The sequence below is a fragment of the Vulpes vulpes genome, chromosome 14, assembly GCF_048418805.1.
Source record: "Vulpes vulpes isolate BD-2025 chromosome 14, VulVul3, whole genome shotgun sequence".
NCBI lineage: Eukaryota > Metazoa > Chordata > Mammalia > Carnivora > Canidae > Vulpes > Vulpes vulpes.
Window position 1 is genome coordinate 139,500,221 of NC_132793.1, and position 258,589 is coordinate 139,758,809.

A 258,589-nucleotide genomic window follows, 5' to 3' on the forward strand; every position below is an offset into this window, starting at 1 on the left:
CTGAGCTCGGGGCCCTCGTGTCGCGTTGCCTGCGAGGGCGCTGGGCAGGGCGCGGCCGGAGGAGGGGGCACCCCCCGGAGCCCAGCGGCCCCCCCCCCGCAGCTCGTGGGCGCCCCGTGTCCTGCGCAGGCCGCGGCCCCTCCGACCGGCCCGACGGCTCCCGGGTCAGCCCCCTGGGCCCTCGTTTGAGCTCAGGGTCGGGCCTTGCGCAGCAGAACGGATCCCACGGGGGGCCCCAGCCCCGGGCCGCGCTGGTCCCTCAGGGGACGACCAGAAGACGGGAAAGCCTGTTCCTGGGGACCCTTCCAGAACATTCTTCCCCTGCTTGGACACCTGCGGCATCAGATCCAGCAACTATCCATCCCCCCCCCCCATCCAACACCGCCCTCTGCCCCTCCCCCCTCGGTCCTGCCCAGTGTCCCCTCGATGCTCCCGCTGATTCTGAGCCACTGCGCTTCCACGCGGAGACCCCTCTCGCCTCTGCGTCTCTTTCTCAAGATCACACCTCCCCAACCCCCTCCCACCCACTCTGTGAGGGGCCCTCGTGGACCCCACACGCTCAGACCTGGGCGGCTAGACCGTCCCCCCCGCGGGAGCAGCCTGGGCAGGACACCGCTCCCAGCCTTGCACACACTCGGCGCCATCCCTCTGAATTTTCTCCCATCTTGTGCCCGCCTCGGTCATTCTCAGCAGCCAACGTCTGCCTGTCCTACCTCGGGAAGCTCTCCTGCTTCCCCCTTCCCCATCAAGTCCTCCTGCCCAGAAAGGATGCGCCCCACTTCCTGTTCCCAGCATCTCCCTCCATTGAGAGCCCCTCTGCTGCCCTCGGGGGCTGCACGTCCCCTGCTCCGTGGCACCTGGGGACCACGCTCCTTGCTCTTTGTCCTCACTGTCTGGGCAACGCCAGGCTTGACCCCCACCCCACCCCACCCCACCCCACCCCTACCGCCTGCCCTCCCCCACCCAACAGGCAGTGCTCCTTCCCCACCTCTGGATGGCGCCCCTCTGCCCCCACCCCCGCCATTCCTCTCTCCAGAACAGATATATCCCCCGGTGGTCACCTTGACTCTAGACCTAGGGGAGGAATCAGTGTAAACAGCTGCGTGTAACCCCTTCCTCCCCCAACAGGGAGTGGATTCACAGCCAATACGTTGGGCATGTCCTGCCGAATAGATGGGGGGGGGGTGAGGAGGGGCTCCCCTGTGAGGTGTTCTCAGACGTTCCCTGTAGATCTCTGCACCCCTCACTGGGCACAACTGAGATGCTCCATGATACAGCGCTTTCCAGTGGTGGGGTACCAGCCTGCGCCCCCCCCACCCCAGCCGAGCACCCCCCACCCCGCCGAGCACCCCCGGGGGAAATGGGGGCATGCAGCGTGTAAGGAGGTCCGACCCCCTCCCCTCGGCCAAGGCCCCCCACGGATGAGCCTCCCTGCACTTCAGTGGAGCGCCACGCCAGGTAGACTTCGTGAGGGTCTTGCAAGCACGAAGTTCGGTCTGTGCTCCTGGACACAGTCTGCCCGTGGGGCAGCAGGCTCCCCACACACAGCCTGGGGTGCAGGGTGGGCACATGGGGACGGCGTGCGCGGCCCGGCCCGGCCAGGAGACACAGATGGCAAATACCTGCTGAATGAACGAGGCACTCAGCCCACTGTGTTTGTCTTGCAAGAGTCCTCGTGCTGAGCCCCCGCACACAGGAGACCAGATGAGACCCCTCCCAGGAACTGTCACATGCGTGTATAGGAATGACCAAGAGGTAGGAGGCAGGGAGTCCCCTGGGGGCTGAGGCAAGAAGCCGCAGGAGCCAGGCTCCACCTGGGATGGCTCTGCTGGCCTTGGCACCCTTAGCCTGGGGCATCTGAGGCCCAAGGGGCACTGGCCCGGGGTGGGGGGGCAGCAGACAGAGGGCGCTACCAGGGCACAGCCTCCCTGCATTTGGATCCTGTCCAGAGAAGAAAACAATGATCCCCGGCAATTCCTGAATAGAAGCCCAGACCCCAGGGGCGTGAGGTCTGATTACAGCAGCGATCTGAAAAACCCTTAGTTAAAACTTTTGCTGGAGTCCTGAGCTGGACTCAGGATTCAAAGAATCCCCACAGGAACAAGAACTCCCAATGAAAGTCACAATCACGTGAGAAAACCAGCATGACCGCTAAATTGGAGGAAACAGCAAACTGCGAAATCAGAACCAGAAAGCCCTTCTGGGATGATCTCGAAGAGGACGCGATCAGCCATGCGGGCTGTTACCCAAACCTGCGCTCAGAACTCAGGCGGAGGGGCGCCTGCGGGGCTGCGGCGGAGAAGCATCTGCCTCCGACTCAGGCCAGCATCTCAGGGTCCTGGCATCGAGCCCCACGAGCCTGCTTCTCCATGTCCCTCTGCCCCTCCTCCTGGATTCTGCTCTCTTTCTCTCAAATAAATTTAAAAAATCTTTTTAAAAAATCTCAAAAGTATACACAGAACCGAGCACGTGACTACAGAGCAACTGAAACGCTGGACTCCACACCCCAGTTAGTGACGAGGCTGTGGGCCGCTGCAGGGGCTGGAGGGTGCTGCGGGGACACCGGATGGCCAGGCGGGGGGGGGGAGGGCCTTGCAGCACCCAGCCCCCCTCCCTCGTTCTGGAGCACGGTGCTGGGGGGACCCCGGGGGTGACGAATGCCACTCTTTGGGGCCAGAACATGTACTGGCCCGAGACGCTCCAGACTCTAGAGCACAAGCCAACACGGAGGCGCCTGTGCGGAAGCCACCCCGGGTCTGACCGCGGAGGACAGCTGCCCTAGTGAGCGCGCGGCCTGTGGCCCACTTAGAAACAGCCGCAGTGTGGGAAGGCCCTGCGATCTGGGGGGGCGGGGGGCAGGGTTGACAGTAGACCGGTTCACGTGGCCTGCACGGAGGACGCTGCTGGGGGGCTGCTCCGTCAGGAAGGGGGTCACCCTCGTTGACCAGCCTGCTCTGAGCAGAGGATCCAAGGGCCCTGCTGTGTTGGGGAGGCGGCCCCGCCCCCGGCACTGAGCGAGCGGGCTCCCTGCAGGTGAAGAGCCGAGCAGAGCATGGAGCAGGAGTGCTTCCGAGGGGAAGATAACTCCCCAGTGGCCATGGGGAGGTTTTAGGAGCAGCAGGGAGGAGCAGAGGCAGATGAGGAAGATTGAGTGAGAGGCCCAGGCACTCACCAGAAGGAGGGGCTGGGCCAGCAGACACGGTGGAGACGCCAGAAGAGGATGAGGCCGATGGGAAGGCAAGAGGGAGGCTCGTGGAGCAGCGCCTAAGGGTCCCCAGGTGGCTGGGTCAGCCCCTTCCTGGTCCCAGCATTAAGTCCTGCATCACTGTCCCGCCGGGGCGGCCCCCCTCCTGAGGCCTGGGGCTCCGCGGTCTCCTACCGAGCGGGCTGGCCGGGGCACCCGCGCCACAACCGCAGGCCTCTCACTGGGCTAGAAAGGTGCCTGCTGGGCTCCCGGGGCCAGGGCCACAGGACCCAGACGAAGGGCGGAGGACCGCGGGAGCCGGGCCACTGAGCTCAGCTACCGGCAGGCCATGGGGCCTGGGCTGCGCAGTCAGAGGGCAGGGCCTGGACGGGTGACGGGCCGCCTGCCCGGCGGAGGGAGGACGGACGACACAGACCTAAGGCCACTGAAACGGCGGAGAAAGGACGGGGATCCGGCCTGCGGGCTCCCCTTGGGCGCTGCGTCTGCCCAGGCATCTGGGGCACTTCCCAGCTCGCCCACCTGTGCCCTGACTCCGGGTGGATGCGCCAGGCCCCTGCTCCCTTCATCACCGGTGGGGAGAGCCCACTCCCTCCTCCTGCCTCCCAAACCCAGCAGAGCAAAGCACTGCTGGGTCCAGGAGCAGAGGAGAGCGGGTGCCCACATGAGCGAGTGGGTGAGCTGCCGGGGGAGGCAGAATCGGGAGGGCAGCCCCGGCGCCCGTGCTCAGTGGCCTCCAGCTCAGCAGTCTCCAGCCTCCAGCCTCCATCCCGCAGCCTCCACAGGCGCACAACTGGCCGCTCTGCAGGGGCTTCACTCCGCGTGGGGCCCTGGCGTCCCACCAAGCCATGAGCCAGCGATGAGACCAGCACAAACCCATTAAATAAGAAAACAATTTGCGGGATCCCTGGGTGGCGCAGTGGTTTGGCGCCTGCCTTTGGCCCAGGGCACGATCCTGGAGACCCGGGATCGAATCCCACGTCAGGCTCCCGGTGCATGGAGCCTGCTTCTCCCTCTGCCTGTATCTCTGCCTCTCTCTCTCTCTCTCTCTCTGTGTGACTATCATAAATAAATAAAAAATTAAAAAAAAAAAAAATAAAGTGTATAACTTGACAATTTAAAAAAAAGAAAACAATTTGCTACAGAGGAAAGTCAGCAGGAAAAAAGGCCCCCAGAGGCCCGTTCATCCAAGATCATAGACACCAGAAGGGTCAAGAACGGCCTATGAAACGGGTGCGAGAGAAGCGGCCAACTGACCGGACGGCGGGAAACAAGCAGAGCAATCTGGAAGGGACGGGCTGCAGGAGGCTAAGGTGACAGCCCCTAGAGCCCCCAGAGCCCCCTAGAGCCCTCAGAGCCCCCTAGAGCCCCCTGAAGCCCCCCAGAGCCCCCCTAGAACTCCCAGAGCTCCCTAGAGCCCCCAGAACCACCTGTAGCCACCAGGAGCCCCCTAAAGCCCCCCAAAGCCCCCTGGAGCCACCCAGAACACCCTAGAGCCCCCTAGAGCTCCTCAGAGCCCTCTAGAGGCCCTTGGAGCCCCCTAGAGCCCCCCAGAGCCCCCAGAACCACCTGGAGCCACCCAGAGCCTCCTAAAGCCCCCCAGAGCCCCCTAGAGCCCCGTGGAGCCTCCTGAGGGCGCAGTGGAGATGCTGGCCAGTGAGCAGCACACGGACGGAGAGAGAATCAGCAAAAGATACGGAAGGTGAAATGAGGGGTTCTAGGACGTTTTACATAAGACGCTCCAGAGGACGCGATGGGGCCTGGGAGCAGCGCTCATCCCCAAAGTGAGCTCGGAGCAAAGTGTCAGAAGCTGCCAGGACGAAGGGGAGCTCCAGGACCAGGACGCACAGCATGTCCCGCAGCACAGCGGAGGAATGCGCGTCCACACGGCCCAGGGAACCGCTGAGTCGCCACCGGGGAAGCCCTTGGAGAACCCGGCAGGGAGGCCACTGAGCCCCGAAAGGAGCCTGTGGGGACAAGAGCAAGATCCCGGCAGTGCCAGGCACCACCGACCGTGCTGCGACAGACGCGAACCCCGAGTCGGAGTTGGAGTCAGAGTCGGGGTGGAGGAGTGTGAGCGCACCGCCACCCACACAAGGAAGGCTTTCGGGCTGCAGGAAGGGCCCTGAGCGCTGTCTGCGGCCTCCTCCTCCTCGCCCCACCAGGAGACAGCTTCGGGGGATGCCTTCCGGGCCAAACAATACCCTTTCCATCGCGCTGCGCTCGGGCTCCTGCTCAAGGACCAAGGCCCAGGGGGTGATGGGGGGCACCTGTGAGGTGAGAACGGCCCCCAATACGACACGGGCTGCAGGGCCAGACTGATGCAATCGTGGGGGACCCCGAGGCTATGGAAGGCTTGCAACCTCCAGGGGAAAGCTCGAGGGCAAGTTGTGGTGGATTCAGGTCCTGTTCAGCTCTAAGCAGAGAGGTGGCTCCCCCCACCCCCCACCCCCCCACCCCCGACGGCCTGCAGCCCAGCACCCAGCTCGCAGGAACCAGGGCGGCAGAGGACACTGCCCTCAAGATGTCAGGGATTTCTCCTCTGCCAGCCGCCTGCTGCTTCTAATAACAGAGGTGCAGTCACAGAGGCGGGCACCCCTGGGGCTGCCCTGCCCCCACTGCAAAACCGGCCCCTCCAGCTGGAGTCACTTCCAGGGAAGTTAAACGGTGAGCAAGCACACTTTTCTCCCCACTCCCGCTTTATTTTTCACTTTCTTCCTCTTTGGAAAGCTAAATACTAAAGACCAGGACATTCAAAAGCAACCACACATATAAGGGAAATTAGAAAGTGACCACGCATGCCCAGGGAGTCTCAAAAAGACCTAGGAAGACCTGAAGTCACCCTCAGGCTGATGCTCAGCGCAGAGACAGCTTCGGCAATCAAAGGGAAAAACAGCAGCGCCTGGGGAGTCAGTCAGTTAAGCATCAGACTCGATCTCAGCTCAGGGCTGGTCTCAGGGTCGAGAGTTCAGGCCCCTACTGGGCTCCACGCTGGTGTGGAACCTACTTAATAAAAAAGAAAGAAGAGGAGAGGAGGGGAGGGGAGGGGAGGGGAGGAAGAGAGAGAAACAAAGAAAGAAAGGGAAAAAAAAGAAAGAAAGGAAATACATAAACCTTGGGGGAGGGCGAGAATGATGTTCAGAGTTCCCAGATTACATTCAAATGTCCAGTGTTCAACAAAAAAATCACAAGACACAGGAAGGTGTGGCCACTCAAAGGGAAAAGTAAGTCAATCGGAAGTGCCTCTTGAAAAAAGTCTCATGGTGAATGACCAAGACTTTTTTTTTTAAGATTTTATTTATTTATTCATGAGAGACACAGAGAGAAAGAGAGAGAGGCAGAGACACAGGCAGAGGGAGAAGCAGGCTCCATGCAGGGAGCCCGACGTGGGACTCCAGGATCAGGCCCTGGGCCCAAGGCAGGTGCTCAACCGCTGAGCCGCCCAGGGATCCCTAGACCAAGACTTTTAATAACTGCTTGAAGGGTGCGCAGAGACCTAGGAGAGGCTCCCTCCCTATCAGCCATCACTTACAGGTAAATGGGTGAACTCTCCAATCACAGGGCAGAATTGGCAGAATGGACAAAGACCCAAGGTCCAGCCACAGGTCGTCTACAGGAGACTCACTTGAGATCCGAACACCAATAGACTGAAAGTGAGAGGATGGAAAACCATTCTCCGTGCACATAGTGACCCGCAGAGAGCCCGCGTGGCCCCACTAACATCAGACAACACAGACTTAAATTTGACAATGGTCACAAGAGACGAAGGACAGTATATATTAGTAACATTTCACGACAAGAAAATAGAGCGATTGTGAACATTTACACACCCAGTGACAGCCGTCAAACTCTACGAAGCCAAAGCTGATGGAATTGAAAGAACTAGCCAGCAGTACAGTCACAGTTGGGGACGTCCTCACTCTCCGCAGTGGATGAGCAACCAGACTGACGACAAGGAAGGGAGCAGGGGACCCCACCCAGGCGGCCAGCCCGATGCAGCAGCCACACAGCACGCGCCCTCCTCACGCGCACGCGGGACGGTCTCCAGTGAGTCTCGGTGGCTTCTAAGGGGTAGATGTCCTAAAAAAGTGTCTTCTCTGCCCCAACAGGATGAAGTTGGAAATGGGGAGCAGAATGAAAACTGGGGGATTCACAAATAGGTGGAAATGAAGTCACATACTCTTAAATCAACTGATCAAAGGAGAAATCACAAGAAAATGAGGAAATACTTAGAAACAAATGAAGATGAAAACATGACAACAAAGCTTATGGAATGCAGTGAGGGTGACGCGGGGGTCGGGGGGATGCACAGCTGCACACACATTTAAAAACAGAAAAAAGGAGCCGCCTGGGTGGCTCAGCAGTTTGGCGCCGCCTTCAGCAGGGCGTGGTCCTGGGGTCCCAGATCGAGTCGTACGTCGGGCTTCCTGCACAGACCCTGCTTCTCCCTCTGCCTGGGTCTCTGCCTCTCTCTCTCTGTCTGTCATGAATAATAAATAAATAAAATCTTTTAAAAAATAAAAACGGAAAAGAGTTAAATCAGCAATCTGAGTTCACTACCGAAGGCCCCAGGAAGAGAAGAACGGACAACACCCAAAGCGAGCAGAAGGCAGGCAGGCAGGCAGCAAAACAGAGAATGGAGGGAACCCGGAAACCAAGAGCTGCTTCCTGGAAAAGATCATCCAAGTTGACAAACCTGTAGGGAGACGGCTAAGGACGGGAAGGGAGAGTCCGATTCCTGAAATCAGACGTGATGTGGGGACGTTGTTAGAGATTGTGCAGAAGTAGAAAGGGTCGTCAGAGCGTCCCGTGAACAGCTGAACGCCAGCACGCGGGATAACTGGGATGAGGGGACGCAGGGCTGCAAACACAGAACCTCCGAGACCGAGTCACAGGGACGCCGGGTGTGAACAGGCCTACGACTGGTACGGAGCCCGGATCAGGATCCGACACCGCCCCGCGGAGGAGAGCCCAGGACCTGCCGGCTTCGCAGGTGGTTCTCCCAACGTCCTTGCCAACTCTTCCCAAAGCCTGAGGGGGAGAGGAGCTTCCCGACTCATTCTGGGAGGCCAGCGTCAGCCGGGTACCAAAGCCACACAGAGACACCGTCCAAAAGGAAAACCGGAGCCCGACATCCGTGACCGCCTCCCAGCACCTGGGGTAGCGGCAGGTCCAGAGGGCTGTACCCCACGACCAAGGGGGACTCTTCCTGAAACGCCGGCACGGGCGGGCGGGACACGGATCATGTGACACGCGCATCGGAGAGTGGAGGGGGGACCCCGGATCGTCACCGCTGAGGCCGGTCTCCAGGCCTGTGACCACTCAGCACGCGTCCACATAAAAACACCCCACGAAGCAGGGACGCAAGGGAAGCACCTGCGCAGACTAAAGCACGTAGAAGACCCCGGGAGACGTCCCGACGCGACGTGGGACTGAACGCGTCTCCTCTGAGATGAGGAGCAAGGTGGGGATGCTGCTGCCACCACCTCCGTTCCACGCGGTCCTGGGAGTCCTGCTGGGAGCGGGCAGGGGAGGGTTCCACGCGGAAGATGCAGGAGTGAGCGTCCTGCACGTGACCTACGTGTGTTCATCCTGAAGGCCACGCGCACACACGCACCCGCCTAGGACGGCGCGGGCTGGCGGCCGAGCACCGGGACGCACGGGCAGCCCATGGCGCTCAGCTGCTTTCCCGCGCCGCCGACGAACAGTCCGGAAAGGAAACCACGCACTATTCCACGGACAATCGCACCGCAGAGCAGAAAAAGCCCAGGAATTGCCCTAAGCGAGGAAGGACACAGCTGGGCAGTGCCGGCCACACACCCCGCCGGGCCAGAGACACGCGCAAGGAGGCCCGCAGCCCGGCCCGGGGCTGGAGGCGCCACACGCGAGACTGGGGGCCCCCAGCGCTCGTCGGAACCCTCAGGACACGATTCTCAGAAACCAGAAAACCCGGTCTGAAGCTCAGCCGGAGGCCCACGGGACCCCGGAGACGGATGGCAATCTGGGAAAGAGCACGTGTCACTGTCACGGAGCAGCCTGCAGGGGTGAAGGAAGCCGCACACAGCCGGCTCCGGGAGGGCCGCAGCCTCGGTCCACACGGCGGGCGGGCGGCGGGGCCCAGAGCCCAGAACCAGGTGCGGCCGCCACGGGCCCCCGGGGATGTGTGTGCTCGGGGAGTGTGTGCTGTGCTGAGTCCCACGACGCCCGAGGGCCCCCGAGCTACCGGGTGCGGCCCGGTCCCTGTGAATTCTTGGGAGAGGAAACACTGGTGGCAGGGAGCGCGGGCCCAGCAGAGCAAAAGATTTAAGAGACACAGTCAAGCGCCGTGTGCGGATCCTGTGTAGACACTGAGTCAAACACAGCGAGGGCAAAAGGACCCTCCAGTTGCAGAAAACGGACCTGGAGCTGGTACTGGTGGCAGGCACGATTATTGCCAATTTTGTGCAGTGGTCACAAGGACATGGCAGCTAAGTTGGGGTATTCTTTTTTTTTTTTTAATTTTTATTTATTTACAATAGTCACACACACAGAGAGAGAGAGAGAGGCAGAGACACAGGCAGAGGGAGAAGCAGGCTCCATGCACCGGGAGCCCGACGTGGGATTCGATCCCGGGTCTCCAGGATCGCGCCCTGGGCCAAAGGCAGGCGCTAAACCGCGGCGCCACCCAGGGATCCCTAAGTTGGGGTATTCAGTTTTTTTTTTCTAAAGATTTATGTATTTATTCATGAGGGACCCAGAGAGAGAGGCAGAGACACAGGCAGAGGGAGGAGCAGGCTCCCTGCAGGGAGCCCGACGCGGGACTCGATCCCAGGACCCTGGGGTCACACCCTGGACCGAAGGCAGCGCCAAACCACTGAGCCACCCGGGCTGCCTGGGTTTTTTAAGTCCATACGAGTCAGGTGTATATTGAAATACCGTCGGGTAAAAATGGCCTCTGATCAGGAACGTGCTTTAACGTACTCCAGGGGCAGCATGTGTTGGTCACACGAAACGAGATTAGGGTGCATCACGCAATCCTCTAGTTTCGCGTCCTTAACATTTGCTGTAATATAAAGTCTCCTGGGGAAAGTGGCGACGGCTCACGTGGATGAGGCGCCGGGCCGTCGGGCGGTCAGCACTTTGCACACGCACCCCTGATCTCCGCAGGCCCTCGAGGAAGTGGGTGCTATGATCATTCCACCCTCCTAGGCGAGGAAACTGAGGCAAAGAGCGATTATGGAGCTGGCCCAGGACCGTGGAGAAGGTGTATGGTGGGGAGGTGAGCGCCCACAGGGTCCTGGCGTCCAGGCCTGGGAGCAGCACCCGACAGTGCTTCCCAGAGGGAGAGCGTGGGTGGTCACTGGGTGTCCCCTCTCCCGGCCCCCGCGTGAGGTGCCCGGGGGTGGGGCCTCGGGAGGCGGGAGGCGGTTAGCTCATGACGGTGGGGCCCATGACGGGAAAGACCTCAGCCACCTGCATGCTGGCGCCCCGATCTCCGACCTCTGACCTCCTGAACTGTGGGAAATAAGTGTCGGTTGTTTATGAGCGACGCAGTCCGATACTTGTTCAAGCAGCCCCTGCACCCTAAGGTGACGGCCAGGAGGGAGGCCGGGGTGGGTGGCGCCAGCCCGCAGCAAGGGAGAAGCTGGAGCGGGGGCCCTGCCCTGCACAAGGGACGCCTCCGGGGTGGCTCCACCCCGCGCCAGAAAAGCCGGCAGCTCACCCCCAGCTGCCGGCAGGTACAGAGCTGAGGGCCCCTGTCGCTGGTCCCATCTACACGGTCACACTCCCAGGACGGAGGCAGTCCCACGGCTTCCTGCGTGGTGGGCGAGCACAGGCCTCTGCAACCCGCCCAGGCTTACACGGCTACAACGCGGTTCGGTGCCTCGCAGCTGTTTTCTAGATACATCGCCCGAGAAGAGGGAAACAAAGGCAAAAATAAACTATTGGGACCACAAGCAAAGTAAAATGTGTGCAGCAAAGGAACAAATCAAAACTAAAAGGCGACCTACAGGGGTGGGGGTGTATTTGCAAAGACATAGCAGATACAGGGCTGGGATCCAAAATATAGAAAGAACTTATACACCTCAACAGCCAAAACCAAATAACCCAGTTTTTAAAAGGGGAGAAGACACAGACGGACGCTTTCCGAAGAAGACGTCCAGATGCCAACAGACACGTGAAAAGATGCTCAGCATCACCCATCAGCAGGGAAATGCAGATCAAAACCACGATGAGCTATCACCTGACCTTGTCCCGGTGGCCAAGATCAACCGACGAAACAAGTGAGGATGCGGACAGCGGGGCGCCCTCGTGCACTGCGGTGGGAACGCAGGGGCGCAGCCTCCGCGGGAAACAGCGTGCAGGGTCCTCAAGAAGTTAAGGTGCAGCTGCCCTACGACCCAGCAATCGCACTGCAGGTGTTTATGCAAGGAATAGAAGAGCCCTGACCCCACGGGCGCCCGCACCCCGATGTTCCCTGCAGCATTACCTACGTCGGCCAAACCACGGGAGCAGCCCAAGGGCCCATCGACCGGCGAACAAATACATTAGATGTTGGACGGACGTATGTTAGTGGACTATCCTTCAGCCAAAGAAAGAATGAAACCTGCCCCATTTGCTATAACATGGATGGAGCTGGAGGGTATTCTGCTGAGTGAAGTACGTCAGGGAGAGAAAACAAGTACCGCGTGATCCACTCACGTGGGGAATTGAAGAAACAAAACAGACGAGCAAAAGGAAAGCAGAAACCAAGAAACAGACTGTTCACTCTAGAGAACGCACTGCTGGTTCTGGGGAGGGTGGGGGGAGGGGAGGGGAGCAGGTGATGATGAAGCAGTGCACTTGTCACGATGGAGAAATGGTAATTTTAAAAAACGAGGATGTTACAGGAAGAATCAATGGAAAGATATCTCTGAGGCTGAACACAGACTTTTAATGAAAATTCTATTTTTTTCCATAGATTCTAAAAACTGCTAAACACATCCAGAATCAGGATGCTGACACGTAAGAACTCGAGGGTGACTAAAAATAAGAAGGGAAGTATTTCGAGAAATGACCCACCCACGTGCCAAGGTCACGCCTACCCCGTAACAGAACAAGAACGCCTCCACTCTTCCAAAATACCTTCCCTGCCCACTGGGCCACTCACTGCCTTCTGTTTTCACATCACATTTCTTTAATTTTTTTAAAAAAAGACTTTATTTACTTATTCATGAGAAACAGAGACATGGGCAGAGCCACAGGCAGAGGGAGAAGCAGGCTCCAAGCAGGGAGCCCGATGTGGGACTCGATCCCAGGACTCCAGGATCACACCCTGGGTCAAAGGCAGGCGCTAAACCGCTGAGCCACCCGGGGATCCCTCTTTTTTTTTTTTAAGTAGGCTCCCTGCCCAGCATGCTGTACCTTCCTGCTGCCAACCCAATGGGGCCGGTGCCTTTGGGCCCCACTATATGACACTCTCTCCCAGGACCTGGCCCAGTAGTTCAGCTACAAAACACTCTCAGCCACATCCCCCTCCTCTGGCGGATGGGCTTCTCCCTTTGCTCCTGACAGATGTCTTCAGGGTGTTTCATCTCCTCCTGCGGCTGATGCTCTCCAGCTCCTCCAGTTCCTCCTCCATCAAGCGGGACTCAGGCGCGGTCTCAGACAGCATGTCCAGCAGGACGTCCACCTTCAGCCTCAAGAGACTGTTTGCTTCCTCCAACTGCTGGTTCCGCCCGCGGAGCCGCTGAGCCTCCCTCCGGTCCACACCTCCGCTAATCCCCGTCTCTGCTCTCCGCTGGCCATTTCCAAACTTCAGGCTTTGTCCCAGCAGGTTCGTGGTGGGGGTTGCATAGTCCAGGCCCAGCGCGACCTCCCTGGTTGATCGATCCAGATTATGCGGGTTGGAGAGAGAAGCAGACTTCGAGGGGGCGTTTTCTTAGGACTGAGCGTATTCCCAAAGAGACGCATCTTTGGCCCGAGGAAGGAAAGGTCGACGCTCCCTTCTCCAGATCGGACAACTGAAGCTTAGAGAAGTTAAGTAGCTTATCCCCAGTCACGCGGTGGAGAAATGGTGGAAGAGGGCTTCGAAGGTCTACTCCTCTGCGCCGCTGAGAATCATGTCATCGCGGTGCAATGCTTTACAGTCTGCGGGGAACTGCCGGCAGGGGTCCGCGTCACCCGCGGCGACCACGGCTCCGGCGCTGCTCCCTCTTTATTTTTTTAAATTTATTTTTTAATTTTTTGCCTTTTTTAAAAAAAAGTAGGCGGCACCCCTAGCGTGGAGCCTAACATGGGCTTGAACTCACGACCCTGAGATCAAGACCTGAGCCGAGATCGAGCCAGATGTTCAGCCAAATGAGCCACCAGGCGCCCCACACATTTATTCATTTTAATACATTTAGGGCTCCAGTGACAAAAATAAAAGTAAATAAAGCACAATTCGGTGAAACATCCCAGGCCACGGAACGCCAGTCTTTCACCCCAAACCATGCTGCGTGTCTCCATCTCTGCAGTGTCCTGAGTGTTCACAACTACCTGCCGAAGGCTTCTCTTGACGCGCACGTGTTGTTTAGAAGAGTGAGGTCCACGGAGCTCTGTGGCCCCGGTCACGGCCCCGCGACACGGTCCAGGTCCCACTGCCCACGACGCTGTGACCAGCTCCCCGAGCCCCGCCAGGCGTCGGCACCCAGGGCAGCGGGGTGATGGCACACGGCCCCTCTCTGTACTAGGTTAGCGACTTTCTATGACTCTATAAATGTTGCAAAATAAAAGGTTTAATAAGAACTCATCGTCTGCCAGGGCTGGGGCCCTGCGGCACCACACGGGGTCCGTCAACCCGCTCCTGTTTGCAGGACGGCACACTGAGGCCCGTCCACGCGAGGCCTCCACTGCCTGGGGCCTCTCGCCTCCTCCCGGCCGCACCCCGCGCCACGCCCCGCCTCGTTCCCCGCCCTGGCACTGCAGAACCGCCGTCTTGCTCTGGCCCAGTGGCCCTGCGGGCGGGGGCCGGCACCTGCCGGGCTCGGCTGGCGAGGGCTGGTCTGGTGCCTGCCCCTGGCCCTGCATCGACTTTTGTCCCCATCGAACACTGCAAGAACCTTACAAAATAAGAGATCACAGGGAGCTCTAATGTCACCGTGCTCGGAAAGGCCCCGAGGTTCAGACATCTTTCACCTATTTACTGCCGTCACCTGCCCAAGTGTGGCCACCAGATGTCCCTTCCCACAAAAATCAATTTGCAGGATTGTCCAATGAGACCCAAGCCCTGGGTGGGCAGTATCGCTGGCAGTTGATCCGCCCCAGGGAAAGCGCTGCCAGGAGCGCCTAACGCAGCAGAAATGCCAATGCTGCCATTTGCTTTAAGTTTTTATTTTTCTCTTTCAACTGCTTTTTACTTCCACGTAGGGGAACGAGAGGAGAAATGCATCATAGAAGACATTCCAAGTGACACGCTGGTAACAGGTAGGTGCGTGCGTCCCCGAGCGTCGGGCCCAGGTGTCATCTTATGCGCGGTGCTGATTTCTCGGTGCGGATACTCCCCGGCGGGAGGGTCCCCGGACTCCCCTGGAGAGAGCTCGGGTGATGCCAACCTGCCATGAAAGCCCCTGGGCTGAACTGCATTCACGCACACGGCGGGAGACAAAGACACAACAGAGTCCGAGCCTGATCTGGTTTCCTGGTTGCCAGGTTTCCGTAAGTAAAGGAATTTCTGAAACCATTAATCACGCTAATTATGGTCGATTCTCAAAAGAGCGGTGGGGTCTCGTGCCTGGTCCCACACGGCAGCCCCGGCGCCCGCGTGTGTGCAGAGCACAGCGCCCACGACCCCAGCTCCGGGCGCAGCGGAGCCGGCACGTCCCCACGCGGCCACCACCGCGTCCCACGGCTGAGCTTAACCGGCCTTCTGAGACAGAAACGAGCGCCCGTGCTCCCGGGATTACTCAGGTCACACTGATATCCAACTCTCTGATTTTAATGCAAAAAAGAAAATGCAAACGGGATCTAAATCTAGCAGGATTCCCCCTCAGAGCCCATCGTGTGTTCCTGTGCCCAATTCTGTCGCCTGGACTAGTGTCAAATGCTCCTCTCTGTGTGTCCTGGCTGTTTTATGGCAAAAAATACTAAGCCCCCCTGCAGAACCTCGGGCACACGACAGCCGGCCGCGGAGCCCGGGCTGCGGAGAGGCTGGGGGGACCTGGGCCGGGAGGAGCCGCCTTGGGGGCTGCGCGGTGCGAGCAGAGCCCCTGAGAACTGTGTGCCCTTGGGCGAGCTCCTAAGCCTCTCTGGTCGTTTGTCCGATGGGATGAAAATAATAAGGGCACCTGTTTCTTCTTGTGGTGACTGTGACAGCTTCAGTATTTGCCAACTGTTAGAAGGAGCCAGACACACAGGACGCACATTAAGTGTTTGCCCACGGCCCTGGCCCTGCTCTCATCCCTGGGGACATGGGACTCCTGGGCAAATAGCCCCGTGGCCGCCGGCCATTGTCCTCGAGCCTGCATGTGAAGGGGCAGAGGAGCACCAGGGGGACGGGAGTGGCCTGTCCACCCTTTCTGCTGCCTTGTGGGCCGCCAGCTGGAACATGCATGGCAGCAGGCCCGAGAATCACCTGGCCTTCCCGCAGGGTCTGGGACAGGAAGACAGCCGCGTGGAGGACAGGTGTCACGCTGGCCACCCCTCGGCCGGAGTGCAGAGCCTCCTCTGCTCCCCGTCCAAAGGGTCCTGCGCTGGCCCTTCCCACCTCCCACTGCCCTGGCCCTGCCGCCCCAAGCCTCCAGCTGTGTCCGGCTCACGCTGTGGTCTCCACAGCCACCGCCCCCACTGCTCCCATGCAGTTATGCAGGGCTCGGGTTCCACGCCTGATGTGTGCTGTAACCACAGGAACGTGGGGACCTGTAACCACAGGTCACTTGTCTCAACATTTTAAAAAAGAGAATATGATCCTAGGGCGCCCAGGCAGCTCAGTCAGCAGAGTATGGCACTCCTGATCTCGGGGTCATGAGTTTAAGCCCCACTTTGGGTGTAGAGATTACTTAAAATAAATGAAATTTTGAAATTAAAAAAAAATAAATTATAAAACATCATCATTAAAAAAGAGAGAGAACATGGCCATAAGCCTCATATATGCTAATGGAGGGAAAAAAAATACTTGATTACTCTCCCACCTGAAAAAAGGCAAGAAAGAAAGGATAAGGAACAAATAGGATAAACAGAAAGCAAATAGCAAAATATAGTCTAAACCCAACTACGCTTCACATCACATTAAGTGCAAATGGGCGAAACTCTCCAATTAAAAGGCAAAGATCATCAGACTGGAATTAAAAAAAAATGAGTACAAACTGTTCCCAAATGAAACACTATTTTATTGTTTTGAGTGGGGCGGGGCAGAGGGAGAGGGAGACTTGAGCAGACGCCATGCCCAGTGTGGAGCAACATGGGGCTCAGTCTCCCAATCCCAAGATCATGACCTGAGCCAAAATCAAGAGTCGGACTCAAACAACGGAGTCCCCTCACCCCCCAAATGAGACACTTTGAGTATAAGGAAAGGTCGAAAGTGAAAGTGGAAAAAGACCAATGTGTAAACCTGAACCGGAAGTGTGGTTCCAGCAGACTTGGACGCTAGGAATTCGAGTAAAGAGGCGCACGAGTCACCAGCGTCGGGTTGAAAACAGAAAGGTGTTTGCAGGTGTTTCCTACCGGACCGTTATAAGTTTCTTGTAAAAGAATGTTGAGCATTTGAGCCTGACAACCACCAAGCAAATCTCTCTTATTATTTTCCCTTTTTTTTTTTTTAATTTTTATTTATTTATGATAGTCACAGAGAGAGAGAGAGGCAGAGACACAGGCGGAGGGAGAAGCAGGCTCCATGCACCGGGAGCCTGATGTGGGATTTGATCCCGGGTCTCCAGGATCGCGCCCTGGGCCAAAGGCAGGCGCCAAACCGCTGCGCCACCCAGGGATCCCCTATTATTTTCCCTTTAACCATGATTGTATCTTTAGCCTTCAGCCCTCTGTTTTGATGTGTGACATAACACAACCGCCTACCCCAGAATACACGTCTTAAAGGTTTTTTTTAAAGATTATATTTACTTATTCCTGAGAGACACCGAGAGAGGCAGGCTCCCTGAGGGGAGCCCGACGTGGGACTCGATCCCAGGACCCTGGGGTCACACCCTGGGCTGAAGGCAGATGCTTAACCTCTGAGCCACCCGGGGGCCCCTTAAACTTTTCTTTCAAAAATCCCTTTTATGAAGAAAGACCGCTGCGTATTTACTCTGTGCCTTCCCGCCTGCTCTGCTGCAAGTGCCTGCGTGTGCGGCCAGGACCTCGGCTCAGCTCACCCGCGCGCAGCGTGGACACGGCGCTGACCGCCGTGGGCCTGGGCTCTTCGAGGCTCTGAGCACCCGAGCTGCCTGAGCCACAGAGGGACTCTGTTTCCACTCGGCGTCTCGCTGACCTGTGGCAAAGCTGCCTCTGCCATGGAACCCCGTAGTGCGTCCGCCACGCGAATACGTGTGCCATGCACTAGGTGGCTGAGAAGAGCCGATCCAGATCGTGCTTACACTGCATGAGCAGAAGATGAAAACCCAGATGTGAAGCGCTTCTGGGGACCCGCCGGGATCTGAGACCCCGTCGGACATCCCCGTCCAGGGGAGCGCACAACAGCTTCGCCGCCGGGGTACCCGGAATCCCGTGAGCCACACCCACCTGGAACGCTGGGCAGGGATGACCTCAGAGCCAGTCAGCCACCTCCACCCAGACGTGGGCTTTCGCTGGTCGGGACTACAAATAAACAGACCGCGAGGATCGAGCAGTCGGCCGCGCGCCTTCCCCAGGGCGCCAGAACGGCCTAGGCTCTGCTCCAGGAGGCCCGCTCTGCAGCACCTTCGTCGCCCAATAGCTTGGTGACTTGGAGCTGTGCCCTTACCTGTGACCTGGGCTCACCCCTCCCCGGAGCGGCCCGGCCCCTGGTGCGGCCATGGCCAGATGCAAGTGTTCACCAGGCTCCTTCCCATCTGCTCGCTCTGACTCCCCCCTTATGGACCTGGCCTCCCAGGCTCCGTCCTGAACCGTCAAACAGGTGTGGCCCTGACCGTGGCCCAGCCCCCCCCCCCCAACGGAAGGACGCTGCCTGAGAAGCAGAGAAGAGGCCTGCGTTCCCCTAGGGAGCTGGGAGGGAGACAGCCCAGGGCCTGGCGTGGGTGCGGCCACACACGAGCCCCACGGACAAACATGGGGTGAAACCACCCTGGTTCCCCAAAAGTGCCTGGAAACGTCCAGGTAAAACACGGTCCAGTTTTCACATTGTTTTTCTCCTCCTTCTTCATAATGTTCTGTGATCCAACTGGATCGTCATGAATGGAACAGGCAGTGAGTGCATTTCTGGGGGAGACACAGGAACGGGGAGCGGCCTGCGGGGTGGCTGTTGTGACGGGGTGAGGCTGTGCTGGTCGGGGAGGCAGCGTCCTTGGGAACGGCAGGCTCCAGAGGAGGAGACACCGTTTACACGAATGTAACCGCACTTGGGGACCTACTGTCCCGTTCGCAAGGTCCCTGGGGATGAGCCACTTTCCAAAGCAGCCAGGACGTTTGTTTTCCCTTCAGGGCACAGACCCGTACTGGAAACAGGAGACAGGAGAGGAGGAGGGCACGAAGTGGGAGGTACACCCCGGCCGCCACGCGGCTGGGGCAGCTCCAGCCATGTGTCCACGGGAGACCGCACGTCAGGGGATGTGGGGCCCCTGCCCTGGAGGCCTAGCCGGAGCCCAGCATTCTGGTGCAAGGAGCCCGGGGGGGGGTGCTCTTGGGAGGCAGACGGAAAGAAGCCAGGCCAGGTGACAGCAGGTGGCACGCGGGAGGGGTGTTTTTCAAGATTTTATTTATTCATCTAACACAGCAAGAGTGAGAGCGAGAGCGAGCCCACACAAGCAGGGGGAGGGGGCAGAGGGAGAAGCAGGCTCCCCCCTGACCAGGAGCCACACGCCGGACTTGATCCCAGGACCTGAGCCCAAGGCACACGCGTCAACCCCGGAGCCCACAGGTGCCCCTCAACAGACACGTCTTAGGAGGAGAGGCCCAAAGCGCCAGGAATAGAGGGAAAGGACTGGCCTCCACTCGTCCGTGGGAGAACAGCAGAGCCCAGCGAGGCGCCAGCCCCGCCGCCGGATGCCGCTGCGCCCAGGTGAGGGAGCAGGTGCGGAGCCCTCGCGCCCAGGCCTCAGATCCGCTCCGAACCGCTGACCTGCGGTCCCGTGGGCACAGAACTCCCGGCACAGACGCGGCCGCGCTCGCCCCTCAGTCCTCACGGCGGCACCTTCTGTGACAGCCACACGCCAGCACGCAGACGTCCGGGGCCACCTGTGCCAGTGCGGCCCTGCTGTGTCCCCGCGACGACGCCTGGCCTGTACCTGGCGCTCCCTGCGCAGACGCCCGCGTGCCGACGGGAGAAGCTGGCCCAGGGCACACACACGTGTGTCCTCACAGGTCAGGGGCCAGTCACCTTGGGGGCTGGGTGGCATCGGGACGCCGACGTTTTGGCCGCGCTGGCTCGGCCGTGATGACTGGCTGAGCCACGCTGTGCTCACGGCGCTCCCGGAGACCAGCAATCACGCAGGGCCGGCCACGGCTGGGCTTGGAGCACACGCACACGCACACGCGCGGGCCAAGGCCGCGGGGTGGGGGTGTCGCTGCGGCGAGGCGCTGAGGCTGGAAGTCAGGCTGGCTCGGCCTTGACCCGCAGAGCCGCCTAGCGCGTCAGCCCAGCTCGGGGAGGGAGGGCGGGGGCGGCCCCGGGTGCCTGGGGCGTGGGCTCGTGGGGCCCCGGGGACTCTGCTCGGGGAGGGCCCGGGCCGAGGTCACAGGTAACCGGCCAGGCGTTTGCACGGCGCTGACCACCGGCCACGTCCCACATTAGACAACGTACGGGCGTGAAGCCCCCTGCCCTCCATTCGCCGGGCTGCACCCACGGGGACAGCCCCGGCCCAGCTCCCTGCTCCGGGCGACACCTGTGCTGCGGGCCAGGGTGGCCTCGGGGCTGGCGCCGAGCAGCGCTTCTGCACTGCCATCTGGTGGCAGCGTCCGGGCACGACAGCGCGTCCCCTCCCCTCCGCCGGGGCTGGGTGCTGGCGGGGGGACGAGCTGGGGCGGCGGAACCCACTGGCCCATCCTGCGACCCCGGCGCCAGGAGCACTGGCGTTTTACCAGCGGGCCCGAGCGGCACCCACTCCTTCACCTGGTGGTTGAGCGTGTGCCGCGGGACGCCCGCTCATTCCCGACACCAGGGGGCCCAGGGCAGAGGACACTGTGTCCCCCCACCCGGGCACCCTACAGAATGCAGACGCGGCCGGGAGCCTGGCTGCCAGGAATAGCCCAGCGAGCGCACGGCGGGAAGAGCCACCCACCACCGAGTCCCGCAGAGCTGGGGGCGCCCCAGGCAGCCGGACAAGAGGCAGGGCAGCAGGGGCCAGCTGCACAGGGGTGGGGGCACCGGGCGGGGACGCGGAGCGGGGGGACGCGTGGCTCGGGGCTGGCAGGGGCCAGACCAAGACCTGGCATGTTTCACAGGTGGGGGACACCAGGTGGCCGGAGGGAGGGCCGCAGAGTGAGGCTCGCGCTCCTGCCCGAGGTGCCGCACCAGGTCAGGGGCGTTCCTGTCCGGCTCCTGCGGGGGGCGGCAGCTCAGCGCTCAGCACCAGGCCCCGCGGCGTGCATCTGCCTGCCTCTCCTTCCCGTCGCTCTACTCGCCACGTTTTTTCTTTCTTTTCTTTTCTTTTTTCTTTTCTTTTCTTTTCTTTTCTTTTCTTTTCTTTTCTTTTCTTTTCTTTTCTTTTCTTTTCTTTCTTTCTTTCTTTCTTCCTTACTTTTTCTTTCCTTCCTTCCTTCCTTTCTTTCTTTCTTCTTTTTCTTTCTTTCTTTCTTTCTTCTTTCTTTTTCTTTCTTTCTCTTTCTTTTCTTTCTTAAAAGAGGTTCATGAGACAGAGCGACAGAGCGAGACAGGGAGAGACAGAGCGACAGAGACACAGGTAAAGGGAGAAGCAGGCCCCATGCAGGGAGCCTGACGTGGGACTCGATCCCGGATCAGGCCCTGGACTGAAGTTGGGCTAAACCGCCGAGCCACCGGGGCTGCCCATTTCCCGTGTTTTCAAGCTCCGTTTATGCCTGTAGGGTGGTTGTCTTCTGAGTGATGGCACCAATGTCCCTCTTTGTCCTCCGTAATTCTCATCGCGCTGAAGTCTGCTTATCTGATTCTTACACTCAAGCTTTCTTTCATGAACGTCACAATGGCGCACCAGTTTATAACCTACCTACAGCATCACATCGGCGGTGACCTTCTTGTACACTCATCAAAAAATCCATCCTGACATTGTCTAGTCTGTGTTTAGACCACTTACATGTAATATAACTGTTGCATGGAATGTATATTGTCAGGATTAGGTCTGCTATATCTTACTGTTTTCTTTTTGCTCCCTCTCTCTGCTTTTTGTTCCCATTTTCCATTTCCTACCTTCCTGTGGGTCGCGTGAATGTTTTATAATACCTTATTTTTGCTTATCTATAGGATTTTTCACTATACGTCTTTGTATAGTTAGTAGTGGTTGCCGTAGGGATTACAATACACATACTCATCACAGTCTATACGGGTCCACAGCTTGGCATTTCAAGAGGAACGTAGAAACCTCATGACCACGTGTCTTTGCCCTGCTCACCCCTTTTAGTTGTCATAAGTACAACCTCTAAAAACTTCGAGAACCACACCAGACAATATTATATACATTGTTTTCAACTGTCAACTTCAGGAATAGAAAACGGTCTATTGTCGTTTCCCTAGTTACTCTTTCCACTATTTCCTCTTCATTCCTGGTGCTGCAGATTTATCATTTTCTTGGAAGTTCTTTGAAGAACTTCCTTTAAGCAATTGTTTTAAAGCAGCTGTTCTGGTGAAAAATTCTTAGTTTTCCTTGACCTAAGAACATTCTGCCTTCATTTTGAAGGATATGTTTCATGGATATAGTGTTGCTTCACAATTCTTTTGTCAAAATTTTTTCTGGTCTCCGCATTTTTTTTTTTTAAGATTTTACTTATTCGGGCAGCCGGGGTGGCTCAGCGGTTTAGCACCGCCTTCAGCCCAGGGCCTGATCCTGGAGACCTGGGATCGAGTCCCATGTCGGGCTCCCTGCATAGAGCCTGCTTCTCCCTCTGCCTGTGTTTCTGCCTCTCTCATGAATAAGTAAAATCTTTTTCTTTTTTAAAGATTTTATTTATTTATTCATGAGAGACACACAGAGAGAGAGAGAGGCAGAGACACAGGCAGAGGGAGAAGCAGGCTCCCTGCAGGGAGCCCGATGCGGGACACGATCCCAGAACCCAGGATCACGACCTGAGCTGGAGGCAGATGCTCAACCACTGAGCCCCGCAGGCACCCTGGTCTCTACGTGTCTGATGGGAAATGTGCTGCCATTCAAACTGTTGTTCCCGTTAGTGATGTGTGGTTTCTCTCCACTTTCCATATATATTTTTTGTTTTGTAAAAATTAGTAAAAGGAAACTTCATTTACAATGGGGTCTGCAGGCAGGGAGCTCCGGGCCGGCCACTTGCAGACCCAACAGGAGCTGCACCTGCACCTGGATGTCACCTTAGCGACCACTTTACTATCCCAGCAGGAGAAGGACGGTTTCCTCCTCCCCCAGCAACAGTCCAGCCAATAGGAGATGGCCCCATCCCCGCCAATGGGAGATGGTCCTGGCTCAGCCAATGAGAAGCCACCGCAATTCCTGCTCAGTTTAACCCTCGCACCCTCCACCGCCACCCCCTAGCCCCCTCCCCTCCTTTGTTCTGCAGACTCATCTGTGGTTTTGTTCTCTGTGGCTCCCGAATAAGCCCCATTTTGTGGGGAAATAGCTGTGGTTCCGTGTTTAGGTGTTCAGTTCCGAGATCCCGGCCCACCTAGGGCCTGGGTGTTCTTCCCATGGGACAGATCCAGGGCTGTCCCGGGTGGGGATGCTGCTGGCCCCACAGGCTGCCTGGGGCTGTGCACGGACTTGGGGGGGGGCTGCTGCCTCCTCCTCCTCCCTCCCATGTCCTGTGGGACCCCTGGTGCAGACCCTGTGACTGGAGGAGTCCCCCCTCCGTCCCTCCATCCCCCCCCAGTCCGGGTCTGGGGTCTGCAGAGTGCCCAGCACCCAGGCTCTAGGAGGGAGGGGGACAGACGCAACCCCAGCCCGGCACCTGTTCCCCGCCTTTCAGAGCCTCCTGGTGGTTGCTCTCACATTTTGCCCAAGGTCCTTAGTCATGATTAGCAAGAGCGAGAGGGTGGATGGACTCACACCGTCTTTTCCAGAATCATCAACCAGACTTTTTTAAAAGGAGGGAGAAGTGGCAGGCTGGCCGTGGAACAGGAAGCCAGGATGATGATGTGGGGCTAAGGCTGCGGGGCTCGACCCCATGACCCCAGAACTCCAGGAACCCAGGGCCATGACCTCAGGACCAGGACTGCGACCAAGGCAGACCCAAGGCAGACACTTGGCCTGCTGAGCCCCCCGCCCCTGCCCCTAACAGCACAGAACATACACTATCCTGTTTCATCATCTGCAGGGACGAAGGCCCAGGACTGCCCAAGAGATCCTTGGACTGGGTACAGGCAGGGCTAGAGGGCCCAGGAAATGGCCTCTTTAGGTGCCCCCCACCCCGACCGCCTCACTGCGTAGGACCCACCTTGCCCCTAGCGCCCACAGTGACCGGAAGCCCTGGGCCTGGCCTGTGGCTCTGGGCTCCGGAACCAGCCTGCGTAGACTCTGACCCGCATCTGTAGCCACTAGCTGCATGACTTTACCTGGGATTCCGCCTCCCACCTGGGCCGAGGCACCCGGTTTCCCTGCTTCTGCTCCTGGTCCTTCATTTTCCCCACACGGCACGTTTCGCAGTGACCGCGCCTCCAGAAGCCTTACGGGGAGCGTGCAGGTGCCCCGCGACCTGGCCCCGCTGCCCCCCAGCAGCCCACCCCACAGGCCCCCGCCCCAGGACCTACGCGCGCTGCCATGGGCCGTGGTGCCCCGCAGAGACAGCATTAAGTGGAAGAGGGGAAGGTCCTGACCCTGCCACTTGCTGTGTGTGTGACTTTGGGCAAATCACCTTTCCTGTGTCTGGGTTGCCCCACAGGTAGAGTTGTCATAAGGATGTGTCTGGGGGACACCTGTTGGTTGGACGTGGGACTCTTGGTTTCGGGTCAGGTCGTGATCTTGGGGTCATGGGATTGAGCCCTGGGTGAGCAGCCTCCCTCTGCTCCGCTCACTGCCTCTAGAATATCCGTGGGGGAACGTAGAGTAGGGCCCACGAAGCGGGGTCCTTCCCTCTGTGGCAAGCCTTAGGGACCTTGGCCCACCAGCAGCACCGGACGGCGTGGGTGGTCCCACGCACACGTATGGGCAGGGTGCCCCTAGCACGGGCGCCTCCACGCGCCTGCCCCCCGTACTCCCACGGCCTGCGCCGAAGTCCGAGCAGCATCCCAAGCGCCCCAGAGCCCGGGCCCTGACTTCCGTCACCGAGGCAACACCTCCCGCTGCCCGCGTGTGGGTGCAAAGGCTCCGTGGAAGCAGCCACGGGCTGAGTCCTCGGCTCCTCCCACGCCCCGCGGCCGCGCAAGGAGCTCGTCACGTGTGGTCAGTTGACTCGGGGACGGCACAAAGCTGCCTCCTCGGAGCACGTTTTCAGGACCTCCCGGGCCACCCCGGGCCTCAGGCGGACACGGAGGACCCCACCATGCGGAGCCCGGCCGAGCCCGACTCGCGGCAGCCCACCGACACCCCTCACCGTCCCCCACACTCGCTGTGTAACTGTCCTGTTTCTGACACAGGGACTTTCAAGACACAGCAGTGGGACTTCCGCAGGCAGGATTTCCTTGAATCTGCTCCGGGCCTGGGGATGTTTGTGACTGTCACAACCTACAACGATGAGGTAAAAGCTCCTCCAAGGTTCTGTTACTAAAATTCTGCATTTGCTACCAATTCGTGTCATGTATCCCCACAAACTTGGCGAAGAACCTCCGGGTAAGCACTCGGTAACCAGAACGTGCCATTTTTACCGCGTGCAGTCCTGAGGACAGGGGCTCACCGCCCGCCCGCAGAGAGCCTGTGGCCCAGCCGAGCGGCGCGCTGGACGTGGGTGTTTTTAGATATTTATGTGGGAGAGCGCGAGTGCATGCACAAGAGGGGGAGCAGCAGAGGGAGGGGGAGAGGGAGCTCCCCACTAAACAAGGAGCCCGACATGGGACTCGATCCCAAGACCCTGAGATCATGACCTGAGCCGAAGGCAGATGCTTCACGGCCGGAGCCCCCCAGACGCCCCAAAGCCTGGTAATATTCAGACTATCGTGCAGGTCCTCGAGATTTGGGGGACAGGGTTCTTCTCGCCCACCCTGGCTCCCCCTTCATGGCTGCCCGCCACGTGGCTGGGGTGCGGATGGGGAGCTGCTACTGTGCTAAGAGCTGATGCGACCAAAATTAACCACAATTCACCACCCGAGGCTTCCCCACAAGCCGCGAGCCTCCCGGAGCCTCCCCAGCTCCACAACAGTCCCACCAGATGGATTCTGACGGCGTGACCGTGGCCTAGGTGGGCCGACGGACCCCGGGTGCTGCCTCCTGCACCAGCTCCCCAGGATTCTCTAGTTCACAATATTTTCAAATTGCTCCTAGGATTTCTTCCTCCACCCACGTCTCTACACGTGTGTAATCTCGCAGTATCCTGGGATCTTTGTTACTGATTTCTACTTTAATTCCACTGTGTTCTGAGAACAGACGTTGTGTGGTTTCTGTTACGATTGCTTATTGAAGGACAGGCGAGGCTTCCTAGTTATTTCACCGTGTTGAAGTGTGCCTGTGGCCCGGAACGTGGCCCGTCCTGGCGCGAGCTCCCAGTGACCTTAGAATGTGCATAATCTGCGGCTGTTGGATGAGGTAGGCTGTCCACGTCCATCAGGTGCCCTTGGCCGACGGGGTGGTCGAGGTCAGCGATGTCCTTCCTGACCTGCGGCTGGATCTGCCCGCACCTGACAGGGGCATCAGAGTCTCCAAACCACACAGCGGAGTCTCCTCCTCCCCCTGTGGTCCTGTCAGTTTGTCTTGTGTCACTTGATTACCCATTAAGGACTCTTTCGTCTTCTGGGATAATTGACCTGTCACCCATGTGATGCTCTACTATCTACTATCTATTAATTATCCCTAAGAACCTTCTCTGGCCTAAAGTGTACTGTGTCCGGTTACTATGAGCACACCAGCTTTTTTTGTAAGCTTAAAGCCCGCGTACGTACCTTCTCCCTTATCTTTAATCTATGTGTCTTTGTATTTAAAGTCGGTTTCTTGTGGACAACCCAGATTCGTGTTGCCGACATGCAAAGTGATTACTGATATCACTGGGTGAGCATCCACTGCGTTAATCACTGCCCTCGTTCCTTGTTCCTATCATTGTCTTCCCCTTTTCCTATCTTTTGTACATCTAATTATTTCCTGTGATTCCATTTTATCTCCTTTCTTAGGTGTCAATTATACTTCTTAAACTCTTTTTAAGTGGCTGCCCTAGAGTTGGCAATATACACTTGCAACTATGTCCCTTGTCATGCTGTCATCCATGTCAGGTGCACATAATCAAATATGCCATTGCTCGTACCTGAACAAACCATTATCAATTAGATCAATTAAGAAAGGTAAGATTTTACTTTACCCTCAACTATTCCTGCTCTGATTCTCTTCCCTTCTTTACGTAGACCTGACTTTCTGACCTGGATCATTTCCCTTCTCTCAGAAGAATGAACAGCTCTTTCTAGGTAGGTCTACCAGTGATGCATTCCCTCCATTTTTCTTTGAGAAAAATCTTTATTTTTCCTTCGCTTTTGATGGACAGTTTTGCAGGCTACAGGATTCTAGGCCAGTTGGTCTCTTCTCTCCACTCTTCTTGCCTGCATGGTTTCTTTTTTTTTTTCTTTAAGATTCTATTTATTTATTCATGGGAGACACACAGAGAGAGGCAGAGACACAGGCAGAGGGAGAAGCAGGCTCCATGCGGGGAGTCCAATGTGGGACTCGACCCCGGAACCCCAGGGTCACGCCCTGAGCCGAGGGCAGATGCTCAACCGCTGAGTCCCCCAGGCATCCCCCACCTGCATGGCTTCTGAAGGGAAGCCAGGTGTAATTCTTACATCTGCTCCTCTGTAGCTATGTTTTCCCTGCTGGCTTCTTTCAAGACGTTTTATTACTGATATCTATAGTTTCAATGGTCCATGCCTCGGTGTCGGGTCTTTTTTTAGTTTGGTTTGGCATCTATCCTGTTTGGTGTCCTCTGAGCTTTCTGGAGCTGTGGCACTAACTCTGTCATCACTGTTCTATGCGTTTATTCTTCTTCGAGAATTGCCATTATGTGGATGTGACACTTTTCACAGTTGTCCACAGGTCTAGGATCTTCTGTTCTTTTTTTTTTTTTTTTCAGTCTTTCCTCTCTTTGCTTTTCAGTTTTAGAAATGTCCACTGCCGTATCTTCACTCTAGGAGATTCGTTCCTCAGCCATGTCCAGTCTAGTCGGCCCATCAAAAGTATTCTTTGTTACGGGGTTTCTCATCAACAGCATCTTAAATTTCTCTTAGAATTTCCATCTCTCTGCTTGTATTACCCATGTGTCCTTGCATGCCACCTACTCCTTCTGTTAGAGCCCTTAGCACAGTAATCTGTTCCCTGCCATGTCTGAATCCGGTTCAGGTGCTTGCTCTGGCTCCTCAAACTATGTTTTTTTTCCATCTCTTATTCCTTGAAATTGTTTTGTTGTTGAAAGCTGGACATTGTCTATGAGGTAAAAGGAACCCAGTACTGGTACCCACAGTTTCTGCTGTAGTACGTTGTGATTCTTTGTATTTTCTTGTTTGCCTTTCCAATTTAGGGGGCAGTGACTTACCCTGTGACCTCAATTCTCTGATGGATCTAAAAAGAATTGGCTTTCATTGTGTTCATCTTTTTACTTGTTAGGACAGAGTAGAAACTTCCAAACTCTTTGATGACAAACTAGAAGTCCTACACCTATTTTTAAAATGACAAACAATATAGAAATTAGCTAAACAGAAAGTCAAAGTTGCCCAATAAATATAACCAACTAAAAGCTTGGTGTTCTTCAGAATCTTCTTCTAAGCTTATATAAACACACACACACACACACGCGCGCGCACGTATACTTTTACAAATGATTTTATAATAAAAAATAGGATCCTATATACACTGCTCTAGCACAAGATATCGCGGATACCTTTAGTACAGGATCTCTTTTTTCGCCACACAACATTTCTTTATTTGGCTTTGCCTAAATTTAGCCAATCCTCTATTGAAAGGTACTAACGTAATTTCAAGAATATAACTTTACCATTACAAAAGCAACCCACTGAATATAATTTTACATGCAGTTTTGTCTACTTGTGCATTTCCATAGAATAAATTCCTGTAGGTAGAACCACTGAGTCAATGGTTACATGCATTTTAATTTTTAATTCATACTGAACTGTTCTCCAAAATGGTTGTCCAACTTACCTTCCCAAATCAGTGTTTAGAGATCGCATTTGTCAATATATCCCTGGACACTCTTGTTTAAATCTTTGCCAATCTGATAGTAAATAAGGGATATCTTACTCTGGGCTAAAGTATTTTTCATGTTTATCTACCATTTCATTCCTTCTTTAGGAACTGCACAGTTTTTACTAATAGGGAAGATCTATTTTTAAGAAGGGAAAGCAGAGAACACTACACATAAATTATGGAAATCCTCAATCCTAGGTATTATTGTCCAAGTTACACGGCCCACAAGGAAGATTCTATTTTACTTCACATTCACCTGGCGAACACATCATTTGCTTGGAATCTAATTCTACGAGGCTTGTGTCCTTCGGTGGGAGTAAGCTGGTGAGTACACGCCTCCCACGTCCCTGCTGATGAACAGAGCACCAGCACTATTCAGGCATGACATTGGTATGCAGAACCATTACACTCACACTGGCTAGAAACTTATTAAAGTCCTGTGCCCAGATCTGGGTGCAGCAACCAAAGAGGGAGCTGGAGAGCTTGGAAGGGGTTCAAAGGAGAGCCACAGCCTTGATTAAAGGGCTTGAAAAACAAGAACCGTGAGGGAAGGTTAAAAGAACTGTGATTACTCAGGCCTGAAAACAAGCAAAGGCTGGAGGGTAAATTAACAATGGAATTCCAATAAATAAAACTCTTATACGGCAGATGGTGATTGGTTATTTTCTAAACGGGCTGAAAGCAGACAAAGAAAATCTATACTTTAGTATCAGAAATGTAGTCTTATGACTTTAGTATCAGAAATGTAGTCTTATGTAAAGAAAAAAATTTTTCCTGAAAATAATCAAGTTCTTTGAGTGGCAAAAGCCTTTATGGAGTAGCAATCTGATGTTCAGGAGGGTATGGGTACTCTCTCAGGGCCGTGGGTCATCATTTAATACACTATTCTTACAAAGAAAGGCTACTGAGTACAGCAGGGGGGAGGTGGGCCGTGAGAGGTCTCGAGGAGGGGGTGAGAGACACAGGACCAGGGATGGGGGACAGGACAAGGGAAACGCAGAGTGCAGCGGTTTGAAGAACGTTTCTTCCCTTTCACTGTTTGTACAGCGGATCCACTTAGAGATTCGAGTTGGACAACATGACCTTGATGCGGCCATTGCTCAAGCAAAGGACAAAGTTAATGAAGTTAGCTTTAAGCTGGAACATCTAATTGAGCAAATTGAGCAAATAGTCAAAGAACAGAACTATCAAAGGGTCAGTTTGCCTATTCAGCTTGTTTTATCTCTTCCTGCCAGGAACGAAATTCTGGAGACAAAGCCCCCCCCCAAAGCATGGAAAGAATAAAGTGCCTGTTCCTCGGCCGTTGGTCTGAGCTAGCACTGTGGGGACACGCAGGGTGAAGGAAAGCACAATCTTTCTTCCCTCTCTGCCAGGCTGTGAGCTGCTCTAGGAAAGGGGACTGCGGCTCATTGACAGAGCGAATGGATAAATGCCCCCAAACGCATCCCACACATAGGAAGGGGCTCAGCCCACTCTCTAGATCACAGTTTTGTTCTCGTGACACTGTGTTTTCCAGGTCACTGTGCTCACTGGACTCTGGTCAGACATGGGGTCAAATCTGCTCCCATGCTCACCTTGTGTTGTCTCCAGACTCTGGTTTCCTTACGTGAGAAATAAGAGGACAGGTGTGCTTGGTACAGTGTCCAGCTTAAGGTTCAGTAAGGACACCAATTCTGAGAATCGATCACTATTGGCCGGAGAATCGTTTGCTCAGTGGTAAGACATAAAATGTACGAGATAATAGAGCAAATACTGGTATTTTACATCAAAATACAAAAAAAAAAAAAAAAAACAACATATGTTTTGTAAGGTTGATTCTTAATCCTTGTCTTAAGCTGACAACACACCTGGCTTAGAAAATCAGATACTGCACTTTGGTGTATGAACCGGGAAACAGTAAATATCTTCAACGTGTACAGCACCTTGTCCTCAAATCCATACAAATACTTGAAGAAACTAAACCTGCCTATTTCTCTCCCACACAGGACCGTGAAGAAAATTTTCGGATGATCAGTGAAGATACAAATAGCAATGTTTTATGGTGGGCATTTGCACAAACATTAATCTTTATTGCAATCGGAATTTTCCAAATGAAATCCCTTAAAAACTTCTTTATAGCTAAGAAACTCGTTTAAAATGTTAATACAAACAGGTACCTGCTAATTTGTAGAATGTCTGAGTCAATAAATCAAAATACGTTTGCAACCATGTGCTGCTTTTACGACTTCAAAGACGACCAGAGACTGAAATCAATGTTACACTGATAAAATAGGACTTTAAAAAGTGGTCTCTGAGCTTGGTGGAATAAGCACATCATCCAGTTCTTATTTTAACCTGGAGCAGATGGGATCCAATAGACAAAAAGTAAGCTGTGTATGTAAATTCCAGGTTTTCCAGTTGCCACGTTAAAAAGGGTCTTTTTTTTCACAAGGGCAAAATTAACCCCAGTGACATATACTTACCCCAGAACACCAGGAACACTTGCCCGTCTGTAAGCAGCACGAGACCGCCGAGACCGCGGAGACGGCTACACTGCGTCCCGACCTGCAGCCCTGGAAGCCAAGGGCCTGGCACGGCAGGCACAGATCCCTCAGCTCCGCGGTCGGGCTCCTCCAACACTGCACGCGACCAAGGGCTCCAATCCCAAGCACGGGCCGAGTCTCTGCTTTTCCATTTCCCCGCATGGCCGCCACCTGTGCAGACCCCGCCGCTGCCCTGCCCCCGTCTGCCCCTGCCCCGTCCCAGCCCGTCTCCCACCCACACTCCGGGTCTGTCCACCGCCCTGGTCCAGGCCCATCCACCGCCGCCGCCTGCCCGGGTCCAGGCCCGTTCCCCTCCAGGCCCATCCCCTGCCCGCCCTCTTGGTCTGTCCCCCGCCCCCGTCCAGGCCCGTCCCCCATCTGTCCCCCTCCCAGCCTTCCCGGTCCAGGCCCATCCACCGCCTGCGCCATCCAGGCCCGTCCCCCCATCTGTCCCCCCCCGCCCCGTCTAGGCCCGTCCGCCGCCTGGTCTGTCCCCCGCCCCGTCCAGGCCTGTCCCCCTCCCGCCCGCCCCGTCCCCCGCCCCGCCGGGCCTGCGGCGTCCTCCGGGCTCCCCCACCCCGTGTGCCCAGGACCCGCGGCGTCTGGGGTCAGCCCCGCGTCCCCCTCCCCAGGCCGCCCGGCGCCCGCCCGCGTCCCGCCGCCACCACCGTCCTGCCCGCGCCGAGCCTTCCGGAGCCGCCAGGGCCGCACCCGCCCTGCGCCTGCGCCTTCCCGGTGCGCGCACGTGGGCACCCGCGGGGGCGCCGACCCGGTGGCCGCGGCCTGACCCGCCACACCGCGGCCCCGACGGAACAGCGAGGCCTGCGATGACGGGCGAGGGCCCCGGGCCGCCGTGCGCGCTCCCCACTCCCCGCGCCCCGAGCCACGCTCCTCCGCCGCTCGGCGTCTCCCAGCGGGGATTTTGGCGGGAGCGGCGCCGGCTCCTGCGCAGGCGCGGGCGCCCCGCGGGGTCTGCGCAGGTGCGGAGGTCCCGGCGGCCGCTTCCGGGCGGCGGGCTGAGGCGGCGGGGCTGAGGCGGCGGGGCGAGGCGGCGGGCCGAGGCGGCGGGCCGAGGCGGCGGGGCTGAGGCGGCGGGGCGAGGCGGCGGGCCGAGGCGGCGGGCCGAGGCGGCGGGCCGAGGCGGCGGGCCGAGGCGGCGGGGCTGAGGCGGCGGGCCGAGGCGGCGGGCCGAGGCGGCGGGCCGAGGCGCCATGGCCGGCTGGGTGTTCTGCAACCGCTGCTTCCAGCCGCCGCACCGCGCGTCGCGCTTCAGCCTGACCAACTGCGGCCACGTGTACTGCGACGTCTGCCTCCGCAAAGGTGAGGGCGGCCGCGCGGGGCGGGGGGCGGGGCGCGCCGGCGGGAGCGTGAGGGGCCGGTCCCCGCGGGGCTGCCGCTCCCCCCCCCAGTGTCTCTCGCGGACGAAGCGGTAGAATCCGAGAGAAGCAAAGGGGCGTGGAGGGGCTTCCCGAGCGACGGCGCGTCCGGGGAACCAGCGGCCCGACGCCCCGGGCGGCTCCCGTGCGCCTGCGAGGCGCGGCCCTTCTCGCGGCGGATCGTCGGCCCCGCTGCGGCCCGCGGCGACCCGAGGAGCGCGTGTGGGGCGGCCCGGGCCCTCGTGCCGCGGGATGAGGGGGGCGCGGGCCGGGGCGCGGGGCGGCGAGGCTGGGGCAGGCCGGACGCGGTTCGGCGCAGGGGCAGGGAGGGACGCGGGCGGGCGCTGCGGGCGGGGCCCCGGGGCACGGGCAGGGGCAGGGGCAGAGCCCGAGCTCGGCGCAGGCAGCGGACACAGGGCTCAGGCCCGCGCGGATCCCGCCTCCGCCTGGCCGCGGGGCTGTCGGGCCCGGTGCTGCGCCCGAGAGGCGGCTCCCGGGGGTGCGCAGGCTGCAGGCGCTGCCCGGGGCGGCAGGGGCAGCGCGGGGGCAGCGCGGGCGGAGCCTCTGCTTTCCTCCGCGGCCCGCCCCTTCCCGCCTTCTCCGGCGCTCGTGCTCCGGGGCCCGCGGGCGCCGCCCCTCTCCGTCGCGTCGCTCGCCCCCGGCCCTCGACGCACCTGCTGGGTTTTAGGGCCCCTGTGACCCCAGGCCGCCCGCCTCGGGCTCCGGAACCGAGCAGAGCCTGGAGGCGGCCCCTGCTCCCGCGGCGGGAGCTTGAGAGGCCCACGGGCTGTGTTCGCAGGCAAGATGCGAAGGGGCCGTGGGGCGGGGGTGGGGGTGGGGGCGGGGGTGGGGGCGGGGCCCCTCCCCCACAAGGGCCTCACCCCACGGGCTGTGGGACGGCGATGAGACAGGAAGAAAGCCGAGGGGTCCTTCTGCGGGCAGCGGCGGAGAGGCGGGAACGGGGAAGGTCCGGCCTGTGCGCTGGGGTGAGGGTGAGGCCGAGGCCAGGCTTGTTTGCACGCCCCACGGGGCTGGTGGGGACCACCCAGGAAAGGGGGCGTTGCCCAGCGGCGGGCAGGTTGGGTGCTGGAATCCTGGAATCCACGTCTGCGAAGGCACGTCTCAGGAGGAGGCTGTTCTTCCTGGTTCTTGGTTCTTAGCCACCCTGGACCAGAGGACGGGCCGGGGGCCTGGGCTGGGCTGGGCCAGGTGTGCTGCTGGGAAGGGCAAGGAACGCAGCGCCAGTGAGTGTCTCGCCAGTGAGACAGCAGAGCTCAGACGTGTGCGGCTGCGGAGGAGCCGGGGTCGGGAGCCCTGCAGCCCCCACTGGAGTCTGAGCTCTCCAGGGACGCGGCGCGGGCTGCTCTGGTGCCAGGTGCGGGCAGGCGAGGAGATGCAGGGAGCGGGTTTCCCAGGGGGTGACGGGCGTGGCCTGGGGAGCAGGATGTGCAGAGCCGCCCAGAAGAGCAGGCGGGCGGTGTTGGCGCCGGGCCTCGGGCAGCAGGAGCTCCGCGCACACGCCCAAGGCTCTTTCCCAGTGAGCTGTCTCCTGCTGCAGAGGTGAGTCCCCGGGGGCAGAACAAAACTTGTGCTTCATCTCGGGACAGGGTGAAAGGACCTGTTTTCATTTTGAATAGCTAAAAATTTTAAATTAGGATATCATCACAAAGCCTAATTGTACGAAATTCTGCAGTACATTTGAGTTTGAGGATTGCTGATCTTCTTACTCACCATTTCGGAGCATCTTGGGAAAACAGGAGGAAATGGATTATTAGTTGAGGGAATCTCTTCAACTCTGTGCACGTGCACAGCCTTACTGTCTGAACGTGGAAAATGTTAAGTGCTATGAGCCTGTATGTTTTTGAAGAAATACCGTGATTTGAAGCTGCACTGGTACACATTCAGAAGCACTACTCACGGGGCCCCCAGGCGGCTCAGCGGTTGGGCGTCTGCCTTCAGCCCAGGGCGTGACCCGGGGGTCCCGGATCGAGTTCCACATCAGGGTCCCTGCAGGGAGCTGCTTCTCCCTCTGCCTGGGTCTCTGCATCTCTCTCTTTCTGTCTCTCTGTTTCTCATGAATAAATAAATAAAATCTTAAAAAAAAAATCACTACTCACTATAATACAGTAAAGTTTGCTTTTCTTTTGTAGGTGGAAAAGAAGAGTGCTTGATTTGTAAAGTCCCTTGTCGCACGCTTTTACTTTCAAAACATGTAAGTTGAAATATGTATTATCTGAATGTTAGTGTTTTTTTTTTTAATTCGACATTCAATTTGTAGTCATTTGGGGTGTCTGAGATTTTCTTTCATTTTGTGAGATCAACTAGAGGATCTTACAAGATTTCTGAGTAAAGTACAAGTAGGATTCGGTTTTGAACCCTCGTACAGGTAACTCCTGACCATAGGTTAGCCCTTGCGTCGTTTGCTGTATGGGTCCAGGAAATGAAGATGAGTTGTATAGGTTTCTTCAGCACAAGACTAGCTCCTCACGAAGGTGAGGGGAAGTTTAACGGTGGTCACTGTTGCAGGAGGCTGAATACAGGTCTTTTGTCATCTCTGTGAAATACGCCAGTTTAACCCGCTTGGTTTGAACTTAGTCACAAATGATTATTCTCTTTATACTTAGGTTCTAAGATACTTACTTGATCGGTTGTTTTAATCTTTAACGGTTGTTTTTACTGATTAGAACGTAACACAAAGTCACACAAGATCTAAATGAGACAAAATCATAATGGAGAATGTGAAAGTTGCCCAAATCCTGTTTCCCACAGATGTCAGCAAGCGAGTATAGTTCCTGCTCTGTGTGTTACTGTGACTTATCTTTTTACAAAATGCTGTTTTCTCAGTTGACTTGGTATTTTTGGCACACTCGCACTCCCTGAAAAGACTGCATAGTATTTCAGTGTTTTCCGGGGGGTTGGAGGGGGTAGGTTTTCACTGTTTCCATCTCACAGCAAACCTTTTATTTTTTTTTTACCACGTTTCTGCATACGTGTAAGAATATTTCTGTAGCATAAATTGCTAGGAGTGGAAAAATAAGGGCACGGATTTAAGTGTTTAAACTTAATAAGAAGCTCTTTATTTCCCTTAAACGTACCAGCTCAACCCCTTGGCCACAGAGCCGGGTTCTGCTGGCTGGCGCAGCTGGTCAGGCTTGCCCTTGAGGGGGGCGCCCCTGGCTTTTCCCTGCCCTCCTGGGCCCTACGCTCAGGTCATTCGTTTCCTCTTCTAATAAGTGTATTTAGGATGGTCTGTTTCCTTCTGTTTGCTGCTCTTTTACATCACTTCAAGCATCTTTTTTTATCATTTCTAAATAGCCTTTAATCTTTCTTGTGACTTAATTTTTCTTTTTTTTTTTTTTTTAATTTTTATTTATTTATGATAGCCAGAGAGAGGCGCAGAGACACAGGCAGAGGGAGAGGGAGAAGCAGGCTCCATGCACTGGGAGCCCGATGTGGGATTCGATCCCGGGTCTCCAGGATCGCGCCCTGGGCCAAAGGCAGGCGCCAAACCGCTGTGCCACCCAGGGATCCCTTAATTTTTCAACTCAAGAATTATTCAGGAGAAATGTTCCTTAATGTCTGAGAGGTTAGATTTTATCTCTTCTATTGTCTCTGTGGAAAATTTTTAGTCTTAATGTCTTTGTGACCAGAGAATATGGCCATATGGTTTCTTTTTTTAATTGTCAGGACTTTCATTGTGGCTTGATACGTGGTAATTGTTAATGTTCCACGGATGCTTGAGAAAAGTATTCTTTTGTTCTCTGTGCATGTGAGTGAAGTTGCTCAGGGCACCGACGCTGTTCCTAACTGTTCCTTCCTGTAGTCTCCCTAGGGCTCGGCTCCTCCGTGCCCCACGGGCCTGCGTGAGTGCCCACCGCCAGGACGCCTGAGAGCCATTCTCCCTGCTTTCCCCCCTGCTTCCTCGAAATTCTTCTCACCTGCAGCCACAGGGATCTGCAGACGTGGGCATGTGTCGCAGCTTTCCAGGAGGAAAACCTGTGTCCCCTCATGCCGTGGCTCTGTGTCCTGGCCTCTGGGGGACACGTGGTCCCCTGGCCAGCGACTCTGACCTGCCACTGCTCCCTCCCCCACTGCCTTTAGGTCTCTGCCTACGGCTGTGTGTGATCATGGCTTCTCTGGCCTGTAGCAGGAAGGACACTTGAGATCATGGCACTGTGTGTGTGGATTTGCACGCAAATGCATCCGTGTGTGCACATGTGGGAAATCACTTTCACAAAACAACACATATCCTTGCTAAATGCAGCACCCCTGATGGTTTCTATTCTGAATGGGATTTTTGTTGTTAAAACCAAACACACTGTAATAGGCTAAGCTGATTTCCTGGGACCTGCAGTACAAGAGCTGCCCACACCTGCCCCTTTGCTCCGCAGACAGGGCACCACTTGTATTTGTTCATTTGTTTGTCATTGAAAAGGGCCGTTACTGTTTCACACTCAGTACGGTCCACCGCCTTATCTATCAGGTGGTACGAGGAGCCTGCGGGGCCTGGGAAGCATCCCCGTCTGCGGACAGAGCCTCTGGCAAAAGCAAAGAGCAGAGCAGAAGGATGTGTGGACAACAAGGGGGTTGCATGTAGGCTGGAGATGGGGAAGAATGGCTACAGTGGGGAGGCCCTGAGCCCTGGAGGGGCCAGTGGGTCCAGGTCCCATGTGTGAGGAGGTGGGCCTGGGGGCCATGGGTGGTTTGGGGTACTCTTCCTCGTGCCCGCTTCACTTAGGGCCCTGGGGAGATGTGGGGGAGGAACAACCCACAGCGGTAGAACCAATGCTCTCTGGCCTCCCCCGGACCCCAGTGAGTCCTCTGAGTGGTGGACTCACTTGTCCTGCCCCAGGTCAGAGGTTGCTCACGGTGGGACCAGGACCAGGAGAATAAGACCACATGCCATCGAGGACCTGGGTTTGGCGTAAACTCAGAGAGGGGGCATTTGGGAGGGTGACCTTTCTGTGTAGGGGGGAGAAAAACAGACACCAGCCACTAGAACAGCAGACTGGTCTGGCTGGGAGCTTTCCTTGGCCTGCTGGCCTCCAGCTAGACTCAGCCTCCCCTCTGCTTCCAGGAACAACGCCACTGCAGGCCTGGCCCCAAAACATTCTCCTGGAAAGCCCCCCACTCTGCCAAGTGGATACTGGTGACCCAGCAAGGCAGAGCTGCTGTGCCCGGAGTGGAGGCCATCCATGTGCAGACGGGAAACGGGTGTCCTCCATGAGCCACTGAGATCGGGCGCTGTTTGCTGCACGTGCCATGTAACTTAGGTCCTGTTGGGTCGGTGCTTAATCAGTAACGTAGATAAAGCTGACGTCTCTGCAGCGTGAACTCTCTAGTCAACAAGCATGGCGCCCCTCCGTGTACTTAGCTGTGCTCTGGTTCCAGTGGTGATTTTCTGCACTGAGGCTGTGCACTGTTAGCTTCATCCTTGGGCCCCGATGATTTGGGGTGATGCCTTGCTCACCTCTTAAGATGTCATCTCTGTTGTGCTTATTGCTGGTATATAAAAATCAGTAGATTTTGTTCATTAGCTTTTATCTAGTCTCCTTGTTTTCATTTGATAATGCTGTTGGCTGATCTGGAGCTTTTCCTAGAGTCTCTCTCTGCACAACCATGTCCTCTCCAAATGTTCAATCTCTGTGTCATTCCTCCCTTTCTTTCTCTCTGCCACCTTTTCCTCCTTGCACAGGCTACGAGGAGACACAGTGGTGATGGCGGTGTCCTTTGTCACTTTGTGACTTCAGGGTCAAACTTCCAGTGGTTCACCGTGACGTATTCGTGGTACCCTGGCTTTCTTGCTAAGGGTTTTTATCAGGAGCCATGTTGGATTCTATCAGATGGTTTTTCTGTAAATAATCAGGGTTGTCATTTGTTTTTGTTTTTGTTTTTTTTTTTTAACTGTATTTTGTTGAGGTAGCGAATTGTATTTATTTTTAGAATTTTAAACCCAGAGCAGGGGATCCTCGAGTGGCTCAGTGGTTTAGTGCTGCCTTCCGCCCAGGGCCTGATCCTGGAGACCCGGGATCAAGTCCCACGTCGGGCTCCCTGCATGGAGCCTGCTTCTCCCTCTGCCTGGGTCTCTGCCTCTCTCTTGCTCTTTCATGAATGAATAAATAAATAAAATCTTAAAAAAAAAGAAAAACAAGGTAGAATTCTCTTTTTTTGAAGATTTTGTTTATTTACCTTTTAGAGAGACTGAAAGAGAGCATGTATGTGCATGTAAGCCAGGAGGAGGGGAAGGAGGGGGGAGGGAGAGAGAATCTCAAGCAGGCTCCACTTAAGATAATGACCTGAGCTGAATCCAGAGTCAGATGCTCAACCAACTGAGCCATCCTGGTGTCCCTATACCCACAGTCAAATTTTAAACACTACAACTTAGTTATGATGCAGTATAGCCTACATGTGCAGAGGGATTGGGGGGTTTTGTGCCTGTGTTCATGTGAGAACCAATCTGTAACTCTTCTTATAGATACTCTCTTCAGGTTTTGGTGAGTCGGGTTTTCACTGGCTTAAAAGGAGTTGGAAATTCTTTCATTTTTCTTTTCTCTAGTTTTTTTTTGGGGGGGGGGGTTATTCAGAGAATGTATGCTAGAATTCATGGGTGGCACTACTTGATCCTAGAAGACTTTTTGTGGGGAAGTTTTAAACTAGGGTTTTAATTTGTTTTAAAAAAGATCTTATGTATTTATCCCTGAGAGACACAGAGAGAGAGAGGCAGAGACACAGGCAGAGGGAGAAGCAGGCTCCACGCAGGGAGCCCGATGTGGGACTCAATCCCAGGACCCCGGGGTCACGCCCTGGTCTGAAGGCAGACACTTAACCACTGAACCACCCAGGCCTCTCAGGTTTTAAATTTTTAATTAGATATGGAATCTTCAGAGTTCCTAATTCTTGGGTCAGCGTGAGTGGTCTTTCTTTAGGAGTTTGTGTACTTTATCCAGATTTTCAAATGTCTCATCAGCGTGCCTGCGTTATTCTGTATTTTCAGAGTCTTAGATCCGTAGCGATGTCCCTTTCTCATCAAAGTAATAGTTGCTGCAGTTTCTCTTTATTCTTCAACAATCTTCCTCGTTTTATTTTTTTTTATCAGCATTCTCAGAGAACTAGTGTTTATCTGCAATTTACATTTGTTCTCAGCTATGTTCTCTGATGTTTCCTTTTTTTTCCTTTGGACTTAGTCTGTTTTGTAAGATGGGTGGGATTTGTGCTATGGGATTGGGACACCCCTCTGTTCATCCTTGCCTGGATTGTATGTGTTTGGCTTCTTTACATTTTTTTGACTTTCACTTTGAAATAATTTGAAATTTCTACTCAATTACTCCTGTGACCTGTGCATTTTCTGAAAGTATGTTGACTGAGAAATAGGGAATTTTACTTGTTATTTTTACTGACCTTTGTTGAAGCCTAATAGGGGAAAGTGCACAGATACAGGTGCGTGGCTCTGGGAATTGTTTGTGACCTGAACATATCCACCACTCAGACCAAGACAGAGTTCATTTCCGTGATCCCAGAGACCCTGACATGGCCTAGACCTTCCTGCCAATGTGAGGCCCTCAGAGACCTCTGCCGTTTTACCTTTGTCTCACCTGCCCCTACCCTGCTGGCGTGTGGTTTCTTCTGCCTGCACAGAGACCCACAGGGCAGCTAGTGTGCGGTCGCCATTCTGGTCTGGGTAACCCACTTCCCCTTCCCTCGTGTTCCTCACTGGCCCCGGAACCCCCTGCTCCCACCGAGGAACCATTTCCTACCTGAAGACAGTGTCTCCTGTTGGTGACAAGTTCTCTGGTTTGTCTGAAAAGGACCTCTCTTCTTGCCTCCGTTTGTGTGTGTGTGTGTGTGTGTGTGTGTGTGTGTGTTTTATTCATGAGAGGCACAGAGACAGAGGCAGAGACACAGGCAGAGGGAGAAGCAGGTTCCGTGCAGGGAGCCCGACATAGTACTCGATCCCGGGTCTCCAGAATCACACCCTGGGCTGAAGGCAGTGCTAAACTGCTGAGCCACCCGGGCTGCCCTCTTGCCTCCATTTTGAAGCATAATTTCACTGGGCTCAGAATTCTTTAATGGAAATTAATGTTTTCTGGTGCTTTGATCATATTCCTCTGTTGTTTACCTCTTTCCACGGCGTGGCTACCCCGTATGTGATGGCAGTTGTCTGCACAGGTGTCCTGTCTGCCCGGTGCAGGAGGCGTTTGTTAGGCTGGAGAACCCTTGGTTGCCCTGTCTCCACACACCCCCCCGTGCCATCCTGGCCTTCACGGACCTGTGATGTGTCCCCTAACACATCAGTGATAGCATTTCCAGGTGCTTGCATTTCTGACCCTGGAGCTCTTTGTCCAGTTTTGGGTGGTCTGTGTGTGACGTACTTTACATGCAGGCATGGTTCCCCCTTGCTGAGCACCAGGCTTGGCCATGCTCTCTCAGGTGCACTCCTCTACTCATTTGCCTGCTCACTGCACGGCCCTCAAGGAAGGCTCCGCGTGTGCTTGCCTTGCTCGGGAGATGGAGGCTCGGTGGCATCAAGCCATGTGCCAGCATGGCAGGTCTTGCTGGCACAGAGCAGAGCTCACAGGTACCTGGAGGCCATGCCACCACCGCATGATGCCCTGGTCTGCCCAGGCAGCCTTGTGCAGGGTCCCCACCATCCTGACACCCGGGCGTGGATTCCAGGGCCATGTCCCCACACTGGCCCGTCCTCTCCCAAAGCCAGATCCGCGCCGGCCCCTCTGCTGTCTGCTCCAGAAGGCCTTGCCCTTCATGGCATGTGGCCCAGTTTCTCACATTAACCTGATGTAGTTTCACTGTTGTTTTAGTGGAATTGGGGGGCATAGATGGCCCCCTAGCCACCATCCTGACGTTCATGACTTGGTTACAGTCCAGACTAAAGACCAGACGGGGAGGACACACGAGGCTCTCCCTGCAGCTTTTCAGTCTGGTGTGATTGGGTTACAGCCACGCTCCTTGGCCTTTTCCCTCCTGAGTTCTGTGTGTGTGCTCTGTCTTGCCCCTTCAGCCTTTGGGGGTGTCTTTCCAGGTAGGGTTGTGTCTCACCTCACCCCTGTCCTGCAGCAGGTGCCCGGAGCCCCTTGGCCTGCCACAGCCACTGGCAGCTGGGACATGGGCGACCCTCCCAGGGCTCCTGGACATCTGGACATGATGGTTGGTGTCGTCTGTGGCTAGTTCTAGATCTCGGGGTGCAGTTTTCTTCCCGGGGTCTGTATGCCCGCGTTAGAAGCGGTGACACAGACCTCCGCTTCCCCTCCCTTTCAGACCGACGTGGATATCCAGGCGCTGTTCATGGGCATAGACGGCCTGTGCAAGAAGTACTCGAGAGAGACCTCCCAGGTGAGCGCTGCACGTGGAGCTTCTCGCTCAGCATGACGCCCGTCCACCCAGCACGCATTGGAGACGCAAGTTTGTGATGATGTCAGCGGAGACCCTGTGTGACGTGCTCTGAGACCAGTCCCTCTGGGATTTGGGATCAGCACGTTTGCTGCCTTCGCTATGCCTGAGCCCTAGGCTGCGTTCTGCTGTGGCTGCTTATGCCTTTGCTATGTGTGGGGACATGGCTGTCATCTGATCCTCTCAGTCTGGGGCAGGCCTCACCTTTGGGGTGTGAAGGGCCCCAGTCGAGGCTACAGGCTGCTTCGTGAGGCTGTCCTTCCTGAGGGTCACGGTCCACTCGGGCACACTCTCCCATCCCGGGCACCTGTGTTCCTCCCGGCCCTGCTCCCCTCACCATGTGTGCCTTGTCCCCCACATCTCACCTGCTGCTCCTCCCTCCAGTGTCGTGAATCCCTCCTCATGCCTCACCCTGCCCCAGACGCCTGTATGCCCAGATGTCACTGAACCATGTGCAGGCCGCTGTTCTCTCCAAGAAGCTGCCTGGGAGAGAAGGGAGCCCTCCAGCCCCCAGCCCTCCTGCTTCTCCCCCTTCTGTTAATGGGAGCTCGCCCCGCTGCAGGCCACCTCCCACCTACCCTCCACGGGAGGGGGCCAAGGGAGAGCTGTGCTCACGCTGACCACCCTGGGCCCGTTGCACATCTGGAGGCCATGGTCCAGCAGCCCTGCCGAGGCCACCCCTCCTCTGCACGGCCTCTCGTCTCCCACTGTCTGCAGCTGAAAGCACCACGGTGTCATGGCTGTGCACCTGCACTCAGCCCAGTGTCCTGGGAGGGGCCCGGGCCACACACAGATGCCCCAGAACACAGCAGTGGCACCGGGCCAGTGCTAGGTGAGGGCCTGGAGGTCTCCTTGCCTTGGCCACAGGGGATCCAGGCCCCTGAAGCCCAGAAGCTGCCCACGTTCTGGGAGGTCCTCACAGCCCTGGCATTGGCGACCACGGGAGCAGAGGACATAGCATTTCCTGATGGCCCCATGGAGCCCTGTGCCGTGTCGGAGCCCTGTGCCATGTCAGAGCCTGTGCCCACACAGGGGTGGGGGCCCACTGCCAAGGGACCTGCCTCACGCCTCTGGGCTGCATGTCCTGTGGCTGCGTGCCCGGGTCAGGGCGCGAAGCCATTTCCAGAAGCCACGTGATGGGATTTCACATGTGTGTCTGTCAACATACTGGGCCTGTTGTTATTCTTGAATGAATGAATTGGTGTGTATCTTAGGTTCCTCTTGGTATGAATTTCTCGTGGGGCAGAGAACCCACGTAAAGAGCATGAAGCCCCCCTGAGGCCCTGGCCCAGGCCCCAGAACCACGGCAGGTGGCTTCGCACAAGCCCTCAGGAAGTCACCCCTCCTGTTCTGGTCAGAAGAAGCAGAACCTTTTCTCTCCTCCTTCCCCTGATGACCTCTGCATCAGGGCTGGCCCATGTCAGTGGGTCAGAGTGTGCACACGAGGCTGCTCCAGGCACCCTGCACCTGCCGCACAGAGGTCGTGGCTCTGCCCAAGGAGACAGTCCCCTGGGCCGTCCCACAGCTTCCCTGCCTGTCGCCTCCTGGCCTGGCCTTCCTCAGCCTCTGCTCTCTGTAAAAAATCTCAGAAGATGGGTGCCCACTCCATCCAGGGGGGCACACTCTACTGGATGAGGTTCGTGGCCCTTTCAGATTTTATTTTGGTGGTGTCCGCACCCCCCGCCCACCTGGTATAGCCACAGCAGCTCCTCCTGAAGGGCCTGACATCCCGGAGGCCCCTGCCTGGTACAGGTGTGCGGTGCACAGACACGGGGCTGATGCTGCCCCTGCCTCAACGTCCTGTGCGCAGGCCTCCCAGGCTCAGCTCTCCGTGACCCCGTCCTGGCTGTGGCCTCACTGCCTGGTCACGACTGTGTCATCCACGGAGGCCTGCACGCTTGTTCTCTGCCTGTATTGGTTTAAGGACAGCTGCCGCCCACCTGCAGGCCCTGCTGGGCCCCGGTGCCAGTGCAGGCACAGCCCTGCTCCTTGGCGCTCTGGGTGGGCTGTCCTGCGGTCGCTTCCAGCGCATGTGCCTCCTGTGTCTCAGGGTGGGCCCTGTTCTGGGACATGAGGCTTACGGGCAGCTGTGTGATACCTTCTTCCTGCTGCAGGCACAGAGCCCGTTGAGGAACGAGACCATGTTGTTGAGGCTACGGACTGTCAGCCCCATCTTGGCTGAGGGCGACTGTAGGGCAGGGTGGGGGGCTCTAGGTCTGCCCAAAGCCCTCCTGGCCGTGCGCGCCCCTGCCTCAGGTCTAGGCCTGGCCACCCTTCCTTGCTGCCTCCCCCCACCTTGCCCGGAAGCTGGGCCATCACTGAGCATCGGGGGCACTTCTGGACATGGCCTTGCGAAGATGAGGGTGCCCATGGGGGCAACATGATGGGCCCTCATGGCGCCCCCACCAGACAGATGCTCCAGACAGAGCCCACATCTGTCAGCCCTTGTCCTGGGGAACAGGGGACCTGTGTATCGTGTCCTCCAGGCCCCAAGGGCGTGGGATCCCCTGGAAGATGCAGGAGTCTAGGAAGGGGGTGTTGGTCACTCCTGACCGTGGCCCCTTCTTCAGGAGGTGGCCTGGCCGTGGGGGAGGCACCAAAGCTGTGGGCTGGCTGTCCTGTCCACAGCGGCTCCTGCCCGGGTCTGTGCTAGCCCAGGGAGCCTGGTCCAGGGCCCGCCCTTGTGTCCATCCACTAAACAAAGTCCTGGGCTGCGTGGACAGTGTGGGACCTAGAGGAGGCTGCTGAGTACGTGGGGCCGTGCCTGTGCCCGGGGGCAGCAGAGCCCCGTATTGGCAATTACAGTGCAGCGTTCCAGGAGGGGAGGCGTCACCATCTGGAAATCTCCCTTGATGTGGGATGCCCGTCTCCTCCCCTGGGTGGATCCCAGGTGGCATTTTCTGGGTGACGCTGGCGCTCTCAGATCCTGCTGCTGTGTGCAAGTTGGGGCTCGTGTAAATGGAGGCACGAGGTGGCACGAGGCCCGGGTCAGCGGGCCCGGGGGTCCAGACCAGGGCCTGGGCTCTCAGAAGCACTCCCCTCCACTTGGTGTGGCATGTGGCCTGCACAGGTCTCCCCTCCTGGGCCAGCCCGTCCATGTAGCACTTCCAGGGTGTTTCCTGTTGGTGCTGCTTGGTCAGGAGGCCATCCCGTGATCCAGTTGCTGCTGCCAAAAGGATGATCCGCTGATTGGCCTGCTGGGCCATGTCCCGTCCCGTGGCTGGGCCCCGAGAACCACTGAAGCCCCAGGCACGGGGGCCGGTGCCACCCTCGCTGTCTGCGACCTCACATGGAACCTCACATGGAGCACGCTGCCTCAGCTAGCATTGCATTCGGGCACACGCACCACTGCGCACACGGCCAGCACAGCGTCTCCGAGCTCTGCTCCAGACCAGGGTGGCAGCCAGCAGAGCCCATGCCTGGGCCGGCAGACGGGCAGGGGGACAGGGCGCGGGGAAGCAGAGCATGCTTGTGCCTGCGCTGGAGGCCCCTCCCGGCCGCTGCGCCTGGGACTCGCTGCGCGGTAGCGGCCCACTGCCAGCGGCTGACACGTATTCTCTTCTCAGGTTTCAGAATTTCAAGAAAAGCACAGAAGGAGACTGTTGGCCTTCTATAGAGAAAAGGTAAATCCGGGGGGCTGGCAGCCTCACTAACCAAGGCCGTGTCTCCAGGTGGCGGGCCACTGCGCGGACACCTGTCCTGACCCACAGCCCGTGGGGTTCTTGTCTGCTGTTGCACGTGGCCACCTGGGGACCCAGCCAGGGTCACGGGAGCAGTCTCACTTTGGAACGCTGACATGGACCCACTAGCATCCCCAGGACTCGGGCCCTTTTCCACAAATGGCAGCTGTGAGGTTGCCCTGGGGAATCCTTATGGAAGGACGGTCAGGATGCCTGTTTGCCCAATAAATACTCTCCTCTGGAGTCTCAGAGCGGACTCGAGATGCCTTGTGGAGCGTAGATGGAGGAGCGTAGGGGAGCACCCAGGGGGGCCCTGGCTGAGGCTGAGCTTCCCCACAGCATTGCGCTGTCTGGGCTGCGGGTTCCAAGGCCCTGGTGGCCTGCACTCCATGCAGGCTTGCAGCAAGAGGGCAGCAGTCGTGTCACCCACATTCTTAAATTTTTAAGATTTTATTTATTTATTCCTGAGAGACACAGAGACACAGGCAGAGGGAGAAGCAGGCTCCCTGCGGGGACCTGACCCCGGGGCCATGCCCTGAGCTGAAGGCAGACCCTCAGCCGCGGAGCCCCTGGGGGCCCTGTCCCCCACATTCTGACTCGTGGCTGAAGACGTGTAGACGGTCCATGCAGCTGGCCCGATGACCGGGGTCTGGTTGTGTTTAGATCGCGAAGCTGGAGGAATCCCTTCAGAAGTCCGTGCTGCGGATGGAACAGCTGCAGAGGTGGGTGCTGTCCACGAGCTCCCGCGGGGCGCCCGACCGTGCCGCCTGCTTGGCCATCTGTCTGAGACCTTGTGACCAGGGCAGCAGAAGAAAGAGCATGTTCATTTGCCAGAAGCTTCCGTCGAAGCAAAAATGCAGCAGGAGGTGATGGGAAGCAAAGGGGGCCATGAAAGCACAGGAACAGTTGTCCTGGGGGCACTCCCAGAGGGCCGTGCACTGAGGGGCTCTGCGGCCAGGCCCTGTCGGACCCCCGCCCGCAGCCTGCTGCCGGGGCCGTGGCGTCCGTGACAGGTGGACGCGTGTGGCCTGTGGCTGGGGCAGGGCAGCCTCGGCACGGCCTCTCGTCTGGCTCAGGCATGTTAGGCCGGGGGTGCCGCAGAAGCCCCGCTGGGGGCCACACATCAGGTTGGAGGCCGCAGGGTTGATGTCCTGGGGAGCTGCTGTGCACCGACGGCTCGTGTGTGCAGGGTGACCCCGGCTGCGGGTGGACGCTGTGGATTGGGCGCCGACGTGCCAAGGCCACCACAGGCAGGGTGAGAGGGCGCCCAGCAGCCTGCCCCAGTGTGAGGTTGTGCTCTGGGGGACCCGGCTCCCAGCCGCTCCGTGGAGCGGGGGCAGCAGAGGGCAGTGTGCCCATGTGGGTCACCCTGACTCGGCCTCTGCGGCATCAAGGAATACTGTCTTTTGTGAGCTGTGGAAAATCCACAGCCGCGGTCTTTCCGCGGCCCCTCCTGCTGTGCCGCTTGGTGCCCCATGCGGGTCTGCGGCCTTGGCCCTGCCTCTCTGCCCAGCTCTGCGCCGCATACCTCTCCCACCTCGGCTTCATTTTGGCTGCTCGATTTTGCACGTGCGGAAGGTTCTGGGTCATCTTTTTTTTTTTTCCTGGGTCTTTACCTTCGTGGTGTCAGCGTGTTTTGGTTCCCATTACTGTTAGGCACATCACCTGATGCCTCGGGCTCTTGCTCCGGGTGGAGCTTTCTGGCCTGGCTGGGCCGGTCGTCCTGCTGGCGTGCTCGTGCATACCCAATGCGGCCTGCGTTCCCAGGGAGGATGGCCTCATCCTTGGGGGCACGGGTGGGCTCTCTGTTACCGTGCTGTGTCCCCGGGGAGAGCAGCTTGGTGTCAAGTCAGCAAGCGGGAGCCCGTGCCCGCCCCCGCCCCGTGTTCCCAGGACGAACTGTGGGCACGTCAGCCAGCCGCGGGCCCCTTGCCCGTCCTCGGGCTTCTCTGCGTGGGAAGGGGGTCTGAGGCTGGCCGGGCCCGGGGCACTGGGCGGACAGGGGGCATCTGGCTGTTTGTCTTCTTGTGCTCCAAACTGCAATGAGTGATGCGGGAGTAAATGTTTGCGGTTTAATTAACGCCTTATCTCTGTCTGTTTAGTATGAGATTGTCACAAGAACCAGTTCTCGGCGCAATGAAAACTTCAATTTCAAGTAAGTAACATGGGGCTGAAACAGGAGGGCTATGAAGAGGCGTCTGCCTGGCTGGATGCGGCCTAACGCTCACACCTCCACCACAGCTCCTTCCGCAAAGCCAGCTGGACACCTGCTCTTGCACCTGGAGTCATCAGCCTCTGACAGGTGTGTGCCCTGGGAGCATCGGGGGCCCCTGGGTGTCACACGGCCCTCCCCAGCCCCTGATGCTGGACGGCTCCATGGGCGAGCAGGAACACGTGGCTCGGGGGTCAGGGGCTGGGCCCTCCCGTATACCCCCCCCGGCACAGCCCCAGAGGCAGGTGTGTGGTCCAGGCTGGCCCATGACGGCTCCGTCCCCTCTGTCGTAGCGATCAGTTGCAGGCCATCCCACACCCACGCCGGGCTGATGGGTGTCATCCCTGGGACTCTGGTCTGGGACCAGGACGGCCAGGCTGGGGGTGGCGGCTTGGAAGGGAACCTGCACAGAGATGATGGGAGATGTGCTGGCAGCAATCCTGGCCCCCACTCTTCCCTGACGCAGTGTGGGTGTGTCTGGGGCAGCGCCCGAGCTTCCTCCAGCAGCTCGCCCTCTGCCAGCGTTCCCCCCTCGTTCTTTGTCTTGTCTTCTGCCGTTGTCTCCTGCGGGGCGCCCAGATGGCGTGTCGCTGTCAAACGTGGGGGCTCATGGTGTAACACGTGCAGGTCAGGCAGTAAGTGCTAAATGGAGGAGACGCCCCTGCCTGTGGGGCAGGGGGTCTGGGTCTCAGAGGGGCGAGGACAAGCTGGCTGTGGAAGGAGGGGGCGAAGGAGTGCGCCCCTGTGCGTCTGCCCCGACTGTGGGTGGTCCTTGAGGGCTGGGGTGGGGGGCACAGGTCTGGGCTGGTGCTCCTTCCTCCCCGGAGCCCCGGGCCCAGGAAATATATCCCCCGTTCACTTCACAGAGTGGAGTCCATGCAAGTCGACCGTACTCCGTCCCCGACGAGGAAAGTAAGTACACCTGCTCCCCGTGCTGCTTCCCCCACACACAGCTTCTGTGGTTTCTCTGTGCGCCAGGAGACAGGCGGCCACCGGCCAATGCGGGGCCTCTTGGATGAGTGCTGGCCAAGCAGTGAGCGGGTGGGACGGCTCGCCGGGCGGGTCCTGAAGACCGTTGCAGGTGCACCCCCCTCTGGAAGCAGAGCCCGACGGGCAGGCGGGAGGGAGGGAGTGGTGCTGGGTAGTCAGGACAAACCCCCCCCCCAGCCAGCTGAGGAACCCAGGAGAGGAGCCAACAGGGGACAGTGGCAGGGAGCTCGGCTCCTTCCCTGTTCAGGTGCCGCGCCTCTGGACACAGCTGGGGAAGTGGGTCCCCAGAGGGAGTGGCCAGCCCGGGAAGGGGGCCCAGCAGTGCACCTTAGTGTTGGCGAGCACCCCGCACACGAAGACCATGGGCACACACTGGGTTCAGGCTGCTCCGTGAGAAGTAGTGCTGTTTCCAGGGACCACCCTGGAGCACATTGAAGAGGAGTGTGGATTCCAGCAGCAGGCAAGAATGCAGAGCCGCTGTGAGCTGGTGCAGGGCACACCCCAGCCGTTGGCGGCGGTGCCAGTGTGTCCTCCCCGCGCCCATCTCTCGCCTGTCACGTCGGGGGGACACTGGGTGCACCTCCTCCTGCCCCGGGCCCCCACCTGCCGCTGCTGGCCTTTGCTGCCCAGAGGCTGGACCCTGAGCCTCACACACATGTGGCCTTGTTTGGAGGTCAGAGGCTGAGGCCTGATAAGTTCACGTGTCGCCGGGTGTTAGAGCCGAGGGACTGGAAGATGGTGGGGTGTCATAATTGCAGAGTGAGACGTAGGCCCCGTGGTAGCACGTGCTGCTCCCAGGGCACACGGGGATCATGGAGCTGCTCGGACATCTCCAGGAGAAGGGCTTCTGGGAAGGAAACAAGCAGGCACGCCTGCATTCCAGGAAAACTATCAGCAGGCTGGGGTGCGCCCCCCCTGCTCCAGAGGAGACGAGTCCTCCGTGGGGCTCAGCTCCCGGATGCTCCGTGAGCCCTGGGGGTGGGTGCGTGTGCAGGCACCTCGAGGGGAGCTCAGTGAGCACCCAGTGGGGGCGGGGGGAGCGCAGTCTCCTGGGAGATGTTGGGGGATTGGGGGGACCAGGGGGAGGGGCAGCACACACCCTCCAGGGGCGTGAGAACAGGGCTCTGCTGGCGAGGGGCTGCCGTGGGGGCCGTGGTCTGCTGTTCTGGGAGGTCCCTGCCCCAGGGGGCAAGTGGGGGCAAGTGGCCGGGGCTGCAGGGGAGGCACGGTGGGGGCACCGCAGCCTACCTCACCACACCTGTGCAAAGCAGCCCTGCTGGTCCTGCAGGGCCTTGTCCTTTGTGCCTCTCCCCGCTGCCCTGCACTGAGCCCAGGGTCCTGGACGGGGGGTGAGAGGGCACCGCCCGTGGGGGCACATGGTGCTGATGGCTCCCCACAGAGCCCCAGGCTCTCCAGCCTGCGGCTTCCTACCAGGGACAGTGAGAGCATGACTCCCAGTGTCCTGTGCACACAGCCCACCCCATGGGTTCATAAGGGAAGCCAGCAAAATGTGAAAACCCGCTTGAAGGAGAATCCAGAGAGCAAACACGTCAGCCGTGGAGGATGCAGAGACGAGGGCACCAGTGTGCTGAGCACTGCGGTGTCCACAGCACCCGGACGGGATGTGGGACCGTTGTCCCTGGTGCCTGCACTCCGCACTAGGCAGCTCCAGGGCAGGGAGAGCCAGACCCCACAGCCCCAGGCCCCTGATCGTGCAGGGAAGTCCTGGGTCTTTCTGGAGTGTTTATTCTCCCGCAGGAAGAGCTCTAGTGAGCAGGTTGTCAGTAGAGGCAGAGCCGTAAAACTGCTGTGATTACCCCCCGGGCCCGGCCTGGTCTGCGTGGGGCCAGGTCAGGTGGGGCCTGTGCCTGCCATGCTCAGAGTGGGCCCTTGGCGGGCCCCGTGAGACCATCGGGGTCTGCAGGCAGCTCAGCAGCGCGCGGCATCCCGACCTGGCAGGAACTCCCAGGGCCCTGTCCTGCTACCTCTAACTCCAGAACCCGTGCCTGCCACCCCTGTGCCCTGTGTCCAGGGTGCTTTGGGTCTTTATATGCTTTTTTCTTCACCTGTTACTGACTTCTCCCCAAAACAGGATACTCGAGGGCTGACCCAACAAAGAAAAGCCCTTTCTTAGTAGAAGTTACAGTGAGAAAAGACAGCCTAGTGATTTTTGTCCTCCTTCTGTGACAATGATCTTTTCTGTTGAAGTTGCAAATACTGCTGGTTGTTCAGAGCTGGCTGGAGATGGGCTCAGGGGCACAGGCCTATGGGAGGCTGCGAGAGGAGCAGGTGTGAAGGGCTGCTGGGGCACATGGAGTGTGCGTCCGGGCACCCTGACTCAGTGGGCGGCCACGGGGCGGGGAGCCCCAGAGAGGGTGGGCGGCTGGGCACTCTGACTTACTCTGAGTGCAGCAGCGTGAGGCAGTTGCCGGGACTGGCCGGTGGGAAGGACGGGGTCCTGGGGGGACAGCCACGGCCAGCCCTCCATTCCCACGGACGCTGGGGAGATGCTTCACCTCGGGAAGCTCTGTCGTGGGTGTGAGTGTGTGGTCAGCAGACGTCTCACTGGAGAGCCGCCCCCCAGGCAGGACAGTGCTGCTTGCAGTCCCTCCAGGGTGGAGTCCGGCTGTGGGTGTGAGCGGGGCCTGCAGTCACAGAGGGTGCCGCAGAGCAGGGCCACCAGGGGAGTCTGCGGGGCGATGCGATAAAGAACCACGGAGGTGGGTCGCCTCGGGTAGGAGCTGGGAAGGCAGGCCACCATGTGGGCCTGCGGGCGGTGGCCAGTCTAGAGACCGGCAGGGGCCGGGCGTTGGAGGGGCCCCGGGGGGAAGCCTGGGCAGCCGCAAACAGCATTTGGCCTGGGTGCGGGCAGCACCTCTGATAGGAGGAGGGTGCCCCCATCACTAGGTCCACACCCGGGAGGCGGGGAGAGGGACCGTCCCTGGGGGCGTGACAGGTGCATGGCCGGGGGCAGGGCCCTGTGAGGCTGAGAACGCCTCGCCCCCTCAGTGTCTGCATTTCAGGTGACAACGTTACATGCGCAAAATGAGGATTTAGTCAGAATCTTAAAATTTATGATGTCAAGAGTGCCTGGATGGCTCGGTTGGTTAAGTGTCTGACTCTTGGTGGTCTCAGGGGCATGAGATCAAGCCCCACACTGGGCGGAGCGAGTCTGCTTGAGATTCTCTCTCCCCCTCTGTCCCTTCTCCTGCGTGTGCATGCTCGCTCTTGAATAAAACCCTTAAAAAGTAAAATGTAGGGCAGCCCCGGTGGCTCAACAGTTTAGCGCCGCCTACAGCCCAGGGCGTGATCCTGGAGACCTGGGATCAAGTCCCACATTGGGCTCCCTGCATGGAGCCTGCTTCTCCCTCTGCCTGTGTCTCTATGTCTCTCATGAATAAATAAATAAAATCTTAAAAAAAAAAAAAGGTAAAATGTATGACGTCAGTAAGGACATGACGTTTTCTGCCTTCTGACATTCTTGAGGGTACTGGGCAGAGGCCTCTGAGCGTGGGGAGGAGCCGCGAGTGCCCTGCCCTTGGGGTCTGCGGTCCGGGCGCCCAGGAATTTGGCCACCGACGGGACTAAGCGCATTGCGAGGAGAGTCTTGCTCAGAGGTGGCAGCATCAGAAACTGGCTTGGTGTTTTTTTGAGATTGTATTTATTTGAGAGCAAGCGGGGCGGGGGCAGAGGGAGAGGACCCCAGGCTGACTCTGCGTGGCTCCATCCCGCTACCCTGAGGTCGCCACCTAAGCTGAAACCAAGAGTGGCGCACTGGACTCACGGCAGCACCCAGGCGCCCTGACCTGTCTCCGTTTACGCACTTAGCCCGAGGTAGCAGCTGGGCCGGCCAGAATTTCCCTGATCAGCCCACCCCAACACGGACGCATGGGTAAGTGGAGGTCCTCGTGTCGGTGCCCCTCGGCGAGGGTGTGGCCCATGGGGCACAGATGGGAGGTGCTCCTGTGGGGGCGGTTGTCCGCAGCAGGGATGCTCCCGGGAGCCATCGGGGGGCTGCTTGGTTTCGGAAGCCAGGCCTCTTCCCCCGGCCTTGGCCCTCCTCACCGCACCCATGAACTCAGGCCTGGGGGGGCACTGCTGGTTAGCGGCCAGGCATGGGGCCCAGCATCTCTGCCCTTTGCACCGCCTCTGCTTCTGGCGCAGGGTCTTTAGCAGCTGCATCAGAGTCGGACGTCTGACTAAAGTCGCATCTCAGGGGCCGGGGGCTCCATAGCACCTGCCCTGGGGGAGACTCTGGTGGCCCTTCCCACGGGGCTCAGCCGTTGCCACCGTGGTGGTGGTCCTGCTGGCCAGGAGGACCCCCGCGTGGGCGTTCACCTCCTGACCACCATGGGCCTGTTGTGCCAGCCTGGAGGCAGTTCCACCCTGTGTACGGAGTTTCTTGCTCTAGCCAGTTTCTTGCCCTGCATGGACCTCCCTGCCACACCCTGGTGAGGACGCATGACACCCCCTCCAGTCCCTCCCAGAGTCCTGTCAATGCCATTTCCATGGTGCTGGGGTGCTGTTCCTTGCAGACGCTGGCTCTGGCTCCCCGCTCACCTTTGTTGGGAGCGTCCTGTGGGCCCAGCACCCCTGCACCCATGCAGGTGGGAGGCCGGCAAGCTGTCCACACATGCCCTGGTCCCACTGCACACTGGCTGTCACCTTCCCTGCAGCCGTGGGGCCTGCACTGTGGAGACCAGCAGCGTGTGCATGGAGCTTCCCACACCCCTGGTCTTCCCCTCCAGGTGGACACCTATCCCACTCCTGTGGCCTGGCTGCGCAGCTTGGCTGTGCCCTCGGCCCTTCCCACCCCTGCGCTTGCCCCTTGCCATCTGCACTGTGTGCAGGGTGCCTGCAGGGGAGACGCTGGTCTTCCCTGGATCCTCTCCTGGAACACATTTCCATAACGGAATATGGGGACCCCCTTGGTGCTTTCCAGATGTATCCAGCAGAATTGAGAGGTGATGGGACGGCTGCCCTGTGTGCGTCCTGTCCCCTTTGCCACTCTGGAAAGGGCTGGTCCTTGTACTGTGACTGAGCCTGAGTGCCCTCATTTTAGCACTTTTTTTTTTCCCATGACTTATCTATTTTTTTCCCTTTTTCCTTCACATACATAAGATCCTCAGGATGAAGGATCTTGATTTGCTGTTTAATTTTGTGTTTGATTTTTTTTTAAACATTAGATGCTTAACATTTTTATGTGTCAAATCTGTGGTTATGCCCTTGTTTGCTTCATAGATTTCTGTGTTTGGACAGGTTTTTTCCATACCCATGCCATTTCTTCTAGTTTTCAATATTTATCTTTTTCCAAGGTCTTTGGAGTATTTTTTGAGATATATTGTAAGATGAGTATCTCAACTTTGTATTTTTATAATCTCTTCTGAAAATACTTCAGAATGACACACTGAAAAATAGTAAGAACATAAAAAAACTCCCGTTTTCCCCTCACCTGGATTCTCCAGCTGTGATCATTTTGCCAGCTTTGCACCCTACCCTTTATGGTCAGCGTATCCCCGAGCCACTGAGAGCATGTCGCCGACAGGCGCCCCAGCCTCCCTCAAAGGACTGGGGTGCTTGCAACACCGGCACCTCCTGGGGGCAGCTTGGCATCAGCATTGCTCTGCCCCTCAGCCACTGAGCAACCTCATCTGCTCTCAGGCCCAGAGTCCCCTGCAAGGACACCCTGCATCTTGCCGTGCAGCCACTTGTGTCTCGTTCACCTTCCCTGTCTTTTCTCTCTTCAAGAGTGTTAAGGATTATGGACCTTAAATTCTAAAGGAGCCTAAATGATACCCTCCCCCCCCCCCCCCCCCCACCAAGCCTGGGCCAACCAGCTGTATCTAGTAGAATTCTCCTTCAAAGGTTAAGACAAACACATCACAAAGTAGCAAGAACATAATTGTTGCTAGCAGATCGGCCCTACAAGAAATCTAACAAGGCATTGAGCTGAAGACACACACTGAAAGTACCTGATGCATCAGAGGGGATGGGGTCTCTTTCTCTTACTTTACAAAACACGAAATTGTGGAAGCAGCAAGCATAACCCTCGCTGGAGTCATAAACAGATGTAACCCATAGGGCGGTGTGCACAGAGGCGGGGGGAATGGGGCCATACTGGAGCAGGGGGGACATACCCCTGCAGAACTAAGTCCATGTTAGCTAGAAGTAGACTTGTTTACAGTAAGCACGACCGTGACTCCGAAAGTAGTTCTAAAATAAAGAGGAATTAAAATATTAAAAGCAGTTGCTTACCACAGAAGGCAGTGAAGGCAGACCAGAAGGAAAAAGGGCACATGAGGCCTATAGATAAAGAGCAAAATAGGTGTAAATCCAATTATGTCAGGGCTTCTCTTCAGTGTGAAAGGGACCAGACCCCCGTCTTGAAGGCAGGGTTGTCAGACTGGATGAGAAAGATGCAGCCACACACCATCTGTAGCACAAGTGAACTCACGGTGCAGGGTGGAAACCACAGCACGCAGACGTGACCAGACCAGCTAGAGCGGTGGTGTGAATATTGGACAAGACCGTTTTGGACGAAGGATGTTTCTGGAGAAGAGGAGGACCATCTCAGTGACACAGGGTCGCTGTATCAGGAAGACACTATTATAATGTGTATACAACCACAGAGTGCGTTAGTGAAGCAAAAGCTGACAAGATGGAAAGAAGAAATGGACGGTTCAGTTTTAGAGATCTCCATACTCTTCTCAGGTTGATAGAAAGCTACACAATGGAAGACGTGAGAGGAAATAAGCAGAGATGTAGCCCACACAGATCTAACCAGTTGGAGATAAGATCACATGTAAACACACTAAACACCTCCCAGCAGAAGAGCAGGGATTGGCAGACTGGGGCAGGAGCTCGCCCCAGCTGGATGCTGTCTGCAAGAAGCACACGTTAGACTCGAAGATACACATAGGAAAATTACAGGAAAACCTCTACCAAGTAAACAACTGTACAGAGCTAGAGAGACAATTTTCACAGGCAAAATCAGTTTTAAGATAAATATTGGAGATGGGCGTTTTCATGGTAAAAGGACCAATATACCAGGAAAACATAATGATTACTATTGACACACCAAGAATGAAAGACCCAAAATACATGAGGTCAAAACTGACAAAATTAAGAGGGGAAATGGTTAATTCAACAATTGTGATTTGGATATTTCCTATCCCACTCCAATAACCTGAGTAACCTGCTAACCCCACTGACTTACCTGAAAGATGTGGACCCCACCCGGCAATAGCACCATACACATTCCTTTCCATTGCAAGTGGAACTCTGTGGAACAGACCACATACAGGGACATACGGCAAATCCTGACACATTTAAAGAGATTATAATCACACAAAGTGTATTTTCAGGTGACCATAGAATTACATTAGGAATAAACAAGTTAGAAAAAAACAATATTTAGAAATTAAACAATACAATTATAACAGACTTTGAATGGATCAAGGAAAAAAGTCACCAGCAACATCAGAAAACGAAATTAATGGAAGTACAACATACCAGAATTTATAAGATGCAGGTAATGCAATGCTTAGAGGGAAATGTATAGCTTTAGGTACTTAGGTTAGAAAGATCTAAAGCCAGTGAGTTAATACTTTTTTTTAAAGATTTTATTTACTTATTCATGATAGACATAGAGAGAGAGAGGCAAAGACAGAGGCAGAGAGAAGCAGGCTCCGTGCCAGGAGCCTGACGCAGGACTCAATCCCAGACCCCAGGACCACACTCTGGACCAAAGGCAGGCGCTAAACTGCTGAGCCACCCAGGGATTCACCTTAAAGCCAGTGAGTTAATCTTAAGAAGCTACAACTAAATAAATTAGAAGTGTATGCAATAGAAAACTCAGTGGAACCTAAAATTTGTCCTTTGAAAAGATTAGCAAAATTGATAAACTTTTACCTAGAGTGACCAAGAAAGCACAAATTACCAGTATCAGGAATGAAAGCAGGGACATCACTACATACCCTACAGATATCAAAAGAATTACAGGAAAATGTTATGAACAATTTCATGCCAACAAAGTAGATTACTTACATGAAATGGATACAATCTTAAAAAGACATCATCAAAACCACCTTGAGAAGAAACAGTAAATCTGGATAGAGCTCTATCAAGCAGAGAAGTTGAATTAGTAATTTTGATAACTTTCCACAAAAGCCCATTTCCCAATAGCTTCATGGGTGAATTTTATGAAACATATAATGAAGTAATAGTAATCCTGTATGAACTCTTCCAGAAAATAGGAGAGGATTGAATGCTTTCCAGTTAATTTTATGAGAACAGCAATGTCTTAAAGCCAAAGACAAAAGAAAATGGAGCAACATTCCTTATGAATTTGAATGCAAAATTCTTTTAAAATATATGAGGCAATCAGATCTAGCAACATAGAAGAATACATAATGAATACATAAAGAAGAATACATAAAGAATACATAAACCATCACCAAGTGGGGTTTATCCTGGTAACTCAAAGTTCTTTGACATCTAAAGACCAATTAAGGGATCCCTGGCTGGCGCAGCGGTTTGGCGCCTGCCTTTGGTCCAGGGCGCGATTCTGGAGACCCGGGATCGAATCCCACGTCAGGCTCCCGGTGCATGGAACCTGCTTCTCCCTCTGCCTGTGTCTCTGCCTCTCTCTCTCTCTCTGTGTGTGACTATCATAGATAAATTTAAAAAAATTAAAAAAAAAATAAAGACCAATTAACTATGTTAGTAGAAATAAAAGATGTAAAAAACATTAGATCTTTTCAGCAGACAATTTGACAAAATTCTGTAATCATCCATGGTAGAAACTCTCAAGAAACATGTAATAAAGATGGCATCTTGCTTGCCGGGTAAAGAGCATCTGCAGGAAACCCACAGCCAGCAGGGTACTGTCGAGAGGGAGCATGCTGTCCCCTGAGACCAGGCGCAGGGGTGCGGTGCCCACAGTCCACGGCTCCTCTCCTGTCCAGCATCCCCTGGGGACCCCGGCCAGGGCAGGGTGGCCAGAGAAGGAAGTGAAAGTCCCGTCGGGCGGGAGAGAATGCATGTAGTGTCCTTATCATAGACAGTGCCCTTGGAGCAGAAAATCCTAAGGGGTCTTTAAGACTACTAGTAGGAATCAAGGTTGCTGAGGTTACAGGATGCAAGATTCTTGTACAAGAGTCTGCTGTAATCATGCATATGATACAGCCCGAAACTGAGGCTAATCAAGTGGCCATAACTGCCACATGTTTCTTCTGGACTTTGTATTCTTTTCCACTCATCAAAATACCATCTTCCTAGGGGCGGTGGTGGCCCAGCAGGTGGAGCAGGCAACTCTTGATCTCGGGGTTGTTTGAGCCCCACGTTGGGCGTAGAGATTAAAAAAATTTTTTTTAATTTATTTATTTATGATAGTCACAGAGAAAGAGAGGCAGGCTCCATGCACCGGGAGCCCGATATGGGATTCGATCCTGGGTCTCCAGGATCACGCCCGGGTCCAAAGGCAGGCGCCAACCCACTGCGCTACCCAGGGATCCCGAGATTAAAATTTTTTTAAAAAACCATCTTCCTGATTATTTTTGGCTTTACTGCAAATTTTTGAAATCAGTGTAGGTCCTCTGGCTTTACCAAAATGATTTTGGCCATTCTAGGTCCTTTACATTTTTACATAAATCTTAAGATCCATTTGTCAAATTCTACCAAATAAGCTTGCTGAGATTTTGATAGGAATCATGTTGCTTCTGCACATCACTTTGGGGGAGAACTGCTGTCTTAACAGCTTTGAGTCTGAATCCATTGGCATGGCGTGCCTGTCTCTCCACTTGCTAGATTTCTGATTTATCTGGGGGATCTTCTGTGGTTCTCCATGTATAGGTCTGTCTTTTATTGATCAACTTATGCCTCAGTAATTGTCTTTGATGGTGGAATTCTCTTCATTTAGCTTTCAGGTTAGTTACAGTCCTCAGGGTATAGCTTTTCCCATTCTTTTTAATTTTCTTTTTTTTTTTTTTAATTTTTATTTATTTATGATAGTCACACAGAGAGAGAGAGAGAGCAGCAGAGATATAGGCAGAGGGAGAGGGAGAAGCAGGCTCCATGCACTGGGAGCCCGACGTGGGATTCGATCCTGGGTCTCCAGGATCGCGCCCTGGGCCAAAGGCAGGCGCCAAACCACTGCGCCACCCAGGGATCCCTCCCATTCTTTTTAATTTTCAACCGTGTTTGAATCCAAAGCATGCCCCTTGCAGACAGTATTAGATGTTGCTTTTCTTCTTGCCTGGTCCATTCTTCTACTGTCTGCCTTTTCACTGGCGTGTTTGGTCCGTTGATGGCAAATACGGTTATCAGCATCTGGGGATATATATCTGCCATTTTGCTATTTGTTATTTGCTATTTGTTTTTCATCTGTATCTCCTTTGCTGTCTTTTTTTTTTTTTGCATTAAATATATTCAATGTATCATTTTACACAAATTGCTTCTTATCCCCTCAAAATTGATATATCAAAGCCCTAACCCCACCCCCACCCCCAGGACTGTATTTGGAGACAGATCCTCTAGGAGGTAAATGAGCCGTGGGTGCTGGCATCTCTCCACCGGGCCCAGGCTCCTCTCCTGCCACAGCCACACTACATCACCTGCTTTTGGGGCACCTTGCCCCATCCAGAAGTGCTCTTGTCCGTCTGGCATCACAGGGGGATGAGTTTTTCCATATTCTGGATAATGAAACTTCCACCCACCCACCCCAAACAACAAAGGTTTTTCGTTTCTCAGCAGAAATCTTTGTAAAGTGCATTTAATAGTATTGCTTTCCTAAACAGGAATTACAGGCCTTGACTTGCTGGCGTCTTGCGATCGTGGAACATCAGCCTGACCACATGTTTTCAGTGGGGGCGGAAGGAGGGGGACAGCTGAGTACCCGCGTGCTGGGTCCTGCTGTGCTCTTGAGTTCCTGCGTGGCTGGGAACGGTCTTCTGCTCCGCAGACCCTGCCGTGTCACCGGGTTCTCATGTGCTGGGGGGAGGGGCACCATGCTGGGTTCAGGGGGCTCCACCTGAGCGGCCCCTGTGAGTTGACCTCTGGGGGCCTCTGCTTCCTCATCTCTGTTGGTGACCGTTCTCTCCACAAATTGCTGTAAAGAGTAAATAAGACCCGGCCTCTGTCGGCTGTAAGGGGTTGAGCACGAAAGCCAGCATTACTGTTTGTGGTCCTGCCCCATGTTGGGACGTACTGGGCTTGGCGTCGTCGGCTGTGTGGCCGGCGGAGCAGGAGGGGCCGCCGTGCAGATGACACTGTGCTCACAGTCTCCTGGAAGCGGCAGGCAGGCGCACCGTGCCCATGGTGGGGTGGGAGCAGGGTGGCCAGATTTGGGGTTGGCTAGTTGGGGTCGTAAGAGCAGTTTGCAGGGCAGGGGTAGGGGCTGTCTTGTGTGACGCTGGCCGCGTGTAGATGCCGCAGGGTAGGGAGGTGATCCGGAGCACAGGCTCAGGGCTCAGGTTTCACGTCACAGGTGGGCTGACAGACACACCTGTGCTGTCTGGGAGTCAGCTCGCCTTGGGAGGGGGGGTCCTCCAGGGCAGGCAAGGCCCCATGGTGTCAAACGGTCACAAAATGCCGAGAATAAAACACAGGAGACGCTTTGTCTCCCGGATTCTCAGTATGTCTGCAGAGCTTCGGAGGGTCACCTGCGGACTCGGGCTGCCGCAGTGCTGCCGGCAGCGGAGTCCTCCCGCGGCGCGCGCTGCCCACGGCTGGACAGACGATCCCCGTTGGCCTGTGGGCGCCATGCAGCCCTGGGAGGGGCCCTGCCCTCTCTGACCCAAGTCCTTCAACTGCGGAAGGAACATGGACACCCGAAATGCTGTCCTTTCTTTCCCTGCCATTCTCCTGTTAAAATTCTCCAAATCTGGATGCAGAGTTCGGGTGTTAAACAAGAGCAGCCTTGAGATTTGCTCTCTGCTATGACTAACGCACGCCGGGGGCTATTTACGTCTCTAGAGGAAGCTTCTCATTAGCGTGAAGGATGTCAGCAGAAATTCAGGAGTGTGGATACCTTGCAGTGTGGGTGGAGACGAGCTAGTGCTGGCCGCAAGGGCTCACCAGAGCTGGAAGCTTCTAGCAGCTCTTTCCCTCCAGTGGTTTCTAGTAACAGGAGCCAAGACCGACAGTGAGGGGCCGGGCGCACGTCTCCAAGCGTCTGTGGAGCCCGGAGCGCGGTGTCAGGCCGAGGCTCTGCGGGGCCCCCGGTGCACATCCCCGGAGCAGCTGCAGCGCGGGGACAAAGCACTGGGCACCCCCTGTTCTCCCCCCACCTGGGAGGCATGGAGGGCGGTCTCTGGGGTTGTGGGGGACACACCGCCCTGTCTCACCTCTAACCCTGTGCACGCAGGCAGCGTCTCCCACGGCGGCCCTCAGCTCCCCGGCCTGACGCCCAGTCTCAGCAGCGGGTCCCAGGCTCTCAGGTAACATCCCGCCAGCACCGCGGATGCCCCAGCAGAGATGTGGGCGTGCTCACCGCCCGACTCCCTGCAGATGCTGTGCTCAGCCCTCCATGGGCTCCTCTTAAACCCGTTTGCGCGTGTCCTGAGTAGGAGTATATTGTTAGACCACTGTACGCTGTGCTTTTTTGAAGCTAAAATGTAACTTAGGCAGTTACCTTGTCACCAAGGAGTTACCTTGTCACTCCAAAGGAGCCATTTCATGGCCGCACGGTATCTCGTCCCAGGAACAGACCCAGGTCGGCAAACATGTCTGTAGAAGGGCGGGTGGTAATGTTCTCAGTTCTGCCTGGTGTAGACATGGCCCTGGAAGGTAAGTAGGCACGTGGCCACAGCTGTCCCGCTGCAGCTCTGTCTGCAGACGCACGTGGGGCTGGCCTGGCCGCCAAGCACCAGCCCTGAACACACCACAGCCCCCGACTCCGTCTTCACCCTGGGGCTTCGTCTTCTCTGCTGCGTGTTGGAACCCCGCCCTGTGTGCCCCCAGCCTGCCCAGGGCCATGCCTGGGACCTGCTGCCCGGGGGACCGGCCCTCCCCGCCGGGGCACATCAGCCCAGAGGAGGGCCAGTGCTGGGCGCAGACCCGCTTGCAGGGGCGAGGACCATGTGTGTCTGTTGGATTGGCTCCTAGGATCCCAGCACTGCAGGTCCCCTGCAGGACGCCCCAGGCCCCGGGCCCAGCGGGAGTAGAGGACTCGCCCAGCCTGGCGGGCTCCCGGGTGCTGGCCCCCAGGCCGCCCATCAGCATCTCAGCGCTGCTGCAGAGGCAGCATGTAGGCAAGTGTGCTCTGCTTTGACACGTAAATGCTTCTTTTGGGAAAGCGTGTGTGGAGTGTGCGTGGGAGTCCGTGTGGGGGGAGTAGAGAGCTGTGCTGCTGAGCTTAGGTGCGTGGCGCTCATGGGCGTTCGCTTCGGATCACGCTGTCCCTGTCCCACAGGGTCTGCTGGCCTCAGGGGAGCCGCGCACGGAAGGTAAACGAGGTCCTGCCCTCCGTCCCGTCCGTCCACCCGGGGCTCCCTCGCCGCCAGCCATACTTTACGCGGCATAAGTCGTCATCTGTTCTTTCTCGTGGAATAAAGTAATACCATTGAATAAAGTATTTTTCCAACTATCTGGGGCAGCACATACGTGATGTTTGCAACTTTGCTTTTTTGATTACCTTCAAACTTCCTTAAGACGCTGGTGTTGAAGCAAACTGAAGGCCCATGCTGGCTGGCCACGGGAGACCCGGCTGGAGGGGCCTGCCGGGTGGGGCCCCACGGCCTGCACCTGCACCTGCACGCAGGCACCCGCGCAGGAACAAGTCCTCCGGCTCCGCGGGGGAGGGCAGCTGGTCAGGACCACACGGGTTCCTACGATGCTTCCAGGGCTAATCGTGGCCCTTTAGGTGGCAGCTACATATGCTGGTGGGGAGCCCTGGTCTGTGTTCTCTCAGGGTGAAGCTTGCGGTTTGGGTGGGTGTGCAGCGGGGCAGGGAGCCAACGGGCCCTTCTCCCCGCAGGGACTGAGGCTCCCACTGTCCCTGTTCCGGCCCGGCCGTGGGGCGCACTGGTGCATCCATGTCTGCCCCGCAGGTGCATCTTGCCCCTGGCGTCGGAAATCTCACAGGGCGCCACGGGGCGCTGCTGCTGAGTTGGTTCCGTTTCCAGAAGTTTCCATGTTACAGAATCCCCGGTCCCGGCACGCGCCAGGAAGCGCAGGCCGCCCTCCAGCCCCAGGCGCTGGTCCGGCTCTGCCCTCGGGCGGCTGGCCTGAGAGCATGGGCTTGACCTGCACCCAGAACCTGCACCCCAGGGCGCCCGCCTGCCCGCTCGGCAGACCGCCTGCCCCTCCACAGCTCCCTCGCTGCTCACACGCAAACTTTGGTTCCGGTTTGAGCAGTTTGTGTCTCTACTTCTGTTGCTTCTCACACTTGAGCTTCCGTTGGGCCAGCGGGGCTCAGGGGCGTGTGCTGGGGCCGGTCTGCTCCAGCTTGGGCCGTCCTAAGAGTTTATTTGTTCATGAGAGAGAGCCAGAGACTAGGGAGAGCCCGACACGGGACTCGATCCCCGGCCCCGGGTCACGCCCTGAGCCGGAGGCCGATGCTCCAGCCCTGGGCCCCCAGGCGTTCCCGCAATCGGCTGCTCTTAAAGTAGGTTTTGTCGGAAGGGCAAGGCTACGCCTGAGCGGGAGCACCGTGGACGAGGCTGGGGCCTGCTGACCAGCCTCGCATCCGCGCAGAACGTCCCTCAGCTCGGCCTCGCCTGGCAGCCTGGGGACGGCCGGGGCGGCTGTGGAAAGCTCCGGGCACTTGGAGGAAACCACAGAGATAAGGGGATGAGGGGTTAGACCGCGAGGCCAGGGTGGCCCTGCCGTGGGCGGGGGCGCAGGTCCTCCAGGACTGCGGGTGCCCTGGAAGGTGCCACGGGGCGGGTGATCCCCAGAGACTCGCAGTTGGGGAGTCCAGAGCGGCCGCAGGTGCATCCGCAGCTAGAGCTCTGACGCCTGCAGGAGCGGGAGGCTCCTCGGGTCCCTCGGACCCTCGGTCCCTCGGGGCTCCACGCCAGGCCCTGCAGGTGGGCTGGTCAGTATGATGCTGAGCCCCCGCCCCCCCCATGTGACACTCTCCGGTGGTGCTCCGGGCGCCTAGCCGTGTGGACTCCTGACAGCGAGAAACTCCACAGTTTCTACTCTTTCTCGTCTTGTTTTAATTACATTTGTTTTAATTTACATTTAATTACAATTGTTCAAGCCCCCAACATTGAGCGTGGGGGGGCGGGGGGGTCCTCACGGCAGCCAGCACGTGCCGGGAAATGGCTCAGGGGGGTTGTCCCCACCCCCACCCCACTCTCACCTGCCCTCCCCTGTCTCCCTCCCCTGTCCCTCTCCCCCACCTCCAGTCCCCCCAGTGCCCCCCACACCCTCCAGATCTGTCTATGCTGTGCCAGCCCAGCACCCAGCAGACTGTCTCATCCAGAGCTGTGCCTGTTGGTTTGGGTAGAACGGGGCTCCCAGGAGCGGCTCCCAACTGGCTGCACTCATGGGAGACGTGCTCGCGGCTGGATGAGCAGAGCCTCCGGGAGCGCGGTGGGCCTCTGCCCGCCCCCCCCCCCCCCCCCCCGGGTGCTCCGGTTGAGGGAGGGACACCTCGGGCCCGGGGCTGGGAAAGGACACGCAGAGGCCCAGTGCAGAGGGGCCTTGGCCTGGGACCCCGGCGAGCCTGGGCGCTCAGAGGGCAGGGGTGTGCGGAGCCCCCAGGAGACCCTCCAGGGGATGTCCCCCCACGGTGGGCGCCCCTCCAGCAGGCACAGGTGCTTTCAACCTAATTCTCTTTATAATGGCTGAACGTATTTCCTTATTTCCGTGGGTCTAAAGTCAAATCTCCAGAGAGGACAGGCGGCTGACGGGACGCACCTGCTCCCCACTGCCCTGGACGGAACTAGTCTTGTGCTTCCATTTCTAGGATAAGCATTGCAGCCGCTCTTCTCCGTGGGTAAAAGCGAGTCCCTGCCCTGGGCTTCCGAGTCCCCACAGGCCCTCGACCCTTGTCCCCACTGCCCTCCGAGGTGCTTCAGGCACTTCTCAGCAGGAGGAGCCCGCGGCCTGCAGGAGCCCCGGGCTTGGAAGGGCGCAGCCGGTCCTCCTCCCGGGCTTCAGCTGTCTCTAAGGCAAAGCAGAGGCCGCCTGTCAGAACCTTTGTTTTTAGCCATAAAATTTCCATGGATGAAGTCTCAAATTGGATATTAACTTACAATTGCTGGATGTGTTTTTCCAGAGCGAAGGAGGGTGTCCAGCCAGCACTATTTCCCCACTGGGAAGCGGGGGCCGCCCTGCGTGGCCTCCTACCCGCTGGCCGAGCTTTATCTGAAGAATATGTGGAAAGCCCCCGGCCCGGCAGGAAGCGGGAGGACAGCAGGGAAGGGGCCGGCCAGGGGGCCAGCACCGAGGAAGCCCGTGCCCCGCGGGGGGCGTGGGAGGCAGGCTGTGCGGGCAGGAGGGCAGAGCCTACCCCCAGGGCACGGAGGTCCTTCACGCCCCCACGGTTGTGACAGGGAGGGAGGTTTGGAACGAGTTTTCTTTGCAGACGGGAGGAAATTCCTAAAATTCTTAGGTGGTAAGTCCAAGTCTGCCCCAAGTTTGTGTTGCACCGCTGAGCGCTGCGGAGACGCGTGCTGGGAGGGGGCGGGCGTCCCTGATGCCCGCGTGCACCCCCTCTCAGACCCCCGGACCCTGGAGGTCCTCTAGCTGGAACGTGGCTGACCCGGCGCAGGCGGGTGCCCTCCCGCATGGGGGAGAGGGACAGCCCCGAGCGGGACAGCCACCCTGCAGACGCCTGCACGGCCACAAACTCTGCGTCCCAGGAAGCACGCGCTACCCCACGGCCGAGGGGGGCCATCCCGCAAGACAGGTACTCGGATGCCGGGGGCCAGGCTGTGCACCCGGAGGCGTCCTCAGGCTCCCCAGGCGGAGCCCAGCCCTCACTTCACCTTCCACATCAGCACGCGGGCCGCGTGTGCTCCGCGTGTGCTCCGCGTGTGCTCCCGCGCCGCGTTCTTCCCTGAGCACCGCCGTCGGCATGTTCTGGGCACACGTGTCGGTGTTCAGGCCGAGTGATCCTCATCCGGCCTCCGATGCTTCCTGGTGGCCAAAGCAGGTGCTCCAGGCGGTGACCCACCCGCGTCCTTCCAGGGCACGCACACGAGCCGTGAGCCCAGCTCCCTGGTGACATGTCTTTGTTTAGCACAGTGTTTACAAATGTGTGCAGGGGCGTGTGAGGACGGCCTGCACGTTGTCCCCTCTCCCTTCAGTGGGCTTCCAGGTGCGTAGCTGACACACAGGGACGTTCTCGCTGGGGGACATCGTGGCACTTCCGTGTAGACGCTCTAGGAGAGTCAGAATCAGCTCGTGTCCATACAAATCCATCCATGTCAGGCCCCCCAAAGGGGTGCACAACCTGCCTCATTGACGTACCCTGGGCCTGTCGTCCTGCCAGTTCCCAGCCCTCTGCGGCCCCCGTGGGCCCCGATCCAGGATGCCCTGAGCTCCTCAAGGCACAGGACTTCTGCCTTTATTTGTTTTATTAAAATTTATTTGAGAGAGAGCGAGAGAGAGAGCAAGAGCGAGCAGGGTGAGGGAGAACTTCTAGCAGATGCCCCGCTGAGCACGAAGCCCGACGCTTGATCCCACCACCCAGGTGATCATGGCCCAAGCCAAAACCAAGAGTTGGAAGCCTAACTGATCCCTGCAGGTGCCTCAGGACTTTTGCTTTTAAATTTCCAACTGTCACAGAGTGCTCAGGAGTCTGCGTGCGACTGCTTCTGTCCTTCGAAGAGAGACCTGGGGAGAGGGCGGCTGCAGGTCCAGCATGCTCAGGGTGGGCGCGGAGTGGCTGGCGGCTGCCGATGCGACCGCAGCTCCCGGGTGCAATGGCGGGCTCTTGGGCTGGGAGCAGGGCTGCAGGGGCGTTCCTCACTTTCCCCGCGAGGAAATAATCGTATTTTACAATCCGCACAAACACCACTGGAAAGTTGCCTTCAACAGAGGCTGCATGATGTGAGGACCACAGCGCGCTCCGATGCTGTCCCCTGCTTAGCAGACATGCCGGGCGGCCTGGAAGCAGGGTGGTGCCAGCCCTGGGGGGTTGGGGATGCTTGTACATACATGCATGTGCGTGTGCACATGTGTGCAGGGGAGGAGGGACGAGGGGCAAGGGGGGCGCAGCACTGGGGCTGGATGCACCCCCGACCCTGGGTGACCATCCTGGTTGAGGGCCTGGGGCCTGGGTGACCATCCTGGTTCAGGGGCTGGGCCCCAGGTGACCATCCTGGTTGAGGGGCTGGGGCCTGGGTGGCCATCCTGGTTGAGGGGCTGGGGCCTAGGTGACCGTCCTGGTTCAGGGGCTCGTGCCTGACGGGTGAGCAGGACAGCCTGGGCGAGGACCCTCCGGAGCCTGCGTCCGTGGGCAGACAGCCAGCTCCCAGGCTCCTTCCAGACCTTTCTCCTCCCAGGAAAGTCTCCTTTCTTTCTGTTTTCACTTTTACAGCTTCTGGTTTCTGCCTTTCTACATCTTAGACTGAAATTTGGCAGAAAAACGATTTGCCTCAGGACTTTTCAGAGCCAAACCCGGGGCGGGTAGTTGGTGAACGCAGACAGAGCACAGGGGGCCTCCCGGCCACTGGGGCTTATTTCCTTCAGTGGCGCTTATGGGGCATAAACCCAGAAGGGTCATGTCTCCCGCAAGGGTGGACCTTGGGCCGGGGTTGCTGTGTGGCTGTGCTGGGGACCCCCACCCCCAGGGTGGAACCGTGGTCACCAGGGCTTCTGGATGCCTTTGAGGGATTGCCACCCTCATGGGAGACATTTGACAGGACCAGGTTTAAAAGGAGGAAGCATCAGCTCCCCCAGGGCCTCTGGCTCCGTCTGTGAAATGGGCTAGCACCTTCTAGGCCATCTCAGCCCCTGCCCCAGAAGGGCCTCCCCAGGAGCCGGGATGTCCTGTGTCCTCCCGCAGGCGGCGCGGGCAGCCGGGTCAGCCCTGGGCTCCAGGCTGCCTGCATCCCCGTCCTGCTCTGGGCTGCCCGGCTTCCAAGTGCAAAGAGCTTGAATCCGGTCCTTGCAAGAGTTTCCAGATATTTTTGGCATCAGAGCCTTCTGTGGAGCTGGGAACGTGGCCGGATTCGGGGTCCTGGTGTAGCCAGTGGGCACTTGGGTGCTCTGGTGTGTCGGCCGCTCTGCACCAAGAATGCTCCTTGCTTTCCAAGGAAAACAGACCGGCCGGAGGGAGGCCTGCAGGGCCTTCTCCCCCAGGCTGGGGGTGCCTGGCGGGGGACACAGGGGCCAGGGCCCAGCACGACCCACCCCAGCCCGGGACCAACAGGCAGGGGGAGCCTGGCACCCCTGGTCCTCCCTGGGGCCCTGTCTCCTGCTGTTCTAAGGGAAGTGGGGTGGGAGGGTCTGTCACTCACATACACGTGGGCACACCGCACGCTTAGTGGGCGCACCCCCAGCCCCTCCCCACACACACCTGCAGCTGCGGCTGACGGCCCCTCAGAGCCCCAGAGCAAGCTTGTGACCCCGAAGCCCCAGAAGCCTGGGTCGGCACCTGGTCCCCGCCTTCCAGCAGGCAAGGCCTCATCCGGACTGGACGTCTGGCTACAGGTCAGGGGCCCCCAAGCGCAGGATTTAGGAGGCACGTGGGAGGGGGCACCGGGGCGCAGCCTGCCCGGCCCTGCACATCGTGGAGACGCCGCACCAGCTGCAGGGCCTCGGTCTCCGGCTCCAGCGTCTGGGCCTGGGCCTGTGCCCATCAGGCGCCCAGGCCCCGTGCCCCTCGGCCCAGCCAGCAGGGGCACCCCCAGAGCCGCAGGCCGCCCGCCCTCCTGGCCGTCCGCCGGCCCGCGCGGCCCCACCGTCGCTGCAGCTGGGCCAGCTGCCCACCCTCGGCCCGCCCGGCAGAAACAACCAAGTTCACTCACTGAGCGCTCGTCTGGAAACTGGATATATTTGCAATTTTTAAAAGCTTGGAGCCAATGTTCAGAATGGGGCTGTTTTTCCAGTGGAAACTGTAACGTGAGCCCAGAGCCGCTCCTGCCTGCTCGCCGCACGGAGACACCCCGACGCCCCTGCGCGTGAGGCCGGCGCCCTGGCCCAGGGACTGTCCCAGCCAGCCCCCCAGCCCGCCGGGTGGTCCCCGCCACACGGCTGCCCGGAGGCCCCAGCGAGGTGTGCCCGGGGCCCGGATGCAGCCCCTCACGCCCGCCCAGCCGGAAGCTGTGGCTCGGACCCGGAGAGGCACCCGGACCCCGTCCTGGCGCCCCAGCTGCCCACGGGCACTTGGCTTCTGGCAGACGCCCCTTCCTCCAAGGGCTCCCTCAAGGCTGTGACCCTGGACCACTGGGGCTGTGTGCATCTGAGCCTGGGACTGGGCCACCAGCTGCTTCTTGCTGCCCCCTTCCCTGGGCCACGGCCGCCAGGTGGGGCACACCTGCAGCCGCCTGTCCTTGGAACAACTGCGCTGCCACCGCTGTGACCTTCGCACCACCACCGTCACTGCTCGGCCGCCCGGGGGCTTCCAGGAGGCAGGGCCCCCGCGTCCTTCCCACACGTTTGTGGACCGAGCAGCCTGGTGGGGGCCCTCTCCGTGGCTGGCGCTGCCCACACTCAGGTCTGCCCCGACCCCAGCCGTTCCTGCCCCCTCAGGTGTGCACCCCAACGCTCGCTTCCAGAACCCTGGCCCCACAGAAGGAGGGCCCCAGCCTGCTTCCCCAACACTCTGCTGTGGTGGGGCGTCCGCTCCCACGCACCCCAGCTGCAGACTGAGCACCCCTGAGCAGGGCATGCTGGTCCATGGGTCCCTGAGGCAGAGAAGGCCAGGCTGCAGAGGCAGGGCCCAGGCGACGTCCACCCCCAGGACATGAACGACCAGTCTGCCCTCAAAGCAGGAAGGGCCGCCTGCAGGTGGGCGCTGGGGCAGGTGGATGACCATCAGGCTCCCCACCTGAGCTGAGGACGTCCTGCCAGAGGGACGGGGTGGGGCCCCTGTCTCACCACTGACGCAAGGGGCCTGGGGCTCACTCCAGCACCGTGACTGCAGGCGACCCCTGGTGACAGCCTGTCCTGCTGCCTGGTGGCTGTTGCCCCCTCACCCTCCCGGCCGCCGTGGCACACATCTTCTAGGCAATGTGTTTTTATAAAGATTTTTTTTTTTAAGTAGTCTACACCCACTATGGGGCTCGAACGCACAACCCCGGATCCAGCGTCCCAGGCTCCAACGGAGCCAGCCGGGCCCCTTGGTTATTTATCCTGATGCATGAAAGTGCCGGCCCTCCCCAGCAGCGGGACCCCGGCTGCCCTGCCTGGCTGGGCCCTGGGGAGACAGCAGAGCCAGACATTAGGAGGCTCCATGGGCGGCAGCTCCTCCCAGCGCAGGACGGGCTCCCTGGTCCCGGTCCCGAGCGCGCAGCGCCCGCCTTCCTGGCCCCGCAGGACAAGCCCTGGGCTCAGGGACCGCGGTCAGTGGGGGCATGGGGCCGGCAGCTCAGCCCTGTCCCGGGGACACTCGGGGCCGCAGCTCCACAGTCTCCCCATGCAGAGACTGGAGGAGGTGCGGTGGCCAGGACCCACGCCCCGGGTCCCCCACCATCCGGGCGAGCTCCCTGCGCCAGCAGGACGCTGGTGGGAAGTCGAGGGGACCAGGGGTTGGGGAGCCAGGGCGAGGCCAGGCTGGCCCGGGCACCTTCTGGGGCCGCGTTTGGCCCTCGGCCCCCCGCCGCGGCCACCACCTCCGCCTGGGCCAAGGGGCTGCTTGGGGGGAGCTGCAGGGCCCTCCAGGCACATGTGGGCGGGGCCAGGCCCCGGGGCTCAGGCTCCCTGCCCTTGCCCTGAGACGCTCCCTGGTGCAGGGATCCAGGCTGGCCCTGCCGGGTGACCGCCCCCACCCCGCCCTGGACAGGCCCCCACCCCTAAGGCCTGACGGGGCGTCGTGGCTCTGGGTCTGCCCAGGTGCTCCCGCCTGGTGCCCTGCAGGCTGCTGTGCCCGGGGAGGGGGGCTCGGGTCCCCAGGGTACGGCCCTGGCTGCTGGGCTGTGCAGCCTCGGTGGGGACTCTGGCCTGTCAGGGGGCCACGCTGGGCAGGGGCGGCTCCCCAGGGCACATGGGAAGGATCCCCGCGCCACAGAGGGGCTTCGGGGCCACCTCCACGCCTCAGCCCCGGCTCCCGCAAAGGCTGAAACATCGTGTCGGCATCAGGCGCCCTCCCGCTTGGCCGAGATCCCCGGGGACAGCCCGCCTCTGAGTGAGGCCCCAGCAGGGTCATGGGGTGGGGGGTCAGGGGAGGCGGTGCAGGGGTCTCGAGCCCCCACCCCCCACGGAGACAGGTGCACACACTGCCCCGGGAGGACCTGCCAGGTGCTTGGCCCCTTGGGGCCCCATCACCCCACTCTGCGGGCCGGGGAGGAAGCCACAGGACAGACGCAGGCCCCTCTGCTCACATCTGAGGGGACTGTGCTTCCCCGCCCTCGGCCAGACAGGCCACCAGCGCCTAGGGACAGGAGGGCGGAGGAAGAGGAGCCTGCGGGTTGCCCAGGTGGGGGAGGGGGTGCGCCGTGACCTGGGGCTGTGACGGGGGCCCGCTGTGACCTAGGGCTGTGACCTAGGGGCCATGCTTGGGGTCATGACCTGGGGCCATGACCTGGGGGGGTGATGGGGGGGGCTTTGACCTGGGAGCTGTGACCTAGGGCTGTGACCTAGGGACCATGCTTGGGGTTGTGACCTGGGGGCTGTGACCTGGGGCCATGACCAGGGGCCGTGCCTGGCAGGGGTCGTGACCTGGGGGCTGTACCTAGGGCTGTGACCTAGGGGCCATACTTGGGGCCATGTCTGGGGCTGTGACCTGGAGCTGTGACCAGGGGTTGTGACCTGGGGGGGGCCAAGACCTGGGGGCCATGACCTGGGCCGTGCCATGACCATGACCGAGGGCTGTGACCATAGGCTGTGACCTGGGAGGGGCTGTGACGGGGGGGGTGGGGGGGGGTGGGGGGGGCGCCTGGGGCTGTGACCTGGGGGAGGCTGTGACCGGGGACCATGACCTAAGGGGGGCTGTGACCGGGACCGTGACCTGGGGAGGATTGTGACCGGGGCCATGACCTGGGGCTGTGACCTGGGCAGGGCTGTGACTGGGCCGTGACCAGGGTCTGTGACCTGGGGGGGGCTGTGACTGGGCCGTGACCTGGGGCTGTGCCCTGGGGGCCGTGAGCGGGGGCCCTGACCTGAGGTGGAGGGCCCAGGCTCCCCCGTGCTCCCCCCCCCCAGTGGCCCCAGCAGCTCTGCGGGCGCAGCCTGGCGTCCCCGGGCCCTGGAGCGGGGCCTGCCGGCGGTGAGGGCTGCTGGCCGCTCCCCCGTTTCCTCTTGGCCGCGGGCTCCCGGCAGCCGCGGAACAAAGGGAGGATTGTGCCTCCCGGGCCGCTCCTGGCGGGGCCCCCGGTGCTGTGTGCGTGGCTGAGGCTCCACGCCCGCCTGCAGGGGCTCCGTGAGCAGAGGCCCACGGTCGGCACGACAGGCCCGGGCGCCCGGGAGCCTGTCCCAGCCCAGCTGGCCGCCGTCCTGCTCAGTGGCCACCGTCCCATCAGGGCCACGGGCCAGGATGTCTCGGCTGCGCCCTCCCCACGCCTTCCCCTTGCGGACGCTTCCTGTCGCCCGGCCGCGGCCCACGGCCCCACCCCCAGCCCGGGTCCCCCGTGGCCTGGGACGCCTGCCGCCACCCCTACCCTGCCAGGCCCTGCCGTCTGTCTGTGGCTGGGCCTCCTGGGTCACAGGGGTAGGAGGAGGCACACGCGCCCCAACCCTTGGCGCCTGAGAGCTGCCTCACCCCCAAGCGTGGACGAGTGGGGCTGTGTGCGGCTGCGGGCCCACAGCTGGGGACACGGGCAGGGGACGGCGTCAGGCAGGCGCTGTGCCGCGTCCCAGGCTCCTGCGGCTGCAGGCTGCCGACCAACTTGGGCTCCGAGGCCCCCCGAGGCCAGCAGGGCCAGCAGGATGCTCCGAAGACGCCCCGGCCACGTCCGTGCCTCTCCCAGAAGAGCCAGAGGCCCTGGGCTCCGGGCGGGGGAGCGGGCACGGCCTCCTGGCGACGGCCAGCAGCGGGGGCAGGGTTCCCGCACCCCCACGGGCCCCGCCCCACTGTGGCTGTAGCTCCCCCCACCGCCGTCAAAGGAGCCTTGTGGCCGCCCCAGGTAGCGGGTGCCGGTGGTCCTGGAGGGGCTCCAGGAAGGAGCAGTGCGGAAGGGCCCTGAGAAGAAACTGGAAAAGGCAGAGGGAAAGGCCTGAAGGAACAGGCATTGGCCCCCGCGAGCCCGGCCCACCCCGCCCCCCCGCCGAGCCGGGCCCTCCGTGCCCAGGGCTGAGTCAGGGCTGGGGAGCGGCCAGCGCGGCGGGAGGTGCTGCCCAGGGTGCGCGGGGCCCAGGCGGGGTCAGCTCCCTTCACCGCGGCCCGGAGTGGGCGGGCCGGGCCCCCAGGATGCCGCCTTCCTGCCCACGCGCCAGAGGGTGGGAGCCCGGCCGGGCCGTGGGGGCTCACAGACGAGGCTCCGCGAGGGCGGAGGGTCGTGGCCGCCGAGCTCGTTGCCCTTCGTCCACCCCGTCCCCACTAAAGCTAGGCGGCCACCAAGTTCTCGGTGATAAAGGCCCCAACCAGGTCCCCAGGGATGGCCGAGAGGGGGGCCCTAGCCAGGAGTGGGCAGCTGTGGCCCGTCCCCCGTGTGGCGGCGGCCCTTGGGGGGCCGCAGGGACAGCACAGATCCAGGGGCAATCGCAGCGATCTGCAGGCACGAGGGAGGCTCGTGGTTTCCCAGGAAGGTCCAGCCTGCGAAGGCCCCGCTGCCCCCACCCCTTATCCCGACGCCCACCCCCGAGGTGAGCCAGCGCCGGAACCGGGCCTCCCCGCCAGGCCCCCTGCTCCTCTTCCCTTCGGGGTGGACGCCTGCAAGGGCGCCTGCCCTCCGCCCAGCCTCCGTCCACGCCTCTGCTGCTCCACGGCCCCTGCCCCTCCCCTAGGGGAGCCCCCAGACCGTGGGCCCCCCAGCAGGCAGATGGCGTGTCCTCGGCCGGGCCGGGGCTGACGCGCCCCTGCCTCGCTGCCGTGCTCCCAGCGAGGGCCCTCGGGAGCACCGTCGCTGGGCCTTCCCGGGGCCTCAGTGCGCAGCTCACGGGCGCCCAGCACCCGCCCCCAGGATAAGGCCGGCGCCCGCCCCTCCGGCCAGCTGTTGGCAGCTGTCACCACCTGCCGGCCCAGGGCCAGATGCCCCACGGCTGTCGGCACGGGCAGCGGGGGGAGGGGTGTGCAGCTGCCGGGGGCGGGCAGCCGGGCCCAGCACCCCTTACCTGTGGCCACTGCGGAGCCTCGGGCTCCCGCCCTGCCCTGGACCGGCTGCGTGTTCCCGCCCCGCCACGGCGGGGTACAGACATGGGCCCCAGCGTGGTCCCCCCCTTGAGTCATCAGAGCCCCCGGCCCCCCGGGGGCCTTCCTTCCCCATGAGACGCTCGCCAGGCCAGCTCACTCCCCCGCAGGGCTGCGGGCGGCTGGTAGGGTCCTCAGACCGCCTCACGGGCTTCTCCCTTCCGTCCCCCAGGGACCATGAGGGCGCTGAGGGCGCGGGGGTCAGCGGGCTCCGGGCTGCGCCCCTGGCCCAGGAGAGCGGCCTCGGCCGGGCCACAGGAGCCCGCCCCAGGTGGGTAGAGGCCGTGTGTCCGCCAGGCAAGCCCCAAGCCCCGGCTGGGCGGCGGGGACGCAGCTCCCAGGGATCCGCGGGCCGCGGCCAGACCCGGGACCCCCAGGGGACACGTGTGCAGGGGCCCCAGAGCCCGCGCCTCGCCCGCCCAGAGCTGATGCTGGCTTCCTACCCGAGTCCGCACCCGCCCACCCACGCCCGGCTGACCGAGATTCCCGGGGTGGGGGCGCGGAGGCAGGGCGGGCGGGGGCTAGGCCAGTCCCGGGCGGGCTCCCACCCACAGGCGGGCAGCTGCCGCCCGCAGAAGCAGACTCGGCGGGTCTGTGCGGCCAGAGCCATCGGCAGCGGCTGACCGCGGCCCAGGGGGGCTGCCCTGGGTCGTCCCCGCAGGACAAGCCCAGCTGGGATGGGCTCCGCACCCCTAGATCCCTCATGCCCAGGGACACCAAGGCACGGGGCCCTGGGGGCCAGGCATGGGGGGCTGGGGCACGGCCTGGACCCTCTGACCAGCTCTGCTCCTCCGCTCCTGCCACCACTGGCCCTGCCGGCGGTGCCACCGGCCAAGGCCTCCAGAGCCCGGCGGGCTGCTGCCGGCCACCCTGCTCGTGCTGGGTCGCCCAGGGCTCAGGCTCCGTCGGCGCCCAGCCGCCACCCTGGGTGGGAGCAACAGCCCCCGGGCCAACACTTCCTCAGAGACGCCGTCACGATGCCCAAAAATAAACACCAAGCCCAGGCCCCCCGAGAGCCGTGGGACCCCAGCTCCCCGGGCCTGGGTGGCCGTGTGGGGCGAGGCACCCGGTGAGGTCAGCAGGGTCCACCCAGCCGGCCCTTCCATGGGGTGCGCAGCCTCGGCCCCCTGCCCACCGGACATGCCCAGAGGGTTCTCACACCTTACACTGGTGCCAGCTGTGGGCTGGGTCTGTTGCCCTGTGCGCAGCCCGGCCGGGGGACCCAGCTCCCCGACAGGCCGCCCCCTGTGCCGGGACCTGGGCAGCGTCCCCCGGGGGCGCTTGCCGCACAGCCCCTGCAGCGGCTCCGGGCCCTACACGCCCCACGGACGGGGTGCCAGAGGCGGGGCAGCCTGGCCGGCAGCTGAGTCCAGCCCGAGGCTGAGCTGGCCCACCCCGTGTCCTGTGTCCTGGGTCCAGGACTCCTGTCCTGTGTCCCACATCCTGCATTCCTGCCCCAGGTCCCCTGGCCTGACCCCAGGACAGGGCTCTGATCTGCTGCCAGGCCCTCCCGACCCAGGCACCCCCATCCTCGTTGGCCTGAGCCCCGCCCCCCGGACAGCTGCGGGATGAGACTCCCCTTTGAAGCCAGGGTGGCTGGGAGGCGTGCGGGCCTCTGGGGGCGTGGGGGTGTCACCCCGAGTGTCGAGCGCCAGCGGCCCTTTCAAGTTCTCCGGCTTCGCGGCCGGCTTATCACCACGAGGAACACATCACAGGGAGGTGCCGCCCGGCGCAGACGCGGGGCCCGCCCACTGCACCCCCACCAAGGTCGCCAGGAGCGTCCTCCCCATGTGGCCGCTCAGATGTCCCCGTCCAACCCGGCGCGGCCAGGGTCGCTCCGAGGACGCAGCTGTGTCTGTGTCCTGGGCCTCCGAGCTGGGGGCTCCCGGGCCCCTGACGGGGAGCCCGCAGGGTGGGGCACGGGGCACCGCGTCCCTGGTCATGTCCTCACACAGGGGCCACCGTGCGGGGGCAGGGGAAGCCCACCTCCCCACCCTCCGCTCCCCTCTGCCCCTCGGGCCCCATCCTGGGTGGGGGCCCTGCCCTTAGCGCCAGCGGCCTGTGAGCCACGGCTCTGCCCCCGGGACCAGCACCCACTGACCTGGCTCCGCCCTCACGGCCGACCCTGAGATTCTGTCCTGGGGCGTGGAGCGCGCGAGCCGGTCAGGAGCTGTCGGTGCACTCTCCCAGGGGTCACGCGGCATCGAGCTGGGCCAGCCCGGACAGAGCAGACGTGTGGGGCAAGGAGTGACCCACTGGAGGTGGGCCAAGGGAGAAGGTTCTGGAAGCTGCAGGCGACCCCCGAGAAGGGCGTGGAGAGCTGCAGGAAGCGGACTTGTGGGTCCACTCAGGCCGAGGATGCTGAGCACCAGGGTCTAGGCCGCAGGAAATGAAAGCGTGGGCTTTGGGGTGACCAGGCAGGGTCCCCTGCTCAGCGCAGTGGCCCTACATGTTCCCAGACTGGTCTGTGCATTGGTGCCCGGCTGGGGCCTCAGGGCTGCAGAGCTGGGACCCAGGCCCTGTGGGGGGGCTGCGACGGGCAGGCCACCAGCCCCCACAGTCCCCGGGGCAGAAGGCAGTTCCCACAGCCCCACCCCCAGGCAGACCCGGAACCGGCTGGGAAGGGGGTGCAGACGCCTTGCAGGTTGGGGGGCCGCCCCCGCCTCGGATGGAAGCCCTGTCCCGGCTGGGGAGTGTCCGGGGTCAGCCACAGGATTGCCTGAAGCCCCCACACCCCCCGTGGCCACCCCGGGGCTAGGGCCACCCAAGGTGGTCTCCATCACCCAGAGGCCACCAGCCCCGGCCATGGAATCAGGGTCACCCGTGGGCGCTGCCCCGGGCCAGAGCATGGGATCCCTCCTGGGGTGGGGGCGGCCTGCTGCAGAGGACCCCGGCAGGGGCCTAGCCGGGCGCCAGGCCTGCCTCAGCTGGGGATGGGGGACGCTTGGCCCTGCCCTCGGGGGCTCGGCTGCAGAGCACGAACAGCACCCGGGGGACGGGGGTCCTGCCCCCACGGCTGGGCAGACCCCACTCTTGTCCCCGCCGGCCCCCCGGTCACCCACAAGGCCCTGCTCCTGCCAGACTTTCCGAGGCCTGGGGACCCGAGCACCTCACACAGGCGGCCTCGTGAAAACCGCAGCATTGTCATAGAGCCTCCATGTCCCCACCTGGAGGGCGAGACCGTTGTGCACAATCTGCTAGTGGCTGGGACTTGGGACTGTGCCCTCTGGGCAGGCGGCACCAGGACACAGGTGACCACGGGGCCCAGCACCCCAAGGCCCAGGCCGAAGCCACAGGCCTGGTCCCGAGGGCCATGGGGGCCATACTGGGGAAGCGGGGGCACTCCGTGGGCCGGTGTGCAGGACTCCAGCTAGGCAGGTACCTGCAGGTCGGGGAGCCGGTCAGTGTTCCCAACACGGCCGCCGGGGCTCAGTTCAGGGGCCCCAAGGGGTCAGCCCCGGAGCCTCAGGCCACTGCAGGACTCCTGGAGCCCAAGCCTGGCACACAGGCACATGTGCATGTACGTGCACACACCTGGATGTACAGGCCCACACGTGCACACACACCTGTACAGATGGGTGCACTCACCTGGACACAGACGTGAGCACACACACCTGGACACAGGCCCACACAGGTGCACACACACCTGGACACACAGGCCCAACAGGTGCACACACACCTGGACACACAAGCCCAACAGGTGCACACACACCTGGACACACAGGCCCAAATACAAGTGCACACACACAGATGCCAAAGGCAGAGACACCAGCGTAGAGGAAGAAAATGCACATTTTCTTGTTTAACAAAATAAATTAAATATACGAAGCTTCAGCTCAAACTCTATATAAAATTACAGAGGTCTGGGGCTGCCACGGGCAGTGGACTGTTGGGTGCCTGGCCCCACGGCGCCCACCCAGTTGGCCATCAGGCCAGGGGCGTCCCAGGCCCGAGCACAGGCCTGCTCGGGGTGCCACCTTCCTTCCAGCATTATTAATATTATTATCTTAATTTCTTAAATATAAATATCAGGGGCCCTCTGTGCGGCAGTAGGGGGCAGGGTCAGCCCCGCGCTCCCGCCTCGGCCCAGGGCCCGCGCGGCTCCGCCTGACCTCCCGGCCCGCGGTGCTGGGGGCTCCTGGACACCCGGACAGGTGGTGGCTAAAATAGCCGCGCGCCCGCGGAGGGCTGGCCGGGCCCGGCGGCAGGCGCAGGCACGGCGCGGGGGGTGGGAGCTTTGGGTTTGCGAGCGGGGGGCCTCTCAGATCCCCTGCCAGGCGGGGCGGGCGGCCCGACCGCGGCCCCGGGAGATCCTCCCCAGGGCAGCCGGGGGTTCCTTCATCTACGGGCCCCTTGCTGCACGCGAGCCGCAGCGTCACCAACGCGGGCCTTCCGCGGGGGGGGCCGGGCGGGCTGCGCGGGTGCGCGTGTGTCTGTGCCCTGGGGGCCGCCTCTGCCTGCGTCCCGGGGCCGGCCCTCTGCGCCCCCTGGCGCCTGGGGCTGGGGTGCGGGGCCCCCGGGGTGGCACCTCTAGCACTGGTAGTGGATGTGCTGGTGCTGGTGGACCTTGCCCTCCACGTGCGAGTGCGTGTGTGAGTGCGTGTGCGTGTGCGTGTGCGTGTGCACGTCTGTGTAGAGTTTGGGGTAGAGCCTGGGCCCGGCGGGGGGACCCGGGCCCAGCAGGTGCTGGGCGGCTGCGGGGGGCCCCAGCTCGTCACACAGCGCCGCGCCGGGGCCCGGGCCGAGGGAGGGCGGCGCCGCGGGGTCCTTGTCCCCGGCCCGGTCGCGGGCGGGCACGGGCGGGCGGTGCGCGGGCAGAGGCGGGGCGGCCGCGGGCGCGCACGGCTTCTTCTTGGCCTGGCACAGCCACAGGAGCACGGTGCCCAGGAGGAAGACGGCGCCCGCGGGGATGCCGATGACCACGGGCCACGGCAAGCTCGTGCTGGACGACGCGGGGGCCACGGGCGGCCCCGGCGGCTTGGGGTCTGCAAGAGAGACGGGGCGGTCGCCGTGGGTCCCGGAGCCTGCGCAGGTGGGCCCCGCGGCCGGCCTCCCGCCCCACGCACCTGGCAGCACGGTGAGGAAGGCGCTGCGGAAGCTGTAGCCCATGGTGTTGGCGCCCAGGCAGATGTACATGCCCGCGTCGTCCTGGCGCGCGCGCGTGATGAGCAGCTTGTTGAGGTAGGAGCCGTCGGGCCTCGACCACACGTCGCCCGTGGGCAGCACCACGAACTTCTGGCCGCCCACGTCGATGGTGGAGTTGTAGCGGCCCTCGGCGCCGTACTCCACGCGCTTCAGCCACTGGATCACCGGCTTCACGTCACTGCGCACCTTGCACTGGAACGACGTGGTGCCCCCAAAGTCCACTGTGGTGTTCACGGGGTGCGTGCCCGTGAGCACGGGCTTGGAGCGGGTCCGCTCTGCACGAGGAGGGGCACGTCAGCGCGGCCCCGGGCACCGCCCGCCCGCCCCCCGGCCCGGCACTCACGGATCACGTCCACCTTGTAGGTCGCGTTGATGGCGCCGGCGCGGTTGGACACGCGGCACGTGTACTTGCCACTGTCCTCGGGGCGCAGGTTCTTCAGGCTCAGCGTCCACTTCTTCTTCCGGTGCTCGCCGGCCTCCAAGCCTGTCAAGGCCTGGTCATCCTTCATCCACGTGATGTCGGGCCGCGGGTGCCCGCTGGCCACGCACTTGAGCCGCACGGAGCTGCCCACCGGCCGCGCGATCACCCGGCGCCTCATCTTGGAGGGCTGCGTGAAGCGGGGCCGCGCTGCGGGACGGGCAGCAGGGGTCAGCCAGGCCCCCGGGGGCCGCCCCACCCGCCCCGAGGAGGAGGGCAACGTCCGCCCCGTCTCACCCCACTGCTTGCCGGCCGGGTCCTCCTGGCCCCCCGAGGCGCCGTCGTGCCCCAGACGCTCCCTTCCCGGGCCAATGTCATCTGCGGAGCGGAGGGCACGTGAGCGGGGCCCCCATGGCCCCTGCCCAGACCCCAGGCTGGTTCCCAGGCTCCCACCCTGGGCCCAGCTGGGAAAGCTCCAGAAACAGGAGCGGGAGTCCCGGGAGCACACCCACGTCCCCGCGTCCCAGGGACAGCTGGCCCGAACGGCCGCCCAGCCCGCCCCTGGGTGCAGGTGACCCCAACGGAGCCGCCCCCCCCACCCCGGCTCCGGGGGGTCTGCAGGGCCCGCGGAGGAGGGGGCCGGGCCGCGCCGGCAGCTGCAGTAACCCTAGCCCACATCAAGGCGCCGAGGCCTCGGTGAGCTGACATGGCTCGCATACCGCCTGGTCATCCTCCCCTTTCAGAGGACAGTGGGGGGACGCAGCAGCACTCCCGTCCCACAGTCCCGAGCAGGGCTCCGGGGGCGGGGCAGGCCAGGAATGCCCTCCTGCCACCACCCGCCACCTCCGCCCAGCTGGGGACCCAGCGAGGGGCTGGCCGGGGCTGGCGTCCCCGGGCGTGAGACGGGCCGCCGTGGCTGCCAGGGAGCCCGTCCCCGGGGACGTAGCCCCGAGGAGCCGTGGGGGAGGGCCCGGCGTGCGCCCGGCACCAGGGAGCACAGGGTGTGTCGCTGGGGACCCCGCCAGGCCCCAAGCCCGGCCCCAGAGGCAGCAGAGAACAGAAGGCCCTTGGCGGCCCCTCTGAACTCTGAAACCTGAGCCTCAAAGTTGGAGCCGACGCCCAGGCCGGCCGCCTGGCCGTCCCCTGGTGGGACCACCGCGCCGGGGCGCCCGGGCCCGCTCCTGCTGCGCCCTGGGCACCCTGGGCTCCCTGTCGGCACAGCCTCTGCAGGGAGGGGATCCCGGGCACAGGCCTGCGGGGGCCCGGCCACAGCACCGCTCAGGCCGGTCGTCCTGGCAGCCCTGGGTGGGGTGGGGGCCACTCGGGGAAGGTCCCCCCGGGTCTGTGCTGGCTCGCGGCTCCCATGCACGGCCCGCCCCCGGCCCTGGCACGTCACTGACCCATCACGATGAGCGTGTAGTTGACGCTGAGGCTGCCGAAGCCGTTGGTGGCCTTGCACACGTAGGCGCCAGCGTCCTCGCGCTCCACCTCCTTCACCTTCAGGCCCTGGGGCAGCACGCGGAAGCGGCTCCAGCCACCGTGGATCGTGCGGCCGTCCTTGGTCCACATGGTCAGCGGCGGCGGATCCCCCTCCACGGGGCACTGCAGCCGCACGGTGCGGCCCAGCCGGGCCACCTGCCTTGGGACCACCTTGTCTGCCATCCTTGGGGGGCCTGCGGGCCAGTCGGGGGGTCGGTCAGCGGGGAGGGGGCTGGCGGGTGCTCAGGGGCCCGGGGCAAGGGGGCTGTGCCTGTCGGGTCCCCCCCAGGACTCCGGGCAGATGCCGCCCAGGCAGCGAGGGCTGCTCCCAGGCCCCAGTGGGCAGCGTCCACCCTGAGGAACGGTCCCCTGAGCGCCCCCACGTGCTGCCCCCACGGAGGAGCCACGACGCTGATGGGCACCCAGGGTGCATGCCCCGCACAGCCACCGTAGGGCACACGCGTGAGTCCACACAGCACAGACAGCTGGTGGCTTCCCCGAGGACGGTCGCCCCAGACCACGCGGCTGGGCATGGGGCGCAGGGGGCGGCAGGGCCCCGAGGCCCCGGGTCGGGGCACGGCAGGGTTCCTGTCCAGCCGCCCGCAGTCACCAGCCCGCCTCAGGAGCCTCCACGTCCAGGACGGTGGGAGCACCCCACGGGGGTCCAGAGCGTGCCCCCCGCAGCTCCCTACACCCACCTGCCCTGTGCGCCCCCAGCCCCCAGTCTCCAGGTGTCGGCCAGTGCACTCACCCCTCCCGTGGGCAGAGGCCGGCGTCCTGCACCCCGACCCCAACCCCAAGGCGGCGTGTGCGCCCAGCGAGCACCTGGGGCTTCCTGCGCATGTAATTAGCAGCGGGCTGAGCCGCCGGCCGGGGCGTCCGGGACCCACGGTGCTTCCGTGGGCTCTTTGCAGGCGGGAGCAGAGCTTCCTGGAGGCTGCCCCCACCCTGGGGACCCGATGCCACCCCTCCACGGGCCTGCAGACACTGACGGAGCCGCAGGGGGAGAGGGCAGCCCGGGGTCCAGGCAGGGAGGGTCCCGCGGCCCGAGGGGGCACAGGAAATCCCAGGGCCTCCCCGACAGCCGCCACCAACCTGGAGGCCCAGCCCGGCTCTCCCCCCGACACCTGCCTGATGCAGCCCACCAGGCCCCCCAGCCCCAGGAACGCTTCTCCTCCGCACCCCCGCTCCGCCTCTGCTAGGGTGCTCCCCCTGCCATGGGGCTCCCAACACGGGCCCCAGCGCCCAGGAGGGGACCGAGGCAGGGGCTGCTGAGTCCTCCATTGTGGACAGGCCCCCAGCGCACCCAGGGTCCCACACCTGGCACCGCCGCAAGTGCCCCGTCCGAGGGGCCTCCCAGCGCGCAGGGCAGGGCGGGCAGCCCCCCGCTGACCCCGGGGCACACGCAGGCCCACAAACTGCCCGGGAAGGGCAGGGCACGGGCTGCGCCTGACCCGGGGCAGTCCCGTCTGGCAGACTCGGCCTGCGCCCCCACCCCCGCCGGGGGCCCCCCTGAGCAGAGAAAGCACTATCGGACGGTGCTTGCAGGGGCCGCAGGGTTTGAGGAGCTGGGGGGGCATCGACCGGGCCTCAGAGCCATAGGCCCCTCGCTCCCTGTGGACAGGACAGGAGGACGGAGCCAAGGGACTGCCAGACGGACCGGAAGTGCGGCCCCGAGGACGCCGGCAAGCGGGACGGGGCGGGCAGGCCGGCAGCCAGAGCCCCAGCTGGAGCCAGCCTTATCCGAAAGCAAACAGCCCCCTTCCCGCCCCGGGCCAGCCGCCCTGCCCCCTCCAGCCCTGCCCGAGCAGAGACCCCAGCGGGCTCACCCGAGGGAGCCCCCCCACCCAGATTCCTGGGGATTTGGCCGCCGCCGCGACTGCCACGGCTCTATATTTAGCCTGGGAAACACAAGCCCCCATTGTTCCACCTGGTCAGGTGTCCAAGCCGCCCAGCCCGAGGCAGACCGGGGCCACGGCCAGGAGATGGGCGGGGGGCGGGGGGGCAGGTTCCCAGCAGCCCCGGGGCTGCCCCTCAGCCCCCCCCCAGGGCCTCCTCCAGGAAGCCACGGGGAGGGGCAGGCGCGGGGAGGGGTCCGCGGAGGCTGGGGCGGGGGCTCCCCCTGCAGGGGCTGACCGCGCGGTGGGGGTGCTGGGGGTGCTGCCGCTGGGACGCACAGCCCATCCCCCATCCTCCTCCCCGACGGCTGGGGGAACGCGGCAGGAACGGGGGCCTGGGGGGGACTCGGGGCAGCAACCCAGACGACCCCACACGTGTAGGTACACAGCCAGGCTCCCAGGCGCCGTCCAGGGCGCGGGTGTCACACGTACAGCCTGTCACGCCGCCTCCCGACGCCATCCCCGGGCACACAGGGTGTCCCCCTGACGCCGTCCCCCCAGGCACCGCCGCTCTGACGCCGTCCCCCCAGCGCTGACCCCCGACACCGTCCTCGTGACACAAGGCTGCCCCCAGATGGGCACCCTCCACCCACAGAGCCCCCGGGCGTGCACACGCAGGCACACACCCCAACAGCAGATGCTGACCCCCACCCCCGCCCGCCGACACCACTGTTTCCCAGAGTTTAGGTCCTGCTATCCCCCCACTGACACCCCTCCCTCCCCAGTGGCCCCAAGGAGGGCTGAAGTGGGCTGGACCAGAAGAACAGAGGGGACACATGAGGGCTGCATGGGGACAGGACCCCCAAACGGCGCTTTCAGCCCCCTGGGGGCACCTGGAGCTCAGCCCCCGAACCTCAGTAACCCGCATGGCCTCTGCGCTGCCCGTCCCGTCCTGACCCACCTTCCCTCCCCCGCCCCCAACCACGGCTGCCCTAACCCCTCCACCTGAACCACCCCGAGCCCCCTGGGACGGTTGGCCGGGTGGGGGACACTGCATCCGCCCCTGTCCCTGCCCAGGGCTGAGCCATGAGGAGCTATACCAGCGCCCCCCGGGGCCACGGTCACGGGTGGGAGGTGAGGCCAGCTGGCTCCGTCCCCAGTCACCCCCAGCAGCCCCAGGAGCCCCCAGCCCGGACGCGCCCTCTGGCGGGTGGTGCTCGGGCTGAGCTCCTGGGACAGGTTGGCTGTGCAGCGGCTTCGTGGCCAGCGGGCGGCCCTGACCAGAGGGCAGGCAGGGGGCTCTCGGGAGAACGGGGCGCAGCTGCCGTATCCCCCATGGGGGGAGGGGGAGCGGCCCTGGGCCCAGCATCCTCCCCGAGATGGCCCGGGAGGCGGGGATGCCAAGGCGAGGGCACAGGTGGGGACCCCAGGGCCCCGACAGGCAGGCTCCACCTCCGCCCTGGCTCCAAGCCGCTCAGGTCCCCGCGCACACGTGCACAGACTCCCGGTCACCAGCAGGCCTGGGGCGGCCCCTGGGGCCCGGACCCACGGGACCTGCGGTGGAACTGGTAGGACCCGAAGGACAGGTGGTTGCCCCAGAAACCAGGCGTCCTGCGTGCAGCAGAGGGCCAGGCTGACCCACCGCGCCAGCCGGAGGCCGAGGCCGCCCCAACCCACTGCCCAGGGGCCGCCCCTCGCCCGAGACCCCGGGGGGACCTCCACCGGGCCCCGACTCCAGGGCCCCTCCCTGACGCTTGCAGGACAACCCAAGGGGCCACGGGGCAGCGCCCTGACAGTGCACGGCTCCTGGACCCACTGCCGCAGGGCGAGCTGCAGGCCACTGTGTGCGGCCCCCCAGCCGCCCCCCCAGCCGCCCCCCCAGCCACCACCCAGCCGCCCCCCTGCGCCGCAAACAAGCAACCTGGTCCCCCGCAGGCCCGGCCAAGGAAGCCAGGAGGGCCTCCCTCACCTGCTGGCCCTGTACCCAGAGGACGCGCTCACGTGACGAGAGGCCCGGACCCCCAGGGCCCTGCCCCTGACCTGCGGGGCCGCACGCGAGCCTGGAGCCCCTGGGCCAGAGGCTGACGCTGAGGCAGGACCAACGCGCCAGCTATGGCGAGGGCGCGGGCGCCGGAGCCGGGCACCCCCCATCCCGGGCCAGCCCAGGCCGGAGATCGTCTGCCCCCCTCCCTCCCACCCGAGGGCTCTGACGGCTGCAGGGTAGGCCACCCAACTGTCCCCGCCGTCCCAGGCTCTCGGGCCCGGTGCTGGGCTCCACCGTGAGCCCCGCACCCCCCGCGGGCCGGGCACACCGCTGCAGGGGTGCAGAGGGCACCCTGGGCCCCTCCCTGGCTGGCGGTCCCCCACTCCTGCGGCTCAGCCCCGTGGGAGTCAGAGGGCGTCACTGCCGCGAGGGTCCCGGCCCAGAGCCAGGCCCAGCTGCCCGCTGCCAGCTGCCCGGGCCCCATCACGTCCTCGGGCCCCTCGAGGCGCAGGGCTGGCCCGAACCTCCAACCATCTGGGGACGAGAGCAAGTGCTTCCTACCGAGATGGGCAGCGCGGGGGTCAGCAGGCCTGAGGCTGGAGCCCGTCCTACGTGTCAGGACGCCTCCGGGAAGCCCCCGCCTCACACTGGCTCCCCCCAAGGGGCACAGGCCCCCACCCAGGCCCGCAGCTCTAGGCCTTGCCGCCAGCCACCCAGTGGGGACACAGAGTGCAGAGGCCCCGGGACGTCCCCCGCTCCCCACACCCCTGGCCAAGCAGCGCCTCGGCCCAGCCCGGGCCTACCCCCACTCACGGCCCCCAACCCGCCTCCCCCGAGCCTGCCCGGAGTGTGGGCCGCCTGGCTGCAGCTCCACCCACAGCAGCCCAGGACAGGGCCGAGAGAGCCACGCTGGACACCAGGGGACCACCAGGGAGGGCAGACGGCAGGCAGGGTGGGGTGGGGTGGGGTTGGGGCACCGGGCAGGCCTGTGGGGTCTGGGGCAGCGGCCTGGGCATCCCCGCCCCTCCACGGACCGCCTGCCACGGAGGCTGCCATCTGGACACGCCGGGGACGGCGCAGGAGGCCGGCCACCAGCAGGTAGGCGAGCAGCCGGGAACCCCAAGCTGGGGCTGGGGCGGCTGCTGGGAAAAACCAACATTTCCCCAGGGCGCTGGGCGGGGGCTGAAGGCCCATTGATTCCCGCACAATGAAGAGCCTGCCGTAGGAGTTTCCAGGCCCAGCCAAAGGCCACTTTGTTCAGGGCTCCCTCCTCCCCCCAGAGGGGACAGTGATTTATTTTCTCTTCCAGGAGTGAGGCCCGAGACGTAAATGGGGCGGCTGGCCTGCATCCCCACCTCGCGGCGCCTGGGCCCGGCTCCTGCACACCCGCCTCAGCCGGAGGGGTCGGGGGAAGGCCCCCCGCCGGCCTGGCCAGAGGCCAAGGTCAGCTGGCGCCCCACGGCCGCCCGCCCTCCCGCGGATTCATGCCCCCTGCGACCCTCCCCGACACAGCCCCGAGGGCAAGAAGGCGCCATCCCCGCAGAGTGGGGCGCCCGGCCCCGGGGTGGGTGCTGGGGGCGCCCAGGGCGCACCGGGGGTCCGGAGGACCAGGAGGCGACCTCCAGGCCCGGCTGCTCGGAGACCCGTCCACGGCACCATCCTTGGAACAGTTGCGGCCTGACAAGCCCTTCCGCGGGTCCTCCTAAAGCCACGCGACGGGCACGTCGTTCGGAACCCCTCAAGTTCCCGCTAGAAGAACCCAAATCCGATCCTGCCTCAAAGCTGGAAAAGGCTGTTTCAGACAAACCCACCAGGATTGTGAAACTTCCAGAAAGGGGAACTTTAAAAACATGACCCGAGTGGAGAGACGTGCTGACTCCAGAAGGCGTGACGCCCGGGGAGGGATTTCAGCAAGCGGCCTGGCTCCGGGCGCCGGTCTGCCCGCGCCCGCTTCCCCGCACGCACCCCGGGAAGCGCCCGGGCCCTCGGGCCAGGCCTGGAGGACAACTGCCCGCCCCCCAGAGCTGCGGGGGCCCTTGCCCTTGGAGAGTGGCGCCCGTCCCTGCTGCCGCCGTGGCTGGATCCCGGGCTCGGTCCCAAGGCCAAGGCTGAGGGGAACACAGCAGGGTGTGGCCCCTCCAGGGCCCCCTGGCACCGAGGCAGGCCCTGCTGCCCGCTGCCATCACCGCGTCCGCCCCTCTGCTCCAGGCTCCGGCCCAGGCCCAGGCCAGCACGGCGGCCTCAGAGCCTCCCTGGCCCAGCAGCCAGAGGACGGGCAGGTGTGGGGATGAGGGGAGTCCATGCAGATCAAAGAGTGCAGGCCGCTGGCCACCGGGGGGGCCCTGCGGGGTATGACCCGGGCACCCGTGGTGCCAGGACGCTGCCAGGCCCTGCTGCGCCTGGACAGCCCCCACCCTCCGGCCGAGTGGCCAGTCCCCCGCTGGGCAGGCGGGGGGGTACCGTGGCATTAGGCCCACCTGGGCTGCCGCCTGCCACCCAACACCCAAACGTGCCCATATAAGGCTGGGTTGGGCTCGGTGTACCCGCCGGCGGGGGGAGGGGTGCGAGGCCTCCGAGGACTGGTGGACAGGGCAGGGACGCTCCTGAGTGGTCAGCACGCCCAAGGGCTGGCCCGGCCCGAGGGCCCGCCTAGCTGAGCGCCGGCCAGCGCGGAGCATGGCGGGTGTGCGGCGGCCAAGGCGGGTCTCCCATGGCCCAGCAGCCAAGGATGTACCTGGTGGGGGACAGGGTGCCAGGGTTGGGCCTCGGGTCGCGCCGCAGGCCCGCCTCCTTGGACATCAGGTGTGCGAGCGGCCGCCGAGGGCTGGCACGCCGCCGGAGCAGGTGGTGCTGTGGGGCCCCGACACAAGCCCGTGGTCCCCGCAGCGGCCCCTGCCCTCTACCTTTGCGGGGATGGGCAAGCTCGGGGTGCAGGGGTGGGGCTCGAGTCCCAGGTGCCTGCCATGTCCCCGCTGTCCCCAAACCCCACCCCGGGCACCGCGGGCGTCTGTGCTGGTTCCTGGGGCCTAAGTGGGTCCACGGTGCCAAGCAGCCTGCGCCACCAGAGCCCCCGGGGTACCCCGCTGCTCTCAAGCTCAGGCCCACGTGTGGACGTGTGTGTCCCCAGAGGCGCGGGGCCCAGCCGACTGGCCAGCAGGCCGGGACCGCAGGTGAGCCCGCGCTGGCAGGTGTGCCCTGGGTGAGCGGAGGTCCCGAGGGTGGGCGGGGAGGGGGCGACGGCGACGCTGGGGAGGGGCCCCGCGGGCGGGGCGGGGAGCGCGGGGCGGGCCGGGCCGGGCCGGGCAGTGTGGCAGGGTTCAGGGCCGGGAGCGCAAGGGGCGGCGCTGGCGCGGGCCGGGCGCGGGCGGGGCGCCAGGACTCACCTCGGGCGGCGGCGGCCGGCGGCAGGGCCCCCAGCAGCAGCGGCGGCAGCAGCAGCAGCAGCGCGGGGCCGGGCGTCATCGTGCCGGTGCGGACCTGGGGGCGCGGGGCGGTCAGCGGCGCGGGGCCGGGGCGCTGGGGCGCAGGAGGCGGCGGCGGGCGCCCCGCGGGGTCCAGGCAGACAAAGGGTCCGCAGCAGCCACCGGCCCCGCCGCCCCCGCCCCCGCCCCCGCCCCCGCCCCCGAGCACCGTCTGGATTCCCGGCGCGTGCGACCCGGCCCTGCCCGCGGGACACACAACACCGGCGGCCGCGCAGATAATCGCCTGCGCCATTAGCGGACAAATTTGCGCTGGGGGGGGGGGGCCACGTGGGGTGCAGGGCCGGGGGCGGGGCGCGGGCAGGGCCACTGGCCCCGGGGGCGGCGGCGGCGCGTGCCGGGCCCCAGGCCTCGCCCCCCGCCGCGCGTCCGGCGCCCGCCCCCGCCCCCGCCGCGGCCCCCGCTGCCCCCGGCGCCCCCGGCGCCCCGCTCGGCCCCCCCAGCCGGCCCCCCGGGGTCGCGGGCGCGCGGACGGGCTCACCTCGGCGGGGCGGGCAGGCGGCGGGCTCAGGGCCGGGCCCGCGGGGCGCGCTGCGCGGTCATCGCCGCCCCGGGCGCCGCACCCCGGCCCCCGCGCCCCCGGGCCCGGCCTCGGGACGGGGCGGCGCTACCTGGGCGCGGGCGGCTCGGGCCGGGACCGGCGGCGAGGCCGGGGCGGGGGCAGCGCGGGCGGGGGCCGAGGGCAGCGGCGGGGCGGGGGCCGGGTCCCGGGGCGGCGGGGCGAGGGGCCCGGGGCGGCGCGCCGCGAGGCGTCCTTCCCTGCGGGGCTTTGTCAACTCTCCCGGAGCGAGCGCCGAGCCCGCCGCGCGCCCCGCCCCGACACAACTTCGCTCCAATCGGCGCGCCCCGGCCCGCCCCGGCCCGCCCCGGCCCGAACTTCCCCCCAATCCGCGCGCGCCCGCCCCGCCCGCCCCGCCCGCCCCGCCCGGGCCTTAACCCTCGCGGTGCGGGCGGCCTGCGGGCGGGAGGCTCCCCGGGGCGCCGGCCCGGCCCCCGCCCCGCCCCGCCCCGCCCCCGGCCGGGACCGCCCCGCCCCCGCCCCGTGGGTCCCGGCCTCCCTGCCCCGCCCCTTGCCCCGCCCCTTGCCCCGCCCCCCGGTGGGCCCGCCCCGCCCCCTGCTCTGCCCCGGCTGGACCCGCCCCTTGCCCCGCCCCCGCCCCGGCCCCGCCCCGGCCCCGCGCGCCCCCAGGTGCCCGGCGCCCCCGCCGCTCCTGCCCCCCGCGGCCGCGTCGCAGGCCCCCACCCCCGGGACCCGCCCCGGGACCCGCCCCGGGCTGCGGGAGGGGCCGCGGTCGGCCGGAGGCGTCCCGGGGCCGCGGGCAGCAGGGGGGCGGCCGGCGCTGGCGGGACCAGGCGGCGGGGCTGGGGCACAGCGGCGCTGCTCGAGGCCCCCTGACCCAGGGCACGTGTCTCCGCCGCCCACCGCGAGGGGGCCCGGGGCCGGGAGCGCAGGTCGCGGGCTCCGGGGCAGGCAGCGCGGCTGTCACCCGGGCCCCGCAGGAGCCGAGGCCACCGAAGCGCCCGGCCAAGGCTCCCCAGGGGGCCGCGGCCTGTGGGGGCTGGGGCCGCGCGTGGGCGGGCAGGTCCCGGTCCTTGGCCACCCTGCCCTGCCGCCCATCAGGGCCTCCCCACCCCGGACCCACCCTGGCCAGGCTCTCCCCGGCGTCCCCTCCGCTGTCACTTCTCTCCAATTTGAAAACTCAATTTAAAACAACCGTGATCCAGGTGTCTTGGACGTAAACCCCATGACCCTTGAGGCCCTGGACAGCTGGGTCCTGTGCGCATCCCCTCCCCCCCCCAAACTGGGGCCAGATAACAGCCCCTGCGGCCTCTCAATCCCCTCTGGACCCTAACCCATGCTGCCCCATCAGGACCCTGACCCAAACAGCTTCTGTCCCCCGAGGAGTCCCCTCTTCCAGGGAGCCTCCCAGAAGACCAACGCTGCAGAGGCCTTGGCCCGAGGCCCAGGGGAGCGGGGCCACGCAGTGCCAACAGCCAGGGCCTATGGAGGTCCAGAACGCCCAGACCCAGGCTTCCCAAGCAGGTGAGAAAGCAGGTTCCCAGGTCCCATGCCCAGACCCATGTAGGCACCACACGGCCCAGCCGGGGCGATCCCAGCCCTCCCTCGCCCCGTCTACACCCCGAGGGCAGGCCCGAACCACAGACCCTGCCACTCCCTTCCGGCCCTGCGGGTGGGGGGAAGCAAGGACAGCTGGTTCAGGGCCCCCGGAGAAGGGGGCAGGCCCTGGGGGGTCACAGACAGGTGCTCTGGGACAGGGTGGGCAGGTGCGCGGAGGGCTTCTCGCGAGCACCAAGGCTGCCCCGGACTTGGGAACAGGTTTGTGAGGAGACACAACTGGAGCGTGAAAAGCTCCAGCAGGTGTGTAGGCCGCCCAAGGCAGGTGTGTGAAAGGTGGCCCCAGGCGGGGGGAGGTCAGAGACAAGGAAGTGAGTGGAATGGGAGGCACTGCCAGCCGGTGGGGACAAGGTGGGGAGCGGGGTGGGCTCGTGCGCCCTTGAGCTTGAGCCACCACAGGCTGGGGGCAGGCGTGGCCCACTCAGTGGGGGCTGGGTAGGGTCCCAGAGACCTGCCGGGGGTGGGGGGTCCCAGTGCTGCCGGCCCACTTCCCCGTGCGGGCATGCACTGCCCCCTGGCAGAGGTGCCCCCCACCAAAGGGCACCCGGACCCCCTCCCCGGCCTCCCCACTTCTGAGCCCCCAGGCGGGAGCCAGGCCTGTCTGGATGTCCAGCCCAGGCCACTTCCTCCAGGAAGCCCTCCCGCTGGCAAGCTCCCACTGGCCCTTCAGGACACCGGACCTGAAATACGACGCCGGTTCCAGCCTTGCGGCTGTAGCACTGAGACTTGGCACGACTGGACGAGCTCCCGGTCTCCGTCCCACCCCCACCCCCCATCCCCGCCACAATCTGCCCGCAGAACTAGCCTGGGGTGGCACAGTGGGCCCCACACATGGTGCTCTTCACATTGTCCTTCACCCCGACAGGCGGCACCCCGGCTCCGTGCCAGGCTCCGTCAGAGGGCCGGGGACGGGATGCCCGCAGCCGGGGCCCGCCCTCAGGGTGGCATCCTGGCAGCAGGTGCGAGGGCCGGGCGGTGCTCAGATGGCGGGAGTGCTGGGCCGGGAATTGGAGGCAGCTGACGTGCGGCTTGGGCTCCCGCTCCCGGTGAGGTGACGGGGGCAGGTTCGCATGCTCTTGCCCGAAACGGGGGGAAACGGCAGAAATAAGAATACAGAAGAGCCCCGGACACGCAGAGCATTGACAGCGAAGGCCGTGATCCCTGCGAGCGGGAAGCAAGGGGGAGGTCCCGGGCATCCTGCTCCTGCCGGCGGCACCTCCAGGGTCGGCAGAGGCAGGGGGGACCCTGGCAGAGCCCGGAGGTCCCCCTCGCTGGGGCACAGGGCCAGGGGGCTCGGGGCGGCGAGTGGCCAGAGTTCACAGGGTGGAGTCCTGGAGACGAAGAGCCGTGCAGAGGGGGACCCCAGGGACCTGCAGCGCGGCCCGGCCGCACGCGGAGCACCAGCACCGCCCAGAAGGGCGCGGCCCCCAGCGCGTCTGACCCCCAGGGTAGAGACCCTCCCACCGAAGGGTCTGCCTCGGTTGCAGGGAAACGATGAATGTCAGGCTACATGTGCTTCCGGTCCCGCCCAACAAAACTTAAGGACGAGGCCCCAAAGGACCACGCAGGTTCCACGTACCTGAGCTACACCCCAGAGAGAAGTACAGGATATTCACAGGAATGTAAAACCACCCGGCACCCAGAAGGTGGAGCGGACACGTGTGGGCGCCCGGGGCCCCGTGGGTGAGCGTCTGCCGTGGGCTCAGGCCGTGACCCCGGGGTCCCCGGATCGAGTCACACGTCGGGCTCCCCGCAGGGAGCCTGCTTCTCCCTCTGCCTGTGTCTCTGCCTCTCTCTGTGTGTCTCATGAATAAATAAATAAAATCTTTAAAAAAGTACACAATCTATGACATACAACCATAAATGATTAGGCATGAAAAGAGACAAGAAATTATAACCCATAATGAGGGGAAATGACTCAAAATTAACTCAAATGTAACAAACACAGCAGAATTACTGTGACTATATTCCATAGGTTCAAGCTGCTGCAGAAAGGGATGAATATGTTCAGTAGAGACATGTAAGATTTTTTTAAAGATTTTATTTATTTATCCATGAGACACAGAGAGAGAGAGGCAGAGGCACAGGCAGAGGGAGAAGCAGGCTCCATGCAGGGAGCCCGATGTGGGACTCGATCTCAGGACCCAGGGTCATGCCCTGGGCCGCAGGCAGATGCTCAACCACAGAGCCACCCGGGTAGCCTCAAATTGAACTTCTAGAAATGAAAATTAGAATGTCTGAGATAAACAATATATTGAATGTGATTAATAGAATATTGCACAAGAAAACATTGTGACCTTGAAGTCAAAGCCATAAAGACTGTCCAAGTCAAACACAGAAACAAAATTGCCTGAAAAGAAAAATGAACTAAGTGTCAGTGAGCCTTTGGGCAAGTCCCCACAATGAGGTACAGGTGGAGCTGGAGTCTCCCGAGCATAGAAGTGGAGCGAGAAAGAAAAAATAGCTTGAGAAAATGGCCAGAATTTTTACAAACGTGGTGAAACACAGAAATCCACAGTTCCCGAAAACTCAACAAAATATACGCAGAAGAAACATGGGGGAAGCTACACTAACTCACGTACGTCATTCTCAAAATGCCGAGGACCAGTTACAGAAATAACAGCTTAAAAGTATCCGGGGGATGAGGCGCCCAGGTAGGTCAGTCAGGAGGGCGTCCAGCTCTTGGTTTTGGCTCAGGTCGGGGTCCCAGGGTTGTGGTCTCAGGATTGTGGGATGGAGCCCCCCAGTTCAGGCTCTGCGCTCAGCAGGGAGTCTGCTCCAGACTCTTCCTCTGCCTCTGCTGCTTCCCTGCCTCCCACCTCTCTCTCTCTCTCTTACATAAATCTTAAAAAAAAAAAAAAAAAAAAAAAAAAAAGGTATCCAGGGGAAAAATTCTGTATACAAAGCAGAGAAAAGGATGTCCTATTGATTCCTGTTGGATGAAAACAATGCACAAGGACAGTGGAGCCAACTCTCCACAGAACCAAAAAAAAAAAATCTGCCAACCCTACATTGTTTATTAGCAAAAATGTCATTTGGAAAAAAAAGATGAAATGAGAACTTTTTTTCAGACATAAGGAGCTGGTTAATCACGAGCAAATCTCTACTCCAAGAAGTGGTAAAGGACAGCCTCAGGGCACCAGACAGAAACCTGAAGCCACGCTCACACCCACCAAGTAATCATAAGGAGGAGGAGGAGAACAGAGAGCGTCAGAGATAGTAGCTGTGTGAGTAACAATAAAGATGCTTTTCTTATTATTAAAATCTCTTTTGGGATCCCTGGGTGGCGCAGCGGTTCGGCGCCTGCCTTTGGCCCAGGGCGCGATCCTGGAGACCGGGGATCGAATCCCACGTCGGGCTCCCGGTGCATGGAGCCTGCTTCTCCCTCTGCCTATGTCTCTGCCTCTCTGTCTCTCTGTGTGACTATCATAAATTAAAATAAACAAATAAATAAAAAATTTAAAATCTCTTTAAAACACAATCAGCCATTTCTTTATTTTTTTCAGGATTCTTGCCCAACGAGGGTCTTGAACTCACAACCCTGAGAACAAGAGTCGCACACTCTACCGGCTGAGCCAGCCAAGCGCCCTGACCACCAGCTCCCGGGTCTCCAGGATCGCGCCCCGGGCCAAAGGCAGGCGCCAAACCGCTGCACCACCCAGGGATCCCCCACCAGCTATTTAAAGCAAAAAATTACAACAGTGTGTGGTGGGGCTTAGATCACACGACGAGGTAAGGCCTACGGCCACACACAAGGGCTGGGAGGGCAAAGTGGAAATACGGCGTCGCAGGGCTCCTACTGCATGGAGATGGCATCACATCACCAGACAGGACACATCCCCAAGGATAAACCCCAAAGCAGTCACCAAAATAGCCTAAGAAAGCATTACACCTAATAAGGCAACAAAGGAGACAGATGGCATAATTAAAAAAAAGAAAGAAAGAAAGAAAGAAAGAAAGAAAGAAAGAAAGAAAGAAGAAAAAGAGGAGGAATAACAGACAAAAGAAATAAAAGATAAATAGCATGATGCTTGATTAAACCCAAGCACATCAATAATCACACTAAATGTAAATAGTTTAAATATCTCATTTAAGAGGCAGAGGTTGTTGGGGCACCCGGGGGCTCCGTTGGTGAAGTGTCCGCCTTCGGTTCCGGTCATGATCTCAGGGTCCTGGGATGGAGTCCCTCATCGGGCTCCCTGCTCAGCGAGGGGTCTGCTTCTCCTCCCTCTGACCCTCCTCCTGCTGGTGCTCTCTCTGTCTCTCATATGAATACATTTTAAAAATGCATAAAAATAAATAAATGGCGGAGGTTCCAGACTGGGTAAAATAGAAAGATTCAACGCTGTGCTACCTACATAAACACACTTCACGTACAGACACAAATAGGTGAAAATAAAAGGATGCAAAAGTTATCCCACACGGACAGTCATCAAAAGAAGGTAGAGATGAAGGAGATTTCACAGTGAGAATGTCGCCAGGGATAAATAGCATAATTTCATAAAAGGAGACTGACAACTTCACCAAAAGGACCCAACAACCCTAAACGTGCATGAACCTAATGACAGGTAATAAAAGTCAAAAACTGGTTGGGGGAAATGAGAAAATCCACATATGCAGAGTTCCCCTGTCTTCTCCCAATATTAGAGTCAACAAGTGGGCAGAAAATAATTAGGGACATAGAAGGCTGCCAACCAACCGGCCTGATTGATATTTATAGAAGAGTCTTTCATCTTCTGGGCCCAAGTCTCAACATATGTGAAATAATTCAAGTCATCAAAAGAATGTTCTCTGACCACATTACAATTATATTAGAGAGCTATCTGGACAATTCTCAAATATTTGTAAACCAAATAATACACTTCTTAATTTTCCATGAATTGAAGGAAAAACCAAAAGGAAAAATAAAAATTATTTTGAACTGAATGGAAATGAAAAGACAACATGTTAAAGGACCCTTTATTTGGAATGCAGTTAAAGCAGTCCTTAGAGAAACCTATAGCACCGCTGATTTTAGAAAAGACAAGTCTCCAACCAGTAACCTTGGCTTCCACGTACAGGAGCTAAAAAAGATGAGAACAGATGAAACCCCAAGTAGACAGAAAATGAGGAATAATAAAGGTCATTGATAAATCAATGAAAACAGAAAAACAGAGAAGAATAATGACCTAAAGCTGTTTCTTTAAGAAACTGATAAAATCAGGGACACCTGGAGGGCTCAGCAGTCTAGCGTCTGCCTTCAGACCCCGGGGTCCCGGGATCGAGTCCCGCATCGGGCTCCCTGCATGGAGCCTGCTTCTCCCTCTGCCTGCGTCTCTGCCTCTCTCTCTGTGTCTCTCATGAATAAATAAATAAAATCTTAAGGGATCCCTGGGTGGCGCAGAGGTTTGGCGCCTGCCTTTGGCCTGGGGCGCGATCCTGGAGACCCAGGATCAAATCCCACATCGGGCTCCCGGTGCATGGAGCCTGCTTCTCCCTCTGCCTATGTCTCTGCCTCTCTCTCTCTCTCTCTCTCTGTGACTATCATAAATAAATAAAAAAAAAAATTTAAAAAAAAAATAAATAAATAAAATCTTAAAAAAAAAGAAATCGATAAAATCATCTTACACATGGAAGTGGAATAAGAGGGAAGACACACACTGTTGATAAATGGGGGAGAGAGGCCACACAGAACTACAGATTTTACACACATTAAAATAGCAGTAGGGGGGATCCCTGGGTGGCGCAGCGGTTTGGCGCCTTCCTTTGGCCCAGGGCGCGATCCTGGAGACCCGGGATCGAATCCCACGTCGGGTTCCCGGTGCATGGAGCCTGCTTCTCCCTCTGCCTGTGTCTCTGCCTCTCTCTCTCTCTCTCTCTGTGTGACTATCATAAATAAATTAAAATATTTAAAAAAATAAATAAATAAAATAAATTAAATTAAAATAAAATAGCAGTAGGAAACGTTAGGAATGACTTTATGCCAACAGATGTGTCACATTAGGTGAAGTGGACAAGCTCCCTGGAAGTTACAAGCTGCCAGAGCTCGCTCTGGAGGACACGGAGAGCCTGAGTAGACCCACTCAATACCGCGAACTCCTCGGCAAACACCTTCCCACAAAGGAAACATCTAGCCCAGAGGCCTTCACTGAGACATTCCTGAAAACATTTTGGGGGGGTCGCTGGCTGCTCCGCCAGTCGAGCCTATGAGTCCTCATCTCAGGGTGGTGAGGTCCAGCCCCACACTGGGCACAGAGATCACTAAAAATCATTTAGGGAGGAAATAAAACCCATTCTGCACAAATATCAGAAGGGAAGGGAAGGGAAGGGGAGGGGAGGGGAGGGGGGGAGGGGAGGGGAGGGAAGGGAAGGGGATTCCCCCCAACGCATCCGTGAAGCCAGCAGCCGTGTGAAGACGTAGCGTGGCCGAGTGGGGCTTATCCCAGGGACACGAAGTTGGTTTCACATTTGAGGATCAAGTCATGTGACTCACCAGATACTTCTTGAGGATTTTATTTACGTGTTTATTTGGGAGCGAGCCCCCGCACGGGCGGCTGCGAGGGAGAGCGGGTCCCAGGCGCAGCCCCAGGCGGCTCCTCCTGCCCCGAGACCGTGACCTGAGCTGAAACGGAGACGCTCAGCGGATGCAGCGCCCGGGCGCCCCGGGACCTACCCCAGTAGCAGAAAGGCGGTTACGTGATCTCAGTGGAGACGGAGAAAGCACCGGACAGAGGCCCGACACCCATTCCTGATTTTAAAGACTCTCAAAACAAACAAACAAACAAACAAACAGACAACTCTCGAAACTCGACCCAGGGACGCGTCTCCAGCCCGACGACACACCGTGGCCGACGCCCCCCGCTGGCAAACACCGAAGCTCAAACCGCGCGTTGGGCGTTGGGCGTGCTCCCGGCTGCCCGGCTGCTGCTCAGCGTCGCCCCGCAGGTTCCAGCCAGTAGGTTGGGGAGAAGTGGAATGGTCCTGATTGGTAGGTGACACGACCAGCTGCGTAGAAACTTGTACGTGAGCTGCAAGAAAAAAGCCACTAGAACCGACCGTGTTAGCGCCTGTGCCGAGGGCCAAGGGCAGCGCAGGGGAGCGGGTCCGCGCCGGCACCTGCCCTGGGAAGTCGTGCAGCAGGCGCTCCGGGGCCAGGCCCGAGGCGGCGCGTCCCCCAGGTGTTCCCCCAACAGAAAACAAGGCTCGTGTCCACACACCTGTGCACCAACGTCCGCGGCAGCTTTATTTGTAAGCCCCACACTGGGAACCCCCCAGGCGTGGGGCAGCCCGAGTGACCCACGTGCGCGCCCGGCACCCGTCAGCTCGCGGCAGCCGGCGGGGGAGGGGGGCCCAGGTAGTCACCCTGGGGTGGGACGAACGCCGGCGGGAAAGGGAGTCGGCGTTGTCTGGGGGCGTCGGCGTAACACAAGCCAGGGATCCGCGGCGACAGGAAGCAGCGGGGGGACAGACGGATGGGTCGGGGCAGGGGTGGTGACTCCTGGGGGCCAAGGCACACGCCATCAGGACTGCGCCCCCCGGCCGGACCCAGACGCGTGTCGGAACCGCCAGGCCGTGCTCTCTGCACAGTGGCGGTCGCCGTGGCAATGGGGCCTCGAGGAAGGGGTCAGGTTCTAGAAGACAAAGCAGGCTGAGGGGCCAGAGGACGGGCCTCCAGGTGGCGACAGGGGCCCCAGCCTCGGGCCGCCCTCGGTGTTTGCTGGGCGGCCGTGTGAACACCTGACTCGGGCCGGAAACCACTCTTGGCTTTCTCTCGCACAAACCCCCTTTTAAAAAACAAAAAACCAAAAACCCTCTTTTGGGTTTCCCCTTCCCTCCCGGAGCTGCTGTCAGCCTGACAACCTGCTTTCCCCTCACAGGGCCCGGCGCAGGCCTCATCCCCCATCCACTCTGCACCCGCCGCGCAGGGCCCTGGACCCACTGACCCCTTCCAGGGACACTTGGGCCGGCTGCGATCTCGCCGCAGACACGGTCGGGTGGGCAGCCCCTGTCCCCACCTCGGCCTAGGGCCCCGCCAGGCTCGGCTGTCCCCAAGGAGCTCGCCCAGCAGGACGCTGCTCGTGCTTCAAGGCCGGCTCTCGTGGGGTGGGGTGAGGGCTCCTGGGGCTGAGCAGCACCCCGCGATTGGGCCTCGGGCCCCTAGGTCCCCAAGGACACCCCGCCGAGGCCAGGGCAGGACCGGGCAAGCCAGGCCGTCCAGACCAGCGCTGGCGGGTGGGCGAGCCTCCCCCCCGGAGAAGCCCGGCTCCCCGCTGTCACCCGGTCAGCCTGCTCTGTTGCTGCCCCGGGGCCCCAGAAGGAGGCCTTCTGCCTGCTGGGGGGCACGCAAGGGGGCTGCGGCCGCGTGTGCTGGCCGAGCGGGGCGTCTGCAGCCCAAGTGGCTGGGGCAGGGCGGGGCGGCCCCTGCCAGCCCTGGTGGAGACCCTAGGCCAGGAGGGTGCCAGGAAGGCGGCTGGCCTGCTGTCAGGGTGCTTGGGCGGCACCCCCGGCCTCTGCAGCCTACGGGGGGTGCATCCAGGAGGCTCCATATACCCCACCGCCCGGGCTGACACGGTGCCCCCTCCAGGCGTGGGCAAGGCTCTGGGCGCAGGACGGCCTCCCACAGCCCCTCCCGCCCTTCTGGAGCCTGACAAGGGTCCGACCCCCCCTGCGGCCTGTCCACCCCCTCCCTCCCCCGCCTGGCCCCCTGCGTCCCCTCCCCGTGCGGAGTCCAGGTCATGCCCAGGTGTTGGTGGCACCTGCCTCCTGCCTTGGCTTCCACGTGGGCTGGGTCTGTGCGCACCCTGGCAGGGGTCCAAGGGCGAGGTCTGAAGCGCCGTGCCTGTGGGGCACCCCTCCTTCCTCCCGCACCCCTGGGGAAGGCTGATGCCCGTGCCTGCTGCCCTGGCCCTGCCCCGGCCACCTCTGCCACCAGCCCCTGAATCAGAGCTGGGCTGGGGGGTCCTCCCTGCCAGGGCACTGACGATGGGGCCCCCAGCAGGCAGACCTTCCACGAAGGCTGCTGGCATCACGGGACTCAGGTCCGAGGTGCTGGGGCTGACCCAGGGGGATGGGAGGATCCCCACGGGCAGGTGATGTCGAGGGGTGGGTTACCATAGCAACCTCGGGGCCTGTAAAGCCGGGCGCCCCTCCCCTGAAAGGAAAGAGAGGGAAGGGAGCTGCGGCCACAGGGGGGCACCCAGACCCTGCTGCTGCCCCGACCCACGGCTGCGACCCACGGCCGCCCGCAGAGCCTCCAGTTGCTGAGCAACGGTCTTCAAGGGGGGGGACACCCTGAGGCCTGAGGACGACCAGGGACAGATGGCAGGAGACCTGCTGTGTCCTCTGGCCGTCACGCCCCGCGCCACCACACGGTCGGGGGTCGCCCCTCGGCCCCCGGAAGCAACCGGAGTGCAGATCCTCACACGGGCCCCAGTACAGGGAGCCTGGGAAGCCCGTGGAGCCCACGGCACACGCGCGACCGCCCGCCTCACCCCCGTGTCCACACACTTTGAGCCCCGCCGCTGCCCTGCACGCTCCTGGGAGCCTGCAAATACGTCCTGCCCCGCCCTACACAGCTCGGGAGCCCTGGGGAGAAGGCTGGGCATCTAGCTACTGTCATGTGGCCGTGGGCACGTGGGGGGCCCGGGCCACTTGGGTCCCCGCCCTCAGAGCTCCTGGGGTTGCCGGAGGACGCCCTGAGCTGGTGCCAGTGCTGTGGCCTGGAAGCCATCGGTAGCCACCGGGTGCTTGGGGCGGCCTCCCCAAGGGGCCCTCCTGCGCGGACCCCTCCCGCCCGCCTAGTCGTGGCCAGGCCCAGGGAGAGGGCCGCCCCCCCAATGCCCCCCCAAGCCCAAACCTCCCCATTGCCACGGAAACCGCAGAGTCTGCAGGTATCAGGCACCTGGAAGCTGCTGGGGCTCCCACGCTCCCCGCGGAACTGCGCCAGGTGCCCCTAGGACAGGTGAGCACTGAGCTCCCGGCGACGCCAGTCACGGGAAGTTTGCGCGGGAAGGCGGGGCGCTCACTCGCTGTGCGGCTGACCTGGCAGATGCTCTCGCCCCGAAGGAGAAAGTCCGAGGCGGCTTCCTGCACACGAGGGGACGTGGCGTCCTGCTGCGGCGGGCCTTGGCCGCGTCGCCTCTCCCAGGCTTAGCCGGATCCCCAAGGGTCCCGCTCCCCCGGACACACCCCACCGAGGGGACCGGGTGTGCGATGGTCTGGGTGGGGCGGGGGCTTCCAGGACGGTCTAGGGACCCGATGGCCTGGGACACGTCGGGATGTCCTGTAGCGCAGGTAAGTTCTGCACCCCGCGGCCCCCACTTCTCAGAGGCCAGGACCGGGGAGACCCCGCTCTGGGGGCCGCACGCGGCCCAACCCACCGACGTCCTGGGCGTCAGGCCCTGCAGCGCGTCGGGCGGCCCACCGGCCCAGGCTGCCCGAGGCCTGCGGCAGAGACGCCTGCCCAGCCCCGAGCACCCGAGGGCGCGGCCGTGTCCTCCGCCAGAGTCACTCATCCCTTCGACAGGCTCTGGTCGCGGAGTCTTGGTGAGGCCGAGGTGGCCGAGCCAGCGCCCGGTGAGAACCCAGGACGCGCGGTGCTCTGGAAGGGTCGTGCCAGCAGGAGACACCTGGGGCTCCCGGGGGGCTGCCCGTCGGCTCTGGGACACCTGGGCAAGTGTGCCGCACGCCAGCGTCCCCCGGGTCCCCAGCTCGGCTCCACAGAAGGTAGCAGCCCAGGGGTGACCAGCTGGCCGGACTCGTGAGGCCCCAGATGGGAAGTCCGGGGATGAGGGCTAGGGAGGAGCCCCCACGGGAGTGGACGGGAGACACGTGGCCAGGCCTCTGTCACCCCCGCACCCGCCGCAGAGCCCATGCCCCGAAAGCCACCCCCAGATCCGCGCAGAGCAAAGCTACCCCGTCAGCGCGGTCGGAGAACGGGGATGCACCCTGCACCCGGCGACAGGCTGGAACGTGGGCGGTGCGAGCGCGGCGGAGCCGGTGGTGTCCCGGGGCAGAGGGGTGCAGCGCAGGGGTGCCAGCGCTAGGTCCCCGGGCTGCCCGCGCCGCGGTCTCCGCACCAGGACGACGGCAGGGGGCTGGGGTGCCAGCCTGGCACGAGCGCAGCTGCGGGGCAAACGCCAGGCGACTCGGGGCTGGGAAAGGGAGAGGGGAGCAGCCTCGCAGCCAGCAGGCTTGAAGGTCTTGGCCTCCAAGGAGGCCCTCGCCCGCCGGGGACCCAGGCCCCCACCCGTAAGCTGCAAGCTGAGAGGGCCCCTCCGTCAGGGGCCCTGAGAAGAGGCCGCTCTCCTACTGGCGCTATGGACCCGACCACCAAGAAGAGCTGGGGGAGCTGCTCATGAGGGGCGGGACTGCAGCCCCCCGCCCCCCCGGAGATCCTTCTGTTGAGCTTCCAACCCCCAGGGCCTCCAAATAGAACCGAATTTGGAGACAGAGCCTGCAGGGAGGTGGCGGCTGGCGTCCTTCGGAGACAGCAGCACGACGCAGAGCCCGCAGGGAGACGCAGCAGCCGGGGGTGGGGTGGGGGGGCAGGAGGAACCAGGCTGCAGGCCTCCGGGACTGGATGGGAGCGCGATTCTGGGCTTGAGCCCCGAGGTCTGTGGTTCGTCCCACTGTGTCACGACAGCGCGTGGGCCGAGACCCGGCTTCGTGGTCAGGCAGGGGGACCGCAACCCTGTGCCCCGCATGACAGCAGCGCTCAGCGGGAACAGTGCCCCCCACACAAGGCCTGGGCCCCCGGGCACCGGCCCTACGACACCTGCATGGGGAAAAGGGAACAGAAACTTGTCCTGCCAGGATGAGGCAGCTGGTGAGACGCGGGGGCTGGCAAGTTTGGGGGGGCCAGAGGGGCCGCCTGGGCCTGGCCTTCCACCTGCCCGTTCAGACCCACGTCGCTACTGCCAGCCATAAGCCGCGGCCCCCAGTGTGCCCCGTGCCCGCCCAAAAAGGCCGACCCAGACTGGTGAGCGCAAAGGCACTTTAAGGGAGCAAGACAGCACAGAAGGAGCGGAGCCCACGGACCGGCTGCGTCCATCGCCGGCAGACGAGGGCCTTCCTTGGAGGCCCACTCAGCGCCTGGCCTCCGTGGCTCCGAGGTCAGCACCGCTCACAGTCACTGGGCCGCAGCGGCCCTGACGGTGCAGGGACCTCCACGTAGTGCACGCGGGTCGAGAAGGGGCCCGGCCTGGCCCAGTAGTCCACCGCTCGAACCCGGTAGGAGCCAGAGGTGACGGCTGACTCTGAAGAGACAGACACACCTGTTGAGCGTGCGCCCCCCTGGGCCCACCCCAAGGGTGTAGAGCTCCGGGCTCCGCAAACCCTGGGCCGCACCCTAGGGGACGTGGGCTGAGGCCCAGAAATGGGGCTGCTAAACGCAGGGCACAGGGTGGCAAGCACACCTGGGCTGAACACAAACAGGTTAAAGGTGGACGGCTTCCTGCTGATGGGCGTGTACACTTCTCCATCCGCGGAGAACTGGATCTCATAGGTCCACAGGCACCTGGGGGGGGGGGTCGGATGGGAGGAGGACTGGTGCCCAGGTGGGGGAACGGGGTAGACTCAGGCGCATTCCCCCTCTGAGCCCTCCCCGGGGCCCTGACTCTCCCTGCCGGGACCACAGGCCGCTCTGGGGGTAGGAAGGGGACTGGAGCCTGGGAGCCACCTGCACACCTTCCCTGCAGGTGCCCCCACCCAGGCCAAGCAGGGTGTGAGGTCCGGGCCACCGTGCGGCGGTGACCAGGGGGTCGGGGAGAAGCACTGGAGTGACCCCATGGGCACTGCAGCCGCGAGGGGTGGGCCGCGCGGGGGGACAGCGGCAGGAGGGCCCCAGGGGCGCAGGGAGGGAGCACTCACGCACTTGGAGCCCACGCGCTCATCCGACCACACCAAAAGCACCTGCCCCCGGGTCAAGGGCAGGGCACGGAGCCGGGTCACCTGCAGGGGGAGAGGCTCCGTGATGGGGGCGGCGGGGGTGGGGGACCCAGGGGGGCGGGGGCGGGGCGGCCACTTGCCGGTCCCGGCGGCTTCTCCGGGCGCGCGCACACGTGCAGCAGCAGCAGCGAGGGCAGGCGCAGCTCCACGCTGAGCGTCAGGCGGCCGCTGGCTGGGAAGGGGCGCGGCGCCTCGGCCACCGGGTCCTGGGGACGGGAGCGGCACTCAGGGCCTCGGCCTCGGCCCCGCCCCCTTGACCTAGGCCCCGCCCCTCGGCCCCGCCCCGCAGCCCCTTGACCTAGGCCTCGGCCCCTCGCGGAACTCGGCCCCGGCCCCGCCCCCTTGGACTTGCGGCCCTCGGCCCCGCCCCTTGACCTAGGCCCCGCCCCACCCCCTCGACCTCGGCCCCGCCCCCCGCGGACCTCGGCTGCGCGCATGCGCCGGAACTCCTCCGCCGTGGGGAAGACGGGCCGGCCCAGGCGCTGCCACTCGCCGTGGGGGCTGCAGCGCGGGTTGTCCAGGGCCAGGGTGACGTAGACGAGCCCTGCGGAGCCTGCGGCTGGAGCCACGCCGGCCGCCCCGCCCCCGCGGCCCCCGCCCCGCCCCCACCCCGCCCCCGGGCGCGGCTCACCTGGGCCCCGCGGCGCCCCGAGCAGGCGCAGCGTCACGGGCACGGCGCGGGCGGGGTGGGCGCGCGTGTCGTCGCTCGCGTAGAGCAGCACGGTGGCGCGCCAGGCGTCCCGGGGCCCGGCCGGCAGGTGCGCGCTGGCCAGGACGCCCACCGTGTGGTTGGTGTCCAGCACCGTCCCGCCCCGCGACACCTGGGCCCAGAGCTGCCGGCCGTCTGCGGGGTGCGGGGGTGCAGCGGTCGCAGGCGCGGCTCGGGGCCCCCGCGCCCGCCCCCGCGGCCCCCGCCTGCCCGTCCCCTGCAGGGCGCGCCCCGCGCTCCCCCGCCTCGGGCCCGCGCCCCGCGCTCACCCAGCAGGGCCAGCAGCGCCATGGCCGTGAGCACCGGCTTGCGCAGCAGCTGCACGTGCGGCGGCTCCGTGTCGTTGACCTGGAAGCGCGCGGTGAGCGTGCGCTGCGTGAACGGGTGCGGGTGGAAGCTCAGGAAGGCGTTGTCGTTGCTCAGGAGCGCGGGGCGCGCGGCCGAGCTGCCGTTGGCCCGGGGCGGGTCCTGGTGCTGCGCCACGACCTGCGGGCGGGAGGGCGGGCGGGAGGCGCTTCCAGGCCCGCCCCCCACCACCACCCCCCGGGGCAGGCCGCTCCCGGGCAGGGCCTGGGGTCCTACCTTGACCACCATGGCCGCGTAGGTCACGTCGGCTCTCCAGGGCTGCGGCAGGGACCAGCCCACCAGCGGGTCCGCCTCGTCGTTGTAAACGGGGGTGTCCGCGAACTTGGGGAAGAGCCGGCGGATCTGCTGCACGGTGGCCTGCTCCTGTTCCAGGATGTAGATGGAGCTCCCCGCGCCCTGCGGAGACTGACCTCAGCACCCCTGCGGGCAGCCCTCCTGCGGCCCGGGAGCGCAGGCAGAGGGGCGGCCAGGCAGGGGCCGCAGGGCAGGGGCATGGGGCGGGGAGCAATGCAGAGGCCGCAGTGGAGGGGCAGGGAGTGATGCAGGGGCTGCAGGGCAGGTGTGTGGGGCAGCGGCATGGGGCATGGGCCAGGGGGGTGATGCAAGGGCCACAGGGCAGGGGAACGGAGCAGGGGGGCGATGCAGGGGCCGCACGACAGGGGCACGGAGCCGAGGTGCGAGGCAGGGGGTGCAGGGACGACCGTACCTTCTTGTGGAGGGAGATGTAGTCCAGGCGCACACCCAGCTCCCCAGTGAAGAAGTTGGTGCCGTTGTGACAGTGCTCCAGGAGGCCCCAGCACATGGGGGAGCGCGGCCAGGGGTGGAAAGAGTCCCCAGGGCCACCCAGGCGCAGGGCCGGGCTGGCAGCGCGCAGACCCTCGGAGCAGGCGTCGTAGTAGTTCAGGAAGCCTGGCAGAGGGACAGGCGTCCACACCCTGGTGCCTGAGGACCCCCTTCCACGCTCACAGGACCCCGGGAGGCACCACCCACCTTGCAGGGTCATGGACACGTTGTCAAAGTCGTGGTGGTCTGGCTCATTCCACGTCTCGAAGTTCCACTTGGAAACGTGTGAGAGTCCATACCTCCCTGCAGAGCGCCCCACGGTCACCCATGGTTCCCCCGAATGCCACGCCTGCCCAGCTCACAGGGAGGCCCACCTATGCTGATGGTGATGCTGGCCGTGACCAGGATGTGGCTCCCCTGGGCCCCATCCACCCCACCCGGCCCCTGCCCCCATCAGGAGACCCTGGCTCGGGAGGCGCGGGGCCTGGGTGATGGGGCAGGACGGCCTGCGGGGAGTGCAGCCCATGCCCGCCCACCGATGTATCTCCTGGCCAGGAGGGACACCAGCTCCTTCCACGCCAACACCTGCCGCTTGTCCTCGAAGTCGGTGAAGCGCTGGGAGGGGCTGCCCATCAGCTCAAAGCCTGCAACACACGAAGGTGGCTGTCAGCTGCCACCTGCCCGCGGAGGCCAGTCCTTCGCACGCGGCCAGTGAGGACCCAGAGGGACCAGGTCCCCGGACGGGGCTGGCGGCCTACCTGGGAGGAGCTGGTTCTCCCTGAGGAGATCCAGGTAGCCATCCAGGTGGGTGAAGTTGTAGCTCAGGCCTTGCCCAGCTGACCCCCTGCAGAAGGACGCTTGGTGTCAGGGCAGAGGGACGGCACCCCGGCTGGACCTGTGGCCACACTGGAGCAGGTAGGGGGCCTGCAAGGTGCCTCACGGGACTCCAGTCCCCACGCCCCATGGCCCCTCCCCTGGAAAACACCGAGGATGGAAGCCTCTGGGTCACTCACAGCCCAGCCTGCGCTCGAACCCGCCCCAAGCCTTCAGGAGCCGGCAACGGCTTTGGCCTCAGGGGTGGCAGGAGGTGGCAGGTCTTCCGGGAAGAACGTGCAACAGGATGGAGCAGGCCACAAGGCGCCATGGCCTCCTCCTCTGCACCCCCACGCTCTGGGAGGTGCCGCTGGCAGTGGGAACTGGGAGGGCGCAGCGCCCCACCCCACTACACTCCTCCTGGACTGGTTCCCTCCAGGCTTAAGTTCCCAAAGGGAATAGAACCTTCAGGCAACTACTTAAACCTTTAAGAGGTAGGGGGCGTCAGGGGTGACACCTAGGACCTGCTAGATAATGGGACAGAGCCAGCAATGAGCATACCAGGGACAATAGATGGAGTGGCACGGGCAAAGGCCCTGTGGTGGGAAAACATAACAAAGCAGCAGAAAGCAGCGAGTGGACCTGGGGCAGGGTGTGGTCGTGTCAGACACGGTCACGCAGGTCTCATGACACCGGTGAGGATGGGACCCCGACTCAGTGAAATGGGGAGTCCTTTCACAGACCCCAGTAGAAAACTGCCATGACGTTGTTATAAAGACGTTTTGGGGACAGTTTGAGGTCTCCAGCAGAACTGATAAGGAGGTACGGAGACAGCTGGTTTCCCCCGCCCACCCAGAGCCACAGCCCCCCCAACCTGCACCGGAGTGGCTGTGTCATGGAGGCGCGTGGTCCTCACCCAGGCCACAGACGGGCGTCAGGGTCACCCTCTCGGCTGCGCTCTCTGGATTTGGGTGCGTGCATCACGGCAGGTGCCCCACATGGTATCCCAGGGCGCAGCGTCATGGCCCCGAGGCCGCCGTCCTCCCCCATTCACCCCCCCAGCCCGACCACCGCTGACCCTGTCACTGTCCCCAGAGGTCCGCCCTTGCCATGAGGTCTGGAGAGGCCCCCGGGGGGGGATGAAGTGCCAGGACGGGGTGGTGGCCACCTGGAGCGCGGCGGGGCACAGGGCGCACCTGCAGATGGGTGGCCACGGTCGAGGGACATCTGCTGCCGCGGGGGGCCGCCTCGCAGAGCCCGGGGGCCTGGGTTTGAGCAGCTAGCTGGGCAGGGGTGTGGGGCACAGGGGGGTGTGGGCGGACCTGGCCGTGGGGCCGGGGGCCTTCCGGTCAGGCACAGGCAAGGGGGGGTCGTGCAGGGTCAGCACTGAGTCTGGGGGTGTTGCCCAGGAGCACGGGCAGGCGGCCAACGGCAGGGGGGCCTGCGGGGCGCCCCCTCGTGGCAGCCGGCGTGGACGCCAGGTGGGGCGGCGCCGGCTGGGGTCACATCCCGCCCAGGGCTTGGCCGGACGCTGGGTGCGCGCAGGGCGGCGGGGCGTCGGCCTCCGTGCACCCCTCGGCCCGCGCCGCGCTGTCCCCCCGAGGCTCCCAGCCCTGCTGCGGCTGCTCCGCTCCGGGGGCTGCGTCCTCCCACCCCTGGGGCCGCGGCGGGCTCACCCCCCACCCATTTCCCTCCCATCCAAAGGTCACGACTGGAGCAAAGAAAACCAACAAGCTTGGGTAAAAATTAAATGAGCAGAGAGACGGTTCCAAAGTCCCGCTCCGGGGGCGGGGGCGGCTCGAGCGGGGCTCCCCTTCCCCTGCACCCCGCCCGGTGCCCGGCGGGCCTCCACGCCTGGAGCCGGGGCCTGGGGGGGCCCTCCCGCCCCCCCCAGCCTGCGCCCCCCGCCGGCCTCGGTCCGGGATGCCCTGGGGGCCAGTACACCTGTGGGGCCCAGGAGGCTGTGGGAGACCGCGCTGAGGACTCCCGCGGGGCGTCCCGGTGCCAGGGGCGGGGGCGGGGCGGGGGCGGGGGGCGCGACCGGCCACGACAGCCTTGGTCCGCGGCCCCGGCCTCCGGCTCCTGGCACGCGGGCGGCTGCGGCGGCACAAAGGGCCCATTCAGGGCGCGCGGCCCCCGCCCCCCACCGCAGGGCCGGCGCGTGCGCGGGGACGGAGCGGCGCCCCGGGGTGAGTGCGCGGGCGGGGGCGGGGGGGGGCGGCTGCACGTGCGCGGGGCCGGCGTGGGGGGCGCGCAGGGAGGGGGCGCGGGCAGCAGCTCGGAGCCCGCGGCCACGCCCCGCCCCCTACCGCCCCGCGTCGGCCTGAGGACGGGGCCGGCGGGGCAGGGGGGGCAGGAGAGGGCGGGGCGGGGCGGGGCGGGGCGGGGCGCCCTGCGAGCGGAGCTGCGTCCGGCCTCTGCGCCCAGGCCCCCCCGGGTTCCCTTCCCAGCGCAGTGTACTGGGCAGTTCACGGCGGTGATTCCAGGCCCACATGCAGGAGCTGGCCCCGTGGCCCAGGGCTGGCCAGAAGGCCCGTGGGGGAGGTTCCAGGGGGTGAACCCCGCCGGTGAGGTCTGCAGCTGGGGGCGCAGGGCGGCAGGAGTGGGCCCTCGGGTCACGGCCTCCATGCACAGGGAGGGGGCGGGAGGGGCCCACACCCAAGCCAAGGGTTGGGGGCCCCAAGGAGCCTTCCCTGAACTATCCCCACCTGCCCGAGCCTCCCCCCAGGAGCTTGCGGCCCAGCGCCCCCACTGCTGCCCTCCCCTTCCCGCACAGAGGCAGGGCCCCCTCCCACAGCGGGCCTCCACCCGGAGTCACCCGGGGCCCATGCCAGCACCCAGCAGGCACGTGCACCAGAGTCCTCTGTCACACAACTTGTGCCCCCCCCCCCCGGGGTTTGCTCGGGGCTGAGCAGGAGCTGGGGCAGGAGACAAAGGCCGAGCCCCCTCACCAGCTACTGGCCTCGGCACCTGAGCGCCTACAGGCCCCAGGGACGACCGAAGCTCTGAGCTGCCCCCCACGTCCGCCCGTGCCCCCGACACGGCTCCTGAGCTGGGCAAACATCTGCACGGGCCAAGGGGGTCCAGGCTGACTGTGGAGGGAAGACCCGAGCTCTGCCCCGGGAGCGCAGCAGGGGCTCCGGCCACGGCCACCCGTGGGGTGCGCCCTCTGCACATGACCCCGAGATCCGGGTGGTGGAAGTGCACCTGCAGACTCCGCGGAAACACAACTGACGGCGGAGCATCACTTTAAAGACGGCCACCTGCGCCCCACAGCGAGTCACTGGTGGGGCACACCTGCTGGTGCACACCCGGCCACGGCGTGTCCTGCTGCCTGCTGGCCGCCTGCCCTCAGTAATCCACACGCACGTGCACACGCACTTAGCAAGCGGCCTCTGCCCGCCCAGCACACAGAGCAGAGCCCGGGGCCCTAGTGGCCCAGTGCACAGCGGGCGCGGGGACACGGCACCCACACTCCGGCGGAGACCAGCCCGTGTCACGGCAGAATGGGGGAGGATGGGGGGTGAAGACACCAGGCCTCCCGGGCCCTGCCCTCTGCCCACCCGTGGTCAGCCCTGACCGCGCACAGGCCCCGGAGCCTGGGGGTCACGGCCTGCCTGCCCCTGCCCAGGCCTGGCTGCACTCACGGGCCGCCCACCTCCCCAAGGACCCCAGCACCCGAGCACCCTGCCGACACGGGGCACCCTCGCCCACACTGTGCACACGCGGGGCGGCGGGGAGGTGCGCACAGTTGTTTGGGAGCTGGGCTCGCGGGCGGGCGGAGCACCTGGATCAGCCGCTCAGGTAACGCAGGTCTGGGGGAGCCCATGACTCAGCAGTCTCTGGGGTAAATCATTGAACCGCAAGCCCAGCTCGGCCGGCAGCCGGCGGCCCCCGCCCCGCCAGACCCCGCGGCCCCGGCCCCGCCAGCCAGCACAGCCGCCGCCGCCAGGGCTCCCGCAGGTAAGAGCCGCGAGGCTGCAGGACCGCAGAGTCCCGGGCGCACCGCGGGGCAGCCCCGCTGACGGGGCCAGGGCGGCCTGGAGTCTCCGGAGACCCTGGGCACAGGCCTGGACCCTGGGGGCTCGGGTGGGGGGCCTGGGTGGGGAGGCCCTCCTGGGAAGGAACCATGACCCCAGGTCCCCCGGGGCTCACGGGGCCTGTGCCTGCCTGTCCTCCACTCCGAGTCCTGGGGGTTGAGCCACCTCGGAACAGGGGCGCAGCCGTGGCCTCTGACCCCGGCCCACGTCAGGGCGGCCCCGGGTGCCCCAGCAGGGCACAGAGGCCACTCACCCCAACGTCCCTCCCCGCCGGCCCTGCTGACACCCCCCCAAAGCATGTCCCGGAATTCCGCTGCAGGGACCCGGGGTGGCCAGCGCCGCTGTCGGAGCAGCCCTCTGGGCACAGACGCGGGGCCTCTGCATCGGGGGGCATCGGGGGCATCCGGGGCCGTCTTCCTCCTTCCAAGCCCACGGTGCAGAGGTGACGCAACGGCGGCGAGGGTCCCGGGATGCAAAGGGGGAGGAGAAGGGGCCTCCGCCATGTTGGGGGGGTGGGGGGTGGACCCCCCAGGGTACAGAGGTGATGGAAGAGTGACCAAGGGTCCAGGGGTGCGGGGGGGGGGGGGAGGGGCCTCGGCCGTGCGCCGGGCAGGGCCATGCAGGGAGGTGGCCGGTGAGCAGGGGAGAGGCCTGGGTCCCTGCGCGGCCCTCCGGCACGTCCCTGACGCCTGCTGCGTTGCAGGTTTTCCCCGGAGCGTGGCTCGCCGGGATGGAGGTGTCCCCTGAGTGCCCGCGGCGGGGCAGGGGGCCGGTGCTGGTGCGCAGGCGGTCCCCGGTGCCCCTGGGCCTGCGCGAGACGCTCAAAGCCAGGCTGTGGCGCAGCTGCGCGTGCAGCACACGGAGCGCCTGGGAGTGGGTGCAGGATCTGCTGCCCGCCACGCGCTGGCTGCGCCAGTACCGGCCGCGGGAGGCCCTGGCGGGCGACGTCATGTCGGGGCTGGTCATCGGCATCATCCTGGTGCCCCAGGCCATCGCCTACTCGCTGCTGGCGGGGCTGCAGCCCATCTACAGCCTCTACACGTCCTTCTTCGCGAACCTCATCTACTTCGTCATGGGCACGTCCCGCCACGTGTCCGTGGGGATCTTCAGCCTGCTGTGCCTTATGGTGGGCCAGGTGGTGGACCGCGAGCTCCTGCTGGCCGGCTTTGGCCCTGCCCAGGACGGCCCCGGGCCTGCGGCCAACAGTAGCGCCGCCAACGCCTCCGCCGCGGGGCTCAGGCCGCCGGACTGCGGGCAGGACTGCTACGCCATCCGCGTCGCCACCGCCCTCACCCTGGTGGCCGGGATTTACCAGGTGAGGGGCCGACCCTGAGGGAGGGCCAAGCCCAGGGCAGTGCAGGCTCGGGGCTCGGAGGACGCCGGCTTTAACCCACAAGGCCAGGACAGAGCGGGCACGGGCCCAGGTGGGCTGGGCCGGCTCCCCAGGGTGGGCCCCCAGGCCTGCGGCCCCGACACAAGCAGCTGACCCGAGTGTGGCCCACACGGCTCCCCGGTCTCCTGTCCTGGGCGAGACCCCGAGAGGCTGCCTCTCTTCCCGCAGCGTCCCCACCCCCGGGGCTCTCCTGTCCACCCCAGTGTCACCCTCCGAGGGGCCCCAGGTCTCCCGGGAGGGGGCAGTGCCACTCGCAGGGCAGGAGGAAGGAGCTGCTTTCCAATGTCTGGAGCCCGCACGTGTGAGAGGACCAGACCGGGATCTCCAGGGTCTGCTGTGCCTGTGTGAGCACACGTGTGTGCAGGGGACTCTGGACACGGTCCACTCGGGAAAGAGCAACAGCGACGAAAGGGCGTTAGGCTCTGCGCCACGGCCACCCTGTGCCGCCCGGCCGCCTGCTGCCCTGACCACACTCTGTCCTCAGGTCCTCATGGGCATCCTCCGGCTGGGCTTCGTGTCCGCCTACCTCTCCCAGCCACTGCTCGATGGCTTCGCCATGGGGGCCTCGGTGACCATCCTGACCTCCCAGCTGAGGCACCTGCTAGGCGTGCAGATCCCGCGGCACCAAGGGCTGGGCATGGTGGTCAGCACGTGGCTGAGCCTGCTGCGCTCCATCGGCCAGGCCAACCTGTGCGACGTGCTCACCAGCGCCACGTGCCTGGTCGTGCTGCTGGCCGCCAAGGAGCTCGCAGACCGCTGCCGGCACCGCCTCAAGGTGCCACTGCCCACGGAGCTGCTGGTCATCGTGACAGCCACGCTGGTGTCCCACTATGGGCAGTTCCACGAACGCTTCGGCTCCAGTGTGGCCGGGGACATCCCCACTGGTTTCGTGGCCCCCCGGGTGCCGGACCCTGGGCTGATGTGGCGCGTGGTGCTGGATGCCGTGCCCCTGGCCCTCGTGGCGTCCGCCTTCTCCATCTCGCTGGCGGAGATGTTTGCCCGGAGCCACGGCTACTCCGTGCGAGCCAACCAGGAGCTGCTGGCCGTGGGCTGCTGCAACGTGCTGCCGGCCTTCTTCCACTGCTACGTCACCAGTGCCGCCCTGAGCAAGACCCTGGTGAAGACGGCCACCGGCTGCCGCACACAGCTGTCCAGCGTGGTCAGCGCCGCCGTGGTGCTGCTGGTCCTGCTGGCTCTGGCGCCGCTGTTCCGGGACCTGCAGCGCTGCGTGCTGGCCTGCGTCATCGTGGTCAGCCTGCGGGGGGCCCTGCGCAAGGTGAGGGACGTGCCGCAGCTGTGGCGGCTCAGCCCGGCCGACGCGCTGGTGTGGGTGGCCACGGCGGCCACGTGCGTGCTGCTCAGCGTGGAGGCGGGGCTGCTGGCCGGCCTCGTCCTGTCTCTGCTCAGCCTGGCCGGCCGCACGCAGCGCCCCCGAGCGGTCCTGCTCGCCCAGATCGGGGACACGGGCTTCTACGAGGACGCCGCGGAGTTCGAGGGCCTGGTCCCCGAGCCCGGGGTGAGGGTGTTCCGCTTCGCGGGGCCGCTCTACTACGCCAACAAGGACTTCTTCCTGCGGTCGCTGTACGGCCTCACGGGGCTGGATGCCGGGCAGGCCGCCGCCAGGAGGAAGGAGCGGGGCCCGGGCGCAGGCGCGGGTGAGGGAGACGCCGTCGGGGGCGTGGACCTGGGCCCGGTGGGCAGTTCGGCTGCATTGGTGCCCCCGGAGGGCGGCTTCCACGCCGTGGTCATCGACTGCGCCCCGCTGCTCTTCCTGGATGCAGCCGGCGTGGCTACGCTGCGGGATCTGCGCCGGGACTACGGGGCCCTGGACATCACCCTGCTCCTGGCCTGCTGCAGCCCCTTGGTGAGGGACACCCTGAGGAGAGGTGGCTTCCTCGGGGACGACCCGGGGGACGCGGCCGAGGAGGCGCAGCTGTTCCACAGTGTGCATGGCGCCGTGCAGGTGGCCCGAGCCCGCCGCAGGGAGGCAGCAGCCACCGACTCCACCCTCTAGAGCCAGCGCCCGTCCCCGGGGCCCCCGGCAGGCAGGCTCCGGCTCGGTCACCCGTGTCCATCACCTCAACCCTCCAAGCGGAGGCTGTGCCCTCTGGCCTGGGGGAGCCAGGGAGCGCACAGGGACCCAGGCCCGTTGAAGCCAAGAGCTTCTACGATGGTCCTGCAGGTCAACGTGATGGCGGGTATCACCGTCTTATTTGAGCAAAGGCCCCGACATGGTCGGGATGCCTCCCAGGCGCCAATTGGGTACTGGTCCCTTGGCCTGTCCCGTCCCAGTCCCACTGTGGCTGGGGGCACGAGGATCTCTGTGTCTCTGGACTTCCAAACACACCCCTGGGTGTCCCCTATGCCTGCAGCCTGCGGGGCCCCTGGGCCACGTTTCTCCAAGGCCTGACCCGTGAGCACAGGGCCGGGCTGCCTGGGTGCGTCCAGCCGCGGAGCCCCTGCAAGCGACACCACCTTGACCCTGAGCCCCTCAGTGAGCCCCGCGGGGAGCCAGCTGTGCCCACTCCAGGGGCTGCCCGGCCCCCACACAGCCTCTCCACGAAAGACAGTGTGTGGACGATGGGGGCCCCCCTCCCTCCTGCCTCCCGCCCCCCGCCCGCCTCCGCGCCTGACCTGCCCCAGCCTCGCTCTCCAGCCCCCAGCCGGCCCTCCCAGCTGCCTACCACTCACCTGGCCGTGATGAGCTCCAGCAGCCAGTGGGTCCGGACCTGCTCGATGCCCTGGTGAGGGACAGCACCCACATAGGCCAGGTTGAGCTGCTGGTCCCAGCTGAGGTCATAGCGGTCAGCCTGGCTGTGCGGCAGGGGGGGGCTGGGGCAGGGCGAGGGGGGCGGGGCATTAGTGCCCCCGACGGCCCGGGAGGCCCGGCCAGGCTCCAGCAGCGGCCTGGGCAGTGCCTGCCACCCCCGCTCCGCCCCGGAATAAAATGACCCTAAGAGCAGGAAGGCTGTGCTGGAGTCTCGTGCTTACGGAGACCGGAGACCGGGCTCGGCTCGGAGGGGAGAGCACCACGCGCCAGCACCCTGCTCCTCCTCCCCGGGCGGGGCCAGCGAGGGCGGGGGGCGGGGGGGGTCACCCCAGGGACGGCCGAGGTCACGGCGCCTGCCCCTGGACGGTCCTGGGCCCCTGCCCCTCCCGCGGGCCCGGGTGCAGCCGCGAGGGCGGGGCCGCGGCTCTCCCGCAGGCCTCGGGGGCCCAGAAGCCCGGGCCGGGCCTGTCGGGCCTCAGTTTCCCCGCGCGGAGCCCTCACCAGAAGCCCGTGCTCCTCCAGAAGGGCCGCAGGGGCCGCAGCGCGCGGGCCGCGTCCACCAGCACCAGGTGCGGGGCCTCTGCGAGGGCCCGGGGCGCCGCCAGCAGCGCGGCCAGCAGCGCCAGCCCGGGGGCGCGGGGGCCGGGGGGCCGCATGGCCGGGCGCGGGGGCGCGGTCCCCACAGCGCTCCGGGAGCCCGGGTCTACGCCGCGCCGGCCGGTTCCGCCTCCGGGTCGCACACCACGTGACCGCCGCCGCGGGGGCGGGGGCGGGGGCGGGGGCGGGGGCCCGGGCGGAGGGGGGCGGGGTCTGGGTGGGTTCTGCCGCGGGGCGGGGGCGGGGGCGGGGCCTTCTGTGAAGGGATGTGTCGCTGGGGGCGGGGCCTCGGGGAGGGGCGGAGCCGCGGGGAGGGGCCTTGAGGGCGGGGTAGGTGAGGGGAGCGGAGCCTTGTTGCGGGGCGGGGCCTCGGGGCGGGGCTCCGTGGGGGCGGGGCTGCTGAAGGGGCGGGGCCTTCGCGGAGGGGAGGTGTCGCTGGGGGCGGGGCCGCGGGGGAGGGGCGGTGTCGCTGGGGGCGGGGCCTTTGGGGCGGGGTTGGCGAGGGGGCGGGGCCTTTGGGGCGGGGTTGGCGAGGGGGCGTGGCCTTGTGGCGCGGGGCGGGGCGCGGGGCGGGGTCTTGGGAGGGGCGGGGCCGCAGCCTGCGGACCCGCAGCGCCGCCCCTCGGTGGCCGGGTCCTCCCGCGGTTCCCCGCCGCCCGCAGAGGAGCCTCTGCTCGGCCCGGCGGCCCCTGGGCGGCTCCGACCTGCGGCGGCGGGACGGGAGCGCGGCGGTGAGGCCCGGCGCCCGTGCTGGCGTGCTCAGGTCCCCCCGGCCCGTGCTCAGCGACGACCGAGACCGCAGCCCGCGAGGGCCCGCCCCCGTGTCCGAAGAGCCCAGGCCGGTGGTTGTCCAGAGGCGCGGGAGGCCTGCAGGCGCGGCGGAAGCAGGGCCCGGAGCCCCGGAGCCCCCAGCACAGGCGCAGGCGCAGGCACAGGCGCAGGCCCGCTGCCCCCGGGCCTGGGAGGGAAGCGCCGCACCCGCGGCGAGGACACCAAGACCTGGAAGCGAACAGCCGGAGCCCGAACGCCAGGTCCAGCAGGAGCTATACTCGGAAGACACGGTCAGGGGCAACCCCGGTGGCTCAGCGGTTTAGCGCCGCCCGAAGCCCAGGCTGTGACCCCGGGGTCCCGGGATCGAGTCCCGCGTCCTGCTCCCTGCAGGGGCCTGCTTCTCCCTCTGCCTGGGCTCTGCCTCTCTCTCTCTCTATCGTGAATAATAAATAAAATCTTAAAGAAAAAAAAAACCTACACAAAACCATAGTGTCAGGGCTCCTGGGGCTTGGATACCGCAGAGGATGGGGCGCAAGATGATCACACAGAAGCTACGAGTGGAAGAAAGGCCAGGATCGGCAGGCCCACTGCGCTGCCCACTGTCCGCGGTCCTCACCCCAGAGCCTCTGCATGTGACCTTATGTGGCGAAAGGACTTGCAGGCCTGATTAAGTTAAGGATCTTGAGATAATCCTGGATGATCCGGATGGGCCCCACGTGTCATCACAGCCTCCTCGTGAGGGGGAGGCAGAGGAACCGTGACCCAGGAGCCGCCCTGGAACACCTCAGGAGAGAGGGATTCAGAGCCTGTTCTGAAGTTGCTGCTCAGGGTCTGTGTAAGCAGGTGCAGTAAGACACGCACAGGAAACAATGGCCATGAAGGAAGAGACATCCCGAGAGACAGGAGGCGGGGGACCAGGCCACCCAGGGACCCGACGGGTGGGGTGAGGTCGGAAAGAGCCTCACCGGACGAGGGTCGGTGACACAGAGGCTGACCACACCCCCCTTCGGCACAGGGAGGGCCACAGGAAGGCTCCTGAGGTTCGTGCCAACTGCGCACTAGGCAAAGGGCCCTTCATTGAGGGAGTTCGGGGCCTGGGGCCAGATGGGGACCCGATGGGGGGCGCAGCCATTGGGCTGGGGTAGGATTGGGATTGTGAGAAGAGCGTGGCGTCTCCCAGGGAAAGCAGCTCAGTGCGGCCTGCCGGGACGCAGCAGGTTAGCGACGGGGCTCGTGGTTACCGCGTGCGTAGCTCTGCAACTGCGAAGGGCGAGTGTGTCGTGCTCAGGACGCACACGGTGGCCTGGGCGTACCTGGAGACGCACGTGCTCTTCGGGGATAGTGTTGGCATCTCTGAGGCAAGAGATTCCCAGCGTTCTTCCTCAAGGGCCAGTGTCTCAGCGACAGCCCCACGTGAACGCGTGTGGAGAGGGGCGCCGTCGCCGGGGCACGCGCTGCGCCGGGTCTGGGTGCATCCATGCAGGGCCATCCTGCGCCCAGCGGCCGGGGTGCCGTTCACACGGCCTGCCAGCTCCCAGGGGCTCCTGGCAGCCGGGGACTGGGGACGAGTGCGTTGCCAGTGGGAGCCAACGGGACCCTGTCCAGGAGTCCCCTCAGAGGGCTCGGGGGACCGTGCAGCACCCACGGGCGGGGGGAGGCGCACGCGGCCTTCGGGTCGGCCCAGAACCGCAGTCTCAGCCCGTGGGCAAGAGCAAACCCTTCTCCCGTGCCTGGGTAGGTCGTAAATGGCGTGGGGGACTGGGTGTGGGGCCCCGATGGGTGCGAGCACGGCACCAGGTTGTGCCAGTCCACCGCTAGTTGCTCTTAATTTTTCCAGGCAAAGTCAGGCGTGTGTTTTCTCCCTTCTTCTGTTTTTCTTTCCTTCTGGTTTCAGGCTTTTCACTCAAGCCTCTGGCTGGCGGGAGGGAGCTGGGAGGGAAGGGCCGGCGGGCGCCTCCCCTGGGCCGGCACCCTTCCCCGTCCTCCTCCTAGGCCGAATCTTACATTTTCCCTCTGAAACACAGTCTGGCTTGAACCTCCTGGCACGTAACCCCTCCACCCCGCACCCCTGACTCTATTTACCTATTTTCTTCATTCTCAATGCTCCGGCATCTGGGGTCGTGGTCCCGGGGCCCCTCTGGCACCACGCGGCTCCTGGAGAGGAGCCCAGGCCCCCGACCCCCCCGTCGTGTCTCTCACACGCCAAGCCAACCCCCTTCCCCCACAGCACCCCAAGGCCAGGCACGGGACACCTGGGGACTGCGCTGCAGCCTGGGCCTGCGAAATTCTTCAGACCTCCCAATCCTCACCCCAGAAAAGGCTCTGGGCCAGGTTCCCTTTGCTCCGGCTTCTGGTTTCTGCTTCCCCTGGGGCCCACCGAGTGTGGTGCACCCCCTTCTCTTGGGAAATGTGAGTAATAAATCACCCTTCCAAGGGCAGAGCTTCCGTTGCTGTCACCTAACCCCATCTGATTAAATCACGTCCTGGGCGGGGGGCCCAGTGGGGCAAGTGGGCAAGCGTCGGCTCAGGGTGGGACCCCCGGGTCCTGGGATCCAGGCCCACATCTGTGGGGCTCCCTGCTCCGTGGGGCGTCTGCTTCTCCCTCTCCCTCTGCCCCCCCCGCCCCCCCGCTCGCTCTCTCTCTTTCTCAAATAAATAAATACGATCTTTAACAAAAATCCTGGGTACACATTTTAAGGTAAAGATGCTGCAGTTCAATGATGGGGGAAGGGGCCACGAGCTCGGGAAGGCGGGCTCACACTCTGGAGGACAGAAGCCAGCAGGCGCGTGAAGGAGCGCGGCCCGCCCGCCCGGAGCACCTGCCGGCTGGGGTCAGGACGGAGGAGGTGGACAGGGGCACAGCAGCTCGCAGGCTGGCGGGTTCCCGCAGGGCCTTGGTGGTGCCGTCAGGGCAGATGGCTCCGTACAGTTTGCTAAAGGATGACAGGAGGACTGCAGGGGTCCCCGCCACCGCAGCTCCCCGTGCTTCCCCGCCCGCCGGGGCCTCTGGGGAGGGGGCGAGCCTTCTGGGATCATGGATCCACCACGGGGCGGCCAGGGGCTGGAAGCCTCAGGTGCGGTTTAGCCGAGCGGCGAGCGTATTTGTGGTGTTCCCAGTCACTTCCTTGCATCGCGGCGTCAATGCCAGTCACTCTGGCACAGGAAACAGCTTCCAGGAACAGCCGTGGCAGTTAACCCGAAGGACTGGATCACGTGGACTTTAGCAACAGGATTAAACATTTGCTGCTTTACCAGGAAATGCTGACACCGAGAAAACGTGCAGCCCTCGCGGCCAACGTGACAAGGACGCGACGGAAGAAGGCTCATCTGATCCGTGGGGGCGCCTGGGACCAGGCACGGCACGCTTGCCAGCCTGTGGGCGACACCTGCCGAAGGCCCCTGCAGCCCCGGGTGGTGGTGGCAGAGGCTGCGAGCTGTGGGGAGGGAGCTGTCCGGCCAGGACGTTGGTGGAGCAGCACACACGGCGTTAGAGATTTAAAGTCCATCTCTTTTCTCCCTGGAAAGTAATACTGAAAATTGTTACAAGAAGAAACAATAAAAAATGTCACTGTGAGCAGCCCCGGTGGCTCGGCGGTTTAGCGCCGCCATTGGCCCAGGGCCTGATCCTGGGGTCCTGGGATCGAGTCCCACGTCGGGCTCCCCGCAGGGAGCCTGCTTCTCCCTCTGCCTCTCTCTCTCTCTCTGTGTCTCATGAATGAATAAATAAATAAAATCTTTTTTAAAAAATGTCACCAGGACGCCTGGGTGGCTCAGCGGTTAAGCGTCTGCCTTCAGCTCAGGCCATGATCCCGGAGTCCCAGGATCGAGTCCCACGTCGGGCTCCCTGCGTAGAGCCTGCTTCTCCCTCGGCCTGGGTCTCTGCCTCTCTCTCTCTCTCTCTGTGTGTCTCTCATGAACAAATAAATAAAACCTTTAAAAAAATGTTACCGAGATACATATGATGATGAGTTGCAGGCAGTTATGAATAAAAATCCTGCTATTTTCTGGGTTTGGGGATGTTTGTGCTGTTAGTCAACTTCTAAAAAGAGGGTGATTTCTTATCTGCCCTGGATGCGGACGGCTGAAGCTCTATGGTGATTCGCCTCCCGACTTAGAGACGCTGCCCCGGGCGGGCCTGTGCCCACTGCCACGGCCGGCGGACTCAGGAGACAAACCGGGATCCTCTGCCCCGAGCAGGCAGGAGCTCCACCGGCTCCGAGGCCCCGGGAAGGACCGCGGTCGGCCTGCTCACGACAGCCACCACCCAGCGAGCTGGGATGTCCTGTGCGGAGGCGGCGCTGACCATCACACGTCCATATCCACGGCCCTGGAATCGCCCACCGGCCCACTCACGAAGCCACGTCTGTAAGCCCACAGTCCACAGTCCCCACACTTCCTCGGTCATTCGGGGACATGCACCGAGCACCGAGAAATGAGAGTGGCCCGGCGTCCCCGGCGGAGGCAGAGCAAGGCGGCGCACAGCTCACGCAGCAAAGCAGCGTCCTTTGTGGGGTCTCTCTGGGCCGCTTTCCCCTCACTTTGTGCTTCTGGCCGGTGGCCCTGGCCCGACGTGCCCCCTGCGTGGTGCTGGAGATCCCGAGCCCGCAGCGCCCCGGCTGTGACGGCTAGCTGCGCAGGTTCCGACCGGACCGAGGTCGGTGGCGCCGGCGCCACAGTTCCTCATGGGTCTGCAGTGTCTTGGATAAGGGACCTTTAAAGGGAAGCCGCGCCAAACAGGGCTCTGCGTGGACCCGTTGGCAAGAGCCCTGCGACCAGGGGCTCCCAGGAGGCCGAGCCTGCATTTCCCCAGGAGCCCTGGTTCCCTGTCCCTGTGGTCCCGGTTCTGGGGTGTGGGTGCGTGGCTGAGGAGTGTGGACTGCAGCGGACACAACTGTCCCCTCCAGAGCATGCAACGAACTATGAGTCATTAAGGAAAAGACGCTTGATAGAAAAATGGTGGAGCTCGGGCCAGGGCCTTACGGGAAGAGCGGCAGGTGGCAAATGAAGCTGGGGCAAGGGTCTGGAGCCTTCCTCACCACCAAACCTACCAGAAAGGCTGAAATTGTGAAACCGTGCGTGTGCGGGGTTGTCAGAAACGTGCAGCGGAGGGAACCCTCCTACGTTGCCAGCGGACATAACATTTTTATTTCTGTGCGGGTTTATTTTTCTCGGGCGTTACCTGGTAGAGGGGAAGGCAGCATGACCTGTGGCCCAGCAGTGACACTCCAGGGGCCACGCGTCCATGGGCCAGAGTTCCTGGAAGCATTTTTTCCCAACAGCCGAGGTCCGGCAACCATGCGGCAGCCCGGTCAGAGCAGCGGACACGACCGTTGTCCCCCTGCAGTGGAGCAGCCGTGTGCGCCCGATGTGACTGGCAATAAAGAGGCCCAGCCACGGGCTCGAGGGTGCGAGCACTGGTCACCCCACGGTGTGCAGCCGGCCAGCCCCCGGGGCTTTGATGGGGTTCCCGTAGCAAAGCGTCACAGACGGAGTGGCCTCGACAACACAGTCACTCCGTCACTGATTCGTGTGTTGAGACTCTCACCCCCACGGATGGCCCGCGGGGTGGGGCCTCGGAGGGCGGTAGTGGGGACAGGGACGGGGTCAGGGCCCTGTTCGGACACACTGCCCACCTCGTGCTCCCTCTGCTGCCCGTGAAGGCCGCCGTGTGCGAGTCAGGACGACCCCCCCTAAACATGGCTGTGCGCCCCCCGACCTCGGGCCTCGGCCTCAGCCCCGGGAGGGGGAAGCGCCGTGCCTGCGCTGCTGTGCTGCTGTGTGGGGCTCCGAGGCCGCTGAGGGAGCACGGACGCGGGGGCGCCAGGCGGGAGGAGGTGTGTCCCGCCTCCGCTACGAGCTGCTAAGCGCTTTGGCAGGTGGCAGGGGTGGCTTTGAGGGCGGCGTGTCGGGGCAGGCTGCACGGGACAGCAGCCCTCCTCAGGTGCTCCCCGCCCCTCAGGCCCCCCCAGGGTCTGCTCCTCCAGAAGCCCGTGGGGGCGGCTACCCTCCCAGGGCCAGGAGGCAGGTGGGGGCTGGGGCCGGGGCCTCCCTGGTGACTTGGGACACGGCCAAGGGCAGGGTTGGGCAGCTGGGTGGGTGGAAGGCAGCCGGGGGGTGCTGGGAGGAGACCAGGAGAGGGGAGTGGACCCTGCCCCCTAGGACCTGTCTCTGCCGCTGCCTCTGTGCCTCTGCAGCCTGCAGCTGGAGCCGCCCTGGGGACCCTGTCCCTTGGGGACCCTGCCGTCTCCCTGCAGGCCCAGCTCACCTCCGGGCATTGCTGTCCTGCGTCCCGGGTGTGTAGTCCCTCCCCTGGTTCCTTATCTTCCGCTGGGTGCACCCGCGCCCTGTTTTTCTCCTCCTCTGGGACCTGGGGCTCTACCGCTCCCGGCACCCAGGGGAGCCAGCCCCTGCTTGTCCTGCCAGGGTGGGCGCGGCGGGAGGTGGGCCCAGCAGCAGCAGGTGGGAGCCGCACCCACAGGCGGGTCCCCAGGAGCCCCTGGCCCACGATGCCCATCTCGGTCAGCCCCACAGAAGGGACCGAGTGATTGGGGCGGGGATGGGGTCAGGGTGGCCTTCGTGGACACGCCGCCCGCTGGTCCCGGCGCTGCCCGGGCCTCTCCTGGCGGGGCGGGGCGAGGGGGCCACCGCAGCCCCGGGGAACCGAGGCGCCCGAGGAGGGTGCGGCCCCGGGCCTTCCCCCAGAGCCGTCGGGAGGGGCACCGCGCCCGGGTGGGGGTGACCTCCCAGCCTGCGGAGGACACGGCCGCGCCCTCGCCCTGTCGGGCAGGCAGGGGGGGGGCGGGGGGCGGGGGGCGGGCCTGGGCTGCAGACCCCACCCTCTGGCCCCGGGCTGGGCCGCGGGCAACCACGAACCGCCGGCGGGACCCGCGTGTCGAGTGGGAGGTGTCCGTGTGCGCAGGCGCGGGTCAGGGCAGGTGCAGACGCGCGGCGGGGAGCCCCAGCCCGGCCCCCAGCCCTCCAGGCCGGCCCGCGCGGCCCCCCTCGCGCGGCCCCGCCCCCGCCCCGCCCCCGGGCCCGCCCCCAGCCCCGGCCCCGCCCCCCGGGCCCGCGCGTGCGCAGTGGCGGCGGGCGCAGTCGGAAGCCGGGCGCGGACGGCGGGGTCTGCGGGAGGCGGCGGGCGGGAGGCGGCAGGCGGCGGCCCCCGTCGCCCGCAGCGCGGACCCGGCGCTCGCCCGCCGCCGGGGCTCGGGGGCTGGGGGCTCGGGCGCCCGGGCGGGGATGGCGGCGGCGGCCGAGCCCCGGGCCCGCGCCTGGCTCGGCGGCGGCTCCCCGCGCTCCGGCAGCCCGGCCCGTAGCCCCGAGCTCGGCGGCCGAGGCCGCGCGCGGGCGGGAGCGGGGCCGGGCCCCGGGGCGGGCGGGAGCCTCCCTCCGAGCGGCCACAGCTTCCGGAAGGCGACGCTCACCAAGCCCACCTTCTGCCACCTGTGCTCCGACTTCATCTGGGGCCTGGCCGGCTTCCTGTGCGACGGTGAGCGCCGGCGGGGACCGCGCCCTGCCTGGGTGGGGGGCCCCGGCCTGCGACGCGAGCTCCCGCCCCCCGCCCCGGCCCCCGGCTCCCCCGGACAGGTGTGCGGCCGCCCGGTCGGCCCGGGGTCGCGGAGGCTCCGCGGGCAGGTGGAGGCCGCGGCGCGCAGGACGCCCTCGGTGGGGCGGGGGGCCAGGCCGCCGGCGGGGAGCCTCCCGGACGAGGTCAGAGGCGCTGCGCCCGCCTCCCCCGCCCGGCCCGGCCCACAGGCTCACCTGAGGCTGCAGACGTGCTTGGGCAGGCTGACTCAGCTCTAGGTCTGACGGTGGGCCAGGGCCTGCGCAGGGGAGGGGTGGCGGGGCAGGGCTCAGGGCCAGGGTGGGCTCAGACCCCACACAGGGGAGGGGTGGCAGGGCAGGGCTCAGGGTCAGGGTGGGCCAGGGCCCGCACAGGGGAGGGGTGGCGGGGCAGGGTTCAGAGTCAGAGTGGGCTCAGACCCTACACAGAGGGGTGGCGGGGCAGGGCTCAGGGTCAGGGTGGGCCAGGGCCCGCACAGGGGAGGGGTGGCGGGGCAGGGTTCAGAGTCAGAGTGGGCTCAGACCCTACACAGAGGGGTGGCGGGGCAGGGCTCAGGGTCAGGGTGGGCCAGGGCCCGCACAGGGGAGGGGTGGCGGGGCAGGGCTCAGAGTCAGAGTGGGCTCAGACCCTACACAGAGGGGTGGCGGGGCAGGGCTCAGGGCCAGGGTGGGCCAGGGCCCGCACAGGGGAGGGGTGGCAGGGCAGGGCTCAGGGTCAGGGTGGGCCAGGGCCTGCGCAGGGGACGGGTGGCGGGGCAGGGCTCAGGGTCAGGGTGGGCTCAGACCCTACACAGAGGGGTGGCGGGGCAGGGCTCAGGGTCAGGGTGGGCTCAGACCCCACACAGGGGAGGGGTGGCAGGGCAGGGCTCAGGGTCAGGGTGGGCCAGGGCCTGCACAGGGGAGGGGTGGCAGGGCACAACTCAGGGTCTGAGGGTGGGCCTGGGCCCTGCACAGGGGAGGGGTGGCGGGGCAGGGCTCAGGGTCCCTCGCAGCCAGGACTTCCTGCAGGTGCGGCTCTAGGTCTAAAGGGCGAAGCAGCTCACGGAGGAGGCGGGCTTGGGGTGACACGGAGGCCGCCAGTGGGCCGCTGTGTGGACACCCCCCCACCTCGCGCAGAACGGGGGTAATCTTGGCCAGCAGAGGGGCCTGACGCGGGTGTGGCAGGAAGAGCGTCCTCCCCGGCAGGAGCACCCAGGGTGCAGGGGGGCCAGGCACTATCTCCGCGGCCGGAGGTCCATCTGTGCGCTGCTGCCCTCCGCGTCGGAGCTGGTCTGGGCCTGGAGGGGGGCCCGCTGGGCACCCCCTCCCCGTCTGCCTCTGCCTCCTCTGACTCCAGCCTTCTGAGGTGTTCAGATGCGAGGCAGCTGCCGCCAGCCTGGGGGGGACCTGTGTGTCCCCTCCCTCCTCCCAGGACCCAGGGACGGGTGGGCATGGCCCCCTCTAGCCGCCCCCAACATTTCACCAAAGGCTCTGCTGGACAGTGAGTCCTGCACCTGCCGCCTCCCCAGGGAGCCTTGTCCACCCGTCCCAGCCCAGGCCCCTTTGGGCCCACTCGCTGCAGGTGCTGCCACGAGCGGCTTCCCCTCGCGCCCCTCCCCCGTCCCGTCCGTCTCCAGGCCTCCCTCCTTAGAGGCCCGCACCCCAGGGTGGGCGGCCCCGCGGAGCACAGCACGCACCTTTACAGCCTCGGGGCCGGGGCAGCCGTCACCGGGCTGCCGTCCTGCCTGCGTCAGGGATCCTGGCCACGACAGCCCGGCTCTGGTCTGAGCAGATGCACGACACGTGGGAGGGTCACGAGGGTATTGAGAGCTGGGGCACGAGGGGAAGCGGGTCTGGGGGGATGTGGGAGGCGCCCGCCTACCTGCCGGCACCGGGGGCCAAGCAGCAGGTTGGGAGGAGAGCTGGCTGGTGTGCGAGCGGCAGGACTAGGGCACAGCCTGTCCCCACGTGGGCTCCCGACGGAGGAGGAGGGGGCCACGGTCTCCATCTCCCAGGGCTGGCTTGTGGGGGGGTGGGCGGGCCCCCGTGAGCTCTGGCAGGGTGAGCCTGTGGGCTGGCCCCGTCGCGGCCCTTGGCGCCGCCGCCCTCCGTGTGCCCAGGCCGGGGTCTCGGCGCTGGGGCGGGTCGGGAGCCAACTGCCGCTGCTGTCGTTCCGCAGTCTGCAATTTCATGTCCCACGAGAAGTGCCTGAAGCACGTGAAGACTCCCTGTGCGAGCGTGGCCCCCAGCCTCGTCCGAGTGCGTATGGACAGTGGGCAGGGCCGTGGGGACGCTGGCTCCGTGGCTGGTCCCGGGCTGCGAGTCCCACTGGCTAGCTGGGGGAGGGGGGGGAGCCCAGTCAGGGGAGGATGAGGGGGGCTGGGCTAGGGGATGGTGGTGGGGAGCCCAGCCAGGGGCAGCCCAGCTGGAGGATGGGGGGGCTGGGCCAGGAGGTGGGAGGAGCCCGGCCAGGGGGTGGTTCGGGGGAGGCCGGCTCGCAGGATGGGGGCAGCAGAGCCGTCCTTTGTGCGGCCGCACCCCTGCTCGTGAGACCCTCCTGGGGCGGCAGCTGGGCGCCCTCCCCGTGCCCACGACCCCCGTCTGGAGCCCCTGCCTGTCCGTGGGCCGCCGTGCGCCGCTTCACCAGGTGGCCCAGATGTGGGGGCCCCCCCGGGGCCGGTGAGGGAGCCTCGTGGCAAGGGCCGGGGGGGGGGTGGGGGTGGGGGGCCGGGGCAGGACCGCGGGCAGGGGGTGAGGCTGCCGGCGGCGGGCGAGGTGGATCCGCTCCCTCAGGTGCCCGTGGCCCACTGCTTCGGCCCCAGGGGGCTCTACAAGCGGAAGTTCTGTGCCGTGTGTCGCAAGGGCCTGGAGGCCCCCGCGCTGCGCTGTGAAGGTACCGCTGCCGCCCTGACCCGCCCCAGGGCCCTGGTCTCGGCGGCCCGAGGTGGGGGTGGGGTGTTCCGGGGCTCCCCTCACCGGGAGCGGGGCGGGGCGGGCAGCAGAGGTGAGAGGCTGACCCTGCCCGCCCAAGGGGGGACCAAGGACGGGCCTGGGCCCCGCAGAGCTGCCCCAGGGAAGGGGCAGGGCTGGGGGAGCGGCGAGAGGCCCTGAACCCTGCCCGCCCCTCAGTGTGTGAGCTGCACGTTCACCCCGAATGTGTGCCCTTCGCCTGCAGCGACTGTCGCCAGTGCCATCACGACGGGCACCGGGACCATGTGAGTGCACGGCCTGGGGGGGCGCAGGGCGCGGGGGCGGCCGGCCACTGACCGCCTCCTCCGCAGGACGCTCAGCACCACCACTGGCGGGAGGGGAACCTGCCCTCCGGAGCGCGCTGCGAGGTCTGCAGGAAGACGTGCGGGTCCTCGGACGTGCTGGCCGGCGTGCGCTGCGAGTGGTGCGGCGTGCAGGTGGGGGCCCTGGGGGGCGGGGTCCTGGGGCAGGGCGCGGCCCCCACCCCCGACTGCATCTTACTCTGTTGGGGACCTGGTCTGAGGGTGGCTCCCGCCCGCTCCGCCCGGCCTGGGGAGGGGCCCTGGGCCCTGCGTGGCCCCTGCACAGTTGAGGGCCGCCCTTGCCGCCCCCAGGCCCACTCGGTCTGCTCCGCCGCGCTGGCCCCCGAGTGCACGTTTGGGCGCTTGCACACCCTGGTGCTGCCCCCCGCGTGCGTGCGCCTGCTGTCCCGCAACTTCAGCAAGATGCACTGTTTCCGCATCTCGGAGAGCGCGGTCCCAGAGCCAGGTGAGGGGGCGGGCGCTGGGGGTGCTGGCTGGGGGCCGGGGTGGGTGGGCCCTGGGAAGAGCTCGGCTGTGCTCCTCCCACAGGTGATGAGGACGACGGGGTGGACGGGAGCACCCCTGCTGGCCTGGGCAGGGAGGCCCCGGAGTCCAGTAAGTGCTGCCTGTCTTGGTCCCCGTCCCCAGCCCCCGGTCGCCCCACCCCCCATCCCGTGGCCCGTGTTTCCATCCCCTCCCCCGCTCCGTGGATTCAGACCCGTTTCCATGGCCCAGGCAAGCTGACCCTGAAGATCTTCGACGGCAACGACGCTCTGCAGAGAAACCACTTCCGAATCATCAGCGTCCCGCGCCTGGCCAGGAGCGAGGAGGTGCTGGTAAGAGCCCCCGGGCGGGGCCGAGGCAGGGCCCCTCCGGCCCAGGGTGCTGGTGGCCGGCTCGCCCGCTCCCGTCCACACCGGCCCCACCCTGCAGGAGGCGGCGCTGCGGGCTTACTACGTCCTGGAGGACCCTCGAGACTTCGAGCTGCAGCCAGTCCCTGCGCCCGTGCCGGCGGGTGACTCGGGGGCGCGGGGCAGGCCGCGGGGGAGCGGGGCCGCAGAGGAGGAGGGCGGCAGAGGCCCCGAGGCCTGGATCGTCCGCGCCATGCCCCACGCGCAGGAGCTTCTGAGGATCTACCCCGCGTGGCTCAAGTGAGACCCAGGCCCGAGGCCCAGGCTCTGCGGAGGGAGTTGGGGGTGGGGCCCTGCGACCCACGCTCCTGGGATTGTTCCGCAGGGTGGGTGTGGCCTACGTGTCCATCCGTGTGACCCCACAGAGCACGGCCCGGACTGTGGTGCTGGAGGTTCTCCCGCTGCTCGGGCGACAGGTGCGTATGCGGCGGGGGGCCTGGCTGGCGGCCTGGCCCTGGGGCGTGGCCCTGTGAGACCGGCCCGGGCCGGTGGGGGGTCCCGGCCTGATGCCTCCCACTGCACCCTCCACAGGCCGAGGGTCCTGAGGGCTTCCAGCTGGTAGAGGTGCTCATGGGGAGCCGGCAAGGTGAGTGGGTGGCCTGCGGGGTGTCCCCCGATCCCCGCCTGGGGCCCTGAGCCCTGGTCCTCACCGGCCTCGTCTGTCGTCCCCGCAGTCCAGCGGACGGTGCTGCAGGACGCAGAGCCCTTGCTTGCCCGGCTTCGCGACATCCGGCAGGTCATTGGGTGTGAATGCTGGTCCCTGCTCGCAGCGGGGAGCCTGCCCCTGGGGCCCGCGGCCGTCCTGGCTGCCGGTGCTGCCCCTCCCGGGCCAGGCGCTCAGCTGCTCCCTGATGTCCCCCTCCCTGGAAGGTGGGGTTCCCAGCCCCGGGCTGCCCCAGGGGAGTGGGGGCCGCCCCTGGGAGCAGGCCTTTCCGTCGCTCGTGGTTCAGCCGGGGCACCTTCCCAAGGGCGCCTCTGTGGGTGAGGACGTGGGGGGCCAGGCGCCCCCCCCGGTGCCCGCTCAGTGCCTTGCTCCCCCCACAGACGTCCCTGCGGCAGATGAGCCAGACACGCTTCTACGTGGCCGAGAACAGGGTCGTGGCCCCGCACGTCTCCCTGTTTGTGGGGGGCCTGCCTCCCGGCCTGTCTGCCCAGGAGTATGCCAGCCTCCTGGACGAGGCCGTGGCCGCCAAAGGTGTGACCGCCTGGGCTGGTCCGGGGCTACTGGGGCCGGGTCCCACGTGGGTCTGTCCTCCCGTCCGTGGCCTGGGCGGCTGGTGCCGGGCTGAGGTCGGGCTTCCTGGGGTGGGTGTGGGGACGTGCGGGAGCCTACGTCCCTGCGGCCCTGATGGCAGCCTGTGCTTGCAGCTGGCCTGGTGTCCGTGAGCCGCGTCTACTCCTCCCAAGGTGAGCCGCCTCGGGGCCGGGGTCGTTCTCTGGTCAGGGAAGGGCCACCCTTCCTGCCTCGCGTCACGTGCCCCACTCTGTGTAGGACCCCACCTTTTCCTGGGGAGCCCCCTGGGAGAGCCCGCTGGGAGAGAAACACTTCTGGGCGTCCTCCGGGCTCCCGGCTGTAATTTTGCTCAAGCGTGACAGAGTCGCAGCGCGTCCCCCAAGACCCGTTATGCCCTTGGGTTTGCGTCTTTTCTCGCGGGAGGCTCCCAGTCCGCCCAGACGGGGGAGGATGTTGCCACGAGCCCCGGGGCCCTTCCGAGGTCCGCAGCGGTCATCCGTGTCCTCTGTTCTCATGGGTGGGGTCCTCCTGCCGTGGGCCCGGGGGCTCCGTGTGCCCAGCCACGCCACCCCTCGCATCCACCAGCCGTGTCCGTCTGTGAGCTCGGCCATTGTGGAAGGCTCCGCGGGGAAGGGGGTCCTGCGCCGCGTGGGTGCCGTCGGATGGCCCGGCCCAGGGTCCCTTCGGGCGCGGGTCGGGGGCGGGTCTGAGCGTGCAGCCCCCTGCTGCAGGTGCGGTGGTGCTGGACGTGGCCTGCTTCGCAGAGGCCGAGCGGCTGTACATGCTGGTCAGGGACACGGCGGTGCACGGCCGGCCACTGATGGCCCTGGTGCTCCCAGACGTGCTGGTGAGTGGACGGCGTCGGGGGCCCTGGGTGCCTGGCGTCACCACTGCTTGGCCAAGGCGCAGGTGGTGGCCCAGTTCGCGCCAAGGGAGGATCTGAGGTCCGGGGTGAGAGGCCTGCGCGGGCCGACGGGCAGGAAAGCACGGGACGCGGGTCCCAGCCCAGGGTGGCCGCCTCCTAGGGGCCACATGCAGACCGTCCGCGGGTCCCTGGGGCCACCCTGGACCGGCCGGTGGGGCTCCTGATGGGATGGCACCCAAAGAGGGGGCTGGGGTGAGCACAGGGCCGGGGCGGACACTGGCCAGGGCATGGCCCTCTGCCCTCGGCCCCGCGGGCCCCAGGCCTTCCCCGGATGTGGGGCTGCTCCGACCCCGACCCCGGCTCCCGGGCGGGTGGAGCGAGTTACACTGCGCCCCGACTGGGGGCCGTCCCCCCTGCTCAGGGCAGTGCGGCATCGTGGGGGCGAAGTCGGGGGCCTGTGCCCACTGCCCGGTCTCTCCCGACGGCCGACGGCCGCCTGCCTCGGGCTGAGCAGGCAAGGGACGTCGCCCAGGGGTGCCCCCGGCCCGTGCCCGGCACCCGCCATCCTTAGCGGGGCCTCAGCCCTGCCCGTGTCCCTGGGCACTGCGCGGTGGGGCTGGTTTGTTGGGGACCGCTGTCCTCGCAGGGCGTCTGCCTCGTGGCTCCCAGAGGGCGGCGGGTCCCACTGGGCGTCCAGCCGGTGTCTGGGCTGTGTGGCTCGGCAGGGGGCACGGCCTGGGGCGGGGGCCGCACGTCCACCCGGCTGCCCAGCGAGCGTGGGTGTGCCCCGTATGGGGGGGCCCTGAGTGGGCAGTGGCGAGGCGGGGATGGCGGGTGCGCCCAGCGCCTGGGCCCGTGTGCTTCCTGGGCGGGGGCTCGGGCTGCCGGGCGGTGCAGGGGGAGACGCAGGCACTGACCCGCCCCCGTCTGTCAGCACTCGAAGCTGCCCCCAGACTGCTGCCCCCTCCTCGTGTTCGTGAACCCCAAGAGTGGAGGCCTCAAGGGCCGTGACCTGCTCTGTAGTTTCCGGAAGCTGCTCAACCCTCACCAGGTCTTTGAGCTGACCAATGGGGGGCCCCTCCCCGGGTGAGTCTGGGGGTCCCCCACGCGGCCGCTCACAGCCCGGAGGCTGCGGGGGTGCCGGGGGAGGGCGGGGGGAACAGGCTGGGGCTCCCCGCCAGACGCCCCAGGCCGTTGTGTGCGGGGCCGGGAGCCGCGGTCGGGACGCTGGCGGTACAGCTCCTCCCATGTGCCCGTCGCCAGGTTCCACGTGTTCTCCCAGGTGCCTCGCTTCCGGGTGCTGGTGTGCGGAGGGGACGGCACCGTGGGCTGGGTGCTCGCTGCCCTGGAGGAGGTGCGGCCCCGCCTGGCCTGCCCGGAGCCCTCCGTGGCCATCCTGCCGCTGGGCACAGGTGGGGCCGGCCCGCGAGTCGGGGACGGGGCCGGGCGGTGCTGGGGGTGGAGGGTCAGTGTCCTCTTGCCCGTGTCCAGGCAATGACCTTGGCCGGGTCCTCCGCTGGGGGGCGGGCTACAGCGGAGAGGACCCGCTGTCCGTGCTCGTGTCGGTGGACGAGGCTGACGCCGTGCTCATGGACCGCTGGACCATCCTGCTGGACGCCCACGAGGCCGGCGGTGGGGAGACCGGCGTGGCGGACGTGGAGCCCCCCAAGGTGCCAGCGGGGCCTGGGTGCCGGGCCGTCCCCACCGTGGGGGAAGCTGACCGCCTCACTGGCCGCCCCTAGTGCCGGGCAGTGCCGACGACAGCGCAGAGCTGGGTTGGGGATGGGGAGGTGGGGAGACCGGGGGGGCTGACCAGCGAGGTCACGGGGGAACGGGTCTTATCTCCAGATCGTGCAGATGAGTAACTACTGTGGGATCGGCATCGACGCAGAGCTGAGCCTGGACTTCCACCAGGCCCGGGAGGAGGAGCCTGGCAAGTTCACAAGCAGGTGCGGGGCACCGCAAGGGGGCTTGGGAGCTGAGGACAGCGGGGGCCGCCCCCTGGTGGCGGCGTACTTCCCGGGCTTCCGCCTGTCCTGGGCCTTGCAGGGCTCCGCCCCGACGGTGGGTGTGCGCCTGCCCCCAGGTTCCACAACAAGGGCGTGTACGTGCGGGTGGGGCTGCAGAAGATCAGCCACGCCCGCGGCTTGCACAAGGAGATCCGGCTGCAGGTGGAGCAGCAGGAGGTGGAGCTGCCCAGCATCGAGGGTCTCATCTTCATCAACATCCCCAGGTGCCCGTGGGGGGGGCTCCCGGGGGCTCGGCCTGGGCGCCCTAGGCCCCGGGCACCCCCGCCCGCTAACCCGTGCGCCCCTCCCTCGGTGCAGCTGGGGGTCGGGGGCCGATCTGTGGGGCTCCGACAGCGACTCCAGGTTCGAGAAGCCGCGCATGGACGACGGGCTGCTAGAGGTGGTGGGGGTGACAGGCGTCATGCACATGGTGAGTGGGCGTGGGCAGGCGGGGGGTGGGGGCACCGCGATGTGCTGAGCCCCCCGCCCCTGCTGTCTCCAGGGCCAGGTCCAGGGGGGGCTGCGCTCCGGCATCCGCATCGCCCAGGGCTCCTACTTCCGGGTCACCCTGCTCAAGGCCACGCCCGTGCAGGTGGACGGCGAGCCCTGGGTGCAGGCCCCCGGGCACATGATCATCTCGGCCGCAGGCCCCAAGGTACGAGGCGGGGCAGGGCCGGTGGTGCCCCTTGTGCGGAGGCCCCTGGGTGCCCGGGGGCGGGGCATGGCCGTCCTGCCCCCAGCTGAGTCCCCCCCAGTCCCCCCCTCACCTGCCTGGTCCCCACAGGTGCACATGCTCAGGAAGACCAAGCAGAAGCCCAGGAAGGCCGGGGCCCCCAAGGATGCCCGAACAGACGGGGTGCCCGCCCCTGAGGGGGACCCCAAGTAGAGGAGGGCCCGCAGCAGCCTGCGTGTCCAAGGGCGGCCGCGACCGGGGCTGCATGGACTTGCCGCTGGTGGACGGCGGGGCGTCCCCTCATTCCCGGGCCACATGGAAGCTGCTGCCGGGTGGTGGGTGCGGACCTGCTGCCCTCCGATCCTGGGATAGGGTGGGCGTGGGGCTTTGGCCAGTGGTCCCAGCCGTCCCTGCTCCGCGTCCCCTGCCACCTGTGAGCCCGCCCGCCCGGGCCGCTCATCCACGGCCGCCGACTCTGGGCCCTGGGGCTGCTGCAGCCACCAGTCCCCTGGCTGCTGTCCGCGGACGGCTGGCTGGGGCCTCGCGGTGACCGAGGGCACCTGGGGATGGAGGCCGCGGCCACGGGGCTGGCCCCCACCCTGACGACGGAGCGGACGGGAGCCCGAGACGGGAGCCCCGCTGGAGGCCCCGAGGAAGTTTACAGGATGTGAGGTGGCAGGAGCTTTAATCGTCTGCTCGTCTACACTGCGCCCACGTCTACACTGCGCCCGCAGGGGCAGCCCCAGCCCCTCAGCCTGGGGAGTCTCCTGCGCCCCGAGAGGCCCACCCACCGCGCACCTCCTGCTTGTCCTGGCGTCGCTGTTGGTGCCGGCCGGCCGGGCTGGGCCTGCCCCGTGTCCCCCGAGCTTCTGCCAAAACCGCACAAATGCACTGTCGCAGCCACTTGTGGTGGAACATTCATATCTCGTGCCTCCAGCACACGGACGTGTGTTCGCTCTGACGTCCCCGTGGTGCCATTACTTTTGCTTTGCAGGCCTCGGTGTGGGTTCTGGTCTGTCGTTGTGTGTCCTTCTGTATTTAAGTGAGTCTGTGCGCCCCGACGGGGCAGTGTGTGCCTGGCAGCCAGGCCCTCGTGTGTACCTTGTCACTACCTGAATGTAACCCTAATTTATATCCAGGACAAATACAGTCTGGGCACTGCTGTCCTCCTGCTGTGTCCTCTGTGCCCAGGGACTGCGGGGGGTGGGGTGCCCAGCAGCTGCCCGGGAGCTTGCACGCAGCAGGCGGCCACGCTGGGGCCTGGGGACACCCCCACCAAGGGCCGGCACCCACGCGGCCCGGCTGAACGCACGTGGCCACGGGGCCTGGGCTGCAGAGGCGCATGCCGGCGTCGGCAGAAGCAAAGCCCCTCCCGGGAGCTGGGGCAGGACAGGGGGAGACCCCAACCCCCAACGGGCGAGCAGCGGCGGGGGCAGGGGGGCGAGCTAGCAGGTGGAAGGGAGGAGCGGGGCCCGCACGTCCTCCTCGGCCCCGGGGGCTGGCCGGGCCAGGCCCCGCAGGGCCCGCAGGAGCGCCGAGGCCAGGCGGACGAGCAGCCGCAGCAGCAGGAAGGTGAGGGGCACCGCGATCTGCGTGAGGTGGAAGATGGCTGTGCTGACCCTGCTCAGGAAGCAGGTGGACGCGAAGGCCAGCAGGCTGGCGCACGGGTACAGCGCGAGCTTGGCGAACATGAACGCGTGCTCGCGGCCCCCGAACCGAGCGCAGGGCTGCAGCGTCTCCCGCTCCTGCAGCAGGGCCGTCGTCCAGATGGCAAACTGGAAGATGCTGGCGAAGAAGATGATGGCGCAGCTGACGCGCACGCTCTCGAGCTCGTCGCGCGGCTGGCGGGCGAAGGCCGAGGTCTGCTGGTAGGCCAGGGGGAGGCCGCCCACGAAGGCCAGCGACAGCGTGTTGAGCAGCCCCATGGACTGCGTGGCTTTGCGGATGTGCAGGAAGAGCGAGTGGTGCGCGAACCAAAGCAGGCCCACCGTGGCGAAGGAGCCGAAGTACGCCAGGAAGTGCGGCCCGTATGCGCTGAGCGCGGCCACCAGGCTGCCGTGGAACTTGTCCCGCACGTCCTTGGAGTCGGGGACGTTGTCCTCACTAGGACGGTGAACACACGGCATCTGTAGCAGCCCCCCCCAGGGCACCCAGCTCTCAGGCCCCGAGGTCCAGGTGAAGGACGCGGGAAGGTCCTTGGCCTCCGCGCAGGCACGCAGGGCCCCGGGCGCCTCCCCGCGCTTCATCTGGAGGCGGGAGAGTGCGGCACCCCGTCCGCTAACGGCCCGGCCCCCAGCCCTCTGGCCCCCACGGGCAGGTGCTCCTGCCATTGCCCACTGCCCTGCAGCCGCCTGCCCGCGCGTGCGCGTGGAGGGTACTGAGACTGCTGGGCTGAATGTTACCCTGCGAGCCCCTCGAAGGCTCGTCTGGGGTCCTCCCCCATGGACGTCCCCACCTGCTGGCCCAGAGAGCCCGTCCCTGCGCCCTGGCCAGGAAAGCGCCCTGAGACCCTCTGTCCTCATGGTGGGGGCCACACACGTGCCTGCGGGGGTGGGGGAGCTGCCCCAGGTCCTTGGGCTGCGGCTCTGGGCAGAGCAGAGAACACACCCCTGGGCCCAGCCCCACGGGCACGGGCTCCTCGCGGCCACTCGCGAGGGACCTGGGGCCAGCGCGGCCCTGGCGGCAGGGCGGAAGCAAAGCCGCCTTGTTTTGGAACCTCGGGCCTAAGCCTCAGAGATCGGCACCAACGATCATTTGTGCCCAGTTTGTGAGAAATCATAAATGACAGGAGGAGCAAGCCACCAAGAGAATTAGGAGAGCTAATGGCTTAGGCCACCAGATAATCGATGTAAGAAATCAACATGTTGTGACCCAACAAAGTAAGGACGGGCTGAAATGTGACCAAAGGAACAAGAGACCCTAAATAAGAATGAAAAATACGAAGGAAAAAAAAGGTGAAACGCAGCAATGAAAATGCAGAAACTAAAGCTAGAACCTTAACAGAGCGAAGGACACGGTGAAGGGCAGGGTGAGCAGAAGGGGGGTGCGGGAGCCTGGGGTAGGGGGAGCCCCGCGGGGAGGGGTCTGGTGTGCACCCCCGGCCCCCAGGAAGGAGGCCCTGCACCCGGGGCGGGGCCCCCTCCCCACGGGGCTGGTGGGCCAGGAGCCGCCGCGGGGCTGGAGATGGGGGCTGCGGACGCCCTCCCTCGGGCCTGGGCCTTACCAGATGTCCAGGATGAGGAGCGTGGCCACGATGGCGTAGACCCCGTCGCTGAAGGCCTCCACCCGCTCCTTGCTGAGTGGTTCATGGAGGTCGAAAGTGAAGAACTCCACGCTGTGAGCTGGGGGCTCTTGGGGGCCTGTGGGCGTGCCAGGAGGGGGAGCTGGCCTGGGCAGGGGGCATGCGGGGATGCCTGCCCGTCACGGTGCCCGGGCCCTTCCCACGCCCCATGGGTCTCGGGGAGCCGTGCCGAGGCCCCGCACACTGGCCCGCGCGAGCACCTACCCACGAGCCTGCCTTTGCACCAGCTGGACGCCTTGCTGACGTAGGGGAGGAAGATGACCATCGCCATCAGCAGGTATGACTGCGTGAGACCCACGACAGGTCAGGAGGCGAGGCGGTGCCAGGAGTCCCACCCAGACGCCGTCCACTCCGCAGGGATGGGAGCTCGGGCACCAGGAGAAAAAGCAGGTGGATTAACCTCCGCAGCTGGGGGACCTCGTGTGCTGGGAGTACCGCCGGGAACGCAAGCAGCGCAGACGGGGGGAGCACGCGCCCAACTCCCCTCCACAGCCCAGACCCGACGGGCCCCAACCCAGAGCAGCGGACGGCCTGGGCAGACGCTTCCCCCAAGATTCAGGGTGGCCGACCCGCACGGGGCCCCAAGCAGCAGCAGCATCGGGGGGACACGGGCAGCACCACCGGCTGACCCCCACCCCCGGGTGCAGCTGCTCTCCACGGAGCAGACACCGGCGAGCCTTGGCGAGGACGTGGGGGACTGGACCCCGAGCACCGTGGGGGTATCGGGGCAGCCGCCGTGGAAGACCGCATGGACGGTCCTCAATGGAGCACGGGACGACCGGGTCGGTTCCCAGCACTGAGGGCAGGGCCGCCACGGCCACAGCAGCCGAGATGCGCAAGCACCCCCGTGTCCAGGGACGTGTCGTGGGTCCCCCCAAGGAGCCCAGAGAGGGAGATCTGACGCCTGCTACACATGAGCAAACCTGGGAGACACTGTGGAATCAAAGACGCCACAAGGAAGCCTCCTGCTTTATGACTCCACGTACGTGAATTACTCAGAAGGCGCAAATCCAGAGGCAGCAGGTGGATCAGGGTGTCCCAGGGAGCGGGTGCAGGGGGGTGGTGACTGCTAATGGGCTGGGGCTTGTGTTGGGCTGATGGGAACATTCCAGGAGGTGGAGGGGCGGCTGCATGGTGACCTGATCGGAGCCGACGTCGCCAACTGCGCAGCGGGCGAGGGCACGGAGGTCAAGTGTATGTCGTGCACATCCCACGTGATCTGACAAAGGGCGTGGGGCCAGGTGGCCGGTGTCCCTGACCCCGAGGCGGCTCAGCAGGTCCCGGCGGGGCTCTGCTTGTGCTCACAGCACCCGGGGGGCCTCCTCCTGCCACCCCACCTGCACACCTCGTACCGTGAGGTCTCCTGACGGGGATTCGGTGACGGTGTCCTCGGTCCCGTCAGGGGGACAGCGGCACACGTCAGATGCACAACAGATCTGCTCGTGACCGTTTCCACGCCTGATAGACGGCGTCACGCGCCTTAGTGACAGGCACACTGAGGGACGGGCCTCCCAGGTGTGAGGCAGTGGACGTGGAATGTTCCAGGGGAGGCTGAGCCCTGCAGGAGCAGCACGAGGGCTGCCTCACGGGACAGAAACCGACACGAGTGGTGTCTAACTGGAGGCCGGCATGACAGGCCGGGGCGCAGGCCGTGGGACCGGGGGCACCATCGAGGAAGGTGGTCCTCGGGGAGGGAGGGTGGCCGGGCCCAGGCTGCTGAGAAGGGGCTGGGCCTGGAAGGTGGACCCAGCACGGCATCTGGGAGGAGGGGGCCGGGGCCAGGGCCGGGCTGGCCTGGGGGGGGTCACAGGTGGTGGTGGGCCCTGGGCTCCAGGTGAGGTGGTGAGGGGGCAAGGGCAGAGGCACATGCAGGGGAGGAGGGCGGAGGACTGACAGGGCAGTGGGGGGCCGCACAGCTGGCTGCGCCACCACGGAGTGCCATGGCCCCGCCGACCCCACCCCGAGGCCACGGGGCCCCCGCCCTCCTCCCCATCGTGCTGGCGCAGGTGTCCCCCCACACTGCCGTCAGCCCCCCGGGCGCGGTCACTGCCGGCTCCCCCGGGCCCCACGAGGTGGCACACGGGACACTGCCCCGCAGCCCAGGCACGCCTACCTCGCGCCTCGGCTCTGCTGGCCCAGGCCACCCCCCACCGCAGCTGTCCCTCCGATCCTCCACGCGACAGCCCTCGTCATCCCTCAACCCCCGACTGTGCAAGCAGAAGCCGCTGCGGCCGCCCTGAATGCCCGCCTGAAACCAGGACGTGCCCAAGGCCTCAGCCCGCCCCTGCGCTCCCGACTCCCGTCCCACGCGTCCCCTGCTGGGCCTGCCCTCCCCACGCAGAGCTAGCCTGCTGTAGGCCACAGCCGAGCACGCCCGGCCCGACCCCGAGCCCCCTGCAGCACCCCCCGCCAGCACCCCTGCACCTCCACACGCCCAAGACCGAAGCCTGAGGCGTGCCCCCACCTCTCGTGGCCCCTGCGTGCACCTGCCCCGCTCTGCCTGCCGGGGCCGGGCCTCTGGACGCCTGGGCCGCGCACCCCCGGCATGCGGCTCCGTCCTCGGGGAACGGGGCTCGGCGGGGGCCCCGCTAGCCTGCCTGTGTCGAACTTGCAATCTCACAGGTTTCCTAGACGTTGAAAACATCAACCATTTTCGCAGCTGTGCTCTGGGTGGGAGACGTCACTGTCCTTCCTGGGGGCTCCGGTAAAGGCAGGAGCCACGCAGCAGCTTCCCCGCCACCCCTGTAACAGCCGCCTGTCTCTATCTGTCCGCACTCCTGCAGGACGGAGTGTTCCAGAACAATGCTGCTATTAAACTAGCTGATGGCTAAAAACAGGGCACTAGCCCCTTGATTCCTGCGACCTGGCTGCTACGGTTCCGTGCACCCGCTCAAGGGTACAGTGGGGACGGGCCGAGCGGTCCGGGGACGTCCTGACCTCTGACCACACTGGGTGTGCCCGGTGTTCCTGACGGCCGGCGGCCAGTCCCGGCCTCGGGCTTCCTCCGCTTCTCCGCCCACGTTCCCCGTGCTCCCCCGGGTTGATCCTCGTGCTCCCTACGCGCCTCTCGCCTGCTGTGGCGGCAGCGCCGCCAGGACCCCTCCCCCAGGAGCTTTCCAGTGTCAGCTGCCCTGGCGGCCTTGCCAGACCCTCCCTGGGCCGGCGCCCCCCCTCCCCTCTCGTCTTAGAGCACCCACTGGGGGAGCGCGTCCCTGGCTGTCCCCATCTGACATGTGTGTCCTCCCCCAGCCTGGGCCTCCTGCCTGCACAGCAGGTCCTGGTGGCGGGTGTGGGGGTGCAGAGGGGGCGCTTGCCCTCAGCTGTGCTCCGCGGCAGCCAGGGCCCGGTGCCTCCCGGGGGCACCTGCTCAGGGGGACGGTCACCCCTCGCCGCCCCCTGCCCCCCCACTCACCAAGGGGTAGAAGAACAAGGAGAAGCCGGCGGCCAGGAAGCACAGCGCCGGGCCCCTGAGGACGATGCGCAGGATGTGCTGCCGGTAGAGGGCCCTGTGGGGCGCGCGCTCGATCTGGGGGTTCAGGAGGTAGGGAAAGTGGAAGGCGTACACCACGATCAGCGCCTGTGGGAGAGGCAGGCTGCAGGGCACGAGCAGAGGCTGCTGGCCGGTACCCCCACTGTGTGCGCGGACACAAGCCCGAGATGCAGGCGCCGCTGTGAGGCCCCCACGGGAGCCTCTGCTCTGCTCCTGGGGCCACGGGGTGGGGGGGGAGTGGTGGTCTCTGCGCCTTGCCCCACCCCGTCCTGGGGACACTGGGTGGCCCCATTGCACCCGCTCTCCGGGCCAGGCTCCAGGAATCTTGGGTCACCCCACGGCAGGTGGCCAGGGGCGGTCGCTGTACAGCGTGTCCCGAGGGCACGACACCACGGCACCGACGCACCACATCCTGCACACATGCACAACACGTGTACATCACGTGCTCCAGAAGGACGAGCAGGTGGGGGCGGCAGGCCGGGGTGCCTACCTGCACGGCCCCGATGGCGATCACACACATGCAGAACAGGAAGATGCCCAGAGGCACGTCGGGGAATGTCACCATTAAGGAAAACTGCAAACACCAAGACAAAACACGACCAGGTTCCGCAGCCCGGGAGCCGGAGGCCAATGCTCCCGGCCGCGCAGCAGGCCCAGGCCATAGCTGTCAGCCCTGAGTGTGGGCGCCGGCAGGTGTCCCCACCACTGCGGGCCCCCCGGGACCCCTGGAGGCCTCCCCTCCTCAGCCAGCCCGGAAACCCCGGAGCAGCTCCCCGTGAGCTCTTCTCCTCTTTGCAGCTCCGTGCTCGGGCCTGGGGCCGCCCAGCCGGGCTGAAGGCTCCTGCGGAGGACGCGCCCGGGCCGAGCGTGTCGCCTGGGAGGCCACCGCAGGTACTCACGGTGAACGGCAGGAAGGTGATGGTCATCATGCAGGCCTGGGGGAGGAAGGGGAGGCAGGCAGGCGCTGCAGGCCGGCTGCGTGGCGCCCGGAGGCCCTGCTGCCCGGGGGACCTCTGGCGGCGCCCCCTCGGAGCCAGGTCACGTCCGAGTCCTCGCCCCGGGCAGCTCACCCCTCACCGCCCACAGGGGTGCCTGCAGGAAGGACGCACGAGGAGGGGGGGGGGGTGGCGGGCGCCAGGCTCCCTGCGCCAGAGGCGCCGGAAAGGCCGAGCCCTGCTGGCCCTCCTGGCTGGGAGGACGGGCCTCCGAACGTCATCGTTTCTCAAGAAACGAAAGGACTCACCAGGTTGAGCAAGGCAAGCGTGTCATCTATCTTCCCAACAACCTGGAACAGTCTAAACCGTGAGAAAATCAGGAAGACGTGCTGTCAACAGAGGCTCTGACAGCGTCACACGGGCCCCAGCGTTCTCGGGTTAAAACAGCAGTAAAAGGTGTCATGGGGGCAGCAGGGGAGGATCTTAAGGAGGCTGCACACCCGGCGTGGAGCCCGGCGTGGGGCTGGGTCTCACGACCCTGGCATCGCGACCTGAGCCGAAATCAAGAGCCACACGCTTAACTGACTGAGCCCCCAGGGGCCCCAAACATGTCGTTTCTACACTTAAACTACTAGCTAGCACACGCGGGTTGGAAGACATTGAAAATACAAACAGGAGACCCAAGCCCCTCACATTTCCGAGTCCCCTAACTTGGGGCGCGTGGCTGGGTGTGAGAAGCCCCCGATGCACGCGCTGGTGCTGGGGGCTGCGGAGGGGGACGCGCCCGCGGGAGGCGCCCCACGTGCCCTGGGCGCGTGGGACACCACGGGGGACTCCTTCAGGCCTCGTGTCCAACGATCACTTTCAAGAAAGGAAATCCTCCCCGAGAGGTCCTCCTCCAAGCCCACGGAGGCAGGCGGCCCTTAGTGGGGCAGGGCGGCGGGAACAGGAAACCACCCCCGGGCCGGGGGCAGGCGGGAGCTCAGCAAGGGGCGACTCAGGTGCTGGGCAGCCCTGCGGACCTCAGCCCCCATTCCGGGCGGGGGTGGGTTCGGTACTCAGGGCGGGCTCCGGGGACAGCAGCCCTGGCCACCCGCTGAGCCCGGGGGACCGTCCAGCAGGGAGGCCCGGGCGGACCTGGCTGCTCTGGGAACTGTGGTGCGGGAGGGCGGCCTCGGCCGGGCCAGCGCACAGGGAGACGCCGCGTGTCCTGCACGGCCACCAGCACGAGCACACGGGCTGGCTGTGACTCCTCACCCCTGCGAGCCCAGCCCCCAACCAGAGGCGCCTCCTCTGCAGGGCACTGGGCTCACATCCCACCCCCGCTCCACTCCTGGGAGCCCTCCTGCCCCGCTCGGGGGCCCCCTGCGGCCCCGGGGTGCCGTTCCTGTCGGGTCGCCAGGAACCCGTCCTCCTCGAGAAAGCTCTGGCTTGGGGCGAGCCTCTGGCAGCCTCCTCGCCGGAGACCCGGACGGGATGGTGCGCGGTGCGGGCCGCGCAGGGCCTCCCGGTCCAGCCCTTCCCTGGGCCGTCCCGGGCCCTGTCTCACGCGGAGGCACACGCCCCGAGGGAGCCGCCGCGACGCCGCCTCAGCCTGAGTCCGTACCTCGTGTGTGCTGCCCAGGCCACAGTCACGATGAGAAACGTCATCAGATACACAGCAATCCTGGTCGCTAGAAGCTTCTGTATACTTTTGTCAAACTGGTGGAACAGAAGAGCATCACCATGAGAGCCGGCCCCACCGGGGCCCGAGGTAGGTGCCCACCTGCCCTTCTCGGAGGGGCCTCTAGCCCAGCCCCCCGACGCCCCGATGCCTATTCGGGGATCTAGTGTGGAGCCTCCCGCGGCAATGGCAGCTCTTGAGGCTCGGCACTCCCGGGTCCAGAGCAAGGCTGCCGACCGGCTGTGGAGCCCGGTGAGGTCGTGGCGCCACCTCCCCCAGCTGGGAAGGGACCTGGAGGCACACTGGGGACAGAGCAAATGGGCTGGACACAAGGCTGGGACCCCTGAAATCGTGAGAAGGATCTGATGCTTCTTCTGAAGGAAAAACTCAAGTGGAAAACTCATCGCTTTACCATTTTTGCTGTTTTTTTCCTTTTCTTTTTAAGATTTTATTTATTTATTTGACAGAGAAAGAGCACAAGAGCAGGAGGAGGAGCAGAGGCCGAGGGAGAAGCAGACGCCCGGCGGAGCAGGGAGCCCGATGCAGGACTCGATCCGAGGAACCCGGGATCATGACCTGAGCCCAAGGCAGACGCTCCACCGTCGGAGCCCCCAGGCGCCCCCCAGGTGCCCCGGGCTGGTTCTTTACCCTCAGCTGGGTGTCTCCCCCAGCACCCCAGGGCTTCACCGAGGACTCAGTTTCTGAATTTCTAGGTTTTCGGGGCCTTGCCTAGCCCTCCCCTTCGAGTGGGGAGGAGCCCCCGCTGGCAGACACCCTCCGGCAGGGTGTCCCCGACGGCGTCCCCAGACCCCTGCACAGCTTTCTGGCTCCCAGCTTCCCCATGAACCAGTCACACACCCACTGCAGACAGGGAGGTTCAGCCCACACACCTCCCTGCGCTATCCCCCAGCATCTCCTGCTCACACATCCACACTCCATTTTTTTTTTTTTTAAAGATTTTATTTAATTTCTTTGAGGGAGAGCGAGCACGTGCAGGGTGGGGAGGGGCAGAGGGAGGAGAAGAGCCCACTCCCTGCAGAGCCCGACACAGGGCCCAATTCCACCACCCATGAGATCAGGACTTGAGCCAAAACCAAGAGTCGATGCTTAACCGACAGAGCCCTCAGGCGCCCCTCACCCACACCCCATCCTGAGGTCTCTGGCTGGCTAAACCCTCCCCAGAGAAGGTTCTGGAGCGGAGCACAGCCAGGCGAGCAACAGGGCCCCACTGGGTCCCAGGCCTTCTTTGAAGAGGGGTGACTAAGGACCAAAGTGGCACCAGGCCTCCACCCACCCGCTGCGTGCTGGCTGCTGGCACCAGGCTACACCTGCATTTCCACCGAATTCTCTTCAAAACCCTACCCGCGGTACGACTGCCAGGTTTCCGCAGGCGAAAACGACATGTAAGCGGCTCCTGTGAATCCCAGCAGCATCCAGGCTAAGCGTGCTCGGGGGCCCAGCAGGCCCAGCACCTCGCGCCTCACGCCCCTGGGCCTCACCTGCACCCTCGCTTACGCTGGGGGTGAGCAAGGCACGCCCACACACGCACGCACAGGGACTCTCAAGAGTCTTCCAAAATCCCGTCAGCCTTCGAGGCGCTGTGTGTCACTACTTACTTTATAAATCAGAAGTATCCCGTTCATAACATAAACGGAGACTCTGCTTTAGAAAACCCTGCTTCCCACGGACTTCCATGATGGACCCCTCACCCCGTCCGTCCCTGGCACGGAGGCTGCAGGCTGCCCGCAGCCCCTCCACGTGCGCCGTGAGCGACACAACCAGAAGCCCGATGGGCTACCCCTGTCTGGGGGCCAGCCAGGGCTGCTGAGGGAGAAGACGAGCTGGCCCAGGCCCGCCAGCCAGGCACATCTTGGGGAGCCTGGACGGGCTCACGGACTGAGGGAGCCTCCTGCACCTCACCCTCACAGGATGCTGCAGATGTTGTCCCCAAGTACCTGTTCCGGGGAGATCTCCGTGTGGGTCACAGGCAGGATCTAGGACCGCAAAGACACAAAAAGAACCAAGGGGCATTTCTTGGGCTGTGCACAGACCACTCCTCGGATGCCCCGGGTCAGGGACTCGGGCCAGTGCTGGACTGCTCCCCCACCCATCCAGCTGCCTGAGTGGCTGGGGGACCCCAGGACACTGCTGAGACAGGGCAGGGTCGATGCTGGCCAAGCTCTACCAGAAGGCTATCTTGAGAGGGTAGGATCGGGGTCCCGATGTGAGAGGGGGCTCCAGGGGGGGCCCCACACGGACCATCACGGTGGCGATGATGGACAGGAGTGCGTCACTGAAGCTGAGCATGCGATGTGAGTGCTGGATGCCATCAGCAGCGTCCTCATCCCTCGTGCCCATGGGGGAGTCCCCCTGTACACTGAGGGTCGGTTCTGGGGTCTGGGGTCCGGACATGGTGGGGCCTGGGAAGAAGCACAGGTCTGAGCGGGCCAGAGTGCCACTGGAGATCCACCCCTGCTGGCTTCAGCCGTGACACGGGGTGGGCTGGTGCCTGAGAGCAGGACGCCCCCTCCAGAAGGGGGCTCAGTGGTGGTTAGCAGGACCCCTCTGCGGGGCAGGAAGAGTCCCTGCCCCCTGTCCTCTCCCAGGAGGCCCCTGCATTTCCAGCCTGCAGGAAGAGCATCACTTCACTGTGAGCGCTGTCATCTGGGAGCCACACTTGGAGCCTGTAGCAATGGGAGAAACAAGAGAAGGTGCACAGGCACACGGCTGGCACTCTACACGCTGTGTCACCAGCCTGAGGCCCTTGACCCCAACACCAGACCACTGTGCTGTCAGACGCTTTTATCCTAGAGGTGGGATGTTCCTGCATCCCAGGACTAACCAGGCCCGAACCTGCTCAGCTTCCAAGGTCAGACGAGATCGGGCATGTTCAGGGCAGTATGGCCGTGGACGACACGTGGGGTGTCTTATGGGACCGAGCCCCAGCGGCTTGCAGTAAAACAAAGTGCCAGCCCTCGCAAGGACAGGACAGAACACAAACCAGCCGCACCACAGAAACAAAGGAGGCTTACTGGCAATTTCCAGACAGGAAAAACAAACTGGGAACAAACGTAGAAGGTATTCAGCTTCATCTGCAACTAGGGAAACGCAAGGGAAAACCTTGAGGTACCACTAAGTCTGCAGGAGCCCATCAAGTGACGAGGTTGTAGGGACACAGGCTTGGGCAGGGATATCCAGGATGCCACAGGCCTCTGGAGACACCTGGAAATTAATGAAGTGTGATGTGCACACCCTACAAGGTGGCAAGGCCAGGTCTAGGTGCAGCCTCAGGTGTGTGCACAAGGGGACGTGCAGGATGTGCACTGGCGCGTAATTTTAATGAACGTCAAAACATCCTATTGTTAAACACTAAACGAATTGTTCAAAAGTGCCGAGAACTGACGTCTGCATCCCCCGAACTCCCGTGACGAAGCCCTAACCCCCTGTGGGATGGTATCAGGACGGGGTGGGGGTGCTTAGGGAGGTCACGGGTCCTCACAGAAGAGGGGGACAGGGGAGATCACGGCCGCCTCCAAGGGAGGACACAGCGAGAAGGCCGGGAAGGGGAGGCGGCCGCCCCCTGGATCTCGGACTTCCGTCCCCAGAGCCGGGAGAAATCCGGGCCGCCCTTTGGCCCCATCCGTGGGGTTTTGTCACGGAGGCCCGAGGGACTGGGACAGGAAGTGCAGATAAATGAAATAGATGCACAGGTATAAAACTCGGAAACCCAATGCCGAGAAATGAAACATGTTGCAGGAAAAGTACACGTTTATAGGAAGGTCTACAGCGACCCGCTGTCCTCCTGTGAGGTCACGAACACGCAGCCAGAGCATGGCAGCAGGCAGGCGGCACTCACCAACTCCGGGACGGCGCTGCGGTGACCCGGGCGGGCTGGGGCGGGCACGGGCCTTAGCTGCCAGCTGTACCTACGGTCTATTTCTCACTCTGGTGTACAGGTCCCTGAAGGTCTGACAAATGCACGCAGGTGTGTCGCCACGACCACAGTCCCAAAGCACTTCGGTCCCCAAGCGCGCCCTCTGTGGCCACGCCCCCCGCCACCCCAAGTCCTGGCCACCAGCCCTATCAGTTTGCCCCCCCCAGACCGCCGCACGAATGGACTCCTACCCCACGGAACCTTTCGAGCCTGGCTTCTTTTACTCAGCGCCACGCGCTCGAGATTCATCCATGTCTGGAGAGCATCAGCGTTGTATTTTGTACTGCCGTGTAGTGGATTCCACCGCGTGGATGGACCCTTTATTCTCCCATTTGCTAGCTGGACAGGCTGAGTTGTTTCTAGTTTTCGGTGGTCTCGAATAAAGCCACTATAAATACTTGCACACAAGTATTTCTGTAAACGTGTTTTTATTTCTCTTGGGTAAATGCAAGTTTCACTTTATTTTTTTTTATTTTTTTAATAAATTTTTTTTATTATTTATTTATGATAGTCAGAGAGAGAGAGAGAGAGAGAGAGAGAGAGAGAGAGAGAGGCAGAGACACAGGCAGAGGGAGAAGCAGGCTCCATGCAGGGAGCCCGATGTGGGATTCGATCCCGGGTCTCCAGGATCGCGCCCTGGGCCAAAGGCAGGCGCCAAACCGCTGCGCCACCCAGGGATCCCCAAGTTTCACTTTATAAGAAGCTGCAAACTGCTCACCCCAGGAGCTGTGCTGTCCCCCCCCCCCCCCCCCCCAGCCAGGCGTGAAAATTGCGGTTGCTCCTCATTCTTCCTGGCACTTAGTCTGGAGGATTTTTTTTTTTTAAGTTAACTTTATTTTAGCTGTGCTAACAGATGTGTAGTATATCTTCCCTGGCATTTCCCTGCTGACTAATTGGGCATTTCCATGTTTTTTTTTATCTGTGTACCTTTTGCGGCAAAGTGCCTGTTAGAATTTTTGGTTCATTTTTTTGGAAGTTATTTGCGTTGTTACTGAGTTTTGAGTTCTTTGTATCTGCTGACTAAAAGTTCTTCGTTACGTATGTGTTTTGCCAATATCTGCCCGCAGTCTGTGGCTCACGGTCGTTCTCTTACCAGATGGTAGGTGCACAGAAGCTTTAAATTTTGATGCAGTCCACCTCAACTTTTCTTTCTTTCTTTTTTTTTTTTTTCAACTTTTCTTTCATGGATCATCCTTATGGTGTCATATCTAACAATGCTTTGCTTTACTCAAGATGACAAAGATCTCCCACTTTCTTCCAGAGGTTCTAAAGTTTTAGCTCTTCCTTTCAGTGTATGATAGATTTGTATCTATTTTATAATTTTCATAAATTATTGTTAGTTTTTATACAACATTCAAGGTATGCTTCCCTTTTTTGCAGATGGATATTTGATTATTTTATTTTTATTTTTTAAAAATTTTTATTTATTTATAATAGTCACACACACACAGAGAGAGAGAGAGAGAGAGAGGCAGACACATAGGCAGAGGGAGAAGCAGGCTCCATGCACCGGGAGCCCGACGTGGGATTCGATCCTGGGTCTCCAGGATCGCGCTCTGAGCCAAAGGCAGGCGCCAAACCGCTGTGCCACCCAGGGATCCCGGATATTTGATTATTTTAATACCACTTGTTGAAAAGACTATCCTTTCTCCACTGAACTGCCTTTGCATTTTGGTCAAACGTTAACTGGCCATATCTGTGTGGGTCTACCTTGGGAGTATCTATTCCGTAACTGATTATGTATCTGTCCCCTTGCCAATACCAACCTTGATTACAGTTTCATAGTAGGTCTGGATATCTGGGAGACTGAGTCCTCCAACTGTGCAAATGTACTTAATGTCACTGAACTGCACACTTAAAATGGTTTTTTTTTTTTAATTTTTATTTATTTATGGTAGTCACACACACACAGAGAGAGAGAGAGAGAGAGTGAGAGAGAGGCAGAGACACAGGCAGAGGGAGAAGCAGGCTCCATGCACCGGGAGCCCGATGTGGGATTCGATCCCGGGTCCCCAGGATCGCGCCCCGGGCCAAAGGCAGGCGCGGAACTGCTGCGCCACCCAGGGATCCCTAAAATGGTTAAGATAGTAAATTTTATTATGTATATTTTATTTATCAGAGTAAAAAACCCACAAAAACCAGTCCCAGCATACCTGTTCAGAACATGTTGATGACACGTTACTTTCATCATACACAAGTTTTTAAGCCTCATGGTAATAAAAGAAAGAATACAAGACTGAGTAGAGAGGAGCAAGGAGTTGGAGGGACGGTTTTTTGTTTCTTTTAAGATGAAAGAGACTAAGAATTTTTAAATCCTGATGGAAATAAGGAGGAGAAGCTCCTTATAATTTCACATAACAGAGAAAATTTTCACATAGCAGAGAGGGGGGTAACTGACAGCTTATGACCCCATAAGGCATCAGGCACTGTGCTGGGCATTAGAGGCAAACATGGATGGATAGGACAATCACCCAACAGTACAGCAGACACAGCACACAGTAGGGCGCTGTGGGAGCACTGAGGGTGGGAAAGCTCTCAGAGTGGGATACGCCAGATGACAAAATGACAACAGTGAGAATATGAAGCAACTGATGCGGGCCTCGATCCCAGGACCCCAGGATCATATCCCTGGGCCGAAGGCGGCGCCAAACCACTGAGCCACCTGGGCTGCCCTGTTTATCACACTTAGATGTATGATGGTTTGAGTTAATTTTTGTATAATAATGCAAGATATGCATTAACATTTTTAACATACAGATATCCAATTTTTCCACCATCATTTTTTGAGGTCTATTTTCTTCAATTGCTTTTATTCCTTTGTCAAAAATCAACTGAACTTATATATACTTGTGAGCCAATTTCTGATCATTCTGGTGCACTGATTTACTTATGTACCTTAAATCAGTATCACATGGGCTGGAATTGCTGTGGCTTTATAATGAGCACTGAAGTTGGACAATGGAAGTCACAGAACTTGCCCTTGTTCAAACCTGTCTGGCCTATTCTATTTCCTCTGCAGTTCTAAATTAATTTTAGACTCAGTGTGTCAATTTTTACAAAAAGTTTGCTGGGGGGCATCTCCGGTGGCGCAGCGGTTTAGCGCCGCCTGCGGCCCGGGGTGTGATCCTGGAGACCCGGGATCGGGTCCCACGTCGGGCTCCCTGCATGGAGCCTGCTTCTCCCTCTGCCTGTGTCTCTGCCTCTCTGTGTGTGTGTGTGTGTGTGTAAATTTTAATAAATTAAAAAAAAAAAGTTTGCTGGGATTTTGTCAGGACTTGCACTGAATCTATAGATTTGAGAATCTCCCAATTTATGAATATGGTGCATGCTCTCCGTTCAGTAAGGTCTTTAATTTCTCTCAGCCAAGTTCTTTCGTTTTCAGTGTATAAGTCTTGCACATTTTTTCATGCATTTAATATTTTTTTGATGATGTTGTAAATGGTATTTTCCCCAAATTCATTTCAACTTCCACTATCTGTTGCCAGTAATCTAGAAATAATGGGATTCGTTTTTTTGCATATTAATTTTGTACCCTGCAATCCTGCTAAGTTTAGCTAGCTCTTGTAGCTAACTAGTTCTCGTAGCTCTTTCTGTAGATCCCACTTGGTTTTTTTTACATAGAGTAGTGGGTGTCAACTGACGGTGGTAATGTCCCTCGAGGGACACCTGGCAATGTCTGGAGACATCTCTGGTTGTGACAAGTGATGTGTGTTAATGGTATCTGGGGATAGCGGTAGGGGTGCTGCTAAATGTCCAACAACACATAGATAATGCCACCCCTTCACCTCCACAAGGAATTATCTGGCCCCAAATGTCAATGGTACCAAGATTGGTACTATTATGACATACAAATGAGTATGTCATCTTCATAAACAATTTTACTTGGTATTTCCAATCTGGAAGCTTTTTTTCTTGACTTACTACACTGGCTAGAATTTCCTATACAATGCTGAATAGAAGTGCAAGACCTGACACCTCTGGCTTATTTCTGATCCAGTCTTTTGTTATTCTGTATGTCAGATATAGGCTTTTCAAAGATGCCCTTATTATTATTTTTAAATACCTTACTTATTGAGAGAGAGAGAGAGAGAGAGAGAGAGAGAGAGAAACACATGCACGTGGTGGGGAGGCACAGAGGGAGAAGGAGAGTCTCAAGCAGGCTCTAAGCTCAGTGCAGAGGCAGATGCAACCCAAACTCACAACCCTGAGATCATGCATGACCTGAGCTGAAATCAAGAGTCGGATGCTCAATCAACTGAGCCACTCAGGAGCACCAAAAATGTTGAGGAAGTTTCATTTCATTCCTAGTTTGCTGACAATTTTTTTAAAAAATTAAAACATGATAAAATCCATGGTTTTTTTCTGTGTTAAGATGATCCATATGCTTTTCTTTTTCAGTGTTAATAGTGTAAACTACATAATCAATCTTCAAATGCTAAGCTAACTTTCTATTCCTGGGATAAACCACACTTGGTTATATTGTACTATCCTTTTTATAGTGTTAGACTCCACTTGCTAAAAAATGTATTAAAAGAATTTTGTAATTTTTGTCCACAAGAGATATTAGTCTTTATTTTTCTTTTCTAGTAATGTCTTTATCAAATTTCAGTGTCAGAATAATGCTGTCCTTATAGAATGTTTGGTTAATACTTCCTTCAACTAGAAGTCTATGCAGAATTTATATTATTTCTAGTTTTTATTTTTTTAAATTTTATTTATCTATTCATGGGAGGCACAGAGAGAGACAGAGAGGCAGAGAGGCAGGGAGAGGGAGAAGCAGGCTCCATGCAGGGAGCCCGACGTGGGACTCAATCCCAGGTCTCCAGGATCAGGCCCTGGGCTGAAGGCGGCGCTAAACCGCTGAGCCACTGGGGCTGCCCTATTTCTAGTTTTTAACTATAAATTCAATGCTTTAATAGACATGAAGCTTTAATAGATATGAAACTATTCAGGTTATCTATTTTTTTCTTGAGTGAGCAAGCCATGGTAATGTCTTAAAAGGATTTTGTTCTTTTTTTTTTTTTTTTTTTAATTTTTTATTTATTTATGATAGTCACAGAGAGAGAGAGAGAGGCAGAGACACAGGCGGAGGGAGAAGCAGGCTCCATTCACCGGGAGCCTGATGTGGGATTCGATCCCGGGTCTCCAGGATCGCGCCCTGGGCCAAAGGCAGGCGCCAAACCGCTGCGCCACCCAGGGATCCCGGATTTTGTTCTTTTAATATAAGCTGCTGAGTTTGTGGGCATAAAGGTGTTCCTGCGCTCTGATTATCCTTTTAGCACTGATGTCACTTATTATTACTGATATTGTTAATTCGTCTTTTTTTCTGGTTCAAGACGGCCAGGGATTTCTCTATCTTATAGATCTTCTCAAAGAATCAGCTTTTGTTGTCACTGATTTTCTCTGTTTTTGTTTTCTATTTCATTGGTTTCCACTCTGACATTAACTATTCTCCCTTTTTGTACTTAGTTTAGGTTTCACTTACTCTTGTTTTTCTTGTTTCTTAAGACAAATGGCTGAAATTATTGGTTTGAGAACTATCTTCTAGTATTGTTTTGACTACATTCCACAAATTTTTAAATGCTGTTTATTTTAATTTACTTCAAAATTCTAATTTTCCTTCTTATTTCTCCTTGACCCATGGGTAATTTAGAAGTGAGTCATTCAGTTTCCAAGTATTTAGATTTTCCAGGTATCTACTACTGATTTCTAACTTAACTGCATTATGGTCAGAGAACGTATTTGTTTCATAGCCCAGAATACGATCCATCTTGGTAACTGTTCTTTACATACTTGAAGATTCGTATTTTGCTGGTACTGTGTAAAATGTTCCATAAATGTCCATTAGGTCAACTATATCCTCGCTGATTTTCTGAGTACTTGTTTTATCATATGTTGTGAAAGGGGAATGGAAATTTCCAACTAAACCTACGACTCCAATTTACAATTGGGTTTTGTTAAAAAAAAATTGATTTGCCTCATGTATTCTAAAGCTTTATTATTAGGTGCAAAGCTGTTTAGAATTATTACATCTTTTTTGGTAAGTGTACTGCCTCATTCCAAAATGATTCTCTTAATTTCTGGCAGTGTTCTTTGTTGCGATATCCAAAGAGGAACAGGCTTGCAGATGAAGACCATAAATTCAGTTTTAAACATGTCTATACAAGATGAGGTATCTAACAACCAAGGTCTAAGAGTTCGGGAGAGAAGTACGGCGTGGAGATACAGTTTTGAATTACCACGGTGTCCCTACAGCATCTGTGCAGTGCCAGTCTACAGAGGTGCTGCATAAACATTTATGGAATAAGGGGCACCTGGGTGGCTCAGCAGCTGAGCGTCTGCCTTTGGCTCAGGTTGTGACCCCTGGGTCCTGGGATCGAGTCCCACGTTGGGCTCCCTGCATGGGGCCTGCTTTTCCCTCGGCCCGTGTCTCTGCCTCTCTCTCTCTGTCTCTCATGAATAAATAAACAAAATCTTTTAAAAATGTATTTATGAAATAAAAGATCTGAAGAAACTCTGGTCGCCAAAGTAATTACGACATTTAAAACTCACCTGATCCTGGGTCACAGGAGGATAAACTCACGGCCTCCAAATTCAAATGAAGCGTCAACCTCTACCATGCTTTCTAGTGAGCCATGCACCAGGTTTTCCACAAGAACGATTTTCCATCTTTTCCACGCTGCTTAACCCTTAGCTTATCTCCCTTCTGGTTTTTATTTTTTTTATTTTATTTAAAAAAAAATTTTTTTTTAATTTATTTATGATAGTCACACACAGAGAGAGAGAGAGAGAGAGGCAGAGACATAGGCAGAGGGAGAAGCAGGCTCCATACAACGGGAGCCCGATGTGGGATTCGATCCTGGGTCTCCAGGATCGCACCCTGGGCCAAAGGCAGGCGCCAAACCGCTGCGCCACCCAGGGATCCCCTCCCTTCTGGTTTTTAGTAGATGTTTGTTTCTCTTGTTCTCGTGAAACAAGCCGTCAGAGAATTCCTTCACTTTCATCCCAATAAGCACACAAGGCTGCCTGCAACTGCACCCATCTTCCCTCCCGCCTTTACAATGAAAAGGGCTTGTCTTCTGGGTGTCATTCCCCTCCTGTCTTCCAGGGACTGATTCATTGCTCTTCCCTCCTCTGTGCTGACTTTCCCGCCCCACGGGCTCCCTCCCATCAGCTCTGAGCTGCTCAGAGGTCTCCCATGTAGAGCACCGCCACCCTGCACCATGGTTCTGCCTCCCACTGCTCTGCAGCCCGACCTCCTAAGTCAGCCCAGCTCTTCACTGCCTTTTTCTCTTTCACCCCACACTCAATGGAACTATGCTAGAAAGGTCCCAAGGTCATCGCATTGTTGCCAAGTCCAAAGTACAGCTTTTGTTTCTTCTACTTCACTCTTAAGCGGTGCTTCCATTTCCCGGTCGCTCCTTCACCAAAGCCTGGTCAACGCCCTAAGGGTGGTGTTGTTTTTAAAAATTTTATATATTTGCTCTCGAGATACGGAGAGAAGAAGGAAGTGAAGCAGGCTCCCTGTGGGGAGCCCATGTGGGACTCCATCCCGGGACCCCAGAATCACGCCCTGAGCCGAAGGCAGATGCTCAGCCACTGAGCCGCCCAGGTGCGCCCACGCTGAGCGTTCCAGCCCCTCCTGCCTGCTCTGTGTCTGCTCTCTTCACCTCCATGGACAGGACACCCATGCACTACACCAGTTCCTGCGCCCTGACCCTGCACACGGGGACACAATGTGCCAGCCCGGCCTGGTCCCCGCACCCTGACTCTGCACGCGGGGACACACTGTGCCAGCCCGGCCTGGTCCCCGCGCCCTGACCCTGCACGCGGGGACACACTGTGCCAGCCTGGCCTGGTTCCCGTGCCCTGACCCTGCACGCGGGGACACACTGTGCCAGCCCGGCCTGGTTCCTGTGCCCTGACCCTGCACGCGGGGACACCCCTGTGCCTCAAGGACTGGTTCCTGTGCCCTGACCCTGCACACAGGGACACACCTGTGCCTCAAGGACTGGTTCCTGTGCCCTGACCCTGCACACGGGGACACACTGTGCCAGCCTGGCCTGGTTCCTGTGCCCTGACCCTGCACGCGGGGACACACCTGTGCCTCCAGGACTGGTACCCGCGCCCTGACCCTGCACGCGGGGACACACTGTGCCAGCCCGGCCTGGTACCCGCGCCCTGACCCTGCACGTGGGGCTCATACTCGTGCCAGCCAGGCCTGGTTCCTGTGCCCTGACCCTGCACACGGGGACACACTGTGCCTCCAGGACTGGTACCTGCGCCCTGACCCAGCACATGGGGCTCACACCCGTGCCAGCCCGGCCTGGTTCCTGTGCCCTGACCCTGCACACGGGGACACATCTGTGCCTCCAGGACTGGTTCCTGTGCCCTGACCCTGCACGCAGGGACACACTGTGCCAGCCCAGCCTGGTTCCTGCGGCCTGACCCTGCATGCGGGGACACACCTGTGCCTCCAGGACTGGTTCCTGTGCCCTGACCCTGCACGCGGGGACACACTGTGCCAGCCTGGCCTGGTTCCTGCACACAGGGACACACTGTGCCAGCCCGGCCTGGTTCCTGTGCCCTGACCCTGCACACGGGGACACACCTGTGCCTTCAGGACTGGTTCCTGCGCCCTGACCCTGCACACAGGGACACACTGTGCCAGCCCAGCCTGGTTCCTGCGGCCTGACCCTGCACACAGGCTCACACCTGTTCCTCTAGGACTGGTTCCCGCACCCTGACCCTGCTCGCGGGGACACACTGTGCCAGCCTGGCCTGGTTCCCGCGCCCTGACCCTGCACACGGGACGCACCTGTGCCTCCAGGACTGGTTCCCGTGCCCTGACCCTGCACACGGGGACACAATGTGCCAGCCCGGCCTGGTTCCTGTGCCCTGACCCTGCACGCGGGGACACCCCTGTGCCTCAAGGACTGGTTCCTGTGCCCTGACCCTGCACACAGGGACACACCTGTGCCTCAAGGACTGGTTCCTGTGCCCTGACCCTGCACACGGGGACACACTGTGCCAGCCTGGCCTAGTTCCTGTGCCCTGACCCTGCACGCGGGGACACACCTGTGCCTCCAGGACTGGTACCCGCGCCCTGACCCTGCACGCGGGGACACACTGTGCCAGCCCGGCCTGGTACCCGCGCCCTGACCCTGCACGTGGGGCTCACACTCGTGCCAGCCAGGCCTGGTTTCTGTGCCCTGACCCTGCACACGGGGACACACTGTGCCTCCAGGACTGGTACCTGCGCCCTGACCCTGCACATGGGGCTCACACCCGTGCCAGCCCGGCCTGGTTCCTGTGCCCTGACCCTGCACACGGGGACGCACCTGTGCCTTCAGGAATGGTTCCTGCGCCCTGACCCTGCACACAGGGACACACTGTGCCAGCCCAGCCTGGTTCCTGCGGCCTGACCCTGCACACAGGCTCACACCTGTTCCTCTAGAACTGGTTCCTGCACCCTGACCCTGCACACGGGGACCACTGTGCCAGCCTGGCCTGGTTCCTGCACCCTGACCCTGCACACGGGCTCACACCTGTGCCTCTAGGCCTGGTTCCCGCACCCTGACCCTGCACACGGGGACACACTGTGCCTCCAGGACTGGTTCCCGCGCCCTGACCCTGCACACGGGGACGCACCTGTACCTCCAGGATTGGTTCCCGCTCCCTGACCCTGCACACGGGGACACACTGTGCCTCCAGGACTGGTTCCCGCGCCCTGACCGTGCACACGGGGACACACTGTGCCAGCCCGGCCTGGTTCCCGCGCCCTGACCCTGCACGCGGGGACACACCTGTGCCTCCAGGACTGGTTCCCGCGCCCTGACCCTGCACACGGGGACGCACCTGTGCCTCCAGGACTGGTTCCCGCGCCCTGACCCTGCACACGGGGACGCACCTGTACCTCCAGGATTGGTTCCCGCTCCCTGACCCTGCACACGGGGACACACTGTGCCTCCAGGACCGGTTCCCGCGCCCTGACCGTGCACACGGGGACACACTGTGCCAGCCCGGCCTGGTTCCCGCGCCCTGACCCTGCACGCGGGCTCACCCCGCCGGTCCCCGCCCGTCCTCGTCCCGGTCCCCGCCCCCGGGGCTGGAATGCCGCGGCTCCCCCCCCAGCCCGGGCCGAGAGGCGGCCCCGGGGAGCGCGCGTTCTCAGCGGGAACGTCTTACCCGAGGGGCTGCTGATCGCGCCACCCGGAGTCGGGGCTCCGGATCCGCCCCTCCGGCGGCCGCAGCCCGCGCTGTGCTCGGCTTCTCCGGCCCCAGGACACGCGAGCCCTCACGCTGCCCCGCACACCGAGCCGGGGCCGCGGCGCACGGACGCGGAGCAGCCGCACGGGGAGCGTCCGCGGGCACGGCCGCCTGGGGGACAGCGGGGCGCCGGCCGGGAGCCAGGCCTCTCTCCGCCAGCCCGCTCCCTGCCGCGGCCGCCCGGAGCGCGACGACCGGAAGCCGTCCCCAGAGCCGCGGCGCCGCGCAGGCGCAGTCGGCGGCCCCGGCGGGGCGCACGCGCACCCTCCCGGCGCAGGCGCGCTGGGCGGCCCCGGCTCCGCGCTCGAGCACCCTCCTGGCGCAGGCGCGCTGGGCGGCCCCGGCTCCGCGCACGCGCGCCGGCCCTGCGCGGCGGAAGTAAGGCGCCGGCGCTCTTCCGGGCTGCGCCGCGCCCCCGCGGGCCTACGTCAGGGCGTCGGGGCGGAAGATGGTGCGGCTCCGGGCCGGCGGTTGCTGAGCGCGCCGGGACGCAGCTGGCCCCGGGCTCCCCGCTCGGGCGCCCGCCGCGGGGCCGCAGCCATGTCGCTGCTGCAGTCTGCGCTGGACTTCCTGGCGGGCCCGGGCTCCCTGGGCGGCGCCGCCGGCCGCGACCAGAGCGACTTCGTGGGGCAGACGGTGGAGCTGGGCGAGCTGCGGCTGCGGGTGCGGCGGGTCCTGGCGGAGGGTGAGGCGCGGGGGGGGGCGGGGCGGGGGTCCCGGCGGGGGGCGGGGGGGGGGTCCCGCGCTCCCGGGAGGTGGGCGGGGGGAGCAGGGCCCGGCCCGCGGCCTCCCCCGCCCGCCGCCCAGTGCACGTCCGCGGCGGCGTCCGGGAGCCCCGGGGTGACGCCGGCCCCGCTCCCCGCGCCCCCGCTCCCCGCGCCGCCGCCGGCCCCCTTGGGATTCCCTTGCATTGTGCGGGGACTGTGCGGGGGCGCCCGCCTGGCTCGCGGTGCCCCGGGCTGGACGCCGCCGCCCCGCGGAGCCGGGACCAGCCCGGGGCCTGGGGCTCCTGCCGCGTGTGGGGCCGCGAGCCAGCGAGCGTCCCGGAGGCCCGCGGGGTGTTGTGGCTGCGGCGTGTGAGAAGCACAGGCTTGGGTGCGATCCGGTAAGCGGAGGCGGGGGCCGCCCCGGGGCGCTGCAGCCGTCGCCGCGGTCGGGGCCTGTGCTCCGACAACGCCAAACACTTGTGCCGGGTTTTTAATAGATTCACGGTGGACAGTAGGTGGATCTTGCCCTCCGGAACCTGGAGTGAGACGCGCGCCCCAGTGACGGGAGGGCGGCGTGGTCCGGGCGCCCGGGGCGGGCCGCCCGGGAGGATGCCCGCCTCGGGCAGGAGGGCGGGAGGACGGGTGGGCCGCGTGCAGCGGGAGGCTCACCAGGAAGAGGAACGAGGAAATGGGACCGGCCCACACGGTTGTGCAAAAGAACGCACTCCCTTTGCTATCTGGGCAGGCCGGGAGATAAAAATACCTGCAGCCCGATTAGGGCCGGAGGTTTCCTCTTTGCAGACGTAGCAGGAGCCTCCTGGCCTTTCAGGCTGGTGAGGCCTCTTACTGAACTGGAATGGTCAGAAACCCGCAGGAAGCCTTTCAGGGAAAACAGCAGCCCCGCAGCCTAGGCCGGAGGAGCGCGTGCTGTCTCCTGTAACGGTGGGGAAGGCTCCGAACCCAAAACCCTTGGGAAAAGACCTTGACGACTTCAGAATTCTTTAGGTTTCAGAAAGATCAAGAGTGCCACACCCTGTATATCCCAGGATATTCCTACAGGAGTTGGGAAGGTGTTTAATAACCAGATAAATCATACGTCCCCAATTCACTGAGCGAATGTCTTTACTGTAGGGTAATTAAGCCTTTAAAGAGCCCCACCCGGGATCCCTGGGTGGCACAGCGGTTTGGCGCCTGCCTTTGGCCCGGGGCACGATCCTGGAGACCCGGGATCGAATCCCACATCGGGCTCCCGGTGCATGGGGCCTGCTTCTCCCTCTGCTTGTGTCTCTGCCTCTCTCTCTCTTTCTCTCTCTCTGTGACTATCATAAATTAAAAAAAAAAAATAAAGAGCCCCACTCGCCTCAGCTCATGTCACGTGTTGCCCCCAGATGAGTTTATGGTGGACTAGATTCTGCTTTCAGATGGTTTAGGGGAAAAAGCATTGTTTTTCATCGGTAGCATGAAATGGGTTGTGGGATCCTGATAGCTTCCCAGTCCTTTGAAAATTGGTTTTAAGCTCTCATTTAAAAGGAAAACCAAGTTTTTTGGAAGTAATTCCAATGTCAGAGATGCTCAGTCTAAGCAGATCCTAGGGTATGTTCTCAGTGTTTCCTTGTTTTGGATTTTGTGCGCTCTTGCTTGCTTCCTACCATCCAGATGACAGGTGGTCGCTCTGCCAAGACGAGGGTTTTGCCACGTGACAGGAGTCCACCTCGCTAGTGATTGTTTGACTCTGGCCACCCTGCTAGCAGTGTGGATGAGGTGGCGTGTGGGCAGCTCTTCAGAAGGTGGAACAAGTCCTCAGGGCTGTCCTGTGATTGTCGGGTAACGAGTTGTGTGTGTGCTGGAACACCAGGGGCCATGTGTGGTGTCAGTGGCCTCTGATGAACCTAACGTGGGTCCTTGGTGTTCTCTCTGGGGCCAGGGATGGCAGACTGCACACTAACTCCGGGCCAGCTGCTGCCTTGCCTTCCACCCCTCTGCCTCCTGGTCTCTGCTTTTAGAGAGACCGCTTGTCTGTGTCGTGCTGGCCTTGCAGAGGGCACAGGGGCCATTTGGTGTTGACGGGCAGTCGCAGGGTTGTGCAGTAGGACTCTGGGCTGGAGGTTTCAGGAACCACTGGGATTGGTGTGGGGGAACAGAATCATAGGTTGTCAGGACGTCCTCTATAGGGATACACAGTGTAGTACGTTTTAATTTTTATTTATTTATTTTTTATTTTAGTGTAGTACATTTTTAAAGTTGATTTAAAAAGACAGTGGGGCAGTTGTCGCTCACTGATAGGGTAGCAAATAGCACACGGTTCTTTTCACACAGGAAGTGGGCCCGAGCTCTCAGCCCTGTGGCTTGGTGGTCTTGTTCTGAGTATCCTTCCTCTGGACTACTGCGACTGCTCTCACCCAGGGAGGATCTTTTCTCCAGACACCCCAGAGCACAGATAACCAAGGTCTTTGCTGAAAGGGCTTGCATCGTGGACAGCTGGTTCTGGTATTCACAGCGGTGGTTCAGTCTTGTGTCTAATTGCCCTCCCTTAGCTCTCCTAACCGCGCCCTCTACGTTTGCACCTTGGTCACCTGAACATCAGTCTCTTACCCATCATGCCTGACGCCTAGTACAAAATAGCGATGATAACCAGCACAACATTGGTGGAGTTCTGACTGGCGGGCGCAGCCCCTGGTGCTTCCTGTGGTCTGTGATCCTGACAGTGGCTGACGGAAGGGCCATCAATAGCTGGCCAGACACGCGAGCCAGTGAGCGGTGGAGTTGGGACTGCTGGGGCGTATCTTGTGTCACCCATGTGGTGGTGCAGGTCCCCCAGTAGAGTGTGCCCTGAGGATGTCATGGTGAAAGAAGTGAGTGGCAGTGCACCTGTTGGTGGAGCTTCCAGAAGTGAGCATTGCCCGGGAGCCAGGATGGGAGCTGAGCACCAAGGCTATACCACTCCTTCTTGGTCTGTGCCTCAGTTGGCAGCAGTATCAGGCACGTGTAACTTCTCCAGCTTCTGTGTGTCAGTATGCAGGTGCTTGGAGCAGGACATCATGGGGGAGGCCACCGTGGGGGAGGCCACCATGGGGGGCGGTTATTGTGGGAGGAGGTCGCCCTGTGGGGAGGCCACGGCGGGGGTGGGGGTTGGCGCAGGTACTGTTCAAGGGACATAGGAAAGGAAGGCTGCTCGCTGTTCCCTTGGCCTGGCCCATTCTCTCTGTGGACTCCTGCCGTCCGTCTGTCCACATGGGCCCGGATCCCTGAAAGATCTGTGGCGCTCACATGAGGATAGGAGATGTAGGTAACAGGGTGTCTGTTCCTTAGAAGCAGTGTTGATTGATAGCACGCCGTAAGATCTCCCGGATGCTCCCGGTGCTGTGCTGCTGCACCACATTTCCTGGTGCTCACTTTCCCCCTGTCCCCCGAGTCCATGACCCTACGTGGAGGCCTTCCAGTCCCCTGTGTCTCCATACCCTGCTCCTTGCAACGGGCAAGAACTGTGAGGGCTTGTGTTGATTTGCGTTTCTCTGACTCATGAGCTTGAGTGTTTTCCAGTGCTTGTTAGCTTTTTCAGACCCCTCTTCTAGAATTGTCCATGGCTGTCCTGTACCTATATTTCTTTTAATAAAAAACAATTTTAAATTGAGTTATTGACATACAGTAAAATGTACAGAATTTAGATGCTTTGATAAGGGCTTACATCTACGTGGCCAACCACCTGTCAAGATACAGAACAGTTGAGTGACCCAGGAAGCCTCTCGTGGCCCCCAGCCGCCTTCCCCGCTTCCGCCAGCCGCCCGCCACCAGCTCTGAGTCCCCCTCTCCCAGAGCAACGTGCACGTGACGTCACACCCTGAGTGCTGTCTCTGGTTCTGAAGTTCCCGCTCTGGTCGTGGCTTATTCATCCGCTCTCCTGCTGATGGACACTTGGGTGTTTCCGCTTTGGGCTGTGATGAATAAATCTGCCAAGAACACTCTTTCACAGGATTTTTTTTTGTGGCCATGTGTATTCTCTCAGGTAGAAACCCAGGAGTGGAATTTTTGGGTATAGGATGGAGGTGGGTCTCACAGAACACGGAGCAGACAAGCCCCCTCCCGCCCAACCACCACCAGGGCGGCCCTGGTGAACGTTCCCCGCAGCAGCGTGGGAGTTCCTGACCTCGGCGGCCACCCATTAGTACTGTCACTTTGGTTAGACTTGTTCTTGTGTGTGTGCGGTGGGGTCTCTCTGGTGTGGGATTTGCATGCACCTGATGATACCATGTGGAGCACTTTTTCTGCTTATTAACCAGTTGTATGTTTTGTGCCTGAAATGCCCATTAGAGTCTTTTCCATTTTGAATTGAGCAGGAGTTGTGGGAGTTTTTTTATTGCAGATATGAGTCATGTATGAGATATATACACCCATGCACGCGCGTGAGGAGGAGGAAGTAAGCCACAGACGGGGTCGCTTCTCCCCGGCCGGGCTGCCTTGGGAGGCGGGGGCCTGGTCTGGGTGGCTGAAGTTTCGGTGCCTACCTCCAGATTGCAGAACATGTACGGTAAAGTGGCGGCATCCGGCTGTGTGTTAGCAGTGCCTGCCCTGTCACTTCTTGATGTGTCGCATGCAGCAGAATCACTATTTTTTTTTAAAGATAGGTATTTTTATTTGAGAGAAAGAGCGCAAGCAGGAGGAGGGGCAGAGGGAGGAGCAGGCTCCCCACTGAGCAGGACCCCGGGATCATGATGTGAGCCCAAGGCAGATGCTTTACCTTGGTGCTTTACCTGCTGAGCCAGCCAGGGGCCCCAGCAGTGTTGCTACTTTTATTTGAACTTTCAATTTTGAGATAATTGTAGATGTATTTACTTGTAGTTTTAAAAAATGACACCAGTATACTTTGCCTGTTTCCCTAGTGTAACTTGTTGAAAAACTAGAGTCAGTGTCTCTACCAGCACCTTGACATTGATGTAGTGGAGATGCAGAAGCCTCCATTTCCACAAGGACCGTCCTTCACAGGCTGGGCTGTCTCTTCAGCCCAGCTGAAGGCTGTCCCTTCACAGCCACACCTGCGTTCTTAACCCTGGGAACCACTGATACGAGCTCTCTCTACAGTTTTGACATTTGTGGTATCTTTTTGGAATTGGCTTTTTTCAGTATTACTCTCTGGAGACCATCCAGGTGGTTGTGTCCATAATGTGTTCATTTTTAATGGTGATTATTCCATGATGTGGCTGGGCTCCAGTTTATTTAATCATTTACCCAGTGAAGGACATCTGGGTTTTGTGGATATCCAGTGGGACATCCAGATGTTTTGACTATTACAAGTAAAGTTGTTGTGAACACTTGTGTGCAGGTTTTTGTGTGAATGTAATTATTTTTCTGGGATAAGTGTCCAGGAGTGCAGGTGCCGAGTTGTGTGTTTTCTGTTAGGAAACTGCCAGCCTGTTTTCCAGAGTGGCTGTGCCACCCACATGTCTCACAAGCAGGGGATGAGTGTCGTAGCTCAGGCCACAGACGTAACGATGCCGCAGACTGGGCCATAAACAACAGGAATTTATTTTTTCAGTTCTGGAGGCTCCTCGTCCCAGAGCCAGGTGCCGCAGCGTTGGTTTCTGGTGTGGCCTCTCCCTTGGCCGGCAGGCGGCGGCACCTTCTCTGTGTGCGTGGCTGCAGAGAGACCCAGGCGTTATCTCTTTAATTTTTCCTCAACACACCATATGCTGATACAGTCACCCTGGGAGTGAGGGCTCAACACGTGGAGTCTGCAACCACACAGCTGTGTTCTTTTTTTTTTTTTTTTTAAGATTTTATTTATTCCTGAGAGTCAGAGAGAGGCAGAGACACAGGCAGAGGGAGAAGCAGGCTCCATGTGGGGAGCCCGACGCAGGACTCGATCGCGGGACCTGGGATCATGCCCTGAGCCAAAGGCAGACGGTCAACCACTGGGCCACTCAGGGGCCCCTGAAAAAGGAATTTTAAAAAATCAAGTAGCATCTACACATCCTTCACGACACAGGCCCAGAGATGCTGAGCACCGTTCGTTAGGGAGTGCTGAGCCCCCCAGGTGCCCCCACAGCTGAGTTCTTAACCAGGAGTGGCCCAGTGTCAGCATTTTGTGCCGCGTTTCTATTTGCTCGTTGTAGCAGGTGTGTAGTGATTCCTTACTGTGGCTTCCGTCTGCACTTCTCTAGGGGCTGACCATGCATCCTTGCACACGGAATTTCTCTCTGTGTTGTTCGCCTGTCGTATAATTGTGTTCTCTTTCCCCTGAGCTTTGAGAGTCCTTTATTCTGGAGCGAAGGTCTCCATCAGACAAGTGGCTTACAGGAGTTTTCTGTTAGCAGCTTCTGTTTTCATCTTGAACAGAGTCTTTTGCAGACCTACGGTTTTCAATTGATGAGGTCACAGTACCAGCTTTCTTTGTGCAGCTTCTGCTTCTGCGGTCACATGTGGGAACCCTCATGCCCAGCTCCAGGGTGTTTCTCCTACGTTTTTATAGGAGTTTCCTACTTTTACATTTGTATCTTCTGAGTTAATGTCAGTTTATAAAGCGTAAAGTTTATCTCAGACTTTTTTCCCCCCACTGGTCATTCCAAATGCCTCCACCGAGTTGATTTTGTACTATTACTAAACATCACTTGGCACATTTGTGTGGCAGTTTTTCGGACTTTCTGATGTTTTGCATTGGGATCTTTGAATCCATTCCTCCATTAGCACCACATGGTCCTGGTTAATTTTCCGGTGAGAAGTATCACGTGCTCCGCAGGTAGCCCTGCTTTGGTTTTGATATTAGAAAGCACCATCAAGGCTCACGTTGGCTGTAGGTTTTTTGTAGTTACCACTTGTCAGATTGAAGAAATTCCCTCTGATTCCTAGTTTGCTGAGAATGTTTCGTGTTACTATTTTGAAAAGTCAGGGGTACCTGGGGGGACTCCGTCGGTGAAGCGTCTGCCTTCAGCTCAGGTCATGGACCCGGGGTCCTGGGATCGAGCCCCACGTCGGGCTTCCTGCTCAGCGGGGAGTCTAGTCTGCTTCTCCCTTTGTCTCTGCCCCTCCACCTTGCTTGTGAGTGCTCGCTCTCTCAAGTAAAATCTTAAAAAAAAAAAAAAAAGCAAAGTCAAGTTTTCTTGTTGGCAAATACCTTCTGTGTGTCTGTTGAGGTGTTCTGTCCTGTTTGTGTCCTTCAGCCCAGGGATTGTTTTTCGGTGTTGAGCCACCCTTGCATTCCTGGAATGAGTCCCATGCAGCATCATCCCTGTTAGCTGTTGCCAGACTCGCTCTGCTGGTGTTTTCCTGGGGGCTTTTCTATCTGTGGTAATGAGAGCTTGCCATCTGTGATTCCGTCTTTGGCCTCAGATGGGTTGGCAACTATTTTCTCCTGTCACTTAGGAAGGACTTTGTGCAAGATTGCCATACTCATTCCTTCTGAAAAGTTTCATAGAATTCACCAGTGAAGCCATCTGTTTTCTATTTTTATTTTGTTAATGGATTTTCAGTTATCTCCTTTCATCTGTTGTCTTGTATGGACTTACTATTTTCATTTTTATCAGGTATGTTGAGATAAAACTGTGACACAGGCTGCACATGTGGATGTCAGACACGTTCAGTACGTCCAGCACATAGACACCTGTGTACCTGTCGCCGTGGCCAAGGTGGTGAACATCACCCACAGTTTTCATCCTTCCCCCCTTGCAGCCCTTTCCTTCTCCTGCCCTTCACCCCTGGCAGTCACTTGACGTTACTATAGCTCAGGTAGTATTTTCTGGAGCTTCCATAGGGAAATCATAGGAATGGACACTTTTTCCCCTCTGCCTCCGTGTCGGTGCCTGTTGACACCAGTGCCATCCTGTGAATGCTGAGTTGTGTTCCTCATAGGGATGATCGGTTTGTCTGTTCCCTGCTGAGGAACCTGGGGCTGTTCTAGGGTGATCACACGTGACGCCGCGGGGACCCGTGTGTGAGTGTCTGGATGTGTGCCTCTGTTTTTCCTGGTAAATGCCCAGGGGTGTGAGGACAGGGCCGTTGAGCCAACTCACCTTTACCTTTGGAAGAAACTGCCAAACTGTGTTCCCACAAGCAGTGTAAGCACTCAGCGGACCCACATCCTAGACCATAATGGACTTGGTATGGTCCATTTAAAGAACAGACCTTCTAATTAGATGGACAGTGGGATCCTTGGGGTTGAAGTGTCTCCCTAGTGGTTGCTGGTGTTGAACATCTTCTCGTGTGCTCACTCCCCCCTCGTGTCTCTTCAGGGAAGTGTCTTTTTTTTTATATATATATACTTCACCCATTAAAATTTTTGTTAAAAAAAAAATTTGTTGTTACTGAATTTTGGATTTTCTTTATATTTTCTGGATAGAGCCCTTTATTGGGCCGGTAACTAAAAGTCCAGCTAGCGTCTTTTCACCCTCTCCACAAGGTATCTAGAAACCAAAAGTTCTTTACTTTGATGAAGTCCACTAGTCATTGTTTTCATTTGTGGAAACATACTTTTGTTCTTATGTTTAAGAAATCTCGGGATCCCTGGGTGGCGCAGCGGTTTGGCGCCTGCCTTTGGCCCAGGGCGCGATCCTGGAGACCCGGGATCGAATCCCACATCGGGCTCCCGGTGCATGGAGCCTGCTTCTCCCTCCGCCTGTGTCTCTGCCTCTCTCTCTCTCTCTGTGACTATCATAAATAAATAAAAAATTAAAAATAAAAAAATAAAAAATAAAAAAGAAATCTCTAGGATATGTAGAAATATAGTTTTTTGGTTTTTGTTTTTGTTTTTGAGAGAGAGAGCATGAGGTGGGGTGGGTGGCGCAGGGGCAGAGGGGGAGAGAGAGTCCTAATCCTAGGCAGGCTGCACAGAGCCCGATACGGGGCTTGATCTCACAACTCTGAGATCATGACATAAGCCAATGGATGCCCTCATCCGACTGAGCCACCCAGGCGCCCTGAATATCACAGTTGATTTATGAATGTTTGCATATGACCTATGATTGCCCTAAACTGTTTTATTAGTTATAATAGCTTTTGGGGGGTAGGTATCACAATGTCAATCTACAGAGTCACGTTGGATGCAAAGAAAAACGTGTTCACTTCTTCCTTTTCAATCTGGATGCCTTTTGTTTCTTTCTTTTGCCTGATTGCACCGGCCAGGACTCCCAGTTGGGTGCCGAGTGGCAGTGGTGAGAACGGCTGTCCTCACCCTGTCCCTGGTGCTGGGGAGAAGCCCTGGGCCCTAGCACCGAGCACGAGGTTGGCTGTGGGTCTCTCGTAGACCCTTGATACCAGGCTGGCAAGTGTCATGTTCCCGGTCAGCTGAGAGTGCCTCGCTGCGTGATGTGGTTTTCCACCGCGGGGAACTAGAAAAAGCTAAGCAAGTTAAACCTAAAAACAAGAGAATTACATTGATATTCAAATGTTTATCCAGCTCTACTCGGTCATAACGTATTATCTTTTTGCGTGTATTATTAGGTTTGATATGCTAACATTTTATCTTTCGCAGAGTTTAAAATTTGTTAAGAATTTTTTGTGTTTACATATGATACTGGGTGTACTTTAAAGTCTTTTTTGGGCATTGGGTGGTGCTGGCCTCTTTTGGTTGTTGGTCAGTCCTCTCTTAATTTCTCTTTCTTGCTTTTGCTCTCTCTGATCAGTCTATCCAGAATTTATCAGTTTCATTTTCTTGTTTTCAGAGGCTTTGGTGGTGTCGGTTTTCTCCATTCTTTCCCTCATTGATCTTGGTTCCTATGGCGATGTCCCTCCTGTCTCTGACATGGGATATTTAAAAGGATCATATAAATTACGGCCATTATTTTTGTGGAAAACAAATTACCAGCCACAAGTCCAATTTGTATTTCACCTAGTGAAGATATTTTTAAAATTTAATGTTAAATAAGACAGAGCACTGAACTGATGTTTGTTTTTCTAATTTTCAGGAGGGTTTGCATTTGTGTATGAAGCTCAAGATCTGGGAAGTGGCAGAGAATATGCCTTAAAGGTAATCAAGGATGACATTTCTGTGGGTTTTTGCATTATCTTAAGGAAATCTCTAAGTGACACTGTTTCCAGAGATTCATTTCCATTATTTAGTAAACATTTCTTGTTTACAGTCTGTCCCGTTTGTTCCTTCTGAGGGGAAGCCATCAGCGGTCTTAGAGGACGTTAAAGCTGTGCCTTCCAACTTTGTGACACAATGACCTCAGTACCAGCTGCCAAAATGAGGGGTCCACGGAGAGGGGGGTTTTGAAAGCTACTGGTGTGAAATGTGTCTGCACAGCTTGTCTGCAGATAGGGGTCATGGGGTGGGGGCACCTGGGGTGCGCAGCAGGCCTGGCGGGGGCCGTGGGGCTGTCGTGGGCTGCTGCTGAGGCACTGATGGACCCTGGGGGTCAGCACCATAGCCCACATCTCTGCTAGTGTCTTCTCCCTTTTTCTTTGGTTGTCTAACTTTTCTCCAGCCTATTGGGAGAAAAGATGCGTATTTTTAGTTTTCCTTGTGTCCTTGGATCCTAAAGGACCATTTTCAGGGGTCTTTAACCTTCTGTCAAGTTTTTGCAGGCCAGATGTTAAAGCACAGGTAAGCAGGTTCCACTTTTAGGTGGCATTGTGTTTATTCTCTTGGGTGTAGAGTAGAAAGAGAAACCTTCCTTAATCTTGTCTTGTTATTTCCTGATACAGAGATTATTGTCTAATGAAGAGGAAAAGAACAGAGCCATCATTCAGGAAGTTTGTTTCATGGTATCCTTTTCCCAGGGCTGAGAGCGGGTGCGGTCACGTAGGGAGGCCTGCACTGCGCTGTGGCCGCCTGCTGCCATGGGACTCCTCTGATGCTAAAGTTGGCCTTCTGCTTTCACTGGACCTCTCTGTGGGCTATTTTTAGTGGAAAGGAGCTTTATCCCTTGGTCTTTGCTCCTGGGTGACAGCAAGAGATTCGGTAGCTTTGGGAATGGAGGTGTTCTGAGCTAGAGCGTAGGCCGATCCCCTGCCCTCCACCCCTTCACGACCCCGACGTGGCCCACGGTGCCCGGCCACGAGCTGTGCTCTGGCGATGGCCAGGGCCCGTTGCTGGGCCTGGTGCCAGTGGGCCCCAGAGTCACTTCTCAGCCGCACCATGTGGTCCCCTCGCCCCGCCCAGGGCGCTTGGGCAGTCGGGTTTCTGTTGCACGGATGGTGGATGTGCGGGGCTCTTCTTGCGGGCTCTCCACTTTGGCACATGTTCTCCCTCAGCAGGGGCCTTGCCCTCTGCTATCAGAATGTGTTCTCTTTTCTCTCTTGAAGCTCTGTCTGCTGTGAGCCCGCTGGCTGCCTGAGCCTGCGGGTCCTCGCCTTGCAGAGGTTCGGTGGAATCCACGCACCTCGTGGCCTCCCACACGCTGCACATGCCCTCTGCCAGCTGTCCTGCCTGGCCTGTGGTCAGGTGTGTGTGGCCTCCGTGGTGGTGGTCTTCATCCCCACCTTCCCTCTCCTTTCCCTCTTCTACCTGCAACCTGCCTTTCTAGTCGCCCCCACCTGCTATCCATCTTTCTGCTCCGACATGCTGGGATTGTAAGGTAATTTCATTCAACATTTTGGCTCTAGTGTCTTAATATTGTATGTATATTTGTTTTTAAATGTGCAGACTTACGCATTCTCCTTTAACAAGACACCTGCAGAAAAAACTTTCTGGCCACCCCAATATTGTCCAGTTTTGTTCTGCAGCGTCCATAGGGAAAGAGGAGTCGGACACTGGGCAGGCTGAGTTCCTGCTGCTCACCGAGCTCTGCAAAGGTAACATTTTGTTGGGGTGCGAACCGCAGTGTTGCCAGTGCTGTTGGAGTGCTGAGCTGTAATAGGAAGGGAGGGGTTGCGGCCTTGGCCCTGAGGGCACACGGCCCAGTAGCCTCAGGCACTCCCTGTATTCTTAGGAAGGAAGACTCTTTAGTTCATTCACAGGAGTGGGAAGGACCTAGGTGCCTTCCAGAGAGTTCCAGGGGCAGAGTGGTCATGTGAGTATCTGGATGGTGCCAAGGGAACAGAGGCGTGGGATGTGCCTGGTTCCCAAGGTAGGGCTGTGTCTGTCTGCACTCATGGGGCATCTGCCCTGGGGGTGAAGAAGTAGCCGTGGGCCAGGTGGAGAGTGCCCGCCCCACTGGAGCTCCCACTTCAGAGAACAGTGGGGCCAGGACTCTTAAGGCCAGGCAGGTGCAGAGGCCTGGGCAGGTGCGGAGGCCTGGCCAGCAGGGCCTGGAACCAGAGGCAGGAGCCCCTGGGCATCGTGGGTAGAGTGCGCTTGGGCCTTGGTCAGCAGGAGCATGTGCTGGGAGAGAGGAAGCCTGTGCCCCACAGCCACAGGGCAAGGTGTCCTGTGCCCACGAGAGAGGCCCTCAGAGAAGGAAAGGGTGGGGGCCGTGAGCGGTGACACCCGGGAGGAGTTATGTCGTAGCTGGCAGAGGGCGGAGGCGCTGAGCACTCTGTGGACAGGTGGCAGGTGGCAGGGAGCCAGGGCGAGGGAACCACCCCGGGGTGGGGGTCCCTGTCTAAACACAGCGGAGTGAGGTGCTCATAAAAAAGAGGGTTTTGCTAAACATTCTTTGCTTTCCAAGAAAAGCCTGCCACAGCCGGCTTCTCACGCCCGTACACTTACTTGTTCTCTCTTAAAGGCTCTGCAGGGTCCCTTAGTCCATCCCACGAGATCCTCAACCAGCACCCCCTTCGTGACGCATACCTTTCCTTGACCACAAATGTTGGTGTACGGAACTGCCACATGTCCGGCGTGTGAGCCTGGCGATCCTGTGGGTGGGGATGGGGTGCCGTGTGGAGGCCCCAGCTGGCACACGCTGGGCGGCGTGTGTGAGACCACACGCAGCTCCTCATCTGTCCCGTGGGCTCTGCTGCTGGTGCTGTGTGTGCCTCGTCCTGCTTTCCGTAGTTTGTGTGTCTTTGGTTCACATATCATGTCTTCTGTTCATGTTCCGGGTGCTCAGGGTGCTTCTGGATTCATCAGGACCACTGTGAGCCATCTCGCTAAGGGCACCAGGGGTGGGGCCTGGCAGTGGCAGCTCACAGCCCTTACCCTCGGAGGGTGGAGTGCTACTCCATGATGGAGCAAACCCGTAGAGCGCACCCCTCGTCGCCTCGTCGTCCTGGGAGCGGCGGGAGACGCTTGGGGTGCTTGCAGGGTGGGTGCTGAGTGCTGTAGGGTGTGGGAGTAGAGGGTGGAGGGGATCTTAGGGAGGGACGTGGGTGCCAGTCCCACTGACGGCGGACCTGGATGGGTGCCCACCATCTCCCACCCTCCCTGGTCCTCGCCCCCGTCTTACCTTCCACCGTGCCCTCTCCAGCCACTCTGCCACCTTTGAGGTCGTTACTTTTAAGAAGAGCCCTCCTGATTCTCCCTGGACACCAGTGGCCAGTGAGCCACTGGCATCGTGATGCCCCTGCTGTGGCCTGGCTCCTGCCCGTTATCCCCGGCAGCATGGCCGTCTGTCCGTCATCCCTTGTTCTGGACCCCTCAGCAGGGCCTGGTGGGGCCTGTGTCCTGCCTGCATCACGGGGAGGAGCAGGCAGTTATTCCTGAGCGCGCCCCGTCCTTCTGAGGGTGGGGTGCACGGCTGGGAGGTCGGCCTGGCTGGGAGAGGGTGGCCGTGGGTCGGTCCAGGGGAGCAGGGCCGGGCGGGCTGGTGGGCGGGCCACCAGAGCACACACTCCCTGGCAGACAGGTCAGCGGGCAGGAGTGCGCAGGTCCGAGCCCTGATGCCCTGAGTTGGGACTGCAGAGGTGATGACAGGGCAAAAATCCCAGCCCCCTTGGGATGTGGGCAGCCCATGCCGTCTGCCCAAGGGCTGTGCTGTCTGCAGAGCACTTAGAGTCCACTGGACGTTAAGCCACTGCCGTGTGCAGGCACAGGGGTTCACTGACTTACCCAGACAAAACAGATAGACTGCAAGCAAAGTCCACAGTGAGGGTTGGGTGGTCCCATGTTTCATGGAAAAAGAGGCCGAGCAACGGGTGTGCATATCTATAGGCTCCCTAGAAGGTGACGCGTGAGCCAGGAGCTGCAGGAGGCGAGAGAGGAAAACCATCGCAGCTGAGAGAGCAGCATGTGCCAAGATCCTGGGGCCTGGGGCTGGAAGGGAGTCGGGATGGGTGGCAGGAGACAAGGCCTGTAGGGGTGGTAACCACCTTGGTTCTGCACTGAGGGTTTGGGGCCTGGGGATGGAAGGAGCTGGAGGGTCAAGGCAGCCTGGGCCTGGAGCAGAGGGCAGTGCAGAGCCCAGGGGAGGGTGGGTTCTCGGAAGAGGCCCTGGGCAGGGGCCAGAGGCAGGACAGGGCTATCGGTTAGCGTGCGGAGGCGTGTGGGGGGGCGGCGGCCTGCAGGGGGGGCTGGGGCATGGGGCTGCTGTTCCCAGCGGGCTTGCCCATGGTCACAGAGGGCTTAGCCCTGCGTGTGGCGGAGCTTCTGGCCCCCACAGCATCTGCTGGTTTCCCTGCCCCGTGTTGGGGACGGTGGGGTCCACGGCTGGGGGCCAGCGTGTCCTGTGGACAACGCACCCTCCGCGGGGCATGTGTTGACCGCGGTGGGAGGCTCCCGGGCGGGCGACCGTGTGCTTCCTCAGGAAATGAGGCGTCTGGGGGGCGTACGTGTCGGGTCCTTTGTCTGGTGGCTGCGTCTTGGCCTGGCCTGGCTGCGCGAGGTACAAAGCCGGCTGACTTCCGGGCGCCTCCAGCCGTGCGGCCGGCGCTGTTCCACGTGGGCCGCGGCGGTGTCGCTCCCGGGGTCCTGGTGCCCGTCCCTCTGGGCTTTCCTGCCTCGGGCCATGGGCGCTGCCGTGGGCTCCAGGGGGCAGCGGCGAGGCCGCACAGCGTGCTGCCCTGGGGTGGGGGCAGCATTCACAGCGCCATGGTGATGTGACTCTAATTGTCTCTTTTAGGGCAGCTGGTGGACTTTTTAAAGAAAATTGAATCTAGAGGTCCGCTCTCATGCGATACTGTTCTGAAGATTTTCTATCAGACGTGCAGAGCGGTGCAGCACATGCACAGACAAAAGCCGCCCATCATCCATAGAGACCTCAAGGTACCGCCTCCTGCCCACCTTGCGGGCCTGCCCCCGTCAGGACGGCCCCTTGCTGGCTTTTCCAGACAAGAGGGATGTAGGGGCTTCTGAACATCAGAACGGGTTTCTGGAAGCTGCTCCTCAGACGTGGTGCTGAGCCCTCTGCCTCCCTGCCATTCGGCACCATGATCTGGGCCTGGGGCTCCATGCCCCCTGCCTGCCCGTCACCCTGCCTGCCTGTCCTTTGGCGGGCTCTGGGATACTCACGGCTGAGGCTCCCGTCCTTCCATTCTTCCGGCCCCGGGAGCCATGGAGAGCTGCTGCTGCTCCGTCCTCCATCCCCGGACACGGGCTCTGCGGGGTGCCTGCATGCGGCTCGGGGCCTCAGGCCTTGTGCCACAGAGGTTGCTCTCCTGCAGGGAGCACTGCTCCCGAGATGCCCGCCGCGGGGAGTGGCACTGTGCTCGTGATTTCCCATTGCCCCACTGGAATGAATGGTTTCCGCTGTGCCTGTGTCCGTGCTCCTCGCCCACTTCTTCAGTAAACTTGTCGTTTTCTGCCCGTCAGGTTGTGGGTGGTTAGCGGGAGCTGCTCTGGCCTTCCAGCGGCCTTTCTCGTGTCCTGTGTGCTGCTGGGGCCTTCTCCTGGTTTGTGGCCTACTTCTCGTTCCCCTGTTGTGTCTTTGGAAAAACCCAAGACTGTGGAACATGCCTGGCGTCCATGAAGCTCGCGCCCTGACTCTGACCACATCTTGAAGGAGCAGATGGTTTTTGCTGAAGAACCTTAGGATCATCTCGTGTCCTGGCTCTCCCAGATTCTTGTTCAAGTGTGATGTGTGTCTAGCCTGGCTGGCCTGGAGCAGGGCCCTCCCCTCCTTGGAGCCACACTGGGCTTCTCCGTGTGCCCAGGGAGGTGTGGGGTGGCATCTTTGTTTAGACTGGAGCCTTGGACAGGCTTGACCTTCCTTTGGTCCCCCGAACCCAAGAGGTTGGCTGGTGCCCCCCGTTGCAGAAATCGTGGGGTCAGTATCCAGCCTGGAGGGTGCCTGGGCCGCCCCGCACGCTAGCCACCCCTTCCTGCTGTTTGGACGGGCGGATTTTCTCGTGACATCAAGACTCATGGTTTGTGCATTCACCTGTGTGTGTCTATAGTCTTTTTAAAGGGAACTCCAAAAGGACGAGATTAGTAAAGAATCAGCGTTGCTGAGGTGTGTGGTGTGGACATCCCTCGTCCTCTCGGTGCCCCGTGTTTGCCGGAGGGCCCCAGTGGCCGGACAGTGCCGGGCCTCCTTCAGGTGTTCCCTGTGGCTTGTCCACGGGCGTCGCCGAGGGGTGCCCTGCGGACGGGCAGGTGGGACGCATGTCCTTGTGTTTCTCCTGTGCGAGGCCCCGTCTGGCACTGCAGGCTGCGGAGCAGAGCGCTTGTGTCTGGCTTTTTGTCCAGCCTTATGGCATCGAGGTCCGTCCACCTCGTGTGTCGTGGGAGCTGTGCACAGGGTTGAGGCCTGCTTCCCGAGTCGCTCCCATCCCTGTTTGGCCCATGGAGCGATGCCGGCGCCCTCTGTCGGGTGTCGTGTCTCCCCCCACCCTCACCCCACCCTCCAGCAGCGGGTGGAGGCACCCAGTGCCAGCGACCCCTGGTCCTGGGTTTTAATGAGCATCTTTTCAAGTGTGTTGGAGTCTGGATTTTCTCTGGGGAGGTACCCGTGGGGAGTTCGCCTGTTTTTCCCGAGGGGTCGCTTTCTGTTTGGTTTCTTGGAGCCCTGTGCCGGTCTTGCTGTGGCTTGCGTCATCACTCTGAGTAGTGAGTGTCTCCTGTGGGATGCTCCTTGTTTGACTTGGAGTTTCTCTGTCTTGCTGAGGAGTCGTCACCCCGCTGAGAGACCTGGAGGCCACTTCTGCATGAAGGGGCAGGTCGTCTTCCTCGATCCATCGTGGGCACCTCGCCTGGGTGGGCGTGCTGTGCCTGTGGCCCTCGGCGCCCCCAAGCCATGGTGTGGCGTGCACTGGATGCCCTGGGGGGCTGTCCCTGGTCCCTGCGCTCCTCTCTCTCCTTTAACGGAGCTTTGCAGGGAGGCTTAAATCTGCTTGTCGGGCATCAGGTGGCCTCCGCGCTCTTCACCTCTCCACATGAATCTCTGAATTAGTTGGTCAGGTTCCACCTGAAAACCTTTCCAGAATCTGATTGGAGTTGCCTTGACTGTCCCGCAGAGTGTGAGTTGACAGGCTTTCCCTTAGAAGACCCAACTGTAAACACGCCAGCTGTGCATTCAGGGCAGGGGCCCGGTGAGCAGGCCGCGCGGCCTGGGACCTGTGTCACGAAGCCACCCAGTGTGGGGCCGGCAGGAAGCAGGCTGGCTGGAGCTGGCTCCTGGCCCCTGGACCGGGGACCTGTCCGGGGGTGACGGGCACAGACGCGGTCTGATTCCTTGACTCTTTGGATTTTAACGGTTTACCTAAGTTATTCATAGTTTTCTGGATAGAGGTGTTTTCTGCATCTTTTGTTTGATTTCTTTCTAGGTTCTTGATACGTTTGATGATTTTGAAATGGTGTGTTAATGTTCTTCATCTTTTAACTGACTTTTTTAAAGGTTTCTTTTGAATGTTTTATTGGTTGGAGTTATTTTTGATTTATGTTTGACTTCAGTTTTCTTTCTTTTTATTTTTCTGAGTTTCTTATTTTTAAAGGAACCCATAATCACTTGGATCAACAAGGAGTTAAGATGCTGTGTCCTCCCGTTTGTGGGAGGAAGGCTTCTCGCTGTGGTCCGGGGAACCCCGTCCCGTCTCCAGCACTCCCTGGGCCTGGGTCTCTGCACCCAAGTTCATAAGGACTCTCTCTGGAATTCTGCAGGTGGAAAACTTATTGCTCAGTAACCAAGGGACCATCAAGCTGTGTGACTTTGGCAGTGCCACGACCATATCGCATTACCCCGACTACAGCTGGAGTGCCCAGAGGCGGGCCCTGGTGGAGGAAGAGGTGAGTGGTGGGGCACGTGCCCCCGTCCCGGCCTCCTTCCTCTGATGCTCGGACGGCGGCGGTGTGCTGTGCCTGAGAGGACTGGCGGGCCAGACCTTGGTGTTTGCCTCCCAGGTGTGTCTTTGGGCCAGGAAACCAAATTTGAGGGTTACCTTGTGTGTCTGTCACTCACCTCATCCCAAACTTGCCTCTTATGGCTTTTTTGGGGGGGAATTTTTTTTTTGTAAAAGACCTGTAACAGAAAACTTCCTATTTCCACCGTTCTTAAGTGCGTGTGCCAGCAGCATCGAGTACGTTCATCGTGCTATCGTCCCCGCCATCCACCCACAGAACTCTGCCACCATCCCAGATGTGGCTGTTTAAAAAAAAATCATTTAAAGATACACGTCATGGGCTCCCGCAGGAAGCCCCAAAGGACGTTGGTGGGTGTGCCCCGAGCACATGTGGGTCGGAGCGTGGCAGACCACACGCATACATGGCAGCGAGGCCTCAGGGAGGGGCCGGGGGCACTGTGCGGCTTGCCCTCATCTGGACACCCCTGAGCTGCACACTCACGGCAGCTGTGCTTTTATACGTGGTGAGCAAACACAGAGACAGGAAACCCCAGAGATATCGGGGTAGGCCACCTGTGGGGGCTGCGCTCTGCAGGGGCGTCCAGGGAAGCCTGCTGGGAAGGAGCCTGAGGGACGGGGCCTGAGCAGGCCAGCCGCTTGGCCCCCGGGGCCTGCACCACCAGAAGCCCGCCTGGAGGTCAGGTCTGCACAGAGCACCTGTTGCTTCTCCTGGAAGATGTCCCTGTCCCCTGCAGGCCCCAGACAGGTGTTGTGGATCAGAGCACAGGTGCTCCTAGATGGTCTGCACTCATCGGGGAAGGGGGCCTCCATCACTAAATCACCCCAGACCAGTGCGTTCCCACTTGTGTGTGAGCACATTTATAGCACAGCTGTTCCTGGCAAAGTGCAAACGTTTGAATGCTTTCCTTATGCCACTTTGCAGAGTAACGATGGTGTAGGAGCGTGGAGAGGGGTCCCTTGTCCCTGGGTGCTGGGCGGGTGGTTTGTAGCTGCCTCATGGGCTCTGAGTCCTGCCCCCCCGTCACTGACTTTGGTAGCTCCTTGCAAGTGTGCGAGCACCTGCTGTGTGTCGTGCACACCTGTTTGGGGTGATGGGTGGGGGGCTGGAGTGGCCCACTCCTGTGCTTTCCTGCCCTGCATCTCTTCCCACCCCTGCCATTGGCCCGGGGGCACGTGCACCCAAGTGCCGTAACAGGAGCCCCCCACCCTCCCTGATTGTTTGCAAGGACTGTGGGTGCCATTTCTTTCATGGTTCATATTTTGGTGCCCAGATGCCGAGATTTGCTTCACGCTCGGTCCTGTGTGCTCGGACATGCTCCCTTCATTTGAGAGCCCTTGTGCACTTTGTGGAGCAGCAGGGTGTCCCGTCCAGCCCTGGCACCTGTGTTCCTCAGGGGAGTGCTGCCGCCTGAGCGGGAGGGAGTACCAGAGACCCAGCTCTGGGCATGTGGCCGCATGCATGCGAACCTACACGCGTGTCCCTCTGTTAGAAGCCCTGCATCTACACTGGTCCCTCCGTCTGGCCTGTCCTGTGGGCCTCCTGCCCCCACACATCTGTGTGCCCTCTTTCCTAGTGAATGGCCCAGCTGCACGTCCCAGAATCCTCGTGTTACTAGAGAAAACAAATCTCCTGAAAGGGACCCAGATTCACGTGTGGTTCTGTGCTCCCCCCTCCCCCCCCAGCCCAGACTGAGCCTGTGCTCCATCATGCTCCTTCGTGCTGTGCGGAGAAGTCCTTGGATTCTCCTTCTCCCCTTCGGGGTGCTGGTGTTACCAAAGTACATTCAGTGGGACTTCTTTTTTCTATCTTATTTTTTAATAGACGACTTTTTGAGCAGTTACAGATTTCCAGAAAAACTGAGCTGAAAGCAGAGGCCCCCCCTTGCCCACACGCTTCCCGCTTTGTCCTCCTGTCTCTCTTGCAAGGATGTGTACATGGAAAAAAAAAAAAAAAAAAAAAAAGGATGTGTACACGGGTGTGCATTTCCCAGGTCCCCCGCACTCTCACGTGCCACATGCTCTTCTGGCTTCTGCTTGCATCTTCTACGTCATGGCCTCTCTGGGGTCTGCACATGGGTCCCTCCGTGGTACCACCCGGTTCCCCTCGTGCTCCTGGTCAGGCAGGGTCCAGCGTTGTGCCACCTGCATAGTTAGAGACGGCAGCATCCTGAGTAGCCTGCATAGTGCTCTCGTGTGCGTGTCTCGGGGTATGAGCCCAGAAGCGCAGTGGCTGGGTCTGTGAGTAGGTCCAGCTGATAGGGTGTAGGGCTCTAAGTGGAAGTGTATCGGTCACGCACGACAGCGCAGGATCCTAAGCATGCCGCTTGGGGACTTTTCCCATGTGATGCCCCTGTCCCCCTGCGTCCGGGCCATGTGGGGGCTGTGTGGCGCCCCCAGCTTCACCTCCCCCTGGTGTCCTGGGTGAGTCCTGCCTGAGCGCAGGAGTGTAGTTTTTGGAATGGGCTGCTCGAGGCCTCCACCCACTTTGTTCCCGTTCATCTCTTGTTCATCCCCGAGGAGTTGCAGGAGTTACACACCCTGCCCGTGTGCCCTGTGTCCACAACGGGGGCCCCCGTGCACTCACCCCACCTGTGGCCTGCCTCTGCAGGGGCTTGAGTGGCCGACCGTCACGTGGAGAACAGCTTGTCGTACTTTCCGTGTGTCCGGCTGAGGTCGTGGCCCTGGTGCCTGCGGCCTCGTGGTCGGTGTTAGCTTACTTACCTTTCCCTTGGGCGCGAGGCCTCCCCGTGCCGCAGCCTTGTCTGTCACATGTCCCACCCTCGGTACACGGCTCCCAGGGTGCTTTACCTAAAAACCTGGTAACTGTGGTTTGGTTCTGCCTCCCACAAGGACCTGTCCCGAAGCGTCTTGTAGAAGAGTGCTTCCTCTCACAGTTCTGGGCCACACTTCCTGTGGGTGGGACACACTTCTCCAGCCCAGGCAGCCGGGTGCCCACACTGAATGCTTGGGTGTGGCTGCATCTGCAGGCACCAGCGAGCACCAGCGCCCCTGGGGCAGGCGGCAGTGGGGGTGAGGAGGCAGGCGAGCGGCCTGCCACCGTCTGGGCGGTGGCATGGATTCGAAGCAAGATAAGGAATGGTGCTCATGTGTGGCCTTCCCCTTGAGACTGTCTGTCCTTCAGATCACCAGGAACACCACACCCATGTACAGGACACCGGAAATCGTGGACTTGTACTCCAACTTCCCCATCGGCGAGAAGCAGGACATCTGGGTGAGGCTGCGCCACCGTGGTACCTGGCGGCCCCGCTGTGGGCATGTGGGGCCCTCGGAGCAGGTTCCCGCCTGCCTGTTCTCCCCTTATTCCTTCTTCTCCTTTTGCTATTTTCACAAGAGTTACTTGTGACTGCCGTTAGCAGAGACACGCAGAACAGAGTCAGGTGGGGTGTCCCACAGGGTCCTTGGGGACGCCGTGTCTGGGGCAGTGCGCCTGTGATGGGTGTGTCCGTGCAGGTGTGCACGTGGGCCCTCCTGACCCAGGGACATCTCTCTGAAGGAGAGGCCAGGGGTTCATGCAGCCGGACTGGCCGTCCCAGTCTTAGAGCTCTGCGGGTCTGCTGACAAGCAGCGTGAGGGCCAGGCCCTGACGCTCGGGTGACCCTGCTCCCTTTACCTTCCTGAGACCCTGTGGTGGTGCCTGCATGGTGTGGGCATGAAGCCTGGTTGCGTCCCTCCTGGGGCATGGTGTCCGGGAGGAGCTGGGGGAGAGCGGCGCCCAGGGGCCGGGGCTGCACCTACCCACACCAAGGCCGCTAAGAGCGGGGGGTGGGGGGAGCCGCGCCTCGGGCCCAGACCACCGTCAAGGGCCGAGTTCAGGTCTCCGGGTAAGCCTCCTGCGAACCCTGCTGCGGACGGGGGAGTCTCCACCTGAGTGCAGGTGGCCACTGATTGCAGCTTGCAGTGAGCTGGGGGTGCCCGCTAGAGCCCCCCCACAGGTGCAGCCTGTGCAGTCTTCTTTGTAACCGTGGGTCCAGCCCAAGTCGGTGGCCTCGGCTCGTCCCTGCGCCCGTGGTCCCGCAGGGGAAGCTGACACTGTGTGCTGAGGGCTTGCCCCCCCATCGGAGGGAGCGGCTGTGGGCGCTCCATGCCTCCGTTCCTCCTCCGTGGCCCCGGCAGAGCTGCGGGGCAGTGGGCGGTGGGGAGGGGCGTCTTGGGCAGGGACTCTCGTGGACCCCCGGGGCGCACATTGGCTTCCTGCTCCTGCCGTGGTGGGCCGTGCGCTCTGTCCTCCTGGGTGGCCCTGTGGGGCCAGAGGCTTGCACGTGGGGACTGGCTTCCCGATGACAGAGACACTGTTGGCCCCTCGGACCACAGGGGCTCATGCCTGAGGGTGCAAGGCAGGCTGGGCGTGCGGGGGGCGCCCCTTGGGGCCTCCATCCTCACCCCTGCACCCCTCGCCCCCTTGGCGCCCCTCCCTCACCTCCGCCCTGCCCCCACTGCCATCCCCTTTGCCCCTGTCCTGCCCCCAACTCCACCCCATCCCTCCTGCCCTGCCTCCTCCCCTCTTGCACCCATCTTCCCCCCTCACCCCTGCCCCCTTTATGCCCCCCCCCGCCTGCCCCAACTCTGCCCCATCGCTCCTGCCTGCCTCTGTCCCCTCTTTGCCCCCATCTCGTCCCCCTCACCCCTGCCCCCTTTACCGCCCCCCCCACCCCAACTCTGCCCACATCACTTCTGCCCCGCCTCCACCTGCCCTTGGCACCCATCTCCCCCCTGCCCCACCCCTCGGTGCCCCTCCCCTGCCCGCCTCTTTGTCCCTGCCCCCAACTCCACCCCCTTGCACCACCACCCCACCTCATCCTCTCAACTCCACCCTCACCGCCACCCTCACCCCCGCCCCACCTCCACCATGCTCCCTTTGCCCCAACTCTGCCTCATCACTCCTGCCCCACCTTGCCCCCTCAACTCCGCCCCCTCACCCCTGCCCCCCCCTCACCTCCACCCTCCCCACAGGCGCTGGGCTGCATCTTGTATCTGCTGTGCTTCCGGCAGCATCCTTTTGAAGATGGAGCAAAGCTTCGGATAGTCAACGGGAAGTTCTCGATCCCCCCCAATGACACCCGGTACTCTGTGTTCCACGACCTCATCCGTAAGTCCCATGTCCGGAGGCCTTGAAGGCCACGCCGCCCTTCAGTGCTTGGCCCCATCTGTCTCGCCCCTCGTGGCTGTGTGCCCCCCCTCCCCGTGGGGGCTGTGCCCCGGGCCCAGCACCCGTGTGAATTCTCAGGGCTCTGAGTGGCCCCTTCTGGTAACTGTGCCAGTTTTGGTCTCACTCTCCATGTCCTGTTTCACTCCTTTGCTGGTAATACCAGTGGCAGGAGTAAACCGTGAGGCCTCCGGGGTTGTGACCTTGGGGAGAGACGGTCTTGCGGTCCTGACCCTGACGTGAGCTCGCCTGCTTCTGTCCTAGGCGCCACGCTGAAGGTCAACCCCGAGGAGCGGCTGTCCATCACAGAACTGGTGAACCAGCTCCAGGAGATTGCGGCCGCCAGGAACGTGAACCCCAAGTCTCCCATCACTGAGGTAGGGGCCTTGCCAGGCGTTGTCCTTGATGGCGTGTTCAGGACGTTCCTGAGAGGCCCACCTGCCCTGGGCAGGAGACAGGGTTCCTGGCAGCAGCTGCTGGGGGCTCCCGGGGGCGGGGCCCATAAACTGGGTGTGGGGCTCTGGCAGATGGTGTCATGAGGGCCTGTCCCCAGGCCTGGGGGCCCAGGCAGGAGGTGGAAATAAGGACCTGCCGTGTCAGGGGCAGGGAGAGTCATCACCCCGGGGGAGGAAGTAAGCTGTAGGAGGGTGTTGGGTGGCATGGTGGGTCCGCTCCAGGGACAGTGCTCCCCCGAGAGTTGGCAGCGGGTGGGTTGGGTGGTGGTCGGGGAGCTGTTTGATCTTTGGGATCAGAGAGCAGAGGTGCTGCCGGAGACACGGCGCCCCTAGTGGGGGGACTGCTGTGCACGTTGACATTGGTGCTTCTGGGACCCGTGATGCGGGTGTGTAGCCTGGTGAACCCCTTCTGTCGGGTTCTCTGGGCCACATGGGGCTGAGCGAGCAGTGAGGCGGTCCTCCCTGTGAGAAGACAGCCCACCCCGGGGCAGCAGAGCTCCCGAGAGTGAGAACAGGAGGAGGGGCCGAGACCCAGGAGGAGGGGCTCGGTGTCCTTAAATAGGAGGGCATGGCAAAGGATTTTTTTTTTTTCTTAAGATTTTATTTATTTATGAGACGCAGAGAGAGGCAGAGAAGCAGGCTCCCTGTGGGGGAGCCCAACATGGGACTTGATCCCGGGACCTGCCAAAGGCAGACACTCAACCGCTGAGCCACCCAGAGGCCTCTGAAAAAGGAATTTTAAGAAAACCAAGTAGCGTCTCCATGTCCTTCACGACACAGGCCCAGAGATGCTGAGCACCATTTGTTAGGGTTTGCAGGGAGTGCTGGGAAGTGTAGGGTCAGGTCAGAACGACGATGTTGTTTCTTCTAGAAATTGATTAAGCAAACAGAGAAGTTGTGAAGAGAAGACATGGGCTGTCTAACAGATGAGGGCGTGTGCGTTACTTGGGGTTTATAGAACGTTAGCATCGAGCATCAGGTCATCCAGAAAGACACCGAAAATGACAAAGTCTCATTCCATTCAGTAAAAATGACGGTTACGTGTACCTTAGTTCCTTTACCTCAATGCTACTGTCTCTTCAAATCACACCAGAAACTCTAAAGCGTGTGGCCGAGTAACTTAGGAGTCCTCTTGGAAGCTGCATCTGACCCGAGGCTGGACCCTGTGAGGCTTCCGGCCCCGTGCTGACGTCATGTGGTTGGGCTGTGCACCTTGCCCGTGGGCTCCCAGCATCTGTGCAGGTGTAGGGCTTGAGGCCCCAGCTGGCAGTGGCCATGGGCTCCGCTCGTGGGAGACAGCCTCACTGTGCACAGCCCACAGCCGAGGGCACCAGCTGACCAGGGACGGGTGGGCCGCTGTCCTCCGTCACTGCAGAGCTGGGCGTGTGGTGGGCGTGCAGAGTGGGGTAGGTTCACGGCTGCTTCCTCTGCTGTGATGCTGAGCCCGGGCATGTCGACCTCCAGCGTAGCAGGCATGCAGGTGCCGCGTCAGTGTGCAGGCCTCCTGGTTTGGGCAGGTTGTTGAGACCATGGGATGTTCTTCCCTTAGACCTCACGGTGAGGCAGATTAACTTGGGAGCCAGCGTGCCTGGGGCTCAGGCACCGCGTGGGGTGTCACGGAGGCTCTCTGCGTGGTGAGGAGCGGCGTGAACTGCAGCTCTGACCTCTGTGGAGGTCGACTGTTTGCATTTTGAATATTTGCAGCTCCTAGAGCAGAATGGAGGCTATGGGAACGCTGTCCCTTCCCGAGGGCCACCCCCTCCCGGGGGCTCCAGCAGTGGCTACAGCGGAGGTGAGTATCCACCATCTGTCCCCTGGGGATACCGTGCCCCTGCCGCATGCTTTCGGCCTGGCAGCAAGGGACAGGCTCCACGTTTGGGGCCCCGAGGACACCCTGAGGTTTGGGTTCCCCAGGCCTATCAGAACTCAGTGGACCTGGGGGAGAGGCACGAACGCCAGCTGTCCTCTCCCCGTACCGTCAGGACAGCACTGGTTCTCTGCAGCTTGGAGCGACGACAGGGGTGGCCACACGGGCATCACCACCCACTCGTGGGGCTGGCTCGGTCTCCAGCCCCACGGAGGCCCCTGGCCCCTCTGTAAGTCACCGGGTGGGGTGGCTGGGGGCCCCGGGGCAGACAGTGGCCAAGACGGCGAGTACAGTAGAAGGAGCGCGGGTGGGGACCAGACACCATTCTGGCAGCAGCCGGGAGGGCGGCCGGTGGTTCTCCTCAGCCTCAGCCCGTGTGTGTCAGGACAGGTCGCGTGCCCGGCACGGACATGATGGGGCTGTGACCCCAGAGGAGCCTGTGGCCCAAGCTCTGTGTGGCTGGGCCTGGGAACGCTGTGCCAGGACACGCTCCTGCCCACCTCGGTGCTGGGGTGTGGACTCAGCTCCTGGCCCCTCAGCTGTCCCGGGCCCTGCACGTCCCCCTGGGTGTCCTGTGTGTGAGGCTGCCCCAGCTGCTGCGGGGAGGGGGTTCTCAAGGCCCCGAGGGAACACGTGCGGCAGTGCCTGGCCCGGGGTGGGCTGGTAACAACCTGGTGAGGGGCCAGCATAGACATCACACGTCGGACGCGTTGGCCCCATCCCAGCTCCTCGGCCCAGCGGTGACCCAGCCGTTGGCAACAGGTGCAGTTGCATCGGTCACGGGCCGTGGAGAGTCCCCGGGGTGAGCGCGGCCCGTAGGTGTGCTTTTGTCTGCTCACACCCCCTTCTTCCAACGCTGCCTGCCTCGGGGGGCCGCCCCGCTCACCTCCAGGCAGCCGTGTCCTCGGGGGCCCGTCCTGGCGGCCCTGCTCCAGGAACAACCGTTCCTGACACATGGCCTTCCTGTGCCTGGCTTGGCGCTGAGCGGGCCTCCCAGCGGCCAGCCTCTCGGCCTCTCGGCCCCGTGGGAGCTGTGCGGCGGCCGGGCCCCAGGCCGGGCCCTCATCAGAGGCTTGTCTCTGCTTCCAGGCCTGGCGCTGGCCGAGTACGACCAGCCCTACGGCGGGCTCCTGGACATCCTGCGGGGGGGCACGGAGCGCCTCTTCACAAACCTCAAGGACACCTCCTCCAAGGTCATCCAGTCCGTTGCCAAGTGAGTGGGGGCGAGCGGGCGAAGCTTCTAGGTGATGGCACCTGGTTTCTCCATAGTAGGGGTTTCCCGACCTTTGGGCTCTGTGTCGCCTCCACGCCTGGCAGGACCCGCACTCAAGGCCGCTGGTGAGCGGGTGATGCCCCGTCCACACGGGCTCTGCCATTGTACCCACAGACGCTGGCGCTGGGTTCTGCGCCTCGTGTTGGTGGTGGCCGCTCCTGCTGGGGCCCCCGGGCTCCGTGACGACACCTGTCTCGTGTGTGTGGTTTCTCCTGGATGGTGTGGAGTGAGTGGGGCAGGGGCAGGGCCCGGGGACACCTCCCGAGTGCAGCCCCACTGAGTGACAGCACGGAGTTACTGGGGTGACAGGCCCGCCTGCGGGTGAGGAGTTACCTTGTGGGTGGTTCAGGGCGGCACGTGTGTGCAGCTGGAGGCCACCTTGCTGGGGCAGGTCTTCCGCAGGCCCCCGGGTCCGCATCCACATGAGGCTCCCTCTGTGTTCCAGCAGTTACGGGGATGGTCCGCGGGTGCTGGGCCGGGAGTCTCCGTCCAGGGAGACTGCAATCCCCGTGTGTCTCGGACACCTGCGGGCTTCCTCGCCTCGTCCTCGTCCTGCTGTTTGGCGCTCTGGTCTTTGTTTTCTGTGCACCCTGTTGACAGCACAGGTAGAGCCACGCACAGGCGGTGAGGGGTGTGTGGCCGTTGGGCTGTGTTGGGCCGCATGGCACCACGTGCTCTGTATCTGATGCGACTCTACGGAGGAGAGGACACTGGGTTTCCGTTGGTTGTCTCAGCACAGGGGGCGTCTGCCCACATCGCCATGACCCTCCGTGACATCCCGGGCCGCAGCTTGTCACAGGGCGTGTCTGCGCGTCCAGGGCGGGCACTCCAGTGTCCTGTGTCCACGTTGGCAGTGGCTGGGACAGGCGGGGCTGCCAGTAACATGGACTGGGCTGCCGTGTGCACGTGCTTCCTCGCCCACATGTGGCGATGCCGTGTTGTGGGCCGCTGTGCCTGCTGCACCCCACGGGCCGCCGTCCCCCGTACCTGGCGCCGACGGCAAGGCTGTCAGGGCAGGCCACGGGTCGCACGTCTCCACTTGGGTCCTGCCCCTCCTGCCGGCACATGATGCCACGGGGTCTCGGGGTGGGCTTCTGGGACTGGAGGGCTCTGGAGCGGCAGCTGTTGGGGGTGATGAGTAGATCGTGGACGTGCAAGGAGCTGCTCAGCCCGGCTCTCAGGAAACCACAGCGACCTGGTGAGACCCCTTCCTCACCGGGTCTCATGGCTTCTTGGCAGACCGTGGCCACGCTGACGCGGTGCTGGCCTCAGCTTCCAGCTTCTGGGGTGGATGCAGGGGAGGGGGCCCGCAGCATCTGGTGCAGCCGCGGTGCTGGAGTCCCCGCTGGGTGCCTGCACGTCTGTTCAAGCTCTTGAACGTGGTTTCCACAAACAGGAGTGTGACGCTGTCTCTGGTTGGGGCTGGAGAGGGCGGTGGTGTGCTCCTGGGCTTAGCCAGCTTAGGACCGGCTGGACCCCACGGGGCATGTTGACTTGAAGACCTGACCCTGGCAGCACTCCTCAGGCTGAGAGCACAGCCAGGGTCCCAGTGGTGACACGGGCGAGGCGGCCTGGGGATCCGTCGTGGTGGGTCCCACCCCTCGGGGCAGGGCCTCCGGAGTCTGGGAGGTGCTTGGCAGGTCTTGCATGATAACGAGACCACAGCTGGTACGAGGATAGAAAAGCTGTCACCTGGTGGCGTCAGGATTGAAGGTTTCTTAAACAAAAAATGATACGTGTCAGGGTCCCAGGACCAGGACCACTCCCAGGGTTGGAGGTTTGCCAGAGGACACCCAGACTTGGCACAGGGCCGTCCTCGGGGCGGGGGTTTGCCTCAGAGCACAGGGAAAAGGCGCTGGTGGAGTCTGAGGAACGACTGGCACGACTTTCTGGGTCTTCCGACTCCGTGGAGTCGTATGGGACGCGTGTCACCCAGGGGAGCCTCCCAGAGACCCAGCACCTGGGGTTGGGGTCCTCAGGGCACGCAGCAGGCGCCAGACTCATACCAGGTCTGGGAGGAGCGGGGAGCCTCCCGAAGTCGCTGGACCGCAGCCGCAGAGCCGCCTGGCCAGCAGGCCTCTGTGCGTTCGCGGTTAGGCCTGCGTGACTGTCTCTTGTCGGGCTTCTTACTCCCAGCGTGATTCAGCGAGAGCGTCTGAGACGGGCAAGCACGCAGGCCGGAGGGGAAACGTCCCCGGTACCGACAGGTTCTCGGCGAGCCTACCTAGAGCCCTCGGGGGTGTCGGACGGGGGTCGGCAGGACACGTGGGTCCCAGCCCTGTTCTCCGCCCTGGCCAGCAGCCATGACGTTCACGCTCGTGAGCACCAGTGCCTGGCAGCCGTGCTGCCGAGGGGCCGCCCCAAGGCCTGGGTGGGGGCGGCCTTGCTCACGGCTGACGGGCTCTCGGGGCGCCGAGCAGCCCTCCGTGATGCCGGCAGAGACCCGGGGGTCCTGGGAGGCCCGTCCTGGGCAGGGCCTGGGCCCGCGCGTCGGCCCCTCACTGCCTCCTGGGTGTGGGAACACGTCTTCCGTGCACTCGTCCCGGGGCCAGAACGCAGGCCTTTGGCGGCCGCCCCCACCCAGGCACACCCCGAGTCCCCGACTTCGCCTGTTGGGCTGTCGTGTTCATGTCGTTCCGCCCATGCCCCACGCAGGACAGAGAGGGCCCGTGGACGGCACCTCTGGACGCCGCTGTTTCTGTGGCCTGCCTGTTCTAAACCTTGGTCTTTTTTGGAGTTTTTGTTTGCCGATATTATATTTTGTTGTATATTCTGTGTGTTCATTGTTTTTGTGAAAAAGTAAACACGGGCAAACCGTCCGTCTGATGCTCATGTTGTTTGTCCTGCGGTGGGCTTGTTTGTTTTAGGAGCGTGCGGGTGTGTGCGGGGCTGGGGGTGGGGGCGGCACAGAGAGAACCCCGGCGGTCACCCCACCCCCTCCCCCCGCAGCGCAGGGCCCGGCGGGGGCCGGAACACGGACGCCCATCGCCGTGAGCCCCCCTGCGCCCTGTCCTGAGGGGTTTCAGCTAAAGCTCAGGGAGCCCGTCCTCCCCTTAGGTCTTGTTCAGGGAGTTTCCCGCAGCCCAGGTTTTGAGCATATTTTAGGTGTGTTTTAAAACAGTTACGTAAATGTTTAAATGTGTTGTAAACATCTATTTAGTGGTTTTATTGCTGTCCGTTGGGGTGTGTAATCCACTCGGAGCTGACGTGGGGGCTGTTTCTCGCCGTCTCCCCCGCCGGGAGCAGCCTGGCGCCGATGGCCACAGGCGGGCGGCCTTCCAGTTTCTTTCCCAGGCCTCCTGCCCTGCTCAGTGCCCGGCCTCAGCCCCTGCCAGTGCCGGCCCTCCTCCCTGTCCTGCCTGCCCAGGAACACTGGCTTTCTTACACCGGTTTCTTTGAGTGGTTTCTAGAATAAACTTGTCAAGCTGCCTGAACGGTTCCTTAGGACGCTCCTGCATTTTATGCATTTTACAATCATTTCAGGATGGTTGGTCTGCACAGGGCTGACTCTGGCCTCTAGCAGGGAGGTGTCCCCAGGTCCAGGGGTCCTTTCCTCCCTCCTGGATGCCCGCCGGCCACTGTCAGAGGGCGGGAGGGGCAGCAGGCGCGTGGGGCTGCGTGTGGGGCTGCGAACGCGTCCAGCCCCTCGGGTGCCTCTGGGCCCTGCTGTGCCCGGAGCCAGTGCAGTGGTGCTGCTGCTCGGGGTGCTGTGCCCAGCTGAGTCTGGAGAAACCGCACGAGGAGACCTGAGTGAGGAGAGAGCCACCACGTGTGTGTTTGGGAGAATTAAGTTTTGAGGATGGTATCCTCACGCAGTCTGTGAGTCCGTCACAATATAAATAAAAATTTAGATGTTTCTATTGATTTTGACCTAGAAATTTGTAAGTTGCCCAAAATTGCCAGCAGTGTATTAAAAGAAAGAAGAATGGGGGATGAACCCAGTGTATGTCACTTTTCTTCAGACATGAGCCGTGTGCCTGTGCGGGTGAGGTGGTGGGACTCGTGAACGCTGCCCGGCTAGGGGGACCTGCATGGGGACCACGCAGCCTAGGGTTCTGGGCGACGAGAGGTGCTGTGGCTGTGGGTGTCTGTGTGGGCAAGAAACGGGTGGGTCTTCCACGAACGGCCAAGAACATTGATTGGATTAGTTGGAAGATGTATTGTCAACAGCAGCGCTTTAAGGAAAATTAAAATAGAGACGGGGGATCTCTGGGTGGCGCAGCGGTTTGGCGCCTGCCTTTGGCCCAGGGCGCGATCCTGGACGACCCGGGATCGAATCCCACGTCAGGCTCCCGGTGCATGGAGCCTGCTTCTCCCTCTGCCTGTGTCTCTGCCTCTCTCTCTCTGACTATCATGAATAAATAAATAAAATCTTAAAAAAATAAAAAAATAAAAAAAAATAAATAAATAAAATAGAGACGGGCATGTTTGTGACGTGACAGTGGGGGATGTTTCTTACGTGGGATGAAAGTGCCCAGCTGTGGGAATGAGCGGCCAACAACATAGGCCAAACCCCGTGTCCACCCAAACATACTGCTAAGTTTCCAGAAAGGTATGGGCCTGAGTGGGAGTGGGTGTGTTTGAACCAGGAGACAGGGACGGTGTCTCCTACGAAGCCCGTCGTGGACGACAAACAGGACGCAGGCATGCAGGCAGCCGGCAGGACGAATGGGGAGTAAAGTCCTAGAAGGTGCTCGGCCTCGCCAGCTCGCCAGCTCGTAGACGTCGTGGAGTCAGGCTGGTTGGTCCGGCCTCTGGTCCCCGTCCTGCAGCGGGTGCGGGCGGATGCCCAGCGTGCCCGTGCCTGTGCCCACCTCCTGCGCCCTGCCCCGCCTTCCGTGCTTGGAATCGAGCCCTTCACCTGAGCGCCTCTCTTCTTTCCTATCCGTTACATTTGTTTGTTTTTTTTACTTTTTTTACTGGCTGCTCCAGAGCTTGCGGGACATATTTCCCGCTCATCCAGACCCCCTCCCCCGCCCATGTAGCCCCGCACCACCGCCTCGGGCACTCGCTGCCACAGGAGCACGCACGCGTGTGTGTCTGAACACAGGAGCTGTGCTGAGCGTGCACACCGGATGCGCTGTTGCCTTTATCTTTGGAACGGGCCAGTGTCTATCAAATCAGCTAAGAATAAGAAAATGAAAGTTTGTTTTACTTTCGTTTCCTCTTTGATGTTCTTCGGCTCTTCGTGTAGATCTGAGGGTCTGACACGGCGCTTTCCTCCCCTCTGGAGAACTGCTAACACGTCTTGCAGCGGGTCTGCTGGCAGCCCGTCCCCCGCGCGCCTCAGAGTCTCCACTGCTCCTCACGTTGGGAGGGTCACGGCCCAGGGTGCGGGACTCTGGGGCGTTCTCCCGATGCTCCGTATCTTGCTCCTTGCTCGCGTGAGGTCTGAAGAGACGGCCGGTGTGCGTCCCACCCCCTTTCCTGTGCGTCCCGGGCGCCGCTGGCCGTCTGACGTCCTGCCAGCCCCGCGCCCCGGCTTGCCCTTGCTCTGCACGGCGGCTGCGTCCCGCTCCGTGCTCCAAGCACGGTAACCTTTCCAAGTCACCCCCATCCTTGGAGATCTAGTTCCGGAATTTTTCAGCCTTCGTTCTCTTTGGGTTGCATTTTTCTTTTTTTCTTTTTTTTTTTTTTGCATTGCATTTTTCAAGGATTCTATTGATAGTTTTTCCAGCTCAGATTCTTTCCTCGGCCACATCCAGTCTGATCAGCTCGTCAGAGCCTTTCTTTTCTGCCCCCGTGGTTTTGTCTCCTGCTTTACTTTTTGATCCTTTCTTGGAACCTCTCTCTGTTCACAGGGCCCATCTGTTGTCTGCTTTCTGCTTTAACGAGTTAGAGCTGTTAGTGTATTAATCACAGCTGCTTACATTCCTGGTCCTACGGTTCCAGCATCCCTGCCGCGTCTGGTTCTCGTGCCTTCTCGGTGACTTGAAACTGTTTTGCCACACGTGATGTGCTGGGCCGAGAAAGCTATCTTCTTTCCAGGGGAATAGTGGTCAGTTTGTCCTGGGGTCTGTGCCTCTCTGTCACCTCTGCTCTAGATGCGTGTGTGCACCCTGACAGGTGCACACACACACCTCAGCTGCCCACATGCACACCCCTACACAACGTTCCCCATGAGCCGCGGCCCGAGCGCTGAGGTTCCCACAGCCTCTGCAGGGCTCACTCCATTCTAAGGTCTCATCACTTAACTCTAGAAATTTCCTATAGTAACCAAATGCTCTTGTTCTAATTCCAGTTACGCAAAAGGAGATTTGGACATCTCTTACATCACATCTAGAATTGCTGGTAAGTTTGCAACCTTTACCCGTAAGGACATGCTTCTGGTTGTGTGCTGTCTGAGGATGGCTCGTGGGGTCCTTGGCCTCCCTGCTGCACCGTCAGGGCTGCGGATGTGGCTGGCGGAGGAGAGGGCGGCCTGGGCCACCTGTCCCTTTGTCCAGTGCACAGTGCCACATTGACTCAGCTTCTCCTCCCTGGTCTGGAACTTTCTGGAAGTCTGACATCATGAGGGGAATGGTGCAATGCACACTTGGGTCTCCAGACAAAAGCCAAAACCAAAATCCAGACACTCAGAGCCTCTGTTCTGCATCAGGCTCTCTGGTGGAACACCCTGTTGAGATCCCGGAGGGTGGGGGGGCAGCGAGGAGCCGGGGCCTGGGGTTGACGGCCTACCAGGGAAGAGCACCCGTGTGCCCTGCAGAGGCCAGGGGCCACCACGCTGGCGGCTGACGTGGGCTGCTCTCTTCCAGTGATGTCGTTCCCAGCAGAAGGCGTGGAGTCGGCCATCAAGAACAACATCGAAGACGTGCGGTTGTTTCTGGACTCCAAGCACCCGGGACATTACGCCGTCTACAACCTGTCCCCAAGAACATACCGGCCCTCCAAATTTCACAACCGGGTGTGTGGCCTGGGCATTGGCCCCTCGCTGCTGCGGTTTTCCCTCACACTTGACATTCAGACCCACATGTGGTGTTCCCCAGGAGGCGGACCCTGAGGCTCTGGGGGTCCTGGGTGTCACGACCTGGGGACAGCAGATGTGCAGCAGACGGTGGGGACGGGGGCTTTCTCAAGGAGCAGTCCATGGCAGGACTGTGAGGAGACAGTCGGACGGACTTCCATACAGCACCTACACGCCACTAGCCCAGGGCGCCTCCTGGCTGCTTGTGCAGCCGTGTGAGGCCACGTGGGGTTCCTAGCACACGAGCACGTGGGACAGACACTGCACGCACTTGGGCCGTGCAGGCAGGAGAAGGGCGGACTCTCCATTCTCTGTGCCAAGCACAGAGCCTGGTACATGTCCCGGAGCAGGAGGCATGGGAGCGGGCGGGAAGAAAGGCGTGCCCGCGGCGGCGTCTGTTGAGAGCACGAGTCCTCGGGCTCCCTGCGCGCCGGCACCCCCGCGGGGGCAGGGAGCCCAGGCTGAGCCGAGCCCTGTGCCTGCAGGTCTCCGAGTGTGGCTGGGCGGCCAGACGGGCCCCGAACCTTCGCAGCCTGTACAGCGTGTGTCGGAACATGCACTCGTGGCTGCGGCAGGACCACAAGAACGTCTGTGTCGTGCACTGCATGGTGAGTGTGTGGAGCCTCAGCAGCCCGCCGGCCTCAGGGAGCCGGGCTCCGGGTGGGCACATGGCACCCCCACTCCGACTCGGCAGGAGCTGTGACGAGCAGCTCTGGCCTGCAGTTTCCAGCGCCGACCCTGCGCCCAGGGGCCCCGCCGTCGTCCCCGGCATTTCAAGAGAGCGGCAGCCTCCAGGGGCCCTGCCTGACTCTGGACGACAGCTGCTCCCCAGGAAAGCACCACCCGGGTGGTCCCGCAGGTCGTGTCACCTAGCCAGAGGCCGATCGCTCTGGGCCAGCAATCACCAGAAGCCCAGGACCGCTGACTCTCCCCCTACGTCCCCCGCTCTCCCATGTCCCACCTCTTGCCACTATGTCCCCTTTCTCTGCTACTACATCCCCCTACTCTGCGACTCCCTCTCCCGTCTCTCCCCCTTCGTCCCCCGTCTCAGCCCCCGCCTCCCCCATCTCTGCCTCTACGTCCCCGTCCTCCCCCTACATGGCCCGTCTCTCCCCTACGTCCCCCGTCTCTGCCCCTACGTCCCCAGTCTCTCCCCTACCTCCCCGGTCTCTGCCCCTACCTCCCCGGTCTCTGCCCCTACCTCCCCCGTCTCTGCCCCTACTTCCCCCGTCTCTGCCCCTACGTCGCCCGTCTCGCCCCTACGTCGCCCGTCTCTGCCCCTACGTCGCCCGTCTCTGCCCTACGTCGCCCGTCTCTGCCCCTACGTCGCCCGTCTCTCTCCTACCTCCCCCGTCTCTCCCCTACCTCCCCCGTCTCTGCCCTACGTCCCCCGTCTCTGCCCTACGTCCCCGGTCTCTCCCCCTTAGTCGCCCGTCTCTGCCCCTACGTCGCCCGTCTCTGCCCCTACGTCGCCCGTCTCTCCCCCTACGTCGCCCGTCTCTGCCCCTACGTCGCCCGTCTCTGCCCCACGTCGCCCGTCTCTGCCCCTACGTCGCCCGTCTCTGCCCCTACGTCGCCCGTCTCTGCCCCACGTCGCCCGTCTCTGCCCCTACCTCCCACGTCTCTGCCCTACGTCGCCCGTCTCTGCCCCTACGTCGCCCGTCTCTCCCCTACCTCCCCGGTCTCTGCCCCTACCTCCCCCGTCTCTGCCCCTACCTCCCCGGTCTCTGCCCCTACCTCCCCCGTCTCTGCCCCTACGTCGCCCGTCTCGCCCCTACGTCCCCCGTCTCTGCCCCTACGTCCCCCGTCTCGCCCCTACGTCCCCGGTCTCTGCCCCTACGTCCCCCGTCTCTGCTCCTACGTCCCCCGTCTCTGCCCCTACGTCGCCCGTCTCTGCCCCACGTCGCCCGTCTCTGCCCCTACGTCGCCCGTCTCTGCCCTACGTCGCCCGTCTCTGCCCCTACGTCGCCCGTCTCTGCCCCTACGTCGCCCGTCTCTGCCCCTACGTCCCCCGTCTCTCCCCTACCTCCCCGGTCTCTGCCCCTACCTCTCCCGTCTCTGCCCCTACGTCGCCCGTCTCGCCCCTACGTCGCCCGTCTCGCCCCTACGTCCCCCGTCTCTGCCCCTACGTCCCCCGTCTCTCCCCTACCTCCCCGGTCTCTGCCCCTACCTCCCCCGTCTCTGCCCCTACGTCGCCGGTCTCGCCCCTACGTCGCCCGTCTCGCCCCTACGTCCCCCGTCTCTGCCCCTACGTCCCCCGTCTCGCCCCTACCTCCCCGGTCTCTGCCCCTTCCTCCCTCGTCTCTGCCCCTACCTCCCCCGTCTCTGCCCCTACGTCGCCCGTCTCTGCCCCTACGTCGCCCGTCTCGCCCCTACGTCGCCCGTCTCTGCCCCTACGTCGCCCGTCTCTGCCCCTACGTCCCCCGTCTCTCCCCTACCTCCCCGGTCTCTGCCCCTACCTCCCCCGTCTCTGCCCCTACGTCGCCGGTCTCGCCCCTACGTCGCCCGTCTCGCCCCTACGTCCCCCGTCTCTGCCCCTACGTCCCCCGTCTCGCCCCTACCTCCCCGGTCTCTGCCCCTTCCTCCCTCGTCTCTGCTCCTACCTCCCCCGTCTCTGCCCCTACGTCGCCCGTCTCTGCCCCTACGTCGCCCGTCTCGCCCCTACGTCGCCCGTCTCGCCCCTAGTCCCCCGTCTGCCCCTACCTCGCCGGTCTCTGCCCCTACCTCGCCGGTCTCTGCCCCTACCTCGCCGGTCTCTGCCCCTACCTCGCCGGTCTCTGCCCCTACCTCGCCGGTCTCTGCCCCTACGTCCCCCGTCTCTGCCCCTACGTCCCCGTCTCTGCCCTACGTCCCCCGTCTCTGCCCCTACGTCGCCCGTCTCTGCCCCTACGTCCCCCGTCTCTGCCCCTACGTCGCCCGTCTCTGCCCCTACGTCCCCCGTCTCTGCCCCTACGTCCCCCGTCTCTCCCCTACCTCCCCCGTCTCTCCCCTACCTCCCCCGTCTCTGCCCTACGTCGCCCGTCTCTGCCCCTACCTCCCCCGTCTCTCCCCTACCTCCCCCGTCTCTCCCCTACCTCCCCCGTCTCTGCCCTACGTCGCCCGTCTCTGCCCCTACGTCGCCCGTCTCTCTCCTACCTCCCCCGTCTCTCCCCTACCTCCCCCGTCTCTGCCCTACGTCCCCCGTCTCTGCCCTACGTCCCCGGTCTCTCCCCCTTAGTCGCCCGTCTCTGCCCCTACGTCGCCCGTCTCTCCCCTAAGTCGCCCGTCTCTGCCCCTACGTCGCCCGTCTCTGCCCCTACGTCCCCCGTCTCTGCCCCTACGTCGCCCGTCTCTGCCCCTACGTCCCCCGTCTCTGCCCCTACGTCCCCCGTCTCTCCCCTACCTCCCCCGTCTCTGCCCCTACCTCGCCCGTCTCGCCCCTACGTCCCCCGTCTCGCCCCTACGTCCCCCGTCTCTGCCCCTACGTCCCCGGTCTCTCCCCTACCTCCCCGGTCTCTGCCCCTTCCTCCCCCGTCTCTGCCCCTACCTCCCCCGTCTCTGCCCCTACGTCGCCCGTCTCTGCCCCTACGTCGCCCGTCTCGCCCCTACGTCGCCCGTCTCGCCCCTACGTCGCCCGTCTGCCCCTACCTCGCCGGTCTCTGCCCCTACCTCGCCGGTCTCTGCCCCTACCTCGCCGGTCTCTGCCCCTACCTCGCTGGTCTCTGCCCCTACCTCCCCGGTCTCTGCCCCTACGTCGCCCGTCTCTGCCCCACGTCGCCCGTCTCTGCCCCACGTCGCCCGTCTCTGCCCCTACGTCGCCCGTCTCTGCCCCCACGTCGCCCGTCTCTGCCCCTACGTCGCCCGTCTCTGCCCCTACGTCCCCGGTCTCTGCCCCTACCTCCCCGGTCTCTGCCCCTACCTCCCCCGTCTCTGCCCCTACCTCCCACGTCTCTGCCCTACGTCGCCCGTCTCTGCCCTCACGTCGCCCGTCTCTGCCCCACGTTGCCCGTCTCTCCCCCTACGTCGCCCGTCTCTGCCCCTACCTCCCACGTCTCTGCCCCTACCTCCCACGTCTCTGCCCCTACCTCCCACGTCTCTGCCCCTACGTCGCCCGTCTCTGCCCTACGTCGCCCGTCTCTGCCCCTACGTCGCCCGTCTCTGCCCCTACCTCCCCCGTCTCTGCCCCTACCTCCCCCGTCTCGCCCCTACGTCCCCCGTCTCGCCCCTACGTCCCCCGTCTCGCCCCTACGTCCCCCGTCTCGCCCCTACCTCCCCGGTCTCTGCCCCTACCTCCCCGGTCTCTGCCCCTACCTCCCCGGTCTCTGCCCCTACCTCCCCGGTCTCTGCCCCTACCTCCCCGGTCTCTGCCCCTACGTCGCCCGTCTCTGCCCCACGTCGCCCGTCTCTGCCCCACGTCGCCCGTCTCTGCCCCTACGTCCCCCGTCTCTGCCCCTACGTCCCCCGTCTCTGCCCCTACGTCGCCCGTCTCTGCCCCTACGTCGCCCGTCTCTGCCCCTACGTCGCCCGTCTCTGCCCCTACGTCCCCGGTCTCTGCCCCTACGTCCCCGGTCTCTGCCTCTACCTCCCCGGTCTCTGCCCCTACCTCCCCGGTCTCTGCCCCTACCTCGCCCGTCTCTGCCCCTACCTCGCCCGTCTCTGCCCCTACCTCGCCCGTCTCGCCCCTACGTCGCCCGTCTCGCCCCTACGTCGCCCGTCTCTGCCCTACGTCGCCCGTCTCTCCCCCTTAGTCGCCCGTCTCTCCCCCTTAGTCGCCCGTCTCTGCCCCTAGGTCCCCCGTCTCTGCCCCTACGTCCCCCGTCTCTCCCCTACGTCCCCCGTCTCTGCCCCTACCTCCCCCGTCTCTCCCCTACGTCCCCCGTCTCTGCCCCTACGTCGCCCGTCTCTGCCCCTACGTCCCCCGTCTCTGCCCCTACGTCCCCCCGTCTCTGCCCCTACGTCCCCCGTCTCTCCCCTACGTCCCCCGTCTCTCCCCTACCTCCCCCGTCTCTGCCCTACGTCGCCCGTCTCTGCCCCTACCTCCCCCGTCTCTCCCCTACCTCCCCCGTCTCTCCCCTACCTCCCCCGTCTCTGCCCTACGTCGCCCGTCTCTGCCCCTATGTCCCCCGTCTCTCCCCTACCTCCCCCGTCTCTGCCCTACGTCCCCCGTCTCTGCCCTACGTCCCCCGTCTCTGCCCTACGTCCCCGGTCTCTCCCCCTTAGTCGCCCGTCTCTGCCCCTACGTCGCCCGTCTCTCCCCTACGTCGCCCGTCTCTGCCCCTACGTCGCCCGTCTCTGCCCCTACGTCGCCCGTCTCTGCCCCTACGTCGCCCGTCTCTGCCCCTACGTCCCCCGTCTCTGCTCCTACGTCCCCCGTCTCTCCCCTACGTCCCCCGTCTCTGCCCCTACCTCCCCCGTCTCTGCCCCTACATCGCCCGTCTCGCCCCTACGTCCCCCGTCTCTGCCCCTACGTCCCCGGTCTCTCCCCTACCTCCCCGGTCTCTGCCCCTTCCTCCCCCGTCTCTGCCCCTACCTCCCCGGTCTCTGCCCCTACGTCCCCCGTCTCTGCCCCTACGTCCCCCGTCTCTGCCCTACGTCGCCCGTCTCTGCCCCTACGTCGCCCGTCTCTGCCCCTACGTCCCCCGTCTCTGCCCCTACGTCGCCCGTCTCTGCCCCTACGTCGCCCGTCTCTGCCCCTACGTCCCCCGTCTCTGCCCCTACGTCCCCCGTCTCTCCCCTACCTCCCCCGTCTCTCCCCTACCTCCCCCGTCTCTGCCCTACGTCGCCCGTCTCTGCCCCTACGTCCCCCGTCTCTCCCCTACGTCCCCCGTCTCTCCCCTACCTCCCCCGTCTCTGCCCTACGTCGCCCATCTCTGCCCCTACGTCCCCCGTCTCTCTCCTACCTCCCCCGTCTCTCCCCTACCTCCCCCGTCTCTGCCCTACGTCCCCCGTCTCTGCCCTACGTCCCCGGTCTCTCCCCCTTAGTCGCCCGTCTCTGCCCCTACGTCGCCCGTCTCTGCCCCTACGTCGCCCGTCTCTCCCCCTACGTCGCCCGTCTCTGCCCCTACGTCGCCCGTCTCTGCCCCACGTCGCCCGTCTCTGCCCCACGTCGCCCGTCTCTGCCCCTACGTCGCCCGTCTCTGCCCCACGTCGCCCGTCTCTGCCCCTACGTCGCCCGTCTCTGCCCCTACGTCCCCGGTCTCTGCCCCTACCTCCCCGGTCTCTGCCCCTACCTCCCCCGTCTCTGCCCCTACCTCCCACGTCTCTGCCCTACGTCGCCCGTCTCTGCCCTCACGTCGCCCGTCTCTGCCCCACGTTGCCCGTCTCTCCCCCTACGTCGCCCGTCTCTGCCCCTACCTCCCACGTCTCTGCCCCTACCTCCCACGTCTCTGCCCCTACGTCGCCCGTCTCTGCCCTACGTCGCCCCTCTCTGCCCCTACGTCGCCCGTCTCTGCCCCTACCTCCCCGGTCTCTGCCCCTACCTCCCCGGTCTCTGCCCCTACCTCCCCCGTCTCTGCCCCTACCTCCCCCGTCTCTGCCCCTACGTCGCCCGTCTCGCCCCTACGTCCCCCGTCTCTGCCCCTACGTCCCCCGTCTGGCCCCTACCTCCCCGGTCTCTGCCCCTACGTCCCCCGTCTCTGCCCCTACGTCCCCCGTCTCTGCCCCTACCTCCCCGGTCTCTGCCCCTACGTCCCCCGTCTCTGCCCCTACGTCCCCCGTCTCTGCCCCTACGTCGCCCGTCTCTGCCCCACGTCGCCCGTCTCTGCCCCACGTCGCCCGTCTCTGCCCCTACGTCGCCCGTCTCTGCCCCTACGTCCCCCGTCTCTGCCCCTACGTCCCCCGTCTCTGCCCCTACGTCGCCCGTCTCTGCCCCTACGTCCCCCGTCTCTGCCCCTACCTCCCCGGTCTCTGCCCCTACCTCCCCGGTCTCTGCCCCTACCTCCCCGGTCTCTGCCCCTACGTCCCCCGTCTCTGCCCCTACGTCCCCCGTCTCTGCCCCTACGTCGCCCGTCTCTGCCCCTACGTCGCCCGTCTCTGCCCCTACGTCGCCCGTCTCTGCCCCTACCTCGCCCGTCTCGCCCCTACGTCGCCCGTCTCGCCCCTACGTCCCCCGTCTCTGCCCCTACGTCCCCCGTCTCGCCCCTACCTCCCCGGTCTCTGCCCCTTCCTCCCCCGTCTCTGCCCCTACCTCCCCCGTCTCTGCCCCTACGTTGCCCGTCTCTGCCCCTACGTCGCCCGTCTCGCCCCTACGTCGCCCGTCTCGCCCCTAGTCCCCCGTCTGCCCCTACCTCGCCGGTCTCTGCCCCTACCTCGCCCGTCTCTGCCCCTACCTCGCCGGTCTCTGCCCCTACCTCGCCGGTCTCTGCCCCTACCTCCCCGGTCTCTGCCCCTACCTCCCCGGTCTCTGCCCCTACGTCCCCCGTCTCTGCCCTACGTCCCCCGTCTCTGCCCCTACGTCGCCCGTCTCTGCCCCTACGTCGCCCGTCTCTGCCCCTACGTCCCCCGTCTCTGCCCCTACGTCCCCCGTCTCTGCCCCTACGTCCCCGTCTCTCCCCTACCTCCCCCGTCTCTCCCCTACCTCCCCCGTCTCTGCCCTACGTCGCCCGTCTCTGCCCCTACGTCCCCCGTCTCTCCCCTACCTCCCCCGTCTCTCCCCTACCTCCCCCGTCTCTGCCCTACGTCGCCCGTCTCTGCCCCTACGTCCCCCGTCTCTCTCCTACCTCCCCCGTCTCTCCCCTACCTCCCCCGTCTCTGCCCTACGTCCCCCGTCTCTGCCCTACGTCCCCGGTCTCTCCCCCTTAGTCGCCCGTCTCTGCCCCTACGTCGCCCGTCTCTCCCCCTACCTCCCCCGTCTCTGCCCCGACGTCACCTGTCTCTCCCCCGACGTCCCCATCTCCCGTACGTCAGCCGTTTCTCTCCTACGACCCCCATCTCCCCAGCAACCCCCGTCTCTGCCCCTATGTCCTTGCTCCTATGTCCTTCATTACTCCCTTTTCTTCCTCTCTTTCTTCTCTTACGACCCCGCGTCTTCTCCTACGTCATCCATCTCTAGGTTCTTAGATGTTTTGGAAAGTGGGGCACTGGCCAAAATGGCCCAGGAATATCGCTGCCACCATTCTCTTGTTGACAAAAATCCTGCCAAGAGGGTTGATGGAAAGGATTTGGTAGGAATTTGTGTGGAGCATACGGGTGGGCGTGAGGTGCAGGGGGGGTGATCAGTGTCCAGCAGGAGCAGCCAGCTGACCATCCAGTGTTCTTATGTGCTCCTAGCCCTGTCTCCTTCATGTACGTGCTGAGACGGGAAGGAGGTGTGTGGTTTGGGAGCTTCTCACTCACACGGCTTGCCGTTCACCCTAGGACGGGAGAGCTGCGTCTGCGGTCGCCGTGTGCTCCTTCTTGTGCTTCTGCCGCCTGTTCAGCACCGCGGAGGCTGCCGTGTACATGTTCAGCATGAAGCGCTGCCCGCCGGGCATTTGGCCATCCCACAAGAGGTACTGTGGGTCCCCTCGGGAGAGGGATGCGGCCTCAGCCCCAGGAGGTTGGAAGCCTGGGGCTGGTGCACACAAGTGGGTGAGGCCGTCCAGGCTGGGGCGGGTCCGTCCTCCTGAATCTGGCTGGCGTCTGGAGGGACAGACGGGTCTGGGCGGCGTCAGGGTAAGCCCAGGTGTCTCCCCCAGGTGTCTGAGGGGAGTTTGCAGTAACTGATTAATGTGTTGAAGGCCTTGATGAAGAAGGCAGGCAGGATGCGGGTGCACGCAGGCACTTCAGCAAAGATGGGAACTGTGCGACTAGAAGGCAGATGCCGGACATGGGAGTGGCTGTGGCGGCCAAGACCGCCTTCCTCAGGCTCACCGGCAGCTGCGGGCAGGGGCCGGAGCAGCCAGGCCTGCCGGGCCATTGCAGGAGGCAGAACAGTCGGGAGGGCAGCACGTGGACCCCACATATTCCCAAAGAATTCCCAAAGATAACGAGACGCCAAACCCCCAAAGCTCAGAGGACACAAAACAGACATGCAGAGAACCCGCTGAGGACCGCGTACGCGATCCCCGTCGGCTGAGACCACACGCAGCTCGAAGGTCGCCAGTGGAAGGAGGCGGAGGTGCAAAGCACGTCAGTGCTGTCGGAATCCCCAGGGCAGCCGGTAGAGGTTTATGCACCAGAGTTAGTAAGTCAGCACGGGAGGTCGGCGAGGTCGTTAAGAATCTCACTTCCTGCAAGGAAAGACCAAGGAAGAACGACGAGGAACAGGAAACAGCAAGACAGTGCAGTAGAGGCCAGCCACCGCCGCAGGCGCGCAAGTGTGGTCTCCGAGGGCCGGTTCACGGGAGGATCGTGACCCTGGGAAAGCGCAGGGCCCAGCAGCACCCGTCTGGAAGAGCTCGCTCCTGCTGTCCCATGGAGCGGGCGGTTTGGGTGCTGCCCGGGTCGTCACCACGGCAGCGGCTTGCGCAGCCCACCCGCACTTCTTGGCTGCTGTGGGGCAGAAGTCCATGCTCGCACCCTGCGGCTGCTGTCGAGGTGCAGTCAGGCCGTGTGGTGGTGTGAGCCTCACCCAGCAGTGTGCTGCTCCCTTGCACACCGCTTCCGGGCTCACTCAGGCTGTGGTGGGACTCGCTGCTCTGATGGGGTGTCGGCATCTCGACCTTGTGCTGTGAGCACGTTGGGGAGGGGTGTCCCCCAGCAGGTCTGCTGGCACGACGCAGCGTGATGCAGCGCCCTTCTCTCCTGCCTCGTGGAAGCCGGTCACCACTCCTTCCCCATCTCAAGGGGACAGGCGTCACACAAGACCAGGGACAGATGCCTGATGTGTGCCCCTGCGGGTGCTGAGAACACCACCGGGAGAGCTAGAGGAGCGAGACAGTGAGAGCAGATCCCAGGTTTGTGAGCAGAAAACACAATTGAAAGGGAGATGGTAGTGTAGGCACCTGCATTCCTTCCTCGGCAGCGGACGGAGCGCTGTAGGGGACCCTCCGGACGACGTCTCTAGGCCTTCTGCCCAGCAACCAGAAAACACTCGTTCCTTTTGAGTGCTCGTGGACCATTCAGTAAGGAAGGTCGCGTCCTGGGCCATGAAGCTGCAGCACACGCAGGGCAGCAGTCGTGCAAAGTGTGTTCGTGATAGGATCTCACCAGAAACGGGTAACAGACAAGCACCTGGCCGGCTGCATCGGGAGCACGCAGCTCTCCCTCAGGGTCGTGAGTTTGAGCCCCATGTGGCATGTGGAGGTGGCTTTCAAACTGAAAAGATGGATAGCTGGAAAGATCCTTAAGGTTTTCAACATTTATCCACTTCTGTATTACTGGGAGTCAAAGAAAAAGTCTCAAGGGAAGTTTAAAAATATTTTAAACTGAATGAAAATCACATGAGATCTGTGAGATGAAACTAGAGTAGACTGCTCCACGGACACGGTCCCACGGTGTGTCGGGAGCCGGGGTGAGCTGGCCGGGGCCTCGGGGCGGCGGCAGGCGGGTGACGTGGCGTGCCTCTGGCCCCTGCAGGTACATCGAGTACATGTGTGACATGGTGGCCGAGGAGCCCATCACACCCCATAGCAAGCCCATCCTGGTGAAAGCCGTGGTCATGACACCCGTGCCCCTGTTCAGCAAGCAGAGAAATGGCTGCAGGCCCTTCTGCGAGGTCTACGTGGGGGACGAGCGCGTGACCACCACGTCTCAGGAGTACGACAAGATGAGGTGAGCTCAGGGCCTTCCCGGCGCCACAGCCGTCGGATTCACTCACCCTCCCTCCTTGGGAGGCTAGTAAGGAGAACGTCTGCCAGGGCTTTGGACGGGTGCCGAGGCCCACCCCAGGGCCAGGCGGCGGGCGCCAGGCGTGGGAGGTTCCCGTGACCAGCGTGCCGGCGAGTAGCTTCTTAGGTGTTCCTGGAGCAACACCCCTTCCCAGAGTAATTTGGTAGCAAAACCAGCAGAATAAGAACGTGTGGATCCAAGTGTTGGTGCTCTAGGGAGGTCGAAGTGGTTGCCCAAGCACCTCCGCCTTCCAGGCCACCCTTCTCTGGAAGCTGTTTGTGACTTCAGTGAACCTTTTCTCATCATTCTGCTCTTTAGGGATTTCAGAATCGAGGATGGCAAAGCAGTCATTCCCCTGGGCATAACAGTGCAAGGGGACGTGCTCATTGTCATCTACCACGCCAGGTCCACCCTGGGAGGAAGACTGCAGGCCAAGGTACGTGGGTGCTCGGGCCACTCTGGGCTGTCACCGTGGGTTCTGGAGGAGGGTCCCTGGCCCAGTGTCCAGTGAGAACCACCTTGTGTGGCGCGAGGCAGCGAGGATTTTAGCCCGAAACACCTGGAGCTCCCTACACCACTGGGTGCCGTCTGCTGCCCGACCTCAGACCCGGAGAAGCCGACGTTGGGGGGTGCTGTCCCACTGTCTGTGTGTCTGCAGTACCTGGAGTGGTGCACGACTCAGCCGTCAGCTGTGAGGCGTCTGCTGCCTGAGTGTCTGGTATTCCCTTCCCAGCTCGAGAGTCTCCCATCTGCTTTCTCTCTGCAGGTGGCATCCATGAAGATGTTCCAGGTCCAGTTCCACACGGGGTTTGTGCCTCGGAATGCGACTACTGTTAAGTTTGCAAAGTATGTGGGTGTTGCACGTGGGAAAGGTCGGGAGGGTCGGGTGCATCGTGCCCACCTGCCGTGCACTGGACACTGGCCGCGCGCTGTGGTTCGTGCGTGGCTGGGTCACCGCACTGAACTCAGTTTAGGTCTTTCCCCACCTCTGAGTGTGCCTAGTACACAGCATGTGGTGCCTTCGTTGGGCCGTGGTGGCTGCCAGCGTGCCCCTCCGTGACCTGGGACTGGCCTGCGGTGTTTCCCGTTAGAGCGCAGCCACTTGTGCCCTGGATGTGGTTTAACCAGGCGAACAGGTGTCCATTGCTGGTTAACACGCCGAGTCCCAAGGATGGCAGAGTGCTCTGCTAGGTTGAGGTCTGGGTGATGAAGACAAGTTCACCATCTGGGGTTAGAGACATCAGAAGTACTTAGAGCCGGGGATAAGCGTCCTGACCTAGCTGGGGCTCTTTAACTTACCGTGTTCCCGGGTCCGTTAGCAGGTTAGAATAACTCGTCAAGGCCTAGCACACACACCTCCCCCCAGCGCTCGGTGGTATTGCACAGCTTAGGTTTGAGGCCGAGGGGTGCAGTCCTGGTGGCGCAGCAATTTAGCACCGCCTGCAGCCCGGGGCGTGATCCTGGAGTCCCGGGATCGAGACCCATGTCAGGCTTCCTGCGTGGAACCTGCTTTCCCCTCTATCTCTCTCTGTCTCTGTCTTTGTCTCTCTCTCTCTCAGAATAAGTAAGTAAATAAATATTTAAAAAAAAAAAAGGTTTGAGGCCGAGGGCTCAGGCAGCGGGACAAGTCTGCTCGGCAGGCATCTTGAACAGAGGGAGGGGGAGAGAGTCTCCAGCACACTCCCTGCCCAGCACGAGCCTGTGACCTCATGATCCTGAGATTCAGACCTGAGCCAAAACCAAGAGTTGGACGCTGACCAGCTGTGCCACCCGGATGGCCCGGGGGTGTTTTGATTCCAGCTGGTGTTCTTTCCCCTTGTGGCGCACACACACACACACACACACACACACACACACCCACTCCCCCCCAAGCAGAAGCGTCGTTCCAGGGCGAAAGGAGAGCTGATGGAGCAGCTCTGGAGACCACTGCCTGCAGCTGCCCAGGACTTGAATTCTGCAGACCCTGTGCCTGTTTCCTACCCAGTAAATAAGGGGAATATGAGGACTGGGGAGGACCCAGCTCTGACCTCTGGTGGACCAGGGAGTGGCTTCCTGAGAGTCTGGTGTGGAGAGACATGGGGATCTATGTCGGGGCTGGAGAGGGCGTTTTTTTCCACAACGTCCTGGTACGCAAGCACAGAACTTGACCAAGCTGTGCACGTAGGTCCGTATGTTACTGTGTGTGCGATGCCTCCAAAAATGGCTATCAGGTGAGAAAGTTGTCGAGTTACCTGATTGAGCAGGAACGCGTCTTCTGTGGGCAGGACCCCTTTGCAGAGAGGCGGTTGCCGCAGGACGGCTTGAGGAAAGAACTTGGAGCGGGGCTGTTCTCGCTGAGACCTCCTGTCACTGAGGGAGGGTCCCCAGTGCGCCCAGGTGGACAGGATTGCAGTCCGTGACACACGGCAGCATTTGTGTTTCCACCCACGCCTGTCCGCCCCTGGGCTGTGCCTCCTGAAGTGCAGGGCGGGGTCATGGAGGTCATGGCCGTGCTCACAGACCCTCATTGTTTCCTCACTGGCCTGCTGGGTGAGCTGGGCAGGCCCGGCCCCAGAGGCCGTCCTTAGGGACCAGCCAGGACGGGGGTGGGGATGGGTGGGCACCAGTGTGGTGCCCAGAGCTGCCCCCAAGGCCCTGTTGCTCGTGGAGCTGAGCCTGCAGAGGTCATGTGCTCCTTTGTGTGGACCCCTGCCTCGCTCCTTCCTTGTGGTTGGGGGTCTACGCCTCCGCTGGTCCTGGCCGGCTGCTGCACTCCCCCTTAACGACGTGGCTGCCTCTGGGCTTCCTGCTGTGGTTCCCCCGGGAGCCGCTCCCGCCTGGTGGCGTGGTGGCCTGCGTCTCTGCTTGTTGCGGGTGCCCGACCTAGGGAGGAGGAAAGTGTACAGTGGCCCCCGAGCTGGGCAGAGGGCGCTGTAGCCTGAGGAGGGTGTGTGGCACGTGGAGGAGCAGCAGCTTTGGGCTGAGGCTGTTTTTGCCAGCACACCTGCTCCGTTGTGTTTCCTCCCCTTGTGCAAAGGTAGCTTTGTTTTTGGAGGAGCCGGAAGGACTGAAACCAGCGGTTGTTACACGTCAGGGTCACGCATGCTCGCTGACTTTATTTCGTTGAGTCCACGGAAGTAAGATCAAGGTGCTAGGCTTATCCACCCCCAAGTCTGTGGCCCTGCTGCCCGGATCATAGGTGCTACGTGGACATCACAGAGCACCAAGGGCCCCTCCTTCCAGAGCTTGGGTCACTCAGGGCCCGCTGCCCCTTTTGAAACAGTAAGTCACACCCAGAGACGTTAGGTGGGCTCAAAGACCAAGGCTGGGAGCCTGCTGCCGGCTGGGAACAGGGCTTGTCAACATGTGAGAATGTTACCAGAGATAGTTTTAGGGGACACGAGGGGAAAATACTGGAATCCCTGGAGAGGTATAGACCCCAGAATCGGCTTCAGGGACCTGGTGGCCACAGCCCCCACCGCCAGCCCCGCAGGTGGCGCCTTAGAAATGCTTGGAGCCAGGGACAAGCCAGGTGTGGTCTTGCACATGCCTTTTCCTTGTCCTGTCTCCCACTGCCGTCCCCGGCCACTCCCCTTCTGCAGGGCGCCCTGGAGGCCTTGGTTTCGTGGGTACCTGTGAAGAGTTGGGGAATTTTGCCAGGGTGGACTGCGTCGTTTTATAGAAACATGCATTTAAGACCCCCGAGTGCCCGATCTAGATCCCGGGCCATGAGGGGTGAGGGCCACCAGTGCTCCTCTGCCAGAGGGGCAGCGTCCTTGCCAGCGTGCCTGCCCTGTGAGCACACATGCCGCTTGCACTCATTCTTCTGGTTAACGTGGGGTGACGGACTCACGAAGGTCCTTCCTAACTACCTGGTGTCTGGCCTCCAACTGCAGGTATGACCTTGATGCGTGTGACATTCAGGAGAAATACCCAGATTTATTCCAAGTGAACGTGGAGGTGGAGGTGGAGCCCAGAGACAGGCCCAGCCGGGAGGCCCCACCCTGGGAGAGCACCAGCATGAGGGGGCTCAACCCCAAAATCCTGTTTTCCAGCCGAGAGGAGCAGCAAGACATTCTGTCTAAATTTGGTGAGATCCGTGAATTTCAGACACACGGCAGGCGACGCTGTTCTGACATCTGCTGCCATCACCAGAAACTGTCGGGGGCGAACTTGCCCCCGTTCCCGTGTTGGTCACGCACAGGGCATAGGGAGGCCCAGAGCCCCCCGTGGGGCCGTCCCTGACATCAGTTTTCATCCCTCATGTGCTCACATTTCCTGGGGTTCACACAGCATGGCTGCTCCCATCCCCCCCAGGACCCCGGGTAGCCCCTGCCCTGGGGAGTCATCTGGGCCCCACTGGGAGGGTCCGGTTGACATCTCTTGCGTGGTCAGAGGGCTCGTTTTCTGGTTGTACATCTGTTTTAAATGCACCTGGAAGAAGTCAAGGCTCTGTTCTGAGCCCACAAGGCACAGGGGGTGGAGTCCTGCTCCAGGTTGGTCATCTCGTGAGCAGTCAGGGAAAGGGGTATGAGCCACGCGTGGGGGGCAGGGCTCATGGTCCCTGGTTCTTGGTTTGCAGACTTCATGTTCTCTTATGTGAGGACAGATGAGTATCTGTCCGTGGGGTGTGCATGTGGTGTGTGCCTGTAGTGTGCCTGCGGGGTGTGCATGTGTGGCATGGGGAGTGCACGTGGGGTGTGCGCATGCATGGAGTGAGTGGGGTGTGCACATGCTGTGTGCCTGTACGGTGTGCCTGCGGGGTGTGGGGTGTGCCCATGTGGTGTGGGGTGTGCGCATGGAGTGAGTCTGTACGGTGTGCCCGTGGGGTGTGCGCATGGGGCAGCCTCCGAGCCGGCACTGGCTGCTGCTCGCAGCCTGGACTCCCTGGTCGTCAGGACAGATTCCTGGTGTGGGGACCCAGGCCCTGGGCGTGTGGCTGGCCCCTGCACCAGGCACTTTGCAGGCCGGGGCTCCCTTGCTGGCTGCTGCGGGCGGTGCGGCAGCCTGGGCTGGGCTCCTGACATGGCCTTCTCCTCGGCAGGGAAGCCGGAGCTCCCCAGGCAGCCCGGCTCCACCGCTCAGTATGACGCCGAGGCGGGGTCCCTGGACGCGGAGCCCACGGAGTCTGATTCACCACAGAGCAGCGGCACTGACACCAGCCACTTCCTCCACACGCTGGATTGGCACGGTGGGTGTGGGCACCTCCAGGAATCTTGCTGCGGGAGCAGCTGCCACAGCCGTTCGCGCCGGGACGGCATCTGCGGGAAGTGCTGGCTGCCGGGCCTCACCTGCGTGTCGTCGCCCCTTGGGCCTGAACGCCTCCACCCTGCTCGGCCGTTTAGATCCTCCGCTCTGGGGCTTCCGACGTTGCCTCACCCTGCTGTCCTGTTTGCTGTGCTTTTCAGAGGAGAAAGATACCGAGACGAGTCCAGAAAGTCATTTTGCCAAGGAGAACCCATCAACCCTGGCCGAGGATGCAGGTGGGAGTGAGCCTTCGGATGAGGAAGCAGCCACACCATCCACCGAGAGCAGGGACGCAGCGGATGAGGACACGCCAGGGCCAGCGGCGAGGCTGCCAGAGCGAGAGTTGATTTTTGATGGGGCCACACCGGCCACACCGCAGGAGCCCACGCGGCAGGAGGACAGTGTCGACCTCCTGGGGCTGCATGCCGAGGCTGGGCTGGCCCCCCCTGTGCAGGCCAGTGGGGCAGCCCCCAGCACCGCCGACCTGCTCAGCCGCCTCCTGGGGGGCCCTGACGCTGCTCCGGAGGTGCCCCCGGGTGACCTGCTGGGTGAAGAGGCTCCCCTCCTCTTCGCAAGCGCAGCCCCCTCCTCGAGCGCACAGAGCCCGCCCCGCGAGGGGCCAGCTGGTACGTTAGTCCATCCAGTGTCCAGCGGGGCGAGCGGTGGTGTGGCCTTGCTGTCAGGGCTCCCCGGGAGGGTCTGCTGAGGACGGTTGGGGTGGGGTCAGCCTGGCCCCTCGGCCACCCTCACCCACTGGAGGCGCAGCCCAGCCCGGCGTGCTGGAGGAGGCTGCTACTCTGCAGGGCGGGCTCCCGAGGCCCCTCCTGCCCCAGGAACTGCCACCCCGTCCCTCCCGGGCTGCCTCTCCCTGCACTGGGTCTGAGAGGCCCTGGTGCTGGCGGGCCCTGCTCGGCTTGGTGGCTGATGCTGTCGGGAGACGCCTAGCAGAGCCTCACCTCCCCGCTTGTTGGGTGTCCTCCCACAGCCGACCCCTTTGACCCTCTCCTGCTGCCATCTGGGCCCAACACCCAGCCGTGCTCCCAGCCTGACCTGTTCGGTGAATTTCTTCATTCGGAATCTCCTGCCGCCGCGCCTGCGTCCTTCCCGTCCACCCACAGCGCCCCACCGCCCGCCTGCAGCACCGACTTCCTGCACCTGGGTAAGCCTCCTGCAGTGGGCTCAGAGCGTCTGCCCTGGGCACTCCGCTGGGTTTCAGGAGGGCGGAAGGAGGTTTCTGGGGGCACTGGCACGCAGCCTCGATCTGTGTGGCTGGACTCGGCATGGGGAGCTCTTAGACGTGTGGACGGTTGTTGCTCTATGAACAGCGGCTCTTTGTCAGTTGGTCCGTTCAGTGGTCATGCGACACACCCTCGGGCCCCTGGGGGCCAAGGGAGTGGATCAGTGTGGTCGGAGCACAGTGTAGCCCCTGGGGGCAGCAGGTGCCCTCCCAGCTTCCCAGAGGACACCCAGGCAGTGCTGCTGTCTTTGCAGGAGATCTACCAGCAGAGCCCGGCAAGATGACGGCCTCCACCAGCCACCCGGATCTGCTGGGGGGGTGGGAGGCCTGGGCCGAGGCGCCGGCCCCCGCAGCTGCTGCAGAAGGTACGAGCCCAGCCCCGTGGAGACAGGTTCTCGGGCGGGCCTCTGCTGGGGCCTGGCGCGCACGTGTGCATGTGTGTCATGTGTGACGTGCCAGGGACCCCACTGCCGGAGGAGTGTGGGCTGCGAGGGGTCCCCTGTCCTGTGGTTCATCTGTGCCACGGCTGGGTCTCAGGGCCAGGCCCTTCCTTCCCCCCTGGGAGCGCCCCGGGAGGGAGTGCCATGGAAGGCCTGTGCGCCGTGCGCCCCGGGGTACTGCTCACGGACGTGTTTGCCCGGGGCAGCCCCCAGCCTGAGGCTCTCCCCAGGGCCCAACGCTGACGTACAGATACTGTCTTTTCTTTTGCATTTTTTCAGGAGGAATGAGGTCAGCTGTTATTTTGTGTGTTTCTAGTTACTTGTATTTTTTTACAGAGGAAGTTCAGTTTTTTTAAAGGTGTTATTTGTGTGTACTTATTAGTGGGAGGGGCAGACAGAGAGGGGGAGAGAGTCCCCAGCAGACCCCCCTGAGCTCAGGGCCGGGTGTGGGGCTCAATCTCACGACCCTGAGATCACAACCTGAGCTGAGACCAAGGGTTGCACGCTTAACCGCCTGAGCCACCGGGCACCCTTGGGATTCAGCGGTTTCTAGTTAACTTCTAAGAGCTCTCTATGTAGCAAGAGCCACCGCGTGTAAGGCCTGTGTGAGGTCATCATGGGCCATGTGGTGGTGACTCGCACAGATGCTACGGTGTCTTATGTGGAGGCTACTCTGCAGCTCATGCCCTCATGAGGAATGTGCTGAAGCCCGCGTGCACTCCACCCGGGTGTGGGGACGTGGGACTCCAGGGTCAGGGCGACGTGAACCGGCAGGCTGGCTGCCGGAAAGAGGCATCCTGGGCTGGCGTGCGGCCGCTTCTAGGGCTGCCGTGGGCACAGACAGTAGCCGATGCGGCCTCAGGAGCCCCCGGCACGCCTTCTCATACCCTCTGCGCTTCTCCAGGTCCCTTCTTCTCTGCAGGAGGCCAGCCTGCCGCCTCCAGTGCCCCCGCGAGCTGGACCAAGTCTCAGAGCCTGGACCCTTTTGCTGACCTCGGTGACCTCAGTTCTGGCCTTCAAGGTGATGTGCAGGACCCACCGGGTGGCAGGAGGGTGCAGTCTGTCTGGCCCTGGCCCCCTTGTGGGGGCTTGAGAGCCACGCCAACGCTGGGTGGCATCAGGCGCATGTGGGCCACCTGGAGAGCGGGGACTTCGTGTGGTGGCAGGATGGACGAGATGGCCCCGCCCCAGAGCCTGTGCCTGCTGCCTTTGGCCTCGACCCTCCTGGGGACATATCCTTGGGGTGCCTCTGGCTCCTGGGGACGCACGTGGGGCATCAAGACCATGAGTATCTGAGCAGGTTCTTGTCCCTTGGCAGTCAGCGGGCGGGTGGAAGTCCAGGCTGGAGACATCTGCTGGGAAGGCAAATTGCTCGGGGCGGGTGGCGGTGCTCCCCGGGGCTTTGTGGCTGCTCCCCGCAGCCCCTCATGGCGCCCAGGAGCCTTCGGGTTGGTGTGGAGATGGACCTTCCTCGGTGTGGGTCTGTAGGGCCCCCTCCCCTCCCCCCGCAACACTGGGGCTAGTTCTGCATCCATCTGGGTGAGCCCCTGGGGCTTGGTCTCTCAGTAGTTTCCATCTTGGTACATTCCTGGCGCTTCAGGCTGTGTCATCTCTCTGAGGGCGTTCCTGGGAGTTTGGGTTTTCCTGTGGCCTGCTTCCCTCCGTGGCCTGTGTGTGTCCACTCACACCAGGGGTAGGCTGCCCAGAGCCTCCTGTTGGCCTCGGGTCCTGCTGGGGGACACAGGACCTTTCAGGTCCCGAGTGACCCATCCTTGGGATGGAGCCTGGCCCTCAGCTGCACAGGGGCCCCAGATCCTCCGTCACATGGCCTCGGGGTCCTGGGAAAGCTGACGGGCGGGAAGGAGAAACAGATTCCAGTAGCAGACGTCAGAGCCCTCGACAGGTGATGGAGCAGCACATGAGGTTGGCGCAGCGCTGGAGTTGCTGGATGCGACCACGGCTGGCAGGTCCCCGTGGCGGTCCCGGCCCTTCTCCCAGGCACTGGGCCTTCGTCGAGACTGCATGGACTGGGAATCAGGAACAGCAGGGTCACCGTTAGTCTTCATGTGCTTCGAATTCAGCACCCAGTGGGTTATTTAGGAGACAGAACGGCGCGCTGAACCAGGTGCACGCGGCCGTCTCGTCAGCATCGGGAGCCCTCCCCTTGGGGTGTCTGAAAAGTCGGCAAAACTCAAAGCAAACGGAAGGAAATAATGAAGAGTCAAAACACACGAAGTAGAAAACCGATGAAACAAAACGTGGTTCTTTGAAAAGAAGAAACTCAAAAATCCGTAAAACCGGCAGAGCTCCACCAGGACAGATTGAAAGGGACGATCGCGCAAGGACACGGGGATGTCCCTGCAGGCACAGAGGCAGTGGAACCTGAGGTCTGGCGCCCGTCGGCCAGCATGGGGCCCGCTGTGGAGTGTCCCCGCCGCCGCGAAGGAGAGGAACGCGCACTTGAAGGTCTCCCAAAGAGGGAGGCCCCGGTCCTGGGGGGGCTTCGTTGGAGAATCCTACCAGGTGTGGAAAGAACGGACGCCAGTGCCCACAGCGTCTCCCAGGTGAGTTCAGGAAGCTCGTGTACCCTGGTACCCGACCGGAGTCCGTCAGGGACGTGCGGGCCCGTGCTCCTGTGTGGACGCGCACTCAGCACCACCCGCCAGGAGACCGTCCTCAGACACCACACCCCGCGGGTCTGTTCCAGAACGAGCCTGCTTCCCGGCCAGCGGGCACAGTCAGCGGCGCAGTCAGCAGCCCCGCCAGCCGCGTAGGGGAGGGCTGTTGGTGGTAGGCACCGGGACTGGAGTGTGGGGCGCAGGCGCCGACCCGGTGAGGACGGCGCAGGCCTGCAGGTTCAGCACGGTCCCTGCGGGCAAGACCAGGACAAGCTCACGGTCGTGTTCTCTTGGGGAGAGAACCCCGAGTGGCTGAGACGGTTCTGTGCGGGGAGAGGAGCGTGGGGGCTGCAGCCCCTGCCTGGGCCTCACCCTGTGGCTGCCGAAACCTGCACCTCCTGCTGTCAGAGCCGAATGGCCGCGGATGGGCCATTGCAGGTGGGAAAGTGACCTCGCCCTGACCCTCAGGCCTCACACGGCCACGGCTCAGCGGCAGTCCTAGACTGAAGCCCACGCAGGGAGACCTCAGGGCCCCGTAGCAGCCCCTGGAGCTGTGGCCACGGCCACCTCGACCACAGTCCACCGCGCACAAGACGGGACACGCTGTGGGGTGGGAAGAATGTTTCCGAGCTCCGTATCTGACAGCACAGACAGTACATGAGCATGGGGGTGGGTGAAAAGCCGTCCTCTTGGAACATGGGACAGGGTGCTGGGCACCCAGCGCTGGGGCCACGTGGCGAGGGCTACCCGGGGCGGGGCCTCTGTGGAAGCACGGCAGCCCCGAGTGCTGGCGGGAACGTGAGATGGCGTGGCCACTCCGCCGCTGAGCGGCCAGGTCTAATGGAAGTCCTCGTACAGCGACCGTGTATCTCGGAGAAGCGGCCAGGATCTGTGCCTGCCCAGGACCAGAAGCAGCCCGAGTCCTCCCAGCCCGTGTGGACACTGCGCGGCAGTAAAAAGGAGCAGGTCCTGAGTGAGAAGCAGCAGCCACAAAGCTTACCCACTCTGATCCCATTTCTAGAACATTCTTGAAACGACAGGCCTGGAGAGGGGGCACCCGGGTGTCCTGACGCGGTGCTTCGGTGAACCTGTGCCCATGGTGACCGTGTGCACGCGCCGCCGGCCTGGCGCTGGCAGGGCTGTGAGCGGGGCCTGGGCCCCGGAGGCGGTCGTGCGGCTCGCTGAGTGTGTGCGTCACGATAAACAGTGGAAGAAGCAGCCGGGCGTTCTGGGGGCGCGGGGGCCGCGTGCCTGCCCTTGTCCGCACGCGCGCACCTGCCGGCCCCTGCCCCCGGGGCGGCCGCCCGTCCTGGTGTCTGACATGCGTGTTGTCCGGGGCCTGGGCCTTGTCCGCAGCAGCTCCCCAGGGACGCGGCAGCTGTCGGGCGTTCTGGCGCTAACCTCTGTGAACTGTCTCCCCAGGCTCACCGGCTGGATTTGCTCCGGGGGCTTTTGGCGCCAAGACGGCCCCCCCTCCCACGGGCGGCAGCTCCTGGCAGCAGACGGGTCGGCCCCCGGCCCAGGGCACCCCGTGGCCCCCCCAGGCCAAGCCACCCCCCAAGGCCTGTCCGCAGCCAAGGCCTAACTATGCTGCCAACGTGAGCGTGATTGGTGGCCGAGAGGAGAGAGGGGTCCGGGCCCCCAGCTTCGGTGAGTCCTGTATCCTGGGCGCGGTGTGTCCACAGCACCGTCCTGCCCATTTGTCCAGCGAACGGCCCGCCCTGGGCAAGTGTCCAGCGAGGCCCAGTCTGTGTTCGCCCAGCGGGGCTCCCTGGGGTGCACTCGTGTCTGTGGTCGGGGGCTGCGGCCATGTGTGTCACGGGGATGCCACACGTGGGTAGACCCCCAGAGGTGACGGACGCGGCTGTCCTTGGTTCCCAGGGGCGGTTGGGCTGGAAACAAGTTGGCCAGCTGGGGGCCGTGTGCGCGTGGGGCCTGCCTCCTGCCTCCCGTTAGCGAGGTGTGCAGCGTCCTGCAGCCCCTCGCCGTGCGGGCAGGTCTCGCCGTGTGCGCCATGGGCAGGGCCCCACCCCGTGTCCGTGGCCAAGCCTCCACTCTCCCCCAGGCCAGAAGCCGAGAGTGTCCGAGAGCGACTTTGAGGACCTGCTGTCCCACCAGGGCTTCTCATCCAAGGCTGACCGGAAGGGGCCGAGGACTATGGCCGAGATGCGGCGGCAGGAGCAGGCGAGGGACGCAGACCCGCTGAAGCTGAAGGTGAGGCTGGGCGGGCGCCGGCTCTGGGGTGGGGGCTCCTGCACACGCAACAGCCAGCAGCCCCCCCCCCGTGCAGCACCCGATCCGGGACGCCACAGGGTCTTGGTCCGCATGCGGGCTGCGGTCGCCTCCCTGCCTTCTCGGCTGCATATGGGGTGATGGCCGAGTGCCGCAGCCGTCTACACTCGCCAGACGTGACCCTGTTGAGGGTGACTGGCCTCCTCTGTCCAGGGGTTGGGGGGGGTCCTCCCTGCAGGTGGCTGTGGCCTCGTGGGTCATGTGACTGCCCACGTCCTGGGAGTCATGGGGGGGAGCGGGGGCAGGCTGTCTCAGAACGACCCGCTGGCAGCGAGTGGTGTGTAGCCCGGCCCAGGGGGTGCCTGGGCGGGATCAACACAGAAACCGGGCGTCGGGTGCGTGACTAGGCCGAGCGTCTCGCGGGCAGAACCTTGCTCTGCGCAGTGGGTGGTGCGTGGAGCCGTTGGCACGATGCCCGCTGCTTGGGGGCAGGGGGCTGAGGCCCGGTCTGCTGTCTGAGCACCCGTGCGTCCCACAGCTCCTGGAGTGGACAGAGGGCAAGGAGAGGAACATCCGCGCGCTGCTGTCAACCCTACACACCGTGCTGTGGGACGGCGAGAGCCGCTGGGCCCCCGTGGGCATGGCCGACCTGGTGACCCCCGGGCAGGTGAAGAAGCAGTACCGCCGCGCCGTGCTGGTGGTGCACCCGGACAAGGTGAGCACGGGGCGGGCGGGGCGGGGCGGGGTCTGGGCTGGGGTGCTGCCGGCCGCGAGTCTGAGGCCTCCGCACCCCTGGTCCGGCCCCCAGGCCGCAGGGCAGCCCTACGAGCAGTACGCCAAGATGATCTTCATGGAGCTGAACGACGCGTGGGCCGAGTTCGAGAGCCAGGGCTCCCGGCCGCTCTTCTGAGCCGTCGTGGTCGAGGCTGCGCATGTGGCTCATGGAGCCGGAAGCTGCTGAGCTCGACCTCGAAGGTCCCGTCCGCGGCCGTCACGGCGTGGGCTGGTGTGGCCACCCCGGATCGCTGTGCTCCGCCCTCGGGTCGGGAACAGACACCGCTCCCCGGCACGAGAAGAAAAAGCATTCCAAAGCCTCTGAGTTTCCTTTTCTTTTTCTGGTCCCAAAGGAAACGTGTTGATTACGTCCCCCCGTAACTGTCACGGTTTGTGGTTCATGTCAGTCTGTCCAGCGGCCGTCGCCTCGAGAGCGTGTCTGCTCGGCCGCCCCGAGCCCCGTGCGCGACCGCTCCCTGTGTGTGATCAGCCTGCGACCGCCTGTACATAATTAAACTATTTTCTGATGACGCTTGTCTTGGCGCCCTGTGACCCCCTCTGTGCAGCGGTGCCACCGTCGGGCTGCTGTCGGCCCCGACCACGGAAGGCAGCGCAGGAGCCCTGCCTGGAGAGCCGCGGATTCGGGCCCCTCTGGGCCGCGGGGTCTGGGGGTCGGCCCTCCCTGCGAGCACTGGACGGGCCCCACAGTCCCTGCATGTGGCCAGAACGGACACCCCAGCGCTGGCCATGTCCCCGCGCCCCACCTGGCCACGTCCTCCCGGCGGAGCAGACACGGGCCCTTCGGAAGCCGTTGCTGAGGACGTCCGCGGCACCTGATGAGAAGCTCGTTGAAGCCAGTGCCCGTGTCTGCGTGGTCACTGCGCGTGGGCTTGGGCAGGGGGCACACGTCAGCCCGAAGCTTTGGTCAGAAGTGACTTCACAAGGTCCTGGGGTCGTCCTGGTCCTGCCCCGAGGCTGATGCAGGTCAGCACGGCAGGCCTCTGAGAGCTTGTGTGCCCCCTGGTTGCTGGGTCCAGAATGGTGCTGGAAAGGATCCAGAAGATTCTGGACGCATTGGGGGGTGTGGACGCCCGGTCCCACCACCCGCCTCCTGGGTGGGATTGGGTCACAGTTGAGTTAGGCCAGAGTGCGAGCCTGCAGACACCACAGAGGAGCACGGGGCTGCCGGGAGCCCAGCCCTGGACACCCCGACCTGCGCTCAGACCCCACCTGCCCCTGTGTGCACCCGTGCAGGTGTGCGGGCGGGCTGGCGGCCCAGGCCTCATGAGGACGGGCTCTGGCCTCCGCCCTGCAATCCCTCGGGGGTCTTGTGGCGGCAGGATGCTGGGTGGGACCCCGCCTGCCCCGGCCCCCAGGCCTGGCCGCTCCGCCCCCTCCGCCCCCTCCCGGCCCCGGCGGCTCTGAGCCTGGAGCGCCGCGCCGCCGTCTGTCCTTGCAGAGGTGATGGCTCCCACGGGGCACCGGGCGCGGAGTCCCTGGGTTGTGACGCCCTCACAGCTATTCTTAGCCTCCGGCTCTTCAACAAATAATGAGCGGCCTAAATAGCTTCAGAGATTCCGCATCAAAGCCGCTCTGGACCCGGCGCCAGGCCAGACTTGCCAGGACCCCTCCCGAGCCCTGGCCCCCCCGCCTCCCCCCCCCCCCCGCCCCCGTAGTTTGCCCTAATTTACTGTCTTGGGGTGACATTCAGAGGTTCCCCCTGTGCGGCCCACAGAGCTCCTAGCCTGTGGACCCGGCGTGGGGGCTGCTCTGTGTCCTGCAGGGCCCGACCTGGGGGTGATGAGGACGGTCAGGGGCCAGGGGCGATTCCTGGGCACCATCACAGTCCCCGTCTGGATGTGGGCTCGGGTCAGGGACCAGCCCAGGACCCCGTGCCCGCCCCAGGTCTGTAGGAGATGCCTCTCCCGTGACGGCGACCTCGGGGCCCTGGGGACGCCGACCCGCTGCGGGTGTGTCCCCCCTCCCCACCCCGACAGCCGGCGCCACCCCATCTCTGGGGCCCCGGCTGGGCTTGGCGGTTGTCTTTGTGCCTGGTGACGCGCCCTCCTTCCTGCCAGCACCTGTGTCTGCGGCTCCTGCGGGACGGACGGTCTGAGATCCGAGTCTCCACGTGGGGCCCACAACCTGGGCGTGGCCGCGGGCACCGGGGCTGTGTCCTTGGTCCCGGGCACGAAGCAGCCTCATGGCCCGGCTGGCTCGGGCAGAGGGCGGGGCGCTTGATCTCAGGGCTGTGAGCTCAAGCCCCACTCGGGTGTGGAGAGGACTTTTAAAAGAATAAAATCCTTAAAACAACCCGCTTTCGGTTCTGTTCCCGCCTGGTTCCTGGCAGGTGCTCGATGCAGGAAATACGTGCGAGTACAGTGAACGATTACGGGGCGCCAGCGCCGCGGGGCTGGGGGTTCCCTCCTGCCCCCGACTCTGCCCTCATCCCCGTGCCCCCAGGGCCCCCACCCCATTGCCTGCAGCCTGTCGGGTCGCCCCTGACGCCGGCGGCGCTGCCGGGAGGGCAGGGCACACGGAGGGACACAGGCTCTTACCCGCGGCTGGGCGCGCCCCCCGGGGCATGAGGGAGGCCTGGATGGGGAGGAAATCCTGCTGGGTGGCACCTGGCCTGCACACACGCTGGACAGGCGGGGCGGGGGCCCCCGAGGTGGCCCGACGCGTGGCCACAGCCCAGCTCCAGCTGCGCGGGAGCCGCAGGCGGGCTTCTCAACTGGCCACGGAGCACGCTGTTCCTCACGCGGCGGCGCCAGGTGGGACACAGGCTCCTGGGGGGGGGGGGCGGGAGTCCCGCCGCCCACCCCAAGCCCACGGCTGTCTCCGAGGCTGATCTGCACTGTCCGCGAATGGTTAGGACCCATGAGGCCGTCGTCGGGACCAACGGCAGCATCGGGAGTCGGGCTGCCTGCCTCGGTGGCCACCGTGAGGGCCCTTGCCCGGGACACGCCCGCATTCCTGCCCTGCCCCGTGTTCAGGTCTTTGGCTGTGACCGCTGGAGCGCTGTGCCAGCCGCGGAGGGGTGCCAGCCTCCCCGCGGCCCCGTACGCCCCGCAGGTCTGGGCCCGGGCTTCTTGCCAGGTGCACGCAGCTCACCATCCTGTGCCGTCCCCTCGCTCCGCGCTCGCCTTGCTGGCCGCCGCGTGAGGGCCGCACGGAGGGCTGCCCGGGCCCCAGGCTGCGGGTCGGTGTCGCTGCCCCGGGACAGCAGGAGGCCTTGGGGCAGCGGAGGCCGGGGGCCACGGACTCAGTTGGAAGCCCCCACCCAGCCCTGGGCAAGCCCTGGGGGGGGAGGGAGGGGCACCCAGCTGGGGGTGGCCCCACCCGCCTTCAGCCTCAGCTGGACCGCCTGCCTGGGCTGTCGGGGTCCTTGCCCGCAGGGGGCTCTGCAGGCGGGCTCCGCCCGGATCCTGAGCTGTGCCCCCAGCCCTGGTTCCGCCCGGCCCCGCGGCCAGGAGCAGCGCTCACCCCCGTGTCCAGGCAGGCCTGACCCCCCGCGCCGTCTGCCCGGGAGTCACTGTGCTGGCGAGGGGCCCCTGGGGTGTTGAGGGCACAGGATCCGGGTGGGGATCGGCCGATGGGTGACCGTCCACAAGGGCTGAGGTCAGCGTCTGCCCCATCCCCTCCTCGTCCCCCGCCCCCGGGCACCCCTGGGAGCCCCACGTCCCAGCTCCAGGCTCACCTGCCAGGAGCCAGAGCTGCAGGGGCCCCACCCTCGGGCAGGAAATGCCAACTGTCCCTGTGCCGGCTCTACGGGCCGTCCTCCCCGGCAGCAAACCCTGGCCGGGCCCCAGGCCGGCCGCCCCCCGGCTGCCCCAGGGGAACAGGCTGCGCCCCGTCCCTCAAGCTGAGGACGCACACGTCCCCACAGGTCATAGCGGCCAAGCAGCGCATCCCCACCCACACCGGGCCCCTGGCCAGCCCTGTCCAGGCGCATTGCGTGGCCGCCACCAGGCCTCTGCCCCACCAGGCGCCGCGCCCCTGCCCGGGAGCTGGAGAGGAGGGGCGGGGGGTGACGACAGGGCACGTGCGGAAGGGGCCAGGCGGGGAAACACGGCGCGTGCACTGTGGGGCCTGCTCCGGCCGCCCACGGCGATGCGGGGGGCTGGGCTGGGGGCCTCTCGGCTCACTTGGGGAGAGGCTGTGAACTGGGGGAGGGCGCAGAGCCCAGCCAGGCGGGGGCAATGCCAGGGCAGCCGAGGGGCCCCAGGGGGCAGTCCCGCCCGTGGAGGTCACGCACCTGGCGGAGTCCAAGGGCTGAGCCCGGCTCAGGAGGGACTGCAGGGTGTGGTGCAAAGCGGGACCTGTTACAGGGACCCGCTGGGCTTGCTGGAGGGCGGAGGGGGGCCTCTGGGGCACAGAGTGGCTGGGACAGGGCAGGGGGTGGGCAGCACATCCTGGGCGGCCATTCGTGGACCCAGGACGGAGGTCTGCGGCCCGGTGGGGGTCACGTGGTCATGTGATGGGTTCCAGGGAGGGGCCACTGGTCAGAGAGAGGAGCCCACCCCCAAACTGGGGGATGCGACCAGATGCCCCCTGAGGCCTGGAGATGCCCCAGCCTGGACATTCCCATTGTGGGGGCCGCCCTCCTGGTGACTGTGAGACACGGGGTCCCGTCGGTGGGGGCAGGGCGCCCGTGGAAAGTGCATGTCATTGCCAGACCCCGGCGGGCTGCAGTGTGGCCCAGCATGTGGGGTGGGGCCGGGTCTGAGCAGCGCAGCACCACCCGCCCGGCTCCCGGAGCCCCAGGGACGAGCTCCCAGCGGCTGCCCCATGGCCAGCACGGCCCAGGGAGCGGGGAAGAGGCCGTGGTGTCGGGAGGGAGGCACGCGAGGCCCTGATGAGCGACAACCACCGTCCCAGTTCGCCTCCGCGACTCCTGCCACAACCTCCCAAGGCCTCACGGGGTCCAACAGCAGGGGGACCCCAGCATCCGCTTGCATTTGAAGTTTCTGGGCAATCCCCAGTGCACCAAAGTCCGTCCCAGCCCCCTGGGGGTCCGCGCCCCTGGCAGTCCCCACTCCAAACCCAAAGGCCTGTGGGAGCCGGAACATGATGTGCCCTGTGGCGCGGGGGCCAGATGGGACTGGCAGGGGCCGGGCCTCCCTGGAGGGAGCAAAGGGGCGCCCGGGAGGGGCCTCCGGGAGGGGCCTCCAGGAGGCTGAGCTCAGCGGCCTCTGCCATCTGCAGGACTGCGTGGGGGCACAGAGGGTTCTCTGGACGCCGGGGGGCCTGCAACCCAGCATAATATGGTCTTCGTGCCTTGGATCGGGGTTCCCGGCCTGGAGGGCCATCCCTGGAGCAGGTGGAGGGCCCAGCTAGGGCGCCCCCCACGCCCGGCACGCTGCGTGGCCCCTCCCTTCCGCTTCCTGGAACCCTCCTCTGTACCCCCACCCAGGACCCACCCTGGGACTGCGGCCTCCTCCGGTGCCTCTGAACTCACAGCCGGGTCTCCCCCAGCTACTTGTTCCCGCCTCCCTGTGGCCGCTGCAGGTCTTCCAGGCCCTGAGGGCGACACAACTACCAAGGCAGCATTGCCCCCCCCAACCCCCCCACCCCGTCCACAGGGGCAGACCCGGCAGGTGGTGGTGCGCAGCTGCGTCACCTCATGTCCTGGCCACCTGCCTGGAGGTGGCCCTCCCTGGGCTGCCCAGCTGCCTGGTCTCCCCGTCCTGGCGTGGGGCACCAGTCACTCTGATCCGGGACTGTCACTGGCCTTGTCTGTTTCCGCTGGGACAGTCGGAGACTTGGTCGGGGCCTGGGCACCTGTGAGAACAGATGGGGGTCTCTGTGTGGGCGGAGAGTGCAGGACAGGCAACGACAGGGCCAGAGACGGCGGCCTGACACAGGGATGGGGGGGTTGGGGGCCGGGCAGCACCCCGGGACCCCAGGCTCAGGGCTCTGTGTGTGGCGCTCAGCCAGCCCCAGACTGTGGAGTCAGTGGGGCTGTGGGGTCCCCACTGAGCTGGGGGCCTGTGTGCTCCTCCCTCCTATGAGCCTGCGCCGCCCTGACACTGCCCTCGGGTCAGCCGGTCAGCCGGGTGTTGCCCTGCAGGTGGCTCATGAAGGTCACAGGGTCATGGGTCGTGGGGCCTGCTCCGGACTCAGCTGAGGTCACGGCTCTGTGCGTTGCACCCCCAGGCCCATTTGGTGGCAGGGGCGGAGGGGAGAGCCTGGAGCGGGGAGCAGTGACTTCTCTGCTTCCTGGGCTGACCGCTCCCTCCAGCATCCACACCCAGGTTGGGAGGCACCGGAAGGGCCAAGGCTGAGCAGACCCTCAAGGCCCTGGCACACCTGGAACAGCTGAGCACAGAACACCTGTCCCCAGACCCGCGGGAGGCGGGGGCTCTCACCAGTGTCTGGAGGAGGGGGCAGTGATGCAGTGGGACCACGGGGGTCAGCCGGGGCGGGCAGCTCAGGGGCTCCGCGCAGCCCTCGGCTCCCCTTTGGGCAGCAGCTCCCTCACGCGCTGGCCCAGATCTGCGGGGCAGGACCCGTCAGCAGGACAAGGGAGGGTGTGGGGGCCGGAGCCGGGGCCTGGGATCCAGGGAGGCTGCAGCAGTGGGTCCTGGGAGGTGCGTCCCGGGGCGGGCGCGGCCGGCGGGGGCGGCTCTGGCCGCGGAGCCTCCGACCTTGCGGCGACCCCGCGCTCCCCGCAGTGCGGCTCGGCGGCGGGGAAATCCCGGAGGCCGGGGGAGGGGGCGGCGGGGGCGGGGCCGCGGGGCGGAGCGTCCGCAGCGACCTTCAGGCGTCCCTGCCCCGCGGGGGCCGCCGCCCTGCGCCACCCGCCGCCCCGCCCCGGCCCCGCCCACTCCCCCGCCCACGCCCGCTGGCCCCGCCCCCGGCCCCGCTGGCCCCGCCCCGGCCCCACTGGCCCCGCCCCCAGGCCGCGGAGCCGGCCCCGCGCGCGCTCCTGCTCTGAGAACTACGGCGGCGGCGGGCGGCTCCCTCCGCGGGGCGCGTGGGGGCCCGGAGTCGGGGGCGCGCTCGTCCCGCCCTGGGGCGCCGGGCCCGGGGGCGGCGCGGGGGCGCGGGGGCGCGCAGGGGCCTCGCCCGGGTCGGGACCCCGTGGGCGCGGCGGGAGCCCCTTCCCAGCGCGGGGCGGCGCGCACGGGGCCTCCGGGCGGGCGGGGCGGCGGGGGCGCGGCTCCGTGGTCCCGCCCCGCGCCCCGCCCCGCGCCCCGCCCCGCGCCCCGCTGGCCCCGCCCCGTCGTGACGCCCGGACGCGGGCGGGGGGTGCGCCTCCGTGTGACGCGCCTCCCGGTGCCCTTCAGCCGCCGCCGCGTTCCCGGCGCCACATGGACCCGGCCGGCCCGAGCGCGCCCCGCCGCTGACCGCCCCGGCCCGGGAAGGTAACGCCGCCGCCCCGCGCCCCGCGCCCCCGCCGCCCCGGCTGCCCCCGGCTGCCCCCGCTCCCCCGCCGCCCGGCAAGGCCCCCCGCCGCCCCGCCGCCCCCGGCCCCGGGAGCCCCCCAGCCCCCCAGCTCCCGCGCACCCCTCCCCGGCCCCCCGGCTCGCCCCGCCGCCCCGGCCCCCCGGGAGGCCCCAGCGCCCCCCCCACCCCGCCGCCCGCCCGCACCCCGGCCCCGGGCGGGCGCTGTCCGCGGACTCGGTGCTGAAGCGGCCCCGCGCGGCTCTTCCTCGCTCCCGCCGCGGTCGGGCTCCCGCCCTCGCGTCCCCCGCCCCCCCCGCCCCTCCCCGCGCCCCCCGCGCCCCCGCCCCGGGGCCGCTCGGCACCTCGCCCGCCCGCAAAGCCAAGGGGTGCGGCGGCAGCGGGAGCGGGCCCAAGCCTGGGGGACTCCGCGGCGCCCCGACCTGGCTGTGGCTGGGCCCGGCTTCCCCACCCCTCAGGACCCGGGGCACAAGTTTGGAGGAGAATCTGCTTTGCGGCAAGGGCGCCCTGTGCGCCAGCGCCCTGCGGGGAGGCGGCCCCCCCAGCACCCCCCCGGCCCCCCCAGCACCCCCCCAGCACCCCCAGCCCCCCCCAGCACCCCCAGCACCCCCCACCCCCCCCAGGCCACACCAGTGCGGGTCTCCTGGGAGGAGAACCCCGGAAAGCTCTGGATCTCAGCCCTGGGCCGCCCTGCCCAGAGGCCCTACAAGCGGGGAGGGGGAGCACTGCAGCCCCTGGTTTAGGCAGCGCTTCCACACCAGAGTTCAGCGACCTGGACCCTGGAGGCCCGGCAGGCGCAGGTGGGGGCAGCAGAGCAGGTGGGGGAGGCTGCCCTCCCACGGGGTCTCCCACCCCAGTCTCCGCCATGCTGGTGGCAGTGGGCACAGGAACTTCCCCTGGGTACAGCCTGGTCTCCCGGGGCTCCTGTAAGAAGCCAAGGGGAGCTCCCTGAAGGGGCATCCAGCCAGGCCCCACCCCTCCATACTCCTTCTGTCCCTTAGGTGACCCCCCACCCCTGTGGCCCAGGGCCCAGCAAGGAGGCGGAAGAGCCAGTCACCTTCAAACACCCCTTGGGCCTGACCGGGCTTCAGGCAGCCTGGCTCCTGGGAGCTGTGCTCTCCCGGGCTCTGCGCCGCATCCCCATCCCCACAGTAGCCACCATAATCCGGTTTCTGAAAACCAGGAACCAGGTGAGACCACTTTGTAGGTGGAGCAGGTCTTGGGATCTACGTGCCCAGGTCAGGGTGTGGGGTGGAAGCCCCAGACCCCAGTGTCCCTGTCAGCGTCAGCTCCAGCCCTCAGGTGGGGACCTGACCTGTGAAGCCATCCTCAGACCACAGACCCGTGCTCAGGGGCCAGCAGGTACAGATGAGGAAGCCACCCTCACCCCGGCCTGCTCGGGGTGACCTGTGACCACTTCCTCTCCCCCAGCAGAGAACTCCTGGCCACACTTGCATGTGAGTTCTGACCCTTGGAGGAGCCGCTGAGGAATCAAAGCCATCGTCATGGAGTTCGTGATGAAACAGGCCCTGGGAGGTAGGGAGTAGGGGCATCATGTTCCCAGGGGGTCGCTGGCCACACACCTCACGGGGCACACTCCCTACACGGTCCCCCTCGGGCTTCACCTGCCCACTGGCCCCCTCAGGACGGAGCCCGGGGGTGGAGGAGGACGCAGCCTGGCACACTGTGGTCGGGGCAGAGCCATCCAGGCCGCGCCAAGGCTGGGGTCGACGGTTAAGCGGCAGCACCCTCCCCTCTGGGAGGATAGCCCAGGGTGCGTGCCAGGGGCGCCAAGGGCCAAGTGCAACTGGCAGGGTCTGGTGGGCCCCATGGGGGCTTTGCTCTTGGGGAGCAGAGCCTGGGGAAGCTGTAGAGTGGCTGCAGCAGGGGAGGCGGGAGGCTGCCAGAGCCGGGGCAGTGGGCTCACCCGGGGTGGGGGCAGCAGCGGGCACAGGTCCCGGTGGGACCTAGGGGCATGAGAAGATGCCACGGTGGCCGTGCATCCCCGGCCCCCTTCCACAGAGGTGGTGCAGCGGTGTGTGTGCTGGCGTGAGCGAGCGTGGGGGGACCGCCCGTCGAACCCCGCTGGCTCGTATCTGAAGGGAATCCTGTGCCTGTTTGGTTCAAAAGGACAGTGTCGTGGCCAGAGACCCTGGCCCAGGAGGCGGGCAGGGCGACGGACTGAGGTCCCCACCAGCCTGGGTGCATCGCGCTGGAGCCGTGGGGCCCGCCGGCCATCCGTGTGCCCCAGCGCCCCCGGCTGCTGCATCGGCTCCCCACAGCTGCCTGCAGCGGCACCTGACCGCCGTCCCGGGGGGTTTTCCCGTGGTGGCCTCTGTGGGCCACACCCTGACCAGGTCGCCTTTGCAGCCTGGCATGAGTCAGTTGCTGCACCTTGTGGCGCTGCTGCAGCGGCAGAAGGGGTCGGGGCCTTGCTTCTGGAGGTGGGGGGCTGCTGCGCCACTGGTGGGGGGCAGGATGGCAGGGCCACCAAGCCCAGGACCGGGGCCCCAGGGGTGGGCTTGTCCCTGGCGGAAGCGCCGCATTTCTGCTGCTGTGAGTTAAGTGGAAAGACACTGGGGGCTGGCCTGGGGCCACGTTCCCGGAGATTTCGTGGTCAAGGCTAGGCTGCAGGTTGAGTCTAATTATAATGATTACGTCACCAGGACATGATTCAGGGACGAGCATCCTGGCTCTGGGAGCAGTCGGTGTTCCACCCAGCCAGTCCCAGGCTGTTACAGATAATTAATTAGGTGGCTAATTCAGGCCCTGAGGTGGGTTTGTGAGAAACCTGAAATATCTGATTTGGCTGTCTACATGGCTGAAATTAGCTGGGTAATTGCCAGCCTGGATTCCCTTTGTTCCATGTCAGCCCAAAGTTTCTCCTGCGGCGGCGACGGGGACACGTGGGAGCTGCAGGGGGGCAGAGGCACCTTGGAGCGCCCTGTCCGCAGCTGTCACGGGGTGGCCCAGCCAGGTGCTGCCCCCAACACTTGTCACCCCCTGCTGGGGTTGGGGGCTGCGTGCGGGCTTCCCCAGTGAGACCTTGTATTTTAGTTCCCCCTGGACGGGCATCATTTGGCCTCTCAGGATGAGTGCGTGCAGACAGACGGACAGGGACGGACCCAGACCCAGAGGGATGGTGCCGGGAGGCCACTCAGAGAGGTAGACCCGAGACACAGGGAGCAGGCGGGCGGCAGGTCAGCGGGGGACAGGGGGGCACAGGCTGCCTGGGGACCTGCGGGCGATGGGGGGCCCGAGATCACGACGGACAAACCCAAGGGCGAGAGACACAGATGGACAGACAGATGTATCAGAAACAAACCGAGAGACAGAGTCAGGGCTGGACGCCCAGAGGCCACACTGCCGTGCGGAGGGAGGCCAGCGGCAGGAGGGGCGGCGGGGTCGAGGGCCTGGACGCAGCCTCCTGGGGCCGTGGCCGTGGCCGTGGGAGACCGTCCCCGGCCGGCAGGGCTGCTGTGCGGTCCTGACCGTGCGTCTCGTGGAGGAGCCTTCGGGGGCGGCCTGGTGGCAGCGGTGGCTCCAGGCTGCGCAGGCCGTGTCCAGAGGCAGAGCAGTGGGGCACCCACAGGCCCCGGGCACGGCTGTTTCCGTAGGGCCGGGTCCACCCTGAGGCTCGGGGGTGATGAACTCAGCGCCAGCCTGAAATTCAGGGGCTGCTGGGCCAGGAGCTCGGCTGCAGATGGGACGGCGGTGGCGTCCCCGGAGACCCCGGCCTTCCCCACGGCCCGTCCCTGCGTGCAGCCCCGCTGAAGCCCAGCCCGGCCGGGGGGCTGCTGGCGCCGCCGCCACCGCCGCTGTGTGGCCCTTGGCGAGGGCTGTGTCCTCCACAGTCTGTCTGGGGCCAGGAGGCAACTGCTACTGGCAGGAAGGGGAGGGAGCGCTGGCCGTGGTGAGAGGGAGGGCAGGGCCCAGCGGCCAGGAGGGGCCTGCCCACCGGGAGGGGGCTGTCCTTGGCCCCAGGGACTGAGCAGTGGGACGAGGGGCGGCCCCGACTGGTGGCCTCCCTGCAGCGGGTAGGCAGCGGGCCCGGGCTCCTTTGCCTGCCGGGGCAGGATCTGCCCAAACCACCACCACCCCCCCACCCCCACCCCCGTCCCGGGCCCCCGGAGCGGACCTGGAGGGTCTGCCCTCAGGTCTGGGTTCTTTGTGGGGTGACCCGGGGGCACTTTGGTTCCTTCAGAGTCAGATGGGATCCCCGTGGACACCGCGGCCGGGGAGGGGGGTCCCCTTGGGGCCACCCTGGGACTCCCCCGGATTGGATGCTCGGTCCCTCAGAGAAGAGGGCCTTGCAGAGTCGCGGTGGTGGACTGGACACGGCCGGGGGCTGGGGCTCCAGGCTGTGATCTGAAAGCAGAGTCCCCGAGGCCAGGAAGCGGCGATGGCCCTGGAGCTATAGTCACACGAGGTCGAGAGCGGGGGCTGTCACGGTACCGAGGTCGGTGGCTGGTGTAGACGCGAGCAGGGCAAGTCAGGCCCGACAACTGGCTCGCGGCCGGCTGTCTTGCTGCCCTGCCTCGGGTGCCTCGTTCCTCGTCCAGAGCAGGCTCGGGTGCTCGGGGCTGGTGCGGGGCGGGGGAGGGCTTCACGGGGGGGCACCTGAGCTGGGATTCGAGGGTGCACAGATGAGCCGGGGCCACCGCATGGAGACAGCAGGACGTGATGGGACACCCGCTGCCTCGGGCTCCCCAGGGCCTGGTCACTGTGTCCCGAGTCCTGGGGCACTCGGCCTGGGCCGGCCTGGACTGGGGAGGCTGCCCTCTCCTGGGAGTGGGAGGGCTTGGGGCCTGTGCTCAGGTCATCAGGGTGAGGGCTGAGCGGCCCCCAGCCCGAGGCCTGTGCGTCTGAGGGGACAGCGGCTCTGCTGAGCCAGCCGCGGGGGCGTGGGAGGGACCCGGGCACCGTCACCCAGCCCTCCGTGGACAGGAGAGCATCTCAGACACGTACGGCAGGGGGAGCCTCCGGGTGCCGCTGTGGTCGGGGGCCTCTGCGCCCTGGGGCAGCGGGCTGTACGCCGTGTGCGGGGACGGCTTGGGGGCTGTTGGGGGCCAGCCCCAGATGTGGCAGGGCTGCCGGGGTTCCCAGCTGGGTGCTCACATGGAGGGGGGGGGTTGCAGGCGAGTGTTCCTCTGGGCCGGGAGCCCTGGCCAGAGAAGCTTCTCCTTCAGGGCCCCCCCACCCCCCGGTCTGGCACCTGCTTCTGTTAAGCATCCGGAGTACCCCTCCCGCTGGCTCTGTGACTCCTGGTTGTGCCAACGTCAGGTCACAGGGCCCCTCCCGGACTCTCCCTACCTTGCCCTCTAGGACCCGGGTCAGAGCTGCGGGCAGGCTGAGAGCCCAGCTGGTCCTGCTGCACCCCCGGTGTCCACCCACGGAAGCCTGCCCTGAGGGTGAGGCCAGGGTGGCACAGGCTCTCCCGACCAGGTGGGCAGTGTGGAGTGCCTGCCCCGGTACCTGGAGCACATCAGGTGGAGTTGATCTGAGAGGCCGGCCCCAGGCCCCGAGCCCTCCAAGGCAGGGCTGCATCCCTCCCTGCTCGTCCTCGCGAGCGGGGCGTCTCCATGGGCAGCCAGCAGCAAGTGGGTGACAGAACACCACCACCAGGGTGGGCGCCGGCTCGCTCCCCTGGGCTCGGGAGAGACCCGCTTCTCCCACGTCTCTCGGAGGCTGCAAAGGCCTCAGAGAAACGGCCTTTTCTCCCTAACCACGAAGGACAGCCCTTCCCGCAGGACAGTGTGCTCCTCGTTGGTTAAGCTACAGCTCGGTTATAAAGCTTCAGCCCCCGAACGGGAATAAAGTGGATGTATTCTACGCCAGCCGAGAAGGAAAGTCGTTTATTTCCGTTGGTTGCCAGGAAATTCTGGTTGGGATTAAAGCGTTCACTGTAGGAGCTCCCGTGCCAGGGGCTCTCAGTGATCGCACAGCGCGGGGGCCTGCTCGGGGTCGCTGCTCATCTAACGCTGGGCCTTAAACCAGCAGAGTGAGCCCGAGGCCAGGCAGACGCCAAGGGCAACATGGATCAGAGAGGAGCACCCGGGGGGCGGGGTAGAGCACTCCAGAGGGGCGGGGTGGGGAGCACTCCCGAGGGGTGGGGTGAGGAGCACTCTGCTGCGGGCTGGGGAACACTCGGGGAGGGGGCGTGGAGTGGGGAGCACTCTGCTGCGGGGCCGGGAGCACCCCGGTGGGGCGGGGAGCACTGCTGCGGGGGCGGGGAGCGCTCTGGGGGGCAGGGCGGGGAGAGCACCCCAGGTGTGGGGCGGGGAGCACTCTGCTCCTGTGTAGCAGGGATGGAGGCTTGGGGTCTGCGCAGCCCTTGCTCTCCACCTGCCTGTGTTCGGGCTTCTGTGAGTCTCTTTTCTTTTCCTTTTAAAGATTGGCTGCTTCTTTCTGAAGATTTTATTTACGTGGGAGAGAGGGAGCACAAGCTGGGGGAGGGGTGTGCGAGAAGTCGGCTCTGTGCTGAGCAGCGAGCCCCACGCGGGCTCTGTCCCACAACCCATGAGACCACGGCCTGAGCCAAGACCAAGACTCGGGTGCTTGCCTGACCGAGCCCCCAAGTGCCCCCAAATCTCTGCTCTCTAGACTTGCTCCCGTTTTTCTCATCTCCCGGGGGTGGGGAGTGGGGGAATGACTTCTCTACCCTCTCAGGACTCAGTCCGCACCTCTGGCTTCCGTTTCTTAGGGGGCAGCCTAAGGGAGGGTCCCCACTCCACCCTGGAGGCCCCCTTGGGTCCAGTGGGCTTGACTGAACTGTGGCAACCGGACTGAGGCCAGGCAGCTGCTCAGGACCCAGCAGAGGGCTTGGGGTTCTGGGTTCTGAGTGCTGTGTGCTGTGTGCTGCTGCTGCTGAGTGCCATCTATTGAGTCCCAGGTGCTAAATGCTTTGTGCTAAGTTCTGAGGGTGCCGGGTACTGATTGCTGGCGTCTGGGTGTTAAACTGGGTCTGAATGCTGGGTACTGAGAGTGCTGGGTGTTGGGTTCTGGTTCTGAGTGCCAAGGATGCTGTATACTGGGTGTCTCGTGCTGAGTGCTACATGCTGGGTGCTGGGTGCCAGGTACTCAATGCTGGGTGTTGAGAGTGCTCCACACTGGGTGCCTGGTGTTGAGTGCTAGGTGCTAGGTACTGAGGTGCTATATGTTGGGTGCTGGGTGCTAGGTGCCAGTGCTGGTGTTGAGCGCTGGGTCTGGGTGTTGAGTGCTGCATGCTGGGTATGTGGTGCTGAGTGCTATGTGCTATGTGCTGAGGGTGCTGAGGGTGCTGGGTGCCAGGTGCTCAGTGCTGTGAGTTGAGTGCTGGCTGTGGGTGTTGAGAAGTGCTGCACGCTGGGTGCCTGGTGCTGAGGGTGCTGTATGCTGGGTGCCAGTTCCTACGGGGACTCAGGAGTGGGGACCCGGGTCAGGCAGCTGTGACAGGGCCCTGGGAGGAGGGTGGCCCCGCAGGGAGCACCCTGCCCCGGCTTGCCGTCAGGGGGGAGGCTGTGGGAGGCCCACCTCCCTGGCTTCCTGCCCCGCGCGGGGCTGGCCAAGCGCCCAGTCGGCCCCACCCTGTGAGATCCGGGCCTGAGATCGGGCCTGGATATGTGGGGGGGGGCCTCCCTGTCCCGGGGCCTTGCGCCTCTGGGCAGAGCAGGGGCTGGCAGTGCCCGGCCTCGGCCGCCGCGCGGCTGGCATCGCGGGAGAGCCGGCGCCCCGCGAGTGGGGAGTGGGCGCCCGGAGACCATGCCCAAGCCGCGCCCAGCGTCCCAGGCCTGGCGCCGCGTGGCTCACGGGGCCGCGTCCTCCCTGGAAGCCCGGAGCCCACGCCCTTGCCTGGACCCCCAGCAGGCGCGGGCATCGGGGGTCGTGAGGTGGGGGAGGCCCATGTGGCTGACAAGGGTGTGCCCGGGCCGAGGACACCGGGGAAGGCGGGCGCTGCGCTGGCGGGCGGCTCTGGGCCCAGGGCCCCGGGGCGCAGCTGCCACAGGCCCGGGTCGGAGCCGGAGTGGCCCCAGGTGGCGGGCGCGCCGCGTGGGCAGTGGCCGGCTTGCTCTCTCCCCGGAGGGTGAGGGGCGCGGGCCCGAGCCCCTCCTGTCGGGGCGGGGGGGAGGTCCGCTGTCCAGGAGTGTCTGTGGCTCGTGTGCACACGGGCTCCAGGCTGTGACCGGCGCGGCCCCGGGGGCGGGGCTTGGCAGGAGCCCCGTGCTGTCCCCGCGCCCACCTCCGCCTTCGCCCTGTGGATCCAGGGACCAGCGGGCCGCCCTTGTGGGGAAGGGAAACCGCACGGAGTCCAGAGGCCGCACAGAATCGGACCGCGTGGCCTTCAGGTCACTCGCTGGCGTCACTCTTTACCTAAAAATACTTCCTCAGGGAGGGACGGCGTCAGGTCCATTTCTGACTTTAAAACACCGTACCCGCTCCCCTGTGCCGTGGGGTCATCAGCGGAGCCCTGGCGGCGGCACCCTGTGCTCCAAGGGGTGCGACCTGCCCTGCGGTCGGTGGCCAGGGGCAGGAGGCTGTGCGTGGGGGGCCGTGTGCAGAGGCTTGCAGCTCCCCCCCCACCGCGGGCGGGCCTCCTCCGAGCAGGCCGAGGGGGCTGGGGCGGGACGTAAAGCCCCACTATGCTCCCGGGAGCCCCCATGCCCTGCGTGTCTCCTGTCATGTGCTCGTTGCGATTAGCGCGGCCGTTACTTGTCGGGGGACCCCGAGCCGCAGGGGCTAACACGGCCGCACGGGGAGGCCGGGGCGGGGGTCGGGAAGGGCTGGGGTGGGGGTGGTCGGAATCCGTTACATCCTTGCTGCCGCGAATCAAGGAGGTGCTGGAATTGTGACCCGTGTTCCCCAAGTGCCCTCTACAGGGATCACGCCAACCTGTGCCCCCCCATAATGCACCTTACGCACCGGCTCCCCACGCAGGGTTTCGTAGGACTAGTGCTGGTCGAATAGATAAAATGTGCTTATTTTAAATTGATCTTTAAAATTTTGATTTTAATCCAACATCTTTCTTTTACTCCATGCAGTTTTTGGATACCTTGTAGCTGCCACATTGTGATTTATACATTTTAGGTGAATTTTCTCTTATTTACTGACACCTTGCCGTGCTTGTTACTTGCCGTTGGAGTCTGCAGCGGTCCGGTGTTCCCCCGTATGTCCGTGCGCAGTCGGCTCGCCCGGGCTTGGGTGGCTTCCTCGTCATGTGTGGTACCTGCTTAGTGCCCGGAGCGTCTGCCAGCGGCTCCTGGGTGCCAGACGTTCTGACTTCCGCCCTGCTGCGCGGGATATTTTTGTTTTCCTAAGTATATTTGTGAGCTTCGTTCCAGATGTGGTTGGGTTGCTGAGACACTTTGATTCTCCCCTGGCTTATTTGGGGCTCTGTTAGGTGGGAGCAGAGCCGCGTGCTCTGGGGGTGACCCTCCGACAAGCCTCCCTTCTGCTCGGACGGATCGCGTAGCTGGGATTCACGGCCCATCTGCCGAGGCCGCTGGAGCACGCTCGCCCAAAGGCAGAGACTGGGAGGTGGCGCGGAAAACCAAGACCCAACCTTATGCCGCCGGCAGGAAACTCACTTCAAATATAAAGACATACGCAGGGTAAGGTAAGAAGGTGGAAGAGATACACGGTGCTCCTGTTGCTCAAAAGGAAGCTGGTGTGGATCCGCTGACAGCACACAAAGTAGGTTCCAGAGCAGAGGCTGGTAGAGGGACGAAGGAGGCCGCTCCTGGCGCTGAAGGTGCCGACGGAGGAAGAGGATGTCGCGGTGTCCACTGTTTCTACCCCAGGCACGAGCTTCACGACATAAGCAAAGGGACAAATAGACAAATCCTCAGGTTTAGGTGAGACACTCAGGAGTTGATGGAACAGACGGAAAAGCAGGAAGGACGCACAAGGACCACCGACCCTGCCTGGCGCACGAACACTCCCGGTGAGCCCAGGTGTGCCTTCCGCTCACACGTGCGAGGGCAGAACGTGTCTGGGCCGTAAAGCACGAAGTCAGGAACGTGAAGGATTTCAGTCATGCCGAATGGGGGACGGGGCAAGAAAAGTAACAGGAAGATACCTGGAAATCCCCCCAGGTGCCTGGAAACTGGACAACATGCCTCTGAATGAGCCGTGGGTCTGGGAAGAGTCTCAAGGCAAATGAGAAAGGATTGTAAACTGGGGGACGCGGGGGTGGAGCATCTGCCTTCGCTCAGGTCAGGATCCGGGGGTCCTGGGATCGAGTCCCACCTCGGGCTCCCTCTACCCCTACCCCCCAGTCATGCTCCCTCTTTCTCTCAACTAAATAAAATCTTTAAAAAAGAAAAATAAGAAAGGAAATAAAATTCAGAGCAGATGTGAAGGACATGGGAAGAAGAAAACCCGAAGCTGCATCTTTAAGACAAAACTGGACGTGTGTACAGAATGTACGCGGGCCTCTTGCCCACCAGTAACAGGAAGGCCAGCGGCCAGTTGAGAATTGAGCGGACATTCACGGCCATGGACCCGAGTCCACATGGACCCGGACGCCAACACAGCCTGTAGGTAGGCGGCAGGCAGCTCAGGGTCCAGGCCGGGGCGAGCGTGTGGTAGCAGGTGCCCTGGACCTGCCACCACCTGCCCGGACGGGAGGGGCCGATGCGCGTCCGTGCGATGGGCCCACGCGTCGGCAAGAAGGGGGAACCGCTGGGTGTTGTGTGCGTGGCTGCAATGCCACGGGGGACCTCGAACATCCTACGCGGGCAACCGAGGTACACCCACCTCGCCTTCGGGGATGGGGGGGCTTGTGGTGAGGATGCTTTGGGGGGATGCGCATGTCCACCAGCTTGACTGCGGCCATGGTTTTGTGGGTGTGCATGTGTGTCAAACGCGTGATGGGCAGACTGTCAGGCCTGCGTGAAGCTGTTGTGAACCTAGACCCTGAGCAAGGGCGCGGCTTCCAGCTGAGGTGGCAGGGCGGCGCTCCGAGAAGAAGGAGGAGGAGGAGGAGGAGGAGGAGGAGGAGGAGGAGGAGGAGGAGGAGGGCTAGGTGCACCTGCCTGCCCCTGGCCAGGATGGGGTAGGGGTGCAGGGGGGCGGGGCACGGGGACTTGGGGCGGGGCGGGTGCGGGGGGCGGGGCACGGGGACTTGGGGCGGGGCACGGAGACGGGGTGGGGCGGGCGCGGGGGGCGGGGCACGGGGACTTGGGGCAGGGTGAGCGCGGGGGGCGGGGCACGGGGACTTGGGGCGGGGAAGCCTCTGAGCCTGCAGAGCACGCGGTGCGCGGCCTGAGGAGTGCAATGGTCTTGGACGCGGGACCCTGTCTCCTTCCCTAAAGGCCCCCCCCATCACGAGTGCTGTTTCCTCTGAAACCCCCCCCCCCCGCCCTCCGTCGCCTGTCGCACTGCTGAAGTGGGGAAGTGGGGGCTGCCCACGGTCGCTCTCTGCCGGCTGCTGGCATCGTCCTTATGCGGATTCCACAAAAATAACCTGAGGAATTTCCTTCTTTTCTCTCCTTTCCAAGAACAGTTTAAATATCATTGGAATTATCTGTTTCTTGAATGTTTGAAGGAGCCCATCTGTGAATTCTTAGACACACTTCTCAGCTTTTGACGGCGTGTCTTAGAAAATCCGCTTCATTCACAATTTCAGCCGTATTCGGATACCACGTATCACTTGGTCACGCTAAGGTCCTCTCGGTCTGCAGCGTTTTCCCGCGCATTTTTCCTCATTTCCAGTGTTGTGGCCCCAGACTTGCCCACCCCTGGTGCCTGAGCACCAAGTCCTGAAGGGGGCCCGGTGCGCCCACTCGTGTGGGCCCCTCGTTCTTCCCCTGGAGGCGGCCGAGTGCTCCTGCCGCCCCAGGAACATGCGTGTTGAGGGCGCCGCCGGCCTCGGAGCCCTGGGCTCTGCTGGGTCAAGGCCTGCTCTGGCTCTGGACGCGCAGCGGCCGTGTGGACTCGGGCGCAACCACCCAGCCTCTGCGCGCGACGCCGGGCGTGGGGTTTCCTCCTGCTTCCCCGGATGTCCCACCTGCGTCTTTCCCGCCGCCGCCGGGGCGCGCCCTTTTGCCAGCGCCTTGAGGTCAGTTCTGCAGCCTGAGTTTCTTTTTCAGACGTAAGATTATAGGTCGTTTCAAATTTATGCTCCCCTTTTCTTACTGTGATGAAACATTCACGGCGTAAAGTGTGCCGCTTTGCCGTCAGCGGCCCTGCGTGCCCCCGTTGCTCTGAGCACCCTGAGGACAGCGGGCTCACAGCGTGCTGACGACTGTCGCACTGCGAGCCCCGGCGCCACCTCGCCTCTCCCCAGACCCCGAGAGGGCGCGCCTCCCCAGCGCCCCCGGCACACGCTGTCTCGCTTGAGAACGCCTCCCCTCTGATGACCTTTGTGCCGCCTGCAGCTCCCCGGACACGTCAGACGCTCGGTGAGGGCACTTCCCTTGGGGGGGGTCGGGTTGCCGACGTGGGCACTGCCGCGTGAAGGTTAACGTGGCCCCAAGCCCAAACAGAGAAGGGGACGGATTGTTGGCGTTTCCGCGGGAGAACGGCGCGGACCGCACGCAGGCGGGCTCCACTCTTGGTGTCACTGGCACCTTCACCATGTGAAGCGTGCCCACCAGGAGTGCCAGCGTCGGCCAAGCCTGGCATCCGAGGAGACGGTTTCTACCCACATGTTCTGGGGGTTTCTTGGTTAGGGCCAATCCTAAGGATTTGCTGCTTTTGGAGTCATTGTGGCTGGAGCATCGTCCCATATCTGCGCTAGTCCAGGATGCCCTGCGGTGGGTTCTCCCTGGGCGTCACGGATCATAGGTACAGACCGCGTCAGCGGGGAAAGAGGCGGTGGGCGGGGGACAGCTTGGTGCCTTTGTAATACTTATTTTATTTCCTTTTTTTATTTTTAAAAGATTTTATTTATTCATGAGAGAGAGAGAGGCAGAAACACAGGCAGAGGGAAAAGCAGGCTCCCTGTGGGGACCCTGATGTGGGACTCGATCCCGAGACCCCAGGGTCACACCCTGAGCCCAAGGCAGATGCTCACCCGCTGAGCACCCCCCAGGGGCGCCTCATTTTTTTCCTTACGAGATGCAGTAGAGCTCCAGGACGCTCCCCCACGGAGCGCCCTGGGAGGGGCCAGGGGTCTGTGGGGCTGAGCCCCCGCCCTGCCTGCTCTGTTGGTGGCCGAGCATCATGCGTATCTTTTAAAATGTGGGCGTTGGTTGTTGGCCGGTATCTGAGCACCCAGGCGTGCCAGGCGGTGTTCTGGGTGTTGGGGCTCAGCGGGAGCCGGCGGCTGGTCCCGGCAGACACGGACGAGACCCCGCGACCGACGAATTAGAGCATTATCTCCGGTGATGGTGCCTGCGGGCATGAGGCCGCCTGACGCCGCCTGTTTTCTCGTTTTTATCCCGGTTCCCATCGGGTGCCGCCCGGGTCTCCGGGGTCGTGCCTCGGCCCGCACCACCCCGCCAGGTGCTTCCTGTCACGCAGTCCCCAGCCGTGGCCTCGCCCGGGCCCTGCACCTCCGCGCAGCTGGCCCCTGCCTCGCGTGGCTCTCCGGGCCGGGCCGCCCGAGCTCCTCCACGCACGAGCCCTTCGCTTGTCAGATTTCACACAATTTCCTTTTCGCCTCTTGGGGCTGCGACGGAGATTGCGCTGACCTGTGACTCACTTTCGGGGAGCGGGCGGCGCGTTGTGGAACTCCCCGGCCCTGAACGTGACAAGTGACTTTATTTATTTAGAAAAATTTCAGTTTTCCGTTACAGTTTATAATTCTCACCGTAGGTTTGTTTCAAGGTGAAAAATGCTTTTCTCTTTTCAAAAATTGACTTTAACCTAAATGTAATGTGCTTCCTGGGATGGGATCCTGGAAGAGGAAAGGGACATTAGTGGGAAAAGTGACAACATCCAAATAAAGCGTGTGGTTGCCTCGGAGCCTCGCCCCCACACTGACCGCACCTCGCAGCGACTGTTGGAGGACTGCTCGGAGTGCACCCGCCCTGGGACCAGCTGGGTGGCTTCTGTGACCCTAAGACGATGTCCAGGAGAACTTCCGGAGATGAGCGCTCACTTGTGCAGCGCGCAGGTGTGCATGGTCCCTGCTGTGTAGGGTGGACCGCAGGTGGGCGCACCCACGCCAGTGACCAGCATGCAGGGTGCCCAGCAGGTCGGAGCGGTGGACAGCGTTCTGGAACGTGAGCTCTCGGAACAGCAGCAGGTGCATGTGCCTGAGGGGGACACCAGAGCCTCCCCCCAAGAGGTTGGAGACTTCTGCAGAGCGTGGGGGCGGCAGGGGGGTGAGGGGACGGACCATCATGTTAACAGGGGCATGGAAGGGGCAGGCCCGGGGGCAGAGCTGGGGCAGGGGTCTGGGCAGGGGTGCTCTGTGTGGGTGCTGCGGGTTCCCACCCGACCCCCCCCAGCACTGGTCGGGACGCCCCCGCCACGTCCTGAGCTGGGGAGTGGGCCCGGCAGGGTGGGGTCCGCGCTCCAGCGAACATGGGGGCGCAGGTCCCAACGTGGGGCCCTGGTTTCAGGGAGAAGGGGGGCGGGGCGGCGATGGGCGTCAGAGCAGGCTGGGGACGGGGGCATGACGGCGGCTCCCCCCCCCCAGCCTGTTTCTGGGGCTCCCAAGTGCACCCCACCGGCTCACCTGGGGCAGCGCTTGGGTGGGCTCCTCGGGTCAGAGGGTGGAGGCTCGCGCCCGCAGAGCAGGGACTGAGGGTGGGGGTGCCCCAGCAGCTGGCCACCCCTCCCCTCGCTGCGCCCTGGGAGCCCTGGGTGCCGGCTGAGCCCCGAGGCTGTAATTCCACGTGTGTCCCGTGGGCCGAGGACGGAGGGCGGCGGCAGACGTGCTTGCTGTTGCCCGTGAATCAGGAGCTTATGACAAAAGTGGCGTCTGGTGCCGCCGAGAAATTGGGGACCCGGTGCTGCCGCCTGCGGCCTCGGAGCTCAGACCCGGGGCCCCAGCGCCTGCACCGCCTGCGCTTGCACATGAGACCCTGGCCCCGGGCTCCCGGGCACACGCGCCCGGGCACACGCGCCTGCTGCCCAGACCGCCTCCCCCCTCCCCAAGACACAGGAGGACACCCCAGGACCGGGGGAGGGGGGCGCTGGGGGTAGCTGGTGGGACTGAGCGGCCTTCTGTCCGCAGGAGCCACAAAGGACATGGGGAAGATGCTGGGGGGTGACGAGGAGAAGGACCCCGACGCCGCCAAGAAGGAGGAGGAGCGCCAGGAGGCCCTGCGGCAGGAGGAGGAGGAACGCAAGGCCAAGTACGCCAAGATGGAGGCGGAGCGTGAGGCCATGCGCCAGGGCATCCGGGACAAGGTGGGCACGGGGCAGGGGACGGGGGGCGGGGGGGGAACACGCGGGGCCCTGGGGACGGGGACGCGCTGGGCTTCCTCCGCCCGCCCTTTGCCGGCTCCACGGAACAGACCTTGGGATTGGACCGTCCGGAGCCCTGGGGGGTGGGCGGGGGTCCCGTCCTCGCGTGGGGTCTCTAGGCCCCCAGGACCGGCCGTGGTCTGTGGCCTCCACCCCGCGCGTCCCGGAGTGGCCCTCACCTGCCCCACCCCAGGTTGTAGGGGGAGGCCCCCCAGCGGGTAGGCGCCCGGGGCCCTGGCGGGTGAGTCATCACGGGCAGGGCTGTGCCCCTGGGCACCCCTGGGGGTCGCCGGGCCCAGGTGCGGGGTGGGGGGGGGGTAGCTGCCTTGCTTGGTTCCCTGGTGCCCCTCACCCCATGACCCTGACTCCGGGTCCGAGGGAGGAGATCAGCGTGGCCCTGGCCCTGCAGGGCGTGCCGTGTGCAGGTGCAGCATGGAGAACTCCACTCACCTGGGGGAGGAGCCAGGCCCCCCAAGGTTGGGGGCGCCCCTGGGGTAGCTGCAGGCCTCCGGGGCACACAGGGCCTCGGCATCGGTGGGGGTGCGGACGGCAGACCTCGCCACCCAACACTGCTCCCTGGGCGCCTTTGGGGACCTGCAGAGACCTCCCCTGGCTTTGCCCGGCGCACTGGCCCCCCTGCGGTCCCGGGTCAGGCCGTGGCTGGGGCGGGGAATGGGGACGGGTCGGGGGGCAGGACGAGGACGGCAGGTGCCGGGCGGGGTGTCGTCCAGGGGGTGGGCGGGCCAGGGCCCGTGTCTGAGGCCCACGTCTCCCTGTCCGTCTGCCTGCGTCCAGCGATGCAGCTGCCCTGGGTGGTCACCCCGATGTGTCCTCACCCTCGAGCCTGAAAACAGGTCACGGTGCTTGGACAGGTCTCGGCGCCCCTGGGGTGCGATGGGGCGGCCTGCTGCCCAGGGAGTCCCTGCCCTGGGCCCGGGCCTGCCGGGGGGACCCTGCTGGCGCTCCGCGTGCACACCCGTTTCACCCCGGGGTCAGCCCCCGGCTTGTGATGACTCAGGCTCACCGTGCCCCAGGGCCTTTGCCCTCGCTTCTCCCCGGTCTCCCCCTGAGGCGCCAGCCCCCTCCCCCGCTGGCTTTGCTTCCCGCCTACTTTTATGGGACACTTAGGGCTTTGCCGTTCCATGTCCCCCCCACGGATGCCGAGCTGGTGAATGAGTGAGGGAGCGAACGAATGAATGCACAGAGGGCTCGGGAACAGAACGGGTGGTGGTGGACGTGGGAGCTCCTTCCCGGGAGCAGCTGGGGTCCTGCAGCTGGCTCCCCAGCCCCGTCAAGCCCCGCGCCCTCGGAGCCCGGTCGCCCCGTGTGAGCTCCCCTCCCGGGACCCCGTGGCCGGGCCTGTGCACCGGTCCCATTCCTGTGGGCGCGGGACCCCGTGGCATCTCCCTGCGGTTGCGGGGCGGGCTGGCCGCGGTTTCCTCACCTGCCCAGCCTGAGGGTCCCTCCCGCTGTCGCAGGTGAGGTGGGACCTGTGCCCGGAGGGTCCCCCTGCGGGGATGGCAGGGCTGTGCGGGGGCGCCTGCTGGGGTCCTGATTCCGCCGGCAGGGGCCTGCCCTGTGCGGCTGCAGAGTGGAGACGGTGGTCACCTGTGGCCACTGGCACGGGCGGCGGTGGTGCCGGGCAGACGGGGCCACGGGTGAGCCCCCATGCGTGGGTCCGAGGCCGGGAGGCATCTGACGTGTCCTGGACGCTGCAGACCCAGGGGCCCAGGTCTCCCAGCGCTGCGGCCCCAGCCTCCAGAATTCGGCCCGCCCGGGGGGTGGGGGGGCTCAGAGCGGGAGGGGGTGTGCGCCACAGCTGACGCCGCGCCTGCTCGGGACGGGGGCACCTGGTCCCCGCTGCACCCCCAGCACCACTGTCTGGCCCAGCCCCAGGTCCTGCTCCTGGGAGGTCTTGCCCCACAGTGCGTCCTTCCCCCTGCCAGGGGACCCTGCCCCTTTCCTCTGGCTACCCCCCGCCCCCGCCCGTGGGCACGCTGCCCTTGAGGTGTGGCTCCCGCAGGTGACCCACCTGGCCCCCAGGCACCTGGCTTCCTCCGGCCCTCCCTGGAGCCATGTGCCACCAGGCCTCGTGGGGCTGGCCGGAAAACGGGGTGCTGAGCTGCCCAGCCCAGGCTCCAGCAGACAGGGGTACCTGTTCTCTGGGGCGCACAGGGCCCTTGGCGACGTCACCCCAGGAAGTGTCTCATCTCAGGGGTTGGTCGGTGGAGCGTCCCTCTGTCCGCCCCATCACGGCCCCGCTGCGGGGTCCAGGAGCCACAGGTGAGGCACCTGCGTGGGTGCCGCCCGCCCAGCCGCCCTCAGCTTGCAGCCGCCGAGCCCACACATCGCTTGCCACTCCCCAGGCTTGGCTGAGGCGCGGGTGGGTGTCACGGGAGCGTGTGGCTGCGGGTCACCAGCGGCTCTGAAGGCCGTGGCCCCGTGAGGCCGGGCACCTCCGCGGGGACCCCAGCCTGGCGCAGCGGCGTGCCCCTGCAGAGAACCGTGACCTTGGGGGAGCCTCACCGGGTGGCCCGGCCTGGGGTCTCCTCCCCGGCGGCCGGAGGGGCAGCCCCAACACCGCAGGCCGCGCTCGCTCGTGGGCCACGTCTCTGGTCGGGGTTGCTCTGCTCGCCGCACACAGCGTGTTCTCGTGGAAGCGCGAGTGTTCCCTGAGCACACGGGCATCTGCGGGCGGCCCACGTCCTCGGGAGCCTGCTCTCCCCAGGCTGACCTGCTTCCTGCCCGTGTTCCGCCCCCGGGGCTCCAAGCCGGTCCGGCCCCCCCTTCCCAGCCAGGGCCGCCACCGGGGCGAGGGGGTGTCACAGTCCGTGCGGCTGGCCGGCCTGACGTCCACGCTCACCTGGTGCATGTGCCCAGTGCCCTCCTGTGCCCCTCAGAGACCCTCCCTGCGCCCCTAGGATGCACAGGGGCCTGTGGACTGCTCGGGGCCCCCTCATCCCTCTTGCAGCAGGTGCCCAAGGAGGCCACAGGCTGTGCTCTGGCCACGGGTGGTGGGCAGAGAGCACGGCTTCCTCCTTGGTGACCTCTGCCACAGTGGCCGTCACCTCCCCAGCCTGAAGCCAGCGCAGCCTCGGGGAAACGGGCGCAGACGTTTCCTTCAGCATCATCAGCGGGCTGGGGGGGCACAGCCAGCCCCCCAGAAACCCGAGAGCAGAGGAAGGTCCTTCTTGGGGAGCCAGCCCCCGCCCCCAGAACCAGAACCAGAATCCACTTTTTTCGGGAGGGGCAGGCAAAGAGAGCCGAGCAGGAACGGGGTCCCCCCAACCCGGACAGAGACTCCTCCTCCCTGAGCCCGGGGTCCTGTGCTTGTGGGGCACCCGCAGAAATCTGGCATCGGGACGATCGCCGATGCGCGCACTGTACCCGCTTGTCCCACTTTACTCCTGCGAGCGCTTCCCTCGGGTGCGGGTCAGAACCTCAGGCGTCCCCGTCCCGACTGGGCCCGCCATGGGACACCAGCCCCGAGGCCACCCAGGACCCCCGCGCGGCTCCTCTCTGACGCTCGTGCTCTCTGCTCCGGGGAGAAGTCCGAATCCGGATGCGGCAGGGCTGCCCGCCGGGAGTCCTTCCTGTGCCCTTGCGGTGGCCTCCGGCGGCCCTCGGTGCCCTGTGCCCGCAGCCGGCCTTTGTCCATTTGCATGTGGCCTCTCTGTCCTCTTCTTTCTTCTACAAGGAAACCCTCACCGATTTAGGGTCCAGGATCATCTCTTTATCCTAAGAGCAGCTCAAAGACCTTATTTCCAAATTAGGGCACATTCTAAGGTTCGGGGTGACATGAGTCTTGGGGGGACGCCGGTCCACCCACTACACAGGGGAGACCTGGATGATCTCCGGGGGCAGAGACGCAGGCCGGAAACCGGAAACAAGGGGCCGGGGATGTCCAGGCGTGGGGCTGCGGGCTTCCACCTGGAGCTGCCACCGTGCCCCCTCCTCCACGGGCTGTCCACGGGCAGGGGCGTGGTCACCATTGCATGTAGGGAGACGTGGCCGGCCTGAGGTGGGACCGCACCTCCCAGCCAGGGGTCTGGGCTGCGTGGGCGCCCCAGCCACGGAGCAGTGGGTTCTCCTCCGCTGCCTACATGCATCCTGCCTATCCCTTCCGCTGCTGCGGGACCTGGGCCCAGGCCGAGGACGGTGGCAGCTTCCTCGGAGGGCACCTGGGAGGGCACGCAGGGTGGCCGCGTGGGGGGGCCAGGTTGGGGCAGGGCCGCAGCTTTGGTGCCAGTAGGGACCCACCTTCCTCTCAACGTGCTCCCTACCCCCCCGGCTCCGGCTTCCGCTGTCGCCCCTGCACTCTTGGCGGGGTCCCCCTGCCCCCCCCAGGCACCCTCCTGGGTGGGGCCTTTGTCCTCCAGGGTCTTGGCGGCAGTCGGCGCGGCCCTTTCTTGGCCACAGGCACCGCCTCTTGGGGGGATCCCGAGGCGCAGGAAGGGTCCAGCCCTTCCAGGGACTGTGGCCCCAGGCAGACCTGGGGTCCCTTCCAGGGACTGTGGCCCCAGGCAGACCTCTTGGGGGGATCCCGAGGCGCAGGAAGGGTCCAGCCCTTCCAGGGACTGTGGCCCCAGGCAGACCTGCTCCCGGGCTGACCCCCCTCCCTGCCCCCCCCGCCCCCCCCAGTACGGCATCAAGAAGAAGGAGGAGCGCGAGGCCGAGGCCCAGGCCGCCATGGAGGCCAATTCAGAGGGCAGCCTGACCAGGCCCAAGAAGGCCATCCCGCCGGGCTGCGGGGACGAGCCCGAGGAGGAGGACGAGAGCATCCTGGACACCGTCATCAAGTACCTGCCCGGGCCGCTGCAGGACATGTTCAAGAAGTAAGCGGGCGCCGCCAGCCCCCGCTGCGCCCGGAGCCCCCCCTCGCGCCCTCGCCTACCTTCCCCTGTACCTCCGCGAGGCCCCTGAAGGGACGTCGGGAGCAGAGTGCAGCCCCCCAGCGCCACTATAAGCCATAGTCCTAGATCTGCCCGCCCCACGCCCGCTCATGCCTCGGGAGCCTGCGCCACCTCCCCACCCCCGCACTGCCATTGCCACCAACACAGGGGCAGGGGCGCCTGCCCCCAGGGCCCCTGCGGTCTGTGCTGCGGCCCGGGCCCGCCCACGTGCTCCTCTGGGTGGGCCCCCCAAGCTGGGACGGCCCTGACCGCCCCCGCCCTTCCCCTCCACCCAGCAGTGCCCGAGGTCCGGGCACCGACCAGGCCGGCATCTCGACCGCCCCTCGGTGCGCCGTCCCCGCGCTGGTGGGCGCTCGTCCGCCCCAAACTCAGGAGCACAGCCATAGTGGGGGGAAGGCGGCGCGGGCTGGGAGCAGCAGCCTCCCTGGGGGCGCGGGTGGGAGCCCCCACCCCCGCTGTGACAGCTGGTTGCGGGATCTCGGGGTCCTCCCGCCTGCGGCCGCCCACCTCCACCCACACCCCTCACGCTCATTGTCCATCTGTCTCTCCCCGTCCTCTGTCCCTGCCTGGCCCACTGCCCCGGAAGGCTTTGCTTCTGGCCCACACCAGGACGCGGTCGTCTTGCAGACTAAGGGAAACACAGCAATAGGCCCAGGGGTCATCCCCCCGCCCCGGGTGGGAGTGCAGCCCCCGCCCCCAGAACTCGCCGCCCCTGAGTCCGTGGGCGCAGCCCACTCCTGCCCCACTTGGCGCCTCCGGCCTTCCCTTCGGAGGCTGCTCTGGGTGGGGGTCCCCTGGCGCAGCCCCTGCACCCCCACACCCCCGAGGAGAGCCGGGAGGAGACTCCGCGCCCTCGGAAGCCTGCTGCGCGTCGGGGGGCGGACCTGCCCGGGACCACCGCGGCCTCCCGAACCCCGTGTCTCCACCCTTGTTTTCCTCTGCATCACGATGTGTTGAATCTCAGGTAAACGAGGTCTTACGTGTTTGGGGGTTTTATCGTCACAAAAAGGCCGCAGCCTCGGTGCCCGGGGCCCTTTCTGTCCACATCGCAACGTCATCGTGTCGCGGGCCGGGGCGTGGCCCCCCGTCGCTCTTAGACAAGCCATAACAATAGACCGCAATACTACCGCGCACCCCCTGCCCCGGGCCGCGAGGGCGCCCCCCGCGCCCCGCCGCCTCGCTGCGCCCGCGCCCCTGACTCCTCCCGGTCCCACGTCTGTTCTAAACGGCTGTTTTCACACTTCACGAAGGCAGCTCGGAGCCCACAGGGCGGGCTCGTACCAAGCCCGCGTCCCGTTCCCAGCGCGGGGCGCCCGGAGCAGCCGAGCTTAGTTAGACTGTGGGTGTCGTGTCCTCCGTCGTCGTGCCTGGCCTCCTCCTGCATGTGGGGGGCCGCCGCGTGTGTAGTCTTGATGGAATCACAGCCAATAAACACCAGTGATTTCACCCCGTGTGCTCTTCTCTCCGGGGTCGCAACCCTGCCCGGGCAGCCAGAGGGCACGGGGTCCTGGGGCGAGGGGGGTGGGCCCCTTCCGACCTGGGCTCCCCGGCCCTGACCCCCCTTCTCTCCAAGGCAGCCCCAGGGCAATGGTCCAAGGGCAGACCAGCCCCTTTGGGGGGCCAGCCTCCTCTCGCCCCAGGTCCCACTGTGCTGGCCCCAGTCCCGAGGGCCTGCCCTAGTCTGTCCTGCATCCTTAGGGAGTCCTCCCTGTGCTGCTGGAGCTCTGGCCGCCGCGCCCTAGGACAGCCTGCCCACCCTGGCTGGTGGGAGGAGGGGCCGCTGGCCCAGCGCAGCCTTGCTCGCCCCCTGGGGCCCCCTCCCGTGTGGTCCCCGTGCCCAAAGCCCACCCGAGGTGCCTGGTTCCTTGGATCCCCAGAGACTCGTCTGAGCTCCACTTCTGGGGGCCTCTCTCCAGGGAGCAAGGCGGGGTCCCTGGGGTCTCCCTACACTGCTGCCCGGAAGTGCTGTCAGGAAGCCTGCCCCGCCTGGGCCCCCAGAGAGGCCGCACTGGCCTAGCCCTGCGCCCTGCGCCCCTGCGCCCACAGCTGTGCCCTGGAGGCCGCTCCCGAGCCCTCACTCCCTTACTCCGCCTCAGGCTGCCTGGTGTCAGGAAGGGGACGGAGGACCTGCCTCAGGGGACAGCTTGGCCCCCAGCCCCAAGGACCACCCCAAGCGTCTTTTGCCCCCCGGGGAGGGAGCAGCTGTCCCTCCTCCCTTCCTGAATCCAGAACACTGACGGAAGTCTCTGTGCCAACTCTGTGCTTGGGGTTTGCCTGCCTCCCCCAGGGTGGCCCCTCCTAGATAACGCCATCCCCCCACCTCCCCACCCCCGCGCCCAGGAGCCTCCCCTCCCCCAGCGCGGCCTGGCAGGGGTCCTGGGCAGCAGCCTGGACGCTTCCTGGGGCTGGTGTCTGCTGGCGCGATGCCCAGAGGCCTGCGGCGGGTGCTCTGCTCTGGGTGCGGGGGTGGCGCAGCTCCCTTCCTCCAGCAGGTTTCTCAGCGGAGGACACGGTGGCCAAACAGGACAAGTGCAGGAGACTGAGGGGGAAGGGGGCTGAGAGGGTGGTGAGCCCCAGGCCTTCCCCTCTGAGCACGTGCAGAGACGCCCCCGGGACAGAGGGGTCTTGGGGTACCCTGACGGGAACAGCCAGGCCCTGGGCCCTCGGAGCGCAGACCGTGGCCTGCCCTGGGTGCTTGGCAGGTCCACACTGACTCCGGATGTGGAACCCCGGAGGAGGCCGAGCGCCCCTGCACAGTGCACCCTGCGGGCGGGCCAGCTCGCGACCAGCTCTCCCTGCTCCCGCCCAGCTCCTGCGGCAGCCAGAGGACGCCCCCTCCTCTCCGCCGCGGGTGGGAGCTGCTGGACGCCCAAGCCACTTAGCCCCCGGGCTGGCGGGGCACAGTTTACAGGGCTGCCAGTTAAGGGCCGTTTTGTCTAGTTCAGCTGGTCCGCAGCGAGCCAGCACCTGCCGCCGTCCCGCCAGCCCTGAGCCTGCGCCCCCGTCGCAGTGTGGTCCGGCCTGCACTGGCCTGCACTGGCCTCGGCGGGTCCCCTCGGGTCTAGGCGGAGCAGGGTCCTGTCCCTCCCAGGGAGCCTGGCTCGGAGGGGCTGGGGGCTGGGCGAGGGGGGCCGGGCCGGGGCGACGCTGGGGCGAGGGTGGGGGCCGGGCTAGGGCGGGATTGGGGCGCTGGGCCCGGGGTGGGGCAGGGGAGGGTCTGGGCTGGGGCGGCGCCGGGGTGGCCCGGGGCAGGGTGGAGCGGGCCTGCGGCCGAGCGTGGGGACGGGCTGGTCTCCGGGCTGCCGCGAGGCCGGGGTCGTGTCGGCCACGCGTGTGCGCGGCGCTCGGGACGGAGGGGCCTGAGGGCGGGCGGCGGCCTCTCGAGGGGGGGCCGGGAGCCCCGGAGCCGCAGTCCGCCCGCCCGCCCCGCCCCGCCTCGCCTCGGCCCCGCCCCCGGGCCGGCCTCGGCCAATAAGCGCGCGCCGGGTCGCGCCGCAGCCGGTCACGTGGCGGGAGGCCGACCAATCAGGGCCGAGGAGACGCGGCCGCGGCGGGAGCAGCCGCCCTGGGGCCCGGGTCACCCGGGGGCGCCCGGCGGGGTCTGTGCGCCGCAGGGGCGGGGGGCGGGGGGCGGGCGGCGGGCTCGGGGCGGGGCAGGGCCGAGCCGGGCCGAGCGAGGTCGTGCACCTGCGGCCCCAGCTGCGGGGCGCGGCCCTCTGCGGCCCGAGGCTCGGGCGACCCGGGGCGCGGGGTCTCGGGTCCGCCGCGGCCCTCCCGCTCCCGCCGCCCGCACGGCCGCCGAGGTCCCGTGGGCGCCCGGGGGCCGGACCCTGAGGCTCCGGATGCGGGAGCCGCACACCCTAGGCCCGTGGCCCGGAACTGCGCTTCCGACGCCCGCGCGGCCCAGGCCGGGCCCACCCGTCGCCCCGGCCCCGCCCTCGCCCTCGCCCGGGCCGGGCCGGGCCTGCTGGAACCTCAGCCCATGGACGGTGGCCTGTCCGCTTCCCTCTCCCGCAGCCAATTCTTCACACTCGGAGCAAAAGTAAAATTAAGTAGATCATCAAGATTCACCTGTGACCGAAATAAAAAAGGATTCGCCTCTGACCGGGGCAGGAAACACACAAGGTAAGCCTGGGAGCAAGGAAGTGCTGCGGGCCGGACGCAGACCCACAGGATGCGGCGGAGGGGGGGGCACAGCCAGCGCCTGCCGCCCTAGGCCAAGGACAGACCAGTGCCCATCAGCCCAGAGCGATAAACCAGGACGGAGGAGAGAGACCGGCCATGCAGGATCCACAGGATGGAAAAGGGGCCAAGAGAGCAGCTTCTGGCGGAGAAAGGGGACAAAACCACGGCCCAGGAGCTCCAGGCCAACCTCACAGTGGGGCGGCACCGACACTGGGTGTCCTGGGGGGATGCGGTGAGACCTGCTCGTGGGCTCCGCTGCTTCTCCCAAGCCATGACCCCAATCTAACCATGAGGAAGACCTCAGACTCACCCCAGTTGAGGGATGTTCTACAAAATAACTGACAGCAGCGCTCCTTACAAATGCCGAGGCCGTGAAACACAAGGGATGTGTGAGAAAATCCCACCTCCAAGAGGAGCCTAAGGAGACATGACCCCTGAAATATGTGATACCCTCCAAGAGCTCGTGGGGCAGAAGGACACCAAGGAAAACCTAAGGAAATCTGAATAAAGAATGGACTGAGTTAATAAAAATGTATCCGTGTTGGTTCACTCAGTGCGGCGCGTGTAGCATATTCATGGAAGATGTTATTAGGGGATCAAGCGCAGGAATTTGGGACCACTCTACATGATCTTCACGACTTTTCTTAAAATTTAAAACTGTTCAGGGCGCCTCGGTGCGTCCATTGGTTGAGCGTCTGCCTTTGGCTCAGGTCACAATCTTGGCTCAGGATCGAGTCCCATGTCTGGCTCCTCGCCTGGCAGGGAGCCTGCTTCTCCCTCTGCCCTTTCCCCGGCTTGCGCTCTCTCTTTCTTGCTCATGCTCTCACTCTCTCTCAAATGAATAAAATCTTTTTTAAAAACTGTGCTAAATTTATAAGTCCACTTAATGTGGAAAAGAGAAAATCCAATTCATTTTTAAAAAACATTTTATTTATTCACGAGACACACAGAGAGAGGCAGAGACACAGAGGGAGAAGCAGGCTCCATGCAGGGAGCCCGACACAAGACTTGATCCCAGGACCCCAGGACCATGCCCTGGGCCGAAGGCAGGTGCCAAACTGCTGAGCCACCCAGGGATCCCCGAGAATCCAATTCAAACACCATGAAAGACTCAGAAGAGAAGAAGGTGCAGGCTCAGCCCCTGACCGGCTCTCTCCCGCCTGCAGAGCAGCAGAGCGACTTGGGGATGAACAGTCCCTGCTTCCCCTCGGATGTGCTCACTGCCTCCCCACAGGCAGGGTGGCAGCTGCCGCGTGGAGCCAGAAGAGGGAAAGCAGGCCGCTCCCTGACGGGCAGGAGGATCCTGAACTCTGTCCCCCTGGGGGCGATGGGAAGTGCCCCCCAGCTGCCCCGACCCTGCCCAGTGGGGTGAACCTGGCCAGGGTGCCGGATGCCGTCACGGCCTAGCACAGGTGAGACCCACCGACTTGGGCCGCCCGCCCTCTGCTCGGCCCCACCCGGCTTCAGGCCCCAGAGGCACGTGGGGTCACCCCCAGCCCCTGCGCTCCGAGGACCAGGGAAAAGCCAGTTGGTCTCGGAGACGGTGGGAAGAGTGTCAAACGGCACCGCACTGTGTGTGTGTGAGCGGAAGTCACCCCGGGTGAGGCTGTCGCAGCACAAAACGGGAAGAGTCAGCAAGGCAACCAGACAGACACACTGCAGAGAACCAGCCTAGGAGGACAGACTGACAGCAAGCAAGGACCGGGAGCCCCACCTCGCAGGAAAATAACTCCAGACGCAAGAGGAAGAACATGATCAGTACAATCCAAGTGCTGAGGCGAAGAACGGGTCAGCCAGGATCCGGCTCCAGGACAAAGCACTGAACACCCATCCTCGGAAGGGGGGCGGCTCCGGCAGGAAGGGGTACAGAGGATGCAGACTGAGCTACGTCGGCCAACTGGACGTCCGGGGGTCTGTGCTCCGCTGGAAAATGCACATTCTCTTGAAGTTCACGTGAATATTCATAAACACTAACTGCTGCCCGGGCCTGAAAGCTTGTCCCAATATAAGTCACGGGGTCGGGCAAGGAGAGAGCAACAGAGTTAGAACCGCCAAGCACTTGGGACTCCTCCGTGGGACAGAGACGCGCTGAGCTGCACCGCGTCATGATAAACTGGCTAAGGGGCCGGTGGGTGATACCAAGGTGCAGGGGACAGACCCGGCCGCGCAGCCACAGCCTGGCAGAGAGGGGTGGAGGCACGAGATTGGCCGCCCGGGCACAGAAAGCGGGTGGAGGCTGGGGGGGGTCCACGGACGGTGGCAATCCCAGTCCCAAGAACTGTCACCTAAGTGACGACAGCAGATGCCGAGGCGGCCTCTGTGTCCCGGGCCCTAGGCCCGGCTGCTCTGGTCACCTCCCAGCTGCCGCGGCCGCCCTGCCGGTGGCCCCGCCGGCGGACCCCGGGGCAGACACCCCAGGCCTTAGCGCACGGGGGAGCCACCCCAGCTCCTTTCACCCCGGAACAAAAAAGAGGAAGGACGCCAAGAGATGCGGTTGCCTGCATCCTGGAGCTCCTCCCTGGACACGCTCCACGAGTGACAGCTCCGTCACTGTCCTCCGCAAAACCCAGAGACACCCCGTGACTGAGCAAGCGCATGTGCCACATGCCATGGGGACGGGAGCTGCGGGCAGCTCAGCCAGGGAGGCCTTGGCGCTGGTCCGGAGCCGCCTGGGCGGGGAGGGGGGCCTCCCGTGCTGGGCATCTGATCCCCTCGTCCTGGAGGGGAGGCCGCGGGCCACGGGCTGCTGGGCCGTCCTGTCGCCCAGTGTGTGGTGTTGCCTGTGTCCAGCGTGACGGCAGAGCGCTCCTCTGTCCCATCGGTGGCTTCGCCTGGCTGAGCTGTCCTGCGGCGACAGCAGGCCCCGCCCCCAACAGCTGGGCCAGCTCCCCAGGGTCACAGCGGCTTCCGCCCTGCACCACATCCGCACTTCCCACCTGGTGCTCCCTGCACCTCCAAGGGCGGCACTTGGCGCCCACCTTTGGGGTGGCTTCCGGGGCAGCACGAACGAAGACGTCAGCGGACCGAGGAAGCAGGTCCCCTGGGTGGGACTGTACAGCTCAGCGACACACCACCGCCGGCTGTCCCCTTGCTGAGGAACGCCGCCTCGTCCCTGTTCATGGAGACAAGACACGGCAGAGTCTTGTCATGGACGCTCCCTTGGGCAGGCGGCCCCGAGTGTGGGGGCGCGGGGGTCGGGGTGGCGCGTGTCCCACTGGAGAAGCTGCAGACGGCTCCCCGGAAGGGCTGCGCGGCCTCCCCGCCCCTCTGTCCGTGCCGGGGGTCTCCAGCCGCGCAGGCGGCTCCACTAGCCCCGCAGCTGCGGCCCGACGGCGCTGGTTCCTCGCGGTTCTGGGGTGAGGTCTGCGGTCGGGGGGCCACCGCGGCGAGCGGCCTCCTGGTTCTCGGGTGGCACCTCCCATGTCCTCCGGCAGGGCTTGCGGGCATCCCCCTCACCACCCCACTCATGAGCCAGCATCCCAAGGCCCACCCCCGATGGCATCACCTTTGGGGGTACGGACCTGGGGGGACACGAACGCTCCGCCTGTAGCAACCTTCCAAGTGTTAGTCGTCCTCATGGGCTTGGCATCCTGTCTCGGCTTTACTTTGCAGATTAAATTCGTCAAAGGTGGAGGACGTTTCCATGTGCTTCTTGGCCACTGTCTGTTCCTCGGAGGAGTCCATGTAGCAAGGTGTCTTTTTAAAAAAATCAATTTATTCTTTATCCTTCCGAGCAGGTGAGGCTTACAGAAAGCCTCAGTCCCCATGGATCCCCGTTTCCTCGTTGTTAGCATCGCGCATTAGCCGGTTGGCTCCGCTGCGAGCCAGGGCTGTGCTGCCCGTCACGGGTGTCTGCAGTCCACGTGAGTTTCCGGTAAGCTCCACGCCCAGCGTGGGGCTCGCACTCGCAACCCTGAGATCAGAGCTGCTTGCTCCTCCACCTGAGCCGGCCGGGTGTCCCCGGACGTGAGCCTTCAGCTCCTTTGGGTAAAAACCGAGGGACGGTCCGCTGGCTCGGGTGGGAAGCGGGTCTCGTTCTGTAAAAAACCACCACACGGTCTCCCAAAGTGGCCGCACCGCTCGGGGGCACTTCCCGCGGCGGCACCTGAGGTGCCACCGTTCTAGGCTTTGGCCATTTTGATAGATGCTTCATTATCATTTCAAGTTGTGATCCTCTAACGACACGATTTAGAGCATCTATTCATATGCTGTTCGCTATCTGTGCGTCTTCTTTGGTGAGATGTCCAGGTCTTCTGCCCATTTTTGAGTTGTTTCTTTTTTCAAGATTTTATTTGAGAGAGAGAGAGAGAGCGAGCACACAAGCAGGGGGAGGAGCAGAGGGAGAGGGGGAAGCAGACGGCCCACTGAGCAGGGAGCCCGATGCGGGCCTCAATCCCACGACCCCGAGATCAGACCTGAGCTGAAGGCAGACCCCTCACCCACTGAGTCCCCCAGGCGCCCGAGCTGTTTTCTTATTGTTGACTTTTAAGTGTCTGTGAATTGTGGATGATAGTCCTCTAGTAGATGTGTCTTTTGCAAATATTTCACCCCAGCCTGAGACTTGTCTTTATTCTCTTAACAGTGCCTTTCACAGAGCAGAGATTTTACATTTTATTTATTTATTCATGAGAGACACACAGAGAAAGGCAGAGACACAGGCAGAGGGAGAAGCAGGCTCCATGCAGGGAGCCCGACGTGGGACTCGATCCCAGGACCCCGGGGTCACGGCCTGAACCGAAGGAGACGCTCAACCACTAAGCCCCCAGGGCGTCCCAGAAATTTTACATTTTGATGAAGTCCAATGTACCAGTTTTTTCTGTCATGCTTTTGGCGTTGCTATCCAAGAAATCACTGTGAGACCCAAGGTCACCTAGATCCTGCGTGTTATCTGTCAAGAAGTTTACAGTTTTGCATTTTACATTTAGGCCTGTGATCCATTTGAGGGTAACTTCTGTGAAGGGTGTAAGGTCTGCGTCTTGGTTTTTTTTTTTTTTTTTCTTGCATGTGGACGTCCTGATATTACAGAGACGAACTTTTCTCCATGGTGTTGTCTTTGCTCGTTTGTCAAGGATCACTTGGCTCACTTTGTGTGGGTCTATGTCTGGGCTCTGTTCTGTTCCACTGAGGTACTTGTCTGTCCTCTCACCAACACCACGCTGCCACGCTGGGTTGATTCCCCGGGACTTTTTTTTTTTTTTTTTTTAAGATTTTATTTATTTATTCAGAGAGAGAGAGAGGCAGAGACACAGGCAGAGGGAGGAGCAGGCATCACACAGAGAGCCTGACGTGGGACTCGATCCAGGGTCTCCAGGATCACGCCCTGGGCTGCAGGCGGTGCTAAACCGCTGCGCCACCGGGGGTGCCCCATGATTCCCGGGACTTACAGTGAGTCTTGCAGGTGGGGAGTGTTGGTCCTCCAACTGTGCTCTTCAATATTGTATTGGCTATTGTGGGTCTTTTGCCTCTCCACGTCAACCTTGGGATCAATTTGTCAATATTCACTAGAGAACTTGCTGGGATTTTAACTGAGATCACCTGGAATCTACGGATCTGATTGGGAATAACTGACATCCTGACAATATTGAGTCTTCCTATCCGGGAACATGGAATCATCTCTCCATTTATTTAGAGGTTCTTTGACTTATTTCATCAGAGTTTTATAGTTTCTTCCCATAGATCCCCTACATATTTTGTTAGATTTATACGTATGTATTTAATTTCTTTTTGGTACTGATGTACATAGTATTGTGTTTTTTATTTCAAATTCCCATTGTTCATTGCTGGTACTTGTATTTAAATTTTTGAAAAAAATAAATAAAATAAAATAAAATTTTGGGGGGTGCAGCCCAGGTGGCTCAGCAGTTTAGCGCCACCTTCAGCCCAGGGTGTGATCCTAGAGACCCGGGATCGAGTCCCGCATCAGGCTTCCTGCATGGAGCCTGCTTCTCCCTCTGCCTGTGTCTCTGCCTCTCTCTGTGTGTCTCTCTGTGTCTCTCATGAATAAATAAATAAAAATCTTTAAACATTTTTCCTTTTGTAAAAAAGTATTATACACTATGAGAGACTTTTTCCTTTTAGTGTACAGTCCTATGAGGTTAGTGTGTAGATTATGTACTTGTGTAATACTTAATGGTGAAATGCTGAATGCTTTCCCCCTAAGATTGGAAACAAGGTAAAAATGTCCTCTCTCACCAGGCTTATTCCATGTTGGAAATCCTGGCCAGGGCAAAAGGCAAGAAAAAGAAATAAAAATAATATAGATTGGAAACAGGCATACACAGACTATATGATTATGTACATACAAAATCCCAGACTATTCTAAAACAACTACAACATCAGCTCAGGATAACACACAAAAATCAATCTTATTACTATATACAAGCAAAAAAAAGCAATATAAAATTGGAAACTGGAATTTAACACAATAACCTCCTTGAAAGAAAGAAAGAAAGAAAGAAAGAAAGAAAGAAAGAAAGAAAGAAAGAAAGAAAGAAAGCAGATTGAAAGATTTAGGTATAAATCTAACCAAACATATATAGGATCCATATGCTGAAAATTACAAATTACTGACAAAAAATTTAAGAAGATCTACATAAGGGGCACCTGGGAAACTCAGTGGTTGGGCATCTGCCTTGGGCTCAGGGTCCTGGGATCAAATCCTGCATCAGGGTCCCCGCAGGGAGCCTGCTTCTCCCTCTGCCTGTGTCCCTGCCTCTCTTTCTGTGTCTCTCACGAATAAATAAATAAAATCTTAAAAAAAAAAAAAATGAAAGACATACATAGTGATACAGCATACTCATGAATGGGAAGACTCAACATGGTATATCACTCTCCCCACAAACGATCTATAGAATTAACATAATTCCAAAAATCTCAGTAGGACATTTGCATAGATACAGATAAGATGATCCTAAAATTTATATGAAAGGGAATCGAGGTAGGATAGCTCAAGTAATTTTTAAAAAAGATTTTATTTATTTATTCATGAGAGACACAGAGAGAGGGGGGGAGGCAGAAACCCAGGCAGGAGGGAGAAGCAGGCTCCATGCAGGGAGCCTGATGTGGGACTCGATCCCGGGACCCCAGGATCAGGCCCTGGGCTGAAGGCAAATGCTCAACCACTGAGCCACTCAGGTGTCCCTCAAGTAATTTTTTATAAAGAAGAACAAAGGTGGATGAATCCGATTACTCAATTTTATTTATTTTTTAAAAAAGATTTTATGTATTTATTCATAAGAGACACACACACAGAGAGAGAGAGAGAGAGAGAGAGGCAGACCCACAGGCAGAGGGAGAAGCTCCATGTAGGGAGCCCGATGCGGGACTCAATCCTGGGTCTCCAGGGTCAGGCCCTGGGCCGAAGGCGGCGCTAAACCGCTGAGCCACCCGGGCTGCCCAGATTACTCAATTTTTTTTTAAATTTTTATTTATTTGTGATAGTCACACACACAGAGAGAGAGAGAGAGAGAGAGGCAGAGACACAGGAAGAGGGAGAAGCAGGCTCCATGCGGGGAGCCCGACGTGGGATTCGATCCCGGGATTCCAGGATCGCGCCCTGGGCCGAAGGCAGCGCTAAACCGCTGAGCCACCTGGGCTGCCCAGATTACTCAATTTTAATGCTTTTCCTAAAGCAACAACGATTCAGACAGGTGGTACTGACAAGCGGCAAGACATACAGGTGAATGATCAGAATAGAGTCCTGGAATAGACCCAAATACACACGGTCAATTGATCTGTGACAACAGTGCAAAAGCAATCCAGTGGAGGAAGGACAGTCTTTTCAACAAATGGTAATGGAATGATTAGTCATCATGTGCAAAAAAAAAATGGAACTGTGACCTATACGTTATGCCTACAACTAACTCAAATTGGATCACATATAAATAAGCATTAAAGTATAAAATGTTTGCAAGAAAACAAAGATATATTCATGACCTGGCATCTGCCAGAGTTTTAAAAAGGACACCAAAAGCATAATCCATGAAATAATCCATAAAAGAAAAAAACTGATAGATTGGACCTCATCAAAATTAGAAACATTTGCTTTGCCAAAGATAGTGTCAAGAGAATGAAAACACAAGCTAAAGACTGGGAAAAATATTTCCAAACCACATATACAACTTAAAGCTTGTACTCAGAATATATAAAGAACTCTGAAACTCAACAATGAGAGGGAAAAAAAAACCCACTTCGATTTAAGGGTGGGCCAAAGGAAAAAAAAAAAGAAAAAAAAAAAAAAAGGGATCCCTGGGTGGTGCAGCGGTTTGGCGCCTGCATTTGGCCCAGGGCGCGATCCTGGAGACCCGGGATCGAATCCCACATCAGGCTCCCGGTGCATGGAGCCTGCTTCTCCCTCCGCCTGTGTCTCTGCCTCTCTCTCTCTCTGTGACTATCATAAAAAAAAAAAAAAAAAAAGGGTGGGCAAAAGGGGCACCCAGGTGGCTCAGCAGTTTAGTGACACCTTCAGCCCAGAGTGTGATCCTGGAGACCCGGGATCGAGTCCCGCGTCGGGCTCCCTGCATGGAGCCTGCTTCTCCCTCTGCCTGTGTCTCTGCCTCTCTCTCTCTCTCTCTCTCTCTGTGTCTCTCATGAATAAATAAATAAAAGCTTAAAAAAAAAGTGGGCAAAAGATGCATCAAAGGATACAATGAGCATGAGATGTTCAACGTCAGTAGCCATCTGGAAAATGCAAACTCAAACCACACTGCGGCCCTCCTGCCCGCCTGCACGGTGGCTGAAGTCAGGGAGGACACGGACAGCTCGAGCGTGCTGAGCTTGCTGCTAGATACGCAAACTGGGGCAGTTACTCTGGCAAAGGGCTTGGCAGCTTCTCGTGAAGATCGATGCACACAGCATACGACCAGCGGGTCCGCTTCTGGAGAAACAAAATCTTAGTCCACGTGCAAACCTGTACCTGAATGTTCACAGCGGCTCTATTCACAGGAAACTGAAAACACATGAGCTTTGGGTGAACTGGAAGGGGGGGTCCCGACATACGCAGCAGCGCGGGACTCGGAGGTGGCATGGGGACCAGGTTGTGGAGAAGGCGGGGGTGCCGGTGCGCCGGTGGGGGCGTGCGTAGCAACAGAGGGTGAGCACCAAGGACAAGGACAAAAGACAAGGAGTCTTTTCGGCTGAGGAGCCACCCTGTGTCCTGACTGTAGTGGCTGCATGAATCCATTTTCATGTTAGAACTTCAAAACCAAAGGAAAAGGTTGATTTAAAGTTTTTAATTAATTTATCTTTAAATTTTTTTTTATTTATTCATGAGAGAGAGAGAGGCAGAGACACAGGCAGAGGGAGAAGCAGGCTCCCCGCGGGGAGCCCCATGTGGAACTCGATCCCAGGACCCCGGGGTCACGTCCTGACCCAAAGGCAGGTGCTCAACCACTGAGCCCCCACACATCCCTGAAGTTTTTCAATTTAAAAAATAAATAATTAACACAAGTTCCTGATTAAAATATTTGGTAAGCTGTCATCGAAGGCAACTTCCCGATGTGGTAAAAGGTATTTATCAAACCCCACAGCCCTGTGCTTAAAAGCAGACGTAATCCCCATCAGGGCGCCTGGGGCCGCGGGCTGAGCATCTGACTCCTGGTTTCTGCTCGGGTCAGGGTCCCAGGGCGGTGAGACCGGCCATGGGAGCCCCGCGTGGGGGAGCCTGCGGGAGGGTCTCTCCCCCCATCAAAGTCAGTTGTCCTCGTCAGTCGACCTGGCCCAGGTCCCCGCGCGGAGGGCGAACCCCAGAGGGGCACACCGAGCACACGAAGACACGATTGCTGTGGCTCGCTCCTCGGCGTGGATGCCCCCGAATCCCACCCGTGACCCTTGGAGCCGACTCGACCACAGAGGGTGTCTCTGCCCCACAGTGAGCAGGAGGCCTGGACCCCTGCCCGGGTGAGAGCTCGGGGAATGTGAGCAGGTCAGGAACCGCGTGGGAACCCGGAGGAGCCCGGGACAGACGCGCACACCTGCCGCCCGGCGGGCTTGGGGTCGAAGCCAACCTGCCATGTAGGTGAGGAGGAACTTGCTGTACCAAACCTTGGGCCTGCAGCTCCCATGTGGCCCCGGGGCCATTCCGTGACCCACGGGGTCCCTGGTGTGACCGGACGCTCGCAGGCGGCTCTGGGCCCCGGGGAGCGGCGGGCACACTGAGGGCAGCAGGACGCGGGTCCACCTCTGCGCAGGGGCACATGGGGCTGCGCCTGCGTCCTGGCCTCCCTGCAGGTGACAGTGCAGGGACAGTCCCGGGGCCAGGAGCACCCAGGGCCCCTGCCGAGCTTGCGTGCCCCAGGCTCCCCAGGCCCGAGAGACGCCGTTTCCCACCAGCATATTCTTGGTCGATCTGTGACAAAGCCCAGACCTCTTCATCTTTCAAGAATTTGATTAAAGGTGTTTTTTAAAAAGTCTTTTTTTTTATTTATGGGAGCAAGCGAGCGGCCGCGGGGAGCAGAGGGAGGCGGCCGCGGGGCCTGTGCCGAGCGGAGCCCGAGCGCCCGGACTGGAGCGGCCCCGGGGGGAGGCGGCAGGGCCGCTTCCCCAGCACCCAGCGCAGAAAAAACCGTAGGAATGGGTGTACCAAAGTCCTCATTTCTCAGACCAAGGTGAAATCCAGCAAAGGTGGCGCTGCAGGAGCCGGAGCAGCTCGGGCGCAGCCGGGGCGCCCCCCCCGGCCCCCCGCCCCGGCACTGGTCGCTCGGCCCGCACCCACCGCACGGGCTCCCCGGCCCTGCTCCTCGACGTGGGGGCTGAGCTGTGCCCGGCAGGTGAGGTACTGGGATGCACAGGTGACCTCGGCGTGACATCCGCGGGGGCGCCTGCATCAGTACACAGGGGTGCCCAGCTCTGGCACTGTCCTTGGCGCGCATCGGCTCGCCTCACGCACCGAGCAGTCCCGACAGCTCACACCGGGCTCCGTCCTCACGCACCTGCATTCGCACTGAGCTGCAGGCGGGGCCTCTGGGTCCTGCTGCTGTCATGCACCTGCACCACCGGCCGCGGACGCCCCAGGGCGGGGCCCTAACCTGCGGGAGGCGGGGCCCTAACCTATGGGCAGTGCAGCCCTACCCTGCGGGCCGCGTGGCTGCCGTCGCCCCTGAGACCACGGTCACCTGCCCTGACTCAGCCCATGAGGCCACGGTCCTCGGATGAAGGAAGCCACACCACGAAGGCAGGTAAAAGAGGCGGTTTCTTAACATGAGACTTTTCTTGCAAGTTTACGGACCTGAAACTTGTAAAATACAACTTTGAGCATCACGTTGTTCTCTCAGCTCCTGTTTTCTGATTTCCGAGATTGCTGTCTACTACTTAACCTTTAAGAAATAATGTGTCGGGGGCAGCCCGGGTGGCTCAGCCGTTTAGCGCCGCCTTCTGCCCAGGGCGTGATCCTGGAGACCCGGGATCAAGTCCCACATTGGGCTCCCTGCATGGAGCCTGCTTCTCCCTCTCCCTTTCCCTCTCCCTCTCTCCCTCTCTCTCCCCTCTCCCTGTGTCTCTCATGAATAAATTAAATCTTAAAAAATAAATAACAGAAATTTAAAAATAACGTGTTGGGCGTCATGTCCTCCCCCGGGGCCTCTCACGGGTCATCTCGTGTGCACTTTGCTGGGCCCGGGGTGCCCACACCGAGGCGACTGCACCACACGAGCACCCGTTCGGTGGGCTGAGAGCTCCCGATGCCGGCGGGCCTCACACAAGCCCTGGGGGACTCAGGACCAGAAAGTTGGAAGAAAGCGGAGGGCCTCCCGCCCGCCCGACGGCGACACAGGCCCCCTGCCCGGTCGGCTGCTCAGCCGCCAGACCCTGCGAGCAAACACGTAACCATCCCCTACGTACACACAGGGGCAAATGAGGTCACCGGGTGAGCAGTGACACCACCACCCAGGCCAGGGCTGCCTAAGACCAGAACGGGCTCACGACCCCGGGACCTGGTCACCAGCACGACCAGGACAGGCAGAGGCCTGGGGCTCAGCGGGCAAGTGTGGGCCCTCAGCTCGTCCTGACCCAGGGCCCTGGGGGCGAGGCCACGTCGGGCCCCTGCTCAGGGGGAGCCTGTTGTCCCCCTCCCTCTGGCCAGCCCCCACTCGTGCTCTGTCTTAAATAAATAAAATCGTGAGAAGAAAAGAACCAGAAGATGCGGCAGCGGCCCAAGACCGTTAAACTCCTTTAAAAGGGAGGACTTCGCATAGAGTCAACTCCAGATGCTGCCCATTAACGGCGACTGCGAGGGGCACCCGCCACTGAGCCCCGTCCAACGGATGTCGGCTCAGGACAGGTGCCCAGGGTGGCTCAGGACACGGGTCCTCGTCTCCACTGCTCGCTCACAGACTGACTTTGCGTTTGGTTTGTTCGCTTCTTACCCCTGCCGTATGGTGTTTATTGTGATTTTTTATGTGTTCGGTTTCTGTGAGGTTTAGGAAGTCCCATAAAGTGTCGTGTGGTGTGACTGAGCTTGGAATCCGAATCCTGTTTCCCCTTGCTTTACAAGTGGATGAGCTGACGTCTGGGCAAACAGCCGTGCGTGCTCCGAGGGCGCCCAGGACACTGACCTGCACAGGAGCGGACAGACGTGCGCTTGCCGTTCTGCTGAGATCCGACCGAGGGAAGTGAAGTGCTGTCGCCCGACCCAGCCCAGGGACCAGCAGGTTCTTTTCTAACCGTGTTGTCACTGGCTCTCCACCAGAGTGAGTGTTCACTAAGCAAACAGCTGAGGGCGTGCACTTTACCCACATTCCCGCCAGAGCTTCGGTACCAAACGCTGGCCCCCTTTAAACGAAGTTCTGAAGATACAAGTGCCTCGCGAAGCAGTTACTCGGTGACCAGTCTGCGTGGGCCCAGGGCAGGGTGACCCAGAGGACGGCGTGTGGCACGGCGGGCGCTGTACCAACGCCGACGGTGCCGCTCAGACCCTG

The 258,589-nt window shown here is 62.7% G+C and overlaps 10 protein-coding genes, 1 long non-coding RNA gene and 1 pseudogene across 55 annotated transcripts; 7 read left to right on the plus strand and 5 right to left on the minus strand.

Annotated features, from left to right (window-relative positions):
- Positions 1-12,658: 12,658 nt before the first annotated feature.
- On the minus strand, positions 12,659-13,661 carry LOC112923170 (protein chibby homolog 1 pseudogene; annotated as a pseudogene).
- A 696-nt stretch (positions 13,662-14,357) lies between these two features.
- Positions 14,358-31,004, plus strand: LOC112923166 (transmembrane emp24 domain-containing protein 11). The gene is made up of 5 exons (XM_072738035.1): positions 14,358-14,629; positions 25,017-25,117; positions 28,969-29,094; positions 29,818-29,964; positions 30,756-31,004. The coding sequence occupies exons 1-5, from the start codon at positions 14,506-14,508 to the stop codon at positions 30,903-30,905; spliced, it is 648 nt and encodes a 215-aa protein (XP_072594136.1). The 5' UTR covers positions 14,358-14,505; the 3' UTR covers positions 30,906-31,004.
- A 1,485-nt stretch (positions 31,005-32,489) lies between these two features.
- On the plus strand, positions 32,490-62,542 carry RNF212 (ring finger protein 212). 5 transcript variants are annotated; one of them, XM_072738037.1, is made up of 12 exons: positions 32,490-32,612; positions 34,819-34,880; positions 41,942-42,016; positions 45,640-45,696; positions 46,417-46,619; positions 47,856-47,908; positions 47,995-48,055; positions 48,832-48,877; positions 52,784-52,847; positions 61,320-61,392; positions 62,060-62,205; positions 62,367-62,542. In XM_072738037.1, exons 1-12 carry the CDS (start codon positions 32,504-32,506, stop codon positions 62,402-62,404), a joined length of 987 nt encoding a protein of 328 aa, XP_072594138.1. In that variant the 5' UTR covers positions 32,490-32,503; the 3' UTR covers positions 62,405-62,542. The 5 variants fall into 5 exon arrangements, with proteins under 5 accessions (XP_072594138.1, XP_072594139.1, XP_072594141.1 ...); XM_072738038.1 differs by having other exon boundaries at positions 46,417-46,475; XM_072738039.1 differs by lacking the exon at positions 32,490-32,612 and adding an exon at positions 33,285-33,467.
- Positions 62,543-78,134: 15,592 nt separating this feature from the next.
- On the minus strand, positions 78,135-89,460 carry FGFRL1 (fibroblast growth factor receptor like 1). Of its 2 annotated transcripts, XM_072738045.1 has the most exons (7): positions 89,185-89,460; positions 88,608-88,701; positions 81,324-81,596; positions 80,221-80,301; positions 79,849-80,133; positions 79,427-79,780; positions 78,135-79,345 (listed from the first exon to the last, which is right to left on the minus strand). In XM_072738045.1, exons 2-7 carry the CDS (start codon positions 88,684-88,686, stop codon positions 78,891-78,893), a joined length of 1,527 nt encoding a protein of 508 aa, XP_072594146.1. In that variant the 5' UTR covers positions 88,687-88,701; positions 89,185-89,460; the 3' UTR covers positions 78,135-78,890. The 2 variants fall into 2 exon arrangements, with proteins under 2 accessions (XP_072594146.1, XP_072594145.1); XM_072738044.1 differs by lacking the exon at positions 89,185-89,460 and having other exon boundaries at positions 88,608-88,886.
- On the plus strand, positions 87,875-94,756 carry LOC140595527 (uncharacterized). Of its 5 annotated transcripts, XR_011997256.1 has the most exons (4): positions 89,975-90,747; positions 91,473-92,523; positions 93,912-94,067; positions 94,347-94,756. XR_011997256.1 is itself a non-coding variant. In XM_072738046.1 (3 exons), exons 1-3 carry the CDS (start codon positions 88,188-88,190, stop codon positions 91,893-91,895), a joined length of 765 nt encoding a protein of 254 aa, XP_072594147.1. In that variant the 5' UTR covers positions 87,875-88,187; the 3' UTR covers positions 91,896-92,674. The 5 variants fall into 5 exon arrangements, 1 of the variants encoding a protein (XP_072594147.1); XM_072738046.1 differs by lacking the exons at positions 93,912-94,067; positions 94,347-94,756 and adding an exon at positions 87,875-88,394 and having other exon boundaries at positions 90,575-90,747; positions 91,511-92,674; XR_011997258.1 differs by lacking the exon at positions 91,473-92,523 and having other exon boundaries at positions 89,944-90,747.
- Positions 94,757-95,782: 1,026 nt separating this feature from the next.
- On the minus strand, positions 95,783-115,368 carry IDUA (alpha-L-iduronidase). 15 transcript variants are annotated; one of them, XR_011997250.1, is made up of 17 exons: positions 115,143-115,367; positions 114,563-114,703; positions 106,384-106,469; positions 106,162-106,269; positions 105,833-105,928; positions 105,549-105,751; positions 105,059-105,238; positions 104,746-104,962; positions 104,399-104,611; positions 104,190-104,311; positions 103,848-103,973; positions 103,694-103,770; positions 103,236-103,336; positions 102,859-103,076; positions 100,721-102,595; positions 99,824-99,970; positions 95,783-98,603 (listed from the first exon to the last, which is right to left on the minus strand). XR_011997250.1 is itself a non-coding variant. In XM_072738042.1 (14 exons), the coding sequence occupies exons 1-14, from the start codon at positions 115,295-115,297 to the stop codon at positions 102,934-102,936; spliced, it is 1,968 nt and encodes a 655-aa protein (XP_072594143.1). In that variant the 5' UTR covers positions 115,298-115,367; the 3' UTR covers positions 102,801-102,933. The 15 variants fall into 15 exon arrangements, 2 of the variants coding, with proteins under 2 accessions (XP_072594144.1, XP_072594143.1); XR_011997251.1 differs by lacking the exon at positions 99,824-99,970 and having other exon boundaries at positions 95,783-97,847; XR_011997244.1 differs by having other exon boundaries at positions 95,783-99,970.
- Positions 108,657-114,837, plus strand: SLC26A1 (solute carrier family 26 member 1). 2 transcript variants are annotated; one of them, XM_025996963.2, is made up of 4 exons: positions 108,923-110,401; positions 110,798-110,920; positions 111,182-111,793; positions 112,356-114,837. In XM_025996963.2, the coding sequence occupies exons 3-4, from the start codon at positions 111,209-111,211 to the stop codon at positions 113,883-113,885; spliced, it is 2,115 nt and encodes a 704-aa protein (XP_025852748.2). In that variant the 5' UTR covers positions 108,923-110,401; positions 110,798-110,920; positions 111,182-111,208; the 3' UTR covers positions 113,886-114,837. The 2 variants fall into 2 exon arrangements, with proteins under 2 accessions (XP_072594142.1, XP_025852748.2); XM_072738041.1 differs by lacking the exon at positions 110,798-110,920 and having other exon boundaries at positions 108,657-110,401.
- A 3,308-nt stretch (positions 115,369-118,676) lies between the features above and the next one.
- On the minus strand, positions 118,677-123,032 carry LOC140595528 (uncharacterized). Its single transcript, XR_011997259.1, has 2 exons — positions 122,275-123,032; positions 118,677-121,347 (listed from the first exon to the last, which is right to left on the minus strand). It is a non-coding gene; the product is annotated as an uncharacterized lncRNA (long non-coding RNA).
- Positions 123,033-123,137: 105 nt separating this feature from the next.
- Positions 123,138-133,681, plus strand: DGKQ (diacylglycerol kinase theta). 3 transcript variants are annotated; one of them, XM_072738047.1, is made up of 23 exons: positions 123,142-123,498; positions 125,731-125,810; positions 126,345-126,444; positions 126,681-126,766; positions 126,833-126,958; positions 127,136-127,289; positions 127,373-127,438; positions 127,559-127,659; positions 127,757-127,974; positions 128,060-128,150; positions 128,266-128,320; positions 128,409-128,470; positions 128,779-128,929; positions 129,103-129,141; positions 129,700-129,815; positions 130,768-130,919; positions 131,097-131,245; positions 131,325-131,503; positions 131,682-131,782; positions 131,920-132,066; positions 132,161-132,272; positions 132,345-132,497; positions 132,627-133,681. In XM_072738047.1, exons 1-23 carry the CDS (start codon positions 123,249-123,251, stop codon positions 132,726-132,728), a joined length of 2,790 nt encoding a protein of 929 aa, XP_072594148.1. In that variant the 5' UTR covers positions 123,142-123,248; the 3' UTR covers positions 132,729-133,681. The 3 variants fall into 3 exon arrangements, with proteins under 3 accessions (XP_072594150.1, XP_072594149.1, XP_072594148.1); XM_072738049.1 differs by having other exon boundaries at positions 123,138-123,498; positions 131,116-131,503; positions 132,627-133,188; XM_072738048.1 differs by lacking the exon at positions 130,768-130,919 and having other exon boundaries at positions 123,141-123,498; positions 131,116-131,245.
- TMEM175 (transmembrane protein 175) lies at positions 133,184-156,317 on the minus strand. 4 transcript variants are annotated; one of them, XM_072738051.1, is made up of 11 exons: positions 156,027-156,317; positions 144,164-144,588; positions 143,860-143,898; positions 141,848-141,942; positions 140,550-140,601; positions 140,206-140,241; positions 139,797-139,880; positions 139,229-139,393; positions 136,021-136,099; positions 135,739-135,874; positions 133,184-134,618 (listed from the first exon to the last, which is right to left on the minus strand). In XM_072738051.1, the coding sequence occupies exons 2-11, from the start codon at positions 144,314-144,316 to the stop codon at positions 133,961-133,963; spliced, it is 1,497 nt and encodes a 498-aa protein (XP_072594152.1). In that variant the 5' UTR covers positions 144,317-144,588; positions 156,027-156,317; the 3' UTR covers positions 133,184-133,960. The 4 variants fall into 4 exon arrangements, with proteins under 4 accessions (XP_072594152.1, XP_072594151.1, XP_072594153.1 ...); XM_072738050.1 differs by having other exon boundaries at positions 144,164-144,324; positions 156,027-156,309; XM_072738052.1 differs by having other exon boundaries at positions 135,739-135,903; positions 144,164-144,324; positions 156,027-156,309.
- Positions 156,318-156,458: 141 nt separating this feature from the next.
- GAK (cyclin G associated kinase) lies at positions 156,459-214,361 on the plus strand. 15 transcript variants are annotated; one of them, XM_072738054.1, is made up of 28 exons: positions 156,459-156,792; positions 166,705-166,766; positions 167,447-167,506; positions 168,421-168,535; positions 171,679-171,821; positions 174,654-174,779; positions 177,996-178,085; positions 179,825-179,960; positions 180,282-180,394; positions 182,177-182,264; positions 183,429-183,552; positions 189,854-189,903; positions 190,368-190,516; positions 191,062-191,184; positions 198,911-199,044; positions 201,053-201,247; positions 201,623-201,740; positions 202,071-202,150; positions 205,180-205,373; positions 206,328-206,474; positions 206,692-207,156; positions 207,516-207,689; positions 208,022-208,132; positions 209,112-209,228; positions 212,248-212,475; positions 212,891-213,039; positions 213,596-213,772; positions 213,866-214,361. In XM_072738054.1, exons 1-28 carry the CDS (start codon positions 156,648-156,650, stop codon positions 213,965-213,967), a joined length of 3,915 nt encoding a protein of 1,304 aa, XP_072594155.1. In that variant the 5' UTR covers positions 156,459-156,647; the 3' UTR covers positions 213,968-214,361. The 15 variants fall into 15 exon arrangements, 14 of the variants coding, with proteins under 14 accessions (XP_072594155.1, XP_072594160.1, XP_072594156.1 ...); XM_072738059.1 differs by having other exon boundaries at positions 156,474-156,770; XR_011997260.1 differs by having other exon boundaries at positions 156,505-156,792; positions 209,112-210,771.
- A 6,661-nt stretch (positions 214,362-221,022) lies between these two features.
- Positions 221,023-242,939, plus strand: CPLX1 (complexin 1). 2 transcript variants are annotated; one of them, XM_072738067.1, is made up of 4 exons: positions 221,023-221,201; positions 222,673-222,777; positions 236,348-236,523; positions 241,222-242,939. In XM_072738067.1, the coding sequence occupies exons 2-4, from the start codon at positions 222,747-222,749 to the stop codon at positions 241,417-241,419; spliced, it is 405 nt and encodes a 134-aa protein (XP_072594168.1). In that variant the 5' UTR covers positions 221,023-221,201; positions 222,673-222,746; the 3' UTR covers positions 241,420-242,939. The 2 variants fall into 2 exon arrangements, with proteins under 2 accessions (XP_072594168.1, XP_072594169.1); XM_072738068.1 differs by having other exon boundaries at positions 221,043-221,201; positions 222,676-222,777.
- Positions 242,940-258,589: the final 15,650 nt, after the last annotated feature.

Excerpts from the sequence above, each read along its gene's own strand:
- LOC112923166 (XM_072738035.1), top strand. The coding sequence starts at position 14,506 with ATGCCAATGCTGCCATTTGCTTTAAGTTTTTATTTTTCTCTTTCAACT. Across the intron at positions 14,630-25,016 it reads AAGTGACACGCTGGTAACAG|GGACTTTCAAGACACAGCAG; the intron begins GTAGGTGCGTGC and ends TTTCTGACACAG. Across the intron at positions 25,118-28,968 it reads TCACAACCTACAACGATGAG|GTATTATTGTCCAAGTTACA; the intron begins GTAAAAGCTCCT and ends CCTCAATCCTAG.
- RNF212 (XM_072738037.1), top strand. The coding sequence starts at position 32,504 with ATGGCCGGCTGGGTGTTCTGCAACCGCTGCTTCCAGCCGCCGCACCGC. Across the intron at positions 47,909-47,994 it reads AATGAAAACTTCAATTTCAA|CTCCTTCCGCAAAGCCAGCT; the intron begins GTAAGTAACATG and ends CCTCCACCACAG. Across the intron at positions 62,206-62,366 it reads GCTGCAGAGGCAGCATGTAG|GGTCTGCTGGCCTCAGGGGA; the intron begins GCAAGTGTGCTC and ends CCTGTCCCACAG.
- LOC140595527 (XM_072738046.1), top strand. The coding sequence starts at position 88,188 with ATGTCCCCGCTGTCCCCAAACCCCACCCCGGGCACCGCGGGCGTCTGT. Across the intron at positions 88,395-90,574 it reads CCAGCAGGCCGGGACCGCAG|GACCCTGACCCAAACAGCTT; the intron begins GTGAGCCCGCGC and ends CTGCCCCATCAG. Across the intron at positions 90,748-91,510 it reads GACCCAGGCTTCCCAAGCAG|GACACCGGACCTGAAATACG; the intron begins GTGAGAAAGCAG and ends CTGGCCCTTCAG.
- FGFRL1 (XM_072738045.1), bottom strand. The coding sequence starts at position 88,686 with ATGACGCCCGGCCCCGCGCTGCTGCTGCTGCTGCCGCCGCTGCTGCTG. Across the intron at positions 80,302-81,323 it reads CTACACGCTCATCGTGATGG|ATGACATTGGCCCGGGAAGG; the intron begins GTCAGTGACGTG and ends TCCGCTCCGCAG. Across the intron at positions 80,134-80,220 it reads CCCGGCCGGCAAGCAGTGGG|CGCGGCCCCGCTTCACGCAG; the intron begins GTGAGACGGGGC and ends CCCGTCCCGCAG.
- SLC26A1 (XM_072738041.1), top strand. The coding sequence starts at position 111,209 with ATGGAGGTGTCCCCTGAGTGCCCGCGGCGGGGCAGGGGGCCGGTGCTG. Across the intron at positions 111,794-112,355 it reads TGGTGGCCGGGATTTACCAG|GTCCTCATGGGCATCCTCCG; the intron begins GTGAGGGGCCGA and ends CTCTGTCCTCAG.
- IDUA (XM_072738042.1), bottom strand. The coding sequence starts at position 115,297 with ATGCGGCCCCCCGGCCCCCGCGCCCCCGGGCTGGCGCTGCTGGCCGCG. Across the intron at positions 103,337-103,693 it reads GATGAGCGCGTGGGCTCCAA|GTGCCTGTGGACCTATGAGA; the intron begins GTGCGTGAGTGC and ends CCCCCCCCCCAG. Across the intron at positions 103,077-103,235 it reads CCTGTTTGTGTTCAGCCCAG|AGTCAGCCGTCACCTCTGGC; the intron begins GTGTGCTTGCCA and ends CTGTCTCTTCAG.
- DGKQ (XM_072738049.1), top strand. The coding sequence starts at position 123,249 with ATGGCGGCGGCGGCCGAGCCCCGGGCCCGCGCCTGGCTCGGCGGCGGC. Across the intron at positions 126,767-126,832 it reads ACGACGGGCACCGGGACCAT|GACGCTCAGCACCACCACTG; the intron begins GTGAGTGCACGG and ends CCTCCTCCGCAG. Across the intron at positions 127,290-127,372 it reads GAGCGCGGTCCCAGAGCCAG|GTGATGAGGACGACGGGGTG; the intron begins GTGAGGGGGCGG and ends CTCCTCCCACAG.
- TMEM175 (XM_072738051.1), bottom strand. The coding sequence starts at position 144,316 with ATGTCCGGACCCCAGACCCCAGAACCGACCCTCAGTGTACAGGGGGAC. Across the intron at positions 141,943-143,859 it reads CGGAGATCTCCCCGGAACAG|TTTGACAAAAGTATACAGAA; the intron begins GTACTTGGGGAC and ends CTGTTCCACCAG. Across the intron at positions 140,242-140,549 it reads CGCTTGCCTTGCTCAACCTG|GCCTGCATGATGACCATCAC; the intron begins GTGAGTCCTTTC and ends TTCCTCCCCCAG.
- GAK (XM_072738054.1), top strand. The coding sequence starts at position 156,648 with ATGTCGCTGCTGCAGTCTGCGCTGGACTTCCTGGCGGGCCCGGGCTCC. Across the intron at positions 156,793-166,704 it reads GCGGCGGGTCCTGGCGGAGG|GAGGGTTTGCATTTGTGTAT; the intron begins GTGAGGCGCGGG and ends TCTAATTTTCAG. Across the intron at positions 207,690-208,021 it reads CACCGACTTCCTGCACCTGG|GAGATCTACCAGCAGAGCCC; the intron begins GTAAGCCTCCTG and ends CTGTCTTTGCAG.
- CPLX1 (XM_072738067.1), top strand. The coding sequence starts at position 222,747 with ATGGAGTTCGTGATGAAACAGGCCCTGGGAG. Across the intron at positions 222,778-236,347 it reads GATGAAACAGGCCCTGGGAG|GAGCCACAAAGGACATGGGG; the intron begins GTAGGGAGTAGG and ends TTCTGTCCGCAG. Across the intron at positions 236,524-241,221 it reads GCCAGGGCATCCGGGACAAG|TACGGCATCAAGAAGAAGGA; the intron begins GTGGGCACGGGG and ends CGCCCCCCCCAG.